This window comes from Manihot esculenta, chromosome 12, assembly GCF_001659605.2.
Source record: "Manihot esculenta cultivar AM560-2 chromosome 12, M.esculenta_v8, whole genome shotgun sequence".
NCBI classification, from domain to species: domain Eukaryota; kingdom Viridiplantae; phylum Streptophyta; class Magnoliopsida; order Malpighiales; family Euphorbiaceae; genus Manihot; species Manihot esculenta.
The window spans coordinates 35,878,643-36,092,354 of NC_035172.2; the positions used below are offsets into that span (position 1 = coordinate 35,878,643).

Sequence of the window (213,712 nt, forward strand, 5' to 3'; positions counted from 1 at the left end):
TAGGAGCGGCCACCAATTCAGCTCATCTGGTTTCGAAATATAAATCAATAATTTCCATTCTTACAAGTAAGAATCCTCGCAATTTTATTTTAGTTTCATTTGGTTTAAGTTAATTCAATATTTTTTTTCCTTTTCTTATTTAAATACAATTGAATTGATTTGATTTTAACTCTTGTCAAAAAGAGAGAAATAATTCAATTAAATTTACAAAACTTTCCATTTGATTCAAATTTGAAAGAAGCATGATTATGTCTACCACCAATTTCCAATTCCTTCTTTTTTAGATGTTCTAGTTTTGCAAAATGAAGTTTGATTTATTTATTTTCAATTGAAATTCAAACTTGGGTTTCTCACGGTTTGAAAATTTCTAATACACATAATTTTTAGTTTTTTTTTTTCTTCAAAATAAAACGTCTTGTTCCTTGCTGTTGTGGTGAGAACAATCCCACTTGGTCCAGACAGAGCCTCTATTTACTTCCCCTTTCTAACTATAATCTTGTTTGAAAATAGATGCATATAATTTAGAATTAAAATCAATTTAAAATTGGAATGATAAATATAGGCGATGAATTAAATTAACACTTGATCTGAATTAGTTATATCATTTTCCATTCTAAACTCAGTTTTCATTTTAAGAAAAAAACAAGCGGTAGGATTTGGTCAAAACATAGCTAAATCTAAACCAAACTAATGATAAGTCTTGTCAAAAACATATTGGTTAGGACTTTTATGAAGTAAGGGGTGGAGGAAAAGACTTTGTCAAATCGGATTAAAAAGAAATTTAATTATCAAATAAGGATGAGTTCCTTCAAGTCAACAAAAATTAAAAAATTACCATTAGAGTTAAGATAAACGATAAAGTTGGAAAAAGTAAATGTTAAGTCACATCCAATTTATTACACACAAAAAAAAATAAAAATATAAAATTAAATGTGCAGTCAGAGGCAGGATAAAACTTATTAATGCGCAGTAACATGTAAGTTAATAGTTATTCTAGGTAAGTGTCTGTTAAGGTAAGACACATCTAATAACTGCACATCTAACTTCTTGTAATATATATAGCAATGAGCAGTTGATGTAATGTATTCATGCAAGGAAGCCATACCGGTAGGTTATTTGCAGGTATCTATCCGACAAGATGTTCATTTGGTAGGCGCATGCACCTAATAAGCGGCACACAAGTGCAATTTTTCCCTTTTTTTTTCTACTATCGACAAGTCCGTCTGGCAAAGAATCTCTATTAGACATGGTGTTTCAGTTTCTTCAATATTAATTGCCGTTAGTATGATCAGCGGAAAAATGGTGAGTTTTACCACGGTAGAAAGACTCGCCCTTATTTAACAAATAAATCCTACAAAACTCTATTTGATTTTTTTTTCTCTCTTATTAGATGTCTTACAATGTTGCAGAACAATAAATTTGCGCTTAGTAAAATGTGAGGCTTCTTAAATGAAAGGGAAATTTTAGGCCAAAAAGGCAAGAATTGATTTTACTAAAAGGATTTATAACGATTGAACATTTTGAGATAAAAATGCGATGTCAGTAACTTGTCATAAAATTGCTCACAGTAAATATGGACTAAAGTAGCTAATAGGATAACGGCGGCTTCCTTAATCAAGCAGAAAAGGACTCTCAAAAAACAAAGCTAATCAAGCAATACGATATGATTTGGCTTAAAAAATAGTGATAAAATTGATGTGAAAAATGAAAGCTACAGTTGATGCGTGAAATAAAAATAAAATAAAGAAGTGATTGTTATATGCAAATTGTCAAGTAATCGACATATTTAAGTTCCAACAGAAGCAATATACGTCGAAAAATAACGTCAATAACACTACAACAGATTTACTGGCCATCAATAGAAGCCAAGCATACTTTAGTCGCCATGAAACAACTGCAAATATTATAACGTCAAGCAAAATCAACAATCTCTAGTTCTGAATCTCAAGAGAAGTAGTACCATAACACAGACCCAATAAAATGACATCGTACCATATTTTTTTTTTTAAAAAAAATGCCAATGGCCAAGCGTAGAGCAAAAATCAATTCAAACAAAGTAGACATAAGTTCCATTAAGCTTTATGACCGCAAACTGACACTAGATAAAATTTTCTCATACAAATAACTATTAACATTAATGTTCCAGAAAAAAAAAAAACCTTCAGATATTGGAACAAGGAAAAAAAATGGGAAAAAAAAAGAAGCATCACAATCACCCTCCAGCTACAAGCATCCTACTACAAGACATGGTTGAAACACAAAGATTGAGGACACCAATGACTTTGAGCACCAAAGTGTCTGCCCACCACATCCAGAGGGACCATTAAAATTACAGCCTCTCCCTAGCAGCCATATAACATGAATTGCAACAGATGGAAAGCTATTTGATACATCAAGTTCAGAATATAATCATCTTTCAATAACCCAATCTCAACATGCTCCACATCAACCATACTGTGAGTTCACATGACACCTTGACACGAAAAAAGCCAACTAAATTCAAAATGTAAATCGCCGTCAAAGCACTTGTAGGACTTAGAAGCACTTCCTGTGGACAATGGATGGACCAGATTCATCGTATTCACCCTTGGAAATCCACATCTGATAGAACACATTATAAGCATGTCAGTCTTCTACTAATTTACAACATATAGAAATGGAAATAGAAAGCAGATCCAGTATGAAAAATTACCTGCTGGAAGGTGCTGAGGGATGCAAGGATAGACCCTCCAATCCAGACACTGTACTTTCTCTCTGGTGGTGCCACCACCTTAATCTTCATACTGCTTGGAGCAAGAGCAGTAATTTCCTTGCTCATACGGTCTGCAATGCCAGGGAACATAGTGGAACCACCACTGAGCACAATGTTACCATAAAGGTCCTTCCTGATATCCACATCACACTTCATGATAGAGTTGTAAGTGGTCTCATGGATGCCTGCAGCTTCCATTCCAATGAGGGATGGCTGGAACAGAACTTCTGGACAACGGAATCTTTCAGCTCCAATGGTGATGACCTGACCATCAGGAAGCTCATAGTTCTTCTCAACAGAGGAGCTGCTTTTGGCAGTCTCAAGTTCCTGTTCATAGTCAAGGGCAACATATGCAAGCTTCTCCTTCATGTCACGGACAATTTCCCGTTCAGCAGTGGTGGTGAACATGTACCCTCTCTCAGTGAGGATCTTCATCAATGCATCAGTGAGATCCCGACCAGCAAGGTCCAGACGAAGAATGGCATGTGGAAGAGCATACCCTTCATAGATTGGAACAGTGTGACTCACACCATCACCAGAATCCAGCACAATACCTGTTTACATATGCAAGGCTATTAAGTACAAAATCATCTATATTATATTGCACATAAAATCCACAATGTTGACAATAACTCATACGAACCAGTTGTACGACCACTGGCATACAAGGAAAGAACAGCCTGGATGGCAACATACATTGCGGGCACATTAAAGGTCTCGAACATGATTTGAGTCATCTTCTCTCTGTTGGCCTTAGGGTTGAGAGGGGCCTCAGTGAGAAGCACTGGATGCTCCTCAGGGGCAACACGAAGCTCATTGTAGAAAGTGTGATGCCAGATCTTTTCCATATCATCCCAGTTGCTGACAATACCATGCTCAATTGGGTATTTCAAAGTCAGAATACCTCTTTTAGATTGTGCTTCATCTCCAACATAGGCATCCTTCTGACCCATCCCAACCATTACACCAGTGTGTCTGGGTCTTCCAACAATACTAGGAAACACTGCCCTGGGAGCATCATCACCGGCAAACCCAGCCTGCAGAAGAAGTCTTCACCGTCAGAAAATGGAGCAACAGAAAAAGGCCGAATTTTAATAATAGGAAAAGAATTAACCTACCTTCACCATTCCAGTTCCATTGTCACAGACAAGGGGCTGAATATCCTCAGCATCGGCCATTTTTTAAGAAGCTGCATAAACATGCAGAATAATGAGAGCAAGAAATAAAGAGTATAAACACACGCGCGAGCATCTGCATTCTTGCTTTCTAACGCCATCTTCATGATCAAAAGATTCATTAACAATTAACCAACAATTCCATGTTTTTTTAATACAACCCATCCATCAAATCCCGTAATTCTCAGTCAATTTACAAAAATCATTTGTACAGTCGGATGAAAAAATTGCCACACCTACTACCCAATATCAGGCTCAACAGCTAGGAAAATGATAATAAAACAGTACTCAATACTAATTTTCAATTGTCGTATAAAACTAGAAAAATATTTTTGCTAATGGGATAGAACAATATTTAAGATGAAAAATTTTATATTTCCGGTCCAGTAAAGCAAATCTGAAGTGGCCGTCAACACAATCATTTATCTTCCAATAACTTCCCAGTAGTGTTAATTAACTTTCACTTTCTTCTGCACTTTCAGTTCTATCGGAAAACACACGCAGCAGTATATAGCTAGATCGGAAAGGGAAAGCAAATTGAATAAAACTTTTTTTAACAAAAAATAGTAAAGCAAATCCAAAAGAAAAATGGAGAATCAGATCAAATCGTACAAGAACAGATCCAGATAGCAGAACCAGATCAGGCGATCATAGAACACTACGCACTTGATGAGTGCGAATGCTAAAACTAACTCTAGATCACTCCATCAGTATTTTAAACAAAAAAGAGAGAAAGAGAGACAAAATTGTTAGATCGAAAACACAAAACTCCAAAGAAAAAAAACCATCAAAGCGACCGATTTCTTAAAAACGAAAGAAGAACAACACAGTTCGAAGCACAGAAGTGGAAATCGAACTAATTAATATAGTTATACAGACAGATCGAAGCATACCTTGGTTAGAGAAGATCGAAGCGCAAAATATCAAAACAAACCAAGCCAATCCACAGAGATGGCCTGGTCTCTTTATCGCGTTTCCTTTACGACACGGAGGAGAAGGAGGAGGACGCCGAAAACGAGAAGAAAATGAGTAGCTAGGAGAGCTAGAGAGGAGGAGTGTGCGTATATATATAGTAGGGAATTTTTGAAATGCAAATGAAATTTGGACGAAATTAAGAATTAGAGAGAGAGAGAGACAGAGAGAGGAATCATTTCGACCACGATAAAAGATAGGGTGACCTGGCTGACAGCCTTTTCTACAACTTCCATGTTCTTGCTATTGCCTTTGAATTTACTGATTCAATCTCAGCCGTTGGATTATTATAAATATTTATCTAGCTGGGCTTTTCTTGCTTGATCAGCATCTGCGGCGCTGTCTTTGGGCCGTTTGATTCGGGTCGGTCGGTTGGTCAAGGCTCAAGGCCAGGGAATGAATGTCTAGCTGTGTACAGTCTTATCTTTTTCTTCTTCTTTTTTTTTTTTTTTTTTTTAAAACGGTATACATTCTCATCTGATAATTTAACAAATAAGTTTTGATAGTACGTACATGTTGTAGAGAAAATTTTATTAGATCTTAGAGGCATCTTGGTCATAATAATAATAACATTATTTTTTTAATATATGTAAAAAATAAAATAAATAGAAATTATATAAATGGAAGAAGCAATTAATTTTTTGAAAAATATATTCATGATTATCTATATGATTCACTAAAATTTATTTTATTATTTGTTTCTTTCAATTAATATTGAGATTAAAGTAATTATGAGAGATAAAAGTAGGTTAATTACATTAAAAATGTTTTACAATAATTTATAAAATTTAATTACATTTTTAATTATCATTAAAAAAAACTTTTAACTCATAAATAAAAGTGGGAGCGGAGGTTCGGGAGCATTCGGCAAAGCCCCCGCCCACCAGTATGGAAGATGCTGGGCATCTGGGTGAACCCACTGCATTGACGACCAATGAATATATAGCATGCAATTTTAGAACTATGAGCCAATCAGGCAAGCCAATGCTCCGACTTGGTAAGCGGTAACTATTTGCTTATGGAAATTGGGTGTATATAAATTTATAATTTAAAATGAGTGAAATCTGTATAAAATTTTATATATTTATAAATTTATTATAAATAAATGAGGCAATTGCACTCAACAAACACAATCAACCACTACAATAAATCCACTTCTATGTGTTCGTATCAATACGATAATTCTTTTTTCCTACAATTCTTCAATTTTTTAATATATTTTTTAGTTGACTATTTAACTTTAACTTTTTAATTTTATTTACTTTAATTTAAATATCATGACCTATAAATGACAAATAAATAAATTAAAACAAGTTAATTAAATTGAAAATATATTTAAAGTAAAGACACTGTAGATAAACATTAATCATTCTTAATGAGATTACGCCACCAAATATCCTAGTAAGTCACGACTATCCCCTATTTTAAAAATAAAATTAATTAATTTAATTTAAAATTAAACTCAAACAGAAATCCATTAAAATAAGATTTAAATTCAATGATTTACAATTGATTTTTAATAAATAAAAAATTAACTCCGATAATTAATTCATAAATAACATTCACTAAAAAGATCGTCAAGATATATATAAAATTCTTTATTATATAAAATTCTTTATTAACTAGAGTTTGATTGTCCTCTCTTCAAATACTTATCAAGAAAAAAAATTTTGAATTATAACTTAATTATAAGCTCTGATTATTGATTTAATTTTAAACAAAACAAACAATATAATTTATTAATTTAATGAGTTTGAGATTTAACTACACTGTTTTTTTTATTTATTTTTTTTACCATGCACAATGCATTTTAAAGTAGAGCGATGCATTTTATGTCATTGTACAAGTGGTACTAGGTTTTGGTTTTTATTTCTATGCAATGCCATTTCGTTATCGAATATAACAATTACAATTATTTTATTTTAAAAAACCTGATTTTGATATTAAAATAGACGAATAAAATTTCATCTACAAGATCTAAAAGCATTTAAAAAAAAAAAACATAAAATAAAGGATGAATTAATGAAGGCGACGCAACAGCCAGACGAGTGTCGACCATTGACCAGAGAGTATGGACTCTTTCTTACTGCAATAACCTACCTTTCTCCTATGGAGGCAGCAGGGTCATGGTAAAAGTTGGATATTCCATCGTCATCGACGGATCCAAAGGGGGGCGGCGGGGAGGAGAGGGGCCACCGCCCAAGCCTACCAACGCTTGAAAGTTGATTCTTTATACGTATGCATTAGACGCTTTTGGATCAACACAGAAAATGACAAAACACAGAAAAGAAAAAAGGGTCCTTGCATCTATGGCCTATCAATATACATCTCATAATTCATTCATTTATTTATTTATTTTAACCATTTTTATCATTAAAGTGAAAATTCATACCGGTATATTCTTAATTCTGGATAAATATAGTAAAAAAAATTATGATGTTATGATCACCCTAAAATGTTGGTTTATTAATAATTTTCATGAATTAAACTTATAGTTTTAGAACGTTTTCTTATTAAAATGGAATGAAAAGGAGGTTTCCTGAAACATTTGAAAGGTAGTTAATATTCATTATTAGCCTATACTTTAGACTTTAGAGCCCTGTGAACTTGTGTGAGCTGTTTCCTCGGCGTAGTCCAAAAGTGCTTGCCACGATTCAGTTTTGGCGGTTTCGGTTTTATGATTTGGTAGACTGAAATTGAATTAAATGACCATTTAGTTTAAATTTTTGTTTTCGTTTAATTGAGTTTAACTAACTATAAAGATTAATTGTTTTAATATTTTTGCTTTGAACTAAATCAGTCAATTTCAGATTCAGAAGGTGTAACTGGATCACCAATACCACTTCCATCCCTTTCCTCCCCATGATTTGATGTCGTTCGTGTTGAATAGCAATGGTCACTCCAACATGCTCCATTACGAAGTTCCCTCTTTCTGGGTTTGAAGCCAGCATTAGTTTTTCTCTAAAGCTTGAGAACTGATGCTTGCTGATATGTAGCTCGTGGTTTTTGGCTTTGAGTTCTTCCTCCCTTTGAATCGATTGGTGCACGTAGAGTTGAGTGGAAGCCGAGGTCCCGAATCCTTACCTGATTTCGAGTAGCCAGGTTTAGCCTTGGGCTTTTGTATTCTCAAGCCTAAATTTGCGTTTATGTATTGGGTTTGAACGTTTTTACTTGTGGTTCTAATGCATTCAGCCTGATTGACCTCATCTTGCAATGAATTATTTCCTTTCGACCCCAAAAACAGAAAAAAAAAAAAAAAAAAAAAAAAAGAAAAAAATAAAAATAAAAAGAAAGCGCATCTAATCAGCATCTTCAACGTACGGGAAGGGTACTTGAAGAAAGAAACTTTAAGACGTTTTCTACTAACATAACAAAGAAATAGCCAGAGGCAGATCAGTGATCCTTTCAAACCAAATATTAAAAATATAATTTCCACAAGGTTTATGACAACTGACGCTAGATAAATTTTCACATACAATAACTATTAACATTAATGCTCTCACGGAAGAAAAGAGAACTTCAAATTGAAGAGAAAATAAAAATAATAGTAATAATAGTTGTATATAAAAAAATTTTAAAAAAGAAAAAAGCATCACAATCACTCTCATGATACAAGCATCCTACATGAAAACAAAGACATAGTTTAACCACAAAATGATTGCGAGGAAAGTAATGACTTGAGTACCAAAGTGTCTGCCAAAGCATTGTCAGAGGGACATCACATTTTAAAAAAGGCTTGCAGCATTGGATGGAAAGCTATTTTGATACATCACAGCTTTACCCTCCTACGACCAATCTCAATACTTCTCCACATCAATCATACTGGAGTTCAAGACACCTTGACACGAAAAAAGCCAACTAAATGCAAAAAGCAACTCGCCATCAAGCATTCTTTAGAACTTAGAAGCACTTCCTGTGGACGATGGATGGACCAGACTCATCATACTCACCCTTGGAAATCCACATCTGATACAACATAATGCAAGCAATGTTAGTGTTCTGCCAATTTACACATATTCAAGTGGAACTAAAAAGCATGGCCATAAAGATTACCTGCTGGAAGGTGCTGAGAGATGCAAGGATAGATCCTCCGATCCAGACACTGTACTTTCTCTCCGGTGGTGCTACCACCTTGATCTTCATACTGCTTGGGGCAAGAGCAGTGATTTCCTTGCTCATACGGTCTGCAATACCAGGGAACATAGTGGAACCACCACTGAGCACAATGTTACCATAAAGGTCCTTCCTGATATCTACATCACACTTCATGATAGAGTTGTAGGTAGTCTCATGGATGCCTGCAGCTTCCATTCCAATGAGAGATGGCTGGAATAGAACTTCTGGGCAACGGAATCTTTCAGCTCCAATGGTTATGACCTGACCATCAGGAAGCTCATAGTTCTTCTCAACAGAGGAGCTGCTCTTGGCAGTTTCAAGTTCCTGCTCATAGTCAAGGGCAACATATGCAAGCTTCTCCTTCATGTCACGGACAATTTCCCGTTCAGCAGTGGTAGTGAACATATACCCTCTCTCAGTAAGAATCTTCATCAAAGCATCAGTGAGATCACGGCCAGCAAGGTCCAGACGGAGGATGGCGTGTGGAAGAGCATACCCTTCATAAATTGGGACAGTGTGACTCACACCATCACCAGAATCCAGCACGATACCTGTTATGCATGAAAAGCCATCAAGTGAAATCATTCATATAAGAACGCATAGAGCATCCATAATACTGCAATTAACTTATACGAACCAGTTGTACGACCACTGGCATATAAGGAGAGGACAGCCTGGATGGCAACATACATTGCAGGCACATTAAAGGTCTCAAACATGATTTGAGTCATTTTCTCTCTGTTGGCCTTAGGATTGAGAGGAGCCTCAGTGAGAAGCACGGGATGCTCCTCAGGGGCAACACGAAGCTCATTGTAAAAAGTGTGATGCCAGATCTTTTCCATATCATCCCAGTTGCTGACAATACCATGCTCAATTGGGTATTTCAATGTCAGAATACCTCTTTTAGATTGTGCTTCATCCCCTACATAGGCATCCTTCTGCCCCATCCCAACCATAACACCAGTATGTCGTGGTCTTCCAACGATACTGGGAAACACTGCCCTTGGGGCATCATCGCCAGCAAACCCAGCCTGCAAAAGGAATCCTCAAACATTCAGCAAACTGCAGTCACAAATACGCAGATGAGTCATCACAAGTATAAGATAAACAACTTACCTTCACCATTCCGGTTCCATTGTCACAGACGAGGGGCTGAATATCCTCTGCATCGGCCATTTTTTAAAAACCTGCACGAACATATACAGAAATTGCTGCAATAGTTAGAAAAAAATAAACATACCCAGAAACATAAGATCCCTTCCAACTTGGTTTCTGTTGTCAAGAGTTCCTTACATTTCAAGTCCTGAACTAAGTTTCACTTAATTTAATAACAACATGTCATAATCTACCTATAACTCAGCAATATTGAATTATGTACACCACAAGCAGGCATTAGGTTCAAAACATCTGTCTCGCCTACTACCATACAAGCAGGCTCCAAGATTATGATAAAACCAGCATAAATTTTTACTAAACAGAAAGAAAAATCTCTATTTCTGAGGGTTGAAACTTTTTATAATTTCTGATCCAGAATATGAAATGTCAAGAGGATTCAACATAATTATTTTCCCAGTGTTTAAAAAAAAAGGAGGGAAAAAACCAGTTCATAGCTAGATCTTGCTAGAAATCGGAAGAAAAACAAAAACAAAATGAAGAAACAGATCAAATCGAATAATTACAGATCCAGATATGAGAACACCAGATCAGACACTTAATCATGCGAAAACAGAAACTAAGAAGCATTGATATTCACGCGCTATACCTAGCTCCAGATCTCACATTCAGTAACAAAAACAGACACAAAACAATCACCAATTCCTTAGATCGGCAACATAAATCCAAAAATAAATAAAAAGAAATAGCAACAAAAGCTCACCGATTCACCACCAACTCTCACACTCATTCACAACAAGCTGAACAAGGACTAAAAAGTTTTCCAAAATAGCAAACGACATAATGAAATCAGAGGAAACCGATCTACGCAGAGCATAAGCGAAAAAGGAAATTAAGTAGACTTTTCAGATCAAATCTTACCTTAGAAATTGAAGGATCGAAGTGAAAAAGAAAGACAGAAACAAACCAAGCCTAACTCCGGAGTTGGCCTGGGCTCTTTCTCTCTCTCTTTGGAGAGACCTTTGGTTTTCGAAGTAGCAGAGACGAGACGCAGAGCTGGAGAGTAAAGGCAGCTGAAGAGGAGTGGTGTTTATATACAGCTGAGAATTTTTGAAATGCGAATGACAATTTCTAAATTCGCGTGTTATTGTTTTAAAAAAAAAATAAAGTAAAATACCCCAACTTTAATTTTAGATTACTTTTACGATTACATACTAAATACTACTTTTTTTCATCTAAAATATCACTAAGGTGGTTATCTTAAATTTCGAGCTTTTTTCATTTTTTTTTTATTTTAAATAAGGTTATAAAAAAAATCTAAAAGTTAATCTGATAACAGATCTGCGTAAATCAATTATTTTGTCAATAAATTATTTTAAAATAAATTTAATTAAATATATCTTAATTATTTAAAACTAAACTTTTTAAATTTACTAAATTCTATTTTACGTTACAGCATTTAATTTTAAATATTTATGAGTAATATGTAGAATATTATAAATGTGTAATTATGTTTCTATGTTTGTCAAATATGAATTATATATTGAAACAAATAAACTTTATTATAAAATTTATGTTATTGGAAATAATTATATATATTTCATGATAAAAAAGCATGAATATTTATTTAATTCAATCATTGTTAATTTCAATTGATTTATGATTTTTGTGTGAGATTTTGGATTAAATTTTCATTATTGATATTTAAAAAATATTTCTCTTATTGATTAATAAAATTGGTCAAGTCACGTTAGCTCTTTCATTGTCGCTGGCCAGGTCAAATTAGTCGCCTCTTAATAATATAATGGTAAGAAATATGCTTATTAATTTTGAGGTCTTGAATTTAATTCGCATTTTTTATAATTTATATAAAAATGAGGTATGCAGTTAAATTATATATAAAATTAAAAAGTACAATTTTTTTTTAGTTTTTTATCGTCTTCTTTAGTTTTAAGCACTATGATAAAAAAAAATTGAAATTTTCATTTTTTTTTTAAATTAAGGCATGATATTTTAATTGTAATAAATTAAGAAATAGACTAATTATGCTGAACTAATTGTGACCTACATGTGTATCACCAATTGAAGCCTATAATATCCGAAGAGATTTTTTTTGTAAGGAATTAAAGAAATATAGATTTAAATTTAAATTTATTAAATAAATTATATATTTTTAACCATTAAACCAATTATGATTAAGTGAAAGCATCAATCTCTTAATATTCATGAGTTTGCTAATAGATATGTGAATTTATTTTCATGTTTTAAAAAATATCCATATTTATTTAGATAAAAAAATAGCATAAAATATTTTTAAAATAAAAGGTATTGGAGGTAATAATCGGCTAAATTTTGGTGTTATAATTCAAATTTTTCAATGAAATTTTTGTTGAAATTTAAAATTTAAAATTTAAAAATTAAAAATTTTAGAAAGGTAAAATGAATTTTAATAAAATAAACTTGAAACATTTTAAAATATGTTAAAAAAATAATAAGTTTTAAATTATCAAAATTCGGGCGCTGAATCTGCAAACCCAATTATAAAAAATTTTAACCCAATTTTAAAAGAAATTCTTTTCTCTTATTCTGGGTAGAGGTGAGTCTAAAATTTCTTGGTGATTTTGCTTGAGTTTTCTATAAATTTTTACAAATTCATAGGGTTTACCTTTATTTTTTAAGAATCAAGTAGAATTTTTGAAATTTTAATTTTTGGAATTTTCGGAACTTATCCCTTCTTCTTATTTGAAATATTTTATTGTTGCTGTAGTTGTATTTCCTTCAAGAGTTAAGTTTGGTTTTCTAAAAACTCGTTGCTTTTAGGCTAGATGTGAGCGTATATAGAATGAGAATGCATGCAAGGTTTATGTATTTTTCTCGTTTTATTTTGAATATTGAATGCTGATGTGCTAGATTGTTTGCATGTGTTTGTTTTTTTTTAAGTCTCCTTGTTGCTAGGAGGCTCCTAGATTGTTGTGGAATATTTTTAAGCTATTGCATGTAAGTTTTGAAGCATTTTGAGGGCTGTTGGTTGAGGTTGAATTGAGTTATGCATTATAGAAAAATTTAGGTTCAGCCACCGAAATCAGGTTTGGCCGTTGAACCTACTTATGAAAGCTGCCTTTTGACTGTCTAACCTGCCTATGAAGGTTTAGCCTTTGAATCTTTAAAAATACTTTAGGCTGCCAAAAGTTCGCTGTCCAGCCGTTTTCAACTCGTTTTCTACATGTTTTCTTATATATTTTTAGGGTTTTGTTGATGTAGTGTCAAGTGTTGTAAAAATTATGTTTGGTCCTTCATTTAAATTCATCTGTGTAGGATCAAACTTGGGAGACTGTAGAGACTTGCAGTGAGATAACTGTTTCAGAGTTAGACTTGCGTAAGTTAGAGATGAATAAAACTAAACTAAATAAAATTACTATTTTAAAAAAAATCAGATGTTTTAAATATGTTCATGCATCACGAATGCCATGTGTATATGATTATATTGTTTTATATTAGAATTCATAAATATGATGTATGACAAAATTTAATGTTATTGTAGATAGATGTTGGATGCTCCATCAGCTCTCAATTATGTTATAATATGATATGACGGATATAAAAGTTCAGGTCGAGATACATTATATACCCTTATCACTATGGATATGTTATGTTACGTTTTAGAAAAAGTGCTGAGAAACACCTATTGTGTTCCGAGCACTATTGAAATTTATAAAGAGTTACTAGTGATAAATCCATCTTAATATGAATTGTTTATATTGTGATGCATTCATACGACCATACATTTTATTAAATTATTTTTGTTTATATTTTTACTTACTAATCCCTTGTAGCTTTATCTTTTCCTCTAATCCTAAGTTTATATACTTTTATGATTATATTTTAGATTATATCAGGTGTAACAAGATGTTCAATAGACTTGTTACAGATTCTGACAATCTTAAATCGATTTGAACCATAACGCATGTAGTGTTTTGGAAATAATTATTGGTAACTGATCACTCATTCTATGCAATACAATAATTATTGGTAATAATAGATGAAACTTTAATGTACGATTATAGTATAATGAGATTTTTTTATAAAATGTTGGACATAATTTTTTTAATAAAAAGAAGGATAAATTGGATATTAATTTATTGTATGAATTAATATACCATAAAGTTGTTTTACAATTTTTATTTTCTAACAAACTTTCATGTGCTTACACGTGCTAAGGACAACTATTTGTTCAATGAAACATCAATGAATATGGAGGACAGTTGGGATATTCATAGTTATAAATGGATTTTCTTTTATTTATTTAAACAAAATTCTATTTTTTTCATACATATATTTTACAAATTTATAACCAGCTTTTTTATTTATTAGAAAAATTATTATTTTTTTATAAAAATAAAACTAATTAATAAAATAGCCATAAAAGAAATTAAGAGTTTGCTGATTAATAAATTTGAAAGTACATATAAAAAAAAAATGAAAAGGACGAGGGATTGTGTTAATTGAGAATTGTGTGAATTGATGAGCAAAACAGGCAACAGCCTTGCAACTCTTTTGATTAAGTGGCACCCCATTACTTGAGGAAAAAGAGAAAAAAAAAAAATAAAAGAAAAGAAAAAGTGGCACACCATAACTGGATTTTTTTTTTTTCTGTTTTCTTTTTGCCAGATAACTGGATCACTCATTGATTGTATGCACACACAACTTTCGGATAACGCCACGCTGGCCTTCATATAAATACTAAATAAATATTTTATTGCTACACGATACACGATTTTATTTGCTTTTCGAATAGACGTGTGCGCATATATAGAGAGCTGTCAATGTTAAATTTTTTATTAAAAATAATTTCACTTTCCCAATTATTTTACACTATATTTATAATGTTAATTAGTACAAAATTTAATAAATTAATGAGTGAATATGCCAGAGACGCAAGTGGTGACGAAAGATGCTGCTGGTTGCTCCGGTCGGTTGAGGTGTTGGTGTGCATGACGAGGATGACAATTTTTCAGTTGTTGCTTCCGGCGGTCGTAAGAGTTAAATTGGGTCGGCACGGGTTGGAATGGATTTGGACCTTTTTCGGTTTTTACCTTGTACCGGTTAGTCTTTTTAACTATTTTAATGTAATTTCAGTTATATGGTAAAAAAAAGAAAATTTAATATTATAATATATTAATATTATAAATATAAATTGTGAAACTATTTCATAATACTTAATTTTTAAGAAATTGCACACAGGATATATATGACACATAAGTAAATTTCAAGCAAAGCTTCAATTATCACATTTCAAATGTCTATTCTATCATAGGTATTTGAATGCTGTGCTTTATGACTATTTGCTGCAAACTGAAATTGCTTGCTTTATACTCTCCATTATATATAAGAAAAAAAATTATTTTATTTATAAAGTGATATATAATATTTTTAATAATTTAACTTATTTTTGGTACTAGTTTTCTTATTAACATGTATTTTATTTTAATAATAAGATTAACCTAAATAGAGCCTCCATATGTGATTCTAAATATTTTTCTTCTATTTTCCAATCTGTTAGAGAGAAAATAAAAGTGGGATTCAGAATTCCTCTCAATTCTGTCATTCCTTATTAATTATTTTTTTTCTCAATAAAACATAAAATTTATCCTCCCTTATTTTTCTCAATCCAAACAAGGCATTAAGGTGATTTATAATTTTAATGAGTGATGAAGAATCCCCATCTAGCATCCACTTGTCAGAGCTGAAGCAATGGAGTCAAAAATTACAAAATCCAAGAATACTAGTTAGTGGTGAACAATACTGCCTGCTCTACAGGAAAGCCGGTGAATAAGACTTTCAAATCCAAGGCATACTGTAGAATACACTACAATCCATGAGTTTCAAGCCACAACTTGAGCCTGGTTGTCTTTTTCATTAGAGCCGTTATCTAGAAAAACAATAAAACGAAAATACACATACTAATTATATATATATAATGGAATTTGATGTAGATTTGTGGTTGAAAAATACATGGTTGGGACTTGGTTTAGCTTCAACATCAAATTAAATTTAAGAATATTTGTCTTTCTCATATAAATCCAAAACATACCCATCTTTCAATATATATTACAATCCATTAATTTTTAGGGAAAATGATATATTCTTGTACCCAATTCAGAGGCCAATTTTGTTGTTCTTGTTCCCAAATGGGCTGTGTAGAGCATTAAATTGTTAGATATTTTATGGGCCCAGGACTGGCCTATCAGAAAAAAATAGTAGATTTTGGGAAAGGATCAAAGGATTTTAAATGTTTGATTTAAAGCCATCTATTCACAAAACGCTTCCCACCCTGTAAATGTATATATTTTTTTAAATAAATTAAAACAGTCAAATTTACATGAATTTATAAAATTGATATTAATATAGTAAAATCTGCGAAGTAAATTTTTTTAAAAAAATATTTTATTAAACAAAGATCAGCAGATGGCAAGTTACAGAAGCAACAACATTTTGAGACTTATGGCCTTAATATTTCACTAAACTGGGTTTCCAATTTGCAGCAGAGGTATGTCAATATTTAGCAGAGTTGATGGAAATATTTTGATTATGTTTTCAAGTTGTTTTCGTCTTGCAGGCATGAGTTGGTGTTAAGGTCACATCTAAACAGATTTGGGCATTTTCTCTGTTTTTTCATGGGTATTTCACTAATGGATAGTTGATTTGGTTTACACTGTTGTTTTCCTTGCAGACGCACTGTTTTAGTTATCAGTTGCAACGCTCTCCATACCTCTGATCTAGCCTAAGCATATCAAATTGATCACCGTTACAAATTTAGTGCATTTTTGTCTTCCAACTACTAGCTAGAGTAGTGTCAGACATGACCCTTGTAATTATTTCTTCAGGAAGTTTTGCAGATTTTCCAAGGAAGAGATAGAAACGGAACCTGTTTGATAAGCATTTATTGATCACATGTTTGAGGTTCAGGCGGTAAATCATCAGCGCTGGGGGAAAGAAACTGTGGTATTGCTATTTGTTTGAAACGTACATTTCGTAAATTTGCTATTTTTCTTCTTTTTTCAATCAAGGGGGAACGTGAAGGATATCTTCTCAAATGGGTTTGGCCAACTTGTTATGTTGGTACATTTAGCTTCAATTGGAAGAGATTTTTTAGGAAACAATTTTTAGAAATTAAGGGATCGGGATTAGATGATTAAATTTGTGGATCTCCTTTGCTGCTTAAGAGAGTAATAAAGATACATGCTGATGCTTCTCCATTCCATTATGGTAGTTGTAACAAATAGTAAAAACCAATGAGTTATTTCAGTATCGCCAGATGCAGATATTTGCTTCTAGCCTTTTTATTCATCTAATATTTTGCCCATGCAAACTTCAATTCTTGGTGGGATAATACATGTTGTCTTTTTGTATGCTATTGGCAAAAGTATTTCTTCCATATATTGAATTTATCTTGTTAAAGATGAGGAATTCATCAACCACAAGAAGTATCTTGAAGATTAAGCATTGCATTCAACAGTAGTAGAGTCTATCATCCTAAAATATAAAAATTTTAGGTTTCTTAGTAAATGCTTTTTATGTTTGCCTTTGCTTGTCTCTATTTCAATTCCAATGCGCTGATATATAGATGAATCTTCTGTATCATCCCTTTTTAGTTCATCAATAATATTTATTGATCATTTTCATTCTGGTTTTATTTTGGACTGTGCTATGAGGTCACACTTTGGCTTGTTGATAAATTACTTGCCAAAGATGGACATGAGATATTTCTAAGTTGATAAAGCTCCTGAAAACTGGTCTTAGTTGTACTGAACAGTTACCACTTTCTTAGAGTAAATTGAATTCCTGTATCCAGGATTTATATATTCTCATATAAAATTGTATTTCTTTCGCTAGTGGATTTCGAAATACATTTGCTTTGTAGCTGTCATTATTTGCACTAGAATATGGATACGCATAAAACATGTACTCCCAACCAGATCACAAGCACGTGTACAGGTAATTTCTTATTCTGTGCATAGATTATCTTAAGATGTGGCTTGTATTTGAATATGATTTTATCAGTCTGAATTATGATCCGAGTAAAAATTGTGGTATGACCACCCTTAGATATTTTGAACCATGTAAAATTTGTCTCATTTTTTCTTCTTTTCTCTATAGTGTGACTTTCTGTGCCTTAAAATTTATGCAAGTCCTCAAATTTTGTTTCAGGCATCAATTTTTTTTTCCATTTTTTCTCAAAACCCACTTATCAGACATTACATTGACATGATGTTGACTGATGATTGATTGCTATCCTAATATTTGGCATTAGATTTATTTACATTGTTCTATAAACAGTATGGCTTTTAGACTCTTTGGTGTATAGCTAGGCTCCCCATGATTAATTTCTCCGGATTCTAGCAATTTGGACCTTTATTTGTTGCTTATTCATTGTTGATGTCTAGTCTACTCTATCAAATATTGCCTGGCTTTTCATGTACATGAAATTCATAAGTAAAACCATGCTTCTGTTTAGGATTTTAACAATCCAGAGGATTTTGTTTCATTGCCTGTCATAGTTGTGCTATTTCCCAGTTAACATGTAATCTTTTTGTTTTTTATATATATTATAAATTATTTTAAAATCTCACTCCAAAGAAACTAGAAAAAAAAGAAAAAAGAAAAAGTAAACGTCAATGTGAGTGAATCAGATTCAAGTGTCAAGTTTTATGCAAATTTCATCATTTGCTTACTCTTTAACAGTTATTATGGGGGAGACTTATCTTTTCCCAGTTGACATTTGCCATGGACTTTGTTAAATTTTGTATAGCCTCATGTCTTAATGTGCACTAGTGGTGTTCAAGTGCCTTGTTGTGGTGCTGTTATTATTCTCATTATTTATGTTTGTTTCTATCTTGTGCTTAAAAGTGCATATTGATGATAGGACTTGATAGACATTAAAATATGTAAATAATTGGTGTTACTGTGTTTATGCCTAAGTGGAATCATGTTTGTATAAAACTCAATTAAATGCCTAATGAAAAATCATTATGCTTTTGATCTTTGTGTGAATGATCAATTTTAGCATTTTCCGTACATGTTACTCAACTTTTTTTTTTTCAATTTTAGAAATTATTTTCATATTGATAACTATTATTTTATTGTCAAATAAAATAAAATATTTGTTGTAGAGTAAAATAAATAATATATTTATTCTTGATCAAAATAAAACTTTACTGAAGATGAAAATGATCTCCCTCTCCTCTCCTTCCTGACAACAAAAAATTACACATAACAGTCCACCACTGTCTTGTCCTCTACCCTTATTCTCTTCTTTATCTTCTTCAACATAAAAGAGAGAGAGAGAGAGAGAGGGATAAGGGAGGTGTAGTAGGGAGGAGGTGAAAGAGAAAAAGGAAAGAAAAGAAGGAAGGGCTAAATTGTCATTCTTACAAAGAATTCATATTTTATTTTGACTTATCAATAAAATAATTTCTTGGGGTCAACTTGTAAAATTTAAAGCAATTTTAGAGGTCAATAATATAATACATAAAACTAATTGGCTAAAATTGAAAATTTGTACAAGATTATTATTTTTGTTTTATTCTCATTGGTCCAAAAATATATTAGAAGCAGTAACATACACATATTTCTGATACTTTATATTAGTGTTTAACCTTTTCTTTGTCTTTGGAAGAAAAATGGTTAAGGAGAAAGGTGGCGTGGACAACATATCTCTAGGCCATAGTGCCCTTTCAATTTCAATGGAATATCTTTATTCAATGGAATAAACCATACAGTAGTCTTATATAAAAATAGAGGTTCATGGAATATTATGTCCAAGTAATGGCAACTTTCCAGCTTTATATTATAAAAAACTTTATTTATAATAAACCATGAAATGTTTGGTGACAATTATTCATAAGCATCTTAAGTTTCAGTTCATTACACAGTAGTCTTGAAAATACAAAATAAGGCATCATAAGTTGCTATTAAATATTAATTTCTTAAATCTAATTCTCTTTGTGGCAATTCATTGTTTTGAAATATATGTAGTTCAATTGGTAAAGTGAAGTATTCAAGTTAAAAAGTCAAATATGCTTATAGAGGCTAAAATCTTACATAAAAAAAAAAAAAGAAAGTTCTTAAATGACTACCAGTATATAAAATTACTTAATGTCTCCCACCACTAGAATCACCAAAAGAAGAATAATATATAGGTCCTGTCTCTTGTTTGAGTCACAATTAGGACTTAGGCTAGGCTATGTCCAAAGGGAGGAATATCTGCTACCTTCTCCTTGCTCCATGAGTAGTTTGACCTCAAACAAAGAAAAATAAAAATATTAAATCTTAAGAAATGAACTGAATATAGTAGAGAATGGAGACACTTGCTTTCACCCTTTTCATCACTAGACCTTGAGTTTCCTCTAGCAATAAGTTTCCTGCTAGACTAAGCAGCAATTTGCCTCTTAGGACAGTTTTTATAAGTATGCCCCTCTCTATCCACAACTGTAACATTCAAGGCCCTGAAACTTCCTATATTGGGAAGGTTTGGATGGTGCAAAGGTTGGCTGAAATGCAACATTTTTCATTGTAATTTTCATGCATTAGTTTTGTTTCTTTGCATCCCTTGATTAGTTGCACAATTAACATTTGAGAGAATAATTTCTCATCCTTTAAATCAAAGATATTCAGTGATGCATTATTGAATTTCTTCCTTAAGGTTATGTTGGGTACTGGGCAACAAGCCTATGAAACTACAAGGTATAAGTATCCTCATCCTTCCTTTTTTTTGCCCCTTCTTTTTGCTGTGATAATGTTGCAAAGTAAACTCCACAAACTGGCACAAGAGACTATCTTGAGCTGATATGTCAAGGAGAGCATATGCAAGTATTTATGGCTGTAGCTTTTGATGAACATAACCGGTGGTTATTTCTGGTAGTGCAAATGATAGGACTTTTCTGGCTAATAATGAAAATGAACACTTAGTAAAAACACACTAATCTTATTAAACTAGAAATCTGTTTAATGAGCTCGACATGCACTACTTATTGCAGTAATTATCTGGAAACTATTCATGATGCAGACAACGTTTAAACTTCAGAGTCAGTGCAGTGTCACAGTCCAAGCAAACTCCAGGTCTAAGGCCTCACTTTGCTCACCACTAGTCCAAATTCTGCAACTATAACATGTCACCATAAGAATTTTTACAAATCAAAATTTAGCCTTGGATCAGTGTGTTTAGTCAGAGCCCTCAATTAGACACTTTCCTAGTAGTAAAAACCTCCCTTTTAGTCCTCATCCATTTGATATGAAGATAGATAGTGGAATCACCCTCAGCTTCCATTGATTCTATGCTTCATGATTGGATAAACTTATTGGTTTTACATGGATTGCTATATTTTTCTGTCTCTTCGTATAACGTTACAATGAGGCCATTATCCTTATTGTTGGATCAATCCTTGTGTGAAATGACACACACACACAAAAATAACTTTATTGTAGTCGGCTTTAGTTATTTGAATTTTTATTACTATGAAGGGCAAATGCTATTGTTTGTACTCTGACCCTTGACCCAAATTCTGATGAGAATATAATTATATTTGCTAATGCTGGTATAATAATTTTATATTGTTATTGTTATTTTTATGTGCCTTGCAATAAAAAAATAATAAAGCTAGTTGGTGTATGAAGCATATGGGTAAAAATTTGTTGAATGAATAAAGAGAATTTTCTCTCTCTCTTTCTTTTTTATTTTTATTAACAAAGAATGGAAAGGGGAGATATGCTCTTAGCCTCCGGGCTAAGCCTGCAAATCCAAATAAATGATAGAAATCTGTAAATTGAGTTGGCCTATTACCTGCCTCCATTTTAAACTAGTCAGTTTTTCAGTGGTTCTCTTGCTTCGTGCTTTATAGGATCAACGGCAATTTTAAGGAATCCTGCTTGGTGCTTGAATTTGTTTAAGTATTTATAGAAATTGCAGTTAACTGCAATTTTAGTATACATTGAGAGAGGAAAAAAAATTGAAACAAGATACAAATTCAAACTGTACATTTAGATCTACACTACACTTCTTGGGAATAGTAGTCTTTAACCTACATAAATAAAAGTCTTCTATGCCATCTTTCAGGTTGGAGGCTCAACTTAAGCCAACATATTATACAATTGAAGAAAAAACAATATACTTAGCTAACTCTGTAATTGCGTATCAAACCTTCAGGTTCTAGTGGTGCTATGTTCACAATACTTTCTTGCACTGGTGGAGGTTCTGATGAGGTAGCTTGGCTGCAACCAACAATCTTTTGGCATGTCTCAATCAGGCAGTGTCTGCAAGTAGGGCAGGACGAGTGTGAACTGAGCCACTTGTCGATGCACCGGACATGAAATCCATGGTTGCACTTGGGCAAAAGACGCACACGCTCACCAGGTGTGAAATCTGAAAGACATATCGCACACTCTGTGTCCAGACCAGGCAGCTTCAGGTCGGTTGAGTAGTTTACTGTTGGGAAAGTCTTTAATGCTTTTCGCTTGACTCCTGTATTGGCTAATTGAGTTGTGGAATTGCTAGCAGACTCAGAAGCTACTAAGTTAGAGCACCTTAATGCACACCTAATAATGGAATTCAATCCAAGTGAGCAAATCAAGGCACATAAGAGGACTGAGAGGACCATAACCACATTTGCATCGAAAGTTTTATCTCCAGTGTAAGTTTCTGATGAGTTGTTGCTGTACTCCGGAGCTTGAGGAGCTGCTGCAGCTGGTGATTGGTAAAGGGGGGCCTGCAGTAGCAATCTCCTTGAGTAAAAGTCCCCTAGAAAATCTTGAAATAGTTGAGTGGTTGAAGTAGAAGCTGACATGCTTGGATAGTTTACAGAGTTTGTTGGGAGTATAAGATGGGTACTTCTTGGAAGTGGTTGCTTATATAGGGAAAGGTAAAGACAAAAAGGTTGAATTTGCTACTGAAGCTTTAATATAATATATACAATTATTACATTAAGAAAGCTACAGTTGAGAATATTTTGGGAGTTATAGCTCACAACAGGGTGTTTATCTTTTTAATTTATGTAGGTCTATAAACTTATGGATTCTCCACTAAATTTATGTAGTTTAATGGACTCACTAATCAAAGAGGGGCCCTCCCACTTTCTGCTGCTCAGACAGTGCCATGTGGCAGCTGTATTTGGTGAAATATACATCTTAAAATGCTGACATGGACCCAGTAGCCAGGAAGGACTCATGAAGCTTCCTAATCTAAAGGTGACATGGAAAATATGTTTTTCAAGTTGATTCGAGTGGGCTTTTTGTATGCTTGTCTATTGATAGAGTTTTTATTTTTATGTTTTTTGTTTTCATGTACTAAAGAGATGCATATTCCAAAATTTTTTGAGTCAGACTCAACTAATTGTTGTGTAACACAATTGAGCTGGTAGATATGTAGTGTCCCACCCTGAACTTATTAATCTCTTCCCATAAACTTTAATTTTCATTTATGCATGTGCTTTCCTGTTTGTTATTCGCTGGTTATTTTCGATTAATTGCCAGTTCTCTGCAGGTGTTTTCAGTGATAAACTTATCCCAACATTACACAGCTCTCAATGGTTTGTGTTCTTGATCATTGTTGGCTTTGAAGTGGAAAAAGAAATTATATTATTAAATTTCAGATAAAAGTTGATCATATCAAAATATATGTTCTTAAATTTAATTGATAAAAAAAATTTAATAGTATTCATTTTTTACTACTTATTCGAATTGACGAACCGATTAAATTTACCCTACTTATTTTATATGTAGTTAAGTGGCATGCTGCAATCCATATTCATATCAAGATCCAAGATGCATCATGTTTTAAGCCACTATGTTGTTGTTTCTGTATAATTCCTGTTATTATCAATTTTAAGATTTTCTTCTCTCTTTTAGATGAGATGATGGGGAACATTTGCATGCTTTGATGCTCTTTTTGCAATTTGATAATCAAATAGTAAAGTACTATATTAGTATAAATAATCCCACTAGTTTGGAGGACATGACACTTCCATCTGTAAGCCACAATCTCTTCATGTAAAATAATAGAATTTTGCTGATGTGTCTTGTTGTTTCTGATTATATTAACTCTCAATTTGTTATCTACAAAGTTGTTTAGACAATATAATCTCTGTAGCTGTCCCTTACTTACATGTTGACAACTAAATCAAAGGTAGATACAGAGATGATCCTTAAAGATTCCATGTTTTGGTTTGTGTGCAAGCTGTGATCTTTTCTATGGCAAGTAGTTTGATTGCAATCTAACCAAGTGTGTTATAAACTAGTTTCTATTTGTGGCTCTTAACTAAAGCAATATTCTTAGCTAGATCTTCTGCTGAATCAGTGGTAATATAAAAACTCAAGTTGGTACTTGATCGAACTGTTAAAGGGAAATTTTTTTAATAAGGTTTATCCAAGGTTATCTATTTGAGTTATGATTTTAGAAGTTTCGAGTTTAATAGATAATATTACTTTTTTTCTGTTCTTTTTTCTTTACATGCCAATGACATTTAAAGCCAAATTAAGGGCAACGGGATGGGATCGAATTGGAGACTTCGAGATCAAGGTGAGATGCCTTTAACCCAGCCAACTAAGTGCTTCAGTCACTTTCTTTTTTCTATTGATATCATAGATATACATGTATATGAACACAAAGCTCCCTTGGGCAACTAGTGGAGGATGCTTTTCTCTCTCTCTCTCTCTCTTTCTTCAAGCTTTTATTGTTAATAGGAGGAGAGAGGTGTAAAGGGTTGCTTTTATATTTTGTTTGTACAAGAAGTACCACTATTGGGATTCATATCTTGTTGGGGTTAGATTTTACAAAGTTATCATCTCTATGTGGGTCCATAAAGATAGGGATAGCCCCCCCACCCCCCCTTCCTTTCTTTAAATGCACTTTCTACCCTTGGAGCTTTGAGCAACAATGGTCTTGTTCAAATTTGAAATCAGAAATGATTGAAATTATATCCTTTTTTTTCTGAATTAGAATGGAACTAATTAGTCTGGTTCCATTTAGAACCAAACTGATTTTTTTTTTCTGAAAACTGTTAAATTGAATGGAATTGATTGATTCAAAAATTTTCAAGTTTTGGGTTGGTTGAATTATATATGGGAGGTAAGTATTGGCATGGGAACAATGGTTTGCTTTGGTCATTGCATTTGGGAAAATTTCACAAGGCATTTCAACAGCCTTTTTGAGTGAATGTACAGTTGGAGGAAAATAAAGAAAAGAGACATTTTAGCAGCCCTTTGTATTAAATAAATTGGAAAGTGATGAAAGAGATATTGATATATAATGGACTAAGATACCAGACATAAAGGCTTATAAAGGTACCAATCACTAAGAAAAGTTATAAGGATAAAAAGCCCTTTTGATATTTTTTTATATATAAAAAAAAAGCTTAGTATAGTGAATTATTACAATGTATTTATATGAAAAATAACAAATAAATATATAAAAAAAACAAATTATAACGAGTCACTACACCTACTAACAGCCTATGGCGATTCAAGAAAATTAATTTTGCCTTATAGAGGTGTCATGGCTTTTCTTGAAAAGGAAATGGCTGATAAAAAAATCATGTAGGGGTTGAAAGGCTAATAGTTGCAGATTCTTGGAAAAACTGTAATCACTTTCCCTAACTGTTCCAATGGGGTCAGGAATTTCCTGGCAAACACAATGGAACTAAGACCCACCAAATCTTGAAAGAAACAACCCCTCCAGATTTGGACCACAACTAAAAATCACTGGCTAATCAAGTGAACTCCTGATTTAGCTGCAAACACATGGAAGCTGATTGAAGAAACCATATATTTCTTGTGGACTGCTCAGCAATGGGAACTTGCTTCTTTCCTTAGTGGTTTTCCACCAATACTGATATACCTAGTGAATGTGCTTGGATACTGCCTCCTGTATAGCATTTTATAATTTGGAATAGATAGATTCTTTACCTCTCTCTAGTTTTTTTAAAGAGAGTTTTCCTTTATTTTTTTATATAATCTAATAGCTTGTATTCTTTGGTGGGGTGTTGAATGAATTGGGAGATTAGAGTTCCTTTCTGGACCTTGGGCTTGTGTTTTATTTCCTTTATTGTCTGAGATTATATTTGTTGGGCCTGATTTTTCAGTTATTATTCCCCTATTCTTTTATTCCTATGTTATTTTTTTTATATTTTATATAAAAATGAATTTATAGTCCATTTAAAATTTATCTTTCAAATAATATTTTTATGTAATTAATTAAATATATGTTAAGTTAAAAAAAATTAAATATTTAAATTTATTATCATACAAAATTAAATTTACAACACACTCTTAATTAATTTAACTTTAAATATATTAATTTTTATATACGAAAAAAGTGATTGTTGACAATTGCCGAACTTTTTACACTTAGAAGCAAGATCAGATTCTCAAAAGGAATACTACAAAAATATAAAGCAGGCCGGATTGACCAAGCAAATCAACCCTTACAAGGCAAGATAAATTTATTTTTATATAAAATATAAAAAAAATAACATAGGAATAAAAGAATAGGGGAATGATAACTGAAAAATCAGGTCCAACAAAGACAATAAAGAAAACAAAACACAAGCCCAAGATCCAGAAAGGAACTTTAATCTCTCAGTTCATTCAACACTCCACTGCCCCAATTAAATGGTCGTCTGGTGTGGAAACAGATTTTGACACATTCATACATACAGATAGAGAAAAATGATTAGATGTTATTAGCAGATAAAAAGAAATAAAAAAAGGAATAAACGTCTTATTCTCCAATCAAACTTACACGATCACTGTAAATTTTATTTTCTGAATCTTCATATACCAACAATTATATACTTATTTTTATGTGAAAAAAATCTTAATAGCTTTTATAACCAAGATAATACTTCCTTGCTCTTAATTTTCTCATATTTCTCTTTATTCTCAACTACGGATATCAACACTCAATGAATGCAATCACAGATATGATATACAAATATATAAAACAATAAATGTATACAAATATAAAATATAATATTTATTCCAAAAATGACTGGTTTTAAATTTTTTTTTTATGGATTTTGAGAATTTCAAAATATCTATATAAGTTATTAATTAGTTTTATTAGTTTAGCGTATAAATTTTAAACAATAAATATTTAGAGATAGAAATAATAATAACCAGAGAAATTAATTATTTAATTCTTATATACAGTAAAACTTATTAGTTGATTTTTTTATTTTAAAAAATATATTAAAATGTCATTTTAAAAAAATTTTTAATTAAAAATTAATTAATAATTTTTTTAAAAATATAAGGAATTAATTAATAAATTTTATTTTAAATTATAAAAATTAAACAGTAAAATATTTAACTGTTAAAATTAATAAAAAGACTAATTAATAAATTTTTTAAAATAATAAAATATTTTAATGTATTTTTTAAAATAAAAGAGATTAACAATAGTAATTTTTTTTAATAATTATAATTAATGATATTTTTCTTCACAGAAACCTCTTATATTATATTATATATATATATAGTGAGTAATTTATTAATTTAACTATATTTGCATTTAAAAAAACTAAATATATTCACTTTTCACTTTGCAAGAGATCTTACCATGAAAAAACAATATCCAACAAATCAAACTTAAATGGCAAAAAAGAAAAAGAAAATCAAAAGGAGAAGAAGATCAGGATGGAGTATATATATCTTAGTACAAACCCAATATCTAGGATTTTGGCTTGATCTTGAGGATCATGAGACAACACAAATTATAATAAATTATTTCCTCTAAATTTCTTTTTCTTTTTTCAATATTTACGATCAGATTATCTTCATGTTGATTATTCACTCTTACCTATAACTCAATGACCTGTTCTACTTTAGCTGATTACTCTTTGTAGGAAAATTCTTTAAACTTATTAGCTCGAACCCATTGCTGAGCAACCGAGCATAGAGCTGGCTGCGATTATATTCAGACGCCAATAAACCTGAACTCTTGAACAAGCTTTTAAACAGAGAGTACATGGCTACTGAGACCATCAAGCCTAAGAAAAGCACTAAGAAGATCATTATAATGTTTGGTTGGAACTTGCTGCTGCTTGTATAGATTGCTTGTTGGAAGGGTGAAGGAGCTGGTACCATTGGTGGCTGGGCTTCTGCTAACAGTTTTCTTGGAGGGAACACATCTCTGAGAAAATAATGTTGATTGTGGAGATGGGTGGTTGTTGGAAGAACTCTAAGCATGATTGGAGAGTTTTGTTTTTGAGCTTCTTGCAAAGGAGATTATTGCAGTGATTCATATTGTATTATTGTGTGAATATATAGGAAAACTTATTGCATGTGATATGTTGCATCCATGTCAGCTTCCAGCTTCCTTTTTTATGGTGTTTTTCTTTTATATTCATATACGATAATAAACTCGTATATATAAATAATTAATTATTTATAAAAGATATAATTTTAAAAAATATTTGAATGCTTATTGTTGTATAGCCATGATTTGTGTGATAAGGAAATCTAAAGAATGTGGGAAATGGCTATTTTGAGTAGTATTCCGTTCAAATTGAAAAAATGAATCGTATTGAATTAATTTGAAAATTTAATTTAATTTTTTATTTATTTTGATTCGATTAAGTTTTTAATTTCAAAAATTTCAATTATTTTAATTTAGTTCGATTTTGATCAGAAAAAATTAAAAAAATCGAACCGAACTGATAATAATATATTATTTTTAATAATATTGAGAAATTAAATTATATTAAAATTAAAATATTTTAATTAAATTTTAAAATATTAAAAATAAAGTGTAAAAAATAAAAAAAATTATTAAAAATTAAAATCGATCAAATCGAATCGAATCTAATTGAATTAGATCAGTTCGATTCGATTCGATTTTTGATTAAAATCGGTTCGATTTAATTTTTATAAGTACTAAAATTTCAATTTTAAATTTATTCGACTCTATTTGATTTTAAACTAAACCGACTGAATTTTAACCCATAAAAATGGGCTTGAATAACAAATTATAAAAGGGAGGGAAGTTGTTTATATCATTAAAAAATGATGGGTTAGTTTTATGAGAAATGACTCATTTTTGAGGCATTTACAGTCACATTAGCACCATACCATAATGCAATATATATTCCCATTTACCACTTAAATTACATATTTTATGCTTTTATGAAAAGTATTTTATATTTAAAAAATATTTTATTTTTATTTTTTAAATTTTAATTTTAAAAATTAGAAGATATTAATACATTTGTATATAATAATATAAATTTGATACTTAAAGTCTAAAAAATATTTTTTTTAAAAATTATTTTTCTTAAATATAACTTAATTTACCTTTAAAATTATTTTATTTAAAATTGAGAAAATATTTTTTTTATTAATTTTACTTAAAAGATGAAACGCTAAAATATACCAAATTATTCAAAGTTTATTTTTTTAATTAAAAAAGAAAAATAATGATTTATTTCACTCTTAAAAGGACAACAATACAAGTATAAAAATTTATTTAAAGAATTTGTATTTTTTACATAATAAAATATAAGCGGACTGCTGTTGTCTTTTCCTTGTGTAAATTAGCCAGTTGGATCCCAAAATCCCTTCAAGCTTATCCCATCAATGCCCAAAGGCCCAAACCATCGAATACACTTCACATGATTAAGCCGTAAGATATCTTACATGGGAACTGGGACCAGTCCTAGAGTGGGCCAACCTCCAGAGAGACGACGTGGCAAGAGCATCCCTGAATATTGGGTTCCAGAGTGGCGATGCTCCTGGTTCCTTGACGGAGAAGGATTCTTCCTCTGAGAGCTCTCTACTCTAAGGTATGCCACTCAATATCCGAAAAGGTTTCTTTAGAACTTTCTTCTCCTCTTCAACGATGTAATCTCTACCTTATTTGCTTTCTGGTAATCTGGCTAATCCCTACTCGGTGTATGTGGATATTTGAATTTGTCTCAGAGCGCCTTAGGGTTCTTGAATTTTCATAAAAGAATTCAAATTTTGATTATAGTTAGAAGTGAAGTTGTACCCAGAAAACAAAGAATAGACCCAGAAAGAAAAAATGTGTCCTTTTTATACAGCCATTCTCTTGCAGGTATAAGCTGAAGCTGGTCTCTCTCTCTCTCTCTCTCTCTCTCTCTTTTGAATTTCTGTAGGATATCAATGCAAGTTCTCTTATCTCTGTTGTTCTGCTTAATTATCACACGTTCTGCATGTTTTCCGCTTGTTTTCAATTCAATTACTTGGGATTCTTTCATTTTTCATGCTGCTCACTTAGATTTCTATTAAAACTCTTGCTTCTTGTATTGTTGTTATTGTGATCAGCTTTGGTTTGAGCTTTTGAATGTGCATCTCCTGTTTGGTTGCAGTAATATGCTATCAATTCAGGTTACGAGGGTCTAATCAATTTCCTTCAGGGGGGTTTGTGCATTTGTAGTTCATTGCCAAATATGACATCATCTCATAGTAATACACATGCTGAAGCAGCCGAAATGGAACAAGTTATCACTGAATTTTTTGCTAAAAGTCTCCACATAATACTGGAGTCCAGGTCTCCTTATATGTCATCTCGTAATTACAGTGGTGAACAAGCTGTGTCGTCTCCCTCTTCATCTTCATCCTCCTCTTCAGGTGTAAGGCCAAGAGATAAATGGTTCAATTTAGCCCTTAGGGAATGCCCAGCTGCTCTTGAGATTCCTGATATCTGGTGCCAGAGCATTCTGGAACCAATGGTTATTGATGTGATCTTGGTGCAGAGACCACTAGATTGGAACCCCGTAAAACGTTTTCCAAAAAAGGATTTTGGTGGGAATATCTCCTCTAAAGCCAGGTATCCTTCTAGTTGGAATTCTGATCATGAAGAATTAGGATGTGAAACTAAGACTGAAAAAATCATAGAGAGGTGGATAGTGCAATATGGGAGTAGGAGGTCAAGGGATAATGGTTCGGGCAGTAGAAGATCAGGCAATACTTTGGCTATGATGTATAAGAAATCAATATTACTTTTGAGGTCTTTGTATGCAACTGTTAGGCTTCTACCTGCTTATAAGATTTTCCGTGACCTCAATTCATCTGGACAGCTTCGCTCATTCACCCTTACTTATAGGGTTTCTTCTTTTGTTGAGCCCTTCACTCGAAAGGAAGAGACTGAAATGCACCGATTTGGTTTTACTCCAGTGGATACTTCCTCGGGTAGGCTTTGCCTTTCAGTGGTTTATCGTTCAGCACCTTTGGATGTTAGCTTGGAATCATCAACTCCAATGTCCCCCCAATTTATCCCTGATTATGTTGGGAGCCCTTTGGTGGACCCACTGAAAAGGTTCCCCTCTCTTACAATGTCACATGGTTCCCCATCATCCTTGCAATTGTCAAGACAACATAGTTGGAGTTATGACATCTATAAAGCTTCTCCACCTTCAATTTCTTTCTCACCATCTCCTCCTCATTCAGAATCACAGGCTTCAATTTCTAATCCAAGTTCTTGTCGCTTCCCACCTATGAATTTGCCCCCTCATCCACCTGAAACATCTTCAGTTCATAAGAAGAACATGAATTTTGATGAATATTGTCCTTCCCCTAATTTTACACCCTCCTCGTCGCCATCACCACCAATCTATATTCCTGGGATTCATCTTTCTAAGGCGCTTTTAAGGTCTGAAAGTGCACCAGTTAGCATTCCTGCAGCCAAACTTGATAGTTCCCCTGTTTCGTTAAACAAGCAAAATTTTCCTCCATCTCCTTCCTTCAAAGGGACCAGAAGCAGATATGGCAATCCTAGGACTGATACCAGCACTGGTTTTGTTCAGACTGATGCATCAGTTGAGAAGGTATCTTATATGCTTATTACAAAGAGCTTTATTTCAATGGTCTTTGTTTAATTTAGGTTCTTTTCATTTTCAGGATGATTTTGATGATCCTGACTTCCCTTACCCATTTTTTGATGTGGAGTATGAGGATATGACATATCCACGTAGCAGGTAATTGGTTAAGTAGTTTTTGCTATAACATATTGGAACAACATAACTGCTTCAAATCACTTGCTCAGAACTTCAAGTTATTAAAACTAAAAAAATATTATATATGGATATTAGAAAAATAGAATATAGATTATTTTGAAAAGAGTCAAATTGTACCATTTTTTTTTTACTGAAACCGGTTAAGTAGTTTTTGCTATAACATATTGGAACAACATAACTGCTTCAAATCATTTGCTCAGAACTTCAAGTTATTAAAACTAAAAAAATAATATATATGGCTATTAGAAAAATAGAATATAGATTGTTTTGAAAAGAGTCAAATTGTACCATTTTTTTTTACTGAAACCATGAGAACAGCAAACTGATTAATTTGTTATCTAAGATGTAATTGCACAAAGGATTAAATCTTCATTAAGTTCCATTGTTTCGTTTGATGTTTTTGTCTTGTTATTGAATTTTAATTTTTTTTTAAAGGGGTGAATTATTATTATCATTTTTTTTTCATCAATTTATGGTACCTGTAAAAACCACAACTCAAAGGAGTTCTATTAAGTCCTCGTCATGGGACCTCAATTAATAGCATAACCTTTGCTGAGGGTGTGATGTTGACATCATAAGCTGGTCTTTTCGAAGAGTTGAAATGGTTCAACAGCTAAGCTTTATATGTAACATGGAAATTGCATGTTAGTGGACTATATTTTGACAGCAAAACATGATAACAGAGCTGATCAACATACCACTTTAACATCACCTTTCAACGATCGATGGGAATTTAAAATGTGAACTTCAAGAGCCTCTTAGCAGGCAAATAATCTGATCGAGAGATCATGATGACAAAAATAAGGCCAATTTTCATGCAAGAGTTTTGAATAATTTGCATTTAGTTGGAAATAAAAGTATTTAGTGACTTGGGATACTTATTTATTCAGTTCTCGGGCAAATCAAATGCATTTAGTTTTATACAGAGTAAACCTTTTCTTTTAAAACTTCCATAAAATGGGTACAATTTTAGATTTATCAGCATTGTCTTTGGTCGTCTGTGTGTGAAATCTATTTGTAAATTGAATTAAGTGGAAGACTATCAATATATTATTGGTTGAGTGGGAATTAGGTTCTCATGGTCCCTACACTGCCCTTTTCTTTCTAATGGTAGACATTATCCATCCAACTGCTTGCAAGTTTTTAGCAAAACATTTGAATTATAAGCAATAACACATGGTTTTGAGTTCATATTAATTCTAATATCTTGAGCAGAAAATTCTTCCTTTTCCTTATTCAGTGAAGTTTGTGGGATGCCTATTGTGAATAGGAGACGTTTGAATTGATGATGGCTACATTATGTTGTAGAATGTACGTTATTGCACATTATTGCACAAATGACTCATGCACTTGTGTGTTTGAGTTGAAATATGCTTAACAGTTGCAATTTCCATTGCAATCATGCACACACAACATTTATTTCTCTTTGAGTAAAATAAATCAGATTGATTTTTTTTTAATCAAATTACCATGTGAAATATTCGGTGTTTTCTTCTTTTGCTATCCCTATCCCATAGGTAGTTGTGCCAGCCTTCATATGTTTTTATTAGGTGCCATCAAAGCCTGTGGATAAGTTTGGAGCTACTTTTTGTGATCTTGGATATTTGTCATTTCTTTGCACTATATATGAATTTGAGTTATGCAGAACCATAGTTCTCAGTGATGTATCATAAGTTCTTCTAGGCTCTTGGTTAAGACTGTGTTTGGAAGAAAAGGAGAATGGGGAAATGTATCCCTATTCTATGCAAGTTAACATACATTTCCTCCATTTATTATATCTACTGCATATAATTGGCTGTATCACTCTCCTTTCTTCCTACCAAATATAATGTAAAAGAAATGAATGAAGATGACATGTTACTTCTTATATTGAACTATGTTTGGTGATGGTTTCTGTTCTTTTGCACCCTAGTGGTTATACATGGCTTAGGCAAACTGAAGGTGCATGTTGTTCTTCCCTTGTGGGGGCTGTAAATGTAAAACCACCTTGTCTGGATCATTCAATGAAAAATGGACAAGAATAGCAAACATAATTAATTATTCGGCTCAAATGTTTTGGCATTCTAACTGATTTGATGTGTTTATCTGGCAGGCCCGAGTCGTTTGACCAAAGAGGTCTTTTGTGTGATCCACTCGAGCCTGGAGGACTGCTTCCGATTAAAAAGTCACAAGATGCTGCTGTTGGCGCTCTTGTACTTATGCTAAAGAAAGCACGACCTCTACGTCAAGACTTCTCCAACTCGGTTAATTTGTCTCAAGACTCTAAGTCCAAAATGCCTAGCAGCAACCTCCAAGAGCGTAGTCAGATCTCTGAGGCACCTGCAGTTCAGCAGGCTTCTGCAAATATTGGATCTTCAGGGCTTATTGCATCGAAGACAACGGCCGATGCATTGGAAGAACTTCGGGGTTATAAGAAGATGATGAAAGACTTGTTGCTTAGCCAAGATGATAAGCCCAACACGTAAGCTAACGGCACTTCTATGCCAAAAACTTTGATATTTGTAAATATGTACAGCTAATGGTATCAGTAAGTGATTTTCATGCTAAAAATGTTATGTTAGTGCCCAGTTCTGCTGTATATATGAGGCGATATGAAATGACGAGTGTGGTTCATCTTTCATAGAAAGGACAGGATTATAGCAGACTTTAAATCCCTGCAGCTGTAGGTAAATTCTGAACTTTGTTTATGACTGCTTGAAATATTGAGAGCTTGGCTTCCATGTTATGCAACAATGATATAGATGATAAACAGGGATGTACATGGATAGGGTAATGTGATTTATATTAGCAATATCAAAATTCGTACCGAACCCGATTAAAAATTAATCTAAATTATTCTAATCGTTTCAAATCTGATTATTATTATTCGAATAAAATTTGAATTTATTTAGTCTTATATATTTTAATTAATAATTTATATAAAAATATTTTTCATTAATAATTTTTATTTTAAAAAACTAATATTTTTAAAAAATATTTAAATTTTTTAATTTTTTTAAATAAAAATATATAAAAAAAATTTATAAATATTATTATAAAATATATTTTTTATATTAAATTAATTATTTATATAAACGGAATTTAAATACTGAATATTCTACATATAAAATTTGAACTCGATCCGAATTTATAATGATTATTATTTTTTAAATTTGAACCTTTCTCAAATTCTATTATAACTATTTAAATTTGTACAAATTAATTCAATCAGATCAGATACTCGAAAATACGCCCGTTGTCATCCGTAATGATAAATATACTTTTTATTGACCTTCATATTTTGGCTGTTTTTTTATTGAAACTGTTGAGGAACATCAATGTTATTTTAAGTTAAATGTGAATTTAACTGAATTGCAAATCATCTTGAATACTATAGGTTTCAATTAGATTTTTTTTAAAAAAATTAAATCTCTAAAATCTATTTATTTGCAGAAATTAATTTATATTTTAAAAATATTTTTCAATGAAAAATGTTTTTCATAAAAAATATTTTTTTAATAAAATAATTTATTTTATATTATTTAAATTTAATTTAAAAATAAAATATATCAACAAATTTATATGTAGAGATGTATCGAAAAATCTCTAATTCACATACTTTGTTAATTATAATTAAGGAATCTCTATGACATCCTTGTTAATAATATAATTAACCTTTAATTTATAATTTGTACTTATTTAATTTTATTTATAAATTATACTTAATTTATATTTAAGAGTGACAAATTTGTATATAACTCTTAGAAAAAACTTATTTGAATTCGGTTCATATAAATTCAATACACGAATATAGACCTTTTCATAAAAAAAATTTATAATAAATTAAGTGTATTTAAGAATTTCTCGATAACCCTCATTTAATTGGTTGAACGATGGTACATTATTTAATTAATTGTATTAAGTTAGAAGTTAAAAAATGCATTTGTAAAAATAAAGAGACTTCCTCGCAAAGCTTAACAAATTTTATTATCATATAAAAGAGAAAAAGCTTGTTCAACACTAAAAACCACATTACAATTAATTCTTGCATGGCAGTTTTCTAAATTTTATTTCATTTGTTCACCAACAGCTATGAGCACACGTAGATACTATTCCTTTTATCATATTTAGATGAAAAATCTTCCATTTATTGAAGTAGGGCTTGCTTTCCTGCATGAAGAAGAAGCAGAAGATTATTAGTTGTACATATATTTCTTTGATTTTTGATGAGAAAGTGCAAGTGAAATTGCTATAGAGAAATGGAAAATATAGTAAACTTACAATTTTCCTTTCAAGACCTCTCAGGTAAGAGGAAATGGAGGTATATGATAAATTTGATCAGGTACTGATGGCGGTGACTCATCATGGTGGTGAGGTGGTGGTAGATATTTCTTGTGCAGTGATGGAGATTTTGAGAAGGGAAGATTATTAGGTGACGGTTCCGGCGGCGGAGATTTATGGTGTCTTGCAAAGGCTCCTGAAAAAACCATGAGTACTAGGAAACTAGTAATAAACAAGCTCATTGAGGGTCTCATTTCTCTGTTTCTTTCACTTTTGCTTGTTATGTTTTTATGCCTGCTTGTCCCCTCTACCCCTTATATATAGGCTCATCACATGTTTAAAATACTGTGAATAAAAAAAAAAAAGAAGAAAAAGATTGATTGGGATTATAATCAAAGTCAATTAAATATAAAAGAATATATTTATATAATTAAGAAAATGCATATAAAATGAGAGGAAATTTCTTATCTTGGCGTGTTTGACACTCTGTTGTTTATAATTGATTTCCATGGTGGAAAAGGAAAAATGAAGACTTACAGTGGTTCAATGGTCAACATAATAAAGGGCTATTTTATTTTTAAGACTTAGCCTAAGTCATCGGTTTGGTTTGGGAGACTTGTGAGATAAGTAGTCAAGTCACGGGTTTACCAAGACTTACCAAAACGCTATACTTTTTTTTTGGTAATTTACATTTTCATCCCTCAATTGTTAATGCGTTAATTTTTATAAATTTTAAAATTAAATACTTAATTTTTTGAATTTTGCAAACATTTAAATTAATGGTCTTTCTATTTATAAATCTATTAAATTAATGAATAGAATTATAGTCAATAGTTAAATGTCCAATCTTTTTTGAGAGATCACGTATTCTCTCTTTATCAATTTTTTTTATATTTTAGTAATACATAATCTACTATAATATACATATTTTTATTACATACGGACGTGTCAGTGTATCTATGTGGTCATTTAATTCCCTCTCAGCGCACATATGTTGATAGAGCTGCGAGATAGCTATACCTACTCTCTTATCTCTCGTCATGTCACCGAGTTAGACTCTCCTCTAATGGATTTAAGTCTATAATCAATCCGGCCTATTTTAATCATGAACTGGATGGCACGATAATAAATCGGCCTGCCTAATGATATTCATTGAATTTTGGACTTAATTTTCTTTTTCAGGACCCATCTCAACCCAGCCATCATCACTTTTTATTTTGAAAATACTTTCTTCTTCGATTTTAATTACAATTCGGTATTTTAAAGTGATACGTCCTTTATTTTTATTAAAAACCTTTAATGTTGCATTATTTTAATTGTTTCAGTCTGCAAACGACTGAATGAATACAAGCCAAATGGATATTGATTAATTCCCATTGCTCCAATCGCCCATTTTGAAAGTGAAATTTCAATTGCAGATAATAAAAAATTCAACACTCAACCACAACTTTCACAATCCACAACTCACAAATAATGAATTATACGAGGTATTATAAATAAAAAGAAAAAAATTTAAATTGCAGATTGCTAAAATCAATAACCTAAATCTCATATTAAGAATCAACCATTATTTGCAGTATCTTTCAAGCCATTAAATTCATAATCAATATACAATAACTATATAAAAAATAACAAAATAAAATTTATTTGTCTATTCATTTAAACCTGACACTCAAATTTAGTGAAGAATTTAATATGAGATTTTTCAGGAATTGATAAAAGTGAGGGGTGTTTGATTCAAATCTAAAAAAAATTTAATTCAATTTTTTTTATTATTTTCGGTTTGATTTTTATTTTTAAAAAATTTGATTAATTTAGTTTGATTTTAATCATAAAAAATTAATATAATTAAATCGATTAGTGATAATAGTATATTATTTTTATTAGTGTAGAGAAATTAGATGATAATCAATATTAAAATATTTTAATTAAAATTTAAAATATAAAAAATAAAGTATACAAAATAATATTAAAAAGTTTAATCCATTAAATAAAATTAAATTGGTACAATCAAATCAATTTATAAAAATCGATTGAATTTTTATAAATATTAAAATTTTAAAATTTATTTTTAAATCGAATCTATTAAATATTCGCTCCTAAAAATTATCAAATTACAAATAATTGATGGGTCTACTTGCAGCTAACGATGGATCTTCATTTTTATGCATTGAGATTTTATGATTACTTTTTAGTGTTATGATTACTTTTTAGTTTAGGATGCATAACTTCATTAAAAAAAAAAGGGTATTTTTATTATTTTGTATTTAATTAACAGCTAATCCACAGATAAGATTTTGAGTTAAATAAATTTAAAATTAAAAAATTTAAATGTTTAATTTTAAAAATATAAAAATTAATTTATTAATTATGTTAAAATTTAAAGATTAATGTATAATTTATTTTTTTTATTTTATTTTTTTAATTCTTAGACTATTGGAAACTTTTTTAAAGGAAAAGAATAAAGAGTGAAAACAGTAAAATATATTTTTTGCCCTTTCTATTTTTTGTTAAATAAATTATTATAAAAATAAAAATACAATTTTATCAAATTACTATTAATTTTCTTTTTAATTTATAGAGAAAGTTGCTCATGATTTCACATAATATTTTCTTTATTTTTCACTAATTCAAATAACCCATTAATTAACTGGACCTCTCGTTGAATTCGACTTTAATTTTTTTTTAAATTATTATTTATCAAAATAATTTTATCTAATTAATCATAAAATTAAATTATTATAAAAAATCTCAATGGACATTTTTATAATAAAAAATATTTATTTGACATAAAATTAATAAAAATTATTTAACTCTCCCAAAATATAAAATTTTATTTTGTCATTTTTATATGTCTTCTGTTTGTCATTTTCTAAACAGAAAATTTTATTTTAATTAAAATATATTTCGTTAACTTTATTCTTAGGCTTTGGTTGGCCCGTGAAGAGCGAGTAGTGGGCTGATTCCGACCCACAAAACCGGTCTATGGTGCCCTTTTCCAAACAGGCCCATGAAGTGGCCCACATCACCCCTAATTCAAAATACCCAGAATGCCCTTTCATAAACTGTTACGGAGACACCGAACTCATAAACCCTTATGCCGGGTTTTTCAACTGATACCGGCCGCACTCTCCTTTCTCTCTCCGCCACCATCCCCAAAATGGACAATAAACTAGCCACTGCAATCTCCGCCGCACCGGAAAAGGTGATTCCCTTCTCCATCTCTCTTTATCGATTTCATAGTCTGTCCATGGAAACCAAGTTCCCACACTAAAAAAAAATGGAATTTCATAAATGTGAGCAGGTCCTTGTTGAAATTGTGAAGTTGGCTCAAAAGCAAGGAAGGCAGGGAACTAAAGGTAGCTGGAAGGAGTTCCTAAACGTTTATGATAGGAAGTTTGGCTCTAGCTTAAGTGACCCGGGGAAGAGGTCACGCGAGACTCTGGTTGCTTTTCTACAGACCTTTACTGAGCAGGACGATTTGAAGGTGGTAGAAATTGGTTTAAAGATGCATTCTTTTGCGGTCTAGTTTCCTATAGTTGGTTGCCCATTAATATTACATCAACCGAAATTTATTTCTTTTGAAAAAAGTTGTTTGTGTTTTCAGTTTTTGGAGTATGTTCTTCGGTTGCATTCGAATCGTGAGGTCTTAGAGCAAATTAGAAAAGAATCCCCAGATAATGAATCTCCTGAACAGGTATGCTTGGGCAAATTTTTGATATACTATGGAATTTATTTCCTTGTTCTGTACTATGTAGATGTTGTGCTGTGAGTTTTAAGAATGCGAGCTGCTAATGTTTAGATATGACCATGTTCAATTTGAATCTAGTATTAATTAATGTATTCCCGTGAGGAATGTTCAGTTTTTTATTTTTATTTTTTTTATCTTTATTTTCTCTAATTAATAATCAAATGCACTTGTTAGCTCATTTGATGCTGTGGTCTTGTGAGATTATAATTTTGCTGGAGTTTGCATTTTATTGTTTTACTATTTTTCTTTGATATAGTTTGTTTTTCATGGTACTTAAAATGTTAACCCTAATATAATCGTGGTTAATTTGCATTTGTGGTAGTGCAGAGGCTGGTCCGTTTAACTGTTCAACACCCATTTTACCTGTCAAAGTATGCATTCCCATCATATGACAAGGTTTGTGATGCTCTCTTTCACTTCTCAAGTATTTTTGGGTGCTTTTGACATGATAAATTTTTATAATTCTCTTTTTCCTTATTGAAATGGTTTCTTCTTCGTCTAGTTAATGCAAGGTGAATCACTAGGTGTTTATGATAGCAATGACCTTTATCATTTATAGTATAGGCTTCTGCTATCTAAGTAAGCAGGTCCTCCTTTATTTACTGCTGGCTTTGTAACCTTTCTTGTTCTCTCTGCCTCTCCCTCTTCCTTCTTTCTTCATATGATCATAAAAGCATTCATTGATTTTCCAAGAAATTTTCAGAATCTAGCATCTTCTTGTGGCCTGCTTTTGTATTTTTCACTTTGCATTCTTAGTTGATCACATTTCTCTTGCACTAATCCATATTTTGGCTTTTTTGATAGAGCAGCACCCTTGAACATGTTTATTTGACTATTTTGTTCCTTTTAACGAATGGTTTCATCTGGACTGATACTTGCTGAAAGCAGCTATCTAGAATCTTTATTTGACTGCTTAATTTGCTTCTTAGTTGCTATTTTTTTTTGTGGCACATCTAGCACACCTAATTCTTTAGTCCCTGATTGTGTTGTATGGAAAGGTTACTTCGCCAGTGATGATACATTTGCTAATGCATGCATCTAGCTTCTTATGATAGTAGTACTCAATAAATGCTAAGTTAAGACATTTGAATGTTTAGGCTTCTCTCTCTATTTGCATTGGCTATTGATGATTGCATAATTACTTTTGTTTTTAAGGTTTTCCATTTGTCTCTTCAGAAAAATTTGTGGTCTTTTAAATCCAGACCTGTGAAGTGGATATAATGTGGTGTTATCTGTGGTGACTGTACCTTCATGGATTTGATTTATATAAAACGTTAGATTTCTCCTTATTTTGTTTTACAACTTTTCTATTAAGTTATCAATAATTTGCTTTACTTGTTAAACGTGCGGCTGTAGCACTTATTGGTCAACTTGACTTGTCTTGCTAACCTGTGAAAATGTTGGCAGGACTGGGTAGTAACAAAGCTCCCAAAAAAATCCAAGTTGGTCAGTTCAAATACAATTGTTGCTGTTGATTGTGAGATGGTTCTCTGTGAAGATGGTTCTGATGCATTGGTCAGAGTGTGTGTTGTGGATCATAATTTCCAGGTATAAATAGATCTTAATTTACCGGTCTTTTGCCTTATAGACATGGTAAATTCACAAAATATGGATTATTTGGAAAAAAAAATAAAAGATCTCTTTGGCTTCTCAGGTCAAACTAGACGAAAAAGTAAACCCTTGCAAACCAGTTGCAGACTTTAGAACTGAGATTACTGGTGTTGCTGCTGAAGATTTGGATGGAGTATCTTGTTCATTAGCAGACATACAAGTATCCCATTAATACTTCACAGATTTTCTCTTGTTATCATATGTATTCTTTGTCTGAAGCTGTTTATGTGCATTTTCTTGTAGAAATCTATGAAGCAGTTGTTACAGAAAGGAACTATTTTAGTGGGCCACGGTTTACATAATGACCTGCAGGGTAATTCAAGCAGTACTTATTGATGAAACTTGTTTTATGTGGCTATAACCTTGGTATGTCAGCTTTTTTTCATTTTTGTCATGCCTTAATTTGTGTTGTAATTTATTGTGGTAGCCCTGAAGATAGACCATAGAAGAGTGGTAGACACCTCTTTTATCTTCAGAGGTTTGGATGGACGCTCACCTTCTTTAGACACCTTGTGTAAGGTCAGCTGCATTAGATTAATAATTGGTATACTTGCTTTAATAAATGTCTCTTGTTTTGTTTGCAATTTCTGGAGCGAATCTGCTGTTGTTGTTCTAAACTGCATTGTGCCTGTCAAATTAATTTATGCCAAGCTATTTAGAAAGTCTCCTGACAACTTGTTGACAATCCTTTTTCTTTCTCTTTATGTAGTTACAATTGAGGCTCTTCTGTTATCAATTTAAGATATGGTTTATGATGTATTCATCTGACTGATAAGTAATGTTTCCATGTCTTGGGTACATGTTTTATTCTTTAAAATTCTTTTCTGACAGGCTGTGTTAGGATATGAGCTTCGCCAAAAAGGTGCTCCACACAATTGTATAAATGATGCCACTGCTGCAATGAAACTTGTTCTTGCCAAGATTGAACGTGGAGTTGATAATGACATCCCATTGAAACAAGAGGATGTAAGTCACTATAGATAGTTGTCTGCAACTCTAATTTTGATTGGTGTAATCCTCATCTTGTAATCAATTTCTTTTGGAAAATATAGGTGTTAGAAAGTGAAATGGCTAAGCTGCTTCTCCATGGCATACCAATTGATATTCCTAGTAAAGAATTACATGGAGTCTTTTCCAAGAAAGTTACTATTGAACCCAAGGTTGAGTAAATCCAGTTGTTTTCTTATTCTTTCCTGAGAAGACTATTTTATGTGCGACTGTTTTACATTATTTGCCTTGCTAGAGTATATGAGACTCATAATGTTGTCTTCGCATGAAATTTTTATGCGAGCAAACTAGACCCGTAGATAGCTATAACTATATGGTTGAAAATTTTCTTTGCCTTGTAAAAAGCTTTCCACAGGATTTTTAAGAGTGTCATTGCTGGTAGAGCTGTTGATGTTGTGTCTGTTTCTCCTGCAACCCGAATGCATCTAATGTTCTGAATATGGTTTCTTAGTTAGTAATAATTATTCATGATTCCAGTATTTGAAATTTCATCAATTTGATACATGTGAAAATGGAGAAATGTCAATCTGGCTTTGGCCACTTTTTAATCCCTCAGCATTTTTTACACGATGGATATATTTTTGTTTACTTATTGGGCAGGTTATGCAATTTGCTAAGTATAAGCAATGTAGGGGTGTTCACTTCCAGTATAGTTCTATCTAAGAACGGAAACAGAACCAAACAATCAGTTTTATATATATATATTTTTTAGTTTTAGGAATCAAACTTGGAACTTTGTTTCCAGTTTGATTCTAAAGATTTTTAGTTGGTTTGTTTTCATGTTTCAGTTCTAATTTCAGTTCAAATATTATTGTTTTACAAAATTACAACATTCTTATGATCATCACTCAACATAGTAAACAATTTTAAATTTCTAACATAAAAACAATAGCAAAAATAATATTAATTCTAATATAAAAAATACATTACATATAATTCTTAGTAAGAATATTATATATCTTCTATTTATTTCTTAATTATATAGTTTAGCTATTAATATGTATATATATAATTAGGGGTATTGAACAAAAAAATTCAAACATTTACGATAATTCACATTTATGTCTAATCTTTTAAATTTTGGATGATAAAACCAAACTTTTTTAATTTGCCACAATTATAGATAAGAGGATTAAATTGAATTTGTAGAAGTTAACGGTAAATTACAATATAGTCTCTAAAGTTTTATATTATTAATAAAATATATAATACTTTAATTTAAATTTTATATTGAAATTAAATATATTTTATTTTTATTATATGTGATATTAAATATATTATATTGAATAAATATTTATTACAATTAAATTTCTATTATATAGAACATCACATATAAATAATATATATTAAAATAGTTCACTGAGTGTTTATATTCAATATTATAAATTATGTGTATATTTTTTATATTTTAAAAGTTCTACTTCTTATTAATAATATTCTAAATAAAAGGAAATTTTATATGTTTTAAATTGTAAAGTTTTTTTTTTTCATATTTTAAGTTATTAATATCTATGATATTATATAAAAGTGGGAATAGGGAGTGAGATTAATAAAAAATAATATTATTATAATAAAAATGTGTATTTAAAGACTATTTTATTATTCAAATAGAACTTTAGGGATTATATTGTAATTTACTACTAACTTATACGAATTCAATTTGGTCCTCCTGTCTATAATTATAGCAAATTGAAAAGGTTGTGTTGGATATAAATGTGAATTACTGTAAACGTTTGAATTTTTTTGTCTAATACCCCATATAATTAACATTTAAAAGTATATTATATAATTAATATATGATTCAATCATATAATTGAGGACTTTGAGGTAATTTAATACATTTATAGAAAAATAAAAGATGATATTAAATTATATACTCACGGTTAAAGATAAATTATGTTATCTATCTATATACAATTCAGATATATTTTTATTGAAATTATAAAATATATCTAAAATTATACGAATAAAATCAGTTCTTTTAAGTTTGGTTCCAGTTCAGTTCTTGCTGGAGAATTAGAACTGAAAACAGTAAACATAAATTCAATTTGGTTCAATTCTTATAATAAAGGTTCTTTTCAGTTTGCATTTGGTACATCGGTTCTCCGATTTAGTTCACGTCTTCTAGGAACCATGCATACCTCTAATCAATGGTTTATGAAATATATATTTATTATTTGTTGATGAGAGCCGTGTGTAAGCAAACAACCTAATGTGTTATTGAATTGTATCCTTATTGTGATGCTGCGTAAAAGAGGGTCTCCATGATATTAATTAATGCTGCCTGCAAGAAATAATTTCTGAATCCATGGATTATTCCTATATATCCAGTTTGGAATGGACTGACTCAGGCCATATGGTTAAAAACTTCCATATTATCTGATTCCAACTGTATAAACTGCCTTGCTACTGTATTCATGCTTTGAATTTTTTCATTTGCATGTCCACTAAGATGGTGATTATTTTTTTTGGCAGCCACCTAAGAAAGCTCAAGGAGTGCAATATTCTGCACTTGCCATTTTTAAGGATCCTCAAGAGGCACATCAGGCTTTTGAAAACTTGAATGGGAGGTTAGAAAAGGTACTTGCTATTTGCTAGTTAGTCTCTACATATTTTGAAAACTTCCATACTGCTTGTTGCAGTTGTTGTCATGCAAATAAATATATATATTTTTCAGTGTAGTGGAATTTTTTTTTTTTGTTTTTTGGTTATGTCAGGACAAAAATGGACTGGAGCAGAAAACGATAACATTTAAACTTAACGCTGGAACAACAGCTAGTATACATGTTCGTAAAATGGCACATGATCATTCTCTTCATCAAGGTTTGCTTAAAAAAAGAGCTTTTCAAGGCGAAAATTTAGTTGATCCCAAGAAACTAAAGACCGATGATTGTGACAATCATTTGAAAGAGATGGAAAGATTAAAGCAAGAACTGAAAGAAAAGGATTTAGATCAGTGCAATAACCACTTGAAAGAGATTGAAAGACTAAAGAAAGATCTGAGTGCAAAAGATTTTCAAATCTCTGCTCAGGATAAGATCATAAGTAAGCTGAAGAAAGACCTGGAAGAAATGAAACACAAGAAAAAGAGATAGTAAAAACTTTGCTGTGATTTTTCATACCTGGACTGAGATCTTCCCTGCTGACAAAGATGTTACTGGTTCACATAAACGTTTATGAAGAACGTGAGACTCCAATCTTTTGGTCATCCGGCCATGATTGCCGAGGTAAAAGGACTCTCCAATTTTGTTTGCTTAGTTGTATGATAGATTCTCAAGAATTTGTATTCTGTTATGCAATGTTTGTGTAGTAATATATTTGGATGAGATTTATGTAGCAATTTGAGATTAATTAATGGCAGCAAAAGCATTCAGTTTTGAGCTGTTGATATTAGTTGCGCAGGCATTCCAGTGAATTTCTTAAAAATACTTCATTTTTTTGTTTGATTGGGAAATTTTTTTTTTTTTTTTTTTTTGTTGATCAAACGTCTCAATCGTCAAAAAATTGAAAATATTTCCTTGAAAAAAATTATCTTTATCTATGCACACTTTCTTTTATAATAAAAAATGATCTATTTACACAAATTTTATATTTAGTAATTATATATTTATATTTAAATTATAATAACACATACTATAAGAATGTCTTAAATTTTTTAAAATTATTATTATAGGATTAAAGGACACTTTTTGGAAAAAAAAGTTATATTCTAAATATTGTTAAAAATATTTAAAAATTAATTTTAATACTCTTAAGCTAATGTACAAAAATATTTTTTTTAAATAGCAACTTTAACAATAATATCAAATACACTCTACTGGGATTGAAAATTCAAATGAATAAAAATTCATGTTATGTTCACTTGACGTAGACTAATATACAGATGAAAATTTTCATATAAAATTGATGAATGGTTCTTCTTCTTTCTTCCCTTTTTTTTTCCCCTGTATGATCAAATTCAACACTGCTGCACAAGTGATGCGATGCCGTTCCGTGATGGATAACTCTATTTTGTAGAATTACAGCACACGGAGACTTGCAATCAACGATGGCTTGTGAAAATTGGATGATCGATGACTTTTCTCCACCAACTGCGTGGCCTTTATTAACTTTCGCGGAAAATAATGCTTTTCTCCTTCTTCTTTTCTTTTTTTTTTTTTTTTTGGTTTAAAAAAAAACTTAAGAATGATAAATGTGTAATATACTTGCGAAAATTACTAATCAAGCAGCTGAAGTCAAGCAACTTGCAGTCTTCGTCGGTTTAATTTAATAGCTGAAAGGGATGTTATTGACCTGTACACCTATAAATTCCTTCTCACTCCTTTTTATCTCCAATTCTTCCTTTTTCTAGCTCTTCCATGGATTCGTTAACATCTGTGCATTTGTTTTTCTCATTTTCACTTCTTGTTGGGATAGCAGTAGCCCAACAGAACCAATCCCATATCATAAGCTTGGGTTCTAAACTCTCTCCCACCAAACCCCCGAATTCATGGCCTTCACCGTCTGGTCATTTCGAATTTGGCTTCTACCAACAAATCAATGGATTTGCTGTTGGAATATGGTTGGTCAGTCAACCTGAAAATATTGTTGTCTGGACTGCAAATAGAGATGACTCGCCAGTTTCCGCAAATTCTACTCTGGAGTTAACAAAAGATGGAAGGCTGCTAATCAGAAATGAACAGGGTCCAGGAAGGCTCATTGCTGATGTATCAGACGCCATACATGCAGCTTCGATGCTCGATTCTGGTAATTTCGTGCTTTATGGAAGCAATTCTTCCATTATCTGGCAAAGCTTCGATTTCCCAACTGACACCTTATTAGGAGGTCAGAATTTGTATGCACACAATCGGTTGGTTTCCAGCGTGTCTCGATCTGATCATTCAAGTGGACGATTTTTTCTCAGATGCCAATCAGACGGTAACCTTGTTGCGTACCCAGTAAACAGTTCTGGGGATTCAGATGATGCATACTGGAACGTTCTTTTATCTAATAATTTTGCAGTACAGCTTAGTCTTGATTATGAAGGTCGGTTGTACATGAAGGATGGGATTTCCAATTACACGATAAGCAAATCAGTGAACAGCTCTGCTCCTGCGGAGAAAGAAGTTGTAATTTATCGAGCAACGATTGATGCTGATGGAATTTTTAGGTTGTATTCCCACCATTTTGAGAATAGCACTGCCTCAACTATGTCTACAGAGTGGGTAGCAATGGAAGATCAATGTGATGTCAAAGGTTTCTGCAACTTCAACAGCTACTGCTCAAGCTCAGGTTTTAAAGGTGACTGCTATTGTTATCCTGGTTTTGTTTGGATAAACCAGAGCGAGAAATTCTTGGGGTGCACTCTGAACTGCACAGAAGATGTTTGTAGGAAAGATCTCAAAATTTATTACAATATTACTGCTATGGATAAGACATGGTGGGGTGACTTTCCTTTCTCTGTTGTACCAATGACAAGAGAAGACTGCACCAGGTCCTGCCAAGAGGATTGCAATTGTGGGGCTGTTTTATATGCAGGTGAAAATTGCGAAAAATACAAGCTTCCGCTCAGATATGGAAAAAGAAACAGAAACAAATCAACAGTAGCATTTTTCAAGGTAATCGTGGGGAGTTCAGCAAGTCATGGAGATCCAGAGATTGTAACAGAAGTCAAGGAAAGCCTAATGGTCGTTCTTGCCATAAGTTTAGGTTCTATTACTTGCGTTTGTTTTGCTTTTGCAGTCTCTAGTTTCTTCATTTATCGGAATCAAGTTCATTGTTACAGAAAGATATCAGAAAATGGAAACTTGGGATTATCAGAAGAGTTTGCTCTGCGTTCATTTTCCTACAGTGAGTTGGAGAAAGCAACAAATGGTTTTCAGGAAGAGTTAGGAAGGGGCAGTTATGGAGCAGTTTACAGAGGAACCCTACAAGGAGTGGGCAAAAACATTGCTGTAAAGAGACTAGAGCGAGTCGTTGGAGAAGGGGAGAGAGAATTTCGAGCTGAAATGACAGCCATCGGAAGAACTCATCATAGGAACTTGATTCAGTTGCTTGGTTTTTGCGTGGAGAGCTGCAGGAAACTTCTTGTATACGAGTATATGAACAATGGTTCACTTGCAGATGTTCTCTTCAAGGCAGAGGTTCGTCCTGTTTGGAGAGAAAGATTCAGGATTGCACTGGACGTGGCTAGAGGCATTCTCTATTTACACGAAGAGTGTGAGGTTCAAATCATCCACTGCAATATAAAACCACAAAACATACTCATAGATGATTCTTGGACTGCAAAGATATCTGATTTTGGGTTAGCGAAGCTGTTACCACCGAGTCAAGCAAGCACAGACGAAGGGGTTAGTGAGATTGGAGGATATCTGGCACCTGAATGGCAGAGGAAGACAGTGATATCAGTAAAAGCAGACATCTACAGTTTTGGGGTTGTGCTTCTGGAGATCATCTGTTGCAGAAGCAACATAAAAATCGATGTGCCTCCAGATGAGATAATCCTTTCTGGTTGGGTACAGAGTTGCTTTGTAGCGGGGGAATTGGATAAGCTTGTGGAAGATGAAGATGTGGACTTTAGAACACTGGAAAGAATGGTAAAAGTGGGGCTGTGGTGTACTCAGGATGATCCCAACTTGCGTCCTTGTATGAAGGATGTGGTCCTGATGTTGGAAGGGACAATGGAAGTGCCGGTTCTTCCGGTCGGAGAGGAATTAGACTAGGAACAGATGAAATCTACTTTAATATCGTTTACGGTGGATCTGATTTACTAATGAATTTTCTAAAAATTAATATGCAGTTGAGTTTACATGAAATGATTAGGGTGTGTTTACTTATGGAAAATAGTTTTTTATTCTCTATTTTCTATTTTATATTTTATAAGAAAACTGTATATTTTCATTTTTTTATGAAAAAATAAGTAAAATTATAAAATATATGTTCACTCGTTAATAATAAAAAAGTCATTTTTAAATTTAAAATAATGAAAATACCCATAATTTTTATAATTAGACAAAATAAATTATTTGAAAATTTAGTTAAAACTTAATTAGTTTTATTGAATAATTTTTTACTATGTAAATAATTTATTTTCTAGTAATATAATTAATTTCAAATATTTTTTAAAACAATATTTGATGTTAGTCATAAAATATATTTTTAAGTTCATTATGTTGGTGGTTTATTTTTCATTGATGAAAACAATTTTAGATAATAAATATTATGATTATTTAAAATTATGCAGACGAAAAATTGCTAGAGATTAATAATGATATAAATATGGAACACTGCATACAGTTTAATTAATATAAAATAATTTTAAATTTTATAAAATATAAAGATAACTTAATTGAGTGGTGTTTAAAGAAGTATTACAAATTAATAAATTTTTTAAAAATTTAAAATTTGATAGTGATTTTAAAAAAATAAAATAAAACATAAATAAAATAACGATAGGTCAGTGGGGTTGTAAAAAGAACATAAACATTATTAACAATATATTTTCTATTTTTTCTACGGATATTATTAATTAATGAAGAAATTTCTCCATTCCTTTCCAACCAATACATCGCAAAGAAAATTAATTTACATTTTCTTGGAAGGAACCAAACGGCATCCAAGTGATAGTTTTTCTACTTGTTTGTCCTTTTGAAGACCCCTGTAGTGATCAAGTCAATGGAGAAATTTCCTCCATATGTTTCCAACCAATACACACGGCAAAGAAAATTTACATTTTCTCGGAAAGAACCAATCTGTAGGCTTGGAAACCTAAGGCCAAATTCTGACAGAAAATACTAAGAATCACAATAACAACTCCAGCAAATGTTGCCCATTTTTCAAAAACTCAAATCCTATGTTCTTATGGCTTCCATGTTTATCATTCTTCTATTCTTCTATGTACTTTGTGCCGTGGAAGGAGCCGAACAGGAAATTCCTGGCAAGATAAATCTGGGTTCTTCACTCTTTCCTACTTCTCAGCCCACATCATGGTTCTCTCCTTCTGGTCGATTTGCATTTGGATTCTATCAGCAAGACTCTGGTTTTGCTGTTGGAATATGGCTGGTTGGGAAAAGCAACAGAACAGTTGTGTGGACTGCAAATCGCAATGATCCGCCTGTATCAGCAAGTTCAACAATCTCCTTGACAGACGAGGGTAAGCTTCTTTACAAAATCGGCCAAGGAGGGGAGAAACTTATTGCAAATAATACAGAAGCTGCTTCTTTTGCTTCTCTACAAGATTCTGGCAATTTGGTCCTCTACAACGCGAAATCTGAGATCATTTGGGAGAGTTTTAAGTATCCTACAGATACCATTTTAGGAGGTCAGACTCTCTTTTCTGGGGCTCAACTGGTAAGTTCATCAGAAACCAGCCACCACACCGGACGGTTTCACCTCAAGATGCAGGAAGATGGGAACCTTGTTTTATACCCACTGAATACTGGGGACACATCAGGTGATGCTTACTGGCGTTCCGGCACTTTAGGGCATGAGTTCAAGTTTCATCTTTATCTAAATAGCTCCGGCCGCCTGCTAATTGTCAATGGTACCAGTTCAAAAATCATCAGCACACTATATGGTAACTCATTATCGGCAAACGACGATAACAGCACAATTTACCGTGCAACTCTAGACATTGATGGTGTTTTACGCCTGTATTCTCATAGATACGACGAGAGTGGTGAACTCAAAGCAACAACCGAGTGGGAAGCACTTAAAAGTCCTTGTGAAGTGAAAAGCTTTTGTGGGTTCAATAGTTATTGCACATATAATGACGACCAGCCAGTGTGTCTTTGTCTTCCTGGTTCTGATTTCATCGACCCCAATCACAGGAATCTTGGATGCACTAGAAATTATACAGAAGCAGCGTGTAAAGGTGGGAAACAAAATCCACTCCATTTTAACATCACCACCATGGAAAATATCAACTGGGGAGACATTCCTTATGTTCAACAATCCATGTCTATAGAAGAATGCAGAAATTCTTGTTTGGAAGACTGCAACTGCGGGGCAGCACTTTTCTCTGAAAACACTTGCAAGAAACAACGACTTCCACTGAGGTATGTTATTAGAAAAATTCAATCAGGAGATCTAGATCAAGTGAAGTCCACGGCTTTATTGAAGGTAGGCATTGGAGGCAATAATGGAATTGACTCTATCCCTTTAAAGCCAACCATTATTGTGACTAGAAGCGAAAAAGGACGACTGGCTGAAATACTTATGACTTGTGTTCTTGTCGTATTTTCATGCATTAGCCTTATAGTTTGTTGTTTATTCATATACAAAATCAGATCCATAAGATACAAAAGGCTAGTGGAACATGGGGAGGATGGCTTGACTGAGGAGCTTAAACTGCGATTGTTTTCATACGACGAGCTTAAAGCAGCAACAAATGGTTTCAGAGAAGAGCTGGGAAAGGGTTCATTTGGAGCAGTGTACAAAGGGACTTTATACAAACGGAAAAAGCTTGTAGCAGTGAAGAGGCTAGAGAAGTTAGTGGAAGAAGGTGAAAGGGAGTTCCAGGCAGAGATGCGAGCAATAGGAAGAACTCACCACAAGAACTTAGTTCGATTGTTGGGATACTGCGCTGTGGATTCAAAAAGACTTCTTGTTTATGAATATATGAGCAATGGCTCCCTTGCCAATCTAGTGTTCAACTCTTCAGGGAGGCTGAGTTGGAATCAGAGAATAAAAATTGCAATTGATGTTGCAAAAGGGATCCATTATCTACATGAAGAGTGTGAGACTCCCATCATTCATTGCGACATAAAACCACAGAACATATTGATGGATGAATTCTGGACTGCTAAGATTGCTGATTTTGGGTTGGCAAAATTGCTGATGCCAGATCAAACAAGAACCTTCACAGTTGTGAGAGGAACAAGGGGGTATTTAGCACCAGAATGGCATAAGAATACACCAATTTCAGTTAAGGCAGACATCTACAGTTATGGAATTGTGCTTTTGGAAATTGTTTGCTGCAGAAAGAATATGGAGCTTAACACATTGAAACCAGAAGAGATTGTTTTGTCCACATGGGTTTACAATTGTTTTGTTGCAGGAGAGTTGGAGAAGCTTGTAATTGGGGAAGAAGCTGACAAGAAGATCTTGGAGAAAATGGTGATGGTGGCAATGTGGTGTATTCAGGATGAACCAGCTCTTCGTCCTTCAATGAAGAGTGTGGTTTTGATGTTAGAAGGGATCACTGATGTATCAGTTCCTCCATGTCCAACTGCTCCCTCCATGGAATTCAACTCTTTGCTCTAAAATTGGTATATATTTTATGAAATAATGATTAGGATGTGATACTATAAATTCAATTATGAAAAATAAATTTGGTAGTTTTTAAATTAAATACTTGTATCAAATTTATATATTTATTATTTTAATTATATATACATTACATTAATAAAAAAATATATATATACAATATAAAAAAGTGAAACGAGAAGTAAATTTTTTATTATAATTAAATTTAATGGTGCATAAATTTATGCTTATTACAATTTTAAATTTAAATTTTTTTAAAAATGTTCTATTTTTTTTTAATAAGCAGAATAAATTTATAAAAAAATATTATTTTATAAAATAATATTATACAACAATAATATAAAAATGTAATTCAACTCTTTAGCCATGTTTACTGATGCAATAATAATATAGTAGCAAAGTGTTTATAAAAGAAAAAACAAAAAAAATATATAAATATACTATTATTTAATATTTTAATATAATTAATTTTTTATTTAAATGTAATAATAAATTATGATAAAATTTATCAATTATAGTTTTTGTAATTCATAGATTAAATTAAATAATTATATCTTAAAATAAGATTAACTTTATAATTATCCTTATATATATCAAATTATATTTAATACTTTATAAAGAAATTAAATTATATTCACAAATTTAATGTAATAATAGATAATTAAATTTGATTAATTTAAAATTAATAATAATATATAATTTTAAAAAATTAATAAAAAGTATATCAAAAATTAATCATGATATACCCTGCAAAAGCATGGTGCAAAAAGTTAATAAATCTTAATATTTAATAAAATTTAATATTTAAATTGAATATAATTAAAAAGTTAATAGAAAAATAAGATGTACAAAATCTATGAAAAAGAAAGTATCTAATGTAGGTTGGCGATGAATTAACCAATGAGGTTTGATTTTATGTTTATTAATTATTAAATAAAATTTAAACGCTATGAATATCTATATCTATACCTATAATATTAAATTTTAAAATAGGTTAGTGGGAGCACTGACAGACTTAGTCTGATGGTAAGTGTATCTGAATAAATTTAAGAAGTCTCAAATTCTTGTTTGAGTTTCCAATTCCCATTAAAAAAAAAAGTCAGTGGGAGATTGCTAAATTACACTATTAATTTTAAATATTTATGATATGTGGATAAATATATTTATAATTTTTTTATATGTTTTTAATTTTATTTATATATAAAATAATAATTAATATATATAATAAATATGATTTATTATTTTTTAATCATTATTAATATATAACCTTTTAATTTTCTACTATTCTTTAATATAATAAATATAATTTTTATTGTATTTATTGTCACTATTATATATGCTTTTTTGATGTCCTACAATTTTTTAATATATTATATTATTAATATTACAATAAAAATTTTATTATATTTTTTTATTTTAATAATAAATAAAATATTTAAAATATATTTATAAAAATTGAGTAAGCAATGTATAAAAAATATTTATACAATTAAAAATATCATATAAAAAATTTTATACAATTAAAAAAAATCACTTTTTACTATATAGCAATAATTTTATAATAAAAAACCATATAAAATTTTTTATTATCTCACAGTATTATTGTTTATTTATTTAATAATTTTATAAAATTATAATTAATATAATTTAATTACAAATACTTCATAGAATAAATATATATAATCAATTAAAATTATTATAAAAAATATTAACTGCAATAAAAATATAAAATAATTAAAAAATTAGTAAAATTAATTATATAAAATATTATCAAACTAAAATTTTATTAATTTAAATAACTATAAAAAAATTAATAAATATAAATAATTAAAATATATAAAAAGTAAATTGTGATTCAAATATTTTAAATCAATTCTTATAAATATTAAACAATTAAGTTATTAAATTTAAATTACTATAATTTATTTATTAATAACCGTAATAATTTTAATATATTTATCTTTTCATAAAAATATAATATTTATTATTCATTCCATATAAAACATATAAGCGTAATTTCTATTTCATATGTTTTTTCACATATCTCTCTTCTCTATTTTTAAATAACTCGTATTTTAAAATTTTTTAATTATTATTTTCTTAACATTTAACATAAAATATATAGTTATACTATTCTCGACAGCCACTCAACTTTCTTAACTAAATTGAAATCAATGATGAGTGTTGAACCTAAATGTTCTAATCCTTATTTTGATGATTAATAAACAATTGTTATGCTACTAATTATCTTCAAAAGTGTTTATGTTGAGCTTGTAGGTCCCTTGCTAACAAGAACGAAATTGCTTCAATTTCAAAAGAAAAAAATGCATATTTTAGAAACATACCACAAGAAAGGGATCATAAAGTAATTTCTTGTTTATGTGTTGTCAAGTTATTCATTGTGAATTTCAATTAATTAGGTGTGATGGCTCAAGGTTTCTTTCATTTCTAAAAGTTTTTTAGATATGGCCAAATCTTTAAATACTTAACTTTCGGGGACTAAAATGATATTTTTTAAAAGAAGTGATTTTGAAATTATTCTTTATCAAAATCAAAGATCTAAAAATATGGGTTACAAAAATTCAAACGGATTGAAAAATGGATTTTTATAGCCTAAGTTATGATTTTTCAAAGAATTTAATGAAATATTTTTTTGCCCCCTAAAGCCAACTTTCGGCTTCCGAAAGTCAGGGACAGAGACGAAAGTCCCACATGTTCGGCCGCCGAACATTGACTTTCGGCCGCCGAAAGTGTGTTTTCAGCCTGCCCCCTAAAGTGCATCCTTCGACTTCTGAAAGTGAGGAGCAGAGACGAAAGTCCTGTATGTTCGGCCGCCGAACATTGGCTTTCGGCCGCCGAAGGTGGTTTGCCCCCTAAGCTAAATGTTTGGCTTCCGAAAGTGAAGGATAGAGGCAAAAGTCACCTATGTTCGGCCGCCGAACATTACCTTCGGCCGCCGAAAGTGTGCTTTTAAGCTAGCCTCCGAAGCCTAAAGTTCGGCTTCCGAAAGAGAGGGACAGAGACGAAAGTCCCACATGTTCGGCCGCCGAACTTGAGCTTTAGGCCGCCGAAAGTTCTTTTTTAAAGAGGGAAAAATTACTTTTTAGTCCCTGAGGTATAGCGTAATTAACATATTCGTCCCTCTATTTTTAGAACCCAACGCTTTCGTCCCTGAGGTTTAATTCCATCAAAATTAGAGGTCTCTCCGTCAAAAATACCGTTAGTGATAGGAAAAATGACCGAATTACCCTTTCTAGAACTCAATACTTTAGTCCCTGAAATTTAATTCCTACAAATTTATAGGTCACTCTCTCAAAGAATTGAAGGAAAAAATACATTTTTGTCTCTAAGATATTACATAATTAACATATTTGTCCCTTTATTTTTTTGAATTCAATATTTTAGTCCCTAAAGTTTAATTTCGTCAAAATTCAAGGAAGAAAATCTCAAATTCAATTTCCATAAACAAATAAAAATTTTAATAAATTTAAGATTCAAATTCAGCAAAAATAATAAAAATCAAAATATATAAAATTTAAATTATTAAAAATAAAAAGTTAAAACTCAATATAAATATTTTTTGTGATGCTATTCGTCATCGATCACTGCTCGCCATTTTAAAAATTCATTAAAATGTCTCTGATATTTTAAAAAATTTACTAGTTAGTCTTTCCGTTAATTTTAGTCGTTAAATATTATAAAAAAATCTAAAATTCCCATGATATGGAGTGACTAATTAGTAAATTTTTTAATAATTTGAGGGACTAATTAATTTTTTTTCTAAACTATAGGGACTAAATAGTAAAATATTTAGTGATAAAATTAATAGATGAACTAACTAGTAGACTTTTTAAAATGTTAGGGACATTTTAATATATTTTACAAAATTGAGGGACTAAGTAGCGAGTTTTTCTATACTATAGGTGTAACGACCCGGGAATCCGACCCATTACCGGCGCTAGGATCCAGATCGGCTTAAGGCCGCCGGGACCCGTAGCAAGCCTACATACCTCCTGTAAACCTGTGGAATCCCATACATAACAACATATACATGATCTGTAAAAATTTTTCTTTTCTCTTATCCAAGCAAAACCTGTGCATGCACAAAATCATACATAAACCCCACACTGGAGTCCTCATCAAATACTCCAATGGGGTATCATCATCATACATATCAGCTTGGATAATCATGGTCATTAACATCATTACTCATTAAACACTCTGTACATAATGGGGATTCACACACCTCTAGGTCAAGCACTACTATAATCCTCAATACATCATCAAATCATTCATTACATTACATGGTCATATATACTCATTACATCATGTTCATGTCCACTACTATCTATTACAACATACATGACTTAACTTCACTCTAGCCGACTTCCTGATCTATCCTGTACCTGCAACTCTGGGGATAAAGGGAGTGGGGTGAGCTACTAGAGCCCAGTGAGCAGAATAATAAAACATCAATTTAAATCATGCTTTCATGTATGCGCCATAACACAAACATTTCACAACAAGGATGAACTTGTCACCATTTAGCCCCTATCTTTCTTACTTATACATGCCGGGGGCGTAGAGCCGTAGCAGGCACACCCGGACTTCCATAATCTGTCATAGTGCCAGGGGCGTAGAGCCGTAGCAGGCACACCTGGACTCACATAGGCTATCATGACATACAAGGGCTAATGGATCATTCAACATTCATCCACATCAACAACAAAGTATGCAATGCAACATATTCGTGAATTCTAATGCAAACAACCTAATATATCTCATGGCATTCATGATGCGTGAATCATGCTAAAACATTTCATTAATTTGCTTTAAAACTTAAAGTTTATTCCACTCACCTCTGGCTAGCTCTGAAGAGACTCTGAAGCAGCTGGCTCACTGCTGGGGGTCTCGGTTCCTCGGGTCCGAACCTACACAGGTGGACTCAAATGAGGGACCAAACATACCTGAATATGACTCTAAAATACTCCCCAAAAACCCCCCTAAAACATCCTGAAAACATCACATGAAAACATGCAAGAAATGGCTGAACAGGGCACTTTCGGCGGCAGGTTCGGCGGCCGAAAGTCCCTCTGCAGCCGAAAGTCATGCAGGTTCGGCGGCACTTTCGGCGGCCGGACCTCCCAGACAGAGACGAAACTTGAGTTTCGGGGGCAGGCTTCGGCAGCCGAAACTGCCTCGACAAGGGGGTTCGGCGGCCGAAAGTCACTTCGGCGGCCGAAAGTCACTTCGGCGGCCGAACCTGAGTTTCTGCCGAAGGGCAGAAACTTGGCTCCCTTGTGTCCACAGCCTCCAAAACGCCTCAAAACATGCATAAACTTGTTTCTACACATGCACACACATCATACATTACACCTAGGGGTCTCAAACTACAATATACCCCAACTACAACACTTCAAACAACACATTTCCAACATACATTGTTCAAATCACAACATAAACCCATAAACCTAGCAACAAGCCTAAACATGCATTCTACCCCATCAACTTGCATAAAACTTTCATAAAACATAAAAGAAGCATAGATCGAAGCTTACCTCTTGAAGATCGAGAGGAAGAACGACCCTAGCTCGAAAAATGGAGGGATTTAGCTCCAAGACTTCCAAGCTCCAAAACTTGTTTCAAAAGCTTAAATCTTCAAAACCAAGGGAAAACAAGTGAAAATCTTGAAAGATTTAGAGGAAGAACATCAAAAATGGGTGAGGGACGGCGGAAAGCTCACCTTGGCCGAAAATGGGGAAAAGCTCGCCCGTTTTCGGCTAAGGGACCCTTTTATAGTGGCTGGCCAGACCACGTTCGGGGGCCGAATGTGCCTCCGCATGCATGCCATGTTCGGCGGCCGAACCTGGACTTCCCTCACTCATGCTTTCGGGCGCCTAAAGTCCCTCCGAAAGCATGCATGTTCGGCGGCCGATCTTTGGAGTTCGGCGGCCGAACCTGGGTTTTCCTCCAAGGATTTTTCATGCAAAAACTCATTTAATTTCTTACTTAAAAACATGAAATACATGAAAACATTTCATAAAATCATAGTTTTACCCTTCTAGAGGTTTCCGACATCCGAGGTCCCACCGGACGGTAGGGATTCCGATACCGGAGTCTAGCCGGGTATTACATTCTCCCCCCCTTAAGAACATTCGTCCCCGAATGTTCCTCAACTAACATACAAAGCATGGCATCAATCATAACATACAATATATCATACATGCAACACATAGAACATCTAACACTCACCTCAAAACAGATGGGGGTATTGCTGGAGTATGGACTCCCGTGTCTCCCAGGTGCATTCCTCTAAGTTGTGGTGGTTCCAAAGGACCTTTACCATTGGGATTTCCTTGTTCCTCGACTTTCTGATCTGAGTGTCTAGGATCCGCACTGGCTGTTCTACATAGGTGAGATCCTCTTGGATCTCTACATCAGGCTCACTAAGAACCTTGCTCGGATCTGACACGTACTTCCGTAACAGAGAAACATGGAAAACTGGATGGATTCTCTCCATCGAAGCAGGCAAGTCTAGCTTGTACGACACATTACCGACCCTCTGAAGCACCTCGAAGGGACCGATGTACCGTGGAGCTAACTTACCCTTCTTCCCGCACCGAACCACTCCCTTCATAGGAGACACCTTGAGCAAAACCAAATCCCCCTCCTGAAACTCTAGCTGTCTTCTGCGGATATCTGCATAACTCTTCTGCCGACTAGCAGCAGTCTTGATCCTCTCTCTGATTATGGGTACCACCCTGCTGGTAAGCTCTACTAACTCCGGACCCGCAAGAGTCCTCTCTCCTACTTCCTCCCAGCAGATAGGTGATCTGCACTTCCTCCCATACAAAGCTTCATATGGAGCCATCCCTATGCTAGCATGATAGCTGTTATTGTAGGCAAACTCCACCAAAGGTAGATGCTGCCTCCAAGAACCGCCAAAATCTAGCACACACATTCTGAGCATATCCTCTATTGTCTGGATGGTCCTCTCTGACTGTCCGTCTGTCTGTGGGTGGAAGGCAGTACTGAAGTCTAATCTGGTACCCATAGCGTTCTGCAGACTCCGCCAGAACCTGGAGGTGAACTGGGGCCCTCTATCTGACACTATAGATACCGGGACCCCATGCAGTCTGACAATCTCATCTACGTACACCTGCGCCAACTTGTCCACAGAGTAACCACTCCTGACAGGGATGAAGTGAGCAGATTTGGTGAGTCTGTCCACAATCACCCATATGGAGTCCAATCTGTTGGACGTCGCCGGTAACCCCACTACGAAGTCCATAGCTATATTCTCCCATTTCCACTCTGGAATCGGTAGTGGATTCAACATTCCAGCCGGCTTCTGATGCTCTAGTTTCACCCTCTGACACACATCGCAGGCTGACACGAACAGTGCCACATCCTTCTTCATAGCTGGCCACCAATACACTCTCTTCAGATCCTGATACATCTTGGTGGCTCCAGGGTGAACACTATACCTGGTATTATGGGCTTCCCCCATAATATCTCCCTTCAGACCAATGTCATCTGGCACACATAATCTGTTCCCGTAGCGGAGGATCCCCTTATCATCAAATCTGAACTCACTGTCCTTGCCTGACTGAACAGTCCTGGCAATCTTCACTAACTCTGGGTCCTCATGCTGTTTCTGAGCCACTTGCTCCAGAAACACGGGTGTCACTCTCATCTGAGCCACTAAGGCACCTGTGCCAGACAACTCCAACTGTAATCCCTCACTCATAAGTCTGTGGAACTCCTTCACCACCGGCCTCCTCTCTGCTGAAATGTGGGATAGACTGCCGAGTGATTTCCGGCTTAGGGCGTCTGCCACAACATTCGCCTTACCCGGATGGTACTGAATCTTGCAATCATAGTCACTCAACAGCTCTACCCATCTCCTCTGCCTCAAGTTCAGTTCTCTCTGACTCAGGATGTACTGCAGGCTCTTATGATCTGTGAAGATCTCACACTTTACCCCATAAAGGTAATGCCTCCACATCTTGAGTGCAAAGATCACTGCTGCCATCTCTAGGTCATGTGTGGGGTAATTCAGCTCATGCTTCTTCAGCTGCCTAGAAGCATAAGCGATCACCCTCTCATTCTGCATTAGCACACAACCCAGTCCCACACGGGACGCATCACAATATACTGAGAAGTCATCATCACTTTTTGGCAGAGCTAACACCGGTGCTGAAGTCAACCTCCTCTTAAGCTCCTCAAAGCTTTCCTCACACTGATCGGTCCATATGAACTTCTGATTCTTCTTTGTCAATTTGGTCATAGGAGCAGCAATCTTTGAGAAGTCCTGAACGAACCTCCTGTAGTAACCTGCTAAACCCAGAAAACTCTTGATCTCGGTCACTGTGGTGGGTCTAGGCCAGTTAGCTACAGCCTCTATCTTCTTGGGGTCTACTTCAATACCCTGTTCTGACACAATGTGCCCCAAGAATGAAATGCTCCTAAGCCAAAACTCACACTTGGAGAACTTGGCATACAAGCCATGCTCTCTCAAGGTCTGCAAAACTGTCCTCAGGTGATGGGCATGCTCCTCTGCATTTCTGGAATACACTAAGATATCATCTATGAAGACAATAACGAAGTGATCCAGATACTGACTGAATACTCTGTTCATGAGGTCCATGAATGCTGCAGGGGCGTTGGTCAACCCAAACGGCATCACAAGGAACTCATAGTGCCCATACCTGGTCCTGAAAGCTGTTTTCGGTACATCTTCATTCCTTATCCTCAACTGATGGTACCCTGATCTCAGATCTATTTTGGAGAAACAACCTGCTCCTGTTAGCTGGTCGAATAGATCGTCGATCCTCGGCAAAGGGTACTTGTTCTTGGTAGTGACCTTGTTCAACTGTCTGTAGTCGATACAAAGTCGGAGGGATCCATCCTTCTTCCTCACAAACAAAACCGGAGCACCCCAAGGTGAAGTACTCGGTCGGATGAAACCCTTATCTACCAGCTCTTGCAACTGTTCCTTCAGTTCTTTCAATTCAGCTGGTGCCATCCTGTAGGGAGGGATAGAGATCGGTCTGGTACCAGGCATTAACTCAATCTCGAACTCTATCTCCCTAGCAGGTGGTAACCCTGGCAGCTCGTCTGGGAAAACATCTAAGAACTCACTCACCACAGGCACTGAGGCGGGCTCTCTGACATGACTATCTAACTCCCTCACATGAGCTAGAAACCCCTGACATCCCCTCCTAAGCAACCTACGAGCCTGAAGAGCTGAGATCAGACCTCTAGGTGTACCCCTCTTGTCTCCTCTGAAGACGACCTCTGACCCATCCTGATCTCTGAATCTGACTACCTTGTCTCTACAGTCCAAGGTAGCACCATGGGTCGATAACCAATCCATCCCTAGAATGACGTCAAAATCTGTCAAATCTAGAACCACGAGGTCGGCGGAAAGGCATCTTCCCTCTATGAAAACTGGACTACATTGGCAGACTGCCTCTGCCACTGACGGGTCACACTTGGGTCCACTGACCCATAGGGGACACTCTAACCCAGAGACCATCAATCCTACCCTCTCCACGACTCTCGGAGCAACAAAAGAATGAGATGCACCCGGGTCCATTAAGGCATACACATCAGAACAACCAATGATGAGATTACCTGCCACCACGGTGTTGGATGTGTTGGCCTCCTGCTGAGTCATAGTGAAGATCCGTGCCGGAGCTGATGGACCTTCACCTCTGTATCCTGCTGATGAAGAGGCTGACCCTCTCCCTCTGCCTCTGCCACTGGCCTGTGTTGCGGCTGGAGCTACTGGCTGCACCACACTGCCGGAGGCTGTCTGCTGAGACGGTGCGGCAAAGGCTGCTCTAGGACAGTCTCGAGCCAAATGACCCGCCTGTCCGCATCTGAAACATGTGTTTGTCCCTGCCAGACATACTCCCTTGTGTGGTCTCCCACATCTCATACATGCTGTAACCTCTGCGCCAGAGCTTGAGCCACTGCCTATACCCAGACCTGACTTGATCTTGTTCCAGAACTTATTCTTCTTAGATTTTCTGTGGCCTCTGTCCCACTTCTTACTGCCTGCAACTGCTGCACTCAGAGAAGAAGAGTCTAACCTTTCCCCACCTGGGGTCTTGGAACCAGAAGACTGTGCCACTGACTATTTTACCTTCCCCTCAACGATAGCACTAGCCTCCATTCTCCTAGCCATATCCACTATGGCATGGAAACTCTCCCTCTCTGCTGACTGTATCAAAGCGGAATACCTGGAGTGCAGCCTCATAATATATCTACTTGACTTCTTTTGATCTGTGTCCAAATTCTGCCCAGCATATGGCAACAACTCCAGGAACCTGTCTGTGTACTCCTCCACACTCATCTGATCAGTCTGCCTCAACTGTTCAAATTCTATCATCTTCTGCTCTCTAGAGCTCTCAGGGAAAGCCCATCCTGCAAACTCATTTGCGAACTCCCCCCAGGACATACTGTCCGCTCTCGGGTTCACATAGTCCTTAAACCAATCACGTGCCTTCTTGCACTCCAGTGTGAACCCAGCCATCTGAATGGCTCTACTGTCATCAGCCCCTATCTCATCTGTAATAGTCTTGACCCTGCTCAGATACTCAAATGGGTCATCGCCTGCTCGGTACTGAGGAGCACCCAACTTCATGTAATCGGTCATCTTGACCTTGCTCCCTCCAGATGAGGTAGGTTTGGGTACTTGTGTTTCCGGGACAGTAGGTACTGGTGGTGGTGGAGGTGCAACATCCCCTGGGATAGGGTTTGCTGTACTGGTATAGGGAGGTGGAGGTGGGTACATGGGGTACTGAGAGTATGGTGGGTAGTAAGGTGGGTATGGCATATGTGGAGGATAAGGGCTAAAACTGGGGTTATCCGATGTACCTCCCATCGAATACCCTGGATGGTGTGAATAGGGTGGGTAGTGATGTGGCTGGACATAACTCGAGGCCTGAGTGCCTCCTTCTGATTCTCCCATGCCCTCTTCCGGCATGCTCACACCGAGACTGCCATCCCTCCTCTGGTCTACTTCCATATCCTCAGACATTCCTCCCTGCACTGTTCCCCTTACCGATCTGCTTCTACCCAGATCCAAAGACCTTCTAGGGTCTCTAGCTACTCTGTCTCTGTTGGACCTACTGGACATTGCCCTAGGCAAAGCTGAAGGACGAGCATCAGCGCCCTCGTCCTGAGGTGGCACTCCAGTCAATCGTGCAGATCGACGAGTTCCTCTCATTCTATCTTCTGAAAAACAGCACATAGCATAAGCAATCATTAGCATCATATGGTTCATGTGGAAACACATGAACCCTCATCACATACATAGCATCACATCATAGCATTTATGCACATGCATATCATCATGGCATATCATATCATCATATAGACAGGACTCTACATCCTATCCTAGTGGACATGATTTTTCTAGTGTGCTTGACCTTCTAGAACATCTATGAGCCCGACACACTAGGTCCGACCATATGAACCTAGGGCTCTGATACCACTCTGTAACGACCCGGGAATCCGACCCATTACCGGCGCTAGGATCCAGATCGGCTTAAGGCCGCCGGGACCCGTAGCAAGCCTACATACCTCCTGTAAACCTGTGGAATCCCATACATAACAACATATACATGATCTGTAAAAATTTTTCTTTTCTCTTATCCAAGCAAAACCTGTGCATGCACAAAATCATACATAAACCCCACACTGGAGTCCTCATCAAATACTCCAATGGGGTATCATCATCATACATATCAGCTTGGATAATCATGGTCATTAACATCATTACTCATTAAACACTCTGTACATAATGGGGATTCACACACCTCTAGGTCAAGCACTACTATAATCCTCAATACATCATCAAATCATTCATTACATTACATGGTCATATATACTCATTACATCATGTTCATGTCCACTACTATCTATTACAACATACATGACTTAACTTCACTCTAGCCGACTTCCTGATCTATCCTGTACCTGCAACTCTGGGGATAAAGGGAGTGGGGTGAGCTACTAGAGCCCAGTGAGCAGAATAATAAAACATCAATTTAAATCATGCTTTCATGTATGCGCCATAACACAAACATTTCACAACAAGGATGAACTTGTCACCATTTAGCCCCTATCTTTCTTACTTATACATGCCGGGGGCGTAGAGCCGTAGCAGGCACACCCGGACTTCCATAATCTGTCATAGTGCCAGGGGCGTAGAGCCGTAGCAGGCACACCTGGACTCACATAGGCTATCATGACATACAAGGGCTAATGGATCATTCAACATTCATCCACATCAACAACAAAGTATGCAATGCAACATATTCGTGAATTCTAATGCAAACAACCTAATATATCTCATGGCATTCATGATGCGTGAATCATGCTAAAACATTTCATTAATTTGCTTTAAAACTTAAAGTTTATTCCACTCACCTCTGGCTAGCTCTGAAGAGACTCTGAAGCAGCTGGCTCACTGCTGGGGGTCTCGGTTCCTCGGGTCCGAACCTACACAGGTGGACTCAAATGAGGGACCAAACATACCTGAATATGACTCTAAAATACTCCCCAAAAACCCCCTAAAACATCCTGAAAACATCACATGAAAACATGCAAGAAATGGCTGAACAGGGCACTTTCGGCGGCAGGTTCGGCGGCCGAAAGTCCCTCTGCAGCCGAAAGTCATGCAGGTTCGGCGGCACTTTCGGCGGCCGAACCTCCCAGACAGAGACGAAACTTGAGTTTCGGGGGCAGGCTTCGGCAGCCGAAACTGCCTCCACAAGGGGGTTCGGCGGCCGAAAGTCACTTCGGCGGCCGAACCTGAGTTTCTGCCGAAGGGCAGAAACTTGGCTCCCTTGTGTCCACAGCCTCCAAAACGCCTCAAAACATGCATAAACTTGTTTCTACACATGCACACACATCATACATTACACCTAGGGGTCTCAAACTACAATATACCCCAACTACAACACTTCAAACAACACATTTCCAACATACATTGTTCAAATCACAACATAAACCCATAAACCTAGCAACAAGCCTAAACATGCATTCTACCCCATCAACTTGCATAAAACTTTCATAAAACATAAAAGAAGCATAGATCGAAGCTTACCTCTTGAAGATCGAGAGGAAGAACGACCCTAGCTCGAAAAATGGAGGGATTTAGCTCCAAGACTTCCAAGCTCCAAAACTTGTTTCAAAAGCTTAAATCTTCAAAACCAAGGGAAAACAAGTGAAAATCTTGAAAGATTTAGAGGAAGAACATCAAAAATGGGTGAGGGACGGCGGAAAGCTCACCTTGGCCGAAAATGGGGAAAAGCTCGCCCGTTTTCGGCTAAGGGACCCTTTTATAGTGGCTGGCCAGACCACGTTCGGGGGCCGAATGTGCCTCCGCATGCATGCCATGTTCGGCGGCCGAACCTGGACTTCCCTCACTCATGCTTTCGGGCGCCTAAAGTCCCTCCGAAAGCATGCATGTTCGGCGGCCGATCTTTGGAGTTCGGCGGCCGAACCTGGGTTTTCCTCCAAGGATTTTTCATGCAAAAACTCATTTAATTTCTTACTTAAAAACATGAAATACATGAAAACATTTCATAAAATCATAGTTTTACCCTTCTAGAGGTTTCCGACATCCGAGGTCCCACCGGACGGTAGGGATTCCGATACCGGAGTCTAGCCGGGTATTACAATAGGGACTAAATAATATTTTTTTTCATTTTATTATTGATAAGGGTATTTTTGGGATTATATTTATTCTCTTTCCTTTGACCAGGTGAAAATCATTGACTTAACAGAAATTTTTGACGGAGGGACCTTGAATTTTGACGGAATTAAATCTCAGGGACGAAAGTGTTGGGTTCTAAAAATAGAGGGACGAATTCGTTAATTACGCTATACCTCAGGGACTAAAAAGTAATTTTTCCTTTAAAGAGTGATGTTCTTCACCTCATTCGGTTCGGCCGCCGAACTTTAGCTTAGGCCGCCGAACCTGAATTTTTCTGAGAAAGATATAACGGCTATTTCTGAACATGAACGGCTCTATTTGCATTTAATGCATCCCCAACGGCCATATTTATGACTGAACTATAAATACAATGAGTTTTTGATATGAAAAGGTTACAACAACCATCTAAGCAAATATTTATTGAGATTACAACATTTTTCATTCTCTCTCTCAAAACCTTGAGCCAAAGCATTGATTTCTTGAAAGCTTGTTTTGAGTTGTAATTGGTTGGCTTTTCAGAGTGAGTAAAGGTTGTTGAGAGATTCTGTTGTTGTGAGTGTGGCATTGAGCAAAGAATTGCTCTTGAGTGAAAAAGAGATTTGTAAAGAGCAAAGGCTTGCTCTAAGATTGTAAGGGTTTTAATCTTCACCCAAAGAAGATTTGATAGTGGAGTTGAACTCTCAAGGTGGACCTTGAGGAGAGGACGTAGGCTTGGGATAGCTGAACCTCTATAAATTCTTGTGTTGATTATCTTCTTCCTTATTGCCTTCTATTTTGTGCTTTTCCCTTTAAATTTTTTATAAACCCAATTCACCCCCCCTCTTGGGTTGCTTCAAGGGACAACAAGTGGTATCAAAGCTAAGTCTCCCTATCTTGAAGATATAATTATCTTGGAGTAAAGATCAAATGGCAGCCCTCAATTCTCAAGAAGGTCAATCGGTTGTGAGACCACCTTTCTTTGATGGAAATGACTTTCTATATTGGAAAAATAGAATGTATTATTTCCTCAAATCGGAAGAAGTTGATTTGTGGGATATTGTAGAGAATGGTCCCTTCTTTCCCACAAGAGTGATAGATGGAAACCAAGAGCAAAAACCTAAGAGTGAATGGAGTGAACTAGAGAAGAGAAGGGTAGCCATTAATGACAAAGCCATTCACATCTTATTTTGTGCTCTTAGTAGAAGTGAGTACAACAAAGTGTGCATGAAGTCTACCGCAAAGGAAATTTGGGATGCTTTGGTTATCACTCATGAAGGAACTAATCAAGTCAAAGAAAACAAGATGGAATCCCTCATTTACCAATATGAGTTGTTCAAAATGAAATCCGATGAAACTATTAGTCAAATGTATGATAGGTTCATTGAGATCATTGGAGGGATGGAATCTCTTGGGAAGACATTCACAAATGAAGAGTTGGTGAAGAAAATCCTTATATGTCTACCTAAAGAATGGCTACCAAAGGTAACTTCTTTAAAGAATGCCAAAGACTTGAGAAAAGTGCAATTGGATGAACTCTTGGGGAATCTCATTGACTATGAGATGACTCTAAAGAGAGAGCAAGTGGAGGAACCTAGCAAGATGAAAAAGAACATTACTCTAAGGGTAGCCTCCGAAGATACTAGTGAGGAAGAAGAAGAGATAAGTGAGGAAGAACTAGCCTTGGTAACTAGGAGAATAAGGAAGTTGCTTCTTCAAAATAAAAAGTTCATCCCAAGGAAGAATTTTAGAAAGGAAAAGGGTGAATCAAGCAAAAAGGAAGTTGTCATTTGCTATGAGTGCAATAAGCCGGGTCACTACAAAGTGGATTGTCCCAAGTTGAAGAAGCCTATCAAGAAGTTCAAGAAGAAGGCCTTCAAAGCAACATGGGATGAGTCAAGTGATACCGAAGAGGAGGAGGTTGGTGATGAAATTGCCAACATGTGCTTCATGGCTCTAGAGAAAAGCTCCAATGAGGTAACCATACTTGATGACTCTACTTTATGTGATGATGTTGTTGAGTTTTCATATGATGAACTTGTTGGTGCTTTAAAATTGATGAATGATGAGCTTGAAAAGAGTCATAAGAAAAACAAGTTTTTGAAATGTGAGTTAGCTAGCTTGAAAAAGGAAAGTGAGAACTCACCTAAGGAACCTTTACCCTTAAATGATCCTTTACAAAAATCCTTAGATGAGCTCTCATTAGAAAATAAAAAGTTGAAAAATGAAGTCCTTGAGTTGAAAAATTCTCTTTCAAAATTTTTAAAAGGCAAGGACAAACTTGATGAAATTTTAGACTCTCAAAGGTCTCCTAGCATCAAGTATGGCCTTAGCTATGATAAATCAACTCAAGCAAACTTTTCTAAAACCGTTTTTGTTAAAGCTACTAACTCACATGAACCTAAGGTTTCTAGCTCAAATGTAAATGTGCCTAAAGCCTCTACCAGTAATATGTCTATGAGAAATGTACATGTACACCAATCCACTAGTTACAACACTCATATAAGACACACACTTAGGCAATTTGCATATAAGAGAAATGATCATTATAGAACACACACTTCTAGTTCACAAAATCACCACTCTAATCATATCTCTTGCTCACATGCTTTTAATAAACAAAGGAGAAATGGCCACATGAGAACTCAAACACACTCACTCACCTATGTACCTAGAATAAGAAGGTTCAATGGTCATTGTCACTATTGTGGCAAGTTTGGTCATACCAATTATAAGTGTACTATTAGAAAATTGCATCTTGGATATGGTAGCATATGGAAATTGGATAGTGGAATGACTAACCCCCAAGGACCCAAGTACATTTGGGTACCTAAAAGTGTTTGAATTCTTTTTTTAGGTGTGCTTGAAATCCTCAAAAATTGAAAGCAAATGGTATCTAGATAGTGGATGTTCAAGGCACATGACCGGAAATTCAAGTCACTTCATCTCTCTTGAAAAGAAAGACGGAAGTGGACAAGTAACTTTTGGAGACAATGGAAAAGGTAAAATTGTTGGCATAGGTAAAGTCGGTAAGGAAAACTCTCCTATTCTTGATAAAGTTCTCTTAGTTGATGGTTTGAAGCATAATTTATTAAGTGTAAGTCAATTATGTGATAAAGATTGTAGAGTTATCTTTGAACCAAAATCATGTTTTGTTTCTAGAATGTGGAATAACAAAATATTGTTTGTTGGTGAAAGAGTTGAAAATATTTATCTTATTGATTTACAAGCTATGACTAACCTAGATATGAAGTGCTTTGTGTCTATTAGTGATAACTCTTGGATTTGGCATAGAAGACTTTCTCATGCTAGCATGGATCTCCTCAAAAATTTGAGCAAAGATGAGCTAGTTGATGGCCTTCCAAAGATCAAATATGAAAAGGACAAAGTATGTGATGCATGTCAAATGGGTAAGCAAGTTAAGAGTTCTTTTAAAGCTATTAATAAGGTAATCTCTTCTAGACCTTTGCAACTCTTGCATATGGATTTATTTGGTCCAACTAGAGTAGCTAGTCTTGGTGGCATGCATTATGGTTTTGTTATAGTTGATGACTACTCTAGGTATACTTGGGTTGTGTTCCTTGCTCATAAGGATGATTGTTTTGATGATTTTAAAAGTTTTTCAAAGAAAGTTCAAAATGAAAAGGGTTTTCAAATTTCTTTAATAAGGAGTGATCATGGTAGAGAATTTGAAAATGAAAAATTTGAAGTCTTTTGTAATAAGTTAGGGATCACTCATAATTTCTCATCTCCTAGGACTCCCCAACAAAATGGTGTTGTTGAAAGAAAAAATAGAACTCTTTTAGATATGGGGAGGACTATGTTAAGAGAGTATAATTTACCTACTTATTTTTGGGCGGAAGCCATAAATACGGCTTGTTATGTTTCAAATAGAGTTTTAATTAGACCTCTCTTAAATAAGACTCCTTATGAGCTTTGGAATGGAAGGAAACCTAGAGTTAGTTATTTTAGAGTTTTTTGCTGTAAATGCTTCATATTAAACAACAAGGATAATCTAGGCAAATTTGACTCCAAAACCGATGAAGGTATCTTCTTAGGATACTCTATCTCTAGTAAATCATATAGAGTATTCAATAAAAGAACCTTGATAGTTGAAGAGTCAATGCATGTTGTTTTTGATGAATCTAATCCCTTTGCTCCTAGAAAGAAGGTATCTTGTGATGATGATCTTGTAGGTAACCTTGATGAGTTGACCTTTGAAGATCCTCAACCTCATGGAGATCAAAGTCAACCCAAGGAGGATTCAATAGAGGCAAAGGAAGATGAAGTTGGACTTCAAGAGCAACAAATGCAAATTACACAAAGTCAAGGAGTCCAACATGACTTGCCAAGGGATTGGGCCTACAAGAAGGATCATCCCAAGGATCAAATAATTGGTGATGCATCACAAGGGATAACTACTAGATCTTCTATTAGACATGTATGTAATAATATTGCATTCATATCTCATATAGAACCTAAATCTATAGATGAGGCTATTAGTGATGAGAGTTGGGTTCTTGCTATGCAAGAAGAACTCAACCAATTTGAAAGAAACAAGGTTTGGACCTTAGTTTCTAGACCAAAACATCACCCCACCATAGGCACCAAATGGGTGTTTAGAAATAAGCTTGATGAAGATGGCAATATCATTAGAAACAAAGCTAGGTTAGTAGCTAAAGGCTATAACCAAGAGAAGGGCATAGACTATGATGAAATATTTGCCCCCGTAGCTAGATTAGAAGCCATTAGAATCTTGCTTGCATATGCATCATACATGAATTTTAATCTCTTTCAAATGGATGTGAAAAGTGCTTTTTTAAATGGTTTTATTGAGGAGGAGGTTTATGTTGAGCAACCTCCGGGGTTTGAAAATCATGACCTTCCAAATCATGTTTTTAAATTGTCTAAAGCTTTATATGGTTTAAAACAAGCTCCAAGAGCTTGGTATGAAAGACTAAGCAATTTTCTTTTGCAAAATGGTTTTTCAAAAGGCAAAGTGGATACAACACTCTTTGTCAAAAATCATGAAAATGACATCCTTGTGGTGCAAATATATGTTGATGATATCATATTTGGTGCTACTAATGTGTGTTTGTGTGAAGAGTTTTCAAAAGTTATGAAAAGTGAGTTTGAGATGAGCATGATGGGAGAACTCAAATTCTTCCTTGGGCTTCAAATCAAACAAGCTAAGGATGGCATCTTCATCAACCAAGCCAAATACACAAAGGAGCTAATCAAAAGGTTTGGAATGGAGAATAGCAAGCCTAGTATAACTCCAATGAGCACAAACACCAAGCTTGACAAGGATGAAAAGGGTAAGCCAATTGTTGAAAAGCTCTATAGAGGTATGATCGGAAGCCTTTTATATCTCACTGCATCTAGACCGGATATCATGTTTTCCGTATGCTTATGTGCACGTTTTCAATCATGTCCTAAAGAGTCTCATTTGCATGCCGTTAAACGCATTCTTAGATATTTAAATGGTTCATTGCATTTGGGGTTATGGTATCCTAGAAGTACATCCTTTAGTTTATGTTCCTACTCGGATGCCGACTTTGCCGGAAGCATTCTTGATAGGAAAAGTACCTCGGGTACTTGTCAACTTCTAGGACAATCTCTTGTTTCTTGGTGTAGCAAGAAACAAAATTCGGTTGCACTTTCAACCGCCGAAGCCGAATATGTGGCGGCGGGTCTTTGTTGTAGTCAAATCCTTTGGATTAAGCAACAATTAAGAGACTTTGAAGTGTCTCTTGATCACATTCCTATTAAATGTGATAATACAAGTGCAATCAATCTAACCAAGAACCCCATTCAACATTCTAGAACTAAGCATATTGACATTAGACATCATTTCATTCGTGATCATGTGTTAAATGGTGATGTTGTTCTTGAATTTGTGGATACAAACAACCAATTAGCTGATATTTTCATAAAACCCTTAAATGAAGAAAGATTTAACTTCATTAAAAGGGAATTGGGAATGCTAGATGGTGTTGCTTGTTGAGTGTTTTTATTTTTTTTTATGTGTTTATCTCTTTGAAAGTTTGTCAGATTATTTGATATAGTTTTATTTTTAAATTAAAAAAAAAAAAGGGGAGGAAGCCCAAAAATTCCAGGTTCGGAGGCACATTCGGCCCCCTAACCTTCAATTTCAAGGGCAATATGAAAAGCGGAAAATTCTTTTGTCTTTTTCTTTTCTCTTTTTCGGCCGCCTAACATTTTATTCGGCCGCCGAAACTTGTTAATTTTCGGCCGCCGAAGTTTAAGTTCGGCCTCCTAAAATTGCCCATTTTCGGCCGCCGAAGCTTAGTTCGGCCGCCGAAACTGAGCGCTCCTTAAAAGCCCCCGCGACAGCTCGTCGTTTTCCTCGCGCGACTCTCTCTCTCCCCGAAGCTCTCTTCATCTTCCTCTTCGAAAATCGGCTGATCCAAGCCAATTTTTTCCCCAAAACCTTCCTTTTTCGTCTTTTTCTTCTCTTAAACGCCGAAAAACACATTTTTTTTCTTCTCAAAGAACCCATTTCGAGTTTTTTCCTTTTGGGTAAGTTTTCTATTTTCTCTCTCTTTTTATGCGTTTTTTATTTATTTTCTTTTTGTTTAATCTTGTCTTTAGCTCTCTGCTATGTCTAGGGTTGTGTATTTGATGAACTTGTTGATAGCTGGGTTATTTTATTGATAGTTGTATTTTTATAAAACTGCCTGTTATTTTTTGATTGCTCTGTTAATAATGTACATACTGTTAGCCGGGTTATTAATAGCTGTGTATTTATCTTTAAACTGTTTTTTTTTGTGTTTTGTTGCTCTCTGTTAGCTTGTTAGCTGGGCTATTGATAACTGGTTATACACATATACTCTGCCTTTTTTTGCTCTCTGTTAGCTGGGTATATATATATATATATATATATATATATATATATATATATATATAAATTTTTTTGTAGCTATCTTTATAATACATGTTGTTAGCTGGGTTATTTGTTTGGTTTGTTTTTATAATTTTTTTGATGCAAATCATACTCAGGTTTCTTTTGGATTTTTTTTTTCTGAATATGGTTTTGGCGTAATAACTGTTAACAGGTTTGTCTTGTTTATGGGCTGAGTCTTGTTGCTGTCTTGTGCCTTGTTGCTTATAGTTAATTTTTTTTCTTTTTTCATTTGCCTCTGTAGCTGTTGTTTGGGTAAAATGGGTAGAAAATCCACAGCCCGTAGACACCCATACTTTAGAGGTCAATCCAGTAGACAGTCTGAGGCTCCTAGGTCTCCCTCCCCAGACCCTCCTGCCTCTCCCCCCTTTGAGTTTCCTGTAGTTAGAGAGGAGGATCCAGCTTTTCAGCCTTTCTCTCTCAGGTTTGTTCATCCTGGGAGAACTGTTCATGCTAATAGTGTTCAGCTCTTTCGCTCTCAGGGATTCCTTCAGCCCTTCAGAGTCCAGGGTTGGGAGCACCTTCTTGTCACTCCATCAGACACCCATCCTAGGATTGTTAGGGAGTTCTATGCAAACCTACACACCTTTACCCGTCACACTTCCCCCCACCTGGTCAGTTTTGTAAATGGTTAGAGAGTTTTCCTCACTCCTGACATCATTGCTCGACATCTAGGTGTCTCCAACTCTGGGGCTGTTGTCTCCACCACTCATAAGTGGATCACTGGTGAGGCCTCTTCCCTTCACCAGACTAGGATTATTTCAGGAGATGTAGATCATGAGGAACCCTCTAGGCTTAAGGCCTGTGACCTCGCCACTCTCCCTAAAGTTGTTCACCACATAGTCACCTATGAGGTTCTCCCTAGAGCAGGTCATATGACTGCTTTATCCTATTCTGACATGTTTGTAGTATCCTGTCTGCTAGAGGGTCGAGCCCTTAACTTGCCCCATATCATGATTCACACTATAGCTGACTCTCTTAGGCTGAGTAGGGGATGTCTCCCCTTTGGTCGTCATCTTACTCTTCTTCTCTGAGCCCTAGGGGTTGACCCAGGTACCGAGTCGGCCTTACCTTTGTCTAGTGAGTACACCCCCTACACTGAGGCTACCCTCCACCACATGGGTTTGACTAGGAGAGGCAATGAATTTTATAATTCTAGGAGGGATTTTGCAGCCTGCAGAGCAGCACATGCAGCAGCACAGGCACATGATGTTTCTGATGAGGAGTCAGATGATGTTTCTCCTGCTGATCTTGAGACAGAGCGATCTCCCAGAGGTGATGCTAGTACTGGGCGGTCCACCGAGCAGGGTACATCTTCTCGGACTGCATCTGATCTGTATGATGCCATGGGTCGTCTGGAGCTGCAGGTTGCTTAGATGTTTGATCGCCAGGCTCAGATGTCCGATCACCAGACTCAGATATCTGATCGCCAGACTCAGATGGAGCAGCAGTTAGCACGACTCACAGACCAGCAGTAGACCCTGATCGAGCAGCAGAGACAGATTTTGCACTTCCTTCAGCAGTCATCTGGAGTGCCACCTCCTCAGCCTCCTCAGTGATTTTTTGTTTATTTAGTTACTCTTATTTTTTTCTCCTCTTTTGGTATTGTGATATTTTTTATTTTTGATGATGTCAAAAGGGGGAGAATGGTATAATAGTACTCTTTTGGTTTTATGGATGTTGATACATTGATATCTATTTGACTCATGATTATTGTGCATAATTATAGCTCTTCTTGAGATGCATTTTTTTGTTGGAACTCATTCATTCATATAGGATCCATTGCATCTCATTGCATTGAGTCAAAACCTCCCTTATGTGTCTTCTCACATTTTAAATATGGCATAAAGTATTTTTTTGACAGGGGGAGCACATTAAGGGGGAGTAATTTTTAAAATGCACACACTACACCTATGATTATTATTTTATTGTTTACCAATTGTTTGTCATCATCAAAAAGGGGGAGATTGTTGAACCTAAATGTTCTAATCCTTGTTTTGATGATTAATAAACAATTGGTATGCTACTAATTATCTTTAAAAGTGTTTATGTTGAGCTTGTAGGTCCCTTGCTAACAAGAACGAAATTGCTTCAATCTCAAAAGAAAAAAATGCATATTTTGGAAGCATACCACAAGAAAGGGATCATAAAGTAATTTCTTGTTTATGTGTTGTCAAGTTATTCATTGTGAATTTCAATTAATTAGGTGTGATGGCTCAAGGTTTCTTTCATTTCTAAAAGTTTTTTAGATATGGCCAAATCTTTAAATACTTAACTTTCGGGGACTAAAATGATATTTTCCAAAAGAAGTGATTTTGAAATTATTCTTTATCAAAATCAAAGATCTAAAAATATGGGTTACAAAAATTCAAACGGATTGAAAAATGGATTTTTATAGCCTAAGTTATGATTTTTCAGAGAATTTAATGAAATATTTTTTTGCCCCCTAAAGCCAACTTTCGACTTCCGAAAGTCAGGGACAGAGACGAAAGTCCCACATGTTCGGCCGCCGAACATTGACTTTCGGCCACCGAAAGTGTGTTTTCAGCCTGCCCCCTAAAGTGCATCCTTCGGCTTCCGAAAGTGAGGAACAGAGACGAAAGTCCTGTATGTTCGGCAGCCGAAGGTGGTTTGCCCCCTAAGCTAAATGTTTGGCTTCCGAAAGTGAAGGACGGAGGCAAAAGTCACCTATGTTCGGCCGCTGAACATTACCTTCGGCCGCCAAAAGTGTGCTTTTAAGCCAGCCTCCGAAGCCTAAAGTTTGGCTTCCGAAAGAGAGGGACAGAGACGAAAGTCCCACATGTTCGGCCGCCGAACTTGGGCTTTAGGCCGCCGAAAGTTCTTTTTTAAAGAGTGATGTTCTTCACCTCATTCGGTTCGGCCGCCGAACTTTAGCTTAGGCCGCCGAACCTGAATTTTTCTGAGAAAGATATAACGGCTATTTCTGAACATGAACGGCTCTATTTGCATTTAATGCATCCCCAACGGCCATATTTATGACTGAACTATAAATACAATGAGTTTTTGATATGAAAAGGTTACAACAACCATCTAAGCAAATATTTATTGAGATTACAGCATTTTTCATTCTCTCTCTCTCAAAACCTTGAGCCAAAGCATTGATTTCTTGAAAGCTTGTTTTGAGTTGTAATTGGTTGGCTTTTCAGAGTGAGTAAAGGTTGTTGAGAGATTCTGTTGTTGTGAGTGTGGCATTGAGCAAAAAATTGCTCTTGAGTGAAAAAGAGATTTGTAAAACAACCTAATGTGTACGCAAACAACCTAATGTGTAGACGTGATTTAGTTCACGTCTACTAGGAACCATGCATACCCCTAATCAATGGTTTATGAAATATATATTTATTATTTGTTGATGAGAGCCATGTGTAAGCAAACAACCTAATGTGTTATTGAATTGTATCCTTATTGTGATGCTGCGTAAAAGAGGGTCTCCATGATATTAATTAATGCTGCCTGCAAGAAATAATTTCTGAATCCATGGATTATTCCTATATATCCAGTTTGGAATGGACTGACTCAGGCCATATGGTTAAAAACTTCCATATTATCTGATTCCAACTGTATAAACTGCCTTGCTACTGTATTCATGCTTTGAATTTTTTCATTTGCATGTCCACTAAGATGGTGATTATTTTTTTTGGCAGCCACCTAAGAAAGCTCAAGGAGTGCAATATTCTGCACTTGCCATTTTTAAGGATCCTCAAGAGGCACATCAGGCTTTTGAAAACTTGAATGGGAGGTTAGAAAAGGTACTTGCTATTTGCTAGTTAGTCTCTACATATTTTGAAAACTTCCATACTGCTTGTTGCAGTTGTTGTCATGCAAATAAATATATATATTTTTCAGTGTAGTGGAATTTTTTTTTTTTGTTTTTTGGTTATGTCAGGACAAAAATGGACTGGAGCAGAAAACGATAACATTTAAACTTAACGCTGGAACAACAGCTAGTATACATGTTCGTAAAATGGCACATGATCATTCTCTTCATCAAGGTTTGCTTAAAAAAAGAGCTTTTCAAGGCGAAAATTTAGTTGATCCCAAGAAACTAAAGACCGATGATTGTGACAATCATTTGAAAGAGATGGAAAGATTAAAGCAAGAACTGAAAGAAAAGGATTTAGATCAGTGCAATAACCACTTGAAAGAGATTGAAAGACTAAAGAAAGATCTGAGTGCAAAAGATTTTCAAATCTCTGCTCAGGATAAGATCATAAGTAAGCTGAAGAAAGACCTGGAAGAAATGAAACACAAGAAAAAGAGATAGTAAAAACTTTGCTGTGATTTTTCATACCTGGACTGAGATCTTCCCTGCTGACAAAGATGTTACTGGTTCACATAAACGTTTATGAAGAACGTGAGACTCCAATCTTTTGGTCATCCGGCCATGATTGCCGAGGTAAAAGGACTCTCCAATTTTGTTTGCTTAGTTGTATGATAGATTCTCAAGAATTTGTATTCTGTTATGCAATGTTTGTGTAGTAATATATTTGGATGAGATTTATGTAGCAATTTGAGATTAATTAATGGCAGCAAAAGCATTCAGTTTTGAGCTGTTGATATTAGTTGCGCAGGCATTCCAGTGAATTTCTTAAAAATACTTCATTTTTTTGTTTGATTGGGAAATTTTTTTTTTTTTTTTTTTTTGTTGATCAAACGTCTCAATCGTCAAAAAATTGAAAATATTTCCTTGAAAAAAATTATCTTTATCTATGCACACTTTCTTTTATAATAAAAAATGATCTATTTACACAAATTTTATATTTAGTAATTATATATTTATATTTAAATTATAATAACACATACTATAAGAATGTCTTAAATTTTTTAAAATTATTATTATAGGATTAAAGGACACTTTTTGGAAAAAAAAGTTATATTCTAAATATTGTTAAAAATATTTAAAAATTAATTTTAATACTCTTAAGCTAATGTACAAAAATATTTTTTTTAAATAGCAACTTTAACAATAATATCAAATACACTCTACTGGGATTGAAAATTCAAATGAATAAAAATTCATGTTATGTTCACTTGACGTAGACTAATATACAGATGAAAATTTTCATATAAAATTGATGAATGGTTCTTCTTCTTTCTTCCCTTTTTTTTTCCCCTGTATGATCAAATTCAACACTGCTGCACAAGTGATGCGATGCCGTTCCGTGATGGATAACTCTATTTTGTAGAATTACAGCACACGGAGACTTGCAATCAACGATGGCTTGTGAAAATTGGATGATCGATGACTTTTCTCCACCAACTGCGTGGCCTTTATTAACTTTCGCGGAAAATAATGCTTTTCTCCTTCTTCTTTTCTTTTTTTTTTTTTTTTGGTTTAAAAAAAAACTTAAGAATGATAAATGTGTAATATACTTGCGAAAATTACTAATCAAGCAGCTGAAGTCAAGCAACTTGCAGTCTTCGTCGGTTTAATTTAATAGCTGAAAGGGATGTTATTGACCTGTACACCTATAAATTCCTTCTCACTCCTTTTTATCTCCAATTCTTCCTTTTTCTAGCTCTTCCATGGATTCGTTAACATCTGTGCATTTGTTTTTCTCATTTTCACTTCTTGTTGGGATAGCAGTAGCCCAACAGAACCAATCCCATATCATAAGCTTGGGTTCTAAACTCTCTCCCACCAAACCCCCGAATTCATGGCCTTCACCGTCTGGTCATTTCGAATTTGGCTTCTACCAACAAATCAATGGATTTGCTGTTGGAATATGGTTGGTCAGTCAACCTGAAAATATTGTTGTCTGGACTGCAAATAGAGATGACTCGCCAGTTTCCGCAAATTCTACTCTGGAGTTAACAAAAGATGGAAGGCTGCTAATCAGAAATGAACAGGGTCCAGGAAGGCTCATTGCTGATGTATCAGACGCCATACATGCAGCTTCGATGCTCGATTCTGGTAATTTCGTGCTTTATGGAAGCAATTCTTCCATTATCTGGCAAAGCTTCGATTTCCCAACTGACACCTTATTAGGAGGTCAGAATTTGTATGCACACAATCGGTTGGTTTCCAGCGTGTCTCGATCTGATCATTCAAGTGGACGATTTTTTCTCAGATGCCAATCAGACGGTAACCTTGTTGCGTACCCAGTAAACAGTTCTGGGGATTCAGATGATGCATACTGGAACGTTCTTTTATCTAATAATTTTGCAGTACAGCTTAGTCTTGATTATGAAGGTCGGTTGTACATGAAGGATGGGATTTCCAATTACACGATAAGCAAATCAGTGAACAGCTCTGCTCCTGCGGAGAAAGAAGTTGTAATTTATCGAGCAACGATTGATGCTGATGGAATTTTTAGGTTGTATTCCCACCATTTTGAGAATAGCACTGCCTCAACTATGTCTACAGAGTGGGTAGCAATGGAAGATCAATGTGATGTCAAAGGTTTCTGCAACTTCAACAGCTACTGCTCAAGCTCAGATTCTAAAGGTGACTGCTATTGTTATCCTGGTTTTGTTTGGATAAACCAGAGCGAGAAATTCTTGGGGTGCACTCTGAACTGCACAGAAGATGTTTGTAGGAAAGATCTCAAAATTTATTACAATATTACTGCTATGGATAAGACATGGTGGGGTGACTTTCCTTTATCTGTTGTACCAATGACAAGAGAAGACTGCACCAGGTCCTGCCAAGAGGATTGCAATTGTGGGGCTGTTTTATATGCAGGTGAAAATTGCGAAAAATACAAGCTTCCGCTCAGATATGGAAAAAGAAACAGAAACATATCAACAGTAGCATTTTTCAAGGTAATCGTGGGGAGTTCTGCAAGTCATGGAGATCCAGAGATTGTAACAGAAGTCAAGGAAAGCCTAATGGTCGTTCTTGCCATAAGTTTAGGTTCTATTACTTGCGTTTGTTTTGCTTTTGCAGTCTCTAGTTTCTTCATTTATCGGAATCAAGTTCATTGTTACAGAAAGATATCAGAAAATGGAAACTTGGGATTATCAGAAGAGTTTGCTCTGCGTTCATTTTCCTACAGTGAGTTGGAGAAAGCAACAAATGGTTTTCAGGAAGAGTTAGGAAGGGGCAGTTATGGAGCAGTTTACAGAGGAACCCTACAAGGAGTGGGCAAAAACATTGCTGTAAAGAGACTAGAGCGAGTCGTTGAAGAAGGGGAGAGAGAATTTCGAGCTGAAATGACAGCCATCGGAAGAACTCATCATAGGAACTTGATTCAGTTGCTTGGTTTTTGCGTGGAGGGCTGCAGGAAACTTCTTGCATACGAGTATATGAACAATGGTTCACTTGCAGATGTTCTCTTCAAGGCAGAGGTTCGTCCTGTTTGGAGAGAAAGATTCAGGATTGCACTAGACGTGGCTAGAGGCATTCTCTATTTACACGAAGAGTGTGAGGTTCAAATCCTCCACTGCAATATAAAACCACAAAACATACTCATAGATGATTCTTGGACTGCAAAGATATCTGATTTTGGGTTAGCGAAGCTGTTACCACCTAGTCAAGCAAGCACAGACGAAGGGGTTAGTGAGATTGGAGGATATCTGGCACCTGAATGGCAGAGGAAGACAGTGATATCAGTAAAAGCAGACATCTACAGTTTTGGGGTTGTGCTTCTGGAGATCATCTGTTGCAGAAGCAACATAAAAATAGATGTGCCTCCAGATGAGATAATCCTTTCTGGTTGGGTACAGAGTTGCTTTGTAGCGGGGGAATTGGATAAGCTTGTGGAAGATGAAGATGTCGACTTTGTAACACTGGAAAGAATGGTAAAAGTGGGGCTGTGGTGTACTCAGGATGATCCCAGCTTGCGTCCTTGTATGAAGGATGTGGTCCTGATGTTGGAAGGGACAATGGAAGTGCCGGTTCTTCCGGTCGGAGAGGAATTAGACTAGGAACAGATGAAATCTATTTTAATATCGTTTACGGTGGATCTGATTTACTAATGAATTTTCTAAAAATTAATATGCAGTTGAGTTTACATGAAATGATTAGGGTGTGTTTACTTATGGAAAATAGTTTTTTATTCTCTATTTTCTATTTTATATTTTATAAGAAAACTGTATATTTTCAGTTTTTTATGAAAAAATAAGTAAAATTATAAAATATATGTTCACTCGTTAATAATAAAAAAGTCATTTTTAAATTTAAAATAATGAAACTACCCATAATTTTTATAATTAGAGAAAATAAATTATTTGAAAATTTAGTTAAAACTTAATTAGTTTTATTGAATAATTTTTTACTATGTAAATAATTTATTTTCTAGTGATATAATTAATTTCAAATATTTTTTAAAACAATATTTGATGTTAGTCATAAAATATATTTTTAAGTTCAGTATGTTGGTGGTTTATTTTTCATTGATGAAAACAATTTTAGATAATAAATATTATGATTATTTAAAATTATGCAGACGAAAAATTGCTAGAGATTAATAATGATATAAATATGGAACACTGCATACAGTTTAATTAATATAAAATAATTTTAAATTTTATAAAATATAAAGATAACTTAATTGAGTGGTGTTTAAAGAAGTATTACAAATTAATAAATTTTTTAAAAATTTAAAATTTGATAGTGATTTTAAAAAAATAATAAAACATAAATAAAATAACGATAGGTGAGTGGGGTTGTAAAAGGAACATAAACATTATAAACAATATATTTTCTACAGATACTATTAATTAATGAAGAAATTTCTCCATTGCTTTCCAACCAATACATCGCAAAGAAAATTAATTTACATTTTCTTGGAAGGAACCAAACGGCATCCAAGTGATAGTTTTTCTACTTGTTTGTCCTTTTGAAGACCCCTTTAGTGATCAAGTCAATGGAGAAATTTCCTCCATATGTTTCCAACCAATACACACGGCAAAGGAAATTTATATTTTCTCGGAAAGAACCGATCTGTAGGCTTGGAAACCTCAGGCCAAATTCTGACAGAAAATACTAAGAATCACAATAATTGTCTCCAGCAAATGTTGCCCATTTTTCAAAAACTCAAATCCTATGTTCTTATGGCTTCCATGTTTATCATTCTTCTATTCTGCTATGTATTTTGTGCTGTGGAAGGAGCCGAACAGGAAATTCCTGGCAAGATAAATCTGGGTTCTTCACTCTTTCCTACTTCTCAGCCAACATCATGGTTCTCTCCTTCTGGTCGATTTGCATTTGGATTCTATCAGCAAGGCTCTGGTTTTGCTGTTGGAATATGGCTGGTTGGGAAAAGCAACAGAACAGTTGTGTGGACTGCAAATCGCAATGATCCGCCTGTATCAGCAAGTTCAACAATCTCCTTGACAGAAGAGGGTAAGCTTCTTTACAAAATCGGCCAAGGAGGGGAGAAACTTATTGCAAATAATACAGAAGCTGCTTCTTTTGCTTCTCTACAAGATTCTGGCAATTTGGTCCTCTACAACGCGAAATCTGAGATCATTTGGGAGAGTTTTAAGTATCCTACAGATACCATTTTAGGAGGTCAGACTCTCTTTTCTGGGGCTCAACTGGTAAGTTCATCAGAAACCAGCCACACCGGACGGTTTCACCTCAAGATGCAGGAAGATGGGAACCTTGTTTTATACCCACTGAATACTGGGGACACACCAGGTGATGCTTACTGGCGCTCCAGCACTTTAGGGCATGAGTTCAAGTTTTATCTTTATCTAAATAGCTCCGGCCGCCTGCTAATTGTCAATGGTACCAGTTCAAAAATCATCAGCACAGTATATGGTAACTCATTATCGGCAAACGACGATAACAGCACAATTTACCGTGCAACTCTAGACATTGATGGTGTTTTACGCCTGTATTCTCATAGATACGACGAGAGTGGTGAACTCAAAGCAACAACCGAGTGGGAAGCACTTAAAAGTCCTTGTGAAGTGAAAAGCTTTTGTGGGTTCAATAGTTATTGCACATATAATGACGACCAGCCAGTGTGTCTTTGTCTTCCTGGTTCTGATTTCATCGACCCCAATCACAGGAATCTTGGATGCACTAGAAATTATACAGAAGCAGCGTGTAAAGGTGGGAAACAAAATCCACTCCATTTTAACATCACCACCATGGAAAATATCAACTGGGGAGACATTCCTTATGTTCAACAATACATGTCTATAGAAGAATGCAGAAATTCTTGTTTGGAAGACTGCAACTGCGGGGCAGCACTTTTCTCTGAAAACACTTGCAAGAAACAACGACTTCCACTGAGGTATGTTATTAGAAAAATTCAATCAGGAGATCAAGATCAAGAGAAGTCCACGGCTTTATTGAAGGTAGGCATTGGAGGCAATAATGGAATTGACTCTATCCCTTTAAAGCCAACCATTATTGTGACTAGAAGCGAAAAAGGACGACTGGCTGAAATACTTATGACTTGTGTTCTTGTCGTATTTTCATGCATTAGTCTTATAGTTTGTTGTTTATTCATATACAAAATCAGATCCATAAGATACAAAAGGCTAGTGGAACATGGGGAGGATGGCTTGACTGAGGAGCTTAAACTGCGATTGTTTTCATACGACGAGCTTAAAGCAGCAACAAATGGTTTCAGAGAAGAGCTGGGAAAAGGTTCATTTGGAGCAGTGTACAAAGGGACTTTATACAAACGGAAAAAGCTTGTAGCAGTGAAGAGGCTAGAGAAGTTAGTGGAAGAAGGTGAAAGGGAGTTCCAGGCAGAGATGCGAGCAATAGGAAGAACTCATCACAAGAACTTAGTTCGATTGTTGGGATACTGCGCTGTGGATTCAAAAAGACTTCTTGTTTATGAATATATGAGCAATGGCTCCCTTGCCAATCTAGTGTTCAACTCTTCAGGGAGGCCGAGTTGGAATCAGAGAATAAAAATTGCAATTGATGTTGCAAAAGGGATCCATTATCTACATGAAGAGTGTGAGACTCCCATCATTCATTGCGACATAAAACCACAGAACATATTGATGGATGAATTCTGGACTGCTAAGATTGCTGATTTTGGGTTGGCAAAATTGCTGATGCCAGATCAAACAAGAACCTTCACAGTTGTGAGAGGAACAAGGGGGTATTTAGCACCAGAATGGCATAAGAATACACCAATTTCAGTTAAGGCAGACATCTACAGTTATGGAATTGTGCTTTTGGAAATTGTTTGCTGCAGAAAGAATATGGAGCTTAACACATTGAAACCAGAAGAGATTGTTTTGTCCACATGGGTTTACAATTGTTTTGTTGCAGGAGAGTTGGAGAAGCTTGTAATTGGGGAAGAAGCTGACAAGAAGATCTTGGAGAAAATGGTGATGGTGGCAATGTGGTGTATTCAGGATGAACCAGCTCTTCGTCCTTCAATGAAGAGTGTGGTTTTGATGTTAGAAGGGATCACTGATGTATCAGTTCCTCCATGTCCAACTGCTCCCTCCATGGAATTCAACTCTTTGCTCTAAAATTGGTATATATTTTATGAAATAATGATTAGGATGTGATACTATAAATTCAATTATGAAAAATAAATTTGGTAGTTTTTAAATTAAATACTTGTATCAAATTTATATACTTATTATTTTAATTATATATACATTACATTAATAAAAAAATATATATATACAATATAAAAAAGTGAAACGAGAAGTAATATTAGAATTTTCTATAATGTACCTTAAGTTTTTAAACTAGGATTAAATTTAATTAATAAATATTAAAATAATTTTTTTATTATAATTAAATTTAATGGTGCATAAATTCATACTTATTACTATTTTAAATTAAAAATTTTTAAAAAATGTTGTATTTTTTTTAATAAGCAGAATAAATTTATAAAAAAAATATTATTTTATAAAATAATATTATACAACAGTAATATAAAAAATTATTTTAATATCCGCACGAGGTCCATGCAAACGACTAGTCATAAGAACTGACAGACACCAAATCCCTTGCATTTTACAAAACGACAGTGCCGTTTTAAGCTTCAAAGGTAATGATTCCCAAGCTAAAATAAGGTAAAGCATTGAAGCTGATGCTCCAATGGCACCGGCGAAGAAGGGGAAGGCCAAAGCCAACTCGTCCGATTCAAATCAATCAAAGACGTCGGCTCCAAATACTGGAAACAATTTTCCGTCGTGTATTCGGTTCGTGCCTCCATCCTCCGTCGCCATCACCATCCACGCTAAGCCCGGTGCCAAATCCTCCTCCATCACAGGTTTGTATGCTTATGTGGGTATGTGTGTGTGTGTGTCTGTGTGTATGAAAATTCATTCTAATTGTGTTGTGTGACTACAGATTTCAGTGATGAAGCGTTAGGGGTGCAAATAGACGCCCCTGCCAAGGACGGTGAAGCTAACGCCGCTCTCCTCGATTATATTAGTTCTGTGAGTTGTTTTTCTCCTTTTCTTTTCCAAAAAAAAATTAATTTAATCATTTATAATGAATATTCTCAATATTGAAATGACAAGCATATGTCCAATTCATGAATAAGCCAAGAAAAAAAAAACTTTTTGTTTGCGCCCGTGAAAGAGTATGAAGCATTTGTTTATTTTCTTGGAAGATATTCGTATTTTGTTTCACTTGGTGTTATTTTTCTGTTCTAGTCGCCTGAAATTTTTTGGTACTTGTCTAGTGGGAGTATGTTTATCAAGCTCCCTCGAATTTATCATGAAAAAAAAAAAAGATAACTGGAGATTTTTCCTTGGTTTCTTTGTTTGAAGATTTTTCATGTATTTTCATGCTTAAGCAAGGGTTGTTTAGCTTACATACGTAGAATGCTTCATCAGTTTAAGCAAGGTGGAGTATTGTTTCCATGCGTGGAATTCAAATTCCATACTTAGGAAAAAATCAAAGTTTTTCATATGCATAACATTTTCCCTAATCAGTTTTTCCCAGATATTTTTTAATGAATCATGTATTTGTTAAATGGAAAGGGGAAGTAATTGTCATGCTATTAATTCTTGCATGTTTAGCATTGTTAAGAATTCATTGTCTTTGTGAAGTGCTTTTGCTTCTGAAAATACATTTTAATACCAGTTTGTGCAAATTTATGTCTTCCTGTTGCAATGTACTTCACATGGAGAAATTTTAAACATGCTTCCCATTAGTAATTAGAAATTTTTGGGACTTAATTTCCTTCTTTTTCAGTTCAAATAAAGATACGAGTAATAGAACCTTTAATGTTTAGATTCTTAAGGTTAGATTCTTTTGGTTCATGAAATATTAAGTTTTTCCTAATAAATTATCTTACATTTTGAATGGGTGTTTTTACCTCTTCAAAGGTGTTGGTTGTAGAAAAACAATTTGCTAGCTGACCATCCTTAACATATTCTTTCTTTTTTCCCCACTTGTTTTAGTGACTACTATGACAATTAAGGAAAAGGAATTCCTTTAGTTTAAGCTCAAGGCAACCTCATTTTGCCTATTAAGTCAGTTTCCAATAATCTGTCCTTCATGGGGATGTGAAACTTGGGGGTAAGTACTCGTTTGGAGGTGGACAGTCTAGCAGCCATTTTTTCTATGTATTCATTAAAATTTCCATTTTAATGCATATAGATATTATTAAATAAAAACAATTGAGTAATCCAGAATCAGAGAAGCCAAGCTGATGAAGGAAGCAGGAAGAGAGGAAAATAGGACTGAAAACAAGGTTGTGGGAGATGGATTAAGGTGTGTTGATACTAAAATTAGAAGCTTCAGAAGTCAGTGGTTTCTACTGGGGTCCAACAACATTCCAGCAATCTTCCACTTCCGAAGTTGGTGTAACAGCAACTTTACTGTGCAAATGGATTCTGGTGGATTGGCCAGATACACATCTTGTAGTTGTGTCTTTTTCTGATGAAGTTGCTCACAGAAAATGGAAGTTAGGATGCCACGCCTTTCTAGGGCCTTTTGTCTGGAAGAAGGTGCCCCTGTTAGAAGTCACCCGCATGTTGCTAGTATAGTATACAGACCACTAGGACAGCATGTTGTACATCTTGCCACCTTAAGCATACCTTTAACAAGTATAGAATCTATCATATGAAAAATGTTTTGAAGTAGCCATTGCATTTGAATATTAGGCTGCATATAAATGTTTATTTTCTTATATTATTTCAGTTTTCATGATCAACAGGTACTAGGTGTGAAAAGAAGACAGTTATCTATAGGTGCTGGTTCTAAATCAAGAGACAAAGTGGTGATTGTAGAGGAGGTAACTTTGAAAGGTGTTTTTGATGCTTTAGATAAAGTGTCAAAGGGCTATTAATGGGTAAAAGGAGATGAGAGATTTAAATTCTATCCATCAACAGTAGATCTGGTTTTGTTGGTCTCCTGATACTTGATGCTGCATGACTGGCTGGAGTTTGCTTCATCAGCCCTTGCTAATTACTGATATACTCAAACTTTCGGTATTGTTTCCTGTGTCTCTCTTGCGAGAAATTACTATAAGTAATTGGGGTTATGAAGATTCGACTTTCGAGCCCCTGATAAGGGTGAGTAGAGTTTAATATAGAAACTTGGTTTGTTTTTTTGACAATTCAATTTGATTTTTTATTTGAAGAAATTCAGTTTATTTGATTTTTTTTTTCTTTTAATTTGAACCAATTTGATTATTTGTTTAGTTAATTATTATGTCTCAAATAACAGCTAAAAATTTGAGTCTAAAATGAGTATAAAATAGGTGAAAAAAGAAGCCTAAAATGAGTATAAATCAATTCGGTCTTTTCTGCTGAAAATTTTGGTTTATTTAGTTTTTTCGTTCTGATTCTGTTGATTTTGGTCTGGTCTATTAAAAATTTTAATTTTATTTGGTTTTTGTTTTTTCAAACCGAACAATGCTGATTCCTTGCCCCTAACTATTATCATCAGAAAACATTAAATGACTGACTTAATTGGTTAATTCTATTTATTTAGTATTTGAAGTTTTAACATTGTTTTTTAGAAATCTATTAATGTCTAGTTTGACTTGACTCGGTGGCTAAAAACATCTATAACTCACTCGTTCCTAGAATTTAATTTTTGATTCCAAGTAAAAGGATTTAAAGAAGCATAGTTGAAATTTCCATTGTTACAACTCTAATAAATGCAATACAATTATACAAGTAGTGAACTATAACATTAACACAAGAAGTAAGAACTAAGGAAGAGCAGAAAACAAAAACACAAATCTTAAATGCAACTAAGAAAAGAAGTAGGACTTGGTGGCATTGGGATGTCTACTGTCCCTTCCAACATCAAAACAACCTTTTTCATGGAAGGTCGAATAGATGGCTCATCCAGAGTGCACCAAAGCCCTACTTTAATCATCCTATCCATTTGTTTCATGTCCACCTCTTCATCATCACTAACCAATTTCTCTATTTCACCACCCTCAAAACAATTGTAAACCCAATCCACAAGAATGGATTCCATCTCTGGAAGATCATGATCCACATGCCTTCTACAACATATGATCTCCAATAACACAACTCCAAAACTATAAACGTCAGCTTTAACTGTTACAGGAAGATTGCGATGCCATTCGAGTGCGACATATCCTCTCGTTCCTCTAATTCCTGTGAAGGTTTTCGTTTGGTTTGGCTTCAGCAGCTTTGCCAATCCGAAATCTGAAATTTTTGGAGATGTGTTCTCATCCATGAGTATGTTCTCTGGTTTTATATCACAGTGCATGATTTGTGTCTCGCACTCTTCGTGTAGATATAGGATACCCCTCGCAATGTTCCGGGCGATCTCCAGTCTTTCTGCAAAACAAGGTCTTTTTTCAGCGGTGGAGAGTACATCAGCAAGAGAGCCATTGCTCATGTACTCATATACCAAGAGCCTGTTAGGTCCTTCATTGCCATAACCGAGCAGGCGTACTAGATTCTTGTGATGTGTTTTCCCGATAACCTTCACTTCAGTTTGAAATTCTTTTTCCCCTTGAGATACAATTCCTTCTAATCTCTTCACAGCTACAGCTTTCTGAGTAGTCGATATTAGACCTTTGTAAACTGTCCCAAACGAACCTCTGCCAATTTCTTCCTTGAAACCATCTGTTACTTTCTCTAGTTCTGCAAAGGTGAAAGATCGGAGGGCGAATTCCTCGCATAATAAAATATTCTCATTTGCATTGTATGCCTGTGCACGAGATCTATAAAACAGAATGCCAGAAATTGCCAACATGACAATTCCAAGAGCAACAATTGAAACACCGGCAATTAAGAAGCCCCTTCCAAGCTGATTAATCTTTTTCTTTATCGGATCAACTCTATCTGTAGGGTTGGATATAGATTTAGATTTGCCCACCTTGACCAAAGCTGAATTTGAGTCATCCATATTTCTTTTCCCATATCTCAAAGGCAGTCTCTGCTTTTTGCACTGCCCATTTCTGTAAAATGCAACATCACAGTCACAATCCTGCAAGCAGGCTTGCTCACAATCTTCTTTCATAGATATTGAGAGATTCGAATATGGGTTATCTTCCCATACAGTATTGGCAACTTCTTCAATTCTGATGTCTCCATTATCTCCTCTGCAAGTTTCAGCAAAGATATTCCTCTCACATCCAGCAGTCCAATTATTCTGAGCAACATGTTCAAATCCTGGAAGACATTTACAATCAGGTTCATGATCATTTAAGACACAGTAGCTATTCAGACCACACATTCCCTTGGGAGCGCACCTATCATCTGTGGAACGCCACAAAACATTCCAAGTTCCATTCTGTGTCAGATTGTAGGAATACAATCTGAGTATCCCATCAAAATCCAATCTCAAAATATAAATCGGTTCCTTTGTGGGAAACCCTCCATCTGTAAGATTCAAAATTATGTTGAAACCGGTGTAATTGAGCAAGTAGAGATGGCCATCTTCATCAAGATTTAGTGTCACATTATTCCCTCCCCAATATGTATCCGATGCCCAATAGCTATCTTGCTTAGTCACAGTAATTGTTGTCACTGCATAAAGGACAAGGTTTCCATCCTCTTGCATCTCAAGACGGAAAATTCCATTTGAGTGATCTGTTTGGGAAACAGCGGAATACAGACTTGCATTTGTTTGTAGACGTTGAGTTGGCAAAAGGGTATCGGTTGGGTGATCAAAACTCTGCCATATTATATCTCCATCAGAATTATAGAGTACAAAATTGCCCAAATCAGACAAAGAAGCTGAAGAAGCTGATTCTGAAGGAACGATAAGTGAAGTGTTTCGACCTTGCGCTCGCAAGAGAAGACCAGAATTATCGGTGAAGAGCAAGGTAGCGTTGCTGGATACCGGTTGATCATCCCGGTTGGCAGTCCAGACAACCGTCTTGTTCTGAATTCCGGCAAGAAAAACACCAATACGATAGTCATTGGCTTGTGGGTAGAATCCAAAGGCAAAAACACCGGAAGGTGACAACCAGGAGGAGTTGGTGGTGGGTGTGAGGGAAGATCCTAAGCTTATATTGGAGTATCTCGGTTGAGCTGAAGCTGTGAAAAATAAAGAGAGAAACTGAAATAGAAGCAGAAAGATGGAAGCCATGAAAAGGTTGTGAGCTGTGTGCATGGTTTTGAGTTTAGATTTTATGAATGTTCATTTGCCAACTTTAAGGTATTTAATTTGGTTTGAAGAGCCATCAAAATGGGAAGCATTCAAGATCACTAAATTCCACGTTCACACATTATAATCTCCGTGGTCTTCGCTTCTAAATGAATAACCCATAAGGACTGAATTAATTAAGCCGTGATAAGAAGGCCAAAAGAATTCTTTCAAAAATCTTGACTGGTTAGCCCATTCTGCAAGTTATATCTCCCCTAGTCTTTACTCCAGCAAGTTCAAGGCAAGAGAGAAGTTGAAAGTTACATTGACTGGAAAAGACTATATATTTTGGATCAAATATTGTAAACTATTTATAAATATGCATGAAAATACTTTTAGTAAGTTTAATAATTTCTTATTTGTACGGGAAAGACCCCGTCAAATCAGATACGCCAGGCCACAGAAGTGTTTGTGCAAGAAATAAAAAGGAGAGAGTTGTGGCTAGACCTGTGAGGAAGGAAGAAGAGAGTTTTAAGAACTTGGAACATCAGATGTTTGAGAGGGGAGGAAGAGAGGAGTAGGTGTCAAAAGAGAAGAGGAGCATTAAATTTAGGTTAAATGAATGAACATTATATATATATATATATATATATATATATTGATGGTTGATGGATTTTCTCAATCCGATATAAGGCCAGACCCATAATAACAGCCCTTATTCAAAGGATAGGATGCTCCCTCATAAGCCGGCCTGAATCACTCAGCCATGAGGATTGGGCCTTATTTATCCGGATTCGAAGTCGAACCTCTCTTGGGCCAGCCCCCTTATCATATACTCGATAATGGGCGCCGTAAAAGATGAGATATCCGGCCCACATATCCAACAGACTTACTTACATGCGTACGGGAGAAGGGAATTAAATGACCGTTACGTATGGAGCAGATATATGATATTTTCGTACGTCCGTATCTGTATGGTAGAGATAAGTGGCCCATTGGCAATAAGACCATTTAACGTCACTCACAGACCAAGAAAAAGAATAAAAGGAGAGGAGCACCTCCTCTCAGACCAAGCTTACTCAACCATTGTAGAACCCTATTTTTCTCGATCTCATAACATCATATGTAAAGTATGACAAAACTAGGATTTGATTATTTTGATTCGATTTTATTATTCTTCAGTTTTTAAGTGAAAAAAATCAAACCAAAAACTAAAATCTCATAAATATTTACTGAAAATTGAAATTTGTATGAAATATTTTTTATATCAACCGGATTGGTTTGATTTAATTTGATTCCTCTAACATTTTGATTTGGTTTAATTAAAGCTAAATTATGTAAATAATTATATAATTTATTTGCTTTAATTAGAGCTAGATTATGTAAATAATTATATAGTTTGTAGGTGTCATGCGACTGATTTTATATTTGTTTAAAATTGAATTAGAGATAATATAATTACAACAAAATTAAAAATTAAAATTATATAATAAAAAATCACAAAATTGTAATTTTAATTATAATTTTAAATAATTTAACTGATTATAAATTATTTTTAAAATTTCGAGTGACATAATACCTTTTTAATAAAACTTAAAATTTAAGAATGGAAGTATATATTTAACTATTTAAAATAATTAAACCTCAACATATTGTATATGGTATTTTTTATAAAGAAAGATCTTATAGATATATTATAATATTAAATATGATTTGTAAAATATTCATTAATATCACATTATTAGTTATATTATATTTATTAAAATTTATTTTAATTTACATATTTAAATTATAATTAAAAAATGTTGATGCAATAGACCTACACCGGCTAAACACGAATTCCAGCCACTATATCAAAAAATTACTAATAATTGAAATATATAATAATTATTTATTAAATTAATCTAAAATATTTAAATTATTCAAACTTTATTTATTAATTTGATATAATGTACTGTCATCAGCATTTAAAACGGCGTCGGACATGTTTTATAAAGTAATTAGGTGTCTTTAAAGGATGAAGTTTAAAACACAAGCAGTCAGTCCTCAATCATCTACCCCGAGCTGTCCTTGTTTCCATAGACAGACAGAAAAGCGAGCGAGCGAGAGAGGTTGCTTCGAATACGAGGTGTTGTTATTGGTTTGATAGTTAATCAATCTCCTTCTCTATCTGTTATCGGTTTACTGGGATAGGGTTTTTCTTATAGAGCTCTCACCGTTTTGCTCTCTTGTAATCCGATTCGCGCCCCTTTGAGGTACTCAATTCACAGCTCTGTTTCTTTATGTAAATACTGATTGCTCTGCGTTTTTTTTTTTTCTATTTTAATTTTTAGGTTTGTCCATTGTGTTTGTTGCTTCCCCCTGTTTTTTGGTGCGTGCTTTATCTAGTTTTCTCTTTGAATTTTTGTGACTTTTTCTCATTTAATGCTTTCATGTTATATTTTTGGTGATTGATTTTATTGGATGTTTGGGTTTTGAGTTATTACTTGTGAATTATGCATTGGTAAATTTTCGATGAATTTTACTTCTTGTGGTTAGTTATTTATTATGTTTAACGGAACCTTAGTGATTAGGGTTCTGATTTGGTACTCCTGTTGGATGCAATGTGTGATGCTATTGTGCTTTCCCCTCTTGTATATATGAAAAAAAGAAATGACCTGTTTCTTTTCTCCTTAACTTTTGGGTTTTCAAGAGCGTAGGCCTTAGAATTTGATTGACATGGAAAGTTCTGAGGATGGTGGGACACATTCTGAACCTCCTGATCCTGATGTGCTTGAGGTGGATCCAACTGGTCGATATATAAGAGTAATGTCTGCTTTTCTTTTCCTTGGTTCTTTCTTGGGTATATAGCCTTGCATAGTCTTATTTGCTTTTCGTTTTAAAGGGAACTGAAATTTAGGTACTTTAATCCAGGAAGTGTGTTCAATTTTCTTATTTCTAGAGATCCCATGTGCTAGTTTTATTACATGATTAAAATCTGTAGCTTCTTACTTTTTGTGTATTTGTCTGTCATTGGCTAAATGAATATCCTGTTTTGGTTTTTATCTTGTTTTCTATTGATTGCTTATGGATAACAGTACGAGGAGGTGCTTGGAAAAGGTGCTTTCAAGACAGTGTATCCTTAACGTTATGTTTGTCATGGTTAATTACTTTCATCTTTCACAAGTCCCTTCAGAACATAACTTTTTGCTATTCTTTCTTTTCCCTGTACCTTTTGTAAATCAAGTTGAAATATATGACTAGTTAATTTTCTACATCAGATAAAATCTAATGAAAAGCATGTGACAAGTTGAGATTTAGCAATACTATTTATAGAATCAGGCTACCTTTCTTTAACTTGTATGATCTCCATTTGTGTATCTATATTCTTTCCTTAATATCATTGTCCATTAGTTACAAGGCATTCGATGAAGTTAATGGACTTGAAGTAGCATGGAACCAAGTTCGGATTGATGAGGTGTTACAGTCACCTGAAGACTTGGAGAGGCTTTACTCTGAAGTACATCTCCTGAAGTCGTTGAAGCATAATAATATTGTAAAATTTTACAATTCATGGATTGATGATAAAAACAAGACTGTTAATATTATAACTGAGTTGTTTACCTCGGGTAACTTGAGACAGTAAGTTTAATTTAATTCCTATGCATTTATTAAATGTTCATTTCTTATAATTATAGTGAAATGGCTCTCTGTGATTGGTGTGATCTTTGATACAGGTACCGGAAGAAACACAGGAATGTTGACCTGAAGGCTTTGAAGAGTTGGGCTAGACAGATTTTGATGGGTTTGAGCTATCTTCATAGTCACAAGCCTCCAATTATACATAGGGATCTGAAATGCGATAATATATTTATCAATGGCAACCAAGGGGAAGTTAAAATTGGAGATCTTGGTTTGGCAACTGTCATGGAGCAGGCAAATGCCAAAAGTGTAATAGGTGTTGCTGTTGTTTTGTTTTTGCCCCCAATTTTCTTGAATACCTTTTATTACACGATGCACATGGGTTTGGTTTCATTATAATATTTAAGTTTTCTAGATATTATTAGTATCAGTAACATGTTGATGGCGTTATTTGTGCATTTTATTAACATTACATTTTTTGGTTCTTGGTTACCTTTTGCATGTTTTTCGCTCATGTTGATCTATTGTACATGTCATTTTAATAGGAACCCCCGAGTTTATGGCACCTGAGCTGTATGATGAGGACTATAATGAGTTGGCTGATATATATTCCTTCGGCATGTGCATGCTGGAGATGGTTACTTTAGAATATCCTTACAGTGAATGTAGGAACTCAGCTCAGATCTATAAGAAGGTTTCATCTGTAAGTCTTGTGAATAACCAACCTTTGTTTCCCTTAGTTGATGAGCGCCAGTTTATGAAATAATGATTAGGATGTGATACTATAAATTCAATTATGAAAAATAAATTTGGTCGTTTTTAAATTAAATACTTGTATCAAATTTATATACTTATTATTTTAATTATATATACATTGCATTAATAAAAAAAATATATATATACAATATAAAAAAGTGAAACGAGAAGTAATATTAGAATTTTCTATAATGTACCTTAAGTTTTTAAAATAGGATTAAATTTAATTAATAAATATTAAAATAATTGTTTTATTATAATTAAATTTAATGGTGCATAAATAAATTTATGCTTATTACTATTTTAAATTTAAAATTTAAAAAAAAATGTTTTATTTTTTTTAATAAGCAGGATAAATTTATAAAATAATATTATTTTATAAAATAATATTATACAACAATAACATAAAAAATCATTTTAATATCCGCACAAGGTCCAGGCAAACGACTAGTCATAAGAATTGACAGACACCAAATCGTAAATCCCTTGCATTTACAAAACGACAGTGCCGTTTTAAGCTTCAAAAGGTGATGATTCCCAAGCTAAAATAAGGTAAAGCGTTGAAGCTGATGCTCCAATGGCACCGGCGAAGAAGGGGAAGGCCAAGGCCAACTCGTCCGATTCAAATCAATCAAAGCCGTCGGCTCCAAATACTGGAAACAATTTTCCGTCGTGTATTCGGTTCGTGCCTCCATCCTCCGTCGCCATCACCATCCACGCTAAGCCCGGTGCCAAATCCTCCTCCATCACAGGTTTGTATGCTTATGTGGGTATGTGTGTGTGTGTCTGTGTGTATGAAAATTCATTCTAATTGTGTTGTGTGACTACAGATTTCAGTGATGAAGCGTTAGGGGTGCAAATAGACGCCCCTGCCAAGGACGGTGAAGCTAACGCCGCTCTCCTCGATTATATTAGTTCTGTGAGTTGTTTTTCTCCTTTTCTTTTCCAAAAAAAAATTAATTTAAACATTTATAATGAATATTCTCAATATTGAAATGACAAGCATGTGTCCAATTCATGAATAAGCCAAGAAAAAAATTACTTTTTGTTTGCGCCCGTGAAAGAGTTTATCCCGTGTTAAGTTATGAAGCGAGTATTTGTTTATTTTCTTGTAAGATATTCGTATTTTGTTTCACTTGGTGTTATTTTTCTGTTCTAGTCGCCTGAAATTTTTTGGTACTTGTCTAGTAGGAGTATGTTTATCAAGCTCCCTCGAATTTATCATGAAAAAAAAAAAAAAGATAACTGGAGATTTTTCCTTGGTTTCTTTGTTTGAAGATTTTTCATGTATTTTCATGCTTAAGCAAGGGTTGTTTAGCATACATGCGTAGAATGCTTCATCAGTTTAAGCAAGGTGGAGTATTGTTTCCACGCGTGGAATTCGAATTCCGTACTTAGGAAAAAATCAAAGCTTTTCATATGCATAACATTTACCCTAATCAGTTTTTCCCAGATACTTTTTAATGAATCATGTATTTGTTAAATGGAAAGGGGAAGTGATTGTCATGCTATTAATTCTTGCATGTTTAGCATTGTTAAGAATTCATTGTCTTTGTTAAGTGCTTTTGCTTCTGAAAATACATGTTAATACCAGTTTGTGCAAATTTTTGTCTTCCTGTTGCAATGTACTTCACATTTAGAAATTTTAGACATGCTTCCCATTAGTAATTAGAAATTTTTGGGACTCAATTTCCTTCTTTTTCTGTTCAAATAAAGATACGAGTAAAGATTCTTTTGGTTCATGAAATATAAAGTTTTTCCTAATAAATTATCTTACATTTTGAATGGGTGTTTTTACCTCTTCAAAGGTGTTGGTTGTTGAAAAACAATTTGCTAGCTGACCATCCTTAACATATTCTTTCTTTTTTCCCCACTTGTTTTAGTGACTACTATGACAATTAAGGAAAAGGAATTCCTTTTGTTTAAGCTCAAGGCAACCTCATTTTGCCTATTAAGTCAGTTTCCAATAATCTGTCCTTCATGGGGATGTGAAACTTAGGGGTAAGTACTCGTTTGGAGGTGGACAGTCTAGCAGCCATTTTTTCTATGTATTCATTAAAATTTCCATTTTAATGTATATAGATATTATTAAATAAAAACAATTGAGTAATCCAGAATCGGAGAAGCCAAGCTGATGAAGGAAGCAGGAAGAGAGGAAAATAGGACTGAAAACAAGGTTGTGGGAGATGGATTAAGGTGTGTTGATACTAAAATTAGAAGCTTCAGAGGTCAGTGGTTTCTACTGGGGTCCAACAACATCAGCAATCTTCCACTTCCGAAGTTGGTGTTCTAGCAACTTTACTGTGCAAACGGATTCTGGTGGATTGGCCAGATACACATCTTGTAGTTGTGTCTTTTTCTGATGAAGTTGCTCACAGAAAATGGAAGTTAGGATGCCACGCCTTTCTAGGGCCTTTTATCTGGAAGAAGGTGCCCCTGTTAGAGGTCACCCGCATGTTGCTAGTATAGTATACAGACCACTAGGACAGCATGTTGTACATCTTGCCACCTTAAGCATACCTTTAACAAGTATAGAATCTATCATATGAAAAATGTTTTGAAGTAGCCATTGCATTTGAATATTAGGCTGCATATAAATGTTTATTTTCTTATATTATTTCAGTTTTCATGATCAACAGGTACTAGGTGTGAAAAGAAGACAGTTATCTATAGGTGCTGGTTCTAAATCAAGAGACAAAGTGGTGATTGTAGAGGAGGTAACTTTGAAAGGTGTTTTTGATGCTTTAGATAAAGTGTCAAAGGGCTATTAATGGGTAAAAGGAGATGAGAGATTTAAATTCTATCCATCAACAGTAGATCTGGTTTTGTTGGTCTCCTGATACTTGATGCTGCATAACTGGCTGGAGTTTGCTTCATCAGCCCTTGCTAATTACTGATATACTCAAACTTTCGGTATTGTTTCCTGTGTCTCTTGCAATTAATTACTACTTTCTTGTTTTCAATTGGAATCTACTTGTAGCTTGCTTTGTGCATGTATTTATTAAATGAGTGGTGTTTTTGTGTATTCTCTTGCGAGAAATTACTATAAGTAATTGGGGCTATAAAGATTCGACTTTCGAGCCCCTGATAAGGGTGAGTAGAGTTTAATATAGAAACTTGGTTTGGTTTTTTTGACAATTCAATTTGATTTTTTATTTGAAGAAATTCAGTTTATTTGATTTTTTTTCTCTTTTAATTTGAACCAATTTGATTAGTTGTTTAGTTAATTATTATGTCTCAAATAACAGCTAGAAATTTGAGTCTAAAATGAGTATAAAATAAGTGAAAAAAGAAGCCTAAAATGAGTATAAATCAATTTGGTCTTTTCTGCTGAAAATTTTGGTTTATTTAGTTTTATTTCATTTTCTTTCTGATTCTGTTGATTTTGGGCTGGTCTATTAAAAATTTTAATTTTATTTGGTTTTTGTTTTTTCAAAACGAACAATACTGATTCCTTGCCCCTAACTATTATCATCAGAAAACATTAAATGACTGACTTAATTGGTTAATTCTATTTATTTAGTATTTGAAGTTTTAACATTTTTTTTTAGAAATCTATTAATGTCTAGTTTGACAGGTTTGAGTTCCTAGAATTTAATTTTTGATTCCAAGTAAAAGGATTTAAAAAAGCATAGTTGAAATTTCCATTGTTACAACTCTAATAAATGCAATACAATTATACAAGTAGTGAACTATAACATTAACACAAGAAGTAAGAACTAAGGAAGAGCAGAAAACAAAAACACAAATCTTAAATGCAACTAAGAAAAGAAGTAGGACTTGGTGGCATTGGGATGTCTACTGTCCCTTCCAACATCAAAACAACCTTTTTCATGGAAGGTCGAATAGATGGCTCATCCAGAGTGCACCAAAGCCCTACTTTAATCATCCTATCCATTTGTTTCATGTCCACCTCTTCATCATCACTAACCAATTTCTCTATTTCACCACCCTCAAAACAATTGTAAACCCAATCCACAAGAATGGATTCCATCTCTGGAAGATCATGATCCACATGCCTTCTACAACATATGATCTCCAATAACACAACTCCAAAACTATAAACGTCAGCTTTAACTGTTACAGGAAGATTACGATGCCATTCGGGTGCGACATATCCTCTCGTTCCTCTAATTCCTGTGAAGGTTTTCGTTTGGTTTGGCTTCAGCAGCTTTGCCAATCCGAAATCTGAAATTTTTGGAGATGTGTTCTCGTCCATGAGTATGTTCTCTGGTTTTATATCACAGTGCATGATTTGTGTCTCGCACTCTTCGTGTAGATATAGGATACCCCTCGCAATGTTCCGGGCGATCTCCAGTCTTTCTGCAAAACAAGGTCTTTTTTTGGCGGTGGAGAGTACATCAGCAAGAGAGCCATTGCTCATGTACTCATATACCAAGAGCCTGTTAGATGCTTCATTGCAATAACCGAGCAGGCGTACTAGGTTCTTGTGATGCGTTTTCCCAATAACCTTCACTTCAGTTTGAAATTCTTTTTCCCCTTGAGATACAATTCCTTCTAGTCTCTTCACAGCTACGGCTTTCTGAGTAGTCGATATTATTAGACCTTTGTAAACTGTCCCAAACGAACCTTCGCCAATTTCTTCCTTGAAACCATTTGTTACTTTCTCTAGTTCTGCAAAGGTGAAAGATCGGAGGGCATATTCCTCGCATAATAAAATATTCTCATTTGCATTGTATGCCTGTGCACGAGATCTATAAAACAGAATGCCAGAAATTGCCAACATGACAATTCCAAGAGCAACAATTGAAACACTGGCAATTAAGAAGCCCCTTCCAAGCTGATTAATCTTTTTCTTTATAGGATCAACTCTATCTGTAGGGTTGGATATAGATATAGATTTGCCCACCTTGACCAAAGCTGAATTTGAGTCGCCCATATTTCTTTTCCCATATCTCAAAGGCAGTCTCTGCTTTTTGCACTGCCCATATTTGAAAAATGCAACATCACAGTAACAATCCTGCAAGCAGGCTCGCTCACAATCTTCTTTCATAGATATTAAGAGAATCGAATATGGGTTATCTTCCCATACAGTATTGGCAACTTCTTCAATTCTGATGTCTCCATTATCTCCTCTGCAAGTTTCAGCAAAGAGATTCCTCTCACATCCAGCAGTCCAATTATTCTGAACAACATGTTCAAATCCTGGAAGACATTTACAATCAGGTTCCTGATCATTTAAGACACAGTAGCTATTCAGACCACACATTCCCTTGGGAGCGCACTTATCATCTGTGGGAGACCACAAAACATTCCAAGTTCCATTCTGTGTCAGATTGTAGGAATACAATCTGAGTATCCCATCAAAATCAAATCTCAAAATATAAATCGTTTCCTTTGTGGGAAAGCCTCCATCTGTAAGATTCAAAATTATGTTGAAACCAGTGTAATTGAGCAAGTAGAGATGGCCATCTTCATCAAGATTTAGTGTCACATTATTCCCTTGCCCATTTGTACCCGTTGCCCAATAGGCATCTTGCGTAGTCACAGTAATTGGTGTCACTGCATAAAGGACAAGGTTTCCATCCTCTTGCATATTAAGACGGAAAATTCCAGTTGAGTGATCTGTTTGGGAAACAGCGGAATACAGATTTGCATTTGGTTGTAGACGTTGAGTTGGCAAAAGGGTATCGGTTGGGTGATCAAAACTCTGCCATATTATATCTCCATCAGAATTATAGAGTACAAAATTGCCCAAATCAGACAAAGAAGCTGAAGAAGCTGATTCTGAAGGAACGATAAGTGAAGTGTTTCGACCTTGCGCTTGCAAGACAAGACCAGAATTATCGGTGAAGAGCAAGGTAGCGTTGCTGGATACCGGTTGATCATCCCGGTTGGCAGTCCAGACAACCGTCTTGTTCTGAATTCCGGCAAGAAAAACACCAATACGATAGTCATTGGCTTGTGGGTAGAATCCAAAGGCAAAAACACCGGAAGGTGACAACCAGGAGGAGTTGGTGGTGGGTGTGAGGGAAGATCCTAAGCTTATATTGGAGTATCTCGGTTGAGCTGAAGCTGTGAAAAATAAAGAGAGAAACTGAAATAGAAGCAGAAAGATGGAAGCCATGAAAAGGTTGTGAGCTGTGTGCATGGTTTTGAGTTTAGATTTTATGAATGTTCATTTGCCAACTTTAAGGTATTTAATTTGGTTTGAAGAGCCATCAAAATGGGAAGCATTCAAGATCACTAAATTCCACGTTCACACATTATAATCTCCGTGGTCTTCGCTTCTAAATGAATAACCCATAAGGACTGAATTAATTAAGCCGTGATAAGAAGGCCAAAAGAATTCTTTCAAAAATCTTGACTTGTTAGCCCATTCTGCAAGTTATATCTCCCCTAGTCTTTACTCCAGCAAGTTCAAGGCAAGAGAGAAGTTGAAAGTTACATTGACTGGAAAAGACTATATATTTTGGATCAAATATTGTAAACTATTTATAAATATGCATGAAAATGCTTTTATTAAGTTTAATAATTTCTTATTTGTATTTCATATTATACGCAAACAATAATATACTTTGAATTTTTAAATGATTAAATCCAAGGAACTTCATCTGTAAAAACTCACGATTTTGCATGTGCCAATAATCAAAACGAAACAGCACTAAGTTTATATGTTATTTGATGTCGATAAACAATTCATTAAAAGCATTTACAAGTTTATGTAGGTAAGATTATGCACAGTGGATATCAAGTTTAATCAACATATATATACAATTACCTCCTCAATATGGTAACCTTTTCTGGAAGCCCGAACAATCATCTCCATTTGAAAGACATATCAATTGCTAACAACTGAACTTATGATATCTTCAAGAACTGATTTTTTATAAAGCCTTCAACAAAAAAGAAAAAAGGAGAGAGAGAGATATAGATCTTAATAAATCCACAAGGTATAGAAAACTAAATGCATAAATACCATAAAATCACTCATATACCGGAAAGACCCCGTCAAATCAGATACACCAGGCCACAGAAGTGTTTGTGCAAGAACATTTGCTCCCCTACTTGTCAGCTTGCGCATAAGATTCCAACCATGTACACCGCCACCTTGAACATACCGGGTTCCAGTGACTATGCTTGCACCAGTCTCCAACTGTTTCCTAAGGAGCATATAACAGAGAAAATTACATGAAAATTAAATGGTATTAGGCATCTTGGGACAATAGAATAGCACGAAAATATAGAAAGGAAACTACTTACTTAATAAAGCTTCGCAAGTACTTTGGCTGCAAAATATTGTTGGCTTTTTTGGACAAAGAAGTGAAGAGAAAAATCTTATTCATTGCTGTAACATTACAGATATTTAAACAAAAGCAAAAAACTGCTAGTCACATATTAAAATACTGTAGTAGCAGTAACTTTTCCATACTTAGCTAGTATACTTTCACCTAAACAACACTTAGACCATGCTTCACCATGCCATGCTAAGATTACAAGTAAAGCAAAGATAATAAACAAAAAAAAAAAAGGACATAATTTTCTGATACTTGCAGCAGCAAAAATGTCACTGACATCTTCACTCCTCCTTGACATTTTTGCTGGAAACACCAAGGCTCCTCCTCAATGTTTCAAATCTGATTTTAGGCAATCCTTTGGTTAAGAGATCAGCAACTTGAACTTCAGAATCACAATGAATGAGCTTCATTTCTTCTTCTTTCTCTGCTTCTCTAATAAAATGAAATTTGATCTTGATATGTTTGGTTCTACCATGAAAAACTGGGTTTTTGCCATTGCTATAGCTGACTGATTATCACAAAAGATCACAGTAGCTTCCCTTTGTTCCTGCTTCAAATCTTTTATAATCTTTCTAAGCCAAATGGCCTGATTCACAGCAGCAGCAGTAGAAATGTATTCTGCTTCTGCTGTAGACTGAGCTACCACTTCCTGCTTTCTTGAACTCCAGCTAACAGTTCCTGAACCAATAGAGAACATGAATCCTAAGGTGCTCTTCATGTCATCAACTGAGCCTCCCCAATCACTGTCTGTATACCCAAGAAGCTTCACTTCTTGACCAGCCTTGAACCAAATGCCCAAATTACTGGTTCCCTTCACATACCTGAGAACCCTTTTTGCAGCCTTGAAGTGCCTTTGGCTAGGATTATGCATGAACCTAGATAGTAGGCTGGTTACAAACATAATATCAGGTCTGGAAGCTGCTAAATACAATAGACATCCAATTACACTTCTGTAAATTCCTGAATCTATTTTTTCTGAATCATCTTCCTTGCTCAATTTCTCATTTTGGGCTAAAGGAGTGCTGATACTACTGCAATTTTCCATCCCAAACTTCTTAAGTACTTCATTTGCATATTTTTCTTGACAAATGAAGGTTCCATGACTTGTTTGATGAACCTCCAATCCAAGGAAGAATGTCATTTCTCCAAGATCAGTCATCTCAAATACAGATTGCATTTCATTCTTGAATTGTTGTACCAACTCATTGCTACTTCCTGTTGTAATACCCGGCTAGACTCCGGTATCGGAATTCCTACCGTCCGGTGGAATCTCGGATGTCGGAAGCCTCTAGTAGGGTAAAACCATGTTTTTATAAAATGTTTTAATGTGTTTTATGTTTTAAGCATGAAAGAAAATGAGTTTTTGCATGAAAATAGCTTTGGAGGAAAACTCAGGTTCGGCCGCCGAACATGCATGCGTTGCGGGTGTGCTTTAGGCCCCCGAAAGCATAAGTGAGGGAAGTCCAGGTTCGGCCGCCGAACCTCAAGTTCGGCCGCCGAACATGGCATGCATGCGGAGGCACATTCGGCCCCCGAACGTGGTCTGGCCAGCCACTATAAAAGGGTCCCTTAGCCGAAAATGGGCGAGCTTTTTCCCCATTTTCGGCCAAGGTGAGCTCTCCGCCGTCCCTCACCAATCTTTGATGTTTTTCCTCTAGATCTTTCAAGATTTTCATTTGTTTTAACTTTGTTTTGAAGATTTGAGCTTTTGAGCAAAGTTTTGGAGCTTGGAGGTTCAAGAACCCAATCTCTCCCAACTCCGAGTTTAGGTCGTCTCTCTCTTGATCTTCAAGAGGTAAGAGCCGATCTTAAGCTCATTGCATGTTTTAAGTAAGTTTTAAGTAGATCTATGGGGGTAGAATGCATGTTTAGGTTATGGTTATGTTTATGGGTTTAATGTGTGTTCTTGAACAATGTGGATGCTTGATGTGTTGTAGATGGGGTTTATGATGGTTTGAGGCCCCTAGGAACATGTATGCTTGTGTATGTGTGTTGTAGAATAGGTTTGATGCATGTTTGTAAGGTTTGGAGACGAAATGTGCAAAGGGAGCCAAGTTTCTGCCCTTTGGCAGAAACCAGGTTCGGCAGCCGAAGGAACTTTCGGCCGCCGAACATGCTTGTGGAGGCAGCCTTCGGCTGCCGAAGCTTGCCCCCGAAAGGAGACTTTCGTCTCTGTCTGGCAGTTTCGGCCGCCGAAAGTGCTGCCGAACATGCATGAGTTTCGTCTCTGTCTGGGAGTTTCGGCCGCCGAAGGTGCCGCCGAACCTGCCTGACTTTCGGCTCTGGAGGGACTTTCGGCCGCCGAACCTGCCGCCGAAAGTGCCCTGTCCAGGCCTCCTTTGCATGTTTTTCTATGGTTGTTTCATGATATTTTAGGGGGTTTTTGGGGAGTAGTTTAGAGATATGTTCCAGTATGTTTGGTCCCTCATTTGAGTCCACCTGTGTAGGTTCGGACCCGAGGAACCGAGGACCCAGCAGTGAGTTCAGCTGCTTCGGTGTTGTCAGAGTCAGCCAGAGGTGAGTGGAACTAAACTTAATCTCTTAAATTGAGAAGTTAAATGTTTTATCATGTTTCATGCATCATGATTATGCAATAGGGTGAATGCATTAGTTTTCACGAATATGCCGCATTGCATCGATTGTTGTTGATGTGGGTGAATATTGGATGACCCAATTAGTCCATGACAGGAAGACCAGGACCCCATTCTACGGCCTGACACAGAGTAAGGAAAGACCAGAACCCCATTCTACGGTCTGGCACGATTATGGGACACGAAGACCAGGAGCCCAGAGGAGGCCCTGGGGCAATGGTAAGTAATGTATGTTATGACAGGAAGACCAGGACCCCATGCTACGGCCTGGCACAGAGTTAGCTTGGACTAATTGGTGACAAGTTCACCCAACCCTTATGTGAATTGTCTGTGTTATGATGCATCTCATTGGAGCATAGTGTTAATATGTTTTATAGTTCAACTCACTGGGCTTTTAGCTCACCCCTCTCCCTTTACCCCCAGGCTTGCAGGTACAGTATAGAGCAGAAGTCCGGATAGAGTAAAGAATTCATGGTTATGTAATAGCTAGCAATGGACATGATCAAATTGTAATATAAAGTCTTAATCAGTATAGTTATGTAATGAGATGATGTTTATGGATGTTAGAGGTGTGCTTGACCATAGATTGTTGTTATCCCTTTTATTACATGATCTTAGAGACTTTTATGATGTTTATGTAAACCAACTCAACATATGTTATGTCACCCATTGGGGGCACTGATGAGATCCCACAGAGGGATCAATGTTATGTTAATGTTTATGCAGAGGTTGAGTTTGGTTGATGTATTTGGAAAGAAAAGTTTTAATTTTTATGTATGCTGTTGATTATGTATGGGATTATACAGGTTAACAGGTTATATGTCAGGCTTGCTACAGGTCCCGGCGGCCTTAAGCCGATCTGGATCCTAGCGCCGGTAGCGGTCCGATTTCCGGGTCGTTACACCTGTGATCAAAAGGTCATCCACATACAAAGAAACAATTAGCAAATCTTCATTCTCAGCTTTAACATACAAAGTAGCTTCACTAGGACTTCTTATAAAACCCAATTTCAACAAATGATCATCCATTCTGCTGTACCAGGCTCTAGGGGCCTGTTTCAACCCATATAAAGCTTTCTTGAGGAAGAAAACTTTATCTTCTTGTCCCTTCTTAATGAAACCAGGTGGTTGCTCTACAAAAATCTCCTCTTGTAGATGACCATTTAGAAATGCATATTTCACATCAAGCTGATAAATCTTCCAACATTTTTGAGCAGCCAAGGCAATGAGAAGCCTTATTGTATCATACCTTGCTACTGGAGCAAAGGTATCTATGTAATCCACTCCAAACTGTTGTGAATAGCCTTTCACAACTAATCTTGCTTTGTGCTTATTTATAGAACCATCTGAGTTGAGTTTGGTTCTATAAACCCACTTTACACCAATTACCTTCTTGTTTCTTGGTCTATCAACCAAGTTCCATGTTTCATTTTTATTGATCATTTTCAGCTCTTTTTGCATTGCATTCATCCAATTTGGAGATTGCATTGCCTCTTCTAGACTTGTTGGCTCCAACAAGGCTACATTAGACCTCTCGTAAATTTCTTCTAGAGACCTGGTACCTCTGACTGCAAAATCTGAATCTGTGTCACTTCTATAATCTGCATCTTCTTGTTCATGAGCTAGTTCTTGATTGAGAGAATCAACTCTCTGAATTTGATTATTGTTCATAAGTTTCACTTGTGCCTTTTCCCAATCCCAGTAAGCTTCTTCATCCACTTTCAGATCTCTGCAAACTATTACACTCTTTGTCTCCACGTTGAACACCCTATATCCTTTTACATTGCTTGTAATACCCGGCTAGACTCCGGTATCGGAATTCCTACCGTCCTGTGGAATCTCGGGTGTCGGAGACCTCTAGAAGGGTAAAATCATGTTTTTATAAAATATTTTAATGTATTTCATGTTTTTAAACTAGAAGGAAACCGAGTTTTTGCATGAAAATAGTCTTGGAGGAAGACCCAGGTTCGGCCGCCGAACCTCAAGTTCGGCCGCGGAACATGCATGCGCTTCGGGATTGCTTTAGGCCCCCGAAGGCATAAGTGAGGGAAGTCCAGGTTCGGCCGCCGAACCTTATGTTCGGCCGCCGAACATGGCATGCATGCGGAGGCACGTTCGGCTCCCGAATGTGGCCTGGCCAGCCACCTATAAAGGGGTCCCTTAGCTGAAATGGGCGAGCTTTTCTCCCCATTGTCGGCCAAGGTGAGCTCTCCACCGTCCCTCACCGATCTTGAGTTTCTTCCTTCAAATCTTTCGCGATTTTCACAAGTTTTCACTTTGTTTTGAAGATTTTCAAGTATAAAGCAAGTTTTAGAGCTTTGAGGTCCAAGAAGCTCAATCTCTCCCACCTCCGAGCTAGGGTCGTTTTCCTCTCGATCTTCAAGAGGTAAGGGCCGATCTTGAGCTCACTATATGTTTTAAACAAGTATTATGCAAGTTTATGGAGTAGAAATGCATGTTCAGGTTGTTTTGAATTTATGGATTTAATGTGTGTTTATGAGCAATGTGGGTATGTTTAAATGTGTTGTAGTTAGGGTTTAGGCTAGTTGAGACCCCTAGGAGCTTGTATGCTTGATTGTGTATGATTGAAATTGTTGTAGAATAGGTTTATGCATGTTTGAAAGGTTTGGGAGGCGTTTGTGCATGTTGGAGCTGAGTTTCTGCCACTTTGGAGAAACTCAGGTTCGGCCGCCGAAGGAACTTTCGGCCGCCGAACCCACTTGTGGAAGCAGCCTTCGGCTGCCGAAGCCTGCCCCCGAAAGAGGACTTTCGTCTCTGGAGGGCAGTTTCGGCCGTCGAAAGTGCCGCCGAACATGCATAAGTTTCGTCTCTGTCTGGGAGTTTCGGCCGCCGAACCTGCCTGACTTTCGGCTCTGGAGGGACTTTCGGCCGCCGAACCTGCCGTCGAAAGTGCCCTGTTTAGCCTTCCTTTGCATGTTTTCCATGGATGTGTTGAGGTGTTTTAAGGGGTTTTTGGGGGATGTTTTAGAGTCATGTTCTAGTGTGTTTGGTCCCTCATTTGAGTCCACCTGCGTAGGTTCGGACCCGAGGAACCGAGGACCCCAGCAGTGAGTCAGCTGCTTCAGAGTCTTGTCAGAGCTAGCCAAAGGTGAGTGGAACTAAACTTAATGTTTTAAATTGAGAAATTAAATGAAAGTTCAGCATGACTCACGCATCATGAATGCCATGTGATATATATTAGGGTGTATGCATTAGAATTCACGAATATGTTGCATTGCATAATATGTTGTTGATGTGGATGAATGTTGAATGATCCATTAGCCCTCATATGCTATGATATGATGATATGATATGGAAGTCCAGGTGTGGCCTGCACTACGCCCCTGGCACTATGTAAGAGAAAGACCGGGTGTGGCCTGCACTACGCCCCCGGCACAGTTGGTCATGTATGATATGTTATGTATAAGAGGAAGACCAGGTGTGGCCTGCACTACGCCCCTGGCATGATTGGAAAATGTAGAGGGCTAAGTGGTGACAAGTTCATCCTTGATATGATTAGTTGTGATGTGATGCATTCCATGAAAGCATGAACCTTTAATATAAATGTTTTATTATTCTACTCACTGGGCTCTAGTAGCTCACCCCTCTCCCTTAACCCCCAGGTTTGCAGGTACAGGGTAGACCAGGAGGTCGGCAGGAGTAAAGTCTGTTTTTATGTAATAGTTAGAAGTTGTGGACATGATAAAGATTGTAATGTAATGTTTTATGTAGTCATGATATGTAATAATGATATTGAGGATTAGAGGCTGTGCTTGACCCTATGTGTATGGTATCCCTTTTAATGCATGATCACTATTATTATTGATGAGATGAGTAATCAAGCTTAATGTATGTTATTGATACCCCATTGGAGCATGTGATGAGGGCTGCAGTGTGAGGTTTATGGTTATGTTAGTGTGCATGCACAGGTTAAGCTTGATTTATGAAAGAAAAAGTTTACATGTTTATGTACTTGTATGGTCATGTATGGGATTACACAGGTTTATAGGTTGTATGTCAGGCTTGCTACGGGTCCCGACGGCCTTAAGCCGATCTGGATCCTAGCGCCGGTAGCGGTCCGATTTTCGGATCGTTACATTGCTACCATAGCCCAGAAAAATCCCAACCTGAGACTTGTGATCCAACTTATCTCTTTTCACAGCTGGAATATGAGTATAGCATATGCTCCCAAAGACTTTTAAATGTTCAATGCAAGGTTTAACCCCAAACCAGGCTTCAAAAGGAGTTTGTTCTTTTAAAGCCTTCGTTGGTAGTCTATTCAATAGATAGACTGATGTATTTACTGCCTCAGCCCAGAATTTTTTTGGTAATTTTTTTTCAAACATTAAGCATCTAACCATCTCCATAACAGTCCTGTTTTTTCTCTCACTTACTCCATTCTGCTGTGGAGTGTAACTAGTTGTAAATTGATGCTGAATTCCTGCCTCTTCACAAACCTTACTGAAATTCTTGTTAGCGTACTCAGTTCCATTATCAGTTCTGAGTATTTTGATTTTTGAGTTGCATTGATTCTCAGCTGCAGCTTTGAACTTTTGAAACATCCGTAGCACTTCTGATTTTTGTTGCAAGAAATACACCCAACAGAACCTGGAAAAATCATCAATGAAAATGGCAAAGTACTTGCTCCTATTGAGTGAAGGAGAACTCATGGGACCACAAACATCACTGTGAACAAGCTGCAACTTCTCTACTGCCCTCCATGATTGATTAATAGGAAAAGGAATTCTGGTTTGCTTTCCAAATTGACACACATCACACACTTCATTTGTGGAAAGCACAACAGGCATGTTTTGAACTAAACACTTGTCATACATGTGTTTAAGTACATGAAAGTTGAAGTGTCCAAATCTTCTATGCCAAAGTGCAGACTCATCAACAGAACTAGAGAATGCATGTGCATTTAACTTATTCCACCTTAAGGAAAAGCTTCTATCTTTCATTTTAACTCGCATCAATTCATTTCCAGCAGGATCTATGATTGTGCATGTCTTATTTTTGAACAATAAGGAATATTGTTTCTCAAGCATTTGACCAACACTCAGTAAGTTCTGGTCTATATCAGGTACATACAAGACTTCAGAAATTAGTTTTGTACCTGTTGAAGTTTCAACTGAGATTTCACCTTTGCCCTTGACTTCCAGAAATTCTCCACTTTCTATCTTTACTCTAGAATTGTAGGACTTGTCAAGCTTCTTGAACGTCGCAATCTCAGATGTCATATGATGAGTGCAACCACTGTCAACGAGCCAGGAATCACTGCTGGTTTCAGCTGCACAACAAGTTGCAACAAAGAGCTTTGCCTCATCTTGCTCTTGACTTTCTACATGTAACGACCCGAAAATCGGACCGCTACCGGCGCTAGGATCCGGGTCGACTTAAGGCCGCCGGGACCCGTAGCAAGCCAAACATACATCCTGGAAACCTGTATAATCCCATACATGATCAACAACATGCATAAAAATTTAAACTTTTCTTTCATTCATTTCTCATACACCAAACTCAACCTGTGTATGCATTAACATAATCATAAACTTGACCCCTCAGTGGGATCTCATCAATGCCCCAATGGGCGATACATCATGAGTTGAGTTGGTTAAACATAAACATCAATAGACATTAAGATCATGTATCAACAAGGGATTACAATACTCATAGGGTCAAGCACAACTATAACCTCAATATACCTCATTACATAACATACTGTAATCTCTTATATTACATCATAGTACAATTATCATGTCCACAATCTAACTATTACATCAACATACTTCAAACTCTGGCTAACCTCCTGGTCTACCCTGTACCTGCACATCTGGGGTTAGGGGAGAGGGGTGAGCTACAAAGCCCAGTGAGCAGAATAGTGAAATCATATATATAAAAATCTCATGCCATTATGTAATGCAACACATCACAACAAATCACATCTCGGATGGTATTGTCACCAATAGTCCTCTACATTCCAAAATGCCGGGACGTAGAATGGGTCAACCGGTCTTTCTCTTAACATAACATAACATAGCATTCCAATGTGCCAGGGACGTAGAATGGGTACAACCTGAACTTCCATACCATCTCATGCCGTAGCATCATCATATCATATGAGAACTAAAGGGTCATCCAATAACCAATCCACATCAACATCATAAATGCAATGCAACATATTCGTGAATACTAATGCAAACAACCTACTATATCTCATGGCATTCATGATGCATGGATCATGCTCAAAATTCATATTTCATTTATTTTAAAACTTAAGGTTTATTCCACTCACCTCTGGCTAGCTCTGACAAACTCTGTAGCAGCTGGCTCACTGCTGGGGTCCTCGGTTCCTCGGGTCCGAACCTACACAGGTGGACTCCAATGAGGGACCAAACATACATAAACATAACTCTAATATACTCCCCAAAAACCCCCTAAAACATCATAAAACAACTACATAAAAACATGCAAGAAATGGCTGGACAGGGCACTTTCGGCGGCAGGTTCGGCGGCCGAAAGTCCCTCCAGAGCCGAAAGTCAGGCAGGTTCGGCGGCACCTTCGGCGGCCGAAACTCCCAGACAGAGGCGAAACTCATGCATGTTCGGCGGCACCTTCGGCGGCCGAAAGTGCCAGACAGAGACGAAAGTCTCCTTTCGGGGGCAACTTCGGCAGCCGAAAGGCCTGCCTCCACAAGGGGGTTCGGCGGCCGAAACTCCCTTCGGCTGCCGTACCTGGTTTCTCCCAAAAGGGCAGAAACTAGGTTCACATGAGCCTCTTGCCTCCCAAAACCTCAAATCATGCATATAGCTCAACTAAAACATGCATACAAGTTCCTAGGGATCTCAAACAAACATATACCCCAACTACAACACTTCAACACACACAATCAACACACATTGCTTAAAACATCAATATTAACCCATAACTCAACATATATCCTAACATGCATTCTACCCCATAAAACAACTTAAAACTTACTTAAAACACATAAGGAGCTTAAGATCGGCTCTTACATCTTGAAGATCGAGAGGGAGACGACCTAAACTTGGAGATCCACGAAAATGAGCTCCTGAGTTCCCAAAGCTCCAAAACTTGTTTCAAAAGTTCAAAACCTTCAATGCAAGCTTAAAACTCAAGAAAAATGGTGGGGATTTGAAGGAAGAACACTAGATTTGGAAGAGGGAGGTCGGAAGCTAGCTATGGCCGAAAATGGGAGAAAGCTCGCCTATTTCGGCTAAGTGACCCTTTTATAGGTGGCTGGCCAGGCCACGTTCGGGGCCGAAAGTGCTTCCGCATGCATGCCATGTTCGGCGGCCGAACTTGACTTTCGGCGGCCGAACCTGAACTTCCCTCATTCATGCTTTCGGGGGCCTAACGTGCCTCCAAAATGCATGCATGTTCGGCGGCCGAACTTGAGGTTCGGCGGCCGAACCTGAGTTTTCCTCCAAAGACTTTTCATGCAAAAACTCATTTAATTTTCATACTTAAAACCATGAAATACCTTAAAACATTTTATGAAAACATGTTTCTACCCTACTAGAGGCTTTCGACATCCGAGATTCCACCGGACGGTAGGAATTCCTATACCGGAGTCTAGCCGGGTATTTCGGACCGCTACCGGTGCTAGGATCCGGGTCGACTTAAGGCCGCTGGGACCCGTAGCAAGCCAAACATACATCCTGGAAACCTGTATAATCCCATACATGATCAACAACATGCATAAAATTGAAACTTTTCTTTCAAACATCCAACTCAACCTGAACATATACTGTGCATAGTCATAATGATAATCATAATCCCTCTGTGGGATCTCAACAATGCCCCAATGGGCGATACATCATGAGATGAGTTGGCTTGCTACGGGTCCCAGCGGCCTTAAGTCGACCCGGATCCTAGCGCCGGTAGCGGTCCGATTTTCGGGTCGTTACACTACAGTTTGAGCTTGATATTCTTCTTGGCTTGGCTTTGACTTGCAAACTTTTTCAATGTGTCCAAATTTTTTACAAGACCTGCATTGAACACCAGGTTTATACCAGCAAAATTTCTCCAAATGATTAGTTTGTTTGCAATTTGGATATGGAGGAAACTTCCCTTTCCTTTCTGCATTCTTGTTGCTGTCACCTTCTTTTTTATTCCTTCTATCATTAAACTTTTTTCCTTTTAGGTTGAAATGAACTTTCTCTTTGCTTTTCATGACAAGAGCTGCCTCAGTATTGTCTTCCTGCCTCAAATTCCTTCTTTGTTTTGTTGCTTGTAGTGCATTAACAAGCTCTGCTAGTGAAATTTGTGTAAGATCCTTTGAGTCTTCAAGAGATGAAATTTTGGCTTCAAACCTCTCAGGAAGACTTACAAGAACCTTCTCTACAACTCTCTTGTCTGGAAGATCTTCACCAAGGACCCTGATCTGATTCACAACCCTCAAAACTTTGTTAGAGAATTCCTTCACATTCTCTGTTTCTTTCATCTTCAAAGCTTCAAACTCTCTTCTTAGGTTCAAGACCTGCATTTGTCTTATTTTTTCACTGCCTTGAAACTCCTCTTTGAGTCTGTCCCAAGCTTCTTTTCCTGTTTCACATGCCATAATGCGTGTGAATATTGACTTAGACACAGCTGAATGTATATAATATAGTGCTTTGAATTTCTTTGCCATTTCTTCAGCATGGTGCTTCATTTGTGTGACTGTGGGATTGGTCCTCAATGGAGAAGGATCAGCTTCTGTTTCTACTGCTTCCCATAAATCTAAGCCTTTCAACAAGGCTTTCATTCTCACAGCCCAAAGTTGATAGTTGTTACCATTGAAGACTGGTGGTGAAAGTGCTCCAGCATTGCTTGAAGCCATTTTCTGTTTGAAACAGGTTTTTTTGGTGGGGTTTTATCACTTGTTTTCTCTCAATTCCATTGTCCCTCTAAGAACAAGAGAGCTCTGATACCATTTGTTGGCTTTTTTGGACAAAGAAGTGAAGAGAAAAATCTTATTCATTGCTGTAACATTACAAATATTTAAACAAAAGCAAAAAGCTGCTAGTCACATGTTGTAGTAGCAGTAACTTTCCCATACTTAGCTAGTATACTTTCACCTAAACAACACTTAGGCCATGCTTCACCATGCCATGCTAAGATTACAAGTAAAGCAAAGATAATAAACAAAAAAAAAAGGACATAATTTTCTGATACTTTGCAGCAGCAAAAATGTCACTGACATCTTCAAATATAAATCAAATAGATGAAACTTGAAAATGGAACAATCTGAGCTACTATCTATATGGTTCCTAATTAAACCACTTAGAAATTTTGTTTTTCTTTCAGTTTCCTTTTCAGTTTCCTTTCCTAATCAAATAGACGCATATATAAAATAGAAATCACCAATAAGCTTCGAAGCACTAGAGATGGATCTAAATCCCGTGAGAACAGATGAATAATACTTGCATGATGGGAAAGATGAGCATCCATGATTACAATGAAATTTTCGGATGCATGCTTCAAACCATGAATGTAAGCAGTTCCTAACAGTACAAGTGCATCAAAGACGAGTTTCCCATTATTATCATACATAAAAACATAACCACCTACCTAAACCAAGCTTCTTCAGTCTAGCTCTTAACAACTGCATCATCGTGAAAAGTAAAATAGAGAACGTCAGGAAAACGAGAAGTAATTATCAAAATTAGTTGGAAGCAAAAGGGCTAATTTAAAAATTGATGTCTGATTGCCATAGTAATTACAATGCAATCTTCACCATAAATGCTTGACCTGCCGGCTTGCGGATTTGCGACGTAAATCCGTCCCAACCCAACGTCGGCGGAAATGAGAAATTGGAATTGTATATAATACCTAACACGAAATTACTAAATAACTTGGGTTAATCATTTTGGATTAAATGGAAAGTGGGTCCAAAAGTTATTTGGGCCAGTTTGGGCCCGGCCTGTGAGGAAAGGGCTATCCGTGAGAGACGAGGTGGAGCCGCCCGAGGTACTAGCGAACCACAATACCTAAGGATTCAGTCCTGGTTAGCAATTGTAATCGATTCAGATCCGGTCCTGGTTAGCAATTGTAATCGATTCAGGTCCGGTCCTGATTAGCAATTGTAATCAATTCAGTTGCGTCGGCTACTCGTGAAAGACGAGGTGGAGCCGCCCGAAATACTAGCGAACCACAATACCTAAGGGTCCGGTCCTGGTTAGCAATTGTAATCGATTCAATTGCGATAAAGACGTCGCAAATTTAGCGGGACTGAGTGTAACGATCACCTGCTTGAGCTGCCTGCTTTGCGGATTTGCGGCGCAAATCCGCAAATCTTGCGGGACCGAGTGTATACAATTGCGACGAGGACGTTGCAAATTTAGCGGAACCGAGTGTAACGATTACCTGCTTGAACTGCCTGCTTGCGGATTTGCGCAAGCAGAATTTGCGCTCCGCAAATCTTGCGGGACCGAGTGTATACAATTGCGATGAGGACGTCGCAAATTTAGCGGGACCGAGTGTAACGGTCACCTGCTTGAGCGCCGGAAATCTTGCAGGACCGAGTGTATACACCTGCTTGAGCTGTCTGCTTGCGAATTTGCGCAAGCAGGATTTGCGGCGCAAATCCGTCCCACATCGGCAGCAGGGTAACGGTCACCTGCTTGAGCTGCCTGCCGCAAATCCGTCCCACATGAATTTGTGCAAGCAGGATTTGCGGCGCAAATCCGCAAATCTTGCGGGACTGAGTGTATACAATTGCGACGAGGACGTCGCAAATTTAACGGGATCAAGTGTAACGGTCACCTACTTGAGCTGCCTACTTGCAGATTTGCGCAAGCAGGATTTGCGGCGCAAATCCACAAATCCGTCCCATGTCGGTAGCAGGGTAACGGTCACCTGTTTGAACTACCTGCTTGCGGATTTGCGCAAGCAGGATTTGCGGCGCAAATCCGTCCCACATCGGCAGCAGGGTAACGATCACCTGCTTGAGCTGCCTGCTGCAAATCTGTCCCACATGGATTTGCGCAAGCAGGATTTGCGGTGCAAATCCGTAAATCTTGCGGGATCGAGTGTATACAATTGCGACGAGGACGTCGCAAATTTAAAGGGACCAAGTGTAACGGTCACCTACTTGAGCTGCCTACTTGTAGATTTGCGCAAGCAGGATTTGCGGTGCAAATCCACAAATCCGTCCCATATCAACAGCATGATAACGGTCACCTGTTTGAGCTGTCTGCTTGCGGATTTGTGCCAGCAGGATTTGCGACGCAAATCCATCCCACATCGGCAGCAGGGATAAAGTGGAAAGGGATAAAGTGGAAAGTGGATCCAAAAGTTATTTGGGTCAGTTCGGTTCGGCTGTTTCAATAAACTTATTGCAACTGCTTTACAATTTCTTGAGTACCATCAGGACTCCCATCATCAACAACAATAATCTCAAACTCAACATCCTTGAACAAAACAAAATATGCATTTACTTTTATCATTTGTTGGTCAGTAGCCATTCCAGTGATAAATTCACAAAATGGATGAGAATGCTTTGTGAAAATAAAATCCTAATTGATAAATGGCTAATAAACAATAGTATATCGGTTTCTTCTACTTTTCTAGGAAAACTTAACACTGAGATCCTGCCCCAACTGAAGGAGAATTTGTTGAATATGACTACTATGGCAATCCCTCCTACATTTATCATAACTACTGAATTAAATAGATATCGAACTGAAAGATTGAGATTAAAAGGCCAAAAGGACATCCAACCAAATAAAAAGCTTGAAGAAAGTTTACACATTGTTGTGTTTTTCGGAACATAGTTTGTAGCAAACCCATCGAGACATTAAACCAAATGAAAATAATGAAGACTTCCCTATCAAACCTAATCTAATAGTTCCACCAAAATGTGATCTTAGTCACAAAATTTCTCCAATTCAGTTACTAACTTCACCTGCTCTCTTTAATCTTATGCAGCTAAAATTCATTACTCGATCAATAGAAAGAGCAAAAATGGTCATCTCCTCAACAACAATCATTGATCTTCCATAAACGAGGATCCACTAAACCAAAATTCAGCAAAACAATTAATCCCCAAAATAATAATTGGAAAGAAATTACATAAGATGCTTAAAGATGAGGTAGACGATGAGGGCAATGTTGAGGCGCTTATTGTAGGTTGGGATTATAATACTGTACTTATTCTTCTCCTCCTCCCGCTGCTCCATGTTATTTTCTCGACATTAAAGCCAATATTGAGCTTACTTGAGTTCAACTAATCGACAGCCTCACCCGAATTTATGGGGATTCAAATTTGGGGAAATTATTCAACCTCTCTGGAATTGTCCGCTTAAATTTCTTTGGGGGAAAAATTTTATTTAATGCAGATAAATTTAATTATTTAATCTTTTTATTTTAAATATATATTAATAAAACTATTTATTATTAAAACATGTAATAATTAATTATTTAGCTTCTCTTATTACTATTTTTAAAATTGTATGAGTCAAATGATTATTGATTATTTTGTGTACTTAATAATTGTGATTTTGAACTTAAATTGTGATTAGGTCTATTGTTAAAAAAGAGAAGAATCGTTTTACGTAATGGAGAATGAGACAATTTTTTCTTTGTTTTTTTTTCTTTACCTTTACTAATAATTGTAATTAAAAGTTTCAATTTTGAGATTAGTTCTATTCAAATGAGAAAACCATAATTTTGCAGTTTTTCATAATTGTAATTAAAAGTTTCAATTTTGAACTATAAAATCTCAGGTTTTATTAAAATTATTGCAATTCGTTAATTTAATTTTGACTAAATATAAAATTAAATATATGTGACATTAATTTTTTTAACCTAAAAGCCACATAAATACTTACATAATCTAACTTTTCATAGAAATAAATACACAATGTAAATAAATAGAAAGAAAGAGGCATATGAGAGCAAATGGTGAAATAATGAAAAAATTTATAATATTTTACTGTCATCAGCATTTAAAACGGCGTCGGACATGTTTTATAAAGTAATTAGGTGTCTTTAAAGGATGAAGTTTAAAACACAAGCAGTCAGTCCTCAATCATCTACCCCGAGCTGTCCTTGTTTCCATAGACAGACAGAAAAGCGAGCGAGCGAGAGAGGTTGCTTCGAATACGAGGTGTTGTTATTGGTTTGATAGTTAATCAATCTCCTTCTCTATCTGTTATCGGTTTACTGGGATAGGGTTTTTCTTATAGAGCTCTCACCGTTTTGCTCTCTTGTAATCCGATTCGCGCCCCTTTGAGGTACTCAATTCACAGCTCTGTTTCTTTATGTAAATACTGAATGCTCTGCGTTTTTTTTTTCTATTTTAATTTTTAGGTTTGTCCATTATGTTTGTGCTTCCCCCTTTTTTTGGTGCGTGCTTTATCTAGTTTTCTCTTTGAATTTTTGTGACTTTTTCTCATTTAATGCTTTCATGTTATATTTTTGGTGATTGATTTTATTGGATGTTTGGGTTTTGAGTTATTACTTGTGAATTATGCATTGGTAAATTTTCGATGAATTTTACTTGTTGTGGTTAGTTATTTATTATGTTTAATGGAACCTTAGTGATTAGGGTTCTGATTTGGTACTCCTGTTGGATGCAATGTGTGATGCTATTGTGCTTTCCCCTCTTGTATATATGAAAAAAAGAAATGACCTGTTTCTTTTCTCCTTAACTTTTGGGTTTTCAAGAGCGTAGGCCGTAGAATTTGATTGATATGGAAAGTTCTGAGGACGGTGGGACACATTCTGAACCTCCTGATCCTGATGTGCTTGAGGTGGATCCAACTGGTCGATATATAAGAGTAATGTCTGCTTTTCTTTTCCTTGGTTCTTTCTTGGGTATATAGCCTTGCATAGTCTTATTTGCTTTTCGTTTTAATGGGAACTGAAATTTAGGTACTTTAATCCAGGAAGTGTGTTCAATTTTCTTATTTCTAGAGATCCCAAGTGCTAGTTTTATTACATGATTAAAATCTGTAGCTTCTTACTTTTTGTGTATTTGTCTGTCATTGGCTAAATGAATATCTTGTTTTCTATTGATTGCTCATGGATAACAGTACAAGGAGGTGCTTGGAAAAGGTGCTTTCAAGACAGTGTATCCTTTACGTTATGTTTGTCATGGTTAATTACTTTCATCTTTCACAAGTCCCTTCAGAACATAACTTTTTGCTATTCTCTTTTCCCTGTACCTTTTGTAAATCAAGTTGAAATATATGACTAGTTAATTTTCTACATCAGAAAAAATCTAATGAAAAGCATGTGACAAGTTGAGATTTAGCAATACTATTTATAGAATCAGGCTACCTTTCTTTAACTTGTATGATCTCCATTTGTGTATCTATATTCTTTCCTTAATATCATTGTCCATTAGTTACAAGGCATTCGATGAAGTTAATGGACTTGAAGTAGCATGGAACCAAGTTCGGATTGATGAGGTGTTACAGTCACCTGAAGACTTGGAGAGGCTTTACTCTGAAGTACATCTCCTGAAGTCGTTGAAGCATAATAATATTGTAAAATTTTACAATTCATGGATTGATGATAAAAACAAGACTGTTAATATTATAACGGAGTTATTTACCTCGGGTAACTTGAGACGGTAAGTTTAATTTAATTCCTATGCATTTATTAAATGTTCATTTCTTATAATTATAGTGAAATAGCTCTCTGTGATTGGTGTGATCTTTGATACAGGTACCGGAAGAAACACAGGAATGTTGACCTGAAGGCTTTGAAGAGTTGGGCTAGACAGATTTTGATGGGTTTGAGCTATCTTCATAGTCACAAGCCTCCAATTATACATAGGGATCTGAAATGCGATAATATATTTATCAATGGCAACCAAGGGGAAGTTAAAATTGGAGATCTTGGTTTGGCAACTGTCATGGAGCAGGCAAATGCCAAAAGTGTAATAGGTGTTGCTTTTGTTTTGTTTTTGCCCCCAATTTTCTTGAATATCTTTTATTACACGATGCACATGGGTTTGGTTTCATTATAATATTTAAGTTTTCTAGATATTATTAGTATCAGTAACATGTTGATGGCATTATTTGTGCATTTTATTAACATTACATTTTTTGGTTATTGCTTACCTTTTGCATGTTTTTCGTTCATGTTGATCTATTGTACATGTCATTTTAATAGGAACCCCCGAGTTTATGGCACCTGAGCTGTATGATGAGGACTATAATGAGTTGGCTGATATATATTCCTTCGGCATGTGCATGCTGGAGATGGTTACTTTAGAATATCCTTACAGTGAATGTAGGAACTCAGCTCAGATCTATAAGAAGGTTTCATCTGTAAGTCTTGTGAATAACCAACCTTTGTTTCCCTTAGTTGATGAGCGCCAGTTCTTGCAATGTTTGTAGGTTATCTTACTTTATTCTTATTTTTCTTTCTCTCCTTATCTTGTGTAGGGAGTAAAGCCTGCTGCCCTCTCTAAGGTAAAAGATCAAGAAGTGAAACTTTTTATCAGTAAGTGCTTAGTCCCGGCATCTCAGAGACTGTCTGCAGAAGAGCTTCTGATGGAACCTTTTCTTGCATTGAATGAATTAGCAAGGAATCGTCCCTTGCCACTTCCTGATATTGTTCTGCCCAGGACAGCAGCCTTTGGAGATCGTTGTTTGATGTCAGAAGGGCCTGCCAATATACAAAATAAGCTTCCCTCAATGGAGTTGGATCATGATCCTGAGATTCCTAGCATCACATCTTTGAATAATTCCATTGATGGGCATTTCTATTCTCCATGTGTCGAGGTACGAAGGGAAAAGAGAGGCAATGTTTTCTTGTTAAGAGGTGAAGGAAGTGATGAAAACTCAGTATCAATAGTTCTTCGAATTGCTGATCAGAATGGTCAGTACATTCTTATCAGAATTCATCTCCAGTCTCCTCTAATTTTAATTTTACAGGTGTCAAACTTTAGTTTTGCTTCTTATAACAGGTTCTCGGGTTAGGAATATTCATTTCTTATTCTACCTGGATGGTGATACTGCTCTGTCAGTTTCAAGTGAAATGGTTGAACAGTTGGAGCTAGAAGGTCAAAATATTACATTCATAGCAGAGCTGATTGATTTGTTGCTATTGCAATTAATACCCAATTGGAAACCTTGTGTTCTCATTGAGCATCTAGTTCCTCAAACTAGAACAGAAAACTTTGAGGGAAACCAGAACCATTATTCACCAGAAAACGGGGAGACTGTTGTAGATTCTTTGCAAAATGTTTGTGAATCAGTCAATTATTCAAGGACTTCAAGTTGTCATTCTTGTTCTCTAGGGGGATCAATTCCAACTGCAAAAACAGAGAAAGGTTCCGATTTTATTAAACTTAACGTGCTATCTCATGTTGATGAGTCTGGGAACCAGACCATAGCAGGGGCTGAAGAGCAGGCTTCAGAGATGTCGTATCTTTCTGCAGCTTCCGGTGAGTGGGATGATAAAAAGTTATCTTTCAATTCAAACATCTCCATGGACTCGGCACTTACAGACTTTGATGGCAATGGATTGAAAGTTGTCCTTGGGGAGTTCTTTGCCAGAATGGGAAGTCCATCACTTGAAGACAAAAACAAATTAATGGACGTAAATGGTAGCCATATGGAGATCTCTTCTAGTTATCCAAGCAGCATTTCCACTTTGCCTAGGGATGAGAATGAGGATTTGGGAAAGGAGCTGGAGAATATAGAGATGCAGTATCAGGAGGCAATCAAGGAGATATCCAAGAGAAGACATGAAGCTATCCTGGAGACAACAAAGAGGTTGTCACAGAAAAATGTCGGTTTTCACTAGTTTGTTTTTGTTTTTTACTTGCTTCCCTGCACCCAATCTGTCAATACTCCCTCCTCCCTCTCCAATTGTTGTTGAAAGTGTATATATATCTTCATTTTGAGAGGAATAGATGGAAGTGTAAATTGGATAAATGTTTTTGTTTTCTTGGTTGCATTCTCTAGTCTGAATCCATCTTGTACTGCAAAGGCTTTAAATTTATTTTAACGAGATGTTTTAAATTAGTCCCCAACCCCTCAAGGTTGTGTCTAATAATGGTTTGTCCAAATTTCAAACCCATTAGAGATGAGAATATGGGTGGGTAATAATTTGAATCTCTAATATGGGCGGGTAATATTCGGTGGGTGGGTAATATTATTGATTGAGTTAAATTAATTTAAAATTTTAATTTAATTTTTTATTTATTTTAGTTTACTTTAATTTTTAATTTTAAAAATTTTAATTATTTTAATTAGAAAAAAATTAAAATAATTAAATCGAATTGATTAATAATAATAATATATTATATTTAATAATATAAAAAATTAGAAGGTTGAAATATATTAATTAAATTTTATAATATTAGAAGTAGATTGACTGCTAATAAATCCTAAAGAAGAAAAAGAAGATTGTGGATTTGTTGAATACGGGTAAAGCACTTGAATTTTGTGTGTAAAATCTATTAGATTTTGGGATTTTCAAATTTTAAAAAATAATATTTTTATATTTAAAATTATAAATTAATATATGATCATTAAAAATGTCTAAAAATTATTATTTTTATAAAAAAGAATTAATTTGAAATAAACTTAAAAGTTGAGGGTGAATTTAGATAAAAGTTTAAAATAGTTTTATTTAAGGTCAATGAATCTAAACATATCCAACATTTGCGTTTATTTATATTTTAATTTAATTCTTTTAATTTTAATTTTAATTTTATTAATCCAATATTTATATTTTAACATAATTTTAATGGATTTATAAATTTTTAAATTTGATAGTTTTATGTGTTAATTTAGTAATTTAGAGAGCGTGTGATGTGTATTATTATTAATATTAGTTAATGTGTTTTGCAGGTTGTTAATATTCATTATATATACTCATAATTTTTATATTTTTATATTTTTTATATAAAATAATTTTTAAATAATTATTGATATTATAAATAATAGAAAAAATAATTGATAAAATATAAGTATTAATATAAAATAATGTAAAAATTTTATTAATTCAAATTTTATATGAACACAGTATAATTTTTTAAAAATAAATATTTAAATATATCAACTTTAAATAAAATAGTTTCAATTTTTATTTTTTATAAAAAATAAATTATTATAAAACTTATAATAATGAAACAAATATAAACTATATAAAAATATAATTTATACAAAATATAATATTTATTTTAAAATTAACTAATATTAACTTTTTAATTGGCTGAATCTATTTGTAAATTATATAACCGAACTAATAATAAAATTTAAATAGTTTTTTTTAAATTAAAAAATATAAATAAAAATAATTTATGTATTGATTATTATTATTAATGTAATACCCGGCTAGACTCCGGTATCGGAATTCCTACCGTCCGGTGGAATCTCGGATGTCGGAGACCTCTAGAAGGGTAGAATCATGTTTTTGTAAAATGTTTTAATGTGTTTTATGATTTTAAGTATGAAATTAAATGAGTTTTTGCATGAAAAGTCCTTGGAAGAAAACCCAGGTTCGGCCGCCGAAAGTCAAGTTCGGCCGCCGAACATGCATGCGTTTTGGAGGCACGTTAGGCCCCCGAAAGCATGAGTTGGGGAAGTCCAGTTTCGGCCGCCGAAAGTCAAGTTCGGCCGCCGAACATTGCATGGATGCGGGAGCGCATTCGGCCCCCGAACGTGGCCTGGCCAGCCAACTATAAAAGGGGCACTTAGCCGAAATGGGTAAGTTTTCTCCCATTTTCGGCCACAGCAAGCTTCCGACCTTCCCTTTGCAACTCTTGTGTTCTTCCTCCAAATCTCTTCCATTTTTCTTGAGTTTTAAACTCACATTGCAAGTTTTGAGCATTTAAACCATGTTTTGGAGCTTTGGGAACTCAGGAGCTCATTTTCGTGGATCTCCAAGTTTAGGTCGTCTCCCTCTCGATCTTCAAGAGGTAAGAGCCGATCTTAAGCTCCTTATGTGTTTTAAATAAGTTTTATGCTAGATCTATGGGTAGAAATGCATGTTAGGTTATATGTTGAGTTATGGGTTAATATTGATGTTTTGAGCAATGTGTGTGGATTTTGTGTGTTTGAAGTGTTGTAGTTGGGGTATATGACTGTTTGAGACCCCTAGGAACTTGTATGCATGTTTTGGTTGAGATTTATGCATGAATTGAGGTTTTGGGAGGCAAGGGGTTCATGTGAACCAAGTTTCTGCCCTTCTGGCAGAAACCAGGTTCGGCCGCCGAAGGGAGTTTCGGCCGCCGAACCCCCTTGTGGAGGCAGCATTCGGCTGCCGAAGCTTGCCCCCGAAAGAAGACTTTCGTCTCTGTCTGGAAGTTTCGGCCGCCGAAGGTGCCGCCGAACCTGCCTGACTTTCGGCTCTTGAGGGACTTTCGGCCGCCGAACCTGCCGCCGAAAGTGCCCTGTTCAGCCACTTCTTGCATGTTTTTATGTGATGTTTTAGGGGGTTTTTGGGGAGTAGTTTATAGTTATGCTCAGGTGTGTTGGTCCCTCATTTGAGTCCACCTGTGTAGGTTCGGACCCGAGGAACCGAGGACCCCAACAGTGAGTTCAGCTGCTTCGGTATTGTCAGAGTCAGCCAGAGGTGAGTGGAACTAAACTCAATCTTTTAAATTAAATGTTTTATCATGTCTCATGCATCATGATTATGCAATAGGATGATTGCATTAGTATTCACGAATATGCCGCATTGCATCGATTGTTGTTGATGTGGGTGAATGTTGGATGACCCAATTAGTCCATGACAGGAAGACCAGGCCCCATGCTACAGGCCTGGCACAGAGTAAGAAAGACCAGGCCCCATTCTACAGGCCTGGCACAGAGTAAGGAAAGACCAGGATCCCATCCTATGGTCTAGCACGGTTATGGGACTTGAAGACCAGGAGTCCAGAGGAGGCCCTGGGAAAATGGTAAGTAATGTATGTTCTGACAGGACAGACCAGGACCCCATTCTACAGGCCTGGCACAGAGTTAACTTGGACTAATTGGTGACGAGTTCACCCAACCCTTATGTGAATTGTCTGTGTTATGATGCATTTCATAGAGCATAGTATTAATGTGTTTTAATAGTTCAGCTCACTGGGCTTTTAGCTCACCCCTCTCCCTTTACCCCCAGGCTTGCAGGTACAGTATAGTGCGGGAGTCCGGATAGAGTAAAGAAGTCATGCTTATGTAATAGTTAGCAATGGACATGATCAAATTGTAATGTAATGTCTTAGTCAGTATAGATATGTACAGAGATGATGTATATGGATATTAGAATTGTGCTTGACCATAGAATGTTGTATCCCTTTTAATACATGATCTTAGAGATTTATATGATGTTTATGTAAACCAACTCAACAGATGTATGTCACCCCTTGGGGGCATTGTTGAGATCCCACAGAGGGATTAATGTTATGTAAATGTTATGCACAGGTTGAGTTTGGTTGATGTTCATGGAAAGAAAAGTTTTAATTTTTATGCATGTTGTTGATCATGTATGGGATTATACAGGTTTACAGGTTTTATGTCAGGCTTGCTACGGGTCCCGGCGGCCTTAAGTCGACCCGGATCCTAGCGCCGGTAGCGGTCCGATTTTCGGGTCGTTACAATTACACTCAAATAAAAAAATTTAAATATATATTAATTTTAAATAATAAATATTTGAAATTATTTTAAAAATTGTTTAAATAATAAAATAATTACCTATTTTAAAATTCAAATCAATTATAATTAGTTAAATAGCATAAGAGTAAAAATATCAATCCCATTATTCTCTTGCTTTCCATTTTCACATACATATCGACTATTTTATACAAAATAATAACTAAATGACTAACTCCACTCGATATTTATATTATTTTATATTTTAATTTAAATATTTAAATTTTAATTGAATTGGTTCAATATTTATAATTTTGATATAATTTTAATTTATTTTTAAATATTAAATTGTAAAAGTTCAAATAGAATGTAAAAAATAATATTTTATTATTTTATAAATATAAACTAATTTTATACGTAAAAATAACATTAATTCATATTTAATTGTAATTAAATAATATATTTAATTTTAAAAATAATAATAATTTAACAGTTAAATATACTATTCACAATATATAAATAATAATTATAAACATTTTATAATAAATATATTATTTTTAATTATTTTATATTATTATTTTTTATTAAATAATATGTCTACTATAAAATATTTATAATTATTATTATATAATAAAATTCATTATTATATATTTAATAATTAAATTACTTATTTTTTATTTTAAAAATTAATTAAAATTATGTTAAATTAATTTATATAAAATTTAAACGTAAAATGACACAAATATTAGGATATTTTTAGTTGATTGATAAATTAAATAATAATAATAATAATATACATGGTACTATTAAATTGCAATATAAATTATTAAATTTGAAAATTTATATACTGATCAAAATTATAGTATAATGCAAAAATTAAATTAATTAAATTATATATATATATATATATGCACAAATATTAAACTTTTTGAATCAATTGACCTTTATTTAATTGTTTACTGTTGAGAAGATAATTTAATTTGTTCTTGATATATATTTTTTCAGTCTTATAATTTTATTTATTTTGTATTTTTACACATATTAATAAAAATAATTAATTTACTCTCTTTAAAATTATCAATTTTATCAATTTTATTTTTTCATATATATTAAAAAATATATATTTTTTATTAATTTATTAATTTACTCATTTTAAATATATTAAATTTTATTATTAAGAGATTTTTTATATAAATTTTATTAAATATATTGAACACAGCTAAAAATAATAATAAAAATTATGTGAAAAAATGTTAATTTTTTTAATTATATCTATTTTAAAAATATTAAATTTTATTAAATATTAAAAAATATTTCAATTTTTTAAAGAATAATATATATTTAAATAGAATTATAATAATTAATTCATATAATATTATGATAAAAACATTTACTGTAATTTTTAAATAATAATTTTGGAATAAGACCGTATCAAATTTATGAAAAGAAAAATTTATTAATAATTAATTTAAATCTTATTTAGTTGGAATAACTCAAATAAAAAATTTAAAATTTTTTCTATTTAGTTGGTATTTATTTTTAACTTTATGATAAGTTAATATTTTTTTTAGTGAAAAGGAAATAATTTATTTAATATATTTAAATTATATATCGAAAAATTACTTCTAAAAAATTATTTTCTAAAAAATAATACATTTAAATGAAAAAAAAAATTTAAATCAAACAACACTTTAAAGGTTACAGGTCAAATGGACACTCTCTTATAAAAATAAATTTTTAGCGGGAATTTATTTTGGCGCTAAAAATGTTCAAAAATTTATCCCTTTATTTTAATTTCTCAAAAAGGGAGCAAAGAAGCCCTAAAGTAAAATCACCAAAGCCTTCACCATTTTTGCTTTTGCAGATCGCATACTACGATGGCTAAAGACGACGGGCAATTAATTGCAGCGAGGCGAGCATACAGGAGCGCAAAGGAAGTGGGTCATCGACAGGAGGAAGCTCGGTGGGCGAACTTGATAGGGAACATACTGAAGAACAGAGGAGAGTATGTGGAGGCACTCAAGTGGTTTCGAATTGATTATGATATCTCTGTCAAGTACTTACCTGAAAAGCATTTGTTGCCCACTTGCCAATCTCTTGGAGAGATCCATCTCCGCCTCCATCAGCTTAAGGATGCTTTAAATTATCAGGTGAATTCGACAATTGATGCTCTTTTTTCCTCCTTTTTCCCCCATTTCTAGCCGTCGATATATAGTATTGGATAATCGGATATTGAATCTTATTGGGCGGGGGAAAATCAAAACTGCTATAGTTCTAGGCCTTAGATTTTGGTTGAAGTATTTCTTTCGATTTATTTTTGGTGGCAGATAAGAATTTTTGAGATAATGAAGATAATGGGCGAACTGGGCAGACTTTTGATTTGGCTTTCCTGTTTGCATGTTTGTTTACATTTATTGGTTCATTTCTGTATTGAGATTACGGAGATATTGGAAATTTAAGGATTTAATTCTATAGAATAGATTCATTGCTGATGGAAGGTGGGAAAACACAAGGAAGTCTGAGTTGGGAAACGGAGAAATTTATGGCCTGTCTTTGCTTTTTTTTTTTTTCTTAAAAAATATTTTTATGTTTTTCATAAGAAAAGCTTTTATAAATTTTTATTTTGCTAGAAAGTTAATGCAAGAATAAGAAAGTATATTTGACAGATGTGTTAATTTTTTTTCTTCACATGAGAAAACAAAAAGGCAATTACATCAAAAACTAAATTTTCTTTAAATTTTGTTTCTTTGCTTTTTAGATACTTCTTTTTATGGGATAAACAAAACAGTTTTGATTCTTTTTCCTTTTGTTTAATTTTCATGTTATCTTTTGCTCTGTCCTAAACTATGAAAAATCTGAAAACATTTCCTGCTTACTTGGAGCCTGTTTAGTGCTGCTAGTGTATTGCCTGTTGCAACCTGCATTTGCAGTGTCAGGACTTCTTTAGACATTGGTGATGGACGCTAGTCCATTAGCAGATTTTATTTTATTTTTAAAGGAAAGTGGTGTAATGCAGTTTAGAGAAGCTGCTCAAAATGATTGGCATGTGGGCCTTTGAAGGGATAGAAAATGTCAAAAAGTGGATGCTGTTATCAACAGTGGAAATGAAAAAAAAAAAAAAGAAAATCCTCTACTGAGCTTAGTTCAGTGGAAGCATATTGCTTTGAAGAAATTATCATATTAATAATACGAGGTTTTAAATCTATGATATATTGTTGCAGCAAATGCATTTGAAGCTTGCCAAAGATTCCAATGACATCATTGAACAGCAAAGAGCCAGCACCCAACTGGGTCGCACGTACCATGAGAAATTTTTAAAACATGATAATGATCATGATTCAGTTAAAAATGCAAAGAAGTATTTCAAGTCAGCTATGAAGCTTGCTCAAACTCTCAAAGTCAATCCTCCAACTGATAAATCCTCTTTCCTTAAAGAATACATAGACGCACATAACAATATTGGAATGCTTGAAATGGATCTTGACAACCTGAAAAGCGCCAAGAATATCCTTACCAATGGACTAAGAATCTGTGATGAGGAAGAGGTCAATGAAAATGATGATGCCCGGAGCAGGCTCCATCACAATCTTGGAAATGTTTACATGGAGCTGAGAGAGTGGGATAATGCACGGGAGCACATTGAGAAGGATATCCTAATTTGTAAGAGAATTGGGCATTGCCAAGGGGAGGCAAAAGGATACGTCAATCTTGGTGAATTGCACTATAGGATTCAGAAGTATGACGAAGCAATCCGTTGCTATCGTAGGGCACTTGTTTTAGCAAAATCCATGGAAGATGAGAATGTTTTGGTTGAACAGATTCATCAAAATATTGCAACTGTAAAAGAAGCCGTCAAGGTAATGGAAGAATTGAAGAAAGACGAGCAAAATCTTAAGAAGTTAACGAGGAATGCGGTGAATGCAATGGGCAGACCATGTGAGCGGAAGTTTTTGTTGCAGCAAAATGAATTACTTGATCGTCTTATCGAGAAGTCAAGCATGATCTTTGCATGGAATGCAGTAATCTCTTGTGCCATATGCAATTTTTTTCATATCTATTTCATTGTTATACGTGCTGTATTGTAGTTGTGTATTTTACGAAATTTTTGAAATGTACTTTAGAGAGTTTTTTTTTAATCATTTGGTTTCGACTAGGATTTGAACTTGAGATGTTGTAGTCCAGAGACAACGTTAGTTGCGTTGAATTAAAGCTCATTAGTTAAAAGTGTATTTAATAAGGAGATAAATCATAATTGGATTCAATTTCATAAATCCTTCATATGTAAAATAGGAATTTTGCTATACTCCATTGTACTACCAAGTTTAGCACTATGTTTGAAGCTGCATACCTCTGATTTCTGTGTTCTGGTATTTGACATGATTACTCTTATAAATAGAGACTAGTCAATATTTAAGTTCCTTGGTATCACATTGATTAGAGTTGATCCCTTAGAAATTAGTCTCAGTTAAAGGATCAATTTTGCAAGTAAATTAACTAAGAAAAGGACATTCAGGTATTTACAAATGAGTGGCATGTTTGGGGGTGTATGTTCGTATTTACTCATTTTGAAGTGCTCAAGTAATTGACATTTCCTTTTCAATTTCTAATCTTTAAGGTAGACAATTAAGTTTCATTTATGCTGTCTCTTGCTCCTATATTTGATGAGATTTCCCTTTTCCATCTCTGAGACCTTTGGATTTTGTTGATGGTAACTATGTTTTCTCTGTTCCTCTAGTGTAAAACTGCATTTTTGTATTATTTGTAGCATTGTAATTATGCAAAATTGAAGAAGAGGATAGCAAAACAGCTCTGCGACAAAGAAAAGTTGGGGGATTCATATCTGGTTCTTGGAGAGTCATACCGGAAGCTCAGGAACTTCAGTAAAGCCATTAAATCAGTCACAAAGAGTTGGAAAACATACAACTCAATTGGCAACTTGGAGGTAAGTTTATTGGTTAAGTCCTACACTCCTACTCATGAATTTTATTTTCTAATCCTTGTTGGTGAACTGAGAATCAAGGTACGCGTACATCTTCTTTGAGCAACTTGGGATCTATGGATTTGGGACGGTGTTAAACCTGGTGAAGGAATTGCAGGTTAAGTTTTACTATATTTTGACAATCATTAGACTCAATACTCTTGGTTGCCATTAATTTCAGGGTGAAGCACTAGCAAAAATTAGCATTGGTGATATTTTGGACTGCGATGGCGATTTTACGGGAGCGCTAAATGCATTTGAAGAGAGTTATAGGTTGTTACATCTAACTCTTGGTTTCTTTGGTGAATATTCTTTCTATTTGAGATTAGAGCTTATTTTGGTCTCATATATGAACTAGAGCTTCAGGTTCAATGGGTATATGATGCAATGTGCATCTAATTCAACAGCTGGTTCAGAGATCAATGTTACACACTCTTATTATATTGTTTAATTCATTTTATTGCAATATAAAATTGGCTTGTGTTTTGCAAAATTTATCATTCTCCTTAAGGATGATATGCCTCAAGGTGGGCGAAAATATCATTCTCCTTTTAGGCATTTGGCCATAATTGAACTCCTCATACTCTTTTATAAGATTTTTATGTGACAAATATTATATAGTTAAGTTTAACCATTCATATCAGCATTGCTATCATCTGTTATACAGGAAGTATAACCATTATAATCAAAACAATATTTGTTCAAAATTTGGGCTTTGAGCCTTAAGACGACGTCAAATGGATGTCCTTTTTAAGCTTTGCAACCAATAAAAAGGGGACAATGATATAAACTTCTGATTGTATCTTCCTAATAAGAGCAATTTGAAACCTTCAATTACCATTGGAAATAGTTCTTCCTTGCTTTTGCAGTAAATTTACGTAACTGAATTCAATTTTGAGGATTATTTTTTATTCTCCTACTTTGCAGGATTGCTGTTGAAGCTAACCTTCCATCCCTTCAGCTTTCAGCGCTAGAGAATATGCACTATAGCCACATGATAAGATTTGATAATGTTGAAGAGTCCAGGTAAATTTGGACTATGCAAAACCCAATGTCAAATATATAAACTAAAAAATTTGGTCTTGGAAGTTCATAAACTAAAAAAAAAATTATTTTGCATGAACTGAAGTGGACAGTTAAAATTCATGTTTTTCCAATGTCAAATGAATTTATGTTGTTTTGGGACTGTATGCTTGTCATAAACACTGGTTGTTGCTAAAAAAAGATTCTCCTTTTCAGTAAGCTTCAGCGTGAAATTAGCCATTTGAAGCAGTCAAAAAGAAGGGAGCTGGAAAGACAAAATTTGGCAAGGGATTGCTGCTCTGAGACTGATACAGATGGGGATGTGTCAGATATTAGGGATAATGCATCTCACTCACCGCAAACTAGCAAATCCAGTTCTGCACAATCAAAACTTTTAGCTGGTAAGGTTTGATGATTACCTTTGATTTCACTCCTCCAGTCCAGTAAATGTTCATCTAGAAAAAATGGCTTGCAGATAACTGCAATACTTTTGATGAGCCAGCAGAGGATTCTCCAAAATGCTTGTCTAAAACCAGTAGTCAGCAGACCATTATTGGTCGTAAGCGTCGAGTAATTCTTTCAGATGATGAAGACAGCTGCTACAGAAGGTTTCATAGATGCCCAGCGGAGGATGTTACTACTGATGATGGATGTGAGTTGTGATTATTAACTTATTTAAGCTCCAGATTTTCACTTCTTTTTTTAATTATTCTGATGAGATTTATTCTTATCTGATTGCAGCTAAGAAGGAAAACAATGTAGCTAATTCTACAAGCAAATCTCAGGTACACAAGCATCTGAATCAACTGAAAATTAAGTTCTTGTCCCTGCAATTATGGTGCTTAACCATCTAAGTGCTTCACACTTTTGGTTTGGTAGGATTTATTGAAAGTTGCATCTGAATGTGCCATCAGCTCCTGTAATCCTGTCAATATTGAAGAAAGCACTTGTTCATATAAATCTCCAAGTACTAAAAAGGTGACTCTGACTCTCAAATTTTTCAGATCTTTGAGTGCTGATGAAGTTGTTTTCATGCCTGACTTCACTTCTAGTGGTTCTAGCTGTGATATTTTCACCTCCGAAAGCCTTATACAAAAACATAGTTCTGACAATCTGAAAGCCTAATGCATAAACATAATTCTGACTATCTCAAGTTGCAATAACTCGGCTAATGATAACAAAGTGAGTGCTAGCTTTATTACTTGTGTAAATTGGTTCCATGATTAGTTGTGCTGCTGCTATGATAATATTCTTATTGGCTTCTGAAGGCTGTGGATTTTATTGTACTAGGATTATGCATAGCATTTCGTTGATCTGTTTATCCAATTGTATAGGGTGCAGTATCCTATAAATAGGTTTGAGAAGGATGGGTTTAACAATAGATATTGTTCTTTTGTTTTGGTAGAATAGCAAATTATTTTTGTGATTAGATTTGTAATCATCTTTATAAATTTATTGTTAATTATAAAGTAATGTTTTTTAATAGATGTTTTAAGTTTAACATTTATGTCAAGCACTTTATTTACACATTATGGATAAAAAGTTATCCTTTTCTCATGGACATTTATTTTTGGTATCATGCATGAACTTTGTTTTCCTTTTCATTTTTTACTTTCTTTTGTAAATATTTAGGTACAATATTAAGAATGGTCTTAATGAAAATTTTAATTGAAATACATTAGGCGTTTTACATATTGAGTTAATTGCATATTCAATTTTGTCTATATTTTAAGTAACGTGTCCTTCATGTCTCATGTCTTTTTTTTAGTTATTTGTAAGCATTTTACTCATCTCTATGTACATGTTCATTCATCATGTAATGTAGGGTTTGAATTTAGTGCTTTGGATATTTGCTACTAACACATTTTATGTCAATAAAAATATAATTAAATGTTTTTAGGGATTACAATTTGACTTTTGAAGGATACTCGAAAGAGGTATTTGAGTATATTTATAGGATCGCTGGCTTTATTACATTTAATGTATATACAATGTAATATACATCCACCGTACTATACAAGTAATATTTGTTGGATTTATTATGGTTCCATGGTTTCCATAAAATGGTTGATTCATAACTTAATGGCCAACAAAAAAGGGAAATGAAGAATGACAACATACAACAATTCTATTTATTTATTATTATTTTTCTCTTGTCATGAGAAAGATTATGCTTCTCTTCATGATGTGTAGTTGTCTTAATTTGTGGTTGTTTTAGGGATTTGTTGTTTGGTCGGAACGAAGAATTATGATTTAAGACTTCTCAACATTTTTAATTTTATTTTTATATGGATTCCAAAGAAATAACGCTAGATTCTAAATGTGGTATGTATGTTATGAACATCAATATTTGTCTTATAGATTTCAAAAACATGATTCTAGACTTCTATTTACTTTGTGCTTAGGCTTTAGGTCTCCTTGTGTCTTAATGCACCTAGAGCCTTTCAAAACTATGACTATCAATTTTATTTAGTTGTTAGTAATAGCTAATAGTTGCTGCTTGGTAAAATTGTAAAACTTTGATAATTGTTGCTTTTGTTCATATATTCTTTAACCATATAATTTGATTTGAATGTATTTTGATATATTTTAGAATTTTTTTTTTTGAGTGTTATACAAAGCAAATAACAAATAAATATGATTATGATAGTTATTTCAATCATTATTTATAATATATTTAAAATTATTTATTACTTTTATGCATTATGAATAAATTGCTCATGTAAGATATAAGTATGGAAAAAAGTTATTTTTATATTAATAAATTTTCATAAATGTAACTTTGTTCAAATGAAAAATTATGTCAAGATAGCTATGAACTAATATAAATCAACTCCAAAATGAAGAATTGACAATTGTCCAACAATTGTCACTTGCTAATCTTTTCTTTTCCTCAAATGGGTTGACTTGTTAAGGGTCAAACAGCTATCGGTTTATTTGTAACAACTATTACCAAACATCCTTGAGACAAGTAGCTTTGATGTATTTTTGGGCCTGTATTTGGTTTTGTATCCAAATGGCAGGCCACTTCCTAGTTTCAATAAGCCTTCTTGAAAACCTAAAACCTTTTGCTTGCAAGATCAAGTCCGATTATGGCACTGAGCCATTAGCTATAATGCTTATTAATTGTACAACCAATGCTATTACCAGTCTGATTTTTGTTGCTACTATCATATTATCCTAATCTTTGATCTCTTGTATTGACTGCAGCAATGCATCACATTCAGAATTAACAATATCTTGATAAATGTTGGAGGCTCATATTTGGTTGTTGATGATTTGAGCATCGAGTCTTTAAAGGTTGAGCTAGCTTGTTCATATTATTTGCAGCTCCCTATAGAGAGGAGATCAAAAGGTGAGAACATGCATTTGATTCTTCTTATTTCCAATTAATATTCTGGTCATTTAACTGCTCCAGATATCCAATTAAGTTTAGAACTAACAATATTTTCTTTTTTGTATATTTGAATGCAAATGGCATAAATAAATTCACAAGAAAATCTTATTGTACTCGGCAACAAGAATGGCATGCTGACTATGCACCCACCTGAAAGTTCAGGCAGTTGGCAAATAATTTGGGTTTTGTTAAAGATACAATTTTTGTTGTTGGGCTCAAGATACACTTGGCATGTGATATAAAACATCTATTACAATTTGGCTTTGTTAAAGAAATGGCATGTTGAAGATAGTACAAGGCTAATAAAACTAACTTAAACCCTAGTAAAACATATGAAAAGCTCTTGATACATTCCTTTTAGAGTTGTAAATAAATCAAATTGTTTGTGAGCTATTCGTGGTTCGACTCTATAAGAACTCAATTAAGCTCAACACAATTTCTAAACGAGTCAAACTTGAACTTAGTTTTAGTAAATGAGTCAAGTTTGAGGTCCTTAGTATTTAAGTCATTAAAACTCGTGAGCTCGGCTTGTTTTTCAGCTCATGAGCATACTCGCGAATAGGCTCATAAATAGTCTCGTTAAGCAGGCTAAGATTAATATTATAAGAAAACTAAACTCAAACTATACATAAACTTTCATGAGCTAAATTTAAGTTTTCTAAAATTTAGTTCAACATAATTTGGTTACACTCTCAGAACTTACAAATATTTAGATTCTTAAAATTTAAGAATTCATCTTTTACAAATTTTGTGAGCTAATTTATATATTTATATTTATTTAACTAAAATTTATTATTTTAAATTAAAATTTATTTTAGCTGTAAATAAATTTAATTATTCGTGAACTATTTAAGACTAAACTTGATAAAAATTTGACTTATTTAAACTCATTTGCTAAACAAATCAAGTTTAAATTTATTAATACTCGGTTCGAGTTCAAAATGAGTAAAGCTCAAGTTCGAGCTTGAAAAAATTTTAACGAACCAAACTTGCGCTCTTCAAAACTCGGTTTGACTCTTTTACACCCCTGCTTCCCTTGTCTTAAGTTTTAGTGTTCCCTTCTTATTGTGAGCTGCAATCTCAATGCATTTCTGTACATCTGATGTTTTGCTTTGTGCACTAAAGAAAACTTTAACCTTTCGTTTGGAATCAAGAATTCAAAGAATTCAATTGATTTCTTTTCTAGTAATTTTTTTTATTTAGAATGAAAAACAATTCAATTATTTTTAACTTTGCACGAATTCATTTGATATTTTTTTATTGCAAAATAAATCGTATCAAACGAAGTGTAAAGAGATATAAGTCAAATGACAAAAATTGCAAGCTTGATCAGCAGGAATGCTTTTGTTCTGCATGCTTTCTTAACATTTTCATGATATTATTTTTCTTTTTTGTTTTTTCCCTTTCCTTCTTTTGTTACATCATTTTTACAAATGTGTTGGTGTCTCATTAGGCCTCCTGCCCATCGTTCAACATATGACATGTGCTGGAAAAGTTCTAGAATCCTCAGAAGCGTTTAAAACCCTTGAGAATGACCAAGGAAATATTCTGATAGAAGTTGCTGTTAATGGTATGTTTTACAATTTCCTTTGCCTTTCTGGAATATATGATATTTACAACTTTGTTTCTGTTTGCGTCCTGGAAGCTTGGACACTGCCTGTCTAAGAAAGCCATGGATGTTGTATGTTTGTTACTTGGATTGATTAGATGGCAGCTTTCCCATTGTGGTTGAACAAAAATGTAAGTCATTTTCAATCTAGGCAGTTGGTCAATGGGTTAACTCAAGTTGACCCACAGTATTTTGAACTAAATTCTTGACAACAAAAGTGTTAACCACTGAAACTTACGGTTTTACAAGTAGACCAGCCAAAGTGTTTGGTTGCTGCAAAATATATTTTAGTACTAAAAGATTATTAAAGTGTAACGACCCGAAAATCGGACCGCTACCGGCGCTAGGATCTAGGTTGGCTTAAGGCCGCCGGGACCCGTAGCAAGCCCAACATACATCCTGTATACCTGCTTAATCCCATACATGATCAATAATTACATAAAAATTTAAAACCTTCTCATTTATTCATTCATTCATTCATTCGTTCACCAAGCTTAACCGGTGCATGCACAAATCATAACATAAAACTTCTCACTGGAGTCCTCATCAAATATTCCAATGGGGTAACATAATATGCATTAAGCTTGGTCTACAATAATCATCATTAAACATTTAAGATCATGTACTAAGAAGGGATTAACAACATACTATGGTCAAACACAACTCTAAACTTCCATAAGCATCATTACATTACATTTCTATACCATACTTTTACATTACATCAAATTCATGTCTACATCTATCTATTACATAAAACATGACTCTACTCCTGCTGACCTCCTGGTCTACCCTGTACCTGCAAACATAGGGGTTAAGGGAGAGGGGTGAGTTATAAAGCCCAGTGAGCAGAATAAATAAACATTCAATTTAAATTTCATGCTTTCATGAAATGCAACACATTACAAACAAATCACATTAAGGATGGATTTGTCACCAATAGTCCTCTACATAGTCCAATTGTGCCAGGGGCGTAGAATGGGCTTCACTGGTCTTTCTCTTAACATAACATAACATAGCATAACATTCCATAGTGCCAGGGGCGTAGAATGGGCCTCACTGGTCTTTCTCTTAACATAGTGCCAAGGGCGTAGAATGGGCCTCACTGGTCTTCCATACCGTATCATCATCATATCATATCATACGAGGACTAAAGGATCATTCAACATCCATCCACATCATCATCAAGTTATGCAATGCAACATATTCGTGAATTCTAATGCAAACAACCTAGCATATCTCATGGCATACGTGATGCATGTATCATGCTTAAAATTTATTTATTTATTTGCTTTGAAACGTAAAGAGTTATTCCACTCATCTCTGGTTGAAGCTCTAATGACTCTGAAGCAGCTATCTCACTGCTGAGGTCCTCGGTTACTCGGGTTCGAACCTACACAGGTGGACTCAAATGAGGGACTAAACATCCATGAACATGACTCTAAAATACTCCCCAAAAACCCCCTAAAACACCTTAAAACCATCACATAAAACATGCAAAGGAAGGCTGAACATGGCACTTTCGGCGGCAGGTTCGGCGGCCGAAAGTCCCTCCAGAGCCGAAAGTCATGCACCTCCGACGGCACTTTCGGCGGCCGAAGGTTCCCTCCAGAGACGAAACTCATGCATGTTCGGCGGCCGAAACTCCCTTCCAGAGCCGAAAGTCCACTTTCGGAGGCAGGGTTCGGCAGCCAAAAGTTGGCCTCCACAGGCAGGTTCGGCGGCCGAAAGTCCCTTCGGCTGCAGAACCTGAGTTCTTCCAAAGGGCAGAACTCAGCCTCTTTCATGCACAAATGTCTCCCAATCCATTCCATCATGCATTTACCTAGTCTACAACATGCAAACTCAAGCCAACAAGCACATAGAGGTCTCAAGCTAACTTAAACCCCAACCAAAACACATCAAACAACCCACATTGCACACTAACTCAACATAAACCCATAAACTCAACAATAACCTAAACATGCATTTCTATCCCATAGATCTTCATAAAACTTGTTTAAAACATACAAGGAAGGTTGGATCTAAGCTTACCTCTTGAAGATCGAGAGGAGAGACGATCCTAGCTTGGAGATGGGGAGAAATCAACTCTTTGGTCTCCAAGCTTCCAAACTTGCTCTTTTGCTCAAATATCTTCAACCCAAATGAAAACTCATAAGAAAATCATGAAGATTCGAAGGAAGAAACTCAAAATCGAGGAGGGATGGCGGAGAACTCACCTTGGCCGAAAACGGGGAGAAAAGCTCACCCGTTCGGACATGGGGACCCTTTTATAGGTGGCTAGCTAGGCCACTTTCGGGGGCCTAACGTGCCTCCGCATGCATGCCATATTCGGCGGCCGAACCTGGACTTCCCTCACTCATGCCTTCGGGGGCCTAAAGCACTCCCGAAATGCATGCATGTTCGGCGGCCGAACCTGAGTCTTCCTCCAAGGCTATTTTCATTCAAAACTTAATTTCTTTCTTGCTTAAAACCATAAAATACATTAAAACATTTTATGAAAACATGGTTTTACCCTTCTAGAGGTTTCCGACATCCGAGATTCCACCGGACGGTAGAAATTCCGATACCGGAGTCTAGCCGGGTATTACATAAAGCATCTATTAATCAAATACTAATTTAGTGATAGAAATGTAATTGTGTTGTATGCTCATTTTATCTATATTTATACTTTAAGGACATGCAAACAATGCCTTAAAGTTTAACATTTTGCTCTACTAAAGGATTTAACATAATAAAATACAATAGCATAATCTAATTCTAAGTTTTGAGAGATCTTATATAATTATAAAATATCTAACCTAAATGTTGTCTGTTCAAAAGATCAATGCTGGTAATGTTAAAAATGGTTGATTTTATATGTATACTGATTGTATTTAATGACAAAAAGAAAAATCCAAATCTTGGAGCTAACTTGCAAGTATGATATATGCATTGAATGTGTTGTAAAAGGCATCAAGTGAGGTGAGGCACCACCTCTTTGCTTTGCCTGAATAAGGGAAGCGTCATTCATAGAGGCGACTGCCTTTGACCATTGAGGCACCAGGTGAGAGGCCTTAGAGGCTTGTCATGTAGCAGGATTCTCAATCACAAAAATTAGGAGAAAGCTTAGGAAGGAATAGAAGAGGATGGAAAGGGCAAAAAATCTCCATTGACATTGATTCGTGAATGACCCATTACAAGTAGTACCTGCCATCCCAACCATCTTGTTTTTATTTTAATTACTACGTGTAGATATACCTACACAAATTTAGGCTATAACGACTCACTTCAAAAAGGCTCTCACCTCACCTCTCGTCTAAGGTCGTAAAGTATCATGTTGCTTAGTGTTCTCTCTCACCTTACTAGACTGATTTTGTCAATTATTTACATAATATTTTCTATTGGTGTAAACAAAGGAAAATTATAGAATGAATCCATTGTATGTATAGTGGTTTGATAGTTGATCATGTTAGGAATCACCTTGATCAAGCTCCGAATGAATCTGTTGATGTATAATGGATGCATGTTAAAGAAGCTAATCAATAAAAGTTCTATGATTATTTTTCTAATTTTGGCTACAATTTACACTAATATGAATAGTTTATATATCATTGGTAAAATTATTATTAGTTAGTGCAAGTCTAAGCGTGGAATTGATTATGGTCTTGATATTTTGTAGTATGGATTCCAGGCTCGGTATGGGGGGGAATTTTGGCACCAACTTGCTATATCAACTTCCCACCCCAAGAGTTTCCCGCTTCCCCTCTTTTTTTTTTTCCCTCTGCAACACTTCTGAAGTAAACTGCATTTAATATGTCAGTGAAAATGAACTAAAACTTTCATGATCTGCTAACTTATTGAATAATTCAATGATGTAATGTAGTCTGCATAAGCAATTTGATCAGTCATAGAGCAGGGGCTCACTAGCCAATTTCGTACACAATGGGTGTTTTACTCTTTTCTTTCTATTTTTTAAAGTCTTTCCTAATGTGCAGATTTTTATTTATTAGACAATTCCGTTCTTTCCTTTAACAGGATGGGTTCCAAAGCGCCTAATGAAGTTGTACATTGACTTTTGCGAGGAGTTATCTGAGGCACCTAATATGAAATTGCTAAAAAAGCTATACATTTCAGAGGTAATAATGTGTGTTCAAAATGTGCATACGAGTGAAAATATAATTTTATATACTACTACTGTTATTGTTATTGTTGTTGTTTTTCCCAGGTTGAGGACGAAATAATTGCATCTGAATGTGAATTGCAAGATATATCGATAACTCCATTGTTGAATGCCTTAAATATGCACAAAACAGTTGCCATGCTAGACCTTTCTCATAATTTATTAGGTAATGGCATCTGATTCTGGATCTCCAATTTTATTCCAAGTTCTCTGAACTCAAAATGCCTTGCATGCTTTTTTTCAAATGAAATTGAAGTCCTGTTTTGTTGGTTATATTTGGCAATCTTAACTGTCTATTGGATATTGTGTTCCAGGAAATGGAACAATGGAGAAACTTCAACAGTTTTTCACATCAGGACAAAAATATGGTGATTTGACTTTGGATTTGCATTGCAATCGGTTTGGACCAACAGCTTTGTTTCAGGTTTATGACCTTTAACTACAACTTTTCTCATTTATGCACATAGAAAGATTCAAATTCTTTCTATTTTTCGACCTGCTATAGATTCCAATAATCTCCTCCCAGTTTTTCTTTTTATAGGGATACTAGATTGTTGGTAATGCCCCATCATTCTTTTCATTTTTGAAGGATGTTAATACATTTTTTCATTTTTTGTATTCTTCAGATTTGTGAATGCCCTGTGCTCTTTGCTCGATTAGAAGTGCTTAATATCTCTGGAAATCGTCTCACTGATGCATGTGGCTCTTACCTTTCGACCATATTGGAAAACTGCAGAGGTAAAAATAATACCCTTGTTGCTCAATCATTTAAGTACAACCTAGAACTTTATATTAATAATAATAATTAAATAATTATCAATAGCTTTTCTGAATCTTTCTTGGATTAAATGGAAGTCGGACAATGCCTTTTGGGCTTGTCTTTGTCACTCTCATTATTGTTTTGGTTTAAATTCTCCCATTGGGATTCTTCGTTTCTCATGCTCTTTGTTTTATAGCACTTTATAGCTTGAATATAGAGCGATGTTCTATCACATCAAGGACAATTCAGAAAGTGACTGATGCACTAAATTCAGGTTCCATTTTGTCGCAACTATCTATAGGTACGCTTAAATTGGAAAATAAGTGAATGGCAATCTTGAATTCGTTCCTTGTCTATCTGCCTGACAAGTTCCAATTGCAGGATATAATAACCCTCTATCTGGAAATGCTATCGTTAATCTATTGACCAAACTTGCTGCTTTGAAATGGTCTGCAACAACGCAACTCAAATCTTCTCTAAACATTTATACATTTGATAATTTTCATATGGTCAAAAGTTACATAAATTTTGTCTACATAGTTTTGCAGAGCTGAATCTGAATGGATTAAAGATAAGCAGGGCTGTCATTGATAGCCTTGGCCAACTTGCTACAAAGTCAAGCTTGTCGCGACTAATGCTTGGATGCACTGCCATAGGAACTGTGAGTAAACTACACTGTTCATTAAACTTTTGGGTGCAACTTAAGCATTTTCCGCTTTTTATGATCGGAAATTCTTGTTGGTTTTAGGATGGAGCAATTCAATTAACTGAATCATTGTTCAACAGTTCTCAAGAGTCTGTGAAACTTGACCTGTCATATTGTGGACTAAGAGCTGCATATATTCATAGACTTAACATTGATGATACTCTGATTTCTGGCATTCACGAGCTGAACCTTGAAGGAAATCCTATTTTGCAAGAGGTTTGTCCTTTCACAATTTGCAGTAATTTGTTTTTTCTTGATCCCAAAATTTCTCGTGTTTGTTTCATTATAAGTATACATGTGTACAGAGAGCAGACAGTTGTAATAGTTGATGTCTAACAAACTGATGCACAACATATTGACTATTGAATAGTCAATGAAATATATAAATATGCCTTAAAAGAATTTGACTACATGGTATAGGAATATATATAATGTAATAATGTCTAACTGCTTCCTAGGTAAATCAAGCCTCTTAGTTATGAATGAGCTACAATGAGTCTGTTTCTCGTATTTATCGTTATATGCTTGTTATATTAGCATTAGGGATCAGTTCTATCTAAATAATCAAATTTGCATGAATTTTAATTTTATCAAATTCTTTTAACCTTATCTCAGATAGCATTTAGAAATCATGCCATGTTTCATGTATTTATACTGAGATGGTATAATTGGCATATGCAACGGGTTAATATAGTTTCTGCTGGTAATTGGAGCCCATATAGATCTCTCTAACCCCTTCAATATTCCCCCTTTATCCTCTTTCAATATCTTACAACATTTTAGGAAGTTAGGTTGCTTCAGTTGAGCTCTGGTGAAATAGTTGAATCCTATTAATCTTGCGCATCCCAGTCATACGTATCCAAGGCTATGGTCTGCAAACTTGGATACAAGATCAATGGTAAAGGGATCAAATCAATATAATGAATGTTTTTTGAAGTCAAGTTGGTTTAAACCATCAACTTTACCTATGCCATTTTTGTTCCTTCCCTTGCTGATGTATCTGTTCCAACATGAACAGATCACTCTTAATGTCTTTGCAAATGGCCAGAATTATTCAAATTGACCTTTCAATTCTTATGGTTGAAAGGGGGGAATGAGATATATGGAGAAAAATGTGAAATGTTCAAATTCGATTGACAATTGTAGTATCAAATGCTAAGATCTTAACGCCTTCATTTGTTTTATGCGGAATTGTACCTCTTAAGTACCTGATATTAGGTCCTACATAACTGAATGAACTCTATGGAGTTGAATGCAGTGTAGCAGTGCAATAGCATCCTTGCTTATGAATCCACGATGTGGTCTCAAAGTTCTGGTTCTAAACAAATGTCAGCTGGGGCTGACCGGAGTTCTTCAAGTGATTAAGGCACTGACAGGTTTTTAAAGCAAATCTAAATTAAGTTTCCCTATTTGACCTAAAAAAGTTGTCAATTGTTCACTTGTTTGTTTGTTTATTTGTGTAGAGAATGACCAACTAGAAGAGCTCTATCTAGCTGATAATACCAACCTGCAGAAGAAATGTATATTGCAGGATGACTCAGCATCTAAAGGAAGTACAGATATCCTACAACCAAACCTCAATGTTTCCGAACCATCTGCAATGATGCGTGTATCCACAGAAGCTGGCACCGACCAGCAGGTTTTATGTGCTGTGAACACTGACAGTAATCAACTCGAAGTTGCTGATAGCGAAGATAATCTGGTCAGTGGAGAAGCTGGCGGAGAATTTGATGATAGCTGCACAAGTTCTTGTAAAAAGAATTCATCTTCAGAATGCCAATCCATTCAAGAACTTTCAAAAGCCATCAGCATGGCAAAGCAGTTGCAGTTATTGGACCTAAGCAATAATGGTTTCTCATGTGAAGCTGCACAAGTGCTATATACTGCTTGGTCATGTAGATTAGGAACTGGTTTAGCTTGGAGGCACATTAAGGACCAGATAATCCATTTCTCAATGGAAACCAACAAGTGTTGTAGAGTAAAACCTTGCTGCAGAAGGGATTAATTTCAATTGCAACTTAATCTATGAGCAGAGCATCGGATGCAACATTCTTATAACTGTATATAGCAACTGAGGAAATATATAGAATGATAAATGTTTGAGCTTGTGGGCCTTTTTGCATTTTTAGAGATAAAAGAATTTATTTGTTTATTCAGATTCCTAAAGAAATTATTTACTAAAGAGGGGTTTGATCACCTACGCGACGATTAGGTTCCTCACTTGGCGTCACTAGGCTGGAGCGCCCCATTAGTTTATTTTAAAAAAAAAAATTTAAAAACAAAGCTTACTGTGCAGATGGCTAAAAGACTTGTTTTAAGTATGTTGTGGAAGCTTAATTTTAAAAAAATTAATTTATTTTATTTTTAATTATTATATTTTAATAATGTATTTATATTATATTAATTTTATAGTATTATTTATAATATAATTTTTTATAATAATAAATATTTTAAATTATCTTTTATAATATATTATGTTAATTTTAACAAATTAATGTAGTAATATTGTAATTAAATAGTATTAATTCTAAGTTTATTTTTAATAATTATTATATTTTTTTAAAAAAATTCAAGTATTTACCATTAAACATGCTGTAACAAGCTTTAATTTTTTTAATTATTATATTATACTAATATATATTGTATTAATTTGATAGAATTAATTTTAATGTAACTAATTTAATAATATTTTTTATAACAATAAATATTTTTATATTTTAAAATTTATTATATTATAATAGTATATTTTATAATTTCTAGACATTCACAGAATTTATAAAATTTAAATTTTAACATGTAAATATAATAAATTTATATATATATATATATATTTTGAGTTGGTAGAATTTGTTTGAAATGCATGAATAAAAAGTAAATTTCATATTTATTTCATTCAAATACAACGGCACTTGTGACTTTAGGTATACATATCTTTAAGAAATTATGAAGGACATATTTGCATTATAGAATTAGTATTTAATAGTATAATGTGAATAGTAGTTCTTAATATAGAAGCAATAATTCTTCCACCAATAGCAGTACACTATTGGTCTGGTTATTGATGCTTTACTTTACAACTTTCTAAAAGTTGAGCAATTAAGGGAAAAGAAAAAGGTTAAACTTTGGATTTTACCCTAATTTTATGAACATAATTCATGGAGTATTGTGATCTGAATCATAGCTAATCATGAAACCAAATCCAATTTGCAATTATAAAAAAAAGTATATACCTCTGAATAAAATTACCATTGATTACTGTAATTTCCCATTAATCTCAATTAGTGTCTGATTTTGTTATGAACATTAATCCTCAATTAAGGGTGATCATTAATAAAAACTTTTACCCAATATAATTATGAATAATTGAAATATTTCAATTTCTTAAGAAAAACTTCATTTTAATATCTAATGTAACGAATTTGTCCCCTATTAATTTAAGATCATATGTGATTTTTCTATTAATTCAATGATTTAGCATGAAGAAATATTTATATAATTGCACCAAATAAAAAAGGAAGAAGCACCGACTAGTCAATTCAAATCATAATCCAAGTACAAGCTCAATATAAAAAAAATCTTTTGATAGGGTTGTTTGTAGTGTAGGTGCACTTTCAATGTCAAGTAATTTCCAACTTTTTCTTTAAGAAAAATTGAAAGATTGTGATTGAATTGAATGAGCAAAGATACATAGGTTGTTATTAGGGCATGTCATGGGTCACAAAAGTGGGCCTTTCTTTGATTTAAGCCCCTTAACAATATCTACAATAATCCATTTTCATTTGTTAATTTTATCATTTATATATACATTGAAGCAAACACTTCTAAAGAAAAATACAAGTTTGCAACATTTGATTTCTGAGGAATTTGAGATATTTGGTATTATGGCATTTGTTTGATATAGTTATTTAAAGATTAAAGAGTCAATTTTTGTCAACTATCAAGTCATATGAATTCTTTTTATTTAATAAAGATTTTATGAATCAAATAATAATATTTTATGAGCTATTTGAGTAGATTAAGAGTATTAATTTGTTATTTTTTTTAATATTAATTTTGTTTTTAATGTTGTTAAAGCTAAATTGAAAATGGAGCATTGTGATTAGCGAATTCTGCAAGATGGAAAAGGTGAGGTGGTAGGTGCCAACGGCAGCCACTTTGACGCTAAGTCAGTATAGGCCGAATGTAATGAATTGCTTAGGACTTAAGTAGTATGAGAGAATAGCGTATATTTGCTTTTGTGATCGTTTTTCTTTTATGCCATAAGAATATGGAGATAAATATAGCATTTCCTGATAATTCGACAATTATGTGGTCAACTCGTTGGTAAGAGATCTTCACTGGCTAATTGGTCGGGAATTTCATGATCGTAGACGTAAAGGGATCAGCTGGATTGTAACTGTTTAATAATAACTTCCTCATGGAGCTTTACCTTGAAGTTGATAGGGTGAGTATGTCCGTCCTGAATTCGACCTTTCTTGAGACAGACCTGAAGTGTTCGGATCTTTTTTTCTATAAATGGGACCACATATAGGATTATTAGATCCTTGCCATATGACTCTATCTTACGGTGACAACTCACTGCCTACTTTGGATGAGTCTTATATATTATCAGAGGTCCCCTGCTGGTTTTCGATTCTTTAGATTCGAAAATGACAACTGTCTTCATGATATGGGTCATGTGGCTTGTTTTTCTAAGCTGTGTGCACGATGTCCTTACTGTCTTCTTACTTGCCATTCCGACTAGTCAGGTCCAAGATTTTGTCTCACAAAAATTGATTCAAGTGATACAGTAATGCTTTGATGAGTTTCTGGGCTTTCTCCAACCTTGGGAATCATCTGGGCACCTTCTAGCCTTTACGATCCCTTTGCTTTTTCTAGCCTTATCGAGCTTTCAGACATTTTTCAACTCTGGAATACTTCTGAGCATTTTCTTGCTCTGACTAACCCTGACGAGCTTCAGAGTATTTTACAGTCATGACGGGCTATCTTGCCTTTTACAGCCTTGATGGGCTTACGTGCATTTTTTCAGTCCTGATGAGATTCCGAGCGTTTTCTTCCCTTGACCAGCCCTAATGAGCTTCTGAACATTTTTTTGCCCTTACCAGTTTTGATGAGCTTTTGGTTATTTACCTCATTGCAAAAAATTTTAAATTTTCGAGAGTGATTGTAAGAGTAGCGATATATGCCTGTGATTCTCTGGGTAAGATGGGACTAATGCTCTTAATCGCGTGGCCTGACTCATACTCGCCTTACAGCCTGAACATCGAATACCTTAGAAGCTTCTTGTGAAACAAGACTAACATCCGATTGAGCTGGCGTATACTAGTCTTGCGTCCTGGCATGAAATACCTTAGAAACTTTTCGTGAAGTGGGACTAACACCCGATAGGTTGGCTTGGCATATACCCGCCTTGTAGCCTGGCATGAAATGCTTTAGAAAATTTTCATGAAGTAGGACTAACATTCAGTTGGCCTGCCTGGCATATACTCGCCCTACTGCTTGGTATGAAATGCCTTAGAATCGTTTTGTAAAACGGGACTAACACCTGATTGGCATGGCGTATACTCACCTTGTTGTCTTTTATGAATTTATTTCTGCGGATCAATGCTTGGATTATATCTGGGACTCATGCTCGGATGACTTTGTGGCCTTTTATGAATTTGTTTCTACAGACCAACGCCCGAATTATGTGTGGGACTCATGTCTAGATGGCCTTGTGGCCTTTTATAAATTTTTTTTCTGTAGACTAACGCTCAAATTATATGTGGGACCCATGCTTGGAAGGCCTTGTGATCTTTTATAAATTTGTTTTCACGGACCAACGCCCAGATTATATGCGAGACCCATATCCGAATGGCCTTGTGACCTTTGTTCTTGTCTCCACGCTTTCATCCATCCAACAATCTTGACTTTTCTATCAAAAAATAAAAAGAAAAGAAAAAAGTTTGAAGAATGCATCCTAATTTTATAATATTTTCAAAAATCACAAATGTTTCTCTAAAGATAAAATAAAAAACTCGATCACCTGACTTGACCAATTTCAAAACTTGAAGTTTGACTCAGGAGCTGAACATATGTGATATTCTCCTTATTGTCACCCATATTAACACTCAGTCCTCCTGCAATCACATGAATAACTCCCTACATGTTCATTGCCAGGGGTGATTTCGGGAATTGTTATCTCGAGCTCAGCCCTCCTATCTTTTCTACTCTTTCTGATGAATTTTTAAAGTGTGTCGTTCCCTACTAACCTTTCAATCTCATCTTTTAATTGCCGGTACTCCTCCGTTATATATCTGTGGTCTTCATGAGAATAACAATACTTGGTCCTATCTTGTTTTCAGCTTTCTTAGGGTTAAGTTTGAGAGGTCACTAGATCCTTTTGTCATTTTTTCTAATCCATATTAGAATATGCGTTCGTAAGTCATTAAATGGTGTATATTTCTTATACTTACCTCGACTATTCCTTCCTTGGGAGACTAGGTAACTTCTGTAGTCTCCCTTATACACTTATTTCTCCAGCTTTTGGCCTTGCTTCTAACCCATCCTTTTGTCCTCTTCCCGTCCTTCTTGGCACCTTTGGGTAGCCCCTATCAGCTTTTAGCCAGTGTCATTGGGAATATCATCTGATGGCTCCTCTTCCTTGGACTTGTCCTTTCCTTTGGACTGAGTCTGAATTGCCTCTGTCCGAGTCGTTGAGGTCTCCACGGAAACTTTCTCCCTCCCCTGGGAGCCATGAGTGACACCTCTTTCCGAGCTTTATATTGCTTGAAAATAACATGCAATCTTCTAACATACTGGAGCATTTGCTTGATGCTCAGAATATTGAAATTTGCCTCGTTGACCATAGAGAGTGTATTTTATTCACTATCAGGAGTGGAAGAAATGATAGCATCCTCATCGGTAGCAACCTTAGCAGCAGCTCATGAATTATTGGCCATTTCTAAAGATAAGAGACTGGTTTTAATCCAAATGAACAGAGAGAATTTAATGAATTTTCTGATAGCGGAATCAAATGATGTTGCTGAAGCCAAATTGACGATGTGGCCGAAATGGAGTTGTTGTGAGTAGCTAATCCTATAAGACAGAGAAGGTGAGGTGGTGGGTGTCCACGGCAGCCACTCTGACGCTCAAGTCAGTGTGCTGAAGACAGGGCAACTGTAATGAATTACTTAGGACTTGAGTAGTGTGAGATAATATCGTACCTTTGTCTTTGTGATCGTTTTCTTTTTATACTGTAAGAAAATAAAGATAAATATAGCATTTTCTGATAATCCGATGATGATATGGCTGACTCGTTGGTAGAGGATCTTCACAGACTAATTGGTCAGGAATCCCGTGATCATAGGCGTAAAGAGGATCTGTTGGATTGTAACTGTTTAACGATAACTTTTTTATGGAGTTTTACCTTAAATTTGAGAGGGTGAGTCTATCCATCCTGTATCCGACCTGTCTTGAGGTAAACTTGAAGCACCCGAATCTTCTTATGATGATGATTTACTATTTCTTTTGAATGAGTCTTATATAACATCAGTTTTATTTCACTTTTATTTTTATTAAATATATAATATTTTAAAGTAAAATTTTATCATTTATTTTTCTGCTTTTTAATCGTATCACATAAATAAATATTATGGTTGAAGTAAGTAAATGAGATAAAAAGTTAATTTAGTCAAACTAAAAAATAATATTTTGATATAATTTAAATGATTTAGTCATTAGTACAAAATTTTAAAATATATATGAAAGCCGAGTAATGCCTAGGCCCTTTAGTTTAGTAGCTCAACAATGTATCTTGTACTTCATCTCTGGAGTTTCCTGGCTTTAAAAATAAAGAAATGGGGATCTAAGTATCGAAGCTAAAAGATTTCAAGGCCGAAGATAGGCTGAATTTGTGGCGTTCACCGACTTTCACCGTGGCTTCCGTCCACGGATTATAAAAAATTTAAATAGTATATAATAATTAGTATAAAATTATTAAATAATTTAAATTAATTATTTTATATTCAATTAAAAATAAATATAAAAATTATTTGGATCGATTTGAGTCAAACTGATTTAAAATTAATCAATAAATTAAGCTTAGTTTGTAAATTTATAAAATATAAATTTGATATGACATTGAAAGGAGTGAAAATCATAGGATTGAATTAACAAAAAGCAATAATGAATGGTAATAATTGAAAAACATTAATCAAATAATGAAGCATGCGGAGTAAAGCCAATGATTTCTTTGTCATGTTTACAGTGTCATAAGGTCAAATCATTTAGAAATCCCCAATTTGATTTCAATTATTTCTGAATGAAAACCTTATTAGAATATCCTATAACCTAATTTCATCTTCATCCTATAAATACACATGGTATAAATTATGAACACTCATTTCTAATGCGTATAAGCTATGAAGTGTGTATGATTATATATGTAAAAAACAAAAATTAGTAAAAATTCTTACAGAAAAGGTAATAAAAGAGAGAGAATGATAAGACAGCTTTAAGAGACAAAACGTGGTAAAAGCAAACATCTTAGGTTTTGGGAAGAAGATGATCCTTCATCATTACCATCAACATATTTTCATTATAATGTCTACTCCTAATCCATTCTCTCATTGCCCCACTCTTTTTTTTTTTTTTTTTGAATTGCATCATTCATCCTCTCCAACTCTTTCTTCACTTTAGAAACATTTTCTTTTCCATTCTTTTTCTTTCTCTTTTTCCAGGAAACAAGGAACAGTTCTGTACTATTCTAGTCCTAGTCAATGTTCTTCTTCAAAATAATTAAATTATATGCACATTATTATATTTAAGAAAAAATAATAAACAAAAGGGTAGCTTCAGATTTTTCTTTATTAAAAAAGAAAATTAAAAAAAAAAGTGTATTTTTGATATTACTGTCATGCAATAAGCCATGCACATACTTGAAATGAGGAGAACAATAATGTAATACAAGCAATGATACTCCATTTATAAAAAGACTCAATGCCCTAATTATTTTCAATATTCATTTATTATGGAATCCAATGAAATTTCAAATAATTACTATGAGGGTCTTAGATATTCATCATCGACCGTCCTCTAGCTTTCAGGTTTTTTTTTTTTTTAATTTATTTTTTTTTTTAATCTAAATTTTTTTACCAGATTTGATTAATACCCATTGCTTTTGAGTCCACATAATAATGTCACAAAATATTTTCAGATAAAAAAAGCCCTAATTTCCGCAGATTTTTTCTTTCATTATCCACAAAATCTGTAGATACACCCCACTTCAATTCTTTCATCATTAATGTCATTCTAAATTTTTTATAAAAAATATTATTTTAATAAATTTTATTTTAATTAAAAATTAAGAATCGAAGAAGTAATCTTGAAATTTTTTAAATTTATTAAAATATATTTAAGATTAATTTTATAAATGCTATTTTAATAAGTTATATATATATATATAAAATTTCCAGACGAGAATAAATCAATAGAAATTAGTTTTATAATATAAAAAAATTAAACAATTTGATTAACAGTAATATTTTTATTATTATTATTTGTCCTTAGATTAATATGCAATATTAGGTTGGAATAAAATGTTAATATAGATTAAGATAATTTATTATATTTTTTAAAAATATGAGTTTGTAATATTATATTTTAGAAAATAAAATTATTATTTTATTTTATTTTTGTTGACCATCCAATTATTATGATAATATTTGTAACCGACGAGGAAAATGATAAAAGAATTAAAAACTCATTAAATGCCATTCATGACTTTCTGGCCAAAAATAAAATAATAATTTCCATAATTTATGAATAATCCATCCTTATCTTTTTTTGATTTTTATCTATTTATTTTAGCCAACCATTAACTTAATGAAAAAGAAATGCTGGCATTTTCTATTTCTTAATAAATAATATTATATATATAAGAAAGAAAAAAAAATCAAGAAATTAATTAGACTCTTGTGATGCTATAATAAAATGATTAGATTTTGGTCTACATTTGTTACACACAAAGAAAACCCATTAGTCTCTCCTGGAGAGTGAGGAGAGACAACATATATTCATTACAAATTTCTTTACCAAACACTGTCAACAAACCTCAAAAAGAAAAATTAAGTTAAAATTACAAAAAAGAAAAGGGAAAAAAAAAAAAGAAAAGAATTATACTAGCCAGGCCCAGCAATCCCATCCCATGTACAAAACCCACCAACTCCTTGCTATTGTAAAGAAAATATTATAAAGGAAAAAGAAAATGAAGGAAAAAAGAGGATCACCTTTTCTTCAAAAATGGTATTAAATCTTCAAGGTGATTTCCTATTTTGTAAGCCAATATCATTGTGTCTCCTTGAAGGGCCAGAAGTGGGAATTGGTAAATGTCTGGGCAAGAAATTGAAGAAATGGCCTTTGTACTGCTGAGACTTGGGGACGTTGATATTGAAAACGTTGGTGGTTCTTGATGCATGAGAATAACCAAGAAAGAAAATGAACAAGAATAAGATCCAAAGGAATAGAATTAAGGGTCTTGAACATTGAATCTTCATGGAAAAAGAAAACTGACACAGCTGCTGATGATCACACAGATGAAGAAGAAGAAGAAGAGGTACTAGATAGAGTGCTCGTGGGTTGTTTTGATGAGAAAAAGGTGGTGATGAAAGCAGGAAAGGTGGCGAATTGAATTCAGAGTTAAGTTTGTGTGTAGAAGATGAGAGAGAGAGAGAGTTTTAAAAGAAATGAGATGGTTCCACAAGTAGAAGCTAGAAGTAGAAGTAGTGATGTGGAGGGCAGAAAGTTGAGAACCAAAAAGGGTTGATAAAAAGCTTTTGAATGGGTCTTATGGAGATAAAAGAAAAGAAAGAAAAGATGTAAAAGCAAGAAGAAGAGGAAGAACAATGAGCAGGAAGAAAAGAGATTTTCTTTCTTTCTTTCTTTCTTTCCTTTCTTTGTCAAATGGCAAGAAAAGAAAAGCAAGGAAAAATAAAAAAAGAGAAAAGGAAGAAATGAAGGGAAGGGAAGGTTGTGTAATGTCATCTTTTCTTGTGGTTAGGTGAGTGTTTGGTCCCACCACCCATTAATGCCCCACAATAATAAGGAATAACAACTGTTGCTTCAGGCATCCACAACAGGAAAGCTTGTATAGTCTGTTTGTAATTGAAAAAACAACTTTTTACAAATTATTTTTTTTAATTACATCTAAATTAGTGTTTTTCATGTATGTATTTGTATTGAATTTGATAATCAGAATGAATATTATATGCATGGAACTTTTGCCGAGGGACAAGAGTGTGTATGTGGAAGAACAGTAAGTTAAAAAAAAATCTGACAAGCTTTTTCATCTACATGTACACGTACAATTACCTTTATTCCTTTATTCTCAGTCTCCATCACCATACTGTTTCAACCTTTTTACAAGGTAGATGGTGAGAGATGGAAGGATTGGGAGGCCAATGTAAAGGGTGGAGCTTCATTTAATTGTAGTGTATGAGAAAAGGGTGCAAGGAGTTCGTAGGAAGGTTCCCCATCAGATTTTTTTCTTTTTGGATGAAAAGGCCACCTAAGTTTTCAATGTTCAATGGAAAATGCTAGCAGGAGCAATAAATTTTTGTAAATTTTAGTCTATGGTTTTGAATTACTGCTAATATTGATGACTTTGTTTGGAAGTTAGACAAGTATTAAATTTTATTTTCCAAACAATATTGTCTTGTTTTGAATCTCAATTAAAATTGACTACATTCAAAATTATATATTTTTGTATTGTTTAAACATTTTGACACTTAGAAAAATGGGTTAGTGAAAAATATTTTTTTTATCAACAAAAAGTTAAGATAGTTTTTCAACCCTTTTGCTTCCAAAACTCATAATTTGACATTGAAGATGTTTTCTAGAGGTTGAAGTTTCTGTATTAATGAGTTGATTGAATATTTATTCTCTTCTTTTTCTTGATCTAAAAAAATAATCCATTTCTAGAAACTCCCATATTTTCTACTTTGTGGAAAATAATTATCATGGGTTCATCTCACTTCTTTTTTTTTTTTTTTCTAAGCTGGAAGAAAATTGAAGGAAAATAGATTTGTGTTTAGGGTTTATGTTGAAATGGGTCCCATGAGATTCAATAAGTAGAAACCCAGGCCCATTGTGAGTTTGGCCTCAACTTGGTCTTTTTTTTTTTAATAACAATATAAATAATTATTATTTACAATTTAAAATTATGACTAAATTTTAATAATAATATAAATAATTTTCTTCATATAAAAAAAATATCCCTATAATAATATACATAATTTTCTTCATATAAAAAAAATACCCCTTTGCCCTTTTCCGTTGAAAAGGAGTGGGTGACACTTACCTTCCAAAATTTAACTACCATTTCATTTGATTGGTTTGATTTAAAATTGAATCAAATTGAATAAATTAAAAATTAAATTTTAGTACTTTTAAAATTTGAATCGCATTAATTTTATTGAGAAATTAAATCGAATTAAATCAATCAGTTCGATTCGATTCGATTCAGTTCGATTTGATCAATTTCTATTTTTAATAAATTTTTTTTTACACTTTATTTTTAATATTTTAAAATTTAATTAAACCATTTTAATCTTAATATAATTTAATCTCTCTGCATTATTGAAAATAATATATTATTATCATAAATCAATTCGATTTAATTTTTAAAATTTTTTTAATTAAAATGAATAAAAATAAAAAAATAAAATTTTTAAAATTAAAAATCAAATCAAAATAAATAAAAAATTAAATTAAAATTTTAAATTAAATCAATTCAATTAATTTTTTAATTTGAATTCAAATGCTACTCACTCTTAACCGTTACTCATATTTACGAAATAAAATGCAAATTGGATAATTACAAAATATTTCAATTGTTTTTTTTATTGAAAAAATAAGAAATTAAATTGGTGAAATTAGAACCTTGACCCAATATAAAAGTTCATACCCTACTACTGAATTAAAACATGAGTTAAAATATAAAATTTAAAGAATTTATAATTGTCTGAATTAAGACTTTCTCTTTACTTTTAAAAGGTCACCATGTCCTTCCAAAGGTACATATGTATAATTAGGAATAGTACAGCAAAAGTAGCAGAGATTGGATTAAAGCCTTCTAAGACTGCCCCTCTGATTTGACAGTGTTGGACAAATTTAGAACTCTCTGCTACTCCTTGTTGTATGGGGTAAACCAAAACATGAAAAAAGGTGGAAAATTATTATTTTTATTCCTTTTTCAGCTTTTTCTTATCTGTAAAATTGTTTTTTTTTTTAAAAAAAAGGCAAAAGATTGATTATATCGGGCCGGCCAGAGTACTATGTTGGATCAAAATCCAAACCGATGTTTCAATTCTATGATTAGAGTTTGAGAGATAAAAAATTATATGTAATGTAATTTAATTTATTTTACATACACAATAAATAAAGATATGCATGTGTTATTTCACATTGATTTGCAGCATAAATTTATTATAAAATATAAAAGTTAAGTAATTTTATTTATTTGAATTAATTTTTTAAATGGAATTAAATCGATTTTATAAATTTAATATTAGATATAGACTTCATCAATTGTTCCTTTTTGAGGTAAAATTAAATTTAATTCATTTTATATGATTTGAGTGATCCGAAATTTTTAAAATTAAAAATTAAACTAAATTAAAATAAATAAATAAATTAAACTAAATTTTTAAATTAATTCGATTTAATACAAATAAATAATTTTTTAAATCATTAATAATATTTTAGTTTTAAAGTTAAAATATTTTATATCATTTGAGATTCTCACATTATCACTTCCCTCGAAATTAATTACCAAGAAAATACTTATTTAAATCAATATTATATATGATTTAAGATATAATAATTATAATAAAACTCATACCACACCCATATATTTATTTAATTAATATTTTAAATGTGTGTTCTTTATCTCTCATACTTAAAATTTATTTTTTATACTTTTAAGAAGATTTAAATTTAAATTTCTTCATTTATTTATTTAATATATTCACTTTCATAATTAAAAAAAAATATTATATCTTATTTGGTAATTCATTAATTATACTCTATTATTATCTTTTATTTTTATATTAAAATTTTTATATATATATAATTGATTGGACAGCATTACTCCTACCACTAAGGGGAAAAAAAAAAAAATCATGTCCACTAGTAGTGCGTTAGTGACATAATAGGCACAAATAGATATGGCATCTTACATTTTAAAAATAAAAAATATATATATGTTTTGAAATTAAAAAGGAAATAATATTGTTAATATTTAAGATTCAAAAAGCATTCAGAAATCAGCTCGCACATAAAATATATATATATTTTTTTGCAGACAATTATTTTAATATAAGTTATAAACTCTTGATGTTCATTAAATTATTTTTAAAAAATAAAAATTGAAAAAGTACACTTGTCTATATATTAGAATAATGGGTGGGAATCGGATTATATTTGCCATTTACAGTGACCTTAAAATTATTATTAGTTTTTGACCCTTTTATTCTTGATTTTTTTTAGCAATAATTATAAAAAAATATTGATAAAAGGCAAATTAAGTGATATGAACAAAGTAGAGAAGCAAGTCCAGATAAGAAATTTGAAAAATTAGGAAAATTGGAGTTTGAAACGGCAAATAAATTGACGTATGGATCACATTCGCTTAACCTAATTTGACTTTGAGAAGATCAAATAGATTAGGTTTGGCGAAAATGCTTGATTAATTCTAATTAAACCCGCAAGTCTTTCTTACTCATCGCTGCTACTACGTAGTAATAATTAGGAGTTACTGCTCAACTACATTTTTTCCCTTGTATTTATTAGAGCAAATTCAACTATTTACTCATTATTAACCATGAGAAGCCTTCAATGATGTAAAAACCCATCGATTTCAATCTCAATGGGGCATTGCATGTCACATCATATTAATTTATAAATATAATTAAATATTATTCGTGTATTTAATTAGTCTAATATAATATTATAAAAATATTTTAATTTAAATAGTAGTGGATTTATTATGGTCGAAATTTATATTGAATGTATATGATTTCAATTATAGTTATGATAAGAATTAAACTTGTGAAGCTTCTATTGCAATTCTAATTTGGAATCAGAAATAATGGAATTCAATCTAATTATTAAAATGAAATGATTGAAGATAAAACGTGAAAAAATGATGGTAACTTTAAAAAAAAAAATTATGGGTAATAATTAGTATAGGGGAAATGCTTTCGGTGGTATTGGAACTGTAATCATAACTCTTACCGTGGGGTTATTGTCATATGATTATATCTCTCGGGCCTTTGTCTCCTCTTTCACACGTACTCCAGCTTAACCTTCATCCATTTGCAGACTCTGTCTAAATATGATGCCTTCGATTGGATGAGAGCTTTTTCACCTTTTTTTTTATTATTATTATTTCAAACAAATTTTTTTAATCGAACAATAATAATAATTTATTTAATTTAATAAAATTCAAAATATAAATATTTTACTTTTAAAAGATAAAATCAAGTAAGTATTAATTTTAATATAATAAAATATTTAAAAAATACTTTATTAAATTATTGAATTTAAAAAAAAAGTTTACGTTTTAATTTTAATATAATTTTATGATAATTTACCCATTTTAGAATTGTAAATTACAAAAGTGCCCCTTCCACACAATGATTTTTCTCTTTTCTTTGTCTACTCAACGTACAAACCCTGCAATCGGACGGACCAACCAATCCTATCGTGGACCCCTCACCATCCACACGTTCCCCTCCTCCATTATACGCATTTATTTCAATACACCATCCTCCACCCGTGCACCTTTCATCGATCCATCATTGAAAATCACACATCTATTAATCCAACGGTTCTCCTTTAATGAGATACAGTCCACAAATTACACGCGCAAGCACATAGAAAAAGATTCCCCCCCTCCGCCAACTAAAGAAGCAAACCTTCATTTGACCAAAGACCAAAGCCAAACACGAATATTACTAAAATAACATTAAATTCCATGTGAGAAAGTAAATGCTTACGTCATTATACCTTTGACTCTCTCTCTTTCTTCTTTAAACCCACCCCACCTCTCTGTTCCTCCACCTCCACCTTCGCCCTTTCTCTCTTCCACTCTCTGCTTTCTCTGTACTTGCTCGCCGAATTTCTCTCTTGCCGAACCAAACAATGGTCTGGGATGATTTGCATATAACGATTCCTAGCTTTTTCCGGTGTCCGATATCACTGGACGTCATGAAATCCCCAGTCAGTCTCTGTACTGGAGTCACCTACGACCGCACTAGCATCCAGCGGTGGCTCGACAATGGAAATAACACTTGCCCTTTAACCATGCAGGTCCTCAGGAGCAAAGAGTTCGTCCCCAACCATAACTTACAGCGACTCATCAAGATCTGGTCCGACTCGGTTCAGCACCACAGCAGCCATCGAGTTGACTCAGCAACTAATTCAGTTCCTTCGCAGGATGAAATCAAGTGCATAGTTAAGGACATTGAAACGAAGAAAGAACCGGATCGCTGTTGTTTCGATTCTTTATCGAAAATTCTGTGTTTCGCTGAAGAATCGGTGGAGAATCGGGAATTTCTAGCAAAATTGGACGGATTCTTGCCAATGCTTGTTGATTTTCTCGGCGATAATAAAAGTGTTGACTTCATTGAGCAAGTAATCAGGGTTCTAGAATTGATCTTAATCAAAATCGGGGTCAATAAGCAGTTAATGACATTGCTACTGAAGAACAAAAATGTCGATTGCTTGTCCTCGCTCCTTCTCGTTCTTCAACAAGGAAGGAGCGTACACTCGAGGATCGGATCTGTCAGAATTCTAGAATCGATCGCCACGGATACAGAATCGAATTTGCTAATCGCCGAAAAAGATGGATTACTTTCCGAATTACTAAAATCAATCGGTCTAGAAACCGATCCGAGCTTGATCGAAGCGAGCTTATCATGTCTAATTGCGATTTCAAAGTCGAGACGTGTCAAAGTGAAGCTAGTCCATCTCAAATCAATTCCAAAATTGAAGAGCATTCTAACGGCAGAGCCAAACAAAGGAGCTTCAAACTCGATCACAGAGAAGGCGTTGAAGCTGCTCGAAACGGTGTCGTCCTGTAAGGAGGGAAGAGTAGAGATGTGCAGTGACGCAGCGTGCATAGAAGCAGTGGTTCAGAAAGTGTTCAAAGTATCAGTAGAGGCGACGGAACACGCAGTGACGATACTATGGAGCGTATGTTATTTGTTTAGAGACGGGAAGGCGAGAGAGGCGGTGGCGAATAGTAATGGGTTGACGAAAATATTGTTGCTGATGCAGAGTAATTGCTCGCCGGCGGTGAGGCAGATGTCGACCGATTTGTTAAAGATTTTTAAGGTGAATTCCAAGTCTTGCCTTTCCAGTTATGACACCAAGACGACTCATATTATGCCCTTTTGATTCCATGCGTCATGGGATGGGATATATGCTAAAATTTCACTTTTCCTTTAAATTTTTCTTTCTTTTCTGTGCAAGAAATTGAGAGATAGTGAATATAGAGAAACAGATTGTAAATCTGAAAGGAAAAAGATTTTGTTAGTGAATATAAGAGAGAATCAAATTCGTATGATTTCTTTTTGTTTGCTCTGTAAATCAAAAGCGAAAACATAGAGAAATTTGAGTAGAAATACAAAAATCAATACAAGTTGTTATTGTTCTTTGCTCAAGTTGTGTTGAATTTTGCCTTTTTCTTTATCTGTTCAGTATCAGACTTTCGTTTTCTTGGATTAGATTCATTGGTTCTGTCACGTTCATCATATATTCATATTAAAATTTAATATAAGGGGTTGACACCCAATTTGAGTCCAAATCTAAATATGATAAATTGGACTAATTATTGATAAAGAAATAACTGAACTTTAAATACCACTTGTGTAGTTCTACATTACGTAGTATTTAATCTCCAACTCTAATATATCAAGTAAATTGATCATATATCAATAGTGAGAAAGAGAAACACCTCTCTAAAAGATCTACAGAGAAAGCGCTCTTAAGTGCCTCATTCTGTCATTTTCCTCTTGAATTTCACCGAGCTCTTGTCTGTTGGCTTCCTTTACCCTTCTGAGGAGAGGAAGCCATGATTCAGTTTTGCTCTTAGGAAGGTTGTCTTCTCCACGGCCTTCTGATTGGTGTATATTGATTTGCAATGGTCAGTGGAATAGGTACCGAAACTTTTCAACCTTGATGCGGCCCTTCTATGGTTACATGAGACTACAACTGCCATGGCGCTGATAAACTTCTTGGACTCTTTAATAATAAAGAAAGATTGATCATGGTATAATTTGAAATTAAAATGAGTCTAATTTAAAATAATTTCTTGAAAATTTAATAATTAAATTAAATTAAAATTCATCTCAAACTTATGACTAGATAGAAAATTAAGGAGACAACTCTAATATTCCTGATTTTAAATTGAAACCAGTTCAAATAAGACTGGTGCCTACCCCCAAGCTATAGTATATTAAAATCAACTGTGTTGAATATATGATCTGGCATTGCAATTCAAAGAAAGACACAAACTTTGACTATAAAACCGACTTTGTATCAATAGAAGAAGAAGCAAGTAAACAAACAAAGAAATTTCAAAGTAACTAGAGTAAGACAGAGAGACAAAGTGCCGCACTTGTTGATTAATTAAAATTTTGTTTGGTTACAGAAAGGAATGAGAAGGACTGGAATCACAATCCCAAAAGAAATCTCTTAAAAAGAGAGAAAGATTAAGATACACACAAACATGAGGTTTGACCATTCTCATGAACACCAATCTCAATCTTAATCTTAATTAAAACCCACTTAAAAACAATACCCAATTCTTGTTTTTTTCTTGTTGTGGGCTTAAAACAGCAAAGGATTGGTTGCTATATGCATATAAAAAGTTGGGAAAGGATGGTTCTCTAAGCACTTAGAGTTAGGTCCTTTTCCTTTTTTCAAGCTTTATGCATTGGTGGGGGTGGGTTTAATTTTATACTTAGATTGACTATAAGAGAAGTGGATTAATTAATAATTAAATTTGATTAATTAGCATTTAAAGAAGTGATTAAGAAATGGGTGTTTGATATTTGGAGGGTTGCAAATTGTTGATTGTTGTTTAGTGGAGATGTGACTATTCTTGATGGGGTGGTGATGTTGGGTCAAAATGAACATCTCATGTGAACTTTGCTTTTTAATATTTGATTGATGATGAAATAGCTTCTTGTATTCTTTAGTATTTGTATTGTACCTCTTGAATCAAATTAAAGCTAATGGGTATTGGATTTTCTAAGTGGGACTTTACATCATCATCACCACCATTCATAAAAAATATATATTATATTTATAATTTAAAAAAAATTATGTATTTTTGAGGTTGATAGAATCCTAAAATAGGGCTTCATTGAGGATTCTTTGATGTTGCTAAAAAGAGTGTTTTAAATATTTTAATTAGAAGTTATTAAAAATGATTCTAAATTAAATTTAATATTTTTTAATTGTACAACTTTAAAAATAAATAGTATTCTAAAAAAAATACTTTTCCAATTTTAATTAAATATTGAATTTTAAAAAAATTAATATTTCAATTTTAATTAATTTTATCTAAATTTAAATTCAAATTAGGTCAATTGTGCTTGGATACCAGACTAAATCATGGTCATCTCTACTCACATGATGTCTTGTTTTGTTTTTGATTTCTTGGATGTCTCTCTCAACAAGGATTGAAAGAAACAAGTGATGTTAAATCACTTAATGATTTGGGCTTGTTTGTTTTTCTTGTTCCTTTGCCTTCTTGCTAATATATAAAAGAAAAAGATAGAAAGCTAGCTGTAAATATAAATTTTATTTTTGATATTTTAAATAATTAATAATTTTTTTTATATAATTTAATTAATAAATTTTATTGTTATTTTTTTTAATTTTTTTATAATGATATAAGAAATCACTCAACTATTTATCTTTTATTATTATTATTATTATTATTATTATTATTATTATGTAAATTCAGTTTACAAATTATAATTAAATCAAGACAATATAATGTAAATATAGACGTGTTATATAAATTAGTTGTTAAATTATTAGAAAAAGTTCATTGTAAATTGTCTTTTTTGATTGACTTAATTATTAAAAACTCTTCAAATTTTATTTTATTTTATTTTTTAGCCATTTTAATTTTAAATTTTTACTATCATTAAATATAGTTTACTTAACCCAGTAATAAATAGTTAAATAAATAAGTAAATTAACTGAAATTTAAATAAAAAAGCAAAATCATATATTAATTTTAATTAATAAATAAATAATAGGGTGTCGTGCAGTATTCAATTCAAATCGAAAAAAAAAATAAATTGAATTAATTTAAAAATTCAATTTGATTTTTTATTTATTTCGATTCGATTTGATTTTTAATTTCAAAAATTTTGATTATTTTGATTTAGTTTAATTTTAATCAGAAAAAGAATAAAAAAATTAAACTGAACTGATTAGTAATAATAGTATATTATTTTTGATAATATAAAATTATTATATTATAATTAAAGTTGAAATATTTTAATTAAATTTTAAAATGTTAAAAATAAGATATAAAAAATAAAAAATTTAATGAAAAATTTAACTGATTAAATTAAACTGAATCGAATTAAATTGGTTCAGTTCAATTCGATTTAATTTTTATTTAAAATCAATTCGATTTGATTTTTATTTAAAATCAATTCAATTTGATTTTTATTTAAAATCATTTGGATTTGATTTTTATAAATTCAATAGATTATTAACAAGCAAAGTTGATAATTTTATACTTATTTTTTAGAAAATAAACAATTATTTTTAAAATTGATATAAAAATGCTTTTCTTTAGCATAATTAATTTTAATCGGAATTCACTTCACTACAATCAAATTAAAGCTCGTTTATATATATATATATTAAAGCTTGTTAATTAAAAAATATTTATCAATAAATTTTAATTTTTTAATATTAAAATTATATTCAGGTTATAAATTATCGAGTTTGAATTTGAATTAGAATGAAATTATAAGTAAGTTAGTTGAAAAATGCTACTGACAATGAAAAAAGGTTGAATAAGAGTGTGTTGGTGGGTGGTCAAACTTATTAATTGGGCCAGATAGAGACGGTGGAGTTGGGCCTTCTCTATTTGGACGGTGGAAGGCAGGTAGAAAATTGAAAAATTGATAAATACAAGTATAATTTTAAAGAGGAGGATAAATCTGATTATTTACATAAAATTAAATAAATTAAAAAAAATGGAATTTGCCACAAATTAGATTGATTACTAATATAAAAGGAAAAATAAAAAAGAAAATAATTAAAAAAAAAGGATGGGATAGGGAATTTCCAGTGAGATAAAGCATGATCTGCTCAACTACTGCATTAATTAAAATATATCACATAATAAGAAAAATATTTATATATTAATTCCATGAATGTTTTGACAATATGCTTCTATTTATTTTCTCAAGTTTTAATGATTGGACCATATGAGGAATATGTGTCACCTAATTAATAAGGTATTCATTAATAACAACTCTCCTATTTATTTATTTTTAATTTTTAAAATTAATGAATAAATCTAAATATTTATATTTTTTTTAAATTTAAGAAATCAAAAAGTTAAAATTTTTATGCCCTTATGGACTAAATAATATTTTTTTCTTTATTATATAAAGTATTAATAACCAAAATAATTTTTAGTGAATTTCATTTAATAATTTATTTCTAAAAGAATAAATTTAAGGTGTAGATTCAATGTACAATTCATTCTCATCTTATAAATGTGATGTGAGCTCACCACTTTCCATTCTTGCTTCCTTCTTTTTTATGGTTACTATTAAGGATGTATATGTTCAAACTGTACTTGAAAAGGAAATATTTTTGAAAATATATTTATTAAAAGATATAAAATTAAATTTAAAGATTTTATTAAAAGAGATGTATATATATATAATAACCGCTGGATCTCAGGTATTCAAACTGAAGTCCAGTTCTAAAAAAAGAGACGGGTCTGAAATTCATTATTAGAGTTCACTGCGTAAGTTGACCTATCAATACACCGGTAATTAAGACAGATCGAACTGATCAAAGATCCAAACTCGCCAGAAAGAAGCCTAGCTTGTTTGACGTGATAAAGAGCAGGAGAGCAGACCCAGTTATGCAGCGACTCTATCAGCATGAGTGTGAGAGAAAATTAAAAGGCTGCTTGATGATGATGGATAAACAAGTACGCCTGTATGTATGACTCTGTATGACAGAGACATGTGACACTATAGCAGGTGACGATTATGTGTCATTAGAGAGCAAAAGAAAAAATAATAAGAAAGAAAAACGCGATCCATTCAAATTAAGCTTTTTCATACACACAGAAATTTTATTTTCTCTTAATCTCATACCATCAATATATATATAATTATTTAATAACATTTTCCAAAAATTGTTTCTCAAACATTAATATTTATAACTTAAAAAGGCAAGCAATAGAGTAGATGGTAGGAGCAAAAATGGGAACATATTTGACACTGAATGATGAAGATTGTGGCTAAGAATTGCATGAAAGAATACAAGACAAGTCTCCTTGCAATAGATAAGCACTTGTGGGATTATCACTACCTCACAATCTTACTAACCAAAGGTGCATACAACAATTTTTTTTTTTTTTTTTTTTATAAATTCAAACCCAAGATGGGTTTGTTTCTGTTCCAAAAAATAATGACATAAGAGGGAGAGAATTTTTTTTTTTTTTAAAAAAAAAAAGAAAAAGAAAACAAGTCCATGATGTGTTTGTTTTTAACTTATTGTGGGAAATATTGAATTGGGGAAAAATATGAACCAAGAAGTGCCACGCCCATTACATGAAAAGCTTTAAATAATATAAGGTCCATCAAAGTTTGTGCAAAATTTTTGAAGATTGGCATGTATCTTTCTTGTAGGGTCACTCTTTGTTGTACAAATATGACCCCTTTCCTTTTATTTATAGCTCATTATGTCCAGAAAGCTTTAGGCCACTTGTAAGCTGCATTTCTTCATTTTGGGACCCTCTACAACCTTTATGTTGAGGGGAATACCATGTTCCCTTTTTTATATAAAATTTTAATTCAGCCCAATTTATCACTGAAATATTTAGTATTAAATCAATGTGCCATGTTCTGAAATTTAGAAAATCATGTGTTTGTGGGTTTGATTTCTATAAACGGCGCTAATAGATATTTTGAAATTCAGAAAATAAGATTTATAGTGATCGTGTAAATTTGGTTGGAGAAAAAAACGTGTCTTCCCTTTTATCTCTTTTTCTTTTATCTGCTAGTGACGTCTAACCGCTTCTTTGCTACGGTGCTACCTATTTCTGTTATTTAGATTCGTACGTACGAATATGTCAGAACTCCTCTCATGCTAGACAGCCATTTAATTCTCCCGGTGCGCATGCGGACAGCGCTGCGAAGTGATTGGACCAGTTATTCTTTCTCAAATCATATCACCGAATTGGATTATCTTCTATTGGATCTGGACTCATGATTGATTCGGTCCGCCCCACGTATCCGAATTAGGATTTACAGTATTGGATCGGTCTGTTTGAGGATAGCCTAATGGATTTTGAATTTGCATTCTTCTTTAGGGCCCGTTTTATCCCAAATGTAGGAAATCCGTCGATGATAAAATTCTACTTGAATAATTTTAGGACAATCTTGTAATTACAATGGCTTAAACTTGATACTTGAATGGCATTAGTACAACACATAACTATAATAAAGAAGTAAATTAAATAGCATGATGACACAAAAGGTGTTATCATCCAATTACTTTGTCCCATATGATTAAAATTAGGGTTATCTGAAAAGTAAATCAGTTATATTTTAGAAAATCAAGAAGTAGGTAGGTCAAATATATGATCACATGGCCTCACTGATTCTCATTTAAATTAATTTATGAAATTTTAGGATCTTCATATCTTGATGAAACTCTCTAATGATGTTTTAATTATCAAAAATTATAAGCAAGTCAGGTGAAACAAGAGAGCATGTGGGTGGGGTCTAAGATTTTTATTTATTTATTAATTAATTTTAGGAAAAATAAATATTATAATTAAGGGCTCACACAATCCCTAGATTTGGTGAGCCAATGAGAATCAATGCTTAACTGTTGTTTAATACTATAAGAATAAAATTAATAGGTGTCACTATGCTCTGTTGTTTTGCTGCTTGGCCATCCCTTTTCCTTCATAATTTTTTATGATATTTTTATTATTTAATTCAGATTTGAAAAACATTTTCATGTTATTCACTTGAAAATAATAAAGTTTTATTTTTCAATTATTTTACATGAATATAAAACTAATTAATAAAATTACAGAGAAGAAATCAAAATGCACTTTTTGGCTTTAAATGAATGAGATCATTGGAAGATACATTTGAGTATCTTTTCTACAATAAATAAATTAATTTGAGTATCTCCAAAGATGTTATATTTTTCACATTCATTATTTCAATTTTAATTTAACATATATATAATTCAAGCATGAATAAATAATAATATTATTATATGATGGCGGTTGGACTTTCCTTGCCAAGAGTGAGGTCTTACTCTAGAGAAAAATACAGATTTAAAAAGCCCATCAAATCATTTTTAAGAAAATTGACTTAATATCGCATGTCTCAATCCGGATACATAGGATAGATCAGATCAGGGATGGGCAAGTCCAACAGGAGATAGTCTAATTTGGTGATATGACGTGAGGGAAAATAGTAAGTCCAATCACTTTGCGGCTCTATCCGCACGGGAGCCGGCGAAATTAAATGGTCGTTTGGTGTGGAGAGGAGTTTTAACGCATTCGTATCTACAGATCTGAATGACAAAAATATGTGACACTATAGCAGAAAAATGATTAGATGTTACTAGCTTACAGAAAAAATAAATAAAAGGGAAGAGACGTCTTATTCTCCAGACAAATTTACACCCAGCTAAAATTTCTATTTTCTAAATTTTAGAATATCATTATGATTATTATTATTATTCATAGAATTAATATATGATTTTTGAAAAATTGAATTATAAATATGAGATATACATTAATTGTAATATATATGTAAATTTTGGTATAATATTTTCTTAAATTTGACTATTGGGTATTGAATATTGAGTGATTTCAATTGTGGGTAGTCAATATTTTCTTATATAAAATAAATTAAGGAATGGATGATTTGGATTAATTTGGCATGCAAAATCCAATTAAAAAATATGGATTTTCCCATAATTAAGCAAAAAGGTTGATTATTATAATTGCTTACGTCAAAAGAAAATAAGCATGCAAACTTTTGGAATTAAATGAGACCAAATCGAGAGAAGATAGAGAAGGGGTCGTTTGCTCCTATATTAACAACTAGCCTCAGGGACCATTTCCTGCTGTAGAATTCGCCTCTCTCTCTCTCTCTCTCTCTCTCCCTCCCTATATAAGAAACATTCTTAGTCTTCTTTCGCAGAGACTGCCGGCCTCTTCTCTTCAACCCCATCAACTTCAGGTCAGTGATCTTTCTCTGCTCTCACACCCTTCATTTCATCAGAATTCTATGGCTTAAGGGGTTCTTTTGTAAGTTTTTTTGTTTGGTGCATGGGAAAATGAGGGGATTAATATAAAGAAAGATTAAGAGAAAATTTCTTCTACATGATAACTATGGAGTCTCATTCCATGGAAGAAGCAATTGTCACAGTTCTCTTTTTCTCTTCAATAGTAAGGAAAAGTAGCTGAAGCTTTTTTAGGGCTTTAACGCAACAAATAATTGAATAGATAATGTCGTTTTTGATGCCTAAAGTAGGACCTACTCTCAAGCTCAGTGTGTATCCCACTTACTCGACAGCTGGGGGTTTCTTTTTTCCTTTTAATGTTATTTTTAATTATTTTTTGCATTTTTTTTATTACGTATCAAAAAATAATAATCAGAATTTTCAATTTTTTGTTATTTAAAATCTAATATTTTTATAATTTGTGAGTTGAGATCATTTTTTGTGTAGGGAAAATATTGAATCCAATATGTTGAGAATTATTTTTTGATTTTTTATATAAAATATAAAAGCATGTACAATAATGAAGCAGAACTCGTGTGGGTTGCAATCTTTCTTGGTCATTGAAAACCGGCAACAAATGGCTTTGCCAGCACAAACCCCCCCCTTCAAATTATTATTATTATTATTAACTTTCTCCCCTCATTGGTTGAAATTTATTATTTTAAGAGAAAAATTTTTAAATTTTTTGCAATATATAAATCAATAATGTTTCAAATAGATTTTTTTTTGAATTAATTTATTTTATTAAAATACATATTCTGCATTGGATATGTGTTAAATTATTTATTTTCAATACCAAAATGTTTTTTTGCAAAAAAAAAAATCCCCTTCTGAAGGTTACCCAATATTTGCCCAAGATTATGCATGATTTCCCATTTACTGGAATTGGATTGGACTGCAATTTTGGTTGGGGTCCACACAACACAAACCCATCATCACGGATCGTCCCTTCCAAATCAGACGGTTGAAGAAGGGAGAGAAAATTTGGGGGACCACAGATTGTGACCCTAATAAAGAGGTTTCAGAAGCTTCCAAAGATCAAATCATATACCTCCACATCACCTTGTTATACACAAAATCAAATGATATGCTGAAATTTATCCACATTGATAGATAACTGGACCATCACCTATCTTATCATCTCTCTCTCTATCTCACTTCACAATTCAGCTCCTCTGATTCTCTCTCCGAAGCCTCCATCTCCATGTCCTGTCCGTACGGTTCCCCGCTCTAAAAGCTTAAAATTTCACGCTGTCCGTACAATTGTCTAGTAGAAAAATCATATCTTTTCATGTTCTTCCTTCTCATTCTTTATTCTGGGTCTCATTTCATATAGCTGAACAATGCGAGTATTTGAGAAAAATCGCATCTTTCTATGGCTGATGAGTCTCACTCTGATTTCTATGTGATCCTTTTCATTTTTGTTTTCTGAATTCAAGCAATCACGTGAGTTCCTTAGCTACATCACTGAGCAGATACATCACCAGGAAAAGACAAAATCCTCTTTGAGAATAACAACAGAGAATTAAATGATCTCCATTACCCATTTTTCTCATAGAGAAAACTATCTTTATACATGTAAGAAGAAGAAATGGGGATTTGATTCTGTAGAATCGGGGATAGAAACTGAGAGCTTTTACATGATATAGTGAATAGAAACAAACAAAATGAAAAGGGTACTTTTGTAATCAATGATATTGATATCAAGCTGAGTTCATGTGATCAAATGCTCTGAAAAAACTAGATTTTGCTAGTACAAGTGGATGCTCTATTGGATCAAAACTCTTATCAGTAAAAAGAAGAAGTTTTTATCTTTTTATATCAAATGGGCTGATGCTTGCTTGATAGAAGTATTTCACTGAGGGGATTACAAGCCAACAAGAACCCAAAAAAGCCGGAATTATGTTGTCTAAATAGAAAAGAAATGAAACAAAAACAGAAAATCCACAGGAACCCAGAAACAGAAAATGGTGACCAAGTAGCTTCTTTACTTCTCTAAGCTATATTTTAATGCTAAAAATAAAACATTACACTACAAACACAAAGTCCGAGGTTATTATAGGCCTTAGTAAAGTGACTACTGCTGAGTAATCGCTTTCTGCTGCTTTTTTTTTTCTTCTCTCTGGCTATAAGATGATAGTAGCTGTTGTCGTAGTTGTGCCTATTATTACCACTACCACCACTACTCTACTAGTAGTATCACACAGGCTTTTTGATTGGTTCATTTTCTACTTTGTTATGCTGTTGTAAATTTCACAATTAATGCCTTCTTAGAAACTCTCAACAGAAAGCCACACAACCCAAAACTCAACTGCGTAGTCTTATTTAAACGGCTATATTAATGTCCTATTTACTAACTTCTTTTGTTGTTATTTTGGTTTTGTTTTTCTTCGGCTTAAGATTGACTTTCAGCTTTGTATTTGAGTTTCCTCAAGTGGGTTACCAAGATTTTAATTCATTTTCAAATAGTCCAAATGGGTTTTGAATTTTTTCGCAATTTATTACAAGCGTCTGTTTTATTGTCTGCTCAAAGTTTCTTGAATTGGGTGGCTATAGTTTATAGATTCTTCTTGTGGGTGTGTGAATTTTTGGATTTTTGTAATATTATATAATTTTCATTGGATTACTAATCAGTTTCGGGCCTTTCTCTAATCCTTACCAAACTTGCCTAATTTAGTTACCAATATCAATAAATTCGGCTTTTTTACAGAGTCTGGTGGCTGGCTGCTGCAGAATCATCATGGCACACAAACGAGAGCAATACATGCAGTAACAGTTGGCTGGCTGAACCCCAACACTATCTTCTTCTTGAATCCTGGGCCTATTTAGCCGCTCGGGTTTGTCGCTCGTGCGCTTGCAAAAGAAAAAAAATTCTACACCCTCCATCCGCTCATCCTCACGGCCTTCCCCTACACAAAATCCCAGATCTCGAGGACCCTTTTTCACCATTGGTGATTTGACATTTGTTACATTCATTTATTGGTTGAATTTATGTATGCAACTTTCCTTTCTCCGCCATTTTCTCTTATAAGTTGGCAAACTGGGTTCGATGCATAGCACTTGAGGAAGCTTTGGGTTTGATGGGTGGGCTTTGTTTTATATGTGCTCAAAGTTGTGTAAACGCTTCCTCTTGACTTGTTACACAACCCACATTCAAGGGAGAGTCGGTGATACAGTCTTTGATTGTCTTTGCTTTGCATGGAAACCAAGGTACTAGAAGCTTTGGTCTCTGTTTCCTTCATTTGATTATTGTTGTCAATTCCGGATTTTAGGTGGGATTTTTTTAGTATATTTTGTGTTGGCATCTCTATTATTTTGGTGGCTTTCAACATATTTGTCAACTTGTCATTGGTTGTGGTGGAGTTTGGAGTTGGTTCCTAGTACTTGCCCTTACTTTTGAATTGTATATTCAGTTGAGTCTGTAGCTTCCATTAGAATATTTTACACACCATAGAGAGCAAAACTCGGTCCGTGAATTGTGGCCTTGCTGGGTTTATATGAGAGGTTATTAGCACTTGATTTGGCCAACTAGAGGGAGTGTTTTAGGACAATGGTTTTTTATGTGGAATATTGGTGTTAAGTTGTTCAAGACATGCTGAATTCTTTTGAGGGAGAGGATGATTTGTTCTTTGATTCTACGGATTGTTTGTCACTTGAAGAGTCCATTGTAGCAAAAGAGGGCTTGGCGTGTAATAATTCAGAGTATGAAATCTGGTTGAAAGAGCCAAAAAGTGTTGAGGAGAGACGCCAAAGGTTTCTGTGCGGAATGGGTTTGGCTCAGTTGGCCTCTAAGAGAGACGAGATTGTTAGCATAGATAGGATTGTAAATTGCAGTGGAGCTGAATCAAGTTCTTCAGCTTTGTGTACATATGGGGAAGAGACAAATTTGGTTTGTTCTGGTGGGGGAAGAACTTCTGAAGCCAATTCTATGATTGATGAAATGGAGCAAGAACAGTTTGATAATAAAACAAATGAAGCTTTTGAAAATGAGAATTCTGAGTCTCCTTCCTCCATGTTAGAATGTGAGCAGAGTTGTGAAGAAGAATGTAAAAATTCTGATGAGGGAAAGCTGAAAATGAAGAGCTGGTGGAAATTCTTTGTACATAAGAAGAAGCTAATAGAAGATGCATGTGTATCCAAGGTATCAAAGCTGAATTCTGAGGCAACCAAAACAAACAGAATGAAGGTGAAACAGAACAAGAAGAGGTGCATGGAATTTACAGGTGTTTATAAGGGACAAGAGCTTCAAGCTCACAAAGGCATTATTTGGACAATGAAGTTCAGTCCTGATGGCCAGTATCTGGCAACCGGTGGAGAAGATGGGACCGTACGCATTTGGCGAGTTACATCAATGGATGCCTCTCACAAGTCTTTTGCATCTGAAGGCAATTTGAAAGAAAGCAAATACAACTTGGATACTAAAAAGATGAGCCATACATCAGTCATCATTCCTAAGAAGATTTTTCAGATTGAAGAGTCACCAGTGCATGAATATCATGGCCACACCAGTGATGTATTAGACTTGGCATGGTCCAATTCCAATGTGAGTCTTCCAGAAACTATTTTATAAGCTTTACATGATTGTTATATCAATGGATTTTGACTGAGCTGTTAAGCTAAATTGAACATTCTTCATTGCAGTGTCTTCTTTCTTCTTCTGAGGATAAAACTGTTCGCCTATGGCAAGTGGGTTCTGATCATTGTTTGAATGTTTTTCACCATACTAATTATGGTAAATATCAGAAGACCATCCTTCACCATTTTGTTCTGGGATATTATTTCAATGAGAGGAGATTATTAATTGAGCAAACTTTCTGTTTATTTTTCCTCCTGATTGGTTGAAATTGTATCATTTCTTTGAATGGCAACAGTGACATGCATTCAGTTCAATCCAGTTGATGAAAACTATTTCATCAGTGGCTCGATTGATGGAAAAGTTCGAATTTGGGGAGTTTCAGAGAAGAGAGTTGTTGATTGGGTTGATGCTCGAGATGTAACATCTGCTATATGCTATAGGCCAGATGGAAAAGTATGAGTCTGGATCTTACAATTCCTTCTTTGAACTTATTCTACAACATTAATTTTGCCATGTTAAAATTCTAACTGTATCATATCCTTCCATCCATGCAGGGCTTTGTTGTCGGTTCCATTACAGGCACTTGCCGCTTCTATGGAGCATCAGGCAATGATCTTCAGCTTGAAGCTGAGATACATGTTCAAGGCAGAAAAAAAACCTCAGGCAACAGAGTTACTGGCATTCAGGTGATCCTTGAAGGTCTTGTTTTAAAGAAAGTTGAGCTAACCATAGTTTGTTCATTATTAACATCTGGTGTCTACCCATCTTGCAGTTTTCTCAGGAAAGTTCTCAAAGAGTTCTGATCTCTTCTGAAGATTCAAAGCTTCGTATATTTGATGGAGTTGATATTGTTCACAAATATAAAGGTAAAATTTATTTATTTTTACTCAACTCTATACTAGATTTGTTTGTTCTAATCTCAATCACAGTGTTATATTTCTAAAAGGGCAATTTGTAATCTTTTTAATTGGAGTAGTGCTACACATTGCAAAATAAGTTGATCAAAACACAAGTTGGATTTTGATAAACTCATACAAGATGGTGACTGATAGCAAATTACAACCCTTTTAAAACCTCTACTTATATTTGTGTTTTGTTTTTTCTTTTTAATGTGCAACTCTTTAGTAAAACACTGTTCCTTAGATGATTCAAATGAACAAAATACATACGTGAACAAAATACATCTTTTTAATGTGCAACTCTTTAGTAAAATACTGTTCCATTAGATGATTGGAATGAACAAAATACGTATATACATAAATACATACGTGTACACGCGGACTTTACCCATCAAACAACGGATATCAAAACTTTAATGGTAACTTAATAAATACCTAAACTTTAAAAAAACATGAATTTGAAACCATGAATTTGAAAAAATATTTTTAAACACAACTTTAAAAGTATGAATTTAAACATAAATTTAAAAAATTACTTTTAAAGACAACTTTAAAACTATGAATTTGGTAAAATTGTGTCTAAAAGTAATATTTTTTTAAAATTTAGGGATTTATTAGATCATGATTAAAGTTGAGTTATTTGATAGATAAAAATACTAAAATATAGATATGCAAATATGCATTTAGTGTATATTAGATACACAATCTTATCTCTTGGAAACTACTAGTTTTTTCTTTTCTTTTCCTTTTTCCTCCTGGCTTTCAAAAGTATTCTCAATTTCTTGGGCTTTTTCAATATAATTCCTCTTAATTTTTTTTATTCAACATGTTATGATACTATTGAATTGCTGTATGCAACGATTATTCTCTAAAGTTTCTAACCTTTTTGATACACTCTCATACCCTTCTCTTTCTTTTTCCTCCCCTCCCCTCCTTTTCTTTTTCTCGGTTGGAGAAGCTGCATCTCCATAAATTAAGGACTCTTTTCTTTGGGATCATTATTCTTGATATTTCACAATCATCCATGCCAGTCCATTCTATTGAGATCCTCACACCGACCTTTTGGACAATGCACCCTACTCACTTATATAATTCAACACATTCATTGCATCTAACATCTTCCATTTTTCTTTGCAACTAGCCTCCCAGCTGTATCCATTGCTTAGATACAGTATCATTTACCTTTTTGTGCAATGATCTGATTTATATTCTCTATGGTACTATGCACTTGATCAGTACAATGAATCTGAACTCATTTGAATAACTTTGCAAGCTCTTAAAATTATCGCATTCCTATGCATGTCTTGTCAATTCATATAGAATTATTATTCATTATTTAATCATGTGGTGCAATTATACTAAAGCTGTAATTTAATATTATAGGTCTATCAAAGTCAGGAAGTCAAATGTCTGCTACATTTACTTCAAGTGGGAGACATATTATCTCAGTCGGAGAGGACTGTCGAGTTTATGTCTGGAACTATGATGGATTCTGCACCCCATTGTCTAAACACGTAAAATCCGTGAGATCTTGTGAGCATTTCTTCTCCGAAGGTGTCTCAGTTGCAGTACCTTGGTCAGGGATGAGAGCAGAATCGAAAGGCTTAGGTTGTGGTCATCACATTCAGAATATGAAGCAAACTGAAGATGGTGCTTCATGGAGGAGAGATTCAGAACGTTTTTCTCTTGGCAATTGGTTTTTCATGGATGGTCCATGCAGAGGGGCCTCTGCAACTTGGCCTGAAGAGAGACTTCCTTGTTGGGATGTAGCAATTGCAGAAGAGGAATGTCAGCATCAGCACTACGAAGATTTTCAGCAGCAGCAGCAGATGATTAGCACTAATGGCCACCTTGCTCTATCCGATTCGTGGGGACTTGTTATTGTGGCAGCAGGATGTGATGGAACAATCAAGACTTTCCACAACTATGGATTGCCTGTAAGGCTCTAGCTGAGTATTAACCAATCCAATCCGATCCCCGATCAGATCCTGCTGGCCTTGCTAATGAAGGGGAACTTGAGTCACCTTATGATTTATCCAAGGTCATCTACCTTTCGAGCGAGCTAATCAGCAGCCAGCTTAAGAGGCTAGCTCTTCACTGAAGTAACCGAGTTTGTGACAAATTTCCATTCTAGACTCTCTTTAGCTACGCTACCATGGATGAAGCTGAAAGTCTTTGGTAGGAATATGCATGATGAGTCTTTTGACATGGTTTGTAAGTTGGTGTATTTTTTGTTATTCTTTTCATGTCATTAGACTTGTGAAGATTCAGGCTTGCTGTTGAGCCATGGCATTTTTTTTTTCTTCCCTTCTGTGAATTATTTATTCTACATGTATATGATTCCACAAAGAAATATAATATTTATTTTAATTTATACTAACGAGTAAAATATTTTAATTTAATACAAATTAAATTATATATCTTGAAATGATATATTAATTTAAAATTATCTAATTAATACTAATAATAATTTTAAACTTTTTAGTAACTAAAAATTAGACTATACATAAAAATACAATCTGAAAAATATATATATTTCAGTATTTATCAATTATAATGATAAAAATATTATATTTTGTAAAATTTCTTTTGCAGAAAAAATTACACATTTTTATTTATAATAAATATCAATTTATAAAAAAGTTATTTCATGCTTATTATCATTCAAACAAGTAAAAAAGAAATATATATATGTTTTAACTAGTTGATATAGTTATAAGATTTATATGTGCATTTTTATTTCATTTCATTAAATGGATTAAAATTGTCATCATTAAAATTTATTTTCTTAAAAAATTATTTTTTATTTTTATTATAATTAAAAAATAAAAATACTAAAATAAATTTTTATTAATTAATTTGTTTAAAATCATTTTCAACGTTAAAACATAGAAAGTATATTTTGCTTCCAAAATTTTTCCGTGAAATTAGCTGAGGTTAAGTTTATTATATTTTTTGTGATTTTTAAATATTTAACTTTAATTATTTACCGATAATAAATACATTAAAATAAATTATTAATGATAAATATATTTAAATAAATATGAAAAATTTTAAATTTTAATATTTAAATAAATTATTAATAATAAATACACCTGAATAAATGAGAGATATTAAATTTTACTTCTCAATTTCCGTTTAAAAAAAATATAGCCTTTCCATTTAAAAAAAAAAATAATTATAACAAAAAAATAATTATAACAAAATTAATTACATAAAAAAAGTGCATAGTCACGCTGCAAAACCAAAAGATTTCAATTTAGTTTCCTACTCTTATCGCGCCTTTCTATGTATTTTGCCTTGTTTGCTGTATGCTGCAAAATCTTTTGCCAAAGGACAAAGCGCTACTCTTTTCCCTTAATCTCTCTCACAAATCCTCTGTTGCATGTGATTATATGCTGGTGATTAACTTTAAACTTGAATTGGTGTTGAAATTTGGAGCACTTGCACTGTTTTTCAGAAGGTATGGTTTGCTTGCAACTTACTGATATTTAGTAGGAAATTTTCGATTTTTTACGATGAGTTTTGTGTTTTCAACAATGCATGAAAGCGAAACGGATGAACCTTTAACCAACGATTATTATTATTATTACTATTTTGTTACAGGCGCATGAAATATCGTTGTGTTGGCTTTTTTCTTTGTTTGGTAGTACATGCTTCCAATTGTTCTGAGAATTGGGTATTTTCTAAATTTTCTGTTTTGAAGGCATCGTGGGATTATTGATATTTAATATGATGTTAATTGTTGGTCACTATTGTATGAATGAATGCATAAATTTATGTTTTGGGATTTAGCAATTCAGACTTAGCTGTTGTATCAAAAGAAAATTGTTAGAGATCCTTGAATCTGTGATTGAACATAGATATGTAAACAATGCTGAGTTGGGTCGATATAGTGTATTATTTGAACTCAAATTGTTTCAAAGGCTTAAGGCTCCTTTCTTATTTATTAGCCAGTAGATCATTGAATTGAAGGTTTTTAAGAAGGGCAAGTAAATATACTGTTTCTGGTGATTGGGGATATGTATATCACTATATTGGTTTGAGAGTTGTATGATGAAGTAGCAGCAGAAATTTAACACCATATTTACAACTTCGTAGAAGCTTGTCCTTAGGCATAACTCTCTGCTAGTGGAGATAAGCTTTTTTTGACTAAGCAGCTGTTGTGAATTGTAAAAATTCAGGGTTTCTTTCCAAAAATGAAAGTCAGTCTGCTGCAACTGGAGAAGGGTTAAAGATGACGTGTTGAGTTTGATTTTAAGCTGCCTAAGTTGTAGGTTCTTTTCATGTTTTGGAATATAAAGTTCTTAATGTTTGTCGAGGTAGTAATTATTTATGCAGACATATTTAATGTGCTCTTGTGCCAAATTTCATTGTTACTTGATTTCAGGTATTTAGCATTCATTCAGTTCATAAATAGTATACAATAGGATACAGATAGTAATTTCATGTTGAATAGTCATTCTAACCTTTGTCTCAAATTTAAATGTCGAATAATTATTCCAAGAAATCTATTTTCCAAAATCTAAACTTTTGTTGGAGATAGTTAATACATAGAATAACATTGGCCAAGTATTTGGAATACAAGTTTTTTGAAGAGAAGCATAGTTATTCTATCCTGCATGGAATAGCTATTTTATTCAGTGAATCAAGGGAAGCCCGAGTTGCTTGTTACAAAATTGTGTGTTTCCATAACTAGAGAGTTTAGTTCTGTTTGACATGGATGCATCTTTTGTGTGCTAATTTAGTATTGGTTATGAATTTGTTTATTTTATTTTCCAACCCTTCATGTAGATATTTGAAACATCAGTCAAGTTTATTTGGTGAATTTTCCATTAGAAAGGTGATATTTGTTGATGAAGAACAAATTGAGACTATTTGGATTGAAATTTAACTGTCATTTCCTATTCGCATTATAGCCATGCAGCTCATACTTTAGTTTGACAATAAGCATTGAATTCATTCAGTCAAGCTTTTTGTTAGCAACCAATTAATTTGAATTGGGATGCTGGTTGTTTTGTCCATCTTTTCCCTGATTTCCATGCCTTTTATTCTATTGCACATAAAGAAGATTAGCATTGCCCCTGTGCAAGGTTGACATGGGACAAACCGAGAAATGGTCCAAATTAAAAAATACTATTAATGTCCGTTTCTTAAAGTCTCTCCCTCCAATTAGTTTTAATGACATTCTTAATTATGCTATAGATTCTATAGCCAAGCAGGGTATCCATCGCTCTGAAGATTTTGTTGCCTTTTCCTGATTGTATCTGCCGGTTCAGGGTGTTGTCTTGCATGTTGTTCTCAGTTCTATTTGAGAGTCCTTTGTATCTGTGTTGCTCTGCTTGATGTTTGCTGTGTTTGATTTTGGTCTTAGACTCTTATCTATTTTTCTACTGGCCAGGTTTTAGTTTGGATGTGGCCGTGTTAAGGTTTTCTGGTTTCATCTTTAATAAAATTTTGTTTATCAAATAATGAAAAATAGTAATAATAATAATAAAAATACGTACCACTTAGAAAGAACTCTTTTTTAGCATGACCCTTTTGTGATACATTGCTACCAAGTTTGTATTGCTGGCTGCTCCATCAGTCAATACTTTCCTGACAAACTATGTTGCTTGAGTAATTTTCAGTTACAATTTTATGTCAGAATTTTATCATTTTTTAGTCACTTGCTGTATCCTTGAGTAGTTGCTTGCAACTAACTTTATCATGTATCGCAATTTGCATATGCTCAGGATATTTGAAATCAGTGTACAATCAGATGATCCACATTCACATGATCAAATTCATGAAAGCAACATGAGTTTATTTGTCTGAATTGTCTCATTTATATATATCTCTTCATAGTATTATAACATGCAATAATAACCTTTCCCCCCCTCTTGTTGTAGATGAATGTTTGCCAGAAGTGTGGGGATAAAGGTGACGTGAAGCGTCTTGTATACTGTGTCAAGTGTCGAGTTTCCTCCGAGCATAGGTATGTATAATGGTTACCTCATCATGTTCATCCATAAATTAGAACTGGTAGTTCACTTTTGATAACTGAAAGATTTGATAAAGCACCCCATATGAGACAACAAAATGTATTTAGAGTTAAAATCTCGTGGAAGTTTTAGTTGGATTCTTTTTTGTTTCCTACTATTTGAAAACCAAAACAGATTTGTTTGTTTCCATCAAACTGATGGTGGCAACTACTCTATTTTACTTGTCCCATTCCTTGCATCTGGTTGTTTTGGTAATGGATTTTGTGATATTGACGGGATATACTGTATTTTTTAAATTTTTTTCTTTTTGTGTTTTTAGCTATTGTATTGAAAGAAAAGGTGATGAAAATGGCATTTGGACTTGTGAGGAATGTAGTTCAAGAAAAGCTAAGCCTAGTCCTAATCCATCAATTAAAAGTGCTCGTATTAGTCAAGCTGTTGAAATCAGGTTGAATAGGATAAAGATGCGGAAGCAGGCCAGTTTCACTGCAGTAAAAGCAGAGGCTTGTGCAGATGCAGAAAGGTTGATTAATGCAAAGAAGCCTACAAGTGATAGCCAGAAAGAGAAGATAGAAAGGCTGCCAACTTCTTCCCATAATGTTGGAAATGGCAAGTTCAAAAAATTGAAGAGAAGGTTGGTCCTTGAAGATTCCAGTTCTGAAGAGGAGTCTGATTCTTTTGAACGCGCTGAAGTTGATTCTTGTCAACTAGATCCTGCCATTAATGCTCATTCATCGAACATATCAAGAGAAATACCACATTCAGAAGCCAGCATATATGTACATGCGCAGCCAATCATTGATCCAATTTGGAGGTAGGAATCTCTCTTTGGTTGTCTTATGCTTTAGCGTCAGGCTTATGGCCAGCCATTAAACATTCTATCGGTTGCTACACATGGAAGGTGGTTTCTTTCCCTTCTGCTTCTATAAGCTAAATTTTGCTTTTTCTTTTTGATAGGGGAACTTTGAGAATCCAAAATAAGGAAAACTCAATTTCCTTTGGACTCATGGCCCATTTATCAAGTAAAGCTTGCATGCAAGTAGTGGAAGCAGCAAAAGCATTGCCAATGCGATTGAATGTAGCCATTGTTTCTAGATCCGAAGCATGGCCCCAGAAGTTTCAGATAGAATCACCAACTGATGGAAGTATCGGTCTTTATTTTTTCCCTCAACATGAAAGGTTGTCTCATATGTGATTTTTTTGGACTATGCTTCTTCTTGGGTCTAGTCTTCGAGATTTTTTTTTTCTGTTTTGTCATTTGTCCTTGGGCAGGGATGAAAAGCTTTTTGATGACCTGATGGATAACCTAATCATTCATGACCAAGCACTTAAGACAGCTATAAACAACGTGGAACTGCTGATCTTCTCTTCTCGTGAATTACCTCCAGAACTTTGGCGTAAGCTATTTACCTCTCCCTTTTTTATAGTTTTAATATATGCAACCTTCCACGTCGGTGTCAACTGTATCCATACTTGGAAGAGCATCTGCTAAAACTTCCAACATGCTAAAGAGAGTTAGAACAATGGAGTGAAATATTAACAAATTGAGGATTTTAGCATCAAATTTGGTTACAATTGATACTAATGTGAAATATTGCATATATAATTGGCAAAATTGCTGCAATTTCTTTAAAGTTCCATTAACCTAAATGAATTGATTGGCAGGTTTTTGCAAGAAATACTATTTATGGGGATTGTTTAAACCAAACAGCCAAAAATGTCTTCAGAAGCAGTCGACTTTCTCACAATATAAAGGAAGTGATCCTGTGAAGTGAATAGCCATGCCTTCTTTTCGAGCATAAGTAATAGATTTGTGTCTGATCCCAGGTGCTTTCCTTTAGAATTCTTGCACGAGCTTTACAATGCAAGAAGCAAATGATGATAAAGCACTCAGAAGCAAAACCTAAGTCTAAATCACATTTCATCAGAGAAAGGAAGAAGCTGTACATTTGAACTTTGAATTGGGATTAGGGCTTCCAGTGAATCAGAATCATATGTGATTCTTTCGAAGAAGGAAATGTAAAAAAATCTAAGGCCCTTATGATTTGATTATTATATACTGTCTATCAAAGTAACTATAGATATTAGAGCATTTGCATTAAAATGCGAACAAAATAATATTAAAAATATTATTTTATAGAAAATTAAATCACAATATTAAAATATAATTTTTGATATTTGATAAAAATTATAATTAAATTCCTGCTTTTTTTTTATAAGAATTGTTCGATCTTAAAATTTTGTTTTGTTAATAAAATAATATTTTATTAAAATTTATTGTTACAATATTATAGTTTAATTCTTCATATTTAATTTTTTTATAAACAATTCAGTTTATGCAATTTTAATATTTTATAGCAATTTAATTTCTTAAATTTAAATTAACTATTAAATTTATATTGACTAACAGCAAATTTTTAAAATAAAATTTAGATATTAAATTGTGGCTTAAGATAAATTATAATAATTTTTATTAAATTTCAGAAATTATAATATTACGATATTTTTATTTTTTATCAAATAAATAAATAAAAGCAAAAGAGATATTTTTCCCCCTCTCTTGGAACAATATAATCATGTTATCCTTGCCTCCTTGGTGTTATTGAACCGCACTGCTGAAATTCTGAAAGAGAAAGCCTGGCGGCTGCCTCTGCTTATTTTCAAAAACTCATCTCTACCTGTTCTTACTCTGAATTATTCCTGATAATAAATTTTCACTTTCCGGTTTCTTGATGGCAATCTCTACTTTCTTTGCACCTGTGAACTCTCTTAATCCTGTCGCTCCTTCTATTTCTTCCTCGTTTTCTTTCATTCCTTTCAAAATGCATCACCACCGCCTCATGAGGGCTCATAACAGCTCAAATGGACCGTTGGCGATTCACTGCTGTTATGAAACGGGTCCTTCCTCGGACCCTATGACTGTGAGGTACTGTTAGTGGGTGTATGTTTTGATGGGTATGGATTAGTCAGTTTTTCCGTTTTCTTCTGTGTTATAGGTGTTTGTGAAAATTTCTGTGTGGAGTGTTATGCTTTTGCTCTTGTGCTTATGATGAAGTTAATAGCAATCTGGAAATAATTTGTCTTTATGATTTTATACTTGAAGTCCACTTCTGCCCTTTTTACTGTAAATAATCTTTAATGTAAGCGTGTCCTCCTCATGGACTTTTTGCTTGAATAACAAGTTTAGATACGATTCGGCTGTAAAGTTGCATTCTTTTCCTTATGCTTAGTTGCCAGAGATGAAGATATGGATGGGGTTAGATTAAATCAGTAGGTCTTTTGCTATTGCCAGGTAGAGGAAAGATGAAAAAGGACTCGTGCATATTCTAGAGGGTAAAATTTAGCAACTCCCTGTTTTTGTTTAATGTTCCGTCCTTATAAATTGATTAGACCTGAAGATGCTATATAGTTCTTGCTAGACCCAACTTATCCCTATGTGATTGTGGAGTGTTGCTTCATATTTTATCTAGTTATTGGATCCTGGGGACATTGCAATGATTTTTTTCTCTTGCAGACTCCATTGCTTACGCTGCCAAAAATTGTAGAACCTTTTTTCCCTCTGAATTTTTATCTCTCTGAGCTTATGCAATGGTTTTGGGGTTGGGACATTTTAGATACTTGTACTTAGTTCTTCACTTTTTTCCCCTAAAAAGAATCTTTTAGCAGGCAGGCTCAAATGCCATCCATGGCTGCCTTTGGAGTGAATGAAACTGGCTCATCTAGACCATCTTATAAATGGCAAAGAGTTTTGCTCAAAGTAAGTGGAGAAGCACTTGCTGGAGACAATATGCAAAATATTGACCCAAAGGTAAGGGATGTGAATGATTATGTTATTATGTTTCTGGCATCTTTTTTTCTTGATGCTGATGCATAAATTCTTTTTATAGATCACAATGGCCATTGCAAGAGAGGTTGCCTCAGTGACACGCCTGGGGATTGAGGTTAAACTTCAACCTGCCCATGGATGCATATTTTGACATATATTTTCTTATTCATTTTTCCTTCTATTTTTGTATTCTTAGTTGTGCTTATATCCTTTTTGTGTTTTCTTATTGATTAGCATGGAGTATAATCATTCATGTGGTGATTACCTGTACAAATTTGTTTTAATGAATCAGAAGCCATATGATCTTTCTGGATGAAACATCCTTATTTGGAGAAATATTTCAAATATTTTCATGTTATTCCAAGTTTTACATCTTTTTTTATGGTACTAATTGCTTGAGATTAGAGGCAAATCATCTAACTTGGATGGAAATTGAAATAGATTCCTATGTGGGTGAACAACCACTTAATGCAGGGCAATTATGGAAGTTTTACTATAAGAAATATTACAAACTTGAACATAAATTTGATATATTCGTGTTGGTTTCTATCTTTGTAGTATCTTATCATCTCTGGCAAATGTTTCAGGTTGCAATTGTGGTCGGTGGGGGGAATATATTCCGTGGATCCTCTTGGGCGGGAAGTAGTGGCCTTGACCGTTCTTCTGCTGACTACATTGGGTAATTTCTTGAACTTTATGGTACTCAGTCATCATTGCCTTGATTACTTTTAATACCAAGAAAATCTCAGCATAGAGTGGTTTTAAATTTGGAACCTTGATTCTAAAGTGTGGATCACTTTTATTATATATATAGTCAGTATCTCATGAAACTTAACGATGTTCACTCTGACTTCAATAAAATTGGAAAATAAGGGAAAAACAAGAATAAGAGCTAACTAATTATAGCTGCCTTTTTTTGTTTATTAATCTATTATTTCCTTTTGGTAATTGGACATTCAATTCAATTGAAACAATCTCATTCTTGTACTCATTACTGATTGGCTGTGCAATCTCAACCTCTGTTGAATTCCGTTGGGGAAACATGGATATGGAAACAAGTTTGATTATCAGGTTTTATTGAAATTCTGGTAAACTTACCTAACTGAAGCTGCTTTTGTATCAATAAAGACAGAATTCGATTGGAAGTAAAAAATGCAATAGAGTGCTTAATTTAAATTTTTAGATCTTGTCGAAGAAGGGCTTTTTTGGCTGTTGTACAATATAGAATCATGTTCTGGTTGTGCCCATCCCTTTCAAAATCTGGCTTTCTGCTCCCCCCCTCCCCCCCTCTCTCTCTCTCAACCGAGGGGAGAAGCTTGTATGCTTCTGTTGTATGATGATCTTATTATTGTGTCACTTGTCTTATAGAATGTTAGCCACTGTTATGAATGCTATATTTCTTCAAGCAACCATGGAGAGTATTGGCATTCCAACAAGGGTTCAGACTGCGTTTCGCATGTCAGAGGTTGCAGAACCATATATTCGTCGAAGGGCTGTCAGGCATTTGGAAAAAGGAAGAGTTGTAATTTTTGCAGCTGGAACTGGGAATCCATTCTTCACCACAGATACAGCTGCAGCCTTGCGTTGTGCAGAAAGTAATATTTTCTGTATCAGATCTCTCTATTTGCATTTCAATGCTCTAGGATATTCGCATTGCTCACTTGTCTGCATTCCTGATTCAATATGCAATTTTGCGCCTCCATAACTTCTGCAATGATATTGATATTAAATTGCTTATGCAGTTAATGCAGAAGTTGTGTTGAAAGCTACAAATGTTGACGGGGTATATGATGATGATCCTAGGCGAAATCCAAATGCTCGCCTTCTTGAAACCCTAACTTACCATGAGGTGACTTCAAAAGATCTTTCAGTGATGGACATGACTGCCATTACTTTGTGCCATGAAAATAATATTCCAGGTATAGTTATATTCATTGCATCAACTCATAGGTAGGGCCTTGTTTTCCCCTTTTCTTTTTTCTCTATGTTGGTGAGCCTTAGGTAATGGTAATATTGCTCTGATCTTTCTGCAGCTAATATCAACTTTTCCTTTTCCCCCCTCCTCTTTCTTCTTTTATTCTACTTATTTCTGGCCGGAAAAACTTATAGCAGCATTTTAAAGTTGATTGGCACCTCTAGTCTGCTAACCTTACATGTGCTTATTGCACTCAACTTCTTGTTGCAGTTGTCGTCTTCAATCTATCCAAACCTGGAAACATCTCAAAAGCAATAAGGGGAGAAAGGGTTGGGACATTGATCGGAGGGGAAGCGAAAACATCAGTTGCAAGGACATGATATTGCTTAATGTCATTTGCTTGGTGGCTTTTTTTAATGCATTTTGGAGTTAGATTTGAGGGTGTCTATAATTTATGCCAAAAGATTCATCCCTGGAAGCATTCTGGAATTTTAATTTGGAAGTTGGAGATAAGAGCATTGCTAAAAGTTCTAAGGTAAGGCATCTCCAAATTCCGAGTTGAGTAATTGAGATACTTATTTCGGTTGATTCTGTAAATAATTTGGTCAACTATTGTATTTCTTTTCAACTACTGAATTTTGAAGCCAATAAAATGAATTTATTGGCGTACAATACATTGAATGGAGAGAGAAATTAAAATAAATTAGATTATTTTTCTGGAAATTAACACATGCGATTCCTGAGCAGATTAAGGCACTGCTTTATAGAAAATATAGTTAATATCTCCATATTGTGCTGAAAGAAAATGTAGATGGTAAAGCAATTTTACAAAATGGAAAATAAATAAAGTTTTTCTACTTGTAAATTTTGTTTTTAATTTTTACTTTAGTCTTGGGTATATATAATGGGAAAAAAAAAAAACTAACAATGCTTATTAGTTATAATTATAATATTGTAAAATATATAGTGGATTGACTGAATAAAACTTAAATAATAAAAATTTTCCAATTATTTTAAGAAAATATGTATATGTAAAGATCGAATCTTATTTGTCAATTCTTCAGCCATTCTTTGAGGATTTAAGAAAAGAACTTCAGCCCTTCCTTAGCATATGAAGCCATGATTACTGTCCCTTCCGATTGAATTCAGAACAACCCCAAAATTAAATTGGCTAATTTAAGTTCTAAACCAGATTAAAATTGCGAGTAAATAAATCGGCATGACTTGAATGGATCGAGAATTTTTGGAATGCAAACAGCTTATTCAGTCATATCAATATTAGTCCTTTTTTTTTCTTTAGAAAAAAATAAACTTTTCTTTTTGTTTATCATGCAACTAAGATAATTATATTATTTAAAAACCCAGTGAATTTCAACACAAAGTTATTACAAAAATAAAACGTAAAGCTTAATCTACAGCACAATGAAAAAGAACTCAACCCATCAGTTGTAAGGACAGCTGTACACCGCCAAATGAACATAGGTGTCCCACTGAGTCATCGACTATATCTCGTCGGGAAAGAGAACGCGACCGAAAATTTTAAAGCGCCGATAGAAACAAAATGAGAACAGCTACAAGTACAGTTGCCTAGCACACTGCAAAGCCATTAATCTTATTGACAAAGAGACAGGAGGTATCTAAACATGCATCTAGAATAATACCAGTAGAATAAAAGAGGCTGTCAACTCCACCGTCAGCCGCCATTACAGGCAGAGTCAGCCCATGGCGTTTTTAATTTACGTCAATGGAATGAGCCTCAGTAAGCTCCAGTGCCGAAATGTCTAAGACCACCGACGATATGCACATAGCCAAGGCCAAAATCACAAATCCACGTAACAAATCAGATTTAACAATTCACTCGTTAAAGAAAAATATATTAACATAAAGAAAAGAAACACAACTATAGAACGCCGGGAAAAAAGAGGTCGAAACCATTTTTCCGTCGACAAAAAACAAAACCCTCAAGTACGCTTCTGTCTCGTTTATCTCTTCTCTAATTGACTACATAACTTTTAAGATATAGAACTAGTACATGATTCTCGTCCAACATCCTACATCGTAGGAAGCGTAAATTTTTTAATAACAAATTTCAAAAAAAAAAAAAAAATCTTTAATGGAAACCCATTAAATACACTAACCCTCTATAAATAAATAAATAAATAATTAATTAATTAAATTCTACAAAAATGACAATTACCATTAGTCTCAAAATTACAAAAATCTACAAAATAAATTTTTCGACTTTTCTTCTCATACACTTCAAACAAAGGTCAGTCAACTTAAATAATCAACCACTACTTTCTCAGTCAATACGGAGAACACAACCGATCACCACCACCATCAATCACTCCTCCACCTCCTCCACCCCCTCCCCCCTCTTCTCCTCCTCAAAATCCATGAGCAGGTTGAAGATATCTGGTGAAGGTAATGGAGAAAATATAGGAGCTGATAACAAAGTTGAAGGACTCGCCACAAAACTACTGCTTCCAAATGGACTGTTTATATCATAAAAGAATTTTGGGTCTGTTACCGGCGAGAAAAACCCAGATGGCACCGGAGGTAACATCCCTGGTGCTGGTGATAGGATCCCCGGAATCTGACTTATCTCCACTCCCTCTAACATGCCCATGAGATTATCTCCTTCTTCAATGCTAGCACTGCTTCTATCCCTTGGACTTGCCTTCTCGGTTGCAGCTAATCTTGCTTCTGGTGATACTTCTCCGTCGCCTGAGAAGTCTCCAGAGGAGAGTCCCGTTAGGCGCTGGACCACAGCCATGAAGTCTGAAACCTCGGTGTGGATGATTTTTGGGGAGACTGCATAGATGATCACCGGCTGCTGCTGTGGAGGAAGTGGTGGTTTCTTGATTTTGTGAGAGGCTTGATGGACTTTAAGTGCCGTAGGACGAGGGCCTTGGATTTGGATCTGTTTTTTTGGTGGTGATGGTGATGGTGAACTTGACGGTTGCAGATGTGGTGGCTGCGGTGGCCTTGACCGTCCTGGCGGTGGAGGTGGATTCCCGCCGGTGGGAAAGCCGGAGGGGTCCATGATCAGATCCTAGTGGATCTGGGCTTGTATTAATTATATGGCTGGGAGAGAGAGAGGGAGAAGGGGATGAAGGCACCTTTGTGAATTCTCAATTCTTGAGGCAATTATTTTTTGTCCGACTTTTGAATAATCAATTAATAGTTTTACTTTTTTTATTTTTATGAATAATGAATTATTTTCTTTGTGCTAATAAAATATTTAAAATTTGAAAACGAATAAAAAATTCAATGAAATATTAAAATATTAATAATAATAAAATTAAAAATAAATTTCATATGATATTACATTTATTTCTGGTTTTTAATCCAATGAGATTATTTGAATAAAGAGGAAAATAAAAGTCAATTGGAAAACACGTGCATGATAACGATTGTGATTGGTTGAAAGCAGCATTAATTCAAGAAAAGAAAAATAAATATTTTTATGATGATATTTCAAAAGTAGAATTAAATATAAAATATTAATGAAAATAATAATTTTACATAAATTAACAATTTTATGTATAATTAAGCGAGCTTAAGGAATGTTCCAATAATGATTGATGTAAATAACTTTTATTTTCTCTCAAAATAATTTTTTTAATTATTTACTATAATATTTAAAGATTTATATTTCTATAGTTTATTAATTTTGTTGAGATTTGCATATACCCTTTTAATAATACTTTATTTAAAGTTGGAACTTTAATTTTTATTTTTGATAAAAATATAATGAAACTTATCATCAAACAATTATTAATTACAAAATTTATATATATATATTTTTTCCTTATGATTAGCTTATGATGACTTCAACTCTCCCATAGGTTATCCTTTTAATAATTTCAATACCACGTAATGGAAAGCTGATCAATTAATGAAAATTTGATATTTATGCCTGACGACCGCCATATTTCACCGTTCAGAACACGTTCGAGAGAGTAGTACCGGTCCAAAGCATATAAAACTTTTACGATAAATCGGTTTAATGTTTTTAATTTTGATCTAGACCCATGGAGCATCAGTAGGAAAAAACTCAGCTTGATGATTTGACATGAGAGAGGATAGTCAGTCTAATTACTTCGCAGCCTTACTCTCACGTGCACTGGAAGAATTAAATGACCGTCTAATATGGAGAGGGCATCTGACGTTTTCGTACATACGGACCTGCATGATAAAAACAGGTGGTACTGTAATAAAAAAAGCGTTAGATATCACTAGCAGACAAAAGAGAAGGAATAAAATGAGAGGAATAACCTCCTACTGTAAACTCTATTCTCTGGATCTGTATCTCAAAGCATCAATATCCAATATGTATATTGATCTCAAGTTGGATCCCCAATTCTCGTAGTTTCCTGATAAATATATATTATTAAAGTGTGAATATAATCTGTATATAATTATAGAAGATTATATAATCATAAGCTAATTAATTGATAGAGAATTATTAGGAGTTATCTTAAAAAATAAATCTTATAATATGTATATATACCCACTTACTTTAATAAAAAAAATATACTAAAATTATCTAATTATTTTTTATTTTATTACCTATATATATATATATAAAAAGAAAAAGAAATAAAATAGTGCAGCATGACCCTTTAGAACAATCTCTTTCTTTTTCAATCCTCCTTTTTCACATCTAGCTATGTATATATATCCTTAACTTTGTTCATACTTAACAAGAAGAATAAATATAAAAGAAGAAATATCATATGCTGGGATTCCAGTAGGCAAAATAAGCTGTCAATTTATCTCATTACCTTCTTTATTTTTCATATAGAGCTGCCTTTAATTATGTTCTGCATAGCTTATCCTCTACATTTTTCTTTTTCCTATATATGAATTGACATTTCTTTTCTGCTTTGCCTTGTGTATTTCTCTTTTCTTTCTTCATATTATAAGATTAGGAGTTCACCTATCCAATCTCTATCTTCAGCTGCAACTTAAAAGATCTATCAATATCATGCCAACTTTGGCCTAAAACCTTTCGCGATTCGAGCTTGCGTTGTTCGTATGCTAAATTCTTCAACCAAATAAGGTATGAACTAGCAATTTTAGCTCACCTCTACCATTTTACACATACACACATTATATGGAAGTTTTTTCGTCTACTTATCTTCTGTGAGGGAGAAAGGAAATTGTTACTGCTTATGAAATTCAATTTGCTTATAGGCTGCTAAGTATCTCCACAGATTGGTATCATAGGCTGCTAAGTTGTTGGAAGAGCATGGAGCCTTATAGTGATTTATCCTTGAGGAAACAGCCCAAGCCAACATCACAGGCTTCAGGATCGCAGCAAGGAAGTTCAATTTATGATCAAGGTACTTAAATTATTCTCCTATCTGCATTTTCTCTTATGGTTTCCATACTTTATATTAAAAAGGGCATGCATTCTACCATCTTTGTCTGGCTAAATCGATCAAATTTCATTTTATATGGAAGATTACTGCTATAAATTAATCTTTTATATAATTGTTATGTTTCTAGACCAACTGTGTCTGGATCAATCTGCATATGCAAACATATATGTGTGCGCGCATGGGCATACGCATGTATTAGGACTATCTTGGAACCATATCAATCTATCTCCCAGAATCTTGAACAATGTGGATATATAAACTTGGCAGAGGTCAAAGACACCGAGTACCTTCAGAATCTGCCTCTATACAAAGCAGTCGATGCTGGAGATTGGGAGGCTGCACTGAAATTCCTTGAAGAACATCCTAATGCATTGACTGCTAGTCTCTCAGCAGATGGGGACACAGCCCTCCATGTTGCAGTTCTGGCAGGGCATGAAGAGATTGTCGAAGAGCTGGTGAAGAAGTTAGATGCAGAGGACTTGGCAATCAAAAACAAAATGAATGCTACTGCACTTAATTATGCAGCAATTGGAGGGATCACAAAGATTGCAGAGGACTTGGTGAAAAGGAACACAGACTTGCTCACCATTCCTAATCAGAATGGCCAGATACCAGTTGTTGTTGCTTCACTTTATGGCCATAAAGAAATGGTTCGGTACCTATACATTGAGAGTCCTAAAGAGGAGCTTAGTCCTGGAAGAGGCAAAAATGGGATAATGCTTCTTACTACTTGTATCATTGATGAACTTTATGGTAAGATAATGATAATTTGATCTTTTTTTCTGACCCTTTTTAGAGCCTGCAATGTAAGAGGCTTTTGTTCTTTCAAGTAGATGTTGCTTTGGATTTGCTTCAACTTCACCCACAATTGGCATTTGATCAAGACAGTGACAAAGATACAGCACTTGACATGTTGGCTCAAAAACCTTCTGCATTTCCCAGTGGAAGCGCGCTGTCTTTCTGGCAACATTGGATATATGTTTGTATGTACCTTTTGCAACTTGTCCATATTAGAAATTGAACTTTCAATTGTTTTAGAACTAAAGTTGAAGTTGTTCTTCCGACGAGCTTTAGTCCAATGGTACTGGAGTCTTCTTCAGTACTGTGTGGCTTTGAGTTGAGGTCTCAGATAAAGGCAAATTAACTAATAAGAATAAGGCACTTACAGCTTATTGACAAAAAATGAAGAGTTTTAGAGCATGGCCTCCATCTGCAATTACCTGATAAATGTACTTTGTAGCTTGATGACTTGTCTGAATGATTCCTTATTTCTTTTCGAAGGTATCCGTGTTCCTGAGCCTCATCTCTCTAACAACACCAATGGAGATATCGAAAGGCCTCGCAGTGGACCAACCATACGAAGGAACATCGTTAGGCGAGGTATTTTAAAAACATACATAAGCAAAAAATAAGAAAAGCTCATCATATGAATACATATTGATTCTTCTTACACATTTGCAGTACTTCACCAATTGTCAGTTATCATTTGGAAATGCCTGAAACCAGCAGGTAAGCAATATCTAATGCTTAATTCATAACAGTTCAATTACTATTTGATTGGAGTGTTTAAATTATCTTGTTTATTCTCACAGTTCCAGGAATCAAGCATCTGTATAACTTGAAGTTGACACATGCACGAGCACAAGAGCTTTTGTGCTGCATTTGCGAACAGTTGTCGACTCTGCATAAGTCAGAATTCGACAGACTTGGAGTTTATAGAGCCATATTCAATGCTGTTAAGTATGGAATTGTGGAGTTCATTGAAGAGATGATTAAACACTATCCTGACATTATATGGTGTGAGGATGAATTAAATCGAGGTATATTCATGTATGCAACCTGTCAACGCCAAGAAAAGATTTTCAGTCTTATTTATAAAATGGGTGCCAAGAAAAACTCCATGGCAACTTCTTGGGACAAGTATCATAACAACATTTTACATCAAGCTGCATTGCTTGCACCCTCCTCCCGGCTTGATCTTGTCTCAGGAGCAGCATTGCAAATGCAAAGGGAGTTGCAGTGGTATAAGGTAATCTCCTTAGCTACATAAAGATCAGATGTTTTTCAAAAAAAAAAAAAAAGTTACTGGTTAAGCTCTGAATAGGGTTTGAAACTGGGTGACCCATTCTAATATCCATCAAGTTCAAAATGCTCTACTTCTCGATAAATTAGTTGATAATGCAAACTAAACGGGAGAGTTTTTGCCTTTACTAAAGTTCTACTTCCTTCGTCTACTTGCCCCCACCAGACAAGGCATGGTTTTGTAGACGATTTCACTGGCTTCTTAACCTTGTAGGAAGTGGAGAGCATTGCACAACCCAAGTACAGGGAGATGAGGAACCTGCAACAGAAGACTCCTCGAGCTTTATTCACAGAATCCCACAGGAAATTAGTGGAAGAAGGTGAGAAATGGATGAAGGACACAGCTGAATCCTGCACAGTTGTGGCTGCACTTATAGCTACCATTATGTTCTCTGCAATCTTCACAGTTCCAGGAGGTTATGATCAGTATGGGGAGCCTCTATACTTGTATCAAACTCTATTCATGGTTTTCATCGTATCTGATGCAATGTCTTTATTTGCTTCAACATCTTCATTGCTTATGTTTTTGGGAATCCTGACATCAAGATACAGAGAAGAAGATTTTCTCAAGTCTTTGCCAACCAAGTTGATAATTGGGCTTTCATCTCTTTTCTTCTCTATAGCAACAATGATGATAACTTTTGGAGTAACTCTTGTTATTTTTCTTCACAAGAGAATTCATTGGGTTTCATTTCCAATCATTCTGCTTGCTAGTCTGCCTGTGACTCTTTTTGCTCTGCTGCAGTTTCCTATTCTGGTTGAGATTTTCTTATCTACTTATGGACCTGGGATTTTTGACAAGCCTAAGAAGTGGTGGCTCTGTTGATCAATGTTCATACTTATCAACTCTTATTGCTTTGGGTATTTTCTGGTTTATTTTATGATGAAGAAGGGAACTGTTGATTTATAATTTCTTTTCTAAATTTTGATAATATAATTGGATACATTTTTTTTTTTGTATTTTATATTTTTCAATACCATAATAAAATTTGACGTCATGTTAAAATCAACTTAAATTCATATTAAATTTTGAATAATTATATACCTTTTAAAATTAAATTAATTATTTTATTGTTTAAATAACTATTAATTATTTTTCTTTAAATATTATTTTGTAAAAATGTAACAATAGAATATCTTTTTAGTATAATTACAAATAAAAAAAAGATTGTATATGATAGTAAATATAATAGAAAAATATTGCCTTAAATATGATGCTAATATTTAGGAAATAATAACTAAAAAATGATAAAAGGTTGTACTCATTTCCTAATTTATAAGTGAAAAAAAAAGGAAAATTTAGTAATTTCTATATTTGGGATTCAAAAAGAAATGAGCAATGAAATTGATTTCCACTGTTAATAAATAATATTTTTATTAATAATTAATATAATTAAATGATATAGCTATATATAGCAGGTTGAATTTAAAAAAAAAATAATGTATTTTTTATATAAATTATAAATTTTTTTATTGAATTAGTTGTGATTGAAATTTAATATGATATTATATTTAAAATTTTGAACATCTGTACGCGTGGGATTTGAATTTTCGAACAACATTTTTTGATAAAATGATAAATAAAAATAAATTTGAAAAATAAATAAAATAAATATTATAATCTCATTATCCATTAGATGCTCAAGTTTTTCCTAATAATAACAGGGAGAAGAAGTAGCAGCAGTAGTAGCGACGAATGCGATAGACCAGTTCTAAAACCAAGGTCATTATCGTCTTTTCAGCATCCGAACGGCTACAAACGCCAAAAGAAAAGCCTCCAGCGAGGCAGGGACTCTCGCGTAAAGCGCACATCAGACTCCGTGCGCACACGGAGCGCATGTTAGCATCTCTGACTCACTCCCACTCCAATCTGTTTCTCTCTCTCTCTCTCTCTCCATTCCCCGCGAGTGAAAGACCAAAACAAATTTCAGCCCAATTTTCCAGAGCTACCTACATTCTCCTCCCAAATCATAATTTTACCTACGGTAATCCCTGTTTTTACGAGCCTAACCTCCACCAATGGTTCCGGCTTCCACCACCTCCTCGTCGGGGGCGGCGGCGGCTCGGCGTTTTATTGGTTCTCGCCGGCGAACCGAAGCCACTCCCTTGCCTTCTCCTCCGGACTCACCCCCTCCGAAGAAGCTGAAGCTCATGTCGGAGATATTAGCTAAGGCGAAGTACGCTGTGGTGGAGCGAGCTGACTACAATGACTTGAGCTGCGAGCAATGCGGGTTAGGGGACCTGCCCGACGAGCTGCTATTATGTGACAAATGCGATAAGGGATTTCACATGAAGTGTGTGAGGCCGATCGTTGTGAGAGTTCCGATTGGATCGTGGCTGTGCCCCAAGTGCTCTGGCCAGAGACGAGTAAGAAGTGGGGGAAAATTCTTATCTCTATTCTCTTTTTTTTGTTTTGTTTTCATTCTCATTTCTATTTTCCTTCCTTTAGCAATGATAAATATGACAATGTGGGTTGTTGGTTTTGTTTTAGGGCTTTCGCAGAAGAAGATAATTGATTTTTTTAGGATTCAGAAGGGTCATCGTAGGAAAGATAAATGCAGCTCCCCTCAAGGTGATTGTTTATTTTATTTATTTCTGTTTTAGCAATTGCTTTTCGTGTGATTTGCATTTATATATATCTATGACTATTCATTGTTGAAGCATCTTTCAGGCTCCATGCTACAAATTTCTGCTTGAAGTTATCAGTCCCAGCCTGGCCAAAAATAACATCAACAACTATAAGAACAATGAAGAATCCAATAACATTGAGAGGAAAAAAAAAAAGAAAAAAAGAGAAGAAGACATTAATAATGAATGGGAAAATATGGGTAGACATGCATTGACATGGAATACATTATAAAAAGAAAATAAAAAATGGCGGACGCTATTAAGCTTGTGGAGCATGTTGGAGATAGTTTTAGGTTATCTCATGGATCACATTGTATAATTTATACATGTGATGGTAACCCTAATCTCTCAGGGAATCATGTAAAGGGATTTTTTTTTCTTCTCTTTATTACAATTGTGATCACATGCAGACTTATATATTAATATGGTTATTAGATTGTAAATTGTTTCTGTTGAATTTACGTACTTGCCAAATTTGAAATGATTTAAGATTGATCGGTTAAGTTTGATACGGGTAATTAGTTATTTATCCATCTATATGATAAGGAAATAAGAAATTTTCCTAAAGCATAAAGTAGAATGATCTATCCCCCCAAACTAAGCAACTCTTAGTGATAACTTATCAAAACTTTTGATACTCCAGCTCTTCATTTTGCAATGCCATATCTGTGTCGACATGACGTGGCATGAGACACGATATAGAATATATGTCCAATACATATTCATACAGTCGGATGCTCGAGTTATAGAGATCTTGATGCGAAACCGTGCTCGTATCAGATCTCTAATATGAATATCACAATTAATAGAGCATTTTTTTCTCTCAAAATAGAGAGCATGGATAACAAAACATTGTTTTCTTTTTAGACAGAAAATAGTTATTTGGTTGTATTTTAGATAATGTATTTGGTTGTATTTGATGATTTACTTAGGCTATACTTATTATTACATAATTTATATTGTTTATTCTATTTCTTTTTATGTAACATAACATACCCAAGCATGTGTGTCTAAATTTAGATCCATATCCTCATATTTTCTATTTAGAAATAGAAAGTTGACAAGTCAGATTCAGGGATGTATTCCCATTTCTGACACCCTTACCCGAGTCTGAGTAAGGTAGATCAAAACAAGTAAAAAGAAGTGCCCTCCAATCATAATACATAGCAAGGAGACTCCTTTTGTAAGAACCTGAAGTGAAAAATTGTAAAGGCTATTGTTGCATAATCTGTTAGCCACTATTCGTGCTAACTGGTCCTAAAGTCGCACTTCATAATTACTTTATTTAGGGCTCCAAAAGTAATGCTTTACGAGAGTATGCTGAATATCTTATTCAGGATGTATAATATTCTATCCATTTAACTAAGACTAAAAAATTCAAAGCTTCCACATTTTTTAGCAATATTTATGCTACATCAGTGATCAATCCTATGAGGCATGTATTCACCCATCCATCTTTTCATTCCTTGTTGCTAAACATTTTTTCTAAAGTTCCTGCTACATAAGCTAGGAAAAATCATGTAATCTAATAGGATTATTTGGAAAGACTTCTCTGTGTGATAGCATCTTGCTTGTGTATGGAGTATGAAGTAGATTCTAGTCTGATGCTTTAGACATCTACTATTAATTTGCAAAAATAGCTGTCAAATCTTTCTCTTCTAATTTGATATCAAATGGGTTGTAGTGGGTAGATCAATTTTATTGAGAATGATTATGGTAGGGAAGAAATGGTAGAGATTTGGCAATTATTTCCCAATGATCTAGGAAATGTAATTTCCTTGCTGTTAGATTTTGGTATTTGGGAGAGAAAGGGCTACATGCCCTCCAAAGAAATTGTTTCTACATGTTATGCATCCGCTTAAAATTTTTAGAATCAAAGTTTGTCTAGAGGATCTTAGCATTACACCCCACATAACTTGTGTTATGGCTTTCCCTTCTTCTGATGGATCAAGCAAATGATGAATAAGAATGTGATATTCACTCTTCACATGCTCTTTCACATTCTTATCCCACATATCATCGTTTTTAACAATAATCATATTTGTAGTAAAACGTAGACTGCACATTTACTTGAATATGATTTGTGATATGCTGTTGATGGATTTATTTGCTGGACTTGAAGACACAAGGAAGCGTCGGAGGCGTTCTGGACCATTGGTGTATCAAAAGAAAAGGCGTAGATTGTTGCCATTTATTCCATCAGAAGATCCTGGTGAAAGGTTGAAACAAATGGGCACCCTTGCTTCTGCATTGACGGCATTACAAATGGAGTTTAGTGATGATCTAACCTACTCGCCTAGCATGGCTTCTCGATCTGCTAATCAGGCAAAGCTTGAAGAGGGTGGCATGCAGGTCTGAAGTCAAAAATTTTCTTTTTCGATAACAATTTTCCCTGAAGAGTTATTGGGACACTTATATTACATGTTAGTTATAATATATGCTTTTTTTAATTAGGTTCTTTCTAAGGAGGACGTAGATACACTGGAACAATGTAGAGCTATGTGTAGAAGAGGCGAATGCCCTCCCCTTATAGTGGTTTTTGATTCATGTGAAGGGTACTTACATTTTAACACACTTGCAGCTCTATTTAGTTTCATTACTGCATATTGAGTTGGTATATATCTATTTTTTCTGCGCAGATTTACAGTCGAGGCAGATGGGCAGATAAAAGATATGACATTTATCACCGAGTACACTGGCGATGTGGATTATATTAGAAACCGTGAACATGATGATTGTGATAGTATGATGACCCTTCTCTTAGCAAAAGACCCATCTAAAAGTCTTGTCATCTGCCCTGATAAACGTGGAAATATTGCACGCTTTATCAATGGCATTAACAATTATACTCCGTAAGCTTGTCTAGTCTATTACTTCTCCATATTCTGAACTCAAAAGGTTATCTAAATGAACAAATACTCATATGATTATACCTCCTCATACCTAGGTCTTTGTTCAGCTAGTCTATTAACAAGATATCCAGCCTTTTCTTCAATAAAGTTCTATATTTGTTTCAGTATTTTTGTCCAGATTGCATTAGAATTAAGAAATGTTTAGTTGTCAATTTGTCATCCATGAACCTTAAAAAATATCCAATTTTGTGCAGGGATGGTAAGAAGAAGCAGAATTGTAAATGTGTGAGATACAGTGTAAATGGTGAATGCCGGGTATTTTTGGTTGCGACTCGTGATATTTCTAAAGGAGAGAGGCTATACTATGATTATAATGGATATGAGCATGAATATCCTACTCAACATTTTGTCTGAGAAACTTATAGATAGTTGTCTAACAGTCCGACAGAACTAGGATGTGGATCCTCATAGATGCTTTCTTATTGGTATTTAATTTTACAGCTTAATCATGTCATTGCAGAGTTGGAAAAAAAAAATCTTCCAATGTACTTTTTGGCCATTATAGTAATTTACATAGAGCTACCTGTCATGAGGCCCTAAGAAAGTGTAGAGCCGGCAAGAAAGGTTAGCCCTAGAATTTAGACATGAAATTTTGATATCCTAGATATATAGGAAACAGAATCCTTTTGTAATACAGATTTCAATTGAAATCTTTTATTTTACTTGGCGGCTGTTATTGCAACTTTTGTTTGATTCATGATGTGGCCGTCTCTTACAGAAATTTCAATAACATATTAAAACTTCTTCCACTTGCTCCTTAACACTTCAAAGAATTGTGAATTTTAAATTGGAAGTATGGCTTAACATTTTATCTTTTTTTGTTTCTATTAAACTCAAAATTTAGGCGTCCTCCCCTGTTCTTGCTGGAGATCTGTGAGCATGCATACCATGCATGAATCGCTGCCAGAGGCATATGAACATTAAAATAAATTATACCTATAATTACACAGCCCACCCTAAGTATACATTTTGGCAGATCTTAGTATGGTCACCTTCTTGATTTTGATTATTTTGAGTAAAGGTCATACATTGAAGGAGGAGAAAAATTCACATTATTTTTATTTGCAGTCTTTTTTATCTGATAACTAATTTGATTGGTTCTCTTTTTATTTAATCTTATGAACTCCTTAAGGCTCTCATTTTATAGTGACACTGTGGCCTCAGTTACAGTGCAGTAATTCCATATCCAATGATATGGGCCGGGTTGGCCCATCATGGGTGAACATGATTTTTGCCAGCCGTTTTGTTTGTGAATTAGATTCTTCCCTTAGAATCCTGGATATGTATCGTTTTCTTTTCATTTCTGTTTCTAATTCTACTTTCAACTTTCACAAAAATCATCTCAAAGATATAATGTAACTATGGGTAGATTTAGAACATTTAGCCATGGGTAAATTCAATGGCATTCTTTGAAGCTGCAAATAAATTAACTGGAAGCTCTGGGATCTGTGAGCTGCTCTGCGAATCATGTTGCTTCCAATCTAGAATTTACCGGACAGTCATGTTGCTGGTATGAAATTATTTTACCTGTCCAAAAGGATTACATATGCTGCTGCATATACTCCATTCATGGGGCCAGTCAAGGTATTGAAGCTTACTCTTTATTAAATAAGCATTGATGTTTCAGTTATTTCAATATATCTGCTAAAGAATATAAATCTTTGTTACTCAAATTTGACAGCTTTGCTTTTGAGATGGATGAGATAGTTTACTTATTTTGAAGATTGCTGTTGTTGGAGGTGGTTCCATCTGATGAGACGATAAGAACTATCAGGTAAATGCTGCTTTGTACTGCATCATTGTCTCTGTTACTTCACTATATTATTTTAGTAAGGATCTTTATTTGGATCAGAATATTTTTCTTAGTTGGAAGAAAAGCTTGTAACTTGACCATTTGCAATATCGAACAAGGATCCCTTTTTAAGCTCAGGAAACCTTATATATGTGGTCTTAGCATATTTTCTTTGATGACTATGGAGAAAATGTAAATTGCAGATTTCTTTTCATTGAGAGAAGGCAAGGAGGTAAAAGGAGCTTTCTTCAAAGTTAGGTGCTCCCTAAGGTGGATATCGATGATGTTTATTTTGCATGGTAAAGTTTTTGGATGTTTCCATGAGTTATGTTAAAATTAACACATATATCCCTTTATTTTTAAAAAATCTAACAATTTAGTTCATATATTTTAACTCGGTCAAATTGAAAGTTTATCTATCTAATTTTTGTTAGCTTTATGAGAAATTACTTAAATTCCCTAAAAGATATATTACTTTTCATCCTTGGATTATGTTAAAGCTGATACTTACATCCCTCGATTTTTTAAATATAAATGTTTTAGTCCATATATTTTGATTTCATCAAGCTATAAAAAAAACTTTGCTTTTGAATGTGGTTGGAGGGGCTCCTTCAATTAGATAGAGTCGAAATGTAGGGACTAATCGGTTGAGTTTTGAAAATAGTACATATGTTAATTTTGACTTAACTGGAGAATGAAAAAGTAATTTACCCTAAAGTTTTTTAATAACATCGCAGCACTCTCAAAAAGCTATAATAGAAATTCTACTAAAATGTCTGAAAATATTCTTATTTTCTGACAAGAATTTGCTTATTGATAAATAAGTCTGAGACACCACAGATCAGTATCAATGATCTCAGTCATATCGTTCTGCATTTTTCATTCCCAAAATCTCCGATGCTTAAATAAATATTCCATTCTACATGAGGAATATCGTGTACAGTAAATCCTGAATTGGATGTCATTTTCTTTTCAGGTTCTTCAGGTTTAAATTGTGCAAATGAAGCTGTTCTTTAAAAGACGCCATTGCTTGCTTACTTTTGCTGTGAATGGCAAGATTACTTCTGGGGAATCAAAAGTGATGACAGCTACAGATCTTTGCAGTAAGAGCAATTGCAATGCTTGTGCATGAAATTAATTGGTTATTGCATATTGTTCATATAATGTCAAGATGAGCATCTCCTTCATTTTTCACCTTACATGATCAGCTGCTTCACTTCTACCATTGCTGTTGGCATAATTGTGTTGATTTATTATCTATTATCAACTTTGAAAATCTTTTGCATGAAGTTTTTCGCCTATTGCTCAGCTTTCACTTCTTTCTTGCCTCCTCCTCCTCTACTACGTCTAGAGCAGCAATCAGCTTCTGTAGACAAGTCTCTTCATCTTCTTCATCAGACATGGGTTGTGCAACATCAGTTGTTCCCTTTGCATTAGAATAGTGAACATGTTCTTTAAAATTCACTACATTGATGATGGGTGGGGTTGCTAGAGCTGAGAGTGAGAGGGAGACGATTTGTAAAGAGATTGGATAATTTTGGTATTAGAAATTTAATTTAGAATTTGACTACATTGATTAGCAGAAATTTGACTTCAATTTTGAACCAACTTAAACCACGATATAAAATTATTGAAAATTATTTCAAGCTTTGATCAAACTCGAATGGCCATTGTATAAACTATACTTACTATATTATATATATTTTTCTATTTGATATGATAACTTAAAAATAATCATGTAATACTCTCCACAGACCTTTCACCACTAGCCAAATAATCAAAGCCATTAAGAAAGAATCGAAGTTTCTATTTAAAGACTAAAGCATCAAAAAGCTTATTCAAGCGAATTAATCAATTTCATATATGTATATACTGGTACTTGGATGAGAAACCCTGCGACAGTATTATTTGGTGAAGTGGTGATCTTTATTATTTGGTGAAGGGGTGATCTTTAGTTTAACTAATTTTCGGTGATAATTATATATAAAATTTTAAATTAAAAATGCATAACTTAAATCTCATCATATGGTGAATTAGAACATGAAAAAGTTTTTTTCTTTCTAAAAAAAAAGGCAATAAAAATAGGAAGGGGTGTCAGGGAGGTGATGTGGGTTTGCATGGTTTTAGTTTTCTGTGTAGTATGTCCTCGAAAGGCCAAATCCATGATTACATGTCTCGGTGGCCACCGCTATTTCCCTACCCCCACCATAAATTTCCCCTTCTCTCTTTATATGTATAATTTCATAATTCTTTACATTACGATGTAAATAAATCTCCAATTTTACAATTTCTTATCATTTTTTTTTTGTTAACTTAGCTCTTAATCTTTATAAAAATTAATATTATTTAACGAGGTATACTTCTATAGCTTTTGATATTAATTAAAAGAAATTATAGTAATAATTAATTTTTTATATAAACGTTAGGGTAAAAATGTATTTGACCTTTCTCAAGAATATTTATGATTACTTCTTTTCATTTACACTTTTTCAAATTATATAAATTAAGAGTAATTATTGATAGAATGTCTCCCATTGTCTCTAAGCAAAATCTTGGTTGAGGGATTTGCTTCCCCTCCAAAAAGCTATGTCCTACCATTCTACACAATTTCACATAGGTTTAGGATCCTCTTATTCTTCCGATATATTTTTTATATATATTTTTATTTAAAAATTAAATATTTTTAAAAAATATTGAATTTTTTAAATGAAAATTATTAATAAAAAATATTTTTTATATAAATTATTAATTAAAATATATAAAATTAAATAGATTCGAGTTTTATTCGAGTAATAATAATCGAATTTAAGATGAATTCGGGTAATTTAAATTAATTTTTAATTGAATTTGAAACGAATTTAAATAATTTAAATTAATTTTTAATTAAATTTTAAAATAAATTTAAATATTACTAATATAAATTGAATTTGAGTTTTTAGTAGTTTAATTGTCACTGGATTCCTAGTTTAGTATCCTCTTATTTTTATATTTAAAGATATAAAAATTAAATACATACTGAAATTCTATATTTTATTTATATTTTAACTACATGAAATTGAAAGTCTTTTTATTTAATTTTTAATTAATCTTACTACTTTTTAATTTTTTAATTGTATTAAAATTAACATTTATATCTCTTTTCTAATATATATATATATATTAATTGTTGGTGATTTTATCAAACATACAATTTTTATTTGCTAAATTTAATGTGGATTATTTTTCAAATGTATGAATATTTTAATGTTTTTTAAATTAATAAATTTATTTATAGAAGTAATGCAAATAAATAGTAAATTTTCCCAATTTGGAAGGGGGATTGATTTTTGATATGGATTTAAATTGGACCCGAAGAGTGGTCGGGTCAATTCCCAATTAGGGGACGTCATGTAACCATTGGAAGGGAAAAGCTGAATGTATAAGCACATAATAACAACATTTTAGTGTCACTTTCTTATATTGCCCTTTCAAAGATAAGGATATTCTCCTCTATTATTCCCCCTCGTGTTTCTATCACATTCCAATTTTTTATATAATTAAATTATCAACTTTATGAATAAAACAAATTCCTAATAATCATAAAACTTACTATAATTCAATAAAAATTATTTTATTTTCATATCGGTGCATCGAGTTATTAGGTCATGTTTCCTTGTGCCACCTCCTATTCTGACCTCACTCTCATCGAAACACTGCTGTAAATTTCCACCGCCATGTATATCACAAGCCTGCTATATACCAGAAAATCACCCCAGAAACCCTTCAAGAAACTACACGAGTTGACTAGCTAGTCATTTTCATCATTCATCCCCCAACTCTGTATAGAAACCTCCCATCAAGCTTGTGTGTGTTCATACACAGAGATGGGTAGCTTGGAGGAGGAAAGGCTGGTTCAGATGGTGCATGACTTCATAGAACCAGAATCATCACCACCCATTTCATCAAAGTGCCGTCGTCGTCATCAAGCCAAGTACTTTGCTTTGCAGGTATTTTTAGATTATGTTTTGTTTTGTTCTTCTTTGTTGTTGATTTTTGCTTGTGGTTTTTGAAAATTTTTGTGATGGTTAGGAAATACTTGGAAAAATGACTAAAGCTGAAGCTAAGGTCGTTGAGAGTGTGTTGAAGCATATGAGAAGCAAAAAGGCACCTGGAAAAACAAGTAACTTCAAGAAGTGGCTTGTCATGAGCCTCAAAATTGATGGCTTTAACGCTTCTATTTGTCAAACTTCTTGGGTCAGATCCTTGGGATGCCCTGCTGGTGGGTCTCCCCTCTCTCTCACACACACACATTTTCACTTGGCTATTCAAGCTCTATGCTTCTGGGATTTTTCTTTTGTATTTTATGCTTAATATTCTTTGTTATTTTGCCAAACTCCTTGGCAAGGGAGCACCCATATTTTAGGTATTTGGCATGGAATCCAAGAAAAAGAAGATTTTATCTTCCCTGCAAAAGGGTACTGCTTAAAATGCTCCAACGTTGTTTGAATTAAAATATTAACTGTTTTATTTGATGGGTTTAACAGGTGACTATGAGTACATTGAGATAATTACATTTGAAGAAGAGAATGGGAAGACAAAGAGGCTAATAGTGGACATAGAGTTCAGGTCTCAATTTGAGCTGGCAAGGCCAACACCATTTTACAAAGAACTCACAGAAACACTTCCATCAATTTTTGTTGGCAGTGAAGAGAAGCTCAACGAGACCATTTCTTTACTTTGCTCAGCTTCTAAACAGTCTCTGAGAGAGGTCGGTCTTTATGTGCCTCCATGGAGGACCACCACTTACATGAAATCCAAATGGCTCAAAGTCGCTGCCAATAATAATAATAATAATAATAATAATAATAATAATAATAATAATAATTGTGTTGGTAATAGTCAAGAAAATACGGAAGCTAACAGTGGTTCTCATGGTTTTAGCATGTGGTCACCTCCAATGGTTAAGCCAAAGAGAAGGGTGAGCAGTGGATTGTCTAGCCAGTTTTCTAACATGAGCATAAATTGTTGTTGAACATTTTGCTCTCTTCTACTTTCTCCAATTTTGGTTTTTCTTTCTTTATCCGGAAAATATTAGCTAGGGTTTTATAATTTCCTTTTCGTACTTGAGTTTTAGATCTTTTTGTACTAAGCTGATGGGGAACTTACTAAATAATATTTTGACTTGACTTATTTTCATTTCTTAATCATTGTGGTAATATATGCTGTGAGTGTGTTTTTTTTTTTTTCTTTTTAGAGAATTTAAAGTTAGATTATTCACCAATTTTAAATGTAATTTTCACTATAATTTGAAAATTAGGAATAAATAAGATAGAGATAAAATTGTAATCAATTTAATTTGATAAAATAATTAAAATAATCTTGAAATATAAAAAAAAAATTGTAAATTAAAAAAACATAAAAGAATACATGGGTTTGTATGGAACCCTAGTTAGTTGTTTAATTGAATTGCTCTAATATTAAAAATACAAAAAATGATATTTATGAAAACAAGTTCTAAGAGTTTATTTATATCTTTATCATATTTAATTTAGAAGGATGGTTAAATTCATTATCCAAGATAGCATCTTTCACACTGGTGTATTAATTCACTTAATCTGAAAATATGTAAGTTCTATAGTACTAGAGAAACAAAATTGTTTTTTTTTTTAAAAAAAAAAAATTTCTGTAAATCTACTTAAAAATAGCCCTAAAAATTGAAATTATGTAAAAATAATATCCAAATATATAATTTTTAAAAAAAAACTAGCTATTTATATATAGTAGTATGGTAAAATCTATCATGTCATGAATTTGTTTGGTGATAAAGTTAGAAATCCGAAGTTATGAGATTGTGATACCTATTTTAAGCAAAACGATTTTGAAAGAGTAAAATAAATTGGAATTTTTATGGAGATACTAAATGAGGGTTATAAATGAAAGTAATGGAATTGGATATGATTTTTGAGAGGTTAAGGTTGCAAATAAACTAAATATATTGTCTAAAAATAAAGATTGATTCTGAGATTGATCCGATTTTTGTCCAGTAAGAGGTATATATACTTAAAATCGTACATCATGCATCTGTCGTATGTTTCTTTAGAAATAAAGTCGTATATCATGCATCTGTCGTATGTTCCTTTAGAAATAATAATTGTGTTTTTCACAAACCTTTTAGATAGCTTATTAATGGGTCAGTTGGCTCATTAACACTTAGTCAGCTGAGTTTATACCTTCCTCAGACTTTTATAGCATGCACATTTAAGATCTCGTGTTTATTTCTTGATAATTCAAAGGTCTAGGTATTAATGTTAAGTATTGTTTGTGAAAAAATCGTGCATGAATAAAGTCCGGTCATGACTAGTTGAGGGTTATAAATGAAAGTAATAGAATTAGGTATGATTTTTTGGAGGTTAAAGTTGCAGATATGAACTAGAGATATTGTCGGAAGATAAAGAAGATAATTATGAGATTATCCAATTTTTATCGAGTAAGAAGTATATATACATAAAGTCGTACATTACGCATCTGTCATATCTCACTTTAAAAATGACAATTGTATTTTCTGTAAATCTTTTAAGCGGCTCGTTAATGGGTCGGTTGGTCCATTAACGCTTAGTCATATGAGTTTATACCTTTTTGAAATCTTTATAGCACGCACATTTAAGATTTTATGTAATTATTAGGGATCATAAATTAGATTTCTAATTTATTTTTTGAAAATTTGAAAGTTTGAGGTATTAGTATTGGGTATTGTTCGTAAAAAGGTCGTGCATGAATGGAATTCCATCGTAACTAATTGGTCGTGCATGAATGGAATTCCATCGTAACTAATTGAATTGTCTAAATATCCGGTCGAAACCAACAAATGTTTTAACTTATACTTTAAAAATTTAAAACATGTATCATAATCTTATAAATCTTATATTTTATATATTATTTATGTAGCTTGAAAAAAAAAACATAGGATCTATTTTCATATAAATATAAAAGAAAATATTGTCTATATTTGAAGTAGCAAGTCAAAGTGAAAGATTAAAACATCTAAATTTTATTTAAATATGTTTACTATAAATTTAAGATAATGAAAATATAAAATTAATTAATTTATATACTTTAAATTTGCAATAAATTACATATAGATAAAAAAAATTATTGAGAAAAAATAATATAAAAAGAAGGTTATGATCAATCTAATAATTGAATAGTTCAATACAATTGAAGCATATCCAGAAGTGACATAGGCAAAGAGATGAGAGAAAGAGAGAAAATTGAAATAAGAAACAAGTGGCTGTTTCAAAACAGGTGGCACAAAACAATGGGAACTCCAAATAATAATTCTTTGTATTTGTTCTTTTTTTTTTGGGTATTTCTAAAATTACTGAAAGTGACAACACAACCACATCACCTTTTTTTTTTAAATATTATATTATTTTTCTTATTTTTGAAATTATTACTGATTTATTGTTGTAACTAATAAATTTTATTTTTTCAATATATGTTAAATAAAAATACACTAAAAATTAATAAATTAATTAATTTCTAAAACAATATTTTCATTTATAATTTAGGATTTTTTAAATAGATAAAAAAAAAATATCTCAAGCTTACTTACATTTTTCATAGTCCATGACTTCTCCACGTATATATCTAAAATTCAGTTCCCCTTTCAGACAAAATTTCAAATTTCAAAGAAAGTTAGAATACTCAGCTGCTGAATCCCTAGTTCTTACATTGTATCAGCATTTCAATCTTTATAAAAGTTATTCTTTCACTTTCATGTGATGAATTGTTTTACATTAAATTATTTGTTCCACTTTATTTATAATTTTAGAAAATTAAAAAGTTATTAATTATTTTTTTTCCAATTTTATCCTTATCTATTATTATAAGATCAATGCAGTTATCTCTTAATTAATTATGAGTATTGATCTCTAAAAAATTAAAAAAAATATAAATAGGTTAAGTATGATGACCGCCGAATTTTTTCACTCCGGTCGGGGACCAGACCCACAATTTCAGCCCATTATCTAGAGGCACTCAAGCCTCATATATGCATCAAGTCTGGTCCACTCAGTCTGGGGACCGGACTCCCACCAATCTCCTCAATCAGGCCGGCCAAGCTATTTGGACCCGATGAACAAATTCTCTATGAGTTTAGCACATATCATATTTTCTGGTCCAGCTCGAAATCAGGAAGGAGACACCTCCCCTTTTTCATGAGGGACCACCCACACGCGCGTTCGGAAGAATCAGGGGCCGTTACGTATGGGGCAGCGATCTAATTTTCTCGTACGTCCATATCAACGTGATAGGGACAGGTGGTCCAATGACATACATTCTGTTACTATATCACTGAACAAAAAAAAACATATAAAAGGAGAAATACTTTCCTTTAAATCTAAACTTTTTCCCGTTTTAGAGAACTCTTGTAAAATCCTATTTTCTGGATCTCAAATTATCAAAGTCCATTATTAGTATTTATTCAATTCTTAAAGTTTTTATACGGTATTTAATTTAATTTGATCATAATACTTTTAATTAGAACCATCAATTTATTTTTAGTTTATTTTCGCATCCACCGAATATTATCAATTTATCTATTTCGGTCGTAGTTTAATAAAAATAGCAGCATGTTTGAATTGGCAACATTTTATTAAGCCCAAACTAAATTCAGCTTGGCCCATCGAATGTAGTGGCAATTGGGTAAGTTATACGACATCCCGTTTTGGGCGAAGAAGAGCCCATCTATGATCCATGCTCTCTAGCCTGTGGATCTCTTCCCTTTCGACTTCACTTGATCAGCAGCCAGCCGCCAAGGAGAGAGACCCAGGGTTTTGTTACTGAGTAGGGTTTTTCATTTCTCTGTCCACGAGATCACAACTCTCTCTTCACACACAGGCTCTCTTTCGATCTCGAAAATGACGAAATTCAGAAAGCTAGGTCGACCCACAGGTCACCGTATGTCTATGCTCAGGTTATTAATTTACATTGTCTTTATACCACTGTTGTCCATTTAAGCTTGTATCAATTTCAGGAAATCTTTAATATGTGATTACGTACTTGTAGAACAATGGTTTCCCAGTTGGTGAAGCATGAGCGCATCGAAACCACTGTTGCCAAGGTGCTTATTTTCAATCTCTTGTTCGACAATTTTAAGGGTTTATGGGAACTATATGTAATTTTGATTGAGATTTTACTTCTTTACTATGTTTAATTTTATATATATGCTCTCTTTTTTTTCTCTTTTTATGTTAAATATGTTGATCGAAAATCTGTTGTAGTTGGGAGAGTGAGCCGATTGAAATCTGGTTTTAGATTATTGTTAAACTGAGACAGTAAGAATAATGTCTGATTTGGTTGATTTAGTTTTTATATAAATGCATGTTCAGTTGGTTGTTCTTTGGGTTTGTGGTAATGGTGGTAAAATGATAATTGGTAAAGGTAATGTTTTGAAAAGAAAGAAGGGGAATTTTACTGAGCTACGTAATTTGTTTTGTTTTCCAATTTTCAGGCAAAAGAGATTCGACGACTTGCAGATAATATGGTGCAGCTTGGGAAAGAGGTGTGCATGTGATTGGTTGTTTGATTGAGTTTGCATTCTATGGCATGCTGCATGTTCTATAAGCTTGAATAGATGATAGAGGCTTAAGAATATGAATGCAAGCTGGTGTAAGTTCCAAGCATCTCAACGAAGGAACATGGTTATGTTGAAAGGGGCTTGCTTGTTCACCAAATGGTTCTCAAGTTGTGAGAAAAGCATTTTACAGAACAGTTCTGGTTTCCGATTTCTGTAAAATTTTCCCTGTATATATTTTGGGAAGAGGCACATGTCTGAGTTAGAAAAAATACCTGTTATGCGGGTTAATTGGAAATATGGGAACTTGGTGTGGCCTTGAATTGAGAACTATTATACAGTGCTAAAACCAGTTGGCTTTCTCTACAACTTAGCTTACTCTAGGAATTGGGATGGGATTGGGGCGAGGATAATTTCATTCTCCATGTTTGTCTCCACTTCAAAGGGGGAATTCCCAACCTGTCTCCTGCCTCCCTGAATTAACTATGTGCATCGGCCTGAAGTTGGGGATCCTCTTGGGGCAGAGATTATACTCCCACCCCACCAATGGGGATGAATTTCCCCCAGTCTGATCCCTGAGAGAACAAAGATGAGAACTTCCCACCTTGTTCAGGGTGGTGGTGGATCCTGCAGGAAAAGAGAAATCACTGCCTCTCTACCTTCCTGACTTGTTTCTTTCATTGGTGAACTATAATATTGTGTGTTTAACATTCATTTTAAGAATTTCTTGACTCTTTCTGGGCCTTTTTCCATTTATGCTTTACTTTGTCCATTAGTTTAAGGATTTTAATTTCATTAATTGATTAAGATATCCCATTTGTTGCTCTTATTGAACTGCTTGAAAGAATAAAACATAGCATTGAAAGTATATGGAGTAACACGCCATCATTATCACATTCTATTTGGGGAAAAAATTACAGGGCACCCTTTGTGCTGCAAGGCGTGCAGCTGCTTTTGTTAGAGGGGATGATGTCATTCACAAGCTATTTACTGAACTGGCTTATCGTTACAAGTAACTCTCATACCTAAATTTTATTTTCCCTCACCCATGTAATATAATATAATGGGCTTATATTATGACTTGCAGGGATAGATCTGGTGGTTACACAAGACTGCTTCGGACCCGTATAAGAGTAGGTGATGCTGCACCGATGGCCTACATTGAGTAAGTTCTCTTATCATCCAATATTGTTTATTTGACTGAGAAACTCATTTCTATAGATGCCAGAAATTTCACTGACAGCTGCATTTGAATGAAATTTGATTTTACTGTTTGTTTGTCTCCCTTTTTTTATTTCTTTTTTTTACCTGTGATGCCTAAGCATGCACTGCTTGATAATTTGGAAAATGATGCTCACCTATCACTATTGCAACACTAATCTCGTGTATCCACTTAGGCTTCTTATAATTTAGAAATGCATTTGATGTTGAAGGAATGAACTAATTCTTAAATGGATACTGTCTAAGATGTATGTAAAAGCGCACATGTATTCCCACAATGGATAGTTGAATTCATTCTTCATATGCATGTTTCACTCTCTCATGCACGTTCTTGAGGTATGTTTTATAATTGCTTTTACTCTTTAAAAATATTTCTATCTTCGTTTTCCTTTATTTGGGTTTCACTAGTATTTTATTGATGCATTTGCATATTTGAACAGGTTTATCGACAGAGAAAATGAGCTTAGACAATCAAAACCTCCAACTCCTCAACCACCACAGAGAGAACCACTGGATCCCTGGACAAAATCCCGCCTCAGCAGACAGTTTGCACCTCCTAAAGAAGAAAAGAAATCTGATGTGTGATATAAAAGTCATTCAGCTTCTTTTTTTCTTCTTCTCAGGATTATGTTTCAACTAATTTATTATCTTGAAATATATCCGGCTTTTTCTGTTCAGCAGTTCAAGTTTTCCTCAAATGTGTATCGGTGCCGATTATACCAGAACAGCAACTACATAAATAACTAGTGATTGTTGTTTTCTGTGAGCAGATAGATGAATAGTGTTCCATTTCACTCAAATCTTCCTTTTCAGCAATTAGGTATAATAAGTGAGACATGTCTTTTAAACTCCTTTTCCTGTTCCTCCTTTTCCCTTTTTTCCCATCTCCAGGAGATGTTTTTTTTATTATAGATACGTATTTGGAGAGGGGAATCTGATTACCAGAGATTTCCACGTATACCTCACCAATCTATCTAGTTGATGATCACCTCAACATCCAAATGCAAACTCATATTTCCTCAAGTAGCCATGGAGAAACTAGCCACATTGATGTAGCCACTTGTAACATTTACAGAAATCTTACCTCAGTTATGCGTGATGGCTCATTATTATTCAAAAATCATGTTAAATTCGATTAACTAAATTACCTTGAATTCATTTTAAAGTTGATTGCTATTACCATAATCGCAACTCAACTTTTTATTTTTGTTTTTATATATTTTAATTAATAATTTACAGAAAATGTTTACTTCTCTTCATAGAGGAAAAAGGGCAGGGATGAGATGTCAATTGGAGAAGTAGGTGATTGGCAATTCTCCAAAAACTCAAGGGATTAATTAGTTGGGTTTTCTTTTTCTTTCTTTTGTAAATCTATATTTTGGATAATTCCCTCATCATGAGTAGCCAGCTTATCAAAAATGGTCCAATGATCATATCATCAATGTATACATGTAGTGAGAGAGAGAACGCAAGCTATCTACCATTGGATGGACAGCAAAAGAAACGAGGTTGCTTTGCTTCCAATACAATTATACATCTACATATATACAGCCCACCCATAACCGTCCTATTTTAGTATACTGAAAAACAAACTCAAAATAATATAATTTAAAAAACCCATCTCAGAAAAAGAATTATATATATATACATAATAAAAACATGCATGGAAAGGAATGGAGGATTGAGTAACAGAGGGATACGTAGAGAGAGGTACAAGGTTCCTTTCATATAAAGAAGTCCTACCTTCTTTTCCAACAGACGAGACGACAACTTCTCTGAGTTGCTGTGCTTTCTGGTTGGTCTATATCATGTTGAAGCTTAATATAATTGCTTTCTTCATTTAATTATCTTTAATCAATAATTTCCTCCCTCTGTCACCTTTACTGAAAAATTACTTATATTTATTAAACTACTCTCCAATAGCTCAGATATATCAACTTTGTTAATTGAGTTTTTGCTTGGTTGAGGAGAAAGAAATAAATGAGCAAAATCAAAGGGAGTGTATGTTAGAAAAATTTATCATTATTATTTCATTTAATTAACCTTATAATAATAATAATTATTATTATTATTATGATTATTATTATTATTATTGTGGTTTTGACCAGTCCTTTGTGTATTGTGTGTTTGGTGAGGCAACTTCTGAAAGCAGCCTTAAACCTATATCATTTGGCCAATATTAATATTACTTTTGGATTAAGAAAATAGAATAAGACATTAATGCACTATACAGAAAACACCTTATTAATTATTTTTGTTTAAAATAAATAAAATAGGAGTGAAAAATAGGAGCTATAGGCCATATAGACGATGGGTAATTTGAGAAAGGGACTATGTATTTAGTGGAAGAGAGTTAAGAGAAAAAGAAGCAATTTCTATTTTTTGACTGGGTTGGGTTAACAATCAATTTTGCTTCTGTTGCTTAGGGCTTTTTCTATGTTAATCAATTCAAAATCAAGCTTGATTTTAATCAAGTAAGATGGGACAATTGATTGCCAATACACTCCTAACCCTAACCCACATTCCCAACCAAACCATATTGTTTTCATTAACCTAATCTAGCAACTACTTCCACAACAATGGGTTCTTTCTATTAGTTTCTTTTCAAATTTTTGATTTTTTTGTTAGAATTTAATTAAATTAGTTTCTATTTATGTTTGTGTTAATTCTCCATGAGTTAAAAAAAGCCCATCAGAAGGTTGATCTTTCCCCTCAACATGTATAATTTCATTTAATTGGTCCACTTCTTTAAGTGTTTGTGATTATGTAAGAAATTTTAAAATTTATATATTATTGACAAAATATTTAAGTCTCATTAATTAAAATAAAGTTTATAAAATATTAATATTAATC

General features: G+C 34.0%; 24 protein-coding genes, 3 long non-coding RNA genes, 1 other non-coding gene and 1 pseudogene across 37 annotated transcripts; 20 read left to right on the plus strand and 9 right to left on the minus strand.

Annotated features, from left to right (window-relative positions):
- Positions 1–2,046: 2,046 nt before the first annotated feature.
- LOC110628112 (actin-7) lies at positions 2,047–4,976 on the minus strand. Its single transcript, XM_021774612.2, has 5 exons — positions 4,821–4,976; positions 3,871–3,941; positions 3,396–3,789; positions 2,693–3,306; positions 2,047–2,601 (listed from the first exon to the last, which is right to left on the minus strand). Exons 2-5 carry the CDS (start codon positions 3,928–3,930, stop codon positions 2,536–2,538), a joined length of 1,134 nt encoding a protein of 377 aa, XP_021630304.1. The 5' UTR covers positions 3,931–3,941; positions 4,821–4,976; the 3' UTR covers positions 2,047–2,535.
- A 3,459-nt stretch (positions 4,977–8,435) lies between these two features.
- On the minus strand, positions 8,436–11,232 carry LOC110628165 (actin-7). 2 transcript variants are annotated; one of them, XM_021774686.2, is made up of 5 exons: positions 11,050–11,232; positions 10,132–10,212; positions 9,653–10,046; positions 8,953–9,566; positions 8,436–8,865 (listed from the first exon to the last, which is right to left on the minus strand). In XM_021774686.2, the coding sequence occupies exons 2-5, from the start codon at positions 10,189–10,191 to the stop codon at positions 8,800–8,802; spliced, it is 1,134 nt and encodes a 377-aa protein (XP_021630378.1). In that variant the 5' UTR covers positions 10,192–10,212; positions 11,050–11,232; the 3' UTR covers positions 8,436–8,799. The 2 variants fall into 2 exon arrangements, with proteins under 2 accessions (XP_021630378.1, XP_021630379.1); XM_021774687.2 differs by having other exon boundaries at positions 10,132–10,202; positions 11,050–11,207.
- A 10,809-nt stretch (positions 11,233–22,041) lies between these two features.
- On the minus strand, positions 22,042–23,145 carry LOC110627857 (RING-H2 finger protein ATL78). Its single transcript, XM_021774231.2, has one exon. It carries the CDS (start codon positions 22,965–22,967, stop codon positions 22,296–22,298), a length of 672 nt encoding a protein of 223 aa, XP_021629923.1. The 5' UTR covers positions 22,968–23,145; the 3' UTR covers positions 22,042–22,295.
- Positions 23,146–29,799: 6,654 nt separating this feature from the next.
- Positions 29,800–34,880, plus strand: LOC110628583 (autophagy-related protein 13b). Its single transcript, XM_043949086.1, has 4 exons — positions 29,800–29,957; positions 30,504–31,961; positions 32,035–32,111; positions 34,243–34,880. Exons 2-4 carry the CDS (start codon positions 30,585–30,587, stop codon positions 34,613–34,615), a joined length of 1,827 nt encoding a protein of 608 aa, XP_043805021.1. The 5' UTR covers positions 29,800–29,957; positions 30,504–30,584; the 3' UTR covers positions 34,616–34,880.
- Positions 34,881–36,090: 1,210 nt separating this feature from the next.
- On the minus strand, positions 36,091–36,736 carry LOC110628694. The gene is made up of 2 exons (XR_002490097.2): positions 36,411–36,736; positions 36,091–36,299 (listed from the first exon to the last, which is right to left on the minus strand). It is a non-coding gene; the product is annotated as an uncharacterized LOC110628694 (long non-coding RNA).
- Positions 36,737–39,485: 2,749 nt separating this feature from the next.
- On the plus strand, positions 39,486–46,168 carry LOC110627879 (small RNA degrading nuclease 3). The gene is made up of 12 exons (XM_043949009.1): positions 39,486–39,615; positions 39,715–39,897; positions 40,018–40,107; positions 40,489–40,557; positions 41,569–41,709; positions 41,816–41,932; positions 42,016–42,085; positions 42,200–42,291; positions 42,604–42,738; positions 42,825–42,932; positions 45,256–45,360; positions 45,498–46,168. The coding sequence occupies exons 1-12, from the start codon at positions 39,508–39,510 to the stop codon at positions 45,873–45,875; spliced, it is 1,596 nt and encodes a 531-aa protein (XP_043804944.1). The 5' UTR covers positions 39,486–39,507; the 3' UTR covers positions 45,876–46,168.
- A 434-nt stretch (positions 46,169–46,602) lies between these two features.
- LOC110627668 (G-type lectin S-receptor-like serine/threonine-protein kinase LECRK1) lies at positions 46,603–49,598 on the plus strand. Its single transcript, XM_021774011.2, has one exon. It carries the CDS (start codon positions 47,139–47,141, stop codon positions 49,479–49,481), a length of 2,343 nt encoding a protein of 780 aa, XP_021629703.2. The 5' UTR covers positions 46,603–47,138; the 3' UTR covers positions 49,482–49,598.
- A 768-nt stretch (positions 49,599–50,366) lies between these two features.
- On the plus strand, positions 50,367–53,507 carry LOC122721379 (G-type lectin S-receptor-like serine/threonine-protein kinase LECRK2). Of its 2 annotated transcripts, XM_043949008.1 has the most exons (3): positions 50,367–51,815; positions 52,047–52,998; positions 53,371–53,507. In XM_043949008.1, exons 1-3 carry the CDS (start codon positions 50,581–50,583, stop codon positions 53,374–53,376), a joined length of 2,193 nt encoding a protein of 730 aa, XP_043804943.1. In that variant the 5' UTR covers positions 50,367–50,580; the 3' UTR covers positions 53,377–53,507. The 2 variants fall into 2 exon arrangements, with proteins under 2 accessions (XP_043804943.1, XP_043804942.1); XM_043949007.1 differs by having other exon boundaries at positions 50,370–52,998.
- A 23,454-nt stretch (positions 53,508–76,961) lies between these two features.
- On the plus strand, positions 76,962–78,236 carry LOC122721380. The gene is made up of 2 exons (XR_006348050.1): positions 76,962–77,428; positions 77,566–78,236. It is a non-coding gene; the product is annotated as an uncharacterized LOC122721380 (long non-coding RNA).
- A 969-nt stretch (positions 78,237–79,205) lies between these two features.
- Positions 79,206–81,548, plus strand: LOC110627301 (G-type lectin S-receptor-like serine/threonine-protein kinase LECRK1). Its single transcript, XM_021773564.2, has one exon. The coding sequence runs from the start codon at positions 79,206–79,208 to the stop codon at positions 81,546–81,548; it is 2,343 nt and encodes a 780-aa protein (XP_021629256.2).
- A 971-nt stretch (positions 81,549–82,519) lies between these two features.
- Positions 82,520–85,164, plus strand: LOC110627670 (G-type lectin S-receptor-like serine/threonine-protein kinase SD2-2). Its single transcript, XM_021774012.2, has 2 exons — positions 82,520–83,869; positions 84,101–85,164. Exons 1-2 carry the CDS (start codon positions 82,638–82,640, stop codon positions 85,074–85,076), a joined length of 2,208 nt encoding a protein of 735 aa, XP_021629704.2. The 5' UTR covers positions 82,520–82,637; the 3' UTR covers positions 85,077–85,164.
- Positions 85,165–85,536: 372 nt separating this feature from the next.
- LOC110628621 (UPF0235 protein C15orf40 homolog) lies at positions 85,537–88,012 on the plus strand. The gene is made up of 3 exons (XM_021775393.2): positions 85,537–85,831; positions 85,912–86,000; positions 87,731–88,012. Exons 1-3 carry the CDS (start codon positions 85,657–85,659, stop codon positions 87,860–87,862), a joined length of 396 nt encoding a protein of 131 aa, XP_021631085.1. The 5' UTR covers positions 85,537–85,656; the 3' UTR covers positions 87,863–88,012.
- A 636-nt stretch (positions 88,013–88,648) lies between these two features.
- Positions 88,649–91,349, minus strand: LOC110628025 (G-type lectin S-receptor-like serine/threonine-protein kinase LECRK1). Its single transcript, XM_021774464.2, has one exon. It carries the CDS (start codon positions 91,120–91,122, stop codon positions 88,765–88,767), a length of 2,358 nt encoding a protein of 785 aa, XP_021630156.1. The 5' UTR covers positions 91,123–91,349; the 3' UTR covers positions 88,649–88,764.
- A 1,766-nt stretch (positions 91,350–93,115) lies between these two features.
- Positions 93,116–98,637, plus strand: LOC110627484 (probable serine/threonine-protein kinase WNK6). Of its 4 annotated transcripts, none has more exons than XM_043949010.1 (9): positions 93,116–93,350; positions 93,788–93,900; positions 94,173–94,210; positions 94,489–94,716; positions 94,812–95,032; positions 95,262–95,419; positions 96,039–96,224; positions 96,303–96,391; positions 98,112–98,637. In XM_043949010.1, the coding sequence occupies exons 2-8, from the start codon at positions 93,814–93,816 to the stop codon at positions 96,321–96,323; spliced, it is 939 nt and encodes a 312-aa protein (XP_043804945.1). In that variant the 5' UTR covers positions 93,116–93,350; positions 93,788–93,813; the 3' UTR covers positions 96,324–96,391; positions 98,112–98,637. The 4 variants fall into 4 exon arrangements, with proteins under 4 accessions (XP_043804945.1, XP_043804946.1, XP_043804947.1 ...); XM_043949011.1 differs by having other exon boundaries at positions 98,096–98,226; XM_043949012.1 differs by lacking the exons at positions 96,303–96,391; positions 98,112–98,637 and having other exon boundaries at positions 95,906–96,069.
- Positions 98,638–99,107: 470 nt separating this feature from the next.
- LOC110627480 (G-type lectin S-receptor-like serine/threonine-protein kinase LECRK1) lies at positions 99,108–101,714 on the minus strand. The gene has a single exon (XM_021773812.2). The coding sequence runs from the start codon at positions 101,582–101,584 to the stop codon at positions 99,224–99,226; it is 2,361 nt and encodes a 786-aa protein (XP_021629504.2). The 5' UTR covers positions 101,585–101,714; the 3' UTR covers positions 99,108–99,223.
- Positions 101,715–102,100: 386 nt separating this feature from the next.
- LOC110627483 lies at positions 102,101–117,505 on the minus strand (annotated as a pseudogene).
- Positions 106,848–109,510, minus strand: LOC122721381. Its single transcript, XR_006348051.1, has 3 exons — positions 109,427–109,510; positions 108,178–108,181; positions 106,848–107,107 (listed from the first exon to the last, which is right to left on the minus strand). It is a non-coding gene; the product is annotated as an uncharacterized LOC122721381 (long non-coding RNA).
- An 824-nt stretch (positions 117,506–118,329) lies between the features above and the next one.
- LOC110627481 (probable serine/threonine-protein kinase WNK7) lies at positions 118,330–122,242 on the plus strand. Of its 2 annotated transcripts, none has more exons than XM_021773813.2 (8): positions 118,330–118,560; positions 118,994–119,106; positions 119,362–119,399; positions 119,676–119,903; positions 119,999–120,219; positions 120,449–120,606; positions 120,724–121,159; positions 121,248–122,242. In XM_021773813.2, exons 2-8 carry the CDS (start codon positions 119,020–119,022, stop codon positions 122,087–122,089), a joined length of 2,010 nt encoding a protein of 669 aa, XP_021629505.2. In that variant the 5' UTR covers positions 118,330–118,560; positions 118,994–119,019; the 3' UTR covers positions 122,090–122,242. The 2 variants fall into 2 exon arrangements, with proteins under 2 accessions (XP_021629505.2, XP_021629507.2); XM_021773815.2 differs by having other exon boundaries at positions 119,001–119,106.
- Positions 122,243–127,687: 5,445 nt separating this feature from the next.
- On the plus strand, positions 127,688–144,606 carry LOC110627836 (protein TONSOKU). Its single transcript, XM_021774209.2, has 21 exons — positions 127,688–128,018; positions 129,090–129,887; positions 130,634–130,810; positions 131,028–131,119; positions 131,774–131,872; positions 132,086–132,270; positions 132,345–132,521; positions 132,611–132,654; positions 132,749–132,847; positions 135,080–135,224; positions 136,720–136,836; positions 140,890–140,990; positions 141,080–141,200; positions 141,349–141,458; positions 141,661–141,772; positions 141,991–142,095; positions 142,176–142,242; positions 142,335–142,455; positions 142,543–142,716; positions 143,759–143,876; positions 143,964–144,606. The coding sequence occupies exons 1-21, from the start codon at positions 127,746–127,748 to the stop codon at positions 144,503–144,505; spliced, it is 3,777 nt and encodes a 1,258-aa protein (XP_021629901.1). The 5' UTR covers positions 127,688–127,745; the 3' UTR covers positions 144,506–144,606.
- A 13,971-nt stretch (positions 144,607–158,577) lies between these two features.
- Positions 158,578–160,205, plus strand: LOC110627293 (U-box domain-containing protein 28). The gene has a single exon (XM_021773554.2). The coding sequence runs from the start codon at positions 158,683–158,685 to the stop codon at positions 159,937–159,939; it is 1,257 nt and encodes a 418-aa protein (XP_021629246.1). The 5' UTR covers positions 158,578–158,682; the 3' UTR covers positions 159,940–160,205.
- A 7,681-nt stretch (positions 160,206–167,886) lies between these two features.
- Positions 167,887–175,930, plus strand: LOC110627782 (WD repeat-containing protein 44). 2 transcript variants are annotated; one of them, XM_021774145.2, is made up of 7 exons: positions 167,887–168,038; positions 170,792–172,624; positions 172,723–172,813; positions 172,953–173,110; positions 173,212–173,343; positions 173,430–173,523; positions 174,940–175,930. In XM_021774145.2, the coding sequence occupies exons 2-7, from the start codon at positions 171,674–171,676 to the stop codon at positions 175,503–175,505; spliced, it is 1,992 nt and encodes a 663-aa protein (XP_021629837.1). In that variant the 5' UTR covers positions 167,887–168,038; positions 170,792–171,673; the 3' UTR covers positions 175,506–175,930. The 2 variants fall into 2 exon arrangements, with proteins under 2 accessions (XP_021629837.1, XP_021629836.1); XM_021774144.2 differs by lacking the exon at positions 167,887–168,038 and having other exon boundaries at positions 168,974–172,624.
- Positions 175,931–176,800: 870 nt separating this feature from the next.
- LOC110628697 lies at positions 176,801–181,657 on the plus strand. The gene is made up of 6 exons (XM_021775490.2): positions 176,801–177,019; positions 179,448–179,533; positions 179,860–180,354; positions 180,498–180,719; positions 180,813–180,937; positions 181,206–181,657. Exons 2-6 carry the CDS (start codon positions 179,448–179,450, stop codon positions 181,313–181,315), a joined length of 1,038 nt encoding a protein of 345 aa, XP_021631182.1. The 5' UTR covers positions 176,801–177,019; the 3' UTR covers positions 181,316–181,657.
- On the plus strand, positions 178,587–178,687 carry LOC122721410. The gene has a single exon (XR_006348089.1). It is a non-coding gene; the product is annotated as a U6 spliceosomal RNA (small nuclear RNA).
- A 466-nt stretch (positions 181,658–182,123) lies between the features above and the next one.
- LOC110628762 (uridylate kinase) lies at positions 182,124–186,011 on the plus strand. Its single transcript, XM_021775563.2, has 7 exons — positions 182,124–182,466; positions 183,207–183,348; positions 183,428–183,481; positions 183,954–184,045; positions 184,735–184,961; positions 185,109–185,285; positions 185,552–186,011. Exons 1-7 carry the CDS (start codon positions 182,273–182,275, stop codon positions 185,659–185,661), a joined length of 996 nt encoding a protein of 331 aa, XP_021631255.1. The 5' UTR covers positions 182,124–182,272; the 3' UTR covers positions 185,662–186,011.
- A 1,388-nt stretch (positions 186,012–187,399) lies between these two features.
- LOC110627723 (protein MKS1) lies at positions 187,400–188,434 on the minus strand. The gene has a single exon (XM_021774077.2). The coding sequence runs from the start codon at positions 188,325–188,327 to the stop codon at positions 187,626–187,628; it is 702 nt and encodes a 233-aa protein (XP_021629769.1). The 5' UTR covers positions 188,328–188,434; the 3' UTR covers positions 187,400–187,625.
- Positions 188,435–190,093: 1,659 nt separating this feature from the next.
- On the plus strand, positions 190,094–193,776 carry LOC110628039 (ankyrin repeat-containing protein NPR4). Of its 2 annotated transcripts, none has more exons than XM_043948663.1 (8): positions 190,094–190,349; positions 190,504–190,632; positions 190,939–191,424; positions 191,505–191,654; positions 191,953–192,051; positions 192,133–192,180; positions 192,264–192,700; positions 192,968–193,776. In XM_043948663.1, the coding sequence occupies exons 2-8, from the start codon at positions 190,539–190,541 to the stop codon at positions 193,577–193,579; spliced, it is 1,926 nt and encodes a 641-aa protein (XP_043804598.1). In that variant the 5' UTR covers positions 190,094–190,349; positions 190,504–190,538; the 3' UTR covers positions 193,580–193,776. The 2 variants fall into 2 exon arrangements, with proteins under 2 accessions (XP_043804598.1, XP_021630175.1); XM_021774483.2 differs by having other exon boundaries at positions 190,095–190,349; positions 190,484–190,632.
- Positions 193,777–194,550: 774 nt separating this feature from the next.
- On the plus strand, positions 194,551–201,670 carry LOC110627877 (probable Histone-lysine N-methyltransferase ATXR5). Of its 2 annotated transcripts, none has more exons than XM_021774251.2 (9): positions 194,551–195,127; positions 195,245–195,325; positions 197,504–197,733; positions 197,836–197,936; positions 198,021–198,233; positions 198,488–199,877; positions 199,975–200,067; positions 200,289–200,384; positions 201,062–201,670. In XM_021774251.2, the coding sequence occupies exons 1-6, from the start codon at positions 194,773–194,775 to the stop codon at positions 198,645–198,647; spliced, it is 1,140 nt and encodes a 379-aa protein (XP_021629943.1). In that variant the 5' UTR covers positions 194,551–194,772; the 3' UTR covers positions 198,648–199,877; positions 199,975–200,067; positions 200,289–200,384; positions 201,062–201,670. The 2 variants fall into 2 exon arrangements, with proteins under 2 accessions (XP_021629943.1, XP_021629944.1); XM_021774252.2 differs by having other exon boundaries at positions 200,289–200,355.
- Positions 201,671–203,409: 1,739 nt separating this feature from the next.
- Positions 203,410–205,251, plus strand: LOC110628914 (J domain-containing protein DDB_G0295729). The gene is made up of 3 exons (XM_021775746.2): positions 203,410–204,071; positions 204,154–204,343; positions 204,609–205,251. Exons 1-3 carry the CDS (start codon positions 203,949–203,951, stop codon positions 205,094–205,096), a joined length of 801 nt encoding a protein of 266 aa, XP_021631438.1. The 5' UTR covers positions 203,410–203,948; the 3' UTR covers positions 205,097–205,251.
- A 3,578-nt stretch (positions 205,252–208,829) lies between these two features.
- LOC110628691 (50S ribosomal protein L17) lies at positions 208,830–211,628 on the plus strand. The gene is made up of 6 exons (XM_021775485.2): positions 208,830–209,038; positions 209,131–209,185; positions 209,576–209,626; positions 210,559–210,650; positions 210,726–210,803; positions 211,300–211,628. Exons 1-6 carry the CDS (start codon positions 208,983–208,985, stop codon positions 211,442–211,444), a joined length of 477 nt encoding a protein of 158 aa, XP_021631177.1. The 5' UTR covers positions 208,830–208,982; the 3' UTR covers positions 211,445–211,628.
- Positions 211,629–213,712: the final 2,084 nt, after the last annotated feature.

What these genes read in the sequence shown, in the direction of transcription:
- LOC110627723 (XM_021774077.2), bottom strand. Translation starts at nt 188,327, where the DNA reads ATGGACCCCTCCGGCTTTCCCACCGGCGGGAATCCACCTCCACCGCCA.
- LOC110628165 (XM_021774686.2), bottom strand. Translation starts at nt 10,191, where the DNA reads ATGGCCGATGCAGAGGATATTCAGCCCCTCGTCTGTGACAATGGAACC. An exon ending in ATGGAACCGGAATGGTGAAG is followed by an intron (nt 10,047 to 10,131) that starts GTAAGTTGTTTA and finishes TTCCTTTTGCAG; the next exon opens with GCTGGGTTTGCTGGCGATGA. An exon ending in TGCCAGTGGTCGTACAACTG is followed by an intron (nt 9,567 to 9,652) that starts GTTCGTATAAGT and finishes CATGCATAACAG; the next exon opens with GTATCGTGCTGGATTCTGGT.
- LOC110628762 (XM_021775563.2), top strand. Translation starts at nt 182,273, where the DNA reads ATGGCAATCTCTACTTTCTTTGCACCTGTGAACTCTCTTAATCCTGTC. An exon ending in TCGGACCCTATGACTGTGAG is followed by an intron (nt 182,467 to 183,206) that starts GTACTGTTAGTG and finishes ATCTTTTAGCAG; the next exon opens with GCAGGCTCAAATGCCATCCA. An exon ending in TCTTCTGCTGACTACATTGG is followed by an intron (nt 184,046 to 184,734) that starts GTAATTTCTTGA and finishes CTTGTCTTATAG; the next exon opens with AATGTTAGCCACTGTTATGA.
- LOC110627480 (XM_021773812.2), bottom strand. Translation starts at nt 101,584, where the DNA reads ATGCACACAGCTCACAACCTTTTCATGGCTTCCATCTTTCTGCTTCTA.
- LOC110627293 (XM_021773554.2), top strand. Translation starts at nt 158,683, where the DNA reads ATGGTCTGGGATGATTTGCATATAACGATTCCTAGCTTTTTCCGGTGT.
- LOC110627782 (XM_021774145.2), top strand. Translation starts at nt 171,674, where the DNA reads ATGCTGAATTCTTTTGAGGGAGAGGATGATTTGTTCTTTGATTCTACG. An exon ending in TTTTCACCATACTAATTATG is followed by an intron (nt 172,814 to 172,952) that starts GTAAATATCAGA and finishes GAATGGCAACAG; the next exon opens with TGACATGCATTCAGTTCAAT. An exon ending in TATTGTTCACAAATATAAAG is followed by an intron (nt 173,524 to 174,939) that starts GTAAAATTTATT and finishes TTAATATTATAG; the next exon opens with GTCTATCAAAGTCAGGAAGT.
- LOC110628697 (XM_021775490.2), top strand. Translation starts at nt 179,448, where the DNA reads ATGAATGTTTGCCAGAAGTGTGGGGATAAAGGTGACGTGAAGCGTCTT. An exon ending in ATCATTGATCCAATTTGGAG is followed by an intron (nt 180,355 to 180,497) that starts GTAGGAATCTCT and finishes TCTTTTTGATAG; the next exon opens with GGGAACTTTGAGAATCCAAA. An exon ending in ATTACCTCCAGAACTTTGGC is followed by an intron (nt 180,938 to 181,205) that starts GTAAGCTATTTA and finishes ATTGATTGGCAG; the next exon opens with GTTTTTGCAAGAAATACTAT.
- LOC110627836 (XM_021774209.2), top strand. Translation starts at nt 127,746, where the DNA reads ATGGCTAAAGACGACGGGCAATTAATTGCAGCGAGGCGAGCATACAGG. An exon ending in TGATCTTTGCATGGAATGCA is followed by an intron (nt 129,888 to 130,633) that starts GTAATCTCTTGT and finishes TATTATTTGTAG; the next exon opens with CATTGTAATTATGCAAAATT. An exon ending in GCATTTGAAGAGAGTTATAG is followed by an intron (nt 131,120 to 131,773) that starts GTTGTTACATCT and finishes CCTACTTTGCAG; the next exon opens with GATTGCTGTTGAAGCTAACC.
- LOC110628583 (XM_043949086.1), top strand. Translation starts at nt 30,585, where the DNA reads ATGACATCATCTCATAGTAATACACATGCTGAAGCAGCCGAAATGGAA. An exon ending in CTGATGCATCAGTTGAGAAG is followed by an intron (nt 31,962 to 32,034) that starts GTATCTTATATG and finishes TTTCATTTTCAG; the next exon opens with GATGATTTTGATGATCCTGA. An exon ending in ATGACATATCCACGTAGCAG is followed by an intron (nt 32,112 to 34,242) that starts GTAATTGGTTAA and finishes TTTATCTGGCAG; the next exon opens with GCCCGAGTCGTTTGACCAAA.
- LOC110628914 (XM_021775746.2), top strand. Translation starts at nt 203,949, where the DNA reads ATGGGTAGCTTGGAGGAGGAAAGGCTGGTTCAGATGGTGCATGACTTC. An exon ending in CCAAGTACTTTGCTTTGCAG is followed by an intron (nt 204,072 to 204,153) that starts GTATTTTTAGAT and finishes TGTGATGGTTAG; the next exon opens with GAAATACTTGGAAAAATGAC. An exon ending in ATCCTTGGGATGCCCTGCTG is followed by an intron (nt 204,344 to 204,608) that starts GTGGGTCTCCCC and finishes TGGGTTTAACAG; the next exon opens with GTGACTATGAGTACATTGAG.
- LOC110627670 (XM_021774012.2), top strand. Translation starts at nt 82,638, where the DNA reads ATGTTGCCCATTTTTCAAAAACTCAAATCCTATGTTCTTATGGCTTCC. An exon ending in AAACAACGACTTCCACTGAG is followed by an intron (nt 83,870 to 84,100) that starts GTATGTTATTAG and finishes ATACAAAATCAG; the next exon opens with ATCCATAAGATACAAAAGGC.
- LOC110628039 (XM_043948663.1), top strand. Translation starts at nt 190,539, where the DNA reads ATGGAGCCTTATAGTGATTTATCCTTGAGGAAACAGCCCAAGCCAACA. An exon ending in AAGTTCAATTTATGATCAAG is followed by an intron (nt 190,633 to 190,938) that starts GTACTTAAATTA and finishes TAAACTTGGCAG; the next exon opens with AGGTCAAAGACACCGAGTAC. An exon ending in GCAACATTGGATATATGTTT is followed by an intron (nt 191,655 to 191,952) that starts GTATGTACCTTT and finishes TTCTTTTCGAAG; the next exon opens with GTATCCGTGTTCCTGAGCCT.
- LOC110628112 (XM_021774612.2), bottom strand. Translation starts at nt 3,930, where the DNA reads ATGGCCGATGCTGAGGATATTCAGCCCCTTGTCTGTGACAATGGAACT. An exon ending in ATGGAACTGGAATGGTGAAG is followed by an intron (nt 3,790 to 3,870) that starts GTAGGTTAATTC and finishes CTTCTTCTGCAG; the next exon opens with GCTGGGTTTGCCGGTGATGA. An exon ending in TGCCAGTGGTCGTACAACTG is followed by an intron (nt 3,307 to 3,395) that starts GTTCGTATGAGT and finishes ATATGTAAACAG; the next exon opens with GTATTGTGCTGGATTCTGGT.
- LOC122721379 (XM_043949007.1), top strand. Translation starts at nt 50,581, where the DNA reads ATGTTGCCCATTTTTCAAAAACTCAAATCCTATGTTCTTATGGCTTCC.
- LOC110627857 (XM_021774231.2), bottom strand. Translation starts at nt 22,967, where the DNA reads ATGTCAGCTTCTACTTCAACCACTCAACTATTTCAAGATTTTCTAGGG.
- LOC110627879 (XM_043949009.1), top strand. Translation starts at nt 39,508, where the DNA reads ATGCCGGGTTTTTCAACTGATACCGGCCGCACTCTCCTTTCTCTCTCC. An exon ending in TCTCCGCCGCACCGGAAAAG is followed by an intron (nt 39,616 to 39,714) that starts GTGATTCCCTTC and finishes AAATGTGAGCAG; the next exon opens with GTCCTTGTTGAAATTGTGAA. An exon ending in CATTCCCATCATATGACAAG is followed by an intron (nt 40,558 to 41,568) that starts GTTTGTGATGCT and finishes AAATGTTGGCAG; the next exon opens with GACTGGGTAGTAACAAAGCT.
- LOC110628025 (XM_021774464.2), bottom strand. Translation starts at nt 91,122, where the DNA reads ATGCACACAGCTCACAACCTTTTCATGGCTTCCATCTTTCTGCTTCTA.
- LOC110628621 (XM_021775393.2), top strand. Translation starts at nt 85,657, where the DNA reads ATGGCACCGGCGAAGAAGGGGAAGGCCAAAGCCAACTCGTCCGATTCA. An exon ending in CAAATCCTCCTCCATCACAG is followed by an intron (nt 85,832 to 85,911) that starts GTTTGTATGCTT and finishes GTGTGACTACAG; the next exon opens with ATTTCAGTGATGAAGCGTTA. An exon ending in TCCTCGATTATATTAGTTCT is followed by an intron (nt 86,001 to 87,730) that starts GTGAGTTGTTTT and finishes CATGATCAACAG; the next exon opens with GTACTAGGTGTGAAAAGAAG.
- LOC110627301 (XM_021773564.2), top strand. Translation starts at nt 79,206, where the DNA reads ATGGATTCGTTAACATCTGTGCATTTGTTTTTCTCATTTTCACTTCTT.
- LOC110627481 (XM_021773813.2), top strand. Translation starts at nt 119,020, where the DNA reads ATGGAAAGTTCTGAGGACGGTGGGACACATTCTGAACCTCCTGATCCT. An exon ending in AAAGGTGCTTTCAAGACAGT is followed by an intron (nt 119,400 to 119,675) that starts GTATCCTTTACG and finishes ATTGTCCATTAG; the next exon opens with TTACAAGGCATTCGATGAAG. An exon ending in AAATGCCAAAAGTGTAATAG is followed by an intron (nt 120,220 to 120,448) that starts GTGTTGCTTTTG and finishes TCATTTTAATAG; the next exon opens with GAACCCCCGAGTTTATGGCA.
- LOC110627668 (XM_021774011.2), top strand. Translation starts at nt 47,139, where the DNA reads ATGGATTCGTTAACATCTGTGCATTTGTTTTTCTCATTTTCACTTCTT.
- LOC110628691 (XM_021775485.2), top strand. Translation starts at nt 208,983, where the DNA reads ATGACGAAATTCAGAAAGCTAGGTCGACCCACAGGTCACCGTATGTCT. An exon ending in TGGTGCAGCTTGGGAAAGAG is followed by an intron (nt 209,627 to 210,558) that starts GTGTGCATGTGA and finishes AAAAAATTACAG; the next exon opens with GGCACCCTTTGTGCTGCAAG. An exon ending in GAACTGGCTTATCGTTACAA is followed by an intron (nt 210,651 to 210,725) that starts GTAACTCTCATA and finishes TATGACTTGCAG; the next exon opens with GGATAGATCTGGTGGTTACA.
- LOC110627877 (XM_021774251.2), top strand. Translation starts at nt 194,773, where the DNA reads ATGGTTCCGGCTTCCACCACCTCCTCGTCGGGGGCGGCGGCGGCTCGG. An exon ending in TTGAAGAGGGTGGCATGCAG is followed by an intron (nt 197,734 to 197,835) that starts GTCTGAAGTCAA and finishes TTTTTTAATTAG; the next exon opens with GTTCTTTCTAAGGAGGACGT. An exon ending in GGCATTAACAATTATACTCC is followed by an intron (nt 198,234 to 198,487) that starts GTAAGCTTGTCT and finishes AATTTTGTGCAG; the next exon opens with GGATGGTAAGAAGAAGCAGA.
- LOC110627484 (XM_043949010.1), top strand. Translation starts at nt 93,814, where the DNA reads ATGGAAAGTTCTGAGGATGGTGGGACACATTCTGAACCTCCTGATCCT. An exon ending in AAAGGTGCTTTCAAGACAGT is followed by an intron (nt 94,211 to 94,488) that starts GTATCCTTAACG and finishes ATTGTCCATTAG; the next exon opens with TTACAAGGCATTCGATGAAG. An exon ending in CAAATCCTCCTCCATCACAG is followed by an intron (nt 96,225 to 96,302) that starts GTTTGTATGCTT and finishes GTGTGACTACAG; the next exon opens with ATTTCAGTGATGAAGCGTTA.